Source organism: Myxocyprinus asiaticus, chromosome 4, assembly GCF_019703515.2.
Source record: "Myxocyprinus asiaticus isolate MX2 ecotype Aquarium Trade chromosome 4, UBuf_Myxa_2, whole genome shotgun sequence".
Classification (NCBI taxonomy): domain Eukaryota; kingdom Metazoa; phylum Chordata; class Actinopteri; order Cypriniformes; family Catostomidae; genus Myxocyprinus; species Myxocyprinus asiaticus.
In genome coordinates, this window is record NC_059347.1 from 38,720,430 (window position 1) to 38,926,201 (window position 205,772).

Sequence of the window (205,772 nt, forward strand, 5' to 3'; positions counted from 1 at the left end):
CTTAAAATTATCACCACAGATATTATCCCTTATATTATATAAATGCTGTGACAATCAAAAAAAGAGGAATTAGAAAAATACATGCTGTACTTACTTCTGGTACTCCAGTCAAATAATTTTCATGCATATATTCTTTATACCATAGTACAAGTTTCTACACTGTTCCACCACAGTTCAGGGTGATGTAAAGGATGACTGTGAGGTTGATGTATTTTGCATCTTTGTGACCATAGGAAATAACACTGTGTAATAATTTTATTTTATTATTTATTTATTTATTTATTTATTTATTTATTTATTTATTTATTTTGGTTCCTGTGTAGTAAGTGTTGTTTCCTAATTGCTTATGCCTCAAAGGTATAGAAAATTACGGAAGCCCTGAACCGCAAGGTGGGAAAAAAAAAAAATAACGGTGAAAAAAATAAAATAAAAATAGTGTCTCAGTTCCTTCCTGAGCCTAAGTCTTAAAGTTTTTTCTCTCTTCCTAAAATTTCTTTTTTCTCTCTTCAAAAACATTTTTTTTTCTCTCTTCAAAAAAATGCATGCGGTACCAACCTTGGCCACCAGGTGCCACTATCAGTAAACATGTAATCTTATCCTTTTAATGCTTTCCCTGTTGCTATATAGCTGAATAATACATTTATTATTTATTTAAGGGTTTGCAAACCTTAATCAAGACAAAATCAGGTTACATATGTTTGATATGGCATTCGTTGTCGTGTAACAACTGGAGTTATTTTATTGTTTGAAATTGTTGGTCTTTCTAAACCATCTATGCCGTTTGCTCAGTGTTACATGGTGGAAGCGAAGGAATATATTTAGGAAATAGTTGCAAAAGTCAAGGCGCGAAGATTTGAAATTGCAGTGACAGATTTGAGAAGTTGCAAGTGCCTAATTGAGGTTGTACTGCGAATGTGAATGTAAGAATAAGTGCAATTTATAAAATATCCATGAGGTAATTAAAGATGAGTGGAATCTTTTGTAACGAAAAATACTGTAAGGTAAAAGCTGGATGGCTACCATAAGTAAAATATTTTTAAAAGGACAGACATAATAATAATTTCCCCATGTTTCCCCATTTTTGAAGAGAAAAAAAAAATTTTTGAAGAGAAAAAATTTTTTTGGAAGAGAGAAAAAATTTTGGAAGAGAGAAAAAAATTTTGAAGAGAGAAAAATTTTTTTTGAAGAGAAAAAATTTTTTTTGAAGAGAGAGAAAAAAACATTTTTTGAAGAGAGAAAAAAAAATTTAGGAAGAGAGAAAAAATTTAAGACTTAGGCTCAGAAAGGAACTGAGACACTATTTTTATTTATTTATTTATTTATTTTTTTTCACTGTTATTTTTTTATTTATTTTTTTTCACCTTGCGGTTCAGGGCTTCCGTAGAAAATGGCTTTTATTCCCCACAAACTTTGCTTTTGTGACCAGGACAGTGATATTTTGAAATGTACTATTTTCCAGAACATTTCACATAGATTCAATGCTGAGTAAACTTGGAGTAACTTCTAGAACTTTCTAGAACTTTCCAGAACTTTCCAGCAATATAAATAGTAGTATAAATACAGAGGCCTTAAGCCCACCAGTTCAGTTTAGTTCCAGCTGCCTAAGTGGATACATATCTGCATTTTTCTGAGATGGCATCAAGAGGCTGCAAGCATCCGGCAGACGCATTTTGCTATGTCTGCAGCCAATTTATCAAGACAAGAGCGAAAAAGTACTCCGTGGAAGCATCTGCTAAGATATGTGAGGCCTACAAGGCATATTTCGGCATGCCTGTCGGGGATCAAGACAAACCCTTGGCACTTCATTTCACCTGCAAGCACTGAAAAAAACTCTGGAAGGTAACATGGACAATTGTTGCTCGGAATTTTATGTTATAAAATGTGTTAATTTTTTAAATTGTAAAAGTTTTTAATTTTAAAATGTTTTATAATTTTCAATGTTATTGAAAAAATATATCATATGTGAAAAATGTTGCGAGAATCTCTTGCACATTAGTCATGGGTGAAATAAATGTATTTTTGTAAGATGGTACAGAGGGGAAAAGAGAGCCATGAAGTTCTCTATCCCAAGAATTTTGTGGGAACCCACTGACCACTCAAGCAACTGCTGCTTCTGCATGGTGGAGCCTTCCAAATGTCGGACTGGCAAGAATGCACCTGCTATTATGTATCCAGACCTTCCTTCATCCATCGCCCCGGTGCCACACTGCCATGAGCTCCCCGTACCCACTCCTCCGGAAAGAGAGCAGCCAGTCAGAGAACGAGGAAGACGTTGTAGATCCAGATGACAATTTCAGAGGTGGAGCTGAGGAGAGAAACCCATACTACCCTAACCAAAAGACCTCAACAACTTGATTAGAGATCTTGGTCTCTATTGGTTCGAGGCAATTGGAATCGCCTGTAACCAGAATGAGTGGCGCCTCTTCATTGTCAGCTCATCCAGGAGCTTCAAAGCCGTGCTGCTCCATAATGGTAACAAGTACCCGTCTCTTCCCCTGGCTCACTCTGTGCACCTCAAAGAGGATTACAACAGCACCAAGACCTTGCTGGATGCCTTGAAGTATGATGAGTACATTTGGGGGCTGATTCGTGAAAGTGATTTACAGTATAATCGTAAATCTTGAAAAACGACTCACTTCTAAATCTTTTGTAGTCATTTTTGTATTACTTTAGTATAAATACATGTTAATTTGGATTCATATGTTGTTTTTTTTCTGACTTTATGTGAATGAAAAGACACAAATTCGCCCGTTTTCTCATTGGAAATAGGTACATTTGAAAATATCACTGTCCTGGTCACAAAAGCAAAGTTTGTGGGGAATAATAGCCATTTTCTATACTTTTGAGGCATAAGCAATTAGGAAATAACACTTACTACCCAGAAACACAAATTGTGTTACATAGTGTAATCTATTCTGTGTAACATGCTATGCACACAACACTGATGTGGAGCACATTTATATGAGTACATTTGTCAGTGTGTGCATGAGAACTATAGAGTCTGTCTACTGACAATATTATAAACTTGAATCAAGATCACTGCAATCAATCAAGTCACATTTTATTGTGGTCCATAATCCAAGATGTGGCAGCAGGGGCGTGGTCAAGTGTCCGTCCGGAGAGAGAGAAAGCGGTAAAGGCGCTTGCACCTGAGCTAGATTATGTGTAACACCTGTCTCAAATTCCAGTGAGCATGGGGAGAGCGGCATATAAGTAGCCACGCCACCAGGAGAGAGAGAGAAAGAGAGAGAGAGTGAGTGAGTGAGTGAGTGAGAGAGAGAGAGAGTGAGTGAGTGAGTGAGTGAGAGTGTCTGGCACAAGGAAGCCCACGGTGCTCCTGAAGCTGCTAGTTTAATCTGTTATGTTTGTGAAGCTGATGTATTTAAGTTACTACGTGTCTATGAAGCTGACGAGCTTGTGAAGTTGTAAAGCATTGAATGGCCGATTAAAAGTCCTACCTGGGCCTGGAAAAACCTGCTTCCCTGTGTTCTCATTCCCTTCTGTTTGTGAGCTGTTACACAAGGCTATGTGGATAGTTCAAATGCTGGTTTGATGTCTGGTGGTAGTCCATGATTGTATTGTAAGGAACATTGAAGCTCTATTACACTGAAGAATAGTGTAACGCTAGTGTAAGCTAACAACATATGGCTTCATGCAGTAAACTCCGCCCTTAAGAAGTTTGTCTGCCTGTACATGAATTTGTATTACAGCCACAAGAGGAAGGGAGATGAAGATAATGCTAAATGGGAGATTTACTTTTTGAGAAGTCTTTTGTTTAGAAGAGAAAGAGAGAGAAAACAAGAGGGAGGAAGTCAGAGATCAGCACTCTGTAGACATCTCACCAGAAGACACCTTACCAGTCTTCAAGAACATTGTGAAGAGGGAAAAAAGAGAGAGGGATAAAAAGTGTGACATTTCGTATCTTTGTACCTTTTCCTTTCAACTTTCCAAGAGGACAATGAAAAACTCAATAAAGGATTCTTTTTCAAACTTTCTCTTTGAATATGAGACTCCTCGTCAAGTTATAGTCAAGAACAGCAGAATTGCAGTCGTTTGTAGAATCATCCAGCTGGGAGTTCTAGCCTACATTGTTGGGTAAGAGCTTTTATTTTTTCTTAAACTGAAAATGAAAACCAGAGGAAAATCAATGTGCAACTGAACATGCATGTATCAACAAGCAGTAAAAAATTTAGAGAATGTAAACAGAATAACGACTCATCACGCCTTATATCGAATGGAATGGTTAAGAGCTGTCATGATGTATAAATTCCTGATGTCAAAGGGAGGTTACTGCATTATTTAGTCTTTATACAAATCAATAGATGAATACTAATATAGCAATTAAACCATCAAACTATTATTGGTTCAGAAAGGACAGACATGATTCCCAAAAAAGAGAGAAAGAATTGAAATTTTGTGTGCCAGTGTCTAGTTTCTAGTTTACAGAATTATTATTAATTATTATGAGAGCTTGATTTGCATATCATCCACATGTTTTCCATTTTGCCAGCTTTGTTTAAATTGAAGTGGTTTATATAACAACAATAACATAGCAACTGCACATCTCCATTTATAGAGCTAAATGCTGGCCCTTAATATGTATTATATAACAGTATGTGTGCAGTGTCAGTGTAGTAAGAGACATGCATGTGATGCATCTGATGTTCATGATATGAGTGTGACATATAGAAATGTTATAAAAGCAAACATTTGTTTGACAGAGACAGAAAGAGAGAGAATGAGTTGAAATGTCAGTATATAATCAAAGCAGGCTTTGACAGATGTTAACATTTACTACAATCACGTTCATCCAAACTTTAGGCATTTCCTCTGAAGTACTTGAAACCTGTGTTGTGTAATGTATTGCGCACCAGTAAAGACGATATGTGGATGGTAATTGTGTGCTCTATGCAAAATCTATTTGAGTTTTAACCAAACAAATGTTATTAAAGTGTGTTGTGCATCCAAATCACTGACAGTAAGTAAACTTACTGTATCATTAGACGTGGATCTAATATATATTTTAGAGATATCTTAAATGGAACCGTGCCTGGAATATTGTGTACAGTAGCTGTTGCCACATGAGGATACATCAACAAGGCGTTACATAACTGTGAAAAACGCTTATATGACAACTTACATGATTTACTACAGTAAATCATATACTATAGTTTAACAACAGCTAAATCTCCTTTATAGTCATTGATCATAGAGCAGAAAAAAACATTTGTGCTGCTCTCTAGCATCCAGTTCTCTCTGTAATTCCCTTTTGTTTATAAGTAAACATCAGCAGACATTCGGTCAGAGGACCATGTGAAACCAAATGAAACTTATTCCAGAGTCAGACCACCCTTTAGTCAGTGAAATGCAGACAGCCATAAATTAGAGCAAGCTCACAGGGGAATCAGTTTGGGTATTCAAAATACACTGAAAAAAATGTTAACCTACAAAATATGCTTTATGCGGTAACATCAAAATTAACTGGTTTGATTCAAGTCAAAAATATTATTTAACAAGTCTGAATCGATATGACTACATTAGGTTACACCAACAAAACAATTGGTAACAATTGCAGGTTCCCACTTTTTACAGTGTAAAATGCAGTACACACTAGATACACTAGATACTTATTTGCAATAGCAAAGTTTTTGCAGCTTTGTCTTAGTAGTCCTAGAATCTAATTTGGCAGCAGAATGAAACAGAAATTGATCAAGTCAATAAACACATGGTCATGTAGCAAAAGTAATTCTTGAGCTAAGTTGAAAAATCAAGGAAGCATGCATCATGATATTTGAATTCTCTCAACAACTGTCTTAATAATTGTCCTCCATAGCATTTCTTTGTTTAGTCAATTTGAATTTGTTTGTTCACTACATACAAAAAGTCTTGTTGAGAGAACTACTAATTTTTTGTTCAGTCAACTATCAATTCGCATTACAAGAACTTTCATTTTGTCACCATTCTGATCTTATATATGGTTTTAAATGACTTTTGCATGAAGTTAACTGCCATCTTTACCTCTGAAGAAAGGCATGTCTTGCAAGGCAAAACTAAACATTTGCTTATTCATAGACATAATATATACCTCAACCCTTAAACACAAACCACAATAATGGTGACAACCAACAAACCTCATTAAGTTAAAAGATGAGCTCCTAACATCACCACAAACAACAGTGGCAACAAAAAACAACAGTAACAGCATAAATACAGTCAGAAAACAACAAAAATAAGCCAATAACAGTGAGTGCATAATGTTTTCACTGCAATGAATTGATGGGAAATCCCAAATCAGCAACTTTGTTCAGTATGAAATTGTTCATTTAGACAATTCTTGTTCTCTAGTTGGGGCAACCTTTGGGGGAATATTGTTGGTCTAACATGTGTTTTTATGTAGATGCAAAGTAATTCACATTTCGCAGTATCTGTGCCTAAAAAACAAACAAACATACAATGGCTTTACAGTTTATTTTTGCCAGCCTGGTCAGTCTGGAGCAGTTTCTCATCTGTAAGTGTGTAAGATGATACGCTCGAGTGTCATGCTTCAAAAGGAATAGCGAAGTTTGCGGTTCTTTCTAGAGGGCATGAGGCCAAAGCCTTCTTGCTTCATCCTGGTTTTTCTATAACATAAGATTCAAATGTGTAATCACCTGCACACAAACTAAAACACAAAAATATAAGAAATAGCCATGTGACATCAACACATTTTCCAGCTGTTGTGCAAAAGTAGTTTAAAAGTGCACATCAAACCAAATTAAATAGTTTAAATATTAAATAGTCCTCAAAAAATATCCAGAATTAAAACTTCAGTTTTCTTAAGACAGTTCGTCAGCTTGATTTTAGCAGATCAATAAGGTTTAAGGATTGTTTCTTGCTTTTATTAGGTGGGTGTTTATGTATGAGAAAGGTTACCAGACTATGGATACCGCCATAGGCTCGGTCCTCACCAAGATGAAGGGACTGGCCTACACAAATATCACTGGAGTGGCAAGAATATGGGATGTAGCTGATTATGTTTTTCCTGAACAGGTGGGTTATTGTTTTCTAAATTTTGGACTTTCAAACATCAATGTTGGCTCAGAAACATATATGTTAGAACAGCTGCACTGAATGAGTAATTGCCCATCCAGTAAATATCACTCTATGCTTCAAGAGTTTAAAATGTTAATATTAAAGGAGTCATGGTTGCTCTGGTTCTGGGTCCAATCAAAGATAAATGTACTCTTATTGTGCAAAAATCTTGAATTTTCAGTCATACAGCCAAAACAGTGCTCAAATTCTCAAGGCAAGTAAACATCTGTATTTAGGTGATGTACTACTTGGAAAATTAATCATTATGTTTTCAAATGAAGATATTCGTACATCGATCAATATACAAGCAAAATTACACCATATAGTAATTGTTTAAATACAGTAATTGGAAGTGTCTGATGGCAGCATTTACTTTATGCCAACGGCATTTTCATAGTTTTTCTTTTTTCCCAGAGAGCACACAGAGTCATAAGACAGTGACAGACTGTTGACAGAGAAGTAAACACGTCACTACTGTGCAATCAAAGGAGTGGCCATGAGAGTTTCACATTAATATCAAATATTATCATGTCTATAAAACAAACAACTAAAAATCATTCAATGTGATAACAAATATTTTCTCCAAACTGAAAACTACATGTATATGCTTTTGCTTTTGCTTTAATGACAGCACCGAACTGACATGGATTCCACAAGTTTGTTCAAAACCTGATGATCTACATTATACCAGCATGATTTTAGATTGGAACAAAGGAACATCTTTAACAGTGGTTTAATGGAAGCAAGGAAATATGTTGTAGAAAGAAGCTAACATGTTCAGTGTCGCAAATGTTTATTTTTTTATTTTTTATATAATCTAGAAGTAGGGGGAAATCTGAAATATTTCTTAGTTCACATCATGACGTTAAATGATTTTACATTTTCAAAATTCTAAAATTATCTGTTTATTTTCAAGTTTGGATTACATTTTGAAAACCAGATTATAAATGTGGACTATATGAAAACATCGACTGGTTCCATATCTGTCACTCACTCAAAGTTGTGTCGATGTAGTGACACTAGGGGTCATCCTTGGGAGCCCCAAACACCTCTGATCTTTGAGAAAAGGCCAATGGGAATTGGCGAGTGGAATTTGCATGCCACTCCCCCAGACATACGGGTATAAAAGGAGCTGGCTAGCAACCACTCATTCAGATTTTTTCTTCGGAGCCAAGCGGTTGTGTTTCAGCGAGCTGAATTCCTCCGCCGATCCATTCACCTCGAAAGCTGTTGGATTTACGGCGCATTACAGCGGCTCCCCCTCTTGCACTGGTGGTGTGCAGAGAACGCCCCTGGGCGCTTCAGCAGCTAAAAGAGTATATTCTTCCTAATAAAAGTGTATATTTTCCTACTAAAAGAGTGGCACTCACGGAGAGCATATTTTTAAAGATGACTTTCCGTTTGTGTATAATTCCTGGTTGCGGTCGTTACCTCTCCACTTCCTACGGCCACGATTGCTGTCTTATGTGCTTGGGCGCTGCCCACGCGGAGACAGCATTCGTGGACGGGTCATGTCCTCACTGCGAGAACATGACCATGGCAACGTTGCGGTCACGGCTTTCCTTCCTCAGAGGGAAAGCCACCCCAGCGACTCCCCGTCGTGGTCCTTCTACCTACGGGTTTGAGGCCGCGTCGGTTAGCACTGGGGGCGATTTGGGGACCCCAATGGGAGCCGCTCCGCTGGGTATGCCCCCACGGACCTCCCATTCCCCGTTTGCCACAGTCGAGTTCTGGGAAGATACCGCTGTCTCGTCTCATGTCGAGTCCGCGGTCTCATTCAGGGCTCGCGAAGAGGATGAGCTGTCGATCGCAGCATCAGAGAGCAGGCTTGTCCAGTCTGATGCTGAGGACTCGGCTGGGCTGCCACCTTTGGGTGTAGTCACAGGCCAACACGGAGCTTGCAGCCATGCTTGCCCGGGTGGCTACGAGCGTCAGGCTGGAGTGGAACCCTCCACAAGTGCACCGCAACCGCCTTATCCACCTGGGGAATCCCCGAGTACACCCTGGCAGCCCCACCGTCGAGGGTAGTGAGAGCGGTTCCCTCACTTCCTGGATCACACATTCAGTGTCCACGGCCGTCGTTATCATGACCGCCGGGCACCGCACCTTTATGGCAGGCATGGTGCTCCGGAGGCGGTCTCCCCGCCCCCATGCACCCAGCTGTGGCATAATTGCACCCACACCAGGACGATGTCCAGGCGTGTCGTGGATATGACAGATGCCTCCAAGCATGGCTGGGGCGCCATGTGCAACGGGAGCATTCGCCGGCTCCTGGACAAGGCCACAACTGCGTTGGCATATCAACTGCCTCAAGTTGCTGGCAGTATTGCTCACCCTGCAGAGGCTTCGGCCGTTGATCCAGGACAAGCACGTGTTGGTCCGGACGGACAACACGGCGATGGTAGCGTAATCAACCACCAAGGCGGCGTACACTCTCGTCGCATGTCGCCCACAGTCTCCTCCTCTGGAGTCAGCAGTGGCTCAGGTCATTGCGAGCCACTCACATCCCAGAGTGCACTGTCGTGGCAGATCACACTCAGGGGAGAGTGGAGACTGACCCAGGTAGTCCAGCTGATTTGGAGTCGATTCGGTCAAGCGCAGGTAGACCTGTTCGCCTCCCGGGAATCCTCCCACTGCCCACTCTGGTATGCCCTGACCGAGGCTCCCCTCGGCACAGCTGGCCCAGCGGCTACGTAAGTATGCATTCCCCCCAGTGAGCCTACTTGCACAGACGCTGTGCAAGGTCAGGGAGGACGAGGAGCAGGTCATCCTAGTAGCACCTTACTGGCCCACCCAGACTTGGTTCTCGGACCTCACACTCCTCGCAACAGCCCCCCCCCCCCCGGCGAATTCCCCTGAGGAAGGACCTTCTTTCTCAGGGACGGGGCACCATCTGGCACCCACGACCAGACCTCTGGAATCTCCACGTCTGGCCCTTGGACGGGACACGGAAGACCTAAGTGGCCTACCACCCGCGGTGGTAGACATGATCACTCAGGATAGGGCTCCCTCTACAGGGTGCCTGTATACCTTGTAGCGGCGTCTGTTTGCTAAGTGGTGTTCTTCCCGACGCGGAGACCCCCAGAGATGCGCAGTCAGGTCGGTGCTTTCCTTCCTGCAGGAGAGGCTGTTGGGGCGGCTGTCCCCCCCACCTTGAGAGTGTACTTGGCCACTATGGCAGCGCAACACAATGCAGTTAAGTATTTATGGAAGCACGTCCTGATCATCAGGTTCCTTAGAGGCGTGAGGAGGTTGAATCCTCCCAGACTGCGCCTCATTCCCTCATGGGGTCTCTCCGTGGTCCTTCGGGGCCTATGAGGAGCTCCATTTGAGCCCCTGGAGTCAGTTGAGCTAAAGGCACTCTCCTTGAAGACTGCCCTCCTGACTGCGCTCACTTCCATCAAGAGGGTAGGGGACCTGCAGGCGTTCTCTGTCGGCGACACGTGCCTGGATTTCGGTCCGGGATACTCTCAGGTGGTACTGAGACCCCAACCGGGCTATGTGCCCAAGGTTCCCACGACCCCGTTTCGGGATCAGGTGGTGAAACTGCAAGCACTGCCCCAGGAGGAGGCAGACCCAGCCTTGTCGTTGCCGTGTCCGGTGCGTGCTTTGTGCATCTATTTGGATCGCACGCAGAGCTTTAGACGCTCTGAGCAGCTCTTTGTCTGCTTTGGAGGACAGCGGAAAGGGAGCGCAACCTCCGTTCCCTGATGGATGGAACGAGACATTGTGTCCCTCCTGCCACAACACTGAACTACCCGCTGAAATGGCCGGGACCTTGTCTCGGCTCCTCAGCACAAAACCTGAATGAGTGGTTGCAAGCCAGGTCCTTTTATACCCGTATGTCCGGGGGAGTGGCATGCAAATTCCACTCGCCAATTCCCATTGGCCTTTTCTCAAAAATCAGAGGTGTTTGGGGCTCCCAAGGGCGACCCCTAGTGTCACTACATCGACACAACATCTCGTTACCTCCATCAGGGAACAGAGGTTACGAAAGTAACCAGGACGTTAATAAGTATGCATGACTCAGAAAAGATCGTTTTACTGGTTATAATTATAATATTAGTTGTGTTGATTAGATTGTTAAGTGGTGAGAGTGATAGGAAATGTCAGGCGAGAAAAGGGAGTTTACTTTTTTGAGTAACTTGCCCAACACTGCCTGTGATGCTTCACCAAGAAACACTGTAAAATAAATAACATACAATTTTTACCTTAAGGATCTATTTAACTGAAATCACCTCTAAATTTCGTTTTGTTGGTGTTACCTAATGGAGTCAGGTTGATACAAATATGTTAATTAATATTTTTGTCTTGAATAAAACCAGTGAATTTAAATGTTACAAAACGAAGCACACTTTTAGGTAAATTTTTTTATTTTTATTTTTTTATTTTTTTGCACTGCCCACAATGCTACGACACTAGACAGGAAGATACTATTGATAAAGACCACAAGTTGGTAGAGATCAGTGACACAAATGATGGAGCATGAGATTTTGACCATTGTGCAACAACACCAGAAGATTCAGTTTATGTACAAGTAATGTGCACTTAGATAATAAACCCATGCCCCATTGCCTTGCTTAGTGCTGCCAGTGCAAGACTCAAATAGCCACAAAGTAATATTTTTCATGACTTATTTTCTGAATTTCACAAATACGGGAACATTTGTCACAGCAAAGGATTTAATGTCTGACAGTGATCGTCTTTTGATGTATTGTTGATGCAGTGCTTTAATGGACTAAACCTAAAGCATTAAAGAGATGAAACTACTTGCAGAATGTTTTACTGTGCTGACTGTTATTCACTGTTAAGCACATAAAGCTATACATGCAAAAATGCTCTACAAGAAGTTGCATCTCTCCATTAAAGGGATAGTTCACCCAAAAATGAAAATTCTATTATCATTTACTCACCCTCATGCCATCCCAGATGTGTATGACTTTCTTTCTTCAGCAGAACACAAACAAAGATTTTTAGAAAAAAATTCAGCTCTGTAGGTCCATATAATGCAAGTAAATGGTGACCAGACCTTTGTAGCTAAAACAAATCACAGAAAGCAAACAAAAAATCCATATGAATCCAGTGGTTAAATCCATGACTTCAGAAGTGATATAATACTATAGGTGTGGGTGAGAATCAGAACTTTTACTCTAAATCTCCTCTTTAACTTTCACTTTCAGATGTGAAAGTTATAATAAACAGGCACCACATGTAACTTTCAGATGTAAAAGTGAAAGTGGAAATTTAGAGTAAAAAAGGACTTACAGTTGAAGTCAGAAGTTTACATACACTTAGGTTGAAGACATTTTTTAACCACTCCACAGGTTTAATATCAGCAAACTATAGTTTTGGCAAGTTGTTTAGGATATCTACTTAGTAATTTTTCCAACAGTTGTTTACAGACAGATTGTTTCACTTTTAATTGACTATATTACAATTCCAGTGGGTCAGAAGTTTACATACACTAAGTTAACTGTGCCTTTAAGCAGCTTGGAAAATTCCAGAAAATGATGTCAAGCCTTTAGACAATTAGTCAATTAGCTTCTGATAGGAGGTGTACTGAATTGGAGGTGTACCTGTGGATGTATTTTAAGGCCTACCTTCAAACTTAGTGACTCTTTGCTTGACATCATGGGAATATCAAAGGAAATTAGCCAAGACCTCAGACAAAAAATTTTGGAACTCCACAAGTCTGGTCCATCCTTGGGAGCAATTTCCAAATGCCTGAAGGTACCACGTTCATTTGTACAAACAATAGTACGCAAGTATAAACACCATGGGACCACGCAGCCATTATACCGCTCAGGAAGGAGATGCATTCTGTCTTCTAGAGATGAGTGTAGTTTGGTGCAAAAATTGCAAATCAATCCCAGAACAACAGCAAAGGACCTTGTGAAGATGCTGGAGGAAACAGGTAGACATGTATCTATATCCACAACAAAACCAGTCCTATATTGACATAACCTGAAAGGCAACAAGGAAGAAGCCACTGCTCCAAAATCACCATAAAAAAGCCAGACTATAGTTTGCAAGTGCACATGGGGACAAAGATCTTACTTTTGGAGAAATGTCCTCTGGTCTGATGAAACAAAAATTGAACTGTTTGGCCATAATGACCATTGTTATGTTTGGAGAAAAAAGGGTGAGGCCTGTAAGCCGAAGAACACCATCCCAACCGTGAAGCATGGGGGTGGCAGCAACATGTTGTGGGGGTGCTTTGCCGCAGGAGTGACTGGTGCACTTCACAAAATAGATGGCATCATGAGGAAGGAAAATTATGTTGATATATTGAAGCAACATCTCAAGACATCAGCCAGGAAGTTAAAGCTTGGTCACAAATGGGTCTTCCAAGTGGACAATGACACCAAGCATACCTCCAAAGTTGTGGCAAAATGGCTTAAATTCAAATTCAAGGTATTGGAGTGGCCATCACAAAGCCCTTACCTCAATCCGATAGAAAATTTGTGGGCAGAACTGAAAAAGCGTGTGCGAGCAAGGAGGCCTAAAAACCTGACTTAGTTACATCAGTTCTGTCTGGAGGAATGGGCCAAAATTCCAGCAAATTATTGTGAGAAGCTTGTGAAAGGTTACCCAAAATGTTTAACCACAAAGTTAAACAATTTAAAGGCAATGCTACCAAATACTAACAAAGTGTATGTAAACTTCTGACTCACTGGGATTGTGAATATAATAAAAGAAATAAAAGCTGAAATAAATAATTCTCTCTACTATTATTCTGACATTTCACATTCTTAAAATAAAGTACTGATCCTAACAGACCTAAGACAGGGAATGTTTTCTACGATTAAATGTCAGGAATTGTGAAAAAATATATTTTTTTAAATATATTTAATAGAGTTTAAATATATTTTGCTAAGGTGTATGTAAACTTCTGACTTCAGCTGTAAATTTGTATCTGTTTCTCACCCATACCTATTACAATATATTGCTTCTGAAGATATGGATTTAACCACTGGAGTCATATGGATTAATTCGATGTTTCCTTTATGTGATTTTTGAAGCTACAAAGGTTTGATCACCATTCACTTGCATTGTATGGACCAAAAGAAGAGATATTCTTCTAAATTTTTTTGGTTTGTGTTCTGCTGAAGAAAGAAAGTCATACATGGCATGATGGTGAGTAAATGATGAGAGAATTTTTATTTTTAACTATCCCTTTAATTTGAGAATTGCATCTCCCATTAAAACCACCACCACTAAAAATATTACTGTTAGTAGTCAACCCACTAATCGACTATTCATTTGTTCTATGATTAGTCGATTAGTTGACTACAGTGGCACATCCCTATTCTCTTCAACTGGTGTAAATCAAGCTTTTTAGAGGTCTGAGGTCTGCTTTAGGTTTAAGTTTTGGTTGCAGAATTAGACTTGATCTGTGAGAAAGGAAATGCATCATGTCATGCATAGGCCACAAACAAAGGTACGCTGAAGTCATGCATGCTCAGCCAGCCTCAAACACTCCATTTCTTATGCAACCACTGTATCACATAATAGAAAAAGGATGTAAATTCAAAGTGGCACTCTGGCTCTACAATGTAGCCCACCACATGTTGGTTTGTGCACATACTGTAACCAATTGCATATGGCCACATATCTCCATATATAATACAAAATAACTGTTCTGTTTTCCAGGGTGATTCGTCTTTTGTTGTGATGACAAATTACATTTCAACTAAACAGACACAGGGCAAGTGTCCTGAGGTAGGTAAATATGTCTGTCACACCTCTGTCTGTCTTTCTCTCCTTTTCTCTCTTTCTCTCTCAGACCTTCTCCTCGATTATTTTTCACAGTCATGATTCTCTTAAAGGTTTGGGCATTTTCTCTATATGACTAATTTCCTGATCATCTTTATCTTTCCATGTCAGTTCAGTTGCCGATTAAATCCTTTCTGACTTCAGTTCCTCTTCAGTATCATCTTACCACTTTTACTGTTATGTCTTTGGCCCATTAAAGTTATGTTTGTCATTGAGTGTCAGTTTGTGGGTTTGTGGTGGCCTGTTGTTACATGTGGCATGGATTCAATCTGCTTGTTTGCTGAGACATCATGCATATAACATAGACGCATTGTCCTTTGTTAGTTGGCTGAAGAAGGCTTTTGTTGGCAATTAATTGATAGTCTATGTATTCCATTTTAAGAGTGTAGTCCATCATTAGACCAAGATGATTCAGGCAGAGATCAGTGAGGTGCTTCGCAGTTCAACCAGCAGGTCATTTTGGTGAGGTCTGTCCTAAGTCCAAGGTTCAGGCAATGGCATATAAACTATCCCATGTCTTATGGTTGGAGTTGGCATCAGTTCATCCCCTGAAGTCCATCGTAATAGACTGAAGAGATGTCTGGCTAGCACCGGTTGCATTTAGTCGTCATTGCTTAGAGACACGTAGCAGTGGAGTCCAACACCAAGCAGGAACGGAGCTGAATCTGTCCGGCTCTGGTAACCATATGACAGGGAAACAGACAGAATAATATTTTAATAGATGCCATTAAATTTTTTGCAGAGTAATAGATCATGATAATTTTTTCTGGTTCCGGCAAACCTAACTAGAGCATCCTAATTGTGAGTTGATGGATAAATTAGGTGTATGCCTGGCTAAATAGATGAGTCTAGACTTGAACTGAGTGAATGTGTCTGCATCCCGAACAGTGTTAGGGAGACTATTCCATAGTTTAGGAGCCAAATAGGAAAAGGACCCACAGTACTTCCTTTTGTGGATTTTTATATTCTAGGAACTATTAGCAGGCCGAATTTTGTGATCGTAATGAACGTGATGGAATATAGCGTGGTAGAAGGTCACTTAAGTACTGCGGAACTAGACCATTCAAAGCTTTGTACGTAGTTAACAAAATTAAGTTAATTCGAAATTTGCTGCAATTTGAACCAATTGAAGTTTATTTATTGAACTTGCTGGACATCCTCCCAGTAATGCATTTCAATAATCTACTTCTGAAGTCATGAACGCATGAATTAGTTTTTACGGCTTCAGCAACAGAGAGCATGTGTCATAACTTAGTAATATTTCTGAGGTGGAAGAATGCTGTTCTACAAACATTGGAAATGTGATTTTCAAAGGAGAGACTGGTATCAAATATAACACCTAAGTTCTTCGCTGTAGAAGACGACGTAACAGTACATCCATCGAGAGTCAAATTATATTTTAGCAGCTTATTTTTAGAGGTTTTTGGTCCAATAATTAGTACCTCTGTTTTGTTGGAATTGAGTAGAAGGAAATTTCTGGCCATCCAATTGTTGATTTCATTGATACACTATGCTAATTTGGAGAATTGTGAAATTTCGTCCAGTTTCGAAGAAATATAAAGTTGGGTAGCTTCGGCATAACAGTGGAAACTTATTCCACGATTCCTGATAATATCTCCCAGGGGAAGCATATATAAGGAGAAAAGCAGAGGCCCTAAAACTGATCCCTGTGGCACTCCATACTTTTGTTTGATTTGACAATTCCTTGTTTACACAGACAATGTGGTAGCAGTCTGCTAAATAGGACCTAAACCATGCTAATGCAACTCTACAACATAATTCTCAAGTTTATTTGAGAATGTCGTGATCTATGGTGTCGAAGGTAGCACTAGGATCTAAAAGCACTAGAAGAGAAATGCAGCCGTGATCAGATGATAAGAGCAAGTCATTTGCAACTCTGATAAGTGCAGTCTCTGTGCTGCGATGTGGCCTAAATCCTGATTGAAATTGCTCATATAAACTATTTCTCTGTAGAAATGATCATAGTTGGGAGGACACTATCTTTTCTAGTATTTTCAACATAAACGGGAGATTTGAAATCAGCCTATAATTAGCCAATCCTTCAGGGTCAGGCTGTGGCTTCTTAATATGCGGTTTGATAACTGCCATTTTAAAGTTTCTTGGTACATGTCCTAAGGATAGGGAGGAGTTAATAATATAAAGAAGAGGTTCTGAGAATACAGGGAATATCTCTTTTAAGAGCTTAGTTGGTATTGGATCTAACATACATGTTGTGGCTTTTGATGTTTCGATAAGATTTGTTAGCTCTTCATGACCTATGACAGCAAAGTATGGCTTCATGTGAGCAAAGTTGCTCATGAGGAACATTATGAGACACTGTTTTCTGAGGTATTGTGACAGACAACTGCATAATTCCAATTTTATTTTTGATGATTTCAATTATATCAGTAAAGAAATTCATGAAGTCAGTACTATTGTGCTGTGACGGAATATCAGGTTCAGTCGAGGCTTTATTCCTAGCCAGTTTACCTACAGTACTGAATAAACACCTAGGGTCATTGTGGTTATTTTCTACGAGTTTGCTAAAATATGCTGACCTGGCAGCTTTTAGTGCCTGTCTGTAACTACAGACACTATCCTTCCATGCACCGCTAAATACCTCTAATTTTGTATTATTCCACTTTTTTTTTGTATTATGCTCCATTTTCCAAGCTGCTCTCGTGAGAGCATGAGTGTGATTATTGTACCATGGTGCAGGGCTTTTTTCTTTAATCGAAGGGGGGCGACACTATCAAGAGTGCTAGAGAAGATTGTATTTATATTTTCTATTTTTACTTCAAGTTCTTCTAGACTTTTTGGCTTACTGAGTATATGAGATACAGTTGCAATCGAAATTATTCAACCCCCCAAGACAGTAAGGATTTACACAGGTAAGCTTTTCTGATGACCTAGAATTTTTAAACTTTACATCTATATCAGTTGAGTGACACATTCAAAGTCATAGTGTGAATATATAACCTAATATTTCTAAATAGCAGGATTTAAAAAAAATATGTGATAATTATTCAACCCCTATTGCATGTAGCTGTTTCTTAAATATGTAAGGCTACACAAGTAATTGTTTTAAAACAAAATTAAGTCATCAATCTGCAATGGCACTTATTTAAGTTTTAAAATTTGAGTTTAGTGTTGTAAGCAAAAATATATTTCTATGCAAAAAATGTAATTACAAATAAGCTGTCTCAAAAGCTAATAGAGGAGATTATTTCATTACACAAGAAAGGTCATGGCTAAAAGTACATTTCCAGGGTACTTCAGTTTCCAATAGACAAAGTTGGCAGTACCATTCATACATTTTTTAAATATGGTACAACAGCAACCTTCTTGGGGTGTGGAAGAAAGCAAAACTTCACCAAGGGAAATGCTGACTTGAATATTCAAGAAGTAATTAGGAAAGACCTGTGGAGTCCTGGAACAAGGTTTTATAGACGTATGACACTAAACTGAAAATTAGTTTTAGACCCATGGGTCAGCAGTACGTCTGGAGTAAGATGACAAGGTGATGACAAGAATGACACCATCCCCACAGTCAAGTATGGAGGTGGGTCAGTCCTGTTATGGGGGTGTTTTGTGGCTGCAGGAAATGGCTATCCTGACTATGTGACTGACACCATGGATTCTTTCAGGTATCAGGCCATTTTGGCATGAAAAATGTGATGCCTTCAATGTGTAAATTGAAGCTTGGTGATCACTGGACTTTCCAGCAAGACAGTAACACCAAGGATATATCCAAGTTGTCCAAAATCTGGTTCAGGGATAGGTCATGGAATGTCCTTAAATGGCCCATTCAGTCCATCATTAAAATCCCATTGCAAACCTTTGTTGGGATTTCAAGGAAGCAGTGGCAGCACAGAAAAGAATGTCAATGAGCTGGAAGCTTTTGCTCATGAGAAATGTGTAAAAATTATATTAGAGAGGTGTCCGAAGCCTGAGAACACTTACCTGAAACATTTATTTGCTGTTATTAAGGATAAAGGATGCTCCACAAATGATTGACTTTGGGGGTTGAATATTTTTGACATGACATTTGTGGAGAGAATTAGTTATTTTTTATTTTAAACTTGGGTAAACTGAACTCTTTGTTCTCAAAATCACTCAAATGTGTATTAAAAACTTTGACTTGACTGTTTACTGAGGTTTTAGTTGATGTGTTTTCATTCACATCACCAGAATGTATTGCTGGTCAGGGGGGTTGAATAATTTTGATTGCAACTGTAAATCTGGAAGATTATTAGTGAAGCTATCTTTAGTAGTCGAAAGAATAGTTCTACCTGAATGATAGCGTGGTGTAGATTGAGTAACATTATCTGTTTGCAGTATTCAAGAGACAGGGTAATGATCTGAGATGTCATCACTCTGCGGCAGAATTTCGAAAGTATCAACATCAACACCATATGACAGAATTAAATCTAGCGTATGATTATGCTGATGAGTTGGTCCTGTCACATTTTGTCTGACTCCAATACAGTTGAGAATATCGATAAATGCTAATCCCAATGTGTTATTTTCATTATCTATGTGAAAGTTGAAGTCACCAACAATTTAAGCTCTATCCACAGTAACTACTAGGTCTGATAGAAAATTTGCAAATTCACCAAGGAAATCAGAATATGGCCCTGGTGATCTATGTACTGTAGCAAGGGCAAAAGATGAAATAAATTTGTATCTGATGGTGTCACATTAAGCATTATTAGTTCAAAGACTTAAACTTATATCCTGTCCTGAGTAACAACAAAAACAAAAACCCTTCAGATGAGGCTCATGTTTATAACAATAACCTGAGGGAGTAGATTCATTTAAACTAATATATTCATCCAGCTTAAACCAGGTTTCAGTCAAACGGAGCACATCCAAACTATGATCTGTAATAATTTCATTTACAATTAGTGCTTTAATTGAAAGAGATACAATTTTTAGTAGCCCTACCTTTATATGATATTTTTCTTCAATGTTTTTGTTATTTTCAAGTTTTACCTTCATTTTTTTCTAAATGATTTAGTAAGGGGTTTGGTAGTTTGGGGAACAGACACAGTCTCTATGTGATATCTAGGTGATACAGTTTCTATGTGTTGTAGTTTATATGACCTATGTGACGTCTCAAGGCAGCTAGCAGACGTTCGGATTAACCAGTTTGTCTGCTTCTTGACCTGGGCCCCAGTTGGTGAAATACTATCACTATTAAGACTATGAGCCAAATTACTAGAGAGGAGAGCAACACCTTCCCTGGAGGGATGGAATCCATCTCTCTTTAGCAGGTCAGGTTTACCCCAAAAACTCCAATTGCTTATAAATCCTATGCTATTCTCCGGACACCACTCAGACATCCAGCCATTCAGTGGCACTAATCTTCTATAAACCTAGTCACCATAATGAGCAGGGAGGTGGCCAGAGCATATTACAATGTCTGACATAGTTTTTGCAAGTTCACACACCTCTTTAACATTATCTCTAGTGATCTCAGATTGGGGAAGCCGGACATCGTTAGTGCTGACATGAATAACAATTTTAGAAAATCTAAGTTTAGCATTAGCCAGCACTTGTAAATTTGATAAGATGTCAGATGCCCGAGCCCCTGAAACGCATTTAACAGTAGTGGCTTGAGTCTCTATTTCCATGTTCCTTACAATAGAATCCCCTATAACAAGGGCGCTTTCAACATTATTCTCAGTGGGTGCATCACTGAGTGGGGAGAATGGAATGGAAACCCTAACAGGAACGGGAGAGTGGTGTCACATTGCTGAGCGAGTATGCCGCTGAGACGTCATGCAAACGCCCTGCTGCAGGGGCTCTACAGCCAGAACCAAAGTGTGTGTATTGTTCGCTGTTCTACCTGCATCCGAAACAGTATCTACCGGCTTCTCTTTCTCACTGACCTCCACGTTCGGATGCGTGCCTCTAACTCAGTAACCTTCTCCATCAGCCTGACTAATTCCTTACATTTATCACATGTAAATCCCTCACTGCTGACAGAAGAATCTATAGTAAACATGTGGCATGCAATGCAGGAAGCAATAACATGAGCGGATGCCATGATTTACTGAAATTGTTTGTTGTTTTTGTTATGGTTGTTCTTGAGTGGCGAGGGTTTGAAATCGATGTGAATCCCTCACGCAATTGTTTGCTGTTGTTATGTTGGTTCCTGATCAGCAGATGTTTGAGATTGATGCAATAAACAATGTCATTATATGATGTAACTTTAAAAATGTTCTTCAATGGAATTAAGGGCTCTAGCCAAACCTGTTAATCAGATCAGATACTTTATCATGTCTATCACATCTTCATTCATCTTCATGCTCTCTGTTTCAATTCAATTCTCAATTTTATATTCTTGCCCTTCCTCTATGGCTTTGCTTAAACAAATGAGTCTCAGGACAGGGTTTGTGGTTATTCTGGCCTTCTTTCATCCAGTCTTGTTTGGTTCTCAAATCTGCACACTTTTTCTGCAAACAAGCAATGCACTAATAGCCAATAAAGTGTACATATCTGCCTGTGTGTGTTGCAGATCCCAGATGGGAAGAACAAGTGTAACTTGGATGCTGACTGTGATGAGGGCAAATACAAACGTACGGGAAATGGTAAAGTTCTGAACTATTTATTTGTTCCAACAGAAGGCAACAGCACAGCGTGGCAGACTAACTTTACAGCACTAACAGTAGTCTGGGGACAGAGGAACTGAAGTATCTGTGTTTCAACCTATTTTCAAAATTGCCAATCATTGCAATCATATACAGTATGGTCCCAATTGCCTTTACTGGCAACTAAATCAATGCACCAGTGGTGTAAATTATGTACACCAGAATTCAAATACATGGGGTAAGAAAATAAGTATGCTTGCACATAAGCACTTTGGTTTCAGTTCCAACTATACATGTACTGTAGACCCCTTGCAAGTGAGGCAGCACATCATTCCACTCTTGCTCTCCTAACTGACAAACCTGCTCATCAGCCAAGTCACTAACATTCACGACTAACAGGCTGTACTTTTGTATTCTAAGGCTTCTATCTCAACTTTCCAAATCATTGCTAAACCTCACACTTTGCTCATGTCATGATTCACTGTTGTTTTGCCTTGTGTTTTGCCCATCATCTGTTTCCCCTGGACTACACTTCCCATAATTCCCTGCCCTCATCACTGCCAACTGTTCCCTATTGTTCTCACCTGTGCTTCATTTCCTCATTTACCTCTGTGTAAAATAATGCCCTGATTTCTACCCAGTCTTTGTGAGTTGTTGTGTTTTTTCTCCTGTTTCCGGTATCAGTTCACAGCATGGATGTAACGTTTGTTTTATTTCTTAGTTCTTAGTTCTGCCTAGTTCCAGTGTTTTCTTTATTAAACTTCCGAAAGCCGCATCTAGATCCAGCTCTCATGACTTCCTTCCAAACATTACAGCTCACTGATGTCACTCATTCCCAGAGAATCACAGGGCTCTTATCCAGATTTAGTTCACTTGGTGTGACTAGATCTTGAGTGCCTTTCTGATTTACGGATGCTTTGACAAGTTCAGTGTTATTTCAGGTCTGTTTTTATTAGATAATGCTGATCGTAATAAACACACACAAAAGGCAAAGCCACACACACTTATAGATTCACTTTGTTAAAAAAAAAAAAAAAACAAACAAAAAAAAACAACAACAACAAATCTGTGCCACTAGTTTTCAAACAGGTTTCCAACACACTCCCCTATCTGCCATTTGTCAGACAGACAGTCCCATTCCAAACTGTTCCAAACAAAATGTTGCTATGTCGGATCCTCAAAACAATAGATGAATGTTTTGATAACACCACAGACCCACAGTGGTCACACTTTTCAAGCTAAACTTAAGGTCTTTGCATATTAAGATGGGATAAATATTGCATAAATGATCAGTCTTAGTTGTTTTGCAGTTATTGAATACTTTATAGGTCCTAGTTTTGAAAAATCTGATCATCAAGAGCCAAGATTTATCTCATCACTCACAACAGGAGCTACATTACATTATTTCACTGCTAGTCAAATATAAATGCTAACTTGCTAATAAACCCTGTCCAAAAAGCTGATTTTAAGGAAAGCACAAACAATGAATTCCTTAAATTAAATCCACATTATTGACTATCCTGAGCTCTCTGTGGGTCACAAATACTCAAATATTGACTTAGTTTCATGTGCTGTGTAGCAGAGCAATATACTTGGGTACTCCAGGAATACAGACTTATGTAAACAGCACTATCTCACTTTGCAGTAATTCAAAGCAATCTGACTTCCAGTTTGGCACGAACTTTCAACAAACTTAACCATATGAAACATAATATCCTTAATCCTGTTACAACAGTGACTTAATGAACCTGGGGAATTGTCTTCGGTCTTTATTTTGAAAACACAACCTTCCCTGCAATGGACTGTATTGCATTTAATGCTTATTTTAAAACATTTTTGTTTTTTAATTCATGTCTCTGATGTCTTTGATTTAATATATATTTAACTTTTCATGATAAATGTTCGTATTGCGTGTCATGTTATAAAGCATTAAGTGCAAGGCTGTAACCATGTCTTGAACATTGGGGGGAGCCAAACCATTTTGGGGGTGGGGGGTCGCGGGTGTTGAGGTTACAAATATAATGGTCTTCTTTGGTCCTTTAATATAGTAAAGGTGCTGAATGCAATAATTTTTGGCTTTAAATGCGATAAATGCCCAAAATTTAATAATTTTTGGTTTTAAAAGATACATGTATTTTTAAAGTTTACACAGTACAAGACAAACACTGTGTCTGTATTACTTGCAATTTGCCTGTTTCAGTCATCTTTTATTTCTATTTTGTGCTCTCAAAGAAAAGAGAAATATAATTTGAATTTCTTTTCATCATTGATGTATCTGTAAAATGACTGTGTCAGCTGGCTAGAAAAAAAAAAATCTATGTACTGCCCTCAAGCTGTCCCTCATTGTTTTTTTTTTTCCTCCAGTAGAATCTTTTTTTTTTTTTTTTTTTTTTTTTGTGATTACATTTTTTATGTTGATACATACATTAAACAAAGAAAAGCAAAACATATATACACAGAATCAATATTTAACCCCCACTATTACCCCTCCCAATAACCAACCCCACACTGACCCTCAACAAACATTCATGTAGTCACATATGATTATACAAACACACACACACACACAATATATATATATATATATATTTATTTATTATATAATAATCATACACTTTAACAACTACACCTCTCTCTCCACTGCCCCTCCCTGAGAGACCTCCAAAAACACCAAATATTTGCCCCATTTCCCCACAAATGAGTCCAAATTCCCCAGTCTTCTAGATGACCCTTCTTCGAAAGCCGCCACCCTCTCCAACTCCGAGCACCACTCCTGAAATGGCGGCACTCCAGCCGACTTCCATCCCCTTAAAACAATTTGCTGGCGATCATGACACTGGTTAGGACCCAATTTTTGATGTGTTTATTCCCTATACTGATGACCACCCCATCACCTAAAATACAGTCTGGGACAAAATGAAATTTGAGTTCCCAATACGTCACACATAAACCTCTGAACCGTCAACCAAAATTCTTGGATCTTAACACACCACCAAAAAACATGGGTTGTGTCTCAATCTTCTGTTTGGCATCGCCAGCAGGTGGGTGTGTCTTTAAGACCAAGCCTATACAATCTAGAGGGGGTCCAATAGAATTTATGTAAAATCTTGAATTGCATAAGGTGCACCTTTGCATCACTAAATGCAGACTTGGTGTTTTTTGGAATCCTAGCCCACACTCCCTCTTCCAGTACCAAGTTTAAATCTTTCTCCCATAATCTCTTGATAGAAGTTAAAGCTCTGTCCCCCAGTCTCTGAATTACCATTGAGTAATACACTGATGCCACTCTCATATAGGTCACCGAGTGTAGTAACCCCCTCACAATCCACTCTGACCAGCAGAAAGGGGACTTATTATTTAATATATAACTACTTTACACTACTTTACATTACTTACATAATTTTGGGTTCAGCCATATGCTCGAGGCAACATTTAAATAAATGTCCAAATTAAACACTCTGGACACTTTTGTCCATACCGAGTGTAAATGCGAGATAACAGGGTGTAACTTAACTTCTCTGGTTAGTTTGATAGAAAGGATTTGCAATGGCGAAATAGGGGAAAGAACTTCTTGTTCAATACAAAACCAGGGAGGGGCTCTCTCAGGAGGAAGTGATCAATGAGCCAAATGTCTGAGACCGAATGCATAATAATAAAACAAAATCTTGGGTAGGCCTAGCCCACCTTTGTCAATCGGCCTATGCAGCTTACTGAAATGTAATCTGGGATGTTTACCATTCCAAATGAAGCACTTCGCTATACTATCAAATTGCTTGAAATAAGAGAGACTGTAGCAGGTAGATGAATTTTGGAATACAATTACTTTTAAAAACATTAACCTTCCCAAACATAGATAAATGTAATGAAGCCCACCTGCCCACATCGCTTGAAAATCTTTTTATTAAAGGGTCAAAATTAACTCTAATTACACAAATTTGCTGGGAATAAAATACCCAAATACTTAATGCCCTGTTTGGGCCACTGGAAGGCGCCCAGCTGAAAAGCCATTATCGGGCAGTACTCTGTCAGAGTCAAAGCTTTGGATTTAGACCAATTAACTCTGTATCCCGAGAACTTAGAAAAGGAATTAATAATTATGTGGAGGCAAGGCATAGATCTAGTAGGCTCGGAGATGAATAGTAAAATATCATATACGTAAAGCAAAAGCTTATGCGCCATACCTCCTGCCACCACCCCTGGAAAATCATCCTCCTTTCTTATCGCGGCTGCTAATGGTTCCAGGTCAAGACAGACCAATATTGGGGAAAGAGGGCAACCCTGCCGGGTGCCCCTATCCAGAGTAAAATAATCTCAAATTAATCCGCTACAGGGTGTCTATAAAGTAACTTAATCCAACCAATTCCCGAACCCGTACATTTCCAAAATCTTAAAAAGATAATCCCATTCTACCATATCAAACGCCTTTTCGGCGTCAAGTGAGATGGCAGCGACCGGAGTCTGATCATTTGCCACTGTCCACATGATATTGATGAGACGACTAATGTTATCAGAAGAGCTACGGCCTTCTGTATACATATCTATATGTATAAGAGATGTCATAACTTTACTTAATCGGTTTGCCAAAATTTTTGACAATATTTTAACGTCTAGCTGGATCAGGAAAATTGGACGGTAACTCTTACACTCGCTTGGATCTTTGTCCTTTTTAAGAATCAGACTGATCCAGGCTTGCGTCATGGTTGGCGGAAGCTTTCCATTCTTTAATGATTCCGTATAAACTAATCTAATCTAATCTAATATAAGATATAAAAAACTCAGCAGCAAAGCCATCTGGCCCTGGAGCCTTGCCTGTAGGCTAGGTCTTAATTACCTTGCCAAGCTCCTCCAAGCTAATCTCAGAATCAAGATAATTTTTTGCTCAGCTGTCAGTTTAGGAAGTTCTAATGGTTCCACAAAGTTTCTAATATCCTCATCAGTAGACGAAGACGTGGAACTATAGAGATCAAGATAGAATTCTTTAAAAGCATTATTAATATCAATGACCGAGGAAAATATTTCACCACCAGCAGATTTCACTGAGGGAATGGTAGAAAAAGACTCTCTGTTTTATATATCTAGCCAGAAGTTTTCCTGCCTTGTCCCACGACTCAAAGTATGACTGTCTTGCCCTGAATAGCCAAAACTCCACCTTCCGTGACAAAATAGTATTATATCTGTATTTCAATCGGGTCAATTCTCTGAGGCCATCAGATGACATTCGGTGCTTCAGCTCTGCCTCGGTACTTTTAATATTCCCTTCCAACTCCACGAGTTCACGTGCTTTGGGTTTTTTGGTGAATGAGGCATACTATATTATCCAGCCCCTAAGAACCGCTTTAAGTGCCTCCCAAGCCACACCCACAGAGGATACTGAGGACCAGTTGTTCTCCATATAAACACTGATTTCAGCCTTTAACATTTTTTGGAATTCAGGATTTTGCAAAAGGGATACATTAAAGCGCCAACTATATGATTTCCTTTTCTCTATATGTGGCAACACCTCTAAACTCACCAGGATGTGATCTGAGACTAAAATGTTTCCAATTGAGCAATCAACAACAGATGAAATGAGGGACTTAGATGTATATATATATATATATATAAAAAAAATCTATTGTAGAATAAATCTTATGGACTGATGAAAAAAATGTATAGTCCCTATAACAGATGGGTTCAAAAGTCTTCAAATATCTGTAAGACCAATATTTTTACACATCCTGTGAAGCGTCAATGTTACTCTAGGGGGCTTACACACTTTTGCTTCACTATGAGTCCATCAAAAGATTAAAGACTCCTCCCAATATTATATCATGAGGGGTGCCAGCGGCTTGCAACATCCCTTCAAGATCTACAAAAAAAAAGCCCTGATCATCAACGTTAGGTGCGTAAATATTAGCCAAAATAAGATTTTGCCCCTGAATGCCCAACTTTAACTGGTGGCTCGTTTTTTGAGCACATACATGACAAGGACATACTCAAAATAAAAATCTTTTTAAAGTAGACTCTTAGGAGATGCTGTATAGAATTCAGAATTAATTAAAGAAATGAAGAAATTATTTAGAAAATCTTTAAAATTGATTTTAAATTATTACCTAATAATATTTGCATTAAGAATATATTACACTGTCCTTGCCAAAACATAAAAGCACAATAGAAGTCACAAGTCAGGTCTTACCATGTTCTAGTTCTGATCTGGGTGATAATGCTCTACTTGTGTTTTATAGATAATTTTCTTATCAATGTCAAGTGAATTTTGCCTGCCAGATAACCACATTCATTCAATTCCTTTTCAATATACACACATTTGCTCTTTGTCTGAAGCCTGATTCGCTGAAAACTGCTCTGTTAATGATTTCACATTCACAATTATGAATGACATACAAATCACGTACTGTACATGAAATATTTTCAATTTAAAATGGCGAATTTCGCCAAATAGTGAATAGTTTGCACCCTTGGAAATTAATGTCGGTCGGTACAACATTTAAATCATAAAACAGTGGTCAAATATTGCATGTTTAGTTAGATACTTACATCTTACATGTCACTAACACTCTTCACCTGAACTGCTTGCTGATGCGCAGTGCTGGAATAATAATCCACTAGGTTCCTGCTTAGCTTCTTAAATTTAAGTCCCATCTTCATCAATTTGATTATCTTAAATTACATTGACAAGCGGTGATATACAACTGAGCACGGTAAAAATGTAAAAAAAAATTTAAACCATTATTTTAAACTTAATGACAATTAGACAGTGGTGCATAATGGACTGCAGCAGAACAGCAACAAGGATATCAATTAGTGTGGGGGACAATCTGGCCATTTCGGATTATTAGGGGGGACTTGTCCCACTCAACGTATATTGTGGTTATGGCCCTGATTAATTGTATTTTAATGGTTGTATGTCTGCCAAACTGTTATACCATGAAACAAGTTCAGTGTGTACGTAAATCTTCCTGGCAAAGTAAAAAGATTCAGACTGAAATTTAAGGCATATGACCAATTGCAATCTGATAAGCATTCCTATGGAACGGGTCTGATGGATTCATGCTTCGTGCTCATTAATTCAGGGAAGTTAATTTTGTAACATCAAAGCCACTGCAGCCCCACACTTTCATGTTTAAATCTCACCGTTACAAGCAAGAATGGAAGATATGTATCACCTGAACAAAGCGATATTTTAGCTTATTTCATCTTATTGCTTTCACAAGGTCTCTCCATCTTGAATTTGCATTCTTCTGCTAATAGTGATATAAATGTCTGAAATATAGTGATATAGTGTCTTTACTGCTGTTTGCATTCAGGATTAAGTCTTGTTTAAGTCCTTTCTTATCCACTCCATAATCTTTTCTCATGGCATTATGGTTTCCTATTTCTTAGGGCACATGACGGGAAAGTGTGTGAAATCAACCAGTACTTGTGAGATCTACTCCTGGTGTCCTGTTGAAGATGATCGTCAAATACCGGAGTATGGATTCTTTTTTCATTATAATTGTTGATTAAATGTGTCAACATCAACAGAATGTTAAAAAGTAACTTGCAATGATTGAGGCACATGGCTTTGGCAGAACCAGACTTTAATTGTCTTTGTCTGTGTTTGAGTTTGATTTAAATGAAATATTTGATAGTATTTATGAAAAAATGAACTCTGACCTTTCCTGGATTGCTTATCTTTGGAAGTAAATAAAGAAGGATGAAATCGTACTTGACAGTTGCCTTAAAGCTTTATTCAAAACTCCTGAAATTGCACACCTGACCCAAAGTGTATTGTATGTGTTTGTATACCTTGAGCATGTGACAAAGCGTATTTCGCGTTGTTTTGAATCCCACAGCGTTGGCCTAATCTATTTAACTGTAGTGAGACATTTCCCTCTTATTTTTTTCTGTAGCCCTCCAATTCTGCAGGCAGCAGAAAACTACACACTATTCATCAAAAACTCCATCACCTTTCGCCAGTTCAATGTTGTCAGGTAAAAGGTTTTCTTTTCCAAATATCTGTTATGTTTCGTATTTCCTGACCGCCAGGGCAGTGCTTCATAGCGGATGTTCTCTTGCGGTTCCCACAGATCGAGAGCTGTATGCCAAAAAGGTCACTCTGTGACCTCTGTGTGTGAAGTCACTGATGTTATAATACGGGGTGTCACACAACAGACTTCCTCATTTTTCTTCTCACGACTGATCAGATCAGAGCTCAAACAACTACAGCCTGGTGACTTGTTTATCGGAGCTTATATTTGTATATACATATATAAACATTGTCCACCATGTTTAGGGTTGGATCATCTTCGGGAAGCATTCATCAATACTTGCATGAATTGTTCAATAATGTCAGTGGCTCAGAGACAGGCCAGGCTTGCTAGCCTTGATGGCGCACATGAGTCTGTGACTAAGCCTACCTAAGGGGTAAAAAAGGCTTTGAAATGTCACACACCGGATAAGGTTGAAAGGAGAAAAGAGCGACGCAAGGATTAGCACAGCAGGTGCAGTCGCCAAGGGTGGACTTAGCACTAGGCAAAGGTGGGCAACTGCCTGGGGCCCCTAAAAGCTGAGAGCCCCCTAAAAACACAAATTATATTTTTTATTATTATTAATGCAAAATAACATGCTGAAACTTGAAATATCACTGTTATAACACTGATACAATTAATACTACTGTTATTTTCAGCACCGTCAATGGAAGCAACCCACTCAGATCAGGCCTTAATGGAATATTCCAAGGTTTTACCCAACTAGGCAAGTTCATGGAGGTAACAGGCAAGGAAATCTCAAGTGCTCCAACTTCAGCACATGGCCATGCTTTCAGGGTTGAGGTAATGTTACCTCTGCACTGCCCACTGGTCACACGGCCGTGTTTTAGATCCGCAAACCACAATTTTATATACTGCATGTAAAAAAGAGCAGCAGAAACTGAGAGGTGATCACTTAAAATGTGAGGTATTATTCTTTTTTGCCCTGAAAGTCTGTGAATGTCTAGATGCTTTACTTCTAGAGGATGAGTTTTAGTAGACAGACTCATCTGGTAGTTTGGTTCATCTGATAACAAAGTTTTGTTTAAAATTTACCAGGCTGCTACAATGAGCACCTCTTAGAAAGAACTAGTCTAAAACTTTTTTTTTATTAGATTTGCCAAAGCTTGCAAACTTTATGGCATTGAAAGATATTGAAGATTGTCATTGAAGAAAATTGTGTGATTAAGTGATTATTTGAATGAGCTACCACTTTTTTTTCATAGCATACCACAGTAAATAATAAAATAATAATAAAATATTAACAATGAAGAGGGCCCCATTCTTGTACTTTGCCTAGGACTGTAATCTGACATGGAGCAGAAAAAAGCTCTGTTATTGTCATTAAAAAGGACCCTGCCAATGTCGTAGTGGAAGAACCTGCGTTATTAGACTGGGTATATGATAACAGAACTTTTATCTCCTCTCTACAGCAGCATCAAATACCCCATTCCAATGCAATCTGTTGCAAGTAGAAGACTCATTGTCTGATGCATAATTTGCACCCCCCACTGAGCCACAACCAACTACGGCATCTCAAGACTTTAGTGACATCTCACCGACATCTCAAGGTTCTTCAAAAAGCCAGACATTCCCACTGCAGACAGCTATGAAGATAGCTCTTGCAAAGCTGAGCCTGGACACCCCGCCTGCTTACACAGCAGCTAGTGATTTCTCTGTGCCAGTGTGTAAGGATTTTGTTGCTGAGTTTTCAACAGCCTTAAGTTCAAAGACACAAAGAACACGGGTGAGCCCGGCAGTCCGCACCTTGTCTAGTATGGAGGAGGTGGTAGAGAACAACCTAACTACATGCCTTTAGTAGACCCTTGCATTGCAGCGCTGGTAGTTTCACCAGATGAGACCCTGTGACCAAATCCACGTTGCCCCAGTACTAAATGCAGATGTACGGATGATCCTATTGTTAAGGCTCACAATACAGTGACCTGAGTGGGCCTGCTCTCTAATTATCTGGCCCACCTACTGCTAGCCTTACAAGCCTCATTAATAGACAATGGAGGACACCAGGCACAGGATGATTTTCTGAGTACAGCCCTGCAGACGATGGGTTACATAGCCCAAGATCTAGGCAGACTGGTAGGCACACTAGTGTGTGGCCGCCGCCAGGTCTGGCTTGCTTAGACCCGTCTGTCTGATACATGTAGAGCCACGATCTGAGCCTTGCCTCTCGTTCTGGGACATGTTTTTGGACTGGCAGTGAAGGACACCCTGGACCGTTATGCTTCCCTGGCTGAAACACGTCAACAGGACAGTGCACGGAAAGCCTTTCAATCTAGACCTCCAGTACCCACTGGGAGCCATTCAAGCCTCTCTCGCTTTCCCAAACCTAGACAGATTAGGCAACCATGCTACGCTAGCCACACAATTGCCTCCCATGAGCGCCGGGCACGGCCTCCACGACAAACCACCTCAACGTCGGGAGACACGACACCCTCCCAATGACCGACATTGGACATTGGGGCGAGGAAAACCACATGTTGACCCACCCCGGCCGATGATGTAGTTCCTGTCAACCTAACATCTAGCCTACTAGCAAAGTTGTGTCAAGGAACTCTGGGTGTTACGCACAATGACAGAAGGCTACAGACTGTAATTCTGTCATCGGCCCCCTCTAAGCTCTCAACCCAAGGTTACCACGGTTCGAGAACCATCTCAGGACTTGATACTTTCTCAGGAGATTGGTTCCCTCCTGGAAAATGGAGCAATAGAGAAAGTGGACCCCTACACTCTAAACAAAGGATTTTATTCAACTTATTTCATAATTCCAAAGAAAGGAGGGGGCCAGCGACCAATATTGGACCTCTGCCAACTAATTTTTAAAAAGTTCTTTCTTTCCATATGTTGCACATTGTGGATGTCCTACAAGGAGTTCGACAAGGGGATTGGTTCACTCTGGTGGACCTAAAAGATGCCTACTTTCACATTCCATTAGCACCAGAACACAGAAGTTTCCTTCGCTTTGCCTTCAGGGGACACATATACCAGTTCAGGGTTTTTCCATTTGGCCTGTCTCTGGCTCCAAGAATATTTACCAGATGTAAACAATCAGTACTGACCCTGCTGATACTCCAGGTAGTGAGGATTTTGCCATATCTGGATGATTGGCTAGTGTGTGCCCCTTCATTGGAACAAGCCTTCCACGATACACATGTACTTTTAGCACACATTGGGCCTCACAGTAAACAGAGAGAAAAGCAATCTGACACCCTATCAACGATGCCAGTTCATAGGGATGATAACAGACTCTCAGTCAATAATGGCCTCACTGCCATCGGACTGTGCTCAAACGATCATTACACTGATCAGGAGATTGAGACTGGGATTACGAGTACCCTACTTAACCCTGCTGCATCTGCAGGGACTGATTACAGCTGCAGCACAGGTTGTTGCACTAGGGAAGCTTCATGTCAGACCCTTGAAGATGTGGATGACAGCTCTGCGATTAAATCCAGTATGTCATGAACATACTTTGGTGCGCATCTCTCGTAAGTGTTGGGCTGCTCTTCAAAGATGGCAATCGAGGAACTTCCTTCAATCCGGAGTGACCATGGGACAACTCCCATCACGCAGGGAGGTAATAGCAACAGATGCCTCCAAAACCGGCTGGGGTGCAGTGTGGCATCACAGAGGAGTACGGAGTGAATGGTCAAATCATACTGCACAGGAGCATATAAATTTGCTCGAGTTGCGGGTTGTGACTAAAACATTTCCTCCCTATGGGGTCATCATGTACTTTTGCATGCAGACAACCTGTGTACCATCTTCCATATAAACCACTATGGGGGTACCAGGTCACAAGCTCTGCTTGCTCTCACACTGAAGCTCTGGACATGGGCTTACCCCAGGTTGCTCTCCTTAAGAGCAATGCACCTATCAGGGGTGAGGTACAGCACAGTGGGGACACCCTGTCCCGCAATGCACAGAATCCCGGCCACTGGAGACTGCATCTAGAGGTTGTAAAGAGCATTTGGTAGACATTCGGCAAGACACAGGTGGATCTGTTTGCTTCTGCAGGTACAACTCACTGCCATCTATGGTTCTCGTAACAGGACCAAGAGAGACCACTAGGTCAGGATGCATTCGCACACAACTGGCCAGACCTATTGCTGTACACTTTCCCACCAATCCAGAGTCCAGAGACAGACACACTGTGTTCTCCTGGTGGCTCCATGATGGCCATCATGGACATGGTTTCCCCTTCTGCTGTCACTCCTACAGGGGACTCCATTGGAGATCCCTCCATGGAAGGACCTCATATCACTGTTGAGAGGACAGATATGGCACCCTCAGCCAGAGTTTCTCCAGCTGTGGGTGTGGCCCTTAGGACCAGTGCCAGTCTAGTTTCATGCACTCCAGAAGTTAGACACACTATTTTGAATGCAAGGTCCCCTTCCACCCGTGCAATGTATGATAACAGATGGAAGATATTTCAGGATTGGTGTAAGGACCACCAGTTGGACCCAACGTCCTGCTCAATTGAGTCAGTGCTTGTGTTCCTGCAATCACTGTTTGAAGCAGGGAGGTCAATGTCCACTCTTAGGGTATATGTAACGGCGCTGTCTAGTCGCAGAAGCTTCATTGAGGGGTCCTCGCTGGGCTCACATCAGCTGGTAGCTGCTTTTCTCAAAGGAGCGAACAGACTGCGACCACCCCAGTGAGCAAGACCATCACCATGGGATCTCCCCCTAGTCCTGGACTTTCTCTGTGGGGCCCCTTTTGAGCCCTTTCACCAAGCCTCCATTAAGTGGCTCTCATTAAAGACCTCTTTTCTCCTTGCAGTAGCAACTGCCAAGCGTATCAGTGAACTACATTCACTTTCTGTCAGTCCGTCATGTCTCCACTGGGGGGTGCAAGACATGAGTGTGAAGTTGAGATCTAATCCAGCTTTCTTGCCCAAGGTCCTTACAGCAGAGTTCATAAATCAGTCCATTTTTAAAAAGTTCTTTCTTTCCATATGTTTCTTTCCATTGACTTATCAGCATATACTGAAAGTGATGATGATCGCCACCGCCTACTATATCCAGTCAGAGCACTGAGGCATTATGTCTCAGTAACAGCTGGGATACGTCATACGGACCAGCTCTTTGTGTGTTTTTCTGCAGCACAAAAGGGTCTCCCAGTCTCTAAGCAGCGTCTTTCCCACTGGGTGATGGAGATTATACAGAGAGCTTATGAACATGCTGGTCACACATTACCTGCTCCTAACACAGACCATTCCATTAGAGGTGTCGCAACATCCTGGGCTGCTCTTAGAGGAGTTCCCCTATCAGAAATATGTGCAGCAGTCACATGGTCATTCCCCTGCACATTCTCTCATTTTTACAGAGTGAATGTTGCTTCATCCACAAATCTGACATCAGCAGTTCTGTCCCAGGAGTAAAGGTCATACTTGAACCACTCCTCACGACATTTTGGGCACACGTCATCCACTACGAAGCACCGCCAGGGTCCCTGGTCATGCGGAGTGAGCGAAAAGAGACCAGGTATCTGAGGAAATCTGTTGTGTGACAGCCCGTATTGTAACACTGGTGACGTCACACACAGAGGTCATGGAGTGACCTTTTTGGTATACAGCTCTCGATCTGCAGGAACCGCAAGAGAACATCCACTATGAAGCACCGCCCTGGCGGTCATCCACTACTCACATAACCACAGTTACATACATAACTAGTGTTTTCAGTAACTGACATGGCACTAATTACACAACGTATATTTTGAAAGCAAATTTGTAAATATCAAAGACATGACCTGCATTACTACAACACCACATTAAACTGTTTAATGCTCCTTGTGGTAGTGTTGGGTTCGAGTCCACCTTTGTCGAGTCAGAGTCAAGTCCGATTCTTTAAACAATCGAGTCTGAGTCAAGTTCGAGTCCAAAAGGGGCTGAGTTGGTCTCAAGACCGAGTCCATAACAGGTAGAGTCTGAGTCTGAATGAATCTGTTCATGAATCTGAATTAAAATTGTACCCATAAACTCTACATCAATATTTTAAGCTTATTTTAAACTTCACAACTAAGAAAAACAGTTTGTCAATATAAATGTAACCTCTGTTGCATTTCATATATACATTTTATGATTAGTATCCTGCTGAACAGACTTCAAAGTGGTTTCAGAATGAAAGCATATGCTTTAAGTGTATGTGTACCTTCAACACAATTCTTATTGCATTCTGTTGACATTTCAGTTATTTGTTGCTTTTTCCCTTCCACTGAAACAAAGACTAAAGCTGCGTTAGTCATTACAACCAGGGATATTATTGTTTCGAATGTTAATATAGATTTAGTTCTACTTCATTTTCAATTTGTCAATTCAATTTAATTTAAAGTTTTATTTAAAATGATCCCTATCTAAAGAAATAATAGTCATACTGAGATTTCTTAATATTTTTTCTCTATCTGCCGACTGATTTGGGAAAATACAGTAAATACAAATGAGTCAACACAGTAGTAATTAGCACTCGCTGAGAAGTTACGTCTCATGATTTGACTGCAAATGCTACATCCAAAAACACTGGAAAAGCCTACTGATTATATTAGGGCCATGTCATCATGGACATAATTTTCTAGTTAATTTGTGGGAAACCGCACAATGCAGGGCAGTTCTGCATGCTGCTTGTGCACCTAAATCCCTGATGTGTCCGTGTGCATCTCGCAGCTGCTGCCGCAGAAGATAAAAATAATAATAATTGATATTTGCTTGAGCGGCAGCCGCGTTGGTCTGCAATCAGTCTGATATCTTTAAATACCAACCAAAAAATTTAATTGAGTTCTTCTTTAACCCCAAAAACATGGAGAATAATAATTTTGAGTCATAAATTTAACAGAATTGTCCTTCAAAAGTGTCAGAGATGTTGGCTAAAAAAAGACGTGCATAAGTTACCTGGTGGTTTACAATTAAAATAAAATAAAATAAACATTTAAAATAAAAACGTCATAACCAACTAAATTAATCTAGTAATATGAAGTTTAGCATCATACACAAACTCTATCATCGAATAATATATTTATTTTATAGTCTATAATTAATTTATAAACAAAACATTTCACTGCCCAAAATATCCTAATATTTTAATGTGCATGGTTGAATGTTGTGAATGGTGGATAAATGCTGTAAAAGAATGTATTTTAAGCAGCTCGTTGGTGCTTTGAAAATAGTCAATCAATAATAAATAGGTTTATCTGTTTAGAGTTGCTGTCTGCTTTAGCAATAACACTTTTTCCCCCCAACTATTTAAAAAGTTACACAGTTAATTCATCAAGCCATTATGGACCAGTTCAAGCTGAAAACACTGCATGGACCACAAGAGACTACAGAAGCCTACATGTGTAGATACATTACACCTAAAAAGACTTAATATCCAATATTAATACTATTTTTGTGTATTTTTATTTCAATATGCTGTTTTTAGTAAACTGTCAGAGACATGATGTGGGTGACTTGACAAGAATGTAGTTCTTGATTTTAAGTTTTTAACCACGATTAAACCGCAATGCAAGCACTGTCTTGACTGCACAAATGCCACACACAATTTGTTCAGTTGTCAGGTCCTGTGTCGTGGGAAACTACCTTGTTTAGTTTCTATTACATTGGATACATACCTGTCTTTATGTTTTGGTCGTGCCAGCCACCGCGGTAGTTGATGTTATACAGTAGTCTCTGTAATAACATTCAAGCGTATTGGTTGACTGATGAATGTGCCTGTGCACGTGCGTATGTGTGTGTGGGTGTGTTTGCTTAAACACAGTGAAATAACTCTGGCTATGTCTATGACTTCAGGGGCTAATACAGCTGCATGCAGACAAAGATTTGTTCATTAATTTCTGTTTTGTTATTTATTTATTTTTTTCATTGCATCACAAAGTCATGGACTCGGCTGGACTCGGACAAAAGAGTCAAGTCCTAGTAAAAATGCATCCAAACTTGAGTACCCAACTCTACCTTTTGGTTTCATGATAAAAGTTAGAATGGGTAGAATGCCAAATGAATGTTTTTTCCTATAACAAAATGTATGCACTGCAAGCAAAAGGAAACTTTAAACTTGCCGTGGAACATCATCAGAATATTTAATATATATATATATCTTTTTGAAGAAACTTGGCTGTCATTCTATAAGCTCCTTTCCTTTGTCTTTTAGATGAGAAACTGATAGTAGTAGTATAGACAGTACTGTATTCCTCACTGTCTTTTTCTCTGTCTAGGAGTAACTTGGTAGAAAGTGTGAATCAAAGTTACATCAATCGCTGTCTATATCACCCCATGAATGATCCACTGTGTCCTATCTTCAGATTGGGTGACATTGTTGAGCGCTCTGGTTTCAATTTCTCAGAGATAGCTCGCGTGGTAGGTTTTCTTTTATTTGATTTTTTTCTATCTCAGTCATGATAGTAAATACATGTGCACTCCCGATACTCACTCGTAGGAACACTTTTGCACAAACATTCAAACACACACACACACACACACACACACATGTTGGTGCAGCTATCATTATGAGGACTCTCCATAGACATAATGATTTTTATACTGTACAAACTATAGATTCTATCCTCTAACCCTAACCCTACCCCTAAACCTAACCCTCACCCTCACAAAAAAATTTCTGTATTTTTACATTTTCAATAAAATATCGTTTAGTATGATTTTTAAGTGATTTGAATTATGGGGACACTAGAAATGCCCTCATAAACCACATTTATAGCATAATACCCAGTTTGTAACCTAAAAAAAAGTCCTCGTAAACCACTTAAACCTGCCCACACACACACTCACACTCACACACAACAGTGTTTCTCTCTCACACTGCACAAACATTCTCTCTTGCTCAAATTCTCACTCTTTGTTTCACTCTCTCACACATGCACACAAATACCAAAAAGTGTTTACATTTATTTATGTTATTTAAATAATTAAATCACTCATCACCTAATCATCTGCTAATTACCTACAAAAGTCCTTACTAGTTAGATGTTTTAAACAAGCTTCTTAAGCACAAGGGTAAACACAGAGATAATTATCCAGCAGTAATTCAAGTATATGAACAATTCAAAATTAGACATAAAATTTTAGAAAAATGAAAAATTAATTACAGGTATTAATGTTACATCAGAGAAATAATTTAATAGTTTTTCCTAATTCAATTAAACAAAACAGGACATTTAGGCTACTTCTGATTACATCACAGAATTCTAATATATAGGCCTACAGTTAATTTAATTTTAAAAGGCTCTTGTATTGATTTACTGTGTCTGAGTGTCATGTCATGCTTGAAATATAGTTTATTACTTCCAATGCACCCAAAACATTTTCTCCCCAGAAGTTCTTGTAGTTATTCAAGAATTTCAAGGAGCAGCTTAAAGAGAAAACAGAATTATTATTTTTTTTTTCTCCTGTCTCAACCACAGATATTGGTAACCAGTTAGGTCTTCTGTCTGCACACCTGCATAGTAATGTAAAGAATCTCTGTGTCATTTTAGATTCCTTTTTTAATTTTGATAAGCAGATCAGTGCCGTTGTAAAGGGCATCTTTTTCCAACTTTGATCTATTGCCAAAAGGAAAGACCTGGAAACAGTTGTTCATGCACTGATCACATCTAGGTTTGATAAATGTAATTCCATATATTTAGGTCTACCTAAATCTTTTCTAGACCATCTACTAATGGTTCAGAATGCGGCGGCTAGACTCTTAACTGGTGTTAGGAAGCAGGAACACATCATGTTCTGGCTTCATTGCATTGGCTGCCAGTCAGTTTCAGAATCAAATTCAAAGTGTTATATTTGATTTTAAGGCCCTGCATGGACATGCTCCATAATATATGAGAGCTCCTTCACCCCTACTCTTCCTCAAGAAACCAGATCATCTAATCAATTAATCCTTTCTGTCCCTCGCTCACGGTTTCGGTCTAAGGGTGACCAGGCCTTTTCAGTGGCGGCTCCCAGACTGTGGAACTGTCTCACTATTTATATTAGATCATCTCCATCACTTGCTACTTTTAAATCCAGCTGAAAGATCTATTTTTATTCTTTAGCTTTTAATTTAGTCTGAGGTTGCAATATAAGGTTCTCTCTCTCTCTCTCTCTCTCTCTCTCTCTCTCTCTACATGTGTTATATATTGGGTGTTTGTACCTGTTAATATAATTTACTTTTTGTATATTCTTTTTTGTTTTGTTGTTGTTGTTGTTGTTGTTGTTGTACAGCACTTTGGTCAACTTCTGTTGGTTTTATACTGTATGTACTTTATAAAAAATACTATATTAAATCCTGAAGAAGAACATAGAAAAATGTGATCATAATCTTTCTCATATTTCATGTGTAATCTGGTAGGGTGGTTCTATAGGAATTCTCATTGACTGGGATTGCAATCTGGATCTGAGTATTAGATACTGCAAACCAAATTATGAATTCCATGGCCTTTATGGAACTGGGAAAGATGACAAAGAAGAGAAACCATCACTGGGATACAATTTCAGGTGGGTGAGACTGTTTCTTCCAAAAATGATTATTATAATCAGATCATGGTGAAACAAAACACCCTTTAACACCTTTGAATATTGGCAGATAACTTAAAGGTGCACTCAGTAACTTTGTTCGTGTCATCTTGGCCATTCAGTGACACCTAGTGATGTGGATGCAGCATCATTTTTAATCAATGGTTTTTAGTAACAGATGCCATTGTAGAAATTCACTATTCACAATCAGCCATGATTAATTTAATCCAAGAGTGAATGTGTTCAGTAACAAGAGGGTTACTGAGATTGAGTAGTACAGGTATTCAGCTGGTCATATGGTTCTAAAATGGCAGTCCCCATGAGGGCGCCCCTGCCCCATTTAGAATCGGGTTACTGATATGACTACATTCCTCATCTCATGTGAGTGGTCTTGATTTCATATATATATTTCAAAATTACAATTAATTTCTTTAGGATTAAAACATTTTTAATAGGGAAAAAATTACTGAGTGCACATTTAAAGTCAATATTCATTTACAGCTAATCAGAGAAAAGGTCAAACAAGCTGTTCTGTGTTATTTTTGAGCCTGTGTACTTTGATGAAAGCAGTAAGGGAGTGAACAATTGTTTTAAAGAATTTCAAGAATACATTTACTTTGGACCACTTCAGATCTATATGTACTGTAAAACTGATTGTTTCAGATATGGCAAATATTTTGTGGAGGACAAAGTGGAGAAGAGAACACTAATGAAGGTGTTTGGCATACGGATAAACATCATTGTTCATGGACGAGTAAGCTTATATTTCTACAGTTCATTCACATGGTAATTGCAGAACATGCACATTTTCATTTGGTTACAAGTGTTTACAATTTTCCTTGCAGGCAGGAAAATTTGATATCATTCCAACGCTGATGGCCGTAGGCTCAGGAGTAGGAATCTTTGGAGTGGTAAGTCTCACAGCAAATACACTTTTACAAAAAGTATATATTTGGAATTTTCTACTTGATTAATTTTAACTGAAGAATCCAATTTTTGCCTCTTAATGGTCATATAAATTAAAGATGCATTAATATGGAACACGGTGGTCTGTTCTCTGATAAGCCTAAGTATGTTAAATGACACATGATTTATAACCTGAATGTTTATTAAGAGGATTGCAGTATCTCATAAATATATGAATATCTTATAATATGTTGAATACATCACATCTATGAATATGTTACAACAGTACTAGAATATAACATATAAAGTTACTTATCATTCACTTTGACTTGTTCTGAATGGGTAACAATATATTACGTGATTTCACAAAGAACAGGATTTTGTGTGACATTGACAAATGTGTTAATATAGCTGAGTAAGACATACTCAGCTGTACTTAGCTCTGGCCTGTTTGTAACAATTGTTAAGCCATGCTGGATAGGTGCTTAAATATTGCACGTTACCAATCTTTTTGAAATTAATAAAAAAATTTGTTTTGGTTTGTTTTTAAGGCAACTGTCATCTGTGATTTGCTCCTTCTATATTTACTTCCAAAGAGAGATTATTACAAAAATATGAAATTCAAGAATACAGAAATCCAGGAGGAGGTGAGTGTTGGCTTTTGAATAAACAGTATCATATAATACATTTGAGTCACACTTTAACACATTATTTTTGCCTATGTGATTGCTGGTGTAAAGTAACTCTATGCTCTATAAATGACCAGTGGAAGATGTGAGAGGCCACATTTGGAAAAAACAAAGCATCCAGTTCTTGTTTCAGACTGTGTATTCCCAGCACAAGATGGCAGTAGAGAAACACTTTTAGATAATGGAAAAAACTGTTACTTGAGCAGATGCAGATGCAATGTAGTTTCCAAACATTTACATCAAGCTGCATTACTGTAGTGTCATTATGGAAAAATCTTCAGCTCTAATAAGCATTTACATACAATCAATGTCCTCATATGGTTTAGTGAGAGTGTGAGAGGAAAAGTATGCATGTGTGTGTGTGTGTGTGTGTGTGTGTGTGTGTGTGTGTGGGCGAGTTTGGGTGGTTTACCAGGAGATTTTTTTTTAGGTTACAAACTGGTAATTACAAGGGTATTATGCTATAAATGTGGTTTATGAGGACATTTCTAGTGTCCCCACAATTCAAATCACTTTAAAAAACATACTAAACGATGTTTTATTGAAAATGTAAAAATGCAGAATGTTTTTTGTGAGGGTAAGGTTTAGGGGTAGGGTTAGGGGATAGAATCTATAGTTTGTACAGTATAAAAATCATTATGTCTATGGAGAGTCCTCATAAGGATAGCCGCACCAATATGTGTGTGTGTGTCTCAGTTGGCAAGCATTTTACTTTTAGACTCTATGTACAATATATGGGCTGTATGCAATTCTTTAGTCCATGCAACAACATGCTTCCTCTAGATATATCTGCATAGTTACCATAGCAACGCAACACACTGACCAAACTCTTTTACAGAAAGAGGAAAGTGAGGGCACATCTTAACCTGCAGGTCTCCCACTGTAGCAGCTGTCTGAGAAAGAAAAACATGGGGGTTAATTACGTTACTCCAAGTCAGAGAATCAGAGGGCGGGAGAGTGTGTTTGAGAGAGAGAGTAAGGGAGAGAGCGGGCTAAGTGATATTGAAAAACCACCGACATGATCATTCAAAAGCACCAATTCACTGAGAGGACTATATAAAATCACTGTGAAGAATAGAGAAATAATAATTTATTACCGTGCTATATACACTGGCAGCCAAAAGTTTGGAATAATGTACAGATTTTGCTCTTATGGAAAGAAATTGGTACTTTTATTCACCAAAGTGGCATTCAACTGATCACAATGTATAGTCAGGACATTAATAACTTGAAAAATTACAATTATAATTTGAAACAACGCAAACTCTCTTAAAATAGTTCTCATCAAAAAATCCTCCATGTGCAGCAATGACAGCTTTGCAGATCCTTGGCATTCTAGCTGTCAGTTTGTCCAGATACTCAGGTGACATTTCACCCCACGCTTCCTGTAGCATTTGTCATAGATGTGGCTGTCTTGTCAGGCACATCTCACACACCTTAGAGTCTAGCTGATCCCACAAAAACTCAATGGGGTTAAGATCCATAACACTCTTTTCTAATTATCTGTTGTCCAATGTCTGTTTCTTTGCCCACTCTAACCTTTTGTTTTTCTGTTTCAAAAGTGGCTTTTTCTGTGCAATTCTTCCCATAAGGCCTGCAACCCTGAGTCTTCTCTTTACTGTTGTACATGAAACTGGTGTTGAGCGGGTAGAATTCAATGAAGCTGTCAGCTGAGGACATGCGAGGCATCTATTTCTCAAACTAGAGACTCTGATGTACTTTTCCTCTTGTTTAGTTGTATCTGGCCTTTCACATCTCTTTCTGTCCTTGTTAGAGCCAGTTATCCTTTGTCTTTGAAGACTGTAGTGTACACCTTTGTATGAAATCTTCAGTTTTTTTTGGCAATTTCAAGCATTGAATCCTCAAAACAATGATTGATTGACGAGTTTCTAGAGAAAGCTGTTTCTTTTTTGACATTTTTTTGAAATTGATGACTTGGACCAAATAATAAAGAAAAGCAGCCAATAAGTGCCCAACATAGATGGGAACTCCTTCAATACTGTTTAAAAATCATCCCAGGGTGATACCTCAAGAAGTTGGTTGAGAAAATGTCAAGAGTACATGTCTGCAAATTCTAGGCAAAGGGTGACTACTTTGAAGATGCTAAAATATATCACAGTTTTGATTTATTTTGGATTTTGTTTAGTCACAACATAATTCCCAAAGTTCCATTTATGTTATTCCATAGTTTTAATGACTTTATTATTCTAAAATGTAAAAAAAATAAAGAAAATAAACTATAATAAGTGTTTCAAAACTTTTGACCAGTAGTGTGTGTGTGTGTCAAATCAAATCACTTTGTCACACAGCCATATACACAAGTGCAATGGTGTGTGAAATTCTTGGGTGCAGTTCCGATCAACATAGTCGTGACAGTGATGAGACATATACCAATTTACAATAACATCAAATTAACACAGCACAATTTAAACATCTGTTATGCACATAATTACACTCAACAGTATACAAATAACATACACTGTACAGTATACAATATGCACTATATAGATACACATTATTCAATAAAAATAAAAAATAAATATATAAAAAAGTATATATATATAGAATGTACGGTATTGTACTGTATTGACATTCAGGCTGTCGGTTGATAGTTGTTGAGAGAGAACATAATATAATAATAATAATATAATTTATGACAGTCCGGTGTGAGATATAAGAGTAAGGGTAATAAAGTGCAGTGCTGATGTATTTTGATCGTGGGAGATCAAGAGTTCAAAAGTCTGATTGCTTGGGGGAAGAAGCTATCATGGAGTCGGCTGGTGCGGGTCCTGATGCTGCGATACCACCTGCCTGATGGTAGCAGTGAGAACAGCCCATGGCTCGGGTGGCTGGAGTCTCTGATGATCCTCCGAGCTTTTTTCACACACCGCCTTGTATATATTTCCTGGAGGGAGGGAAGCTCACCTCCGTTGATGTGTCTGGCAGTTCGCACCACCCTTTGCAGTGCTTTGCAGTTGTGGGCGGTGCTATTGCCGTACCAGGCGGAGATACAGCCAGTCAGGATGCTCTCCACAGTGCAGGTGTAGAACCGTGTGAGGATGTGGCGGTTCATTCCAAACTTCCTCAGCTGTCTCAGGAAGAAGAGGCGCTGATGAGCCTTCTTCACAACGACTTCAGTGTGGATGGACCATGTGAGTTCCTCAGTGATGTGGACACCCAGGAACTTGAAGCTGCTGACTCTCTCCACTGGTGCTCCATTGATGGTGATGGGACTGTGTTCTCTGTCTTTTCTTCTGAAGTCCACCACAAGCTCCTTTGTCTTACTGACGTTGAGGGAGAGGTTGTGCTCCTGACACCAGTGTGTCAGAGTGTGTACCTCCTCTCTGTAGGCTGTTTCATCATTGTCAGTGATCAGACCTACCACCGTCGTGTCATCAGCAAACTTAATGATGGCATTGGAGCTATGTGTTGCCACACAGTCATGTGTGTACAAGAAATACAGTAGTGGGCTGAGAACACAGCCCTGCGGGGCTCCAGTGTTGAGGGTCAGTGATGAAGAGATGTTGCTGCCCATTCTAACCACCTGGCATCTGCTTGACAGGAAGTCCAGGATCCAGCTGCACAGCGAGCTGTTTAAGCCCAGAGCCCGGAGTTTCTCATCTAGCTTGGAGGGCACTATGGTGTTGAATGCTGAGCTGTAGTCTACAAACAGCATTCTCACATAAGTGTTCTTTTTTTCCAGGTGGGAGAGAGCAGTGTGTATTGTAGATGCAATGGCATCATCAGTGGAGTGGTTGTTGCGGTAAGTAAACTGCAATGGGTCAAGAGAGAGTGGCAATACAGAGCAGATGTAATCTCTGATTAGTCTCTCAAAGCATTTGCTGATGATGGGGGTCAGAGCAACAGGACTCCAGTCATTTAAGCAAGTTATTTTTGATTGTTTTGGAACAGGCACAATGGTGGATGTTTTAAAGCATGTGGGGACTACAGACAAAGAGAGGGAAAGGTTGAAAATGTCCGTAAAAACACCAGCCAGCTGGTTCGCGCACGCTCTGATGACGTGGCCCGGAATGCCGTCTGGGCCTGCGGCTTTGCGGATATTCACCCGTCGGAAGGATCGGGTTACATCCGCTACAGAGACGGAGAGTGAACTAACCTCTGTAGCTTCGGCCACGAGAGCTCTCTCCGCGAGGGCGGTGTTATTTCCCTCGAAATGAGCATAAAAAGTATTTAGCTCATCCGGGAGAGAGGCAGCGGTGTTCATGGTAGAGTTTTTATTCCCTTTAAAGTCCGTGATGATGTTAATTCCCTGCCACATGCTTCTAGAGTTGGTGGTGTTAAACTGTCCTTCAATCTTACTCCTGTACTGGCGTTTTGTGGTTCTGATAGTTTTTCGGAGGGCATAACTGGCTTGTTTATGCTCCTCCACGTTCCCGGAATTAAAAGCGGAGGTCCGCACATTAAGTGCCGCGCGAACATCGCTATTGATCCAAGGTTTCTGATTCGGATAGATTCGTACAGTTCTGGTCGGAAAGACATCCTCTACACACGTTCCGATGAAACACATTACGCTATCAGCGTAAAGCTCGATGTCATCATCAGAGGCGGACCGGAACATCTCCCAGTCCGTGCGATCAAAACAGTCTTGTAGCGTAGAATCTGATTGGTCCTACCAGCACTGGATCGTTCTGAGGGTGGGTGCTTCCTGTTTCAGTTTCTGCCTGTAAGCGGGCAGAAGCAGAATGGAAGAGTGGTCCGATTTGCCAAATGGTGGGCGGGGGAGGGATTTGTAGCCATCCCGGAACGGAGAGTAGCAATGGTCCAAAACCCAGTCCCCTCGTGTGTTGAAACTAATGTGCTGGTGATATTTTGGTTCGACTGATTTTAAACTGGCTTTATTAAAGTCCCCGGTCACAATGAACGCGGCCTCAGGGTGCACGGTTTCCTGCTCACTTATACTCCCATACAGTTCCTTGAGTGCCCAGTCTGTGTCAGCTTGTGGGGGGATGTACACAGCAGTGATAATGACCGCTGTGAATTCCCTCGGTAGCCAGAATGGTCGACACAGAAGCATAAGAAATTCCAGATCAGGAGAGCAGAAAGACTTGATAGAATGTACGTTCCTCTGATCACACCAGGATTTATTGATCATAAAACATACACCACCACCTCTGCTTTTACCTGAGAGGTCTTTCGCTCTGTCCGCTCGGTGCACGGAGAACCCCGCGGGTTCAATGGCTGAGTCTGGAATCTCCGCAGACATCCAAGTTTCTGTTAGGCAGATAATGCAGCAGTCCCTCGTCTCTCGTTGGAAAGAGATCTGCGCTTTCAGCTCACAGAGCTTGTTATCCAGAGACTGAACATTTGCCAGTAGAATAGTGGGTAGCGGGGGTCGATTTGCGTGGAGTCTTACTCTGATGAGAACGCCGGCTCTGTTTCCCCTTTTCCTCCTGCGTTTCCGTGGCCGTGCTGCCCAGACAAAGGGCTCCGCTTGCGTGTTTGTAAACAGCGGGTCGGCATTGAGGAATGTGAAGTCCGGTTTACGGTGTGTAATTGCAGAACCAATGTCCAAAAGTGTTTGACTGTCGTAGACAATAAGGCAGACAACATCCAAGACAAAAAACATAAGAATTGTGAACAAAACAAACAAAACATTACTATGTTGTGTCGGAGCTCGCAACGCAGCAGCCATACTCGGCGCCATCTTGAGTCCTATATATATATATATATATATATATATATATATGAACAACTTAGGCTGGTTTGCTGGTCTTAGTTGGTCTCGGGTCTGTTTGCTGGTTTTAGAAGGGGTTTTGGACACGTTATAGATGGTTGTGCTGGGAGACCAGCTTAAACCGCAGCTAAAATCAGTAAATCATGCAATCATCTTGCTGATTTAAGTTTGGGTTTTTCTTTTTTAGCAGAAAATAAATACACATTTGCATACAGTATACATACAGAATTGCATTACAACAGCATAACAGTTTAATAGTGAAAGTTCTCTCAGACATGTCTCTGTCCATCCACAGAAGCCAGATTTGCCCCCGTCACAGACAGAGAAAGATCAACCATAGGTAATGCACCATTCAAATCATTTCAACTGCAGATCCCTGTAGAATTATGCTGCATCTCCATTAACAACTTTTCAATTTTAGTGGTCACAGCAATTCCAGATCTTTGCTGTGTACAGGAGTGAAGGCAGGGTGGCTGCCATGACGACTGACTACTGCACTGGAAGAAGAAAAAAAAAACAAAAAAAAAACTGTCAACACTGGAACATAAGCAAGAGGACCCGGGAGGCATGGCACACACTCCAGAAATAGCAGACATCACTTTTACTTTGTAAATGTATTTTATTTCCATCACAAACTATTGAGAAATCACTATTACTATTTAAGACACAGCTCATTACCACTGGGTGTGCTTACTATTGAGAAGCTTACAACTGACTGCAAAAGGAAACAATATTATTAGGTGTGTGACTGAGGGTGGTGTTTTCTTTGGGATCCTTTCAAGGTTTTCAGAGTTTTCTGCAGCAAAATATCGGCAAAAAAAGTAATTGGTAACACTTCACAATAAGGTTCCATTTGTTCACATTAGTTAACAACATTAGTTAACATGAGCTAAAAATGAACAATACTTAAGCATTTATTAATCTTAATGTTAATTTCAACATTTACATTTTTAAAATCAAAAGTTGTATTTGTTAACATTAGTTAATGCACTATGAACTAACATGAACTAACAATGAACAATTGTATTTTTATTAGCTAACATTAGCAAAGATTAATAATGTAAAAAATATATTGTTAATTGTTATTTCATGATACCTACAATAATGCATTTCCTAATGTTAACAAATAGAACCTTATTGTAAAGTGTCCTTTCTGGATATGGACCCTTTTCACAGACTGATGCGTTTCCACCTTAAGCAGCGTAAAACAGCAAACTTTAAAAAAATATATATTTTTCACTTTTTCTTTAATCTAGTGTAAATTTATAACATTATTCTTTGTTATATTACATTGTCATTCATTTAAAAAAATAACACTGCTGTCAACACTGCTGCTTTGAGGTTTCAAATACAGTTGCTGAGGGAGTGACATTATATTTGCCACTTTCTCTCTTCTGAACGCCGTAAATCAAAGATTTCTATTTTACCAAAGTGGAAACATAAAAGTGGACTGAAGCAAATGGGAATGCAAAAACAATTTGCTGTGGTCTCCCATTCACATCGTAGACGTTTACCCATACAGTTTACTTCTGTGTTCCAGACCTGGAAATGTGAAACGGTTCCATTGTGTCCATGTATACAAATATGGATATTGTAATAGCTGGGATATCAGTTTAATTTGTTTTGTTTTACCAATTTTTAGTACATTAAAATCTTGAAAAATGTTAAATATTTTCATTTAAATCAGAGCACCATGTAAGGACGTTTGGTCTTGTTTTACAAAATCACAGATGCCGAGTTTGGTTTTACCAACATCAACATCATTTAGCCATAGTAATACAATTAAAAATGACAAAAGATAAAGAACCGGTCACTTGTGATATCTTTATTGTCTTTGACTATGTCTATGTGTACAAAAAGCATGCAAAAAATAGCATCTTTATATGCTTTGGTACATATTTACAGTACATGGTTAGAGTTGCATTCAGTGCTTTCTTGGGCCATGCTCTTTTTTTTTTTTTTGTCTATTTTCTTGGACTTTTTAACAAGTTACATTCAAATCAATGCAGCAGAATACAGACAACCATAAATACCCAGCAATATCAGGCACTCTGACACAAATAACTCATCAGTTCAAGCTGTAGGGATATAAGCAAGACTTTTAAGCTGTTTTTAAGTTTTAAGTTTGTTTTTAAGATTTATATATACCTGCCAATGCTCATATACCTTGCAATGAAAATCTTAAAATACCTAAAACAACTTTTGCTAGAAAGAGAAATTTATAGGGACAGTTCACCCCAAAAATTTAATTATGTCATTATTTACTCACCCTCATGTTGTTCCAACCCCATATGACTTCCCTTCATAGATTACAAAAGATATTAGTAAAAATGTTAGCCTCAGCCACCATTCATTTTCTTTGACTGGGGAAAAAAAAAAAGATTCCATGAGAGTGAATGGTGATGAGCATTCTGCCTAACATTATTTCGAGTTTCACAGGAAAGAAAGTAATATGGGTTTGGAACAACATGCGGGTGAATAAATGATGACAGAATGTTCATTTTTAGGTGAACCATCCCTTTTAAAAAAATACAGCCATAAAAGCTTTGATAGCAGGAATGTTATGCAGTTCTCTCTTCCTTCAGATTTATGTTAAACAACAGCAATCTTTGCAAATGTGGATAAACACTAAAAAGAAACTATGTGATAAAGCCTGCAATGAAGCTATTGCACATGCACTATTACCTGGAACAGGATATAAAGCCTTTGCACTTCAGCTGATTGCTCACACAGAGGTATAGACTGCTGCATTATTTAGCTTATATATAAATCCTGCAGGAAAATTTAAAGGGGTTTAGAAATAGAGGTGATTTGTTTTTCTCACATTGTTATCAAAAAGAATAGCAAACCTAGGGAGGTTTGTAAAAACCAGCTAAAAGTTTATAGCAAGTTAAGGGACATGCAGTACAACAAGACAAAAACAGGTGCATAGCATCCAGTACATCAACAAGTAACTGACAAGAGTACAGTACATTTGAGACACATGAAGAAATGGACATATGCAAATGCACACCCACACACAAATAAGGGAAGGGGAGGATGATTTCAAATGATTAGATGAATTCACAGTGCACACATAAACATCTTAGAACTCCAGAATACAGAATGTTACACCATTTACTCTGTATTCCCAGAACAGCAGTGTCCAGACCCTGAGTACCACATACAGAATCTCAGTACATCTAAAACACAACGAGACGAGACTCCATTTAATGCATAAATACTCCATACCAACAGACCATAAAAAGATTAGTTGTTTGGCACTAAAAATGGGGAGTCTTTCTTACAATAAGGTTCATTTATGCATTAGGTATAATAAACTAACAATTTGTGGTAACACTTTTCAATAAGGATCTTTTAATTAACATTAGTAAATGCATAAAGGTATCCTGAACAATGAAACTAAAACGAACAATGAACAGTTTTATTACAGCATTTATTAATCTTGGTTAATGTTGACTTATAAAAATACAATTGTTCATCCAAGTTAGTTCTTAATGAAATTTACTAATGTTAACATATACTTTTTTTTAAATAAAAAGTTGTCAAAATTAAATTAAACCAAGATTAGTGAGGATTGTTTTAACTAATGTAGTTAAAATAATGTTAATGAATACAGACTTAAAGCAATAATTCACCCCAAAATTAAAATTCTCTCATGATTTACTCACCTTCATGCCACCCCAGATGTGTTACTTACTTTCTTCTGCAGAACAGAAATTAAGATTTTTAGAAGAATATTTCAGCTCTGTAGGTCATCACAATGCAAGTGAATGGGTGCCAACATTTTAAGCTCCAAAATCCACATAAAGGCAGCATAAAAGTAATCCATACGACTCCAGTTTTAATCCATATATTCAGACACTATATGAAAGGTGTGTGTGAGAAACAGATACATTTTTAATCATAAATTCTCCTTCATGCCCAGTGGGGGGGATATGCATGAAGAATGTGAATCACCAAAAACAGTAGTATGTGAAAGTGACTTTGAGATTGAGCATGGAGGAGAAGAGAGACTTAAATATTGTTCTGTTTCTCACCCACACCTATCATATCACTTCTGAAGATATGGATTTAACCACCAGAGTCATCTGGAGTATTTTTATGTTGCCCTTATGTGGACTTTGGAGCTTCAAAATGTTGGCACCCATTTACTTACATTGTATGGACCTACAGAGCTGAAATATTCTTTTAAAAATCTTCAATTGTGTTCAGCAGAAGAAAGAATGTCATACACATATTGGATGGCATGAGGGTGAGTAAATGTTATATTTGTATTTTTGGGTGAACTAAACCTTTAATGTAAGTGTTACCCAATTTGTTTCCAGCATTTTTTAAAACATGATGGATGTTAATTTATAAATACACTATGAATAATAAGTACAATTGTTCATTGTTAAATAATGCATTGTAAACGAAGATGTACTAATGTTGATGTACAACTTTTAAAGTTATAAATGTATTAATGTATGTAGAAATGAACATTAACCAATGTTAATCAATGCTGTAAAAGTATTGTTCATTGTTATCTCATGTTAACTAATGTTAATGCATACAACCTTATTGCAGGTAGGTAATTAAAAGTTTAATGCCATGTCAGCAACTAAGGCTACAACCTTATTGTAAAGTATTACTGAAAATGGTTTTCCTGTGTAATTCAGTTTTAATAGAAAATGTAATGGACAAGAAAAATCTACTTGGAGTGTGTGCATAAGAGAGAGAGAGAGAGAGAGAGACAGAAAGAGAGAGAGAGATGGGGGAAGAGAGAGGCATGTGTAGGAGTCAGGAAAATGCACCACCATCTGCTCAGGATATTAGTAAGAATATAATGAAAGCAGTTCACTGCAGCTTATCAATCGGTCTTGAAATAAGCAATAATGAGTCCTCTAAATAAGTGACATCTGTGAAAAGGTTTCCAGTAAGCACTTACTGCTTTCATAATCAGTTTAATGGGAAATAATTGGCAGCTGACCTGATTAAGCATCCAGTTTTGTTCTTGTAAAATTCATTAAAAACAGAACCAGGCTCGATGAGGCTTTCACAATTATAAAAATCTAATATGAGTGCTCTGTGCTTGTTATGAAACGTAGTGCTTGCCAATGTGCAGTTGGTATTCCAGAGTAAAAATATTTTGCATTCTGAATTTGCAGTTTAGGAAGAAGAGATGATTGGCTCGCCTGGCAGAGGATCTGATGTAAACAAGGCGTATTGTTAATCTAGGCCGAGAGGGACTGTGATGACATTGAATGGCAGTTCACTTTCTTTCCGGAGCTAAACATCATATTCAGATCCTTTCCTCAATTGGCCTGTCTGTTCTGAGTGAAAGTGATTCCACATCGTCACACACTCGAACATTCATTTCTGTGGCATGTTTGTGAATGTGTTTGTGGGCCTGTTAGTGCTGCTGACTGACAAACAGGCCTTTTGGAATGTGTTGCCTCTGTAAACAATGACACATTCGGACATATCCTAATGTTTCTGTAGTTAGACAAAGCACTGCAACACAAGATCCCCACATCCTGAGCAATCTTTCAAATTGTGACATTCACAAACATGAAGAATAAGCCCTGTTCTAGATAATGGTTAAAATGTGTGTGTGAGAGAGGTGACTGTAATTTAGCCAAGTAGGTCACGTTCCCGAATTCAACATCTTTAGTTGGTACTGAAACTACTACTACTACTACTACTACTTCTTTTGGCTGCTCCTGTTAGGGGTCGCCACAGCGGACAATCTGTGATCCGCATATTTGACTTGGCACAGGATTTACGCCGGATGCCCTCCCTGACGCAACCCCCAGTGGCTGGGGGACTCTCACTCACACCTACGGGGCAATTTAGAGTCTCTAATTCACTTAATGTGCATGTTTTTTTTTTTTTTTTTTTGGACTTGTGTGGGAAACCGGAGCACCCAGAGGAAACCCACGTGAACACGGGGAGAACATGCAAACTCCACCCAGAAAGGCCCAGCTGAGTCTGGATTCGAACCCGGGACCTTCGTGGTGTGAGGCGACAGTGCTTGGTACAGGAACTACATTCCTATCAAATAAACAATCCTAACCATAACCCTAAACTTTACCATTAACTGCCCATAAAACCAGAGGGAAATGATAGGTTAATTAGAATGTTGTGGAAGCCCAAGCCTCAGCACTAAAACCAATCCTAATCTCATGTAGCCAAACGTTTTGACTTTACAGCAAAATGTCTGGATCATTGAGCAACTTGTTCTGGCCAAGAACCTGCTACTTAGACATGAAGTGCTGCCTGACTGACATGTAAAGCAATCAATCACAGTTCACTGTTCCAACATTATACGCTGTTTAAGGGCGGGGATATTCCAAAATAATTGACCAACATGGAAAAAATGAATTTAAACAATGGTGTGTTAGTCTCCTCTACAACTGTACCAGAAACACACAAAAATAGCAATAAATGAGTTAGTATGGAGACTATAAGTACAGTACAAAAAATAAGCGCAGACTATTTCACAGACAAAACTAATAAAACAAATATAAAACTCAAAGCATCTTTATCAGATTTGATGTCACTAACCTGACAAACTTGCATATCCAGAGATTATTTTATCCTCGAAAGTGCTTGTATCATCAACCCGGAACCTTGTCAACACAACTTTTGTTTCCAGGTGGACTGATATAAAAAGCCTACAGACTTGAGAAAGTTGCATCAAACAAGCCAATCAGATTACTGTTTACTAGATTGAGAGAGTATTTTCCAGTTTTGTGTGTAATATGCAATAGGTTTAGACTGTGCTGACACTAATTCTAACCCTAAATCTGACTGGTTGCTAGGAATGTTGTTCCGCGACCAATAAGAGGCCATTTAGACAGAATGCATTCTTAAGTTTAAAAAAAGCTAGATGCAGTGCACTGAAGAACAGAGTGTAGGTTTTTTTTAAAAGTTGAAGTTCCTTTAACCTGACTTGCAGAGAAAAAAAAAAAAAAAAACGATACACTGCACAACAGTCAAAGATGTCAGCCTAGCGCAACTTTACATAGAAAAACAAATAAAAAACATTGCAAATGGACACAAAAACGCAGTTCGGTCTGAATTGCCCCTAAGGATGCTGATCCAGGAATGCGTCCTATTTGGCAAAATCATGGTCCTCGTGTGGGAGATGAAAAGCACTCAGGCATGTAAGTTTCATGAGAAAGCCCTGTTTTCTAGAATTCACAGAATGTGCATTTTTGAGACATTTATTTACCGAGAGGCCTCTTTAGTATTACTCATCTCATGCCTAGTGGCAATATTAGCCCCTTTAATTGACATACACACACTGTATGCATGTGTGGTCATATATTGTGTCTGAATGAAATGAGAAACTATACAGCAGATGGTATGAAATAAGGAAAGAAACAGATATGGAAACACCATATTTCACCACAATATGGAAAAGGACATATTTCAGGCATGCTATATGACTGATAGGGCTAAGAATTGCATGTTAATGCATTCAAAGTGCAAAAAGGCAGGACACTGTAGCTATTATATTATATACATGTACAAACATCATGATGGTTACACTGCATCAATGTCAATGCTGCTTTTAGCTTTATGAGTTGCCATACCAAGTTCAGGTCCCCATCTTCTGTCCATGCTGTAGGTCTATGTCCAAAAGAACTTGTGGCGTAGTTTGTCTTTCAAGGTCTTTCTTTCTGGTCCAGCGTAGATTGTTTCCAAAATGTAGGATGCGAGGACACAGTGTGAAACAGTTGGAAAGATCCAAACTGCGAGAAGGACAAAATTATGTAACCCCCCAGTTTTGCAAGGTAGGACCTGAAATGCCTCATAAAAAGAGAACTGTTAATATAGTGGATTTGAAAAAGTGAGTGAAAGTGATTCTTTTGAAAGACCAATAAAAGTGACAAGACTGAAGGATGCAATAGAAGAATGCATTATAGTGGTGCAGTTTGGGTCATGAATCTGCTGAAAGGGTTGCAAATGTCTATATGGAGAACTTCATGAGCTGTGGAGATCTATGGAGACTCTCAAGAGGTGGGTGGTTCATCCTCATGCAAGTCCTCAAGCTCCACTTCTCTACTAGCCTCACCACTGCTCCCTTTTCTGAGAGACAGAAAAAAAAAAGAGAGAAATGATAAATCATATATTTTTTTAAATAATTGAGAGATGACCATGGTTTGCTCCAGTAGTTAGTCTTGAAGAGCCAATCTTTTTACTAACTGCACAAAGTCTGGTCCACTTTGCAGCTTATTCTGGTTAAGAGCTTCCCACATAGACAGAAAGAGTGTGTAACTGATTTGTAATGAGACCAAAGAGTTTTTGTTATTGTGTTGTTTTGAGAGGGTAAATGTGAAATCTGTGATACAACAGTATAGTTTTCATCCAAAATCGGAGTATTGAAAAAAAAAGAAAAAAAAAAAGTAAATACATATATTATTGATAAATATTGATAAATAAAGCAGCGTTTCCATTCCATGTTTAAAATCGCCACTTCTGGCGTTTAAGCCACTGTGGCTCCTTTATTAAAATGTCATAAATGTCTTGCAGTTTAGAGCGTGCAGAAAAAAAACGCTCTGATAAACTTTGTGTTTGCTAGTGTTCAGCGACAGATGTCTTATGTCTGGGAGTGAAAGCATCTCAGACAGTTCTGGGAGGCAATAGTAGCCAATCATTTTGATGACAGGCTTTGGTTCTGGGCTTTCAGAAAAACCAGAGAAACATTTGAGGTGCTATGCAATGATAATGATGATATTCTCTGAGGGAATTATGGCTTGTTGAGAAAAAGACATATTACTTTTTTGATGCGCATCTATGTTCCATTCAAAGTTTATTCATAGACATAGTGTACAAAGGGGCTAAAGGTCCCCCGGTGCAACAGGCACATTTTAAATTTAAAATATTGCAAATTTATATAGCCCATGAAAATTCCTGATTTCCTCAAATTTATTTTGAGACAAAATACATATTTAATCAGTTTTGTTAAAGGTGATTAAATCAAATGTTTTTCAAAAACAGTACAATAGGTGAAAGGAGGGAATAGATTTGTAATGAAAAATGTTCAAAGTGGGCTCACATTGACTGATCAGATCATAATCAAGATTCATTTGTTTACAGAACACTTGAGACGGCAAATGTGATTGAAATTAACAGGAAATGATGCACACTTTTCTGAAGTAGTTATTTTGAATAAACAATATCTTAATTTGTTACTATTGCCCCTATATCTACACAATACCCTCCACCCCCCCCCCCCCCCCCAAAAAAATTACACAGCTTAGGTTGCCTTATCAATATTCAATAAACAAATGTTGCTGGTTTTGGCCAGCTATTGCCATTTGTATGCAATATGCATCAGACATTCAGTGTACTGTTAATGGGCCTTTGAGAGCACATTAACACATTGAAACAGTCTTGGAGGACACAGAGTTGCACATTGGAAGGTTCTCTGCACAGACAACAGACATATCCTTACAGACACAACAGCACACAATGGCCTGAGAACCATTCAAAATGAGATTCGATGAGAGATCAGAACACATGACAGGTGTTTCACAAGGCTGGACTCTCCTACTAATATTACCCAATACCTTCACTGCTAAGAAGTGAAGAGAAATGGGACACAAGGACAGGATGGGGGATGATATGACTCACAATTTCACTGACCAATGGGAATGCATGGAGAAGGGCAGGGAATTTGATACATGGTTTGAGTGACAAATGACAATCACCACCAGTCACAATGAGTTACCTTAACAAGGGCTGGAGTTTAAAAGAGGGACGGAACGGCCAAGAGTCCCTGCAGCAGAGAGAGAAAGAGAAAGTAGAGGAAATTGAAGAGAGCATCAGAGCTCAAGCTTTCAATGGGAAAGTGAGGTAAGATTCATGTGAAAGTACGGCTGAAGCCAGGTCATTACAGACTCTTCAGCAAAGATTCCAATAATTCATTGTTGGTCAGAATGGCAAATAAATTAAAAGTTAATGGAACAAATAACACCAAAATGAAAATTCACAGCCACTCTTTTCCATGAAATAAAACTGAACAAGGACTGGGGCTGTATGGAACATTGCTAAAATGCTTTTATGGTGCTATTTTGGTGGTGCAAAATGCTTTATGAAGCTAGACACCCTAACACTCATTCATTTTCACTGTATGGAAAAGGGTGGCCAGGATATTCTTCAAAAAAAAAAAAAAAAAATTTTTTTGAACCAGTGTCAGAAATTTAATTTTTGTATGAAGGGGCAATATTTGCCCCTGGATTTGATTTTCAGGGGCATTTTTAACTTTATGATGGCAATTTTTGTTTTTCAAACTATGTAAAACAAACCGTGTCTCATGCACTGACTTCAAATTAATCAATTTAATAATACTAATTGTCAAGATTAAGAATTTATTACCTCTTACCCCAAGAATAAAATCAACAACAAATGTTTTATGCCATAATATGTGTAACTAAGGACTATAAAAGTATATGAAGAACTATATCAACAAAAACAGAAGAATTAATTACGAGGGCATGTTTTCCCCCAACATTTTGAATTTCTGGAGCACTTCTGTAATTTTTGGAGGCATTTTTGCCCTGACCCTGTTTGGAATGATATGACAATGTGTAAATAATAACAACATATCTGGGTGAACTATTCAATAATAGTCTTTTTTCAACATTCAAATCAAGTGCTACAATAAGCATCAATTTGTGTATACATTTACAAACAGTCAGATATACTCTACAACATCTAGTTTCTGTCCAGTCAAAGACACACAGCATTATCATCAATTCCCTACTGAAGAGAGAAGCATATGCCCAAACACATTCGCAAACTCATCAAAAACAAATGCCACACATATTTGTCCAGCACGAACTGTTTAACACCCGGCATTTGACAAACACCAAGAGAAAATATTATAAACCAACTCCAGTCTGTGCTTCATGAGCATTTGAATATGTTACCCACACTCAACCTCTGCTCTCTATTCTATGGGTAAAAATGAGAAAGGTGCTGGAGGCTTGAAAAAGCCACATTTTCATCACAGCCAACAAATGTCAGCCATTTCTGTTCCCATTCTGCCAAGCTGGGTCGGTTCAGTGATGTGTATAGCTTAATACCAAGTCCAAACCAGGCCTGACAACTTTCCAGCCTTCAGTACATTTTCTGCCTACACTAACAGCAAAATGTTGCTTAAAATGACAAAACTACAACCAATAAGAATATATTTGATGGTTATTTTATACAGCTATGGAGCGGCATTTTGGACCAATGAAATTTGACTATGGGCAGGGCAACCAAGCATAATGTGATGCACAAATAGTAACCAAAGGACAAAATGTTGGTATCAGGAGGCAGATCACATGAGCTTCACTTCTGCACTCCCACTAGTCATCCCTGCATTGCGTCACTGTTCAATTTCACAGAGTTAAACTCTGTTCAACGGTTGACAATGCCAATGGCTGGTGTCGCTTATGTCCAGGCCCACACGGAATCTGCGCAAGCAGATGTCTGCAGAAATTTCAGCAGATTTCAATTATATTAAATTATTAAAAATGTTGGCTAATTTGATTATACTTTTAGCTAACAATAAACGTGTAGTGGTTTCAGCTCAGTTTAACATATTTGAGCACGTTTAAATAAATTCTGCAGAATTCTCCAGATTTTTTCTCACAATCAGCACATTAAACGACCCAATCTCACGAAAATTCACTCATATTTTACGAGCTGGTTATTTCGTATGATTTTGTACGACTTCATCATGAGCAAATGTCCGGATGTGTAATGTGGAAGTAAGCGCGAGTTCCGGGTGCGAGGTGTCAAGGACATGCTTATTAATATTCTGCCCTTACCCAAACCCCTTATCTAAACCTAACCGATCAGTATAGTGTGTAAACATGACATGAAGCTGTTGTGTGTGACAGAAGCAAGTAATTGTCGCGTATTAGATGAAAACGATGTCCAACGACATCACTGGCTGTAGTGAAGATCGTACGAATTCATACGAGTGTAGTCATATATATCATATCATACGAATTAGCCAAATTTAGAAAAGTTGTACGAATCCTTAGGATTTCACTGTGAGAGCGTGTTGCATTAAATGTGAAAAAAGTCAGCGGATTCCGGCTGGGTCTGCTTACGTTGCCTCAAATTGTCAAATCTTACAAAAAATGAGTGATTGTGTGGTTGCTGCATATTGCACTCAGTCAGTATATTATATGCACTTTAAAAGTTCAGTTTCAGTAGGACTAAAACAATGATTAATCTTTTTAAACTGTCATGTGAATGCTTTAGACCATATGAAATCGTACAAGTCCATTGTGAAGGAGGAGGGCGTGGCCAGGCCATAACGATAGACGTCCAGTCAGCCAATCAGCCAGGGACGCCAGTTCCAGAGAGAGACGCACAAAGTTGTGTGTGCGCGCGTCAGTTTTTTATTGTTTTTTTGTTCATTTGTGTCATTAAAAGTTTACGCTGACTGCTCAGCCGGTTCCCGCCTCCTCCTTGCCCATTGTGTGAACATGTTACATTGGGCTGATTCAGCGGTGGGCGTCCATCGTTACAGCCTGGCCACGCCCTCTTCCTCGTCACATCCATATTTTGAAGGTGCCTACTTCTCTACGTCCTTCAAATATTTGATTATCTGTCTGTCCAAGTTTGGCACAGTGAGTAAAGACTGTCTCTCGACAATGATAAAACCCACTGTAGCTCGACTATAACTGCACGTTAACGTACTGAGAGTGAACACCCCTTGTCGCTTGTCACTTTGTGTCAAAGCTGGTTAGGACACATTTTGAGCTGTTTGCCTTGAAAGGAAAGATAATTTCAGAGGCCTTTTAATACACAGACAAACAGAACATCTAAACCACCACAGAGAGAGGGATAGAGAAAGAGAGCAAATAATGTACCATAATGAATGCAACCTTGAGTTTCTCGAGCAAATACTGCTTGCTGTTACAGAGGAACAATTGCAGTTGATTGAGTGTACATGAATGCTTCAGAAAGGGAGAAACAGAGTGTGTTTAGATGAGAAAGGATAATGGTAAGGGTGCAGGAGGTAGTGTGTTCAACCTGACACTGAATTATGAATGACATGTAAATAAGCACAGCTGACAGTTAGAAGGCCCTCCACAATGTTTATATGATAAGATTCTACCAACTGGAGTAACTGCTGTACTAGAACTCAGAAGGAACAAACATCTGGCAAATGGCTAATAAAAAAAATGATGGAGGTAAATGAAAATACAATCAACTGCCACCTGGGGAAGGAGTCATTGGTCTACTGAGTCACTGCATTGATCTTGCATTGCATCTCATTTCCAGTCAGATTTCACCTTTGTAAATATGGGAAGGACTTACCAATAAAGCAGGTAAGTTTGTTTACAGATAATCAAGTGACCTTTCTGTCTTGATTGGACAAAATGTGCAACCACTGCGGACGACACATCTGAACAAACAGAGAGCGGTCAGCACAACATTAAAATATTTGCAATGTTATTTGTCTTCAGATGTATCTGAGATGCATAGAGAGATAATCAGACTGTTTTTATTGATCCAGGTCATTCAGCAGAAAGGGAGTAACCCTCTGCTGATTCTGACAGCCTTATAACAGGCAGCACACAGAGAGAATGAGTGCTGTCCTTGAAAAAAAAAAAAAAAAACCTCTCCTGTGGGAGAAACCGCATCGTGGAGACAGAAATGATTTCATGGAGACACTTACTGCCAGTTTAGTGGGCAGAAATATTGTAAAGGCTGCAAGTGAATAACAGCAAAAAGCCTCTTTTAGAATAACTGTCATGGAAGGAATGGTGCAAACAACTGCCAGAGAAACTGACCATTTTGTTGTTTTTTGAGACTGTTGGAAATACCTGTTTTAAACAAGATGGAAATCAATAAAACAGAAAGAAAGAAACAAAGAAAGAAAGAGTGAGATAGAGAGAGAGAAAGAATGAAAAATAGAAATGTAAAATAAATAAATATAATAGAAAGACAGCAAGAAAAGAAAGCAATCAAAGAAAAAGAAACAGACAGAGAGCGAGAGAGAGAATAAATGAAAAAGAGAAAAAATACAGATAAATAAATAAAATAGAAAGACAGCAAGCAAGTAAAGAAAGAAACAGAAAGAGAGGAAAAGAGAGAAAGAATGAATCAATATACAGGCAGGTCTGTCTCAACCCATCTTCCTCTTGAGTCTCATCTCATCTAGAAAATGCTTGAAAATCTCATATAAATGATTGAAAACGAAATCTAAATGATTGATAGTGGAGATGGAGTCAGCTTCTCCTCAGGGCACTGCGGAGGAGAAAGTTCTAGACAGGAATTGTGAAACCATCACGTCCCAGAGCTTTCAATGCAGTGCTCACATAATGCAAGAGAAACACTGGCTGAATCATGCTACTATGGAAACGTATGTTGGCTGCAAAAGAAGTAATGGGGGACTATTAGCACACCTTCCTTTTCAAACAGATAGACATGACGTTTGAAATATCATGCTGCAACCTTGAATATAAGAGAGAGAAAAAGCAAAGAAAGAGATGTAAGGTTTGATAGAAGCCTCTTAAAAAAGGCTTGTGAGGAAAAGGAGAGTCATTTGGATTTGTCCAGCAATATTTATATACATTTGCAGATGGCCATTGGTGGCACTACAATTTGTCCATTTTGGAATTCATAGAGAAACAAGTGTGTGTGTGTGTGGAACACTTACATAAGCAGACTGCCTGGTGCAGACATGGATCTCTCCTCTCTTCTGCTGGGACACTCAAATGGATTCCCGAAGGAACGCTTCCTTAACATGGCCTTAACCAATATCTACCATAGCACATGAAAGAAAGGATAGATGTTTTTTACTTAGATAAATTGTACAGATCAGGGCATGTGGAAATATAGCTGTTTAGTATAGCTGGTTACAACTATATTTGCAGTGTGTTTTAGTATAATAGTTGGCATTTAGTATAAACCTGTTGCATGCAAAATTACTGACTTTTTCTAACATTTCATTCTACAACATCAATTATACAAAGAACACTGAATTTTGAAGCCGTTGTGTGCTAACTTGCAAACAATTTGCTACATAAGGATTTACATTTGTCCTTGGAATGATCATGCATGGACAGTTACATCCTTGTGGTTGTTGTGGCCCTTATTTAAATTTCGACTTCGAATTTTTAAAAACATAGCAGCCTCAAAATTCACATTTGAGGAATGATTGGTGGTCATTTACAACCTGGTCTCATAGTGAAAACGTGACTCTATATACATTTTTGCAAAACTTGTTATACCTGTCTCCAGGTACAATTCCCTGCAGTTTCCAGGTGAAATGAACCCTAGAGGTGCTACAACAATACTTATTTTTCTCTCTATTACTCAGATCCTGCTATTTTATGATAGACACACTTTTACTCCCTATCTATATTCTAAATGCATGTTATTGATCTTATTGTGAACGATTCATCCATGCATATGTTTTATTTAATTTGTAAAAATGTTTTGACCTCATAATCTTTAATCAAAATGTAATAACTCGATCTTCTGGTGAAAATATAGACTTCTCTCTAGTGACATGCAGGACTTCTCGAATCATTTAGTCTGCTTAAACACCGCCCATTTCTTATAAATACCACAACCTTGCATAGAGCTGAACGAAGCGTCAATCGCATGTTAGTGAAGATGGCACGGTGTATTTTCGTCTGTTTTCCTTCAAAACAATCGTTCCTTAACCCAAACTTCCTTGGTTACAGGTCAGCTGGCTTGAATTTACATTTTGAATGAAGAGGAATAACGGCGAATTCACAGTTGTGTTCGAGACATTTCACACCTGAATTGCTGAGGTGATCACTAATGAATACAACGCTTCGGATTCCTCTGGAGTTTATTTATATTTTTGAATGCAGTTATCTTGGGATGCACAGCGCGAGTAAATGTTTTTTTCCTTTATATTTAGTGTATTGTGATTCAAAACGTTAAAATATGATTATCTTTTACTCACTCATTTTTCAATGGCTACAGCCTCTTCGTAAGCTATTTCACTCGGAAATACATCACATTACGGAAGTAAAGTTGGTCGCAACTTCCGTTTCATGCCGACTTTAAAACCGCGTCTGAATAAGACACCATTTTACTTACTTTTGGTGACCCCAACTGGACATTTCACTGAAAACCTGCAGCCAAACATGTTATACAGCACGTAAATTTTGAATTGCAAAAATGTTGTAGAGCAAAACGTGCCAGTCTTTCAATTAATCGCAAACCACTATTCTATAAACCCATTGGAAATTCCCGAAGGAACCCATGGCTCAAAAATGCTCATTTTAGGACTACTTTTACGGTTTTAGGACTATACACTGAACAGCTCTATACAACTGAGTGAAAAAATACAACGTACAAATACAAAACAAGATGAATGGAAAAACAAAGGTCAGCAAAAAAAAATACTTCGTTGTATATTTACTGGAACATGATGGTGTGAAGGACATCAAGGAAAAGCTAACAGTTCAGTGGCAGGGTCAGTTTGACATGTGGTGGGGTTTTACTTGTTTGGTGTGAGGTCAAGTGTCTTAACATTCTTATTCAAGAACTTATTGAGAGCAGTGAGGTGTATTATACACTAAGGGCAAGGTTCAAGTGTTCATGTAATTGCAATTCAATAGCACATATTCATGTGTTATTTCTTAAACACAAAAACACTTACCACAGCAGAAAGGCTAGGGACAAACTTTACAGAGTTCTGCACCTCCTCTTCAGTGACTTCCACCACAGTACAATGTTCCTCTTCTAAAGGCAATGGGTCTGCCCCATCATGAGTTACCCAGGGGTCCACCTGTAAACACACACACACACACGTGCTGTAAATGAGAATGAATTACACATACAGTGATTTTCAAAAGGTCCAAAAGTCTGAGTCCATTAGTTAAAATGCTTCTAAAATTAATACCTTTATAATTGTCATTTAAACTGTCATGAACTCCTCAAGTTTGTGGAAAACCTGATGATTACTTTTATCCCAGAATGAATTGTCAATGTTCCACAGAGCATCTTGTAATGGTGAAAACATGGTCAATGTTACAAATGTATTTATAGTGATCTAGAATTAGTGCAGAATTTGAAATGTCTTATAAATTTCACATTTTTCAAAATCAAATGTAATCAAAATAATTTTATTTTAAAGTTTAAATGGGATTTGAAATACAGATTTTCTGAACACACTGTAAAAGGAATGCAATCCCAATCCATCCACTCCATCTATTCCATTCATCCATCCAAAAGACACAGTGATTAAAGCGATCAAATGTTTGTCCTACAAACAGAAAATTAGAACAAGGATATAGGAGTGTAGAGCTGCTGAGTTAATGTAGGGCGTGCAGCTCTGATTAAAGTGTGCTCTGGGGATCACTGCTTTAATGGAACATTTTCTGGGTAATGACATACAGCCAGGAGTCTCTGAAGGCCAAGTGTCTGTGTGCGTGTATGTGTTAATGTATGTGTGTGTGCTAATTATCCACACACACACTGTCACACTGAGACAGCAGATGGAAGTTTCCAGAACTGAACCAAAAATTCCTTCCATGGGGATTTGCTGATGTATTTCTGTCCAAACTCCAAGACTTGTAGATGATTAAAAAACAATATTAGAGATAGAGTGTTCAAGTATACAGTATTTCATAAAAAACAATCCTTGAAAATGGCTCAAGGATGGCCTTCGATAGAAACAATGCTACCATTGTGAGACTGCAGACTATGGTAATGAGACTCTTTTTAAAATATTGAATATAATTTGAATATAAAGTGATGTCTTTGTAGGAATGATACACTCTCTCTGGTATAAAAGGGGGAATTGAGTGGCTTCTGCAGCAGTTTTGTGAAGAGAGGCCTAGTGAAAAAATCTGTTGAGGAAATTTATAACGTTAGCCTGATTAAAAAGGTAAAATACAGAGGTTTGTTTCTGTGTAACTAGATGCACTCCTCAGTGGATCTTTGAAGCTCAATATCTTGAGTTCAGAAGATGAAGGTGAAAGCGATTACTCACCACTGTCAATGTCAAAAATGCTCCATTGTGTTTTTTCCAGACTTACTTTGATCTCTGGAATGGTGATCCTTGTGTCTGGGGTTTTGTCCAGCATTCGTAAGATCAGGTCCTTTAGCCCCTGGCTGACAGCAAGCCTGAGATATCACACAAACACATACCAAACAGCTGAAGCAGAAAAACATCTGACGGAACTGCTAGACAGTGACAGCATGGTTTTACTAGAGGTTAGAGACACTGCAGAGAGAAGAAGCACTGTTCCAAAACCCCCTCTGACTGTCATACTGCTTCTGTAAACATAATGGGTGTTTGGAGGTGTATGAATTTGAGTTATAGCTTGAGTTTCAGAAACACCCCTTACATAAACAAAGACATATATGAAGTAGCAACTCCAGTCATTTGGCTGAAAAAGTATCCTAACCTTACTTTGAGTTAATTTGCAAGTAGAGTACATAATAGTGGAATAAAATTGAGTAGCGTACAGTATAGTTGGGCAGAGTACAACATAGCACAGCAGGGTGGAGTAGCGTACAACATAGCAGAGGAGATTACAGTATAGTAGAGTCAAAGCAGCAAATGGTATAACCCTTATATGCATACCCCGGGTATTTTGTGACCCTGGGACCTCATGCCCCCCACCACTTTAGTATTCCTCAACTTTCTCTTGTAAATAGTGTCACAATAAAAAAAGCCAAAATTACAAAAGATAATTTTTTTCTAATTGCTTATCAAAATTATATTGGGTCCTAAGTAACTCGATATATGTAATACTTTTACATCTTTGTTTTTTTTTGTTTTTTTTTTTTACAAATAACAACTAATAACAAATAACTATATCATGTTGATTTTCTGTACAACAATGGTAGATTATCAGTATCCCATTTGCATGTTCACATACAGTACATATTATACATATTAGTTACTCTGTGGCACTGTTTCTTTTTCTTTTTTTATTATTGGCTTGGCTTAATTTATATTTGACATTATTTGATAAAGAAGAAATGTGGAAGTAAACTATAGCAAGTACAACACATGAACAGTTGGATATGGCTCTTGCCACGTGGGTGTCCTACTTATATTCTGTAAGTTTATTCATATATTTAGACTCAATAAGTGCCTGAGACAATACATGTGTGGCTTATCAAACATATTCCATTCTATTATTTTCTAAATGTCTTGAAAATACTTTGACAATTTGACACTATCTGGGCATTTTGTAGATCCATTTGTGATAGATATACCTTATTTACAGAGTCGCTAAAGAACCGATATATTTAATAATGTTTGGCGAAACACCCATACATGTAAGGGTTAATAGAGCACAGAGTACAGTATAGTACAGCCTTGTAGAGAAACATACAGTAAAAGCAGAGATAAGTAAAGCAGAGTATCATACAGTGTATTAGAGCATAAAAGAAATTACAAACAAATGGCATTATTAGCAAATAACAGTCATATTGTCTTTTGCAGAGTTTCCCAACTGGAGGTTCTCCTGGGTGTTCTTAATAAACCTGCTGTTCATTACATTGTGATAGGAATGCCAAATTACATTACAAGCACTTCAGGTATTTCAAGAAAATAATTTTGTTTACGGGGTTAAATTGAGATAGTGATTGCATTGCTTCTTGCCGTAATGGCTCAGACACAGAATGAGATGCAGCATGACATCAGTGTGTATGTGTGAGAGGTCATAAGAGAGAATCTTTCATTAGCTGATGACTTGTCCAAACACACACCAGATGACTTTCACCCGACTGGCCTCTGGCCTTTTACACACACACACACACGCCAGACAAACACTTGATTCATGTACATCATTCAAATAGACACACAGATGTCTTTTGCTTTCATGACCTTACTAACTGAGAGACTACATGGAATATTTGTACTTTTAAAAGTAGATTTGCCATGACGCAGCACTAATAAAATGAACTAATAAAGGCAAAAAAGATGATTAAGTTAATGTAATTAAAATATAAAAATTCCCTTATACATTCATACAAATTTTAACCTAAAATCTTGATGTTGATTAACAAAAAAGTTCAGGGACATATTATTTGTCATCTACCTACAGTAAAAACAAATAAACCTATAATTCAAGAAAGTGGCATTTCTTTAGCTCAACTGGTTGAGCATGGTGTAAGTAATGCAATGCCAAGGTCATGGGTTTAATTCCCCGGGAACACACGTACTGGGAAATATTTACTGTAGCTTGTCGCTTTGCATAAATGCATTTACCAAATGTGCAAATGCAATGTTAATGTAAACCATTCATCACCCAACTGCATACACTCAAAGACCTCTGGCATTTTCTCTCTCTGTGTGCTCTGTCTTTTATCCTCAGTATCTCTCTTCCTGCAGGACAGCAAATATGTCCTACACAGCGAGGGGGACTTACATCTCAGGGAACTCCACCGGCTTACTCTTGATCTTATTGTGAAGTGCCAGTATGTACTCATCAATAAATGGGCACTGGAGGACAAGGAAGAAAAATAGAGGAAGGGTGGGAGAAAGATCAAAATCATAAATCACACAAGTGCCACTGCAGTAGCACACTGTCTTGTGTATCATTCTGATATGTAATCTCAAAGAGAAGAGTTACTGCTATCACTCTTGTCAGAGCAGAAGCAGGCTGAACTATTGTCTTTCTCCATCCTACATGAGCAGACTTACCTTGCCATACACAAAGCAATAGAGGGTCACTCCCATAGCCCACACATCCAGAGCCTACAACACAACACAGTGATGTCTGTTACAGAGAATTCTATAGTGTGTTGCTCTATTCAGATGATTGCTTGCCTTATTCTGACCTTAAAGGTGAAATATGTACATTTTTCCATTTTAAAGGAATCACCCAAAGCTATCATATGACTTTAGAAGACTTGTAATATATTGAACAAGTCGTATGGACCACTTTTAAGATACTTATATGGTGCTTTTTTGTCATTTTGGAGCTTGAAAGTCCAAGTCCTCATTCACTTACATTATATGGAAAAGAATGGCCAAGATATTCTTAAAAACTTTACCTTTCCACTGAAGCTCTTGCGGTTGTCCGATAGCGTCTCTGGGGCCATGAAAGCAGGAGTACCGGCAGTGCTGGAGAGCAAGGCATCATTACCCTCAAACTGGTTACTGACCCCAAAATCAGCAATCTTGACATGTCCATCATCTCCCAGTAACAAATTAGATGGTTTGATATCCCTGTGAACGATCTTCTGATAGTGCACTGTGCAAAAATAAAGAACATAGCAAAGACATAATGAGAAACAACTCTCAATTAAATTCAGAAATCATTTGTTTTGACATACAAGTAATATTGCCAGTACATTGTGCATGCATGTTCTGTAAGTGAAAAAACAATAATGAGAAGCTATGTTTCAAAAGCTTGCTGTTTGCTGATAATCGGCTTCAAATCCCAAATTTTGATAAACTTGATAAAATAAATGTACCTCATTTATCTTTAAGGCTTCTTTCAAAGTTGTTTGAAGAAGTTTTAGAAGCTTTTTAAAAAGTTCACCAACAAAATTAACATTCTATCATTATTTACTCACTCGTGTTGTTCCAAACCCATATGACTTACTTTCTTCCAAGGAACAGGAAAGGTGATTACTTGAAGATTATCTGAAGAATACCCTGGTCATTCCTTATTCACTTTATTTATATGGAAAAGAATGGCCAAAATATTCTTAAAAAATTCACCTTTTGTGTTCTACAGAAGAGAGAATGTTTGAGAATATGTTTTGGAATGACATTAGAGTGGTTAAATGACAACAGCATTTTTGAATTTTGGGGGAAACTATTGCTTTACAAAAGGCACTTTTTTTTTTTTTTACATTATATGTAACAGTGTTGGGTACATTACTTTTGAAATGCAATCTGGTACTGATTATAAATGGCAAGTGTAATTGTACTCAGTAACAATCTTCTAAATTACACTTTATAATCTAATCTGATTACTTTAGGATTTACATTACATTTATGAAATTTTCATGTACCCCTTAGCACCCTCTTGCTGCTACCTGGAGGTCCCTGGACCCCAGTTTGAAAACGTCTTTTTCAATGGATATAATAAAGGATATAAAGGCATAGATAGTATAGCTCAGTTATTATTATTATTTGCTCATCCTCATGATATACCAGGTGTGTATGACTATCTTTCATCACCAGAACACCTTTGAAGAAAAATACAAAAATATCTCAGCTCAGTAGGTCCTTAAAATGCAAGTGAATGGGGATTCTATTTTTAAAGCTCCAAAAATCACAGAGAGTCAGCATAAACGTCATCCATATGCCTCCAGCTGTTAAATTAATGTCTTCTAAAGCAACACGATCGCTTTTGGTGTGAAAAAGATCAATATTTAAGTACTTTTTTAAACTCTAAATCATGCTTCTGGCATTTGAAACATGTGAGAACTGATGGACGTGAGTCACAGCCGGAAGGGATGCACTGTTTACAATTGAGGAGGAACGTTGTACAATAGCTTGGTTGGTTTTGATTTAGATCTGTATCTAGTTTCTTTACTCACAATGGTGCGCTTGTGTACTTATCCTGGATGTTTCAACTGAGAGGAGAACGTGAGATTATGTCCATATCATGGCAACGCAATACATCACGAGACCGCATGACTTCCACCCTCTCGTGAAGCTTACCGGAAGCGATGATTTAGAGTTAAAAAGTACTTAAATATTGATCCTTTTTCACACCAAAAGGGATCGTATCGCTTTAGAAAACATTAATTTAACTGCTGGAGTCGTATAAATGACGTTTATGCTGACTGTCTGTGATAAGCTGACTGTCTTTTTTCTTCAAATGTGTTCTGGTGAAGAAAGGAAGTCATACACACCTGGGATATGATGAGGGTGCGTAAATAATAAGAGAATTTTCATTTTTAGGTGAACTTTCCCATTAAGGTTGAGCACAGCAAGTCAAGAGATGGTAAAACATCAAGTGTTTAGTGACTACAAGAAGTCTCATCTTAACTATGAAATAGACAACAGGTTCAACAGGGTCACCCTGGCCCAGGCACACAGGAGCTGAATTTGGCTGGTTAAGAAACGCCTTCCTGTCTCAAGTGGTCAATCAAAGATAACCTGACTGCCACTTATCATCTTTCGGTCTTATGTCATTATGGTTTTATGTGATTAGACAAGAGCCGCGTCTTTGATCTCTGTTCAAGATGACATGTTTAATGAAAAGAGAAAATCCATTAAAAGGGAACAAAGATGTGTGCTCAAAGTACAAGCAGGTTATTGTACATTATTTCATCGTTGTCAGAATGCAATGTGAATGTGACATGTCAAGTGTGCCACAGTTCATGTACTGTATGCAGTCTCTTTTAAGTTAGAAGAAGCAGTTTACATATCATAAAACCTACACACATATGTAACCACACACACATTCGAGTACTGTTAAATCATTATATTTACTTGGCCCCCTGAGATAGTATGGATGCATGGTCTGATTGCTCTTGTAATTCAAATTAACCTAGCAGATTACTTAAATCTTCTCTGATTTACAGTTCTGGATTCAAGTGAGTTAAAAGGAACTCGCTTCTTAATACAATTCTGTTTTCCGCCTACTTTATGTGAGCTGTAATAGCACAACATTAATTGTACCTTTACATAGAGCTTACTCTTTACATAGAAAACAATGATAATAACTTCATTTAAATATTTAGGATGAAATGCAATTCCAGAGCATTTAGTGCCTGGTTAAAATGGATTGTGAGTAGTTAATGAACAAGATGCAGTTTTTTGCACTGAAACTACTGTGTGCAAAAGTAGTGCAACTGTTGCAAAAGTGAATTTGACACTCAGTGTATGGAATCCTTCGAGAAAATTGGACTGTGTGAGCACTACTGCAGGTGAGATTTACATAATGACCAATCACAAATTCCACTTACAATGAAACAGAGTATGAATGCATGCACTGATTGCTTTCATGCTGTATATTAAACTAACAGATTACTTCAATCTTCTCTGATCTTCAGCTCTGGCTTCGAGTGAGTTAAACAGAGCTTCATGCCCCATTTTTAAACACGAACAGACCACAAATTACCAACACAGTGAAAGGAGTCCTTTGTGAACACAGACTGATTTGTGGCTAATCATGCAAATGACCTGTTGCCATCCAGATGGTTGCCACAGTGAGTGTTGCCTGGTTGGTATGATTCAAATGAATTAATGAACATGAAGTTTCCACATGATGCGAGCGCAAAACAGACTATCTGGAATCAACTCAGCTTAGCTGATTCTCCTTTATTCAGCAATAATAAGAGACCATTGTTATGTAATCATTATGTTACAACATAAAAGTACTTCTCTCACAAGTCATGTTTCTTCTTCTGACAGATGACAGACAATCAGAACATCCTTTAGAAATAGCACATGCATAAATACCTCTTTGTTGCATTGTTCCTCAAGATGGCGCCGAGTATGGCTGCTGCATTGCGAACTCCAACACTACATAGTAGTGTTTTGTTTGTTTTGTTCACAATTCTTATGTTTTTTGTCTTGGATGTTGTCTGCCTTATTGTCTACGACAGACAAACACTTTTGGACATTGGTTCAGCAATTTCACACCGTAAACGGGACTTCAAATTCCTCAATGCCGACCCGCTGTTTACAAACATGCAAGCGGAGCCCTTTGTCTGGGCAGCCCGGCCGCGGAAACGCAAAAGAAAAAGGGGAAACAGAGCCGGCGTTCTCATCAGAGTAAGACGCCGCGCAAATTGACCCCCGCTACCCACTATTCTACTGGCAAATGTTCAGTCTCTGGATAACAAGCTATGCGAGCTGAAAGCGCAGATCTCTTTCCAATGAGAGACGAGGGACTGCTGCATTATCTGCCTTACGGAAACTTGGATGTCTGCGGATATTCCAGACTCAGCCTTTGAACCCGCGGGGTTCTCCGTGCACCGAGTGGACAGAGCGAAAGACCTCTCAGGTAAAAGCAGAGGTGGTGGTGTTTGTTTTATGATCAACAAATCCTGGTGTGATCAGAGGAATGTACATTCTATCAAGTTTTTCTGCTCTCCTGATCTGGAATTTCTCATGCTTCTGTGTCGACCATTCTGGTTACCGAGGGAATTCACAGCGGTCATTATCACTGCTGTGTACATTCCCTCACAAGCCGACACACACCGGGCAATCAAGGAACTGTATGGGAGTATAAGTGAGCAGGAAACCGCGCACCCTGAGGCCACGTTCATTGTTACTGGAGACTTTAATAAAGCCAGTTTATAATCAGTTGCACCAAAATACCACCAGCACATTAGTTTCAACACATGAGGGACCGGGTTTTGGACCATTGCTACTCTCCGTTCCGGGATGGCTACAAATCCCTCCCCCGCCCACCATTTGGCAAATCGGATCACTCTTCCATTCTGCTTCTGCCCGCTTACAAGCAGAAACTGAAACAGGAAGCACCCACTCTCAGAACGATCCAGTGTTGGTCGGACCAATCAGACTCTACGCTACAGGACTGTTTTGATCACATGGACTGGGAGATGTTCCGGTCCGCCTCTGATGACAACATCAAGCTTTACGCTGATAGCGTAATGTGTTTCATCAAATAGTGCGTGGAGGACATGGTTCCGACCAGAACAATACGGATCTATCCGAACCAGAAACCATGGATAAATAACGATGTTCGCGCGGCACTTAATGTGCGGACCTCCGCTTTTAATTCTGGGAACGTGGAGGAGCATAAACAAGCCAGTACAGGAGCAAGATTGAAGGACAGTTTAACACCACCAACTCTAGAAGCATGTGGCAGGGAATTAACATCATCACGGACTTTAAAGGGAATAAAACCTCCGCCATGACCACCACTGCCTCTCTCCCGGATGAGCTAAATACTTTTTATGCTCGTTTTGAGGGAAATAACACCGCCCTCGCGGAGAGAGCTCTCGCGGCCGAAGCTACAGAGATTAGTTCACTCTCCGTCTCTGTAACCCGATCCTTCCGACGGGTGAATATCTGCAAAGCCGCGGGTCCAGACGGCATTCCGGGCCACGTCATCAGAGCGTGCGCGAACCAGCTGGCTGGTGTTTTTACGGACATTTTCAACCTTTCCCTCTCTTTGTCTGTAGTCCCCACATGCTTTAAAACATCCACCATTGTGCCTGTTCCAAAGCAATCAAAAATAACTTGCTCAAATGACTGGCGTCCTGTTGCTCTGACCCCCATCATCAGCAAATGCTTTGAGAGACTAATCAGAGATTACATCTGCTCTGTATTGCCACTCTCTCTTGACCCATTGCAGTTTGCTTACCGCAACAACCGCTCCACTAATGATGCCATTGCATCTACAATACACACTGCTCTCTCCCACCTGGAAAAAGAGAACACTTATGTGAGAATGCTGTTTGTAGACTACAGCTCAGCATTCAACACCATAGTGCCCTCCAAGCTAGATGAGAAACTCCGGGCTCTGGGCTTAAACAGCTCGCTGTGCGGCTGGATCCTGGACTTCCTGTCAAGCAGATGCCAGGTGGTTAGAATAGGCAGCAACATCTCCTCATCACTAACCCTCAACACTGGAGCCCCACAGGGCTGTGTTCTCAGCCCACTACTGTATTCCCTGTACACACATGACTGTGTGGCAACACATAGCTCCAATGCCATTATTAAGTTTGCTGATGACACGACGGTGGTAGGTCTGATTACTGACAATGATGAAGCAGCCTACAGAGAGGAGATGCACACTCTGACACACTGGTGTCAGGAGCACAACATCTCCCTCAACGTCAGTAAGACAAAGGAGCTTGTGGTGGACTTCAGAAGAAAGGACAGAGAACACAGTCCCATCACCATCAATGGAGCACCAGTGGAGAGAGTCAGCAGCTTCAAGTTCCTGGGTGTCCACATCACTGAGGAACTCACATGGTCCATCCACACTGAAGTCGTTGTGAAGAAGGCTCATCAGCGCCTCTTCTTCCTGAGACGGCTGAGGAAGTTTAGAATGAACCGCCACATCCTCACACAGTTCTACACCTGCACTGTAGAGAGTATCCTGACTGGCTGCATCTCCGCCTGGTACGGCAATAGCACCGCCCACAACCACAAAGCACTGCAAAGGGTGGTGCAAACTGCCAGACACATCATCGGAGGTGAGCTTCCCTCCCTCCAGGAAATATATACAAGGCGGTGTGTGAAAAAAGCTCAGAGGATCATCAGAGACTCCAGCCACCCGAGCCATGGGCTGTTCTCACTGCTACCATCAGGCAGGCGGTATCGCAGCATCAGGACCCGCACCAGCCGTCTCCATGACAGCTTCTTCCCCCAAGCAATCAGACTTTTGAACTCTTGATCTCCCACGATCAAAATACATCAGCACTGCACTTTATTACCCTTACTCATATCTCACACCGGACTGTCATAAATTATATTATTATTATATTATATTCTCTCTTAACAACTGACAATCAACCGACAGCCTGAATGTCAATACAGTACAATAATGTACATTCTATATATACTACTATATATACTTTTTTATATATTTTTATTTTTTATTTTTATTGAATAATGTGTATCTATATAGTGCATATTGTATACTGGACAGTGTATGTTATTATTTGTATATTGTTGTGTGTAATTATGTGTATATCAGACATTTAAATTGTGCTGTGTTAATTTGATATTATTGTAAATTGGCATATGTCTCATCACTGTCACGACTGCTATGTTGATCGGAACTGCACCCAAGAATTTCACACACCATTGCACTTGTGTATATGGCTGTGTGACAGTAAAGTGATTTGATTTGAATACACAAGCACACTGCCACATTCACTCACTTCATTAGTGGAACAAGATGACATGATGCGTTAGAACAACAAACACAAGGATTAAGGCAGAGCTCTCTTGGGTCTTTATTTTTACATAAGTAATAATGATTAATCTCAGCCACTAATATCAGCTGTAGGAGTTTGCTTTGCCCCACTCTGCTCATGGGATTTCTAACTTGCAAAACTGTGTCAAGGTGGTCTCCTTAAGAACTCTGAACTAAAACTGAAACCCTGTGAATTTGGCCAAACAACTTGAACACGACTTTCAAAATGAAGGAAGTGACTCACAGTACTCGATGCCCAGAACAATATCTCTGAAGTAGGGCCATGCCTGGTCCTCACTGAAGGGACTGTCGGTGGGGACCTCCATCACAGGCCTGGTGACCAATGGAGACACAGAATTGCAGCTTTATTGTCAGTTAACTGATAAGGCATTAATAAGGTATTATAGGAAAGCAGCCACAGAGAACAATGATTAATTAATGGAGAAATAGTCAATGAAATGATAAGTAGAGCAATAACATTCAAAATTCAGCTTAGGAGAGGTTCACATTAAAAGACAATAAAGTATCCAGAATATCCTTTTGCCGTAGTCTCAGTTTAAAACATGGGACACAGGGTCCAAAATGAACTTTTTAGCCATGAACTTTTTGAAAAAATTCACAGACATATTTCTTACCAGTAAGACACTATATTATTATTGTTATTTTTGCATTTTTGCCATTTTATTTCACACAATAATGGAGAGGAGACAGTAAATGGGGGCAGTGTGATCAGGAAATGACCCAAGCTGATTCGAACTCTGGCCAGAGATTCTCTTAAATTTAAGGTGATAACATCCCCAGCTCTACCACAGGAGTGAGTGTAACGGTCAACATGGATCACTTGAGTCTTCATGTCAACTGACGTCAATGAACCGCTACAACAGTAACAGTTTGCGGATCCCATACAAATGAATATGGATAGAGTGGTAAACTGAAACCTACCTTATGCAAAATAGTCCATGACATCTCTTGTAAAACAGCAATTCTTTTGTAGTAAACTCTACACACAGTTCACTCCAAAAGGATTGTTTAGTGTAAAACATGTTAAAGATTTAGCGGGCAGGCGGTCAATTCATTAATTTGATAAGCTGTTACCTCACAAAAGCAATTTCTTCAGTGTACTGAAGCATCTCATCCATTGACATCCACTCAAAAATAATGGCCTCTGGTCTCCTTGCCAGTGTAACGCCACGTTATGCTCTGTTTTGCTTATTCAGGTCACCTGCCTAGCACCTCAACAGGAAGCAGTTCCACCATTTTGCATAATTTTTATTAATAATATATTTTTGTACCTATGACAATGGATTTTTATGCTGTTTTTCCATGCATATACTGTACAGCGCTGGTCATTGTTTATCGAAATGAGCAAGTATCCGTGTTTGGGTGAAACTGCACCTGTTACAAACAACGTCAAAAGAGAAAGCCATTTTGTTCTTCGTATTTTAATTTTGGTAGCCTAATGCGAGAAGCATTAAATATATGTGACAACGCATAGAGTTCTGAAGAAAACAAACTTTAGCCATTCTAGACAAACTTATGATGGTAAATTTTCCACTGGGATAAAGTTTTTAGAAGACGCGCAAGTCATGACAGATGCTTTCTTGAGTAGATGCTCGCTCATCACTTACTTTACATCAGATTATCGTTCTTACAATTCAATCATGTAATGCAGCTCCTAATAAACGTATCTGCCTTATCAGAGTAATGGCCGTTTTTGCATTCATCTACGCTATTTTTAAAAAACAATTCTGACTTTTTTTTTTTTATGTATACCTGCACTAGAAGAACATCTTTGCCGTTTTTAAGACGCTGTGTCAAGTTAAAAACTTCAACTGTTAAAAACGCATTGAGACACCTGCATGCTCTTCCATTCGTTGCACTGCGTCTAGATTTTCTTAATTCAAGAACACATGCGGTCTAAATGGCTTCTAAGTCCTAAGCCAATTTTTACTTAAATTTGATTCTTTGTGAATTTTGGACCCTGCTGGGATATCAGCAAGGGGACACTGGGACACTACTGGGCTGCACAAACAGTCTATGGAATTGAACAGATCGTATGTGCACTACTGCAGGTGAGATTTACATAAAAACCAATCAAAAATTCCACTTAGCACAAAACAGGGTCCTCAAAGGCCATTTCATTCATTACCCACAGGCAGTAAATCACGATGGAACAGAAAGGCCAAACATATTCAGCCAGGTCTAGTGAAAATAGACCATTCTGTAATTATGCAAAGTTCTAATCTACTCTTTTCAAAGCAGCAGCTCACAAACACCTAGAAACTGAATCACACACTTCTCTCCCAAAGACAGGCCAGTTGGTAAAAGTAAAAGCTTGCATTCAACCAAAGTAAAATGTCATGTTTTAAATAGAATAAGGTCATATATTAAACAGGAAGACTGCTGCCCTTTAAATGAGCTTTTCTTCCAGAACGACAATGACAGAGAGAAAGCAACAGAATAAATAATAGAAGTAACATAATTAGTATTGAAAAGATTAGTCTACTCAGTGACAAAAAGAAAAAAGAACTGAACTAGAAAAAGTAGGTAATAAAAGAAGTCCCTCTGAAACAAGTCAGAAGAAAGGGGAAAACTGAGGCAGATCTAAGTGATGACAGGTATGCAAGACAAGGCAGGTGTTGAAGGAGTGATGGCGTGATTAATGGAATTACAGAGGATAGAAGACAGTGGAGCAAAAGCATCAATTATGTACAAAAGAGGTCTAAGAGGACACCACAAATACTCACCCCTTCTGCATCAGCTCAAATACTGTAGGGAGAACAGCAATAACAGAGAGAGAAAAAGGGTCTATTTAGAAGGAAAATTATTATACCAAAAATAGATATTCTGTTATTGACAAATACATTATGGATAGTCCATTCAAAAATGGTAATTCTGTCATTTTCTCACCTCCATGTCATTTTAAAGGAATATTCAGGGTTCAATAATAGTTCAGCTCAATCAACAGAATTTGTGGCATAATGTTGATTACCACAAAAAATTATTTTGACTTGTCCCTCCTTTTCTTGAAAAAAAAGAAAAAAAAAAGAAAAAAATTTCGAGGTTACAGTGAGGCACTTACAATGGAAGTGAATGGGGCCAAGGCAGGGGTGCTCATTACGTCATTCATGATCAACTGGTCAACCACTGGTCGATCTCGTGAACAGGTCAAATGGTAAAGTGAGTAGAGAGAGAAACTACTTAATGAAATTCTTAAAGATCACTTTTATTTCCTCATTTTGGCTCCCACATGGGTGGATTTCCGAAAAGTAGGATGGCAGGTGAAGACTCATTCATAAAAGGAAAGCTCTACCTGATTGGTTACGATTAGGGGTAGGGCTATAGTTTCTCAGACCAATCAGGTAGCACTTTCCTGATAAATCGTCTAATCAGGTATTGCTTTTCTCGTGAATATACTGTAAATGACTCTTCCCCTGCCATACTACGTTTGGGAAACTCACCCCCGGCGCACTGTCTGACAGATGGCTTCTTTTTGTGTGTGTGCTGCGAGAACACTCACAGTAATGTGGATACGCACCTGTGTGATGAGCAAATACATTTCAAAATGCCTGTTTTGGTGATGTATTGATAGAAACACAGTCAGTTATGTCTGAAGCAAGCGTAAACACCGGGACAAAAAAAGCGGATTTGTATCAAAATATCAGATCTGATAGACCAGCCACTGTCTATGTCATTAATATTAACAACAATAACAAGAAAACCATTCATAGATCTTGGCTGGATAAATTTAGTAGCTTTAAAATAAAATATTAATGTATTATAATCATACAGTAAAGACCTGTAAGTCCACGAGAATGTAAGAATGTTTTCTTGTAAACTTGATACTGCTGTTAGCAATTATAAGCACTGTTTTCTTAATTTTTGTCTTTGTTCTGGACTGTTTCCTTGTCTTGAATAATTACTTGAGAACTTCAAACAAGGTTTACCCAATTAACAAATTAGTCAGTATTAGTTTTTGCATTGAAAATCATCAAATTTCACTGGTATTGGTTCAGACTACTGAAATGTTGGTATCATGACAACACTGCCTACAATGTACATTTAAATTGTGCATGGTATACTGTATCTTACTGTAATACCATTATGAAAAAGTAGAGCTCATGCCATAAAAGTGTGAGCACCCCTGGTTTAAAAGCAGAGATATACATCTTTTAATAAAAAAAGAACTTTCATTTATTCTTCTGTAAAACGCATGTATTAGCTGAGCTTTAAGTTGTTTAACCCTCCTATAGTATTCGGCCATTTCTGACTGAAATACATGTTTAAAATGTAATAAAAATGGTTTCCTGAGCAGTACAACACTTCATGACTTTTCCTCCATTTGCCATCTGAACATAAAAAAAAAAAAAAAAAATTGGGCTTGATAAATAAGTCTAAGTGGTCATAAAAAAAAAAAAACCCAAAGCAACACCTTTGGTATTCGCGGTCAAAATTGACCAACCATTGAAAATGAATGGGAATGACCAAAAACAGATAAGTTTTTTCTGTCAAATACAATCAATAAATCAGCCACAATGCAGAAAAAAAAAAAGACAAGGTTTTTACAGAAATTACAAGGTGAGACTCCCACTAACACACAAACACACTTACACACACACACAAGAATGAACTGGTGAGACTTTAAAGCAACACTTTTTTTTTTTTTTTTTTTTTTACATTTGTCAAATAAAACAAATAAATCAGCCAAAATGCTAAACACACACTCAGAAATGAAGGGTTTAGACGATAACACACTCACAATGCAGAACACACACACACGTTTGTAAAATACATTTTTACTATAGAAAGTTTGAAATTGCAGTTTTTTTTTTTAAATTTTTACTCTGATTCTTCTGTTTTATACTCAACTTGAATTTTCAGAATTTTGCAGTTCATTTCTGTTTCTTGATGTTCATTTTCTTGACATTATGAATTTTTTTTTTTTTTTTTTATTACATTTATATGTTTGAAATAAAGTTATTGGTAGAAAAATGCTTATTCTGTGTCTTCACTTTGTAACACCATGGTTTGATGACAAGCATAATTACATAAATAGAGCTGGGCGATATGTAAACATTTTATCGATAATCGCCTTAAAAAATATCGCGATATACGTCCCTGAATTTTTTTTTACTTTATTGATTTTGCTTTAAAAATTTAATCCATTTATTGAAACACGAAAAACAAACAAAAGACATTTCTGAATTCAAACTGCACTTTAAACTAAATGGAAAAAAGCAATAAAATAACGAAGCGATCAAAAATATCTTATTTAACCACCTCTCCAAATACAAATATTTATCGTCTCCAACGGCCCCATTTGCCATCACGCAAGTATCCGTCAACAACACCAGGTGGAAAATTACTAATAGCCTACAGATTAAGAACTAAAGACAATCATAAATGTAAAGACAATAAATAATAATAATAATAATAATAATAATAATTATTATGATTATTAAGCCTAATAAATTCCCTTGTGTTCCCAAAATAATGCGGCCAAATGTGTGTTCTTATCGAATTTGTGTTTGTATTGCGTTTTGGTAATACAGTTAATGCTGCCCTGTGAAAAGAAAACAGAACTCAATTTTAAGTTCAAGGTGAACATGTCTTGTATTATTTTATGATTTAATAACTTTCTTCTTTGTTTCTTCAATAAAAAGATATATATTACTGAACCTGCAGAATTGCATTCACAATTGCATTCCAATGCTAACCGCATGGAAATAAAGTGAACTAAACTCACAGCACCTCCTGAGATGATCGGAGATCATTTGCAGCATTCTCATAGACAACATTATTCTTGCAAACAGTTTTCAGACAAATGAAACAGAGAAAAAAAAAAAAAAAAAGAGTGAAAACTCTTTACATGCGCCTGTTCCACGAGACAGACATGCGCGTGTTCCACATTACAGGCTCGTGCTGCACACCTCTGAACAAACAGCGAATCAGACACGGGCATTGATGGCTTTTTTGTCTTTTCTTAAAAATACAATAAAGTGTGTTTCTTCAAGCGCGTCTTTGGGACTAACAGCATTTCTCGTCATGTGTCACTCCGAGAAGTCTTACAGGTCGCCCTCCTGTTAGATGAGCAAAATTATCTGCCCATGAAATACATTTGGACGAGGAGCTTGCGAACTGGATTCAGCCTCATGACGGGTGGTACTTTCATACACTGGGCTACTGTTTAATATATTTGCTGACTTCCCAGATCAATGGTTTTGCCATTTCCAGATATTGTCGATCATCGTCTGTCAATGAGTGTCGCAATCGGCAACGGTATCTTTGTAAGACATTGTCGATATCCAATAACATCGCCCTATTGCCCAGCCCTAGACATAAACTGCAAAAACAGACATTTCAAATCAATTTTAACGTGCTAAACTTTGAAAAATAATAGTTTGATAATGTCTAAATATAAATTCAAATGCATATCTTGTGAAAAAAATTAATTTGTTTACAACAGGTCATCAGACTACACAGTTGGTGGCTACAGCCATCTACTAACTGTTACTGGCATGACATGGTTTTCACATTTTTATTTATATTTTGTTCACTGGATGGCAGCAATCTACCTCCAGTTTGTTACATTCTTATATTTTCTTCATGTTTCAACTTATAGAAGTGTAGGTTCTGATTTTTTTTTTTTTTTTTTTTTTGGTGCTTATTTGCATATGCAAATTAATGGTAACATTTAGAAATGTTCATATAAATAAGATCAAAATAGAATAAAATCCCAAAAGAAATGCATAATTTTACTGTTCTTCAGGGAAGAAAAAATGATATCATTATCATCATAAAAGAAGGCTTATAAACCTTATGATCAAAAATGACAGTGAATACCAAAGGAAGGTGCCATTTTTAATACCATAGGAGGGTTAAATCGTCATCGTGTTTTACGGTCGTTTTAGGGTTTTTCAGTTTATGGTGTTACGTTGTCATGGCAACAAAGTAGTAAAATGGGAAATAACTTTAAACAGAAAATGTTAGTAAGTGATTTTATCACACTAAAATCATGTTAACCCATATAGTTTACGTCTTGTGGCTATACTTTTGAAATAGTGAGTATTTAAACATTTACGGATTGGCCCCATTCACTACCATTGTAAGTGCCTTACTGTAACCCTGGTTTAAAGAAAAGGGGGCACAAGTCGAAATAAGTTAATCAACATTATGCCACAAATTCTGTCGATTGAGCTTAACTTGTATTGAACCTCGATTATTCCTTTAAACGTTCTTCTTTGGAACACAAGGGGAAACATTCTGAAGAATGGTGATGCTACAAAGAATTTTCGTTGATTGAACTACCCGTTTAATATTTGCTGAAATGTACAGTCCTCATATGGCTTAACCTCACAAGCTTAGGCAAATCAAATGCTTTTTAACACATAAGCATGATGTTTGCTTTTATTCACACCATTGCTCAGTGGCGTGAAGTCATTCATGATTGTGTACCACTCCATCAGTCTACAGCAACAAACACCTTATATTCATTGCTATGAGTCAGACCAGCCAACTAAATGTGTCACACTGTCTTAAATATGACACAGAATCCCACTTCAGCCAATTAGGATGATGGACTGCTCTGTATGATCTATGTGAAATATGCCACAGTCTGCTTTTCATTACAAAGTAAAGTTTGTAATGGCAGATTTAAGTGGGGTTTACACTGACAGCGTTTTTCAGCGACAAAGCAATAGGACTTCACTCATTTTTAATGAGTTCAGAGGTGATTTTAAGCAAAAAAAAGTTGGTGATTTTATGCAAATGAGTAGCAATTTGATGTGGTGACAACCAATAGGAGTAAAGACTCATGTGATCGGCCTCATCATGATACAGTTGAATGCCTAATTAACAACCAACAGTACAGCATCATGATGAATTCCAGCAATCAAATCACTGACAGGATGAACGGACCTTTACTCTAGCTGCATTCTTACAGGTTTTGAAGAGTGCACGTGCATGGAACAAACCGGATGACTAACGTCAAAGAATGGAGCCATACATCTTTTCAACAAGTCAACACAGCAGAAAGAATTCAAAGTTTCTGGGAGTATGGTGGGAAAAGGACATACTGTACACTATAAACTAACTCATTTATACACACCAATTTAAAATATAGACTACTGTCCCTCACGTTCACGTATATGTAAAGTACATTGGGGAAATCCCGGAGTTTGACATAAGACGGAAACCCCAGCATTGCAGCACAATTCCGATCCAGGTCGCGATGGAATGTTAAGGAAACAAACACAGCAACAACTGTGGAATATCTGGAAATAAAGTAATAAAATAGATCAAATAAATCAAATAGAATAAAGAAGTCTTCCTCGGATCCAATGTTTGTTATTTACTCCAGCATTGCAGGGAAATTACGCTGCCCTGGAGGAAGCTGCTTACGTACCGAGCTGCATGTACTGTATACAGGAGTAAAGAGAAAGCCGCAAACACAGTGCATGTAAAAGGGAAGGCTGCTTTCCAGCCTTAAGCAGCTTTCTCGCAATTAATAGCTTTTTGGTATCCATGTAAACAAGCTTGGTCTTTTTAAAAGAACATCTTCATTCACCGATACATTCACTGATACAATAGCAACTGAACAAGAGTTGACTTGAACAATCAAACATTACCACTTAAAGTATATAGACAAAAAAAAGAACATACCCATGTGAAGGTTGTCCTCTGCTGGATCATCCAACACCTGGAATTGAAACATGATTAGAAATGCCACAAGGGCTTGTATGATAAAATCTCGGATAATGTCTTGGAAGCTCTGTCAAACAAAACTCTGGGTTGGGAAACACTGCATATGGCATATAAACATTAATAACAAATGCATCTATAGCACCAAACATTAAAGAGGTCCTTTGTGGGGAACATACTGTACCCTTCTCTGCAATATTTCTAAAACTACTAGGTAGAGAAATCCTATTAAGAAGAGATTTATTATTTTGCTTATAATTTTATGGAACAAAACATGTTAAAAATGCATTCATTTTGCAAACATTTCTTGGGTAAACAAATTTGCAGTTCTCAGGAAAAAGGGAAGACGACTTTATCCCTTGTATCAAGTTGTGCAGAAGGCACAGTGGAATTAGCAGTGACATGCATCAGGGAGGCTTTAAGTCAACGTATCATATAAAAAAAAAAGTGAGCAGGAAAAAAAGCATCTAGGTAAGATGACGTAAAAGTCCTAGGGAGAGTTTAAAGGGAACTTACTGGACATGGACACCTTATGGATACATTACTCATGGACACATTATGCATGAATAGGCTAAACCAGTAGTTTGCTTCAGGACCCAGAATTTATATCAAGTGATGACTAAATATAACATCAAATCGAGTCGTGTTTTCCTCTACTTTGCATAGATCTGTTCGTGGTTTGTAAGGATCAGTGCATGTCCATGTTGGCATCTGCCTAATTTGGCTTGCTTTTACCAAGTGACAGATTCACCAAAACACAATAAAGTTTGATTGTATATAGTACAACATTTTTGACGTCAACAGCAAAAACAAATATATAAGGGGAGCATTTTTTCCTCCCTTTTAAAAATTTACCCTGCTGTTCACAATCCTATAAGAACAGTCATTCAATCCATTTTTGAGTTACAAACCACCGAGTTAAACCACACTGAGGTAACCACAAAAGAGAGCTAATGATGGATTTATGGCAGTGGTGATGAAATTCAATAAGCATCAGGTGCACCTCATCATTCACTGCCAGCAGAGCTCCATTTCTACATTTTTCCTAATGGCCACACACTTCAAGACAAGACTGTACTTGGGTCAGCTGTAGGCAGGCTTTGACTCACTTTCTAAGTTTCTTTAAACATTCTTTATGCTTCAATTGGATTTAACTCTCTTGCTATCCCTCTCTCTCTCTCATTCTAATTTTGCTGACGTATGTAGGTGCTGCTGTGATTGAAGAGCACTCAGATGGAACCACAGGGGCTTTTTTCTCCTTCTGTATCCCTCCACTCTACCTTCCTTTTCTTCATCCAGAAATCAGTCCCTTGTATAATGTGTTTTTACTGTATTTCCCATTCTAACCTAGATATCATGAACTAATAATATTTTTACAGCATTTATTAATATTATGTTAATTTTTAGTTCATGTTACTAATACATTAAAAGTAGTTAATGTTAAAAATGTATTAATTTATGTAGAAATTATCATTTAACAAGATTAATAAATGCTGCAAAAGTATTGCTCATTGTTACTTCATTTTCAGTTAACTATTGCATAAACTATAGTAAACTCACATTAAACTTGTAAAGTGTTATAAAAAGAAAGAAGAAAAAGAATGAATGTTGCTTCATACATCTTAAGTCACTTTTGCATATTTAACTTCAAATATATAAATCAAATAATAAAATAGGTATACAGTATATGATTTCCTTTTAAGGCTTTAAAGACTTATGAATAACATGAAAAATATGTTTTAAATATAAATATTTCTAAATACTTAAAATATGTTTTGGTCAATTTGACATTTTTGGAAGTACTAGAACTAATATTTTATATTATTTGTTTATAAAAAATAAAATATATTTTTTTATATATTATAATTATAATGATATTATTTTTCATAAAGCAAAACCTATGAGATTTTGTTTCATAATTTTTTCACTCCACAGAAATAGAGTAAGCATGTGTCTCGTCTGTGTCACTGCATGTTATTAACACTGCGTGTATGAACCCGCTATGGCCAGAAATATTTGACATTCCACGATCGTAAAAGTGAAACCGGAGCACTTTGTGCTCACTATCAAAGTTTATATTGGTTTGTTTATATTTTCGCTGGAGTTTGGTGCGAGCCTCTGCTGACAGCGTGTGAGAAGCGGTTCACGCACTCTTCCAAAGAGGAGCTGCTCTGGTTGAGATCCGCAGTGCTGCTCAGTGACGCTCGGAGTTCAACCGAATGACATACAAATGCACTGTTGATGACATTTATATATTCACTTCAAATTCCTTTATTTGGCCATTAAAATATGATTAGAATCTGAAGTGCACAATAATCGTAGTTATCTCAAATAATCAGATGATTATTTAATAATCGCGACAGGTCTAGAAAAAAGAAAGAAAGACTATTAAAAGGCATAATCCTTACCTCAACCAGTTTAACAATGTTGAGGTGGTCCAGCTTTTTCAGGATGGCTATCTCCTGGTAAACTCTCTCCAGAGGACCAAGCACCTTGGGCTGCTGTCCCTGGGCTGCTTTAGGACCTCGCGGAGGAGGACGACCTGTTCAGAAAGTGAAAGAATTATTTTTAAAAGAAATATCGGAATGGAGGATGCTGCTTTACTTTAAAAGTGTTCATGTAGCTCAATTGGTAGAGCATGGTACTAAGGTCACAACGCTATGGTTGTTGAAATTTGAATGCACTGTAAGTTGCTTTGGATAAACGTGTCTGCAAATATGTATTAAATGTAAATAGTGATTTCTAATCAGTACAACCTCAACATCTGTCCCAAGGGACAACATCTGCTGAACTCAGGCAAGAATCATCTGTACATTCAGGCACCAAAGAATATCTACATACATTCATGTTTAAAATAGTTCAGAGTAATCTCAAATGCAATACATACGTGGAAAACCATACTGTTTCATCAGCTTCTTCTTAGACACAACTTTCATTGCCTGCAAATACAGGAAGACAGAGATGCAATGAAAAAAAGAAAATACAAAAAGCCAAACGGGTTTAAACTGTTTTGCACAGAGGTGTTCTAAAACACATTTCTTTTTTCCGTTTGGCTGTCTGAGCCTTTAAAGTGGGTCACATAATCAACTGACTTTTTCATTTACATACTAATCAAACAAAGAGCTTTCACAGAGTTCAATCAACTACAGAACTCTCATTTGCTCCTGGCTTTGATGGGACACTCAAGATTCCTCTCACAGCAGTGCTCCTGCACAGGTGATTGCTAAAGTGAATATGGAAATTTGGTTACAAACAGTGAGTGACAAACCACAAGCAAGCAAGCAGACCAAAGTGATTGTGGCTTTCTTGGAGTGTAGAAAGAAATATTTATCAACATCAATATTTTAAGTTACAAATTATATGAATATGTAAGGGAAAGAGTGTATTTTAGGTCCTAAATGGTCACCTCTTTAGCTATTTACCTTACGTGAACACCTTTTTTGCCTTGTCTGCTGTATTTTTTTTAATTGACCTGCAGTCTGACACAATTTAAAAGTACAAATATTTCATTTTATAATAATTATAAAAGAATTAGCAAAACATTGTTTAAAATAGTTTCAGACAGAGTATAGTATTTCACACCGTAGGACATGTCATCTTTCCAAAAGTATTTCATGTTAACTACCCTGCTTGTGTAACGTTGGGTTCTTGGAGTGGAAGAGGAGAGGAGATGCAGGAGTAAATACTTTAAATCCTTTAATAGCAACTGTTGGAGTAGAACAAACACTGGAGTGGAACAAACAAAAGGCTCAACAATAGTAATCGTTGGAGTGGCACAAACACTAAATCACTACACCTCAGGAACGGGCAAAACTAGAGGATATTTATACAAAAAGGAACTAATGAGCGAATGGAATACAGGTGAGGATAATAAGAAACAGATGGAAGTGATGAGGGCAGTGAAACATGGGAGATGTAGTCTGGAGGAAAACTTCAAAATAAGAGTCCTTGAAGAACGTGAGGGAGACAGACTGTGACAGCTTGGAGTAGCATTTCCAATGTTTATCAAATCAAATTGTTGTGGCACCCAGAACTGGGCTAAAGCACTAACTGCAGAACACATCTATACAGTCATCTCTTTACAATGTAAGATGCTCATTTAAGGTCTGTGCAGCTGTGTCTTCTCTACTGGGATAAAAGGTACAGAGATGAAAATAGTGTGCAAACAGAATATTTGGAGCCTTATATAACAAGGGATGTGCTCTGCCACACATGCATTCTCTCTGTATCTCTGCCACTCTGCTCATTATAGTCAGAGAAAGGCAGTGTAACAGGCTGCCAGTTTCTAGCACTTGTGGAAAAGACGAGTGAGTGGTGAACCGTTTCAAATTCATCCTTGAGTTCAAAACACAGTTCCATATATATTCTTACAGAAAGAATGCAAAGTGTCAAAACATGTTGCAACCCCGTGATCTTCATTTTTTTTCTTTATTTCTCATGCTATAATTTTTTTTTAAATATTCGAGACTAACAAATGTTGAAAACACATACAGCGAAAAGAATGCAGTGAATGCACATCCCACAACAATTAAACAGGTGCTAGATCAAAGCATGAAGGGTCACAGTAAATTAAAAAAATCCACACACTGTCAAATATTTCCATTTTTGGATAAATGGAAATAAAATAAATCACAATATAGTAATGATGTGCAGATTTTTTCTTTAATTTTGTTAAACACAAAACTGAAATGAAAATGATCCTGTATTTTTAAATAAAAATGAAAAGTATGCATTCATTTTACACATAAATTCACAACAGTTTGAAATAAAAAAAAAAAAGAATTTATAAAACAGAAAAAACACATCTCCCATTTTCCCTCAAGGACATCCGGAGGAGGGCTGAGCTTACGTCTGTAGTGCTGACAAGTTTTAATAACTCAATTTGTTAAAGAGCGAAGAGGAAAATATTAATGTTTTATGAACCCATCAGAGGTAAGCGTGATGAAACAAAACAGCTATTTAGAATGCTGCAGAGACGCCAAGGACACGAACGTCAAAATGTAAATGACTGGGGATTAGATGAATCAGCAAGTAAGCAAGCCCATACACAGATGCAGTTTGTCTCAGGAGGACAATGCTACTATATTTATGCCATAAAAATATATGTTAGAATTAGAAGCAGAGCAATTATGCTAAATGTGGGGTTTGGGATTACATATGGTAAATATTAGGGGTGTAACGATTCACTCGTTTTCTTGATGCATCGATTACTAATCCTGAAGATTCATATGCATCGATCTTGAAATATAATTTTTGAATCGAGAATCATTAGTGTTGGTCAATAATCGATTTAAACTGTTAAAAATAGAATGAATCTCGATCCAGCACATTAGTATACAGTATTTTGGAATATATAAATATTAAATTAATTACATGTGTGATTTAAATGAGGAGGAACTGCTGCCGTCCACCGAAGAAGGGGAGGAGCGGTTCGGTCTGCCAGGGGCTCGAGGACTCGCTGCCGTCCGCCGGGGAAGGAATGAGCTGCCCTCTGCCACAGGGCGGAGGATCGGTTGAGGACTAGGCGACAGCGCGTCCGGGAACCGGCGAGCAAGTTCTCTCTCTCTCCTCTCTCTCTCTCTCTGTGTCTCCGCTCGCACTTTCCCTCTCCCCATGCCTCCCCTTGACTCTCCCAAAGGTGAACAGGAAGCGGGGTGGACCACCGGCTGACAGAACAGCCAGAAGGGCAGTGTCTCCCCTCCAGAGATGGGGGAGGGGGAGTGGGGGGTGGAGTTAGTCAGACTGGTGGTGCCCCGGCCTGAATGGGGCGGGGGAGGAGTGTGACGAGTAGGAGGGCGTGGCCGGGCCGTGAGGCTGCATGGCTGCCGCTGAATCAGTTGATCAGTGGGAGAACGAGATAAAGGGGAGCCGGAGACGCCAGTTCGAGAAAGACAGAGACGCACGCGGCCGCGTTGCATGTGTGTTTGTTTATGTTTGTTTAATGTTGAGTTTCACATTAAACCTTATGTTTACTGTTCAGCTAGTTCCCGCCTCCTCCTTTCCCATCCTTATACTGTTACACACCTTATGTCTAATTTCTCCTCTGGATGGCCACTATCTCACAAGCAAATACAGCTCGCAATAGCACACTTGTCACGAGTCATATGCGCTCAAACCTTTTGAAACAGCTGCCTACTCGCTGCGTGTTCACTACATTGTCGGAAATTAAGGGGAACTTGGGGCAAAAATGGCATTAAAAATCAGACAAATGCACCCGAAATTCAAATGTGGGGGCAAAAAATACCCTCGTAATTAAATCTTCTGTTTTTTATTTGTAACCTCTGATATAGTTGATGTTGATGTAATTTTTAGGATAAGATGTGTACATTCTCAGACTTAAGAATTTGTATTAATTAATTGATTAAATTTACATTTTGACATAAACGGAAGACACAGTTTGTTTTAAATTTATGAGACAATTATGTCATAAAGGTAAAAGTGTCCCTGAAAATCAAATAGAGGGGGCAAATATTGACCACAAATCTAAAAATTAATTTCTGACACTGGGTCACTACTGAAATAAAGTGATTTAATTGTGAGGAAACTTATAAAGATGTTATTTTCTATAAGATAAAATAGTCTTATAGCCATTTTACAGGTATCATTGTTTAGTTGGGGACTTGGTGTGCAGAAAACATTTAAACTGAAGTCATCTATATCAGTGCTTCTCAAACATTTTACGCCAAGTACCAACTTCAATAAAATCAGAACATTCAAGTACCACCTAGTCACCACAAATGTTCACTCAAATATTTTTTTCAGAATTCAACAGATATAAATTTTTTATGTAGTCTTAAGGATTGTGAGCAACATACACAATGCCATATTTGATTAATATCAATATTCCTGTAGTTTACACAATCAGCAAGAGTGTGTTTCTAAAATCAAACATACTAATATTAACATTTAGAAGTTTTGCAATCCAGTTCAAACAACCTACTATACATATTTAGAAATTTGGAGATTAGGCATTGCTAGACCCAGTTTTTCATCTTAGCCCCCCCTAAAATTATGCAGCTAGCTAAAATTATGCATCACCCTTAAAAATATGTGATAATGTGCACGTGATCTATTAAAACATCGGCTGCAGTAAGCTATCTGAGGTTCATTTTACTCTGAATCATGCCCTTACCAATCGTTAACTTGTCAAACTAAGTATTTTCCTTCCCTCTAGTCATAGGCGCACAGCTGTCTGACGCGTGCTCCATTTCTCTGTCCCTCATCCGAGCAATCTTCCAGTGAAATAAAAAACAAAATACAGCCAAATACAACCCAGTGCCTTTGAGTCAAAAGCACTATTTAAGATCATAGACTTTAAGGAAGTCTGAGAATTTGTAAAATAAACAGAATGATATCTTGCCTCATTCGCATCAGTATTTGCTGCTCTGTTTTCTGCATGGGAATAATATTGTGGCGTACGAATAGAGACATCAGCGCAGTTGCGTGCAACGAGATCGTTACCTATTCACATCCTGCACTGCCGATGTAAAAAAATAAAAAATAAAAAAGATGGGCTACTTTAAAGATATATTACAATTGTAATCATACATTAGAAATAAAACAGGGAAAATATTTGAATGAATTTTTATTTTTATTTTTATGTAAATATCCTGGGTGGTGCTGCATACCACTGGTGGTACCACAGTTTGAGAACCACTGATCTATATATTGCTTTTCTCTTTTCTTTGAAAATGAATGTAGTCAGATGATGTTACTTTAATGTTGTAATATTTGGATTAGTTTATTGATTCAAGGTCCCCACGGTCATTGAAAACCTAGAAATATCAGGGAATATTAAGACTGTGATTTCAAGACCTGGAAAAGTCATGCAAATTGTTTAAAAAAAAAATTTTTTTAAATCAAATAATTTTACAGTGAATTTATATATATTTTCTAGCTATATTCAGCTCTGAAATATTTTATTGGCACATTGTACTCTTGTACTATTATTGTATTCCAAGTAGCATGTATGTACTGTGCATGTATTTAATGTGTTTTATTTCAAGTTACTTTTGGTGCAATAAACAATCTTAAGTAGCCTGCCTTTCTTTGGGGGCTGGGTAGCTCAGCAAGTAAAGTACCACCCCTGGAGTCGCAAGTTCGAATCCAGGGCTTGCTGAGTGATTCCATCTAGGTCTCCTAAGCAACCAAATTGGCCGGGATGCTAGGGAGAGTCACATGGGGTAACCTCCTCGTGGTCAATAGAATGTGGTTCGCTCCCGTGGGGCACATGGTGTGTTGTGTGTGGATGCTGCGGAGTATAGCGTGAAGCCTCCACATGCGCTATGTCTCCACGGTAACGCGCTCAATAAGATAAGATGCGCGGATTGACGGTCTCAGACTCAGAGTCACTACGCCACCATGAGGACCTAGAGCGCATTGGGAATCGGGCATTCCAAATTGGGGACAAAAAGGGGAGAATTTTTTTTTAAACTACTATAAATGTGTTTAAAAAATGCTGAATTGAATCGTTAATCGAATCGTATTTCATTGTGAATCGAATGTAATTGAATGATTTAAAATTTGCAAAAATCATTTTTGAATTGAATCGAAAACCTGTGAATTGTGAATCGAATCGATTCGCTTTCAACCCAAAAATTCACACCCCTAGTAAATATACAATCACAATACTTTTGAGACGTATGAATAAATAGTTTTTGTAATAAAATTTACAAGTTCGATTTGTTTTATTTTTCTACAGCGAGGCTCAATTTGGAAAATGCCCTTTTGCATGAACTAAGTTTGAACATTTGAAAGAATGGTATCTAACTGAAAGGGTTCTGACAATTTACTATTGTTAAAAGAAAGATGTTTTGCCAACATGTTACAAAGTGAAAAACTGAAAAGAAATTTGAGGCCAAGAATGAGAAAGACTAAAAGAGCAAGGCAGGAGAATGGATAGAAAGAAAAAAGACTAAATTTTAATTTGAGGATTAATATTACCTCTAAAGAAAAAGAGAATGTGTGGTAATTGTTAGCCCTTTAATCCCATGCTCACAGGTTCATGCCATCAGTGGAGACCAATGCTCGGTTGCAATAAACACCTTAAGTTTTTCCCTTAAGTATAACACTTAAAGTGTGATTTCCCCTTACCTGAGGGAATGACTTGAGGGTGTTGCATATAATCCCTTTGACACTTCTCTTAGTAAGGGAAACCATTAAGGGATTTACTACAGTGAGCGAGGTTTTACCGTAATAAAATTCTACTGTTACCATGGACACGACATGTCTCTGCCAACTTCCAGAAGATCAGAAATGTCCCGACCAACACTTTTATTTTACCACATAGAAAATACCTTAACTTCACCCTATTTTGTTATTTAAATTATAACAACTATTAGAGTTTCTATGTATCATTATTTACATGTAAAATATTGTCCAACCTCTTCTGAAGCTGCGTGAATTTTTTGGGTTACAACGAAAAACACAGGTAACCTGAGGAGAAATACAGGCTGCTCTGGAAAAAGATGTTATGGTTGTTTCAAGGAGCACAATACGTGATACTTGAACAAAAATTAGCTGCATGGTCGAGTTGCCAGAAAGAAGTCTTTACTGCGCCAATGCCACAAAAAAGCCTGGTTACAATATGCCCGACAATGTTTGGAGAGGGGTCAATAAGGTCTATATTGAAAAGAATACCATCCCCACTGTGAAGTATGGTGGTGGCTCACTGATGTTTTGGGGGTGTGTGAGCTCTAAAGGCACGGGGAATCTTGGCAAGATGAATTCAGCATGTTATCAGAAAATACTGGCAGACAATTTGCATTCTTCTGCATGAAAGCTGCACATGGGACGCTCTTGGACTTTCCAGGACGACAATGACCCTAAGCACAAGGCCAAGTTGACCCTCCAGTGGTTACAGTAGAAAAAGGTGAAGGTTCTGGAGTGGCCATCACAGTCTCCTGACCTTAATATCATCGAGCCACTCTGGGGAGATCTCAAACATACGGTTCATGCAAGACGACCAAAGACTTTGCATGACCTGGAGGCATTTTGCCAAGACAAATGGGCAGCTATACCACCTGCAAGAATTTGGGGCCTCATAGACAACTATTACAATCAGAATCAGAATCAGAATCAGCTTTACTGCCAAGTATGATTACACATACAATGAATTTGTCTTGGTGACAGGAGCTTCCAGTGTACAACAATACAAAAATAGCAGCAAGATATTGATAATAATAAATAATAGAAAATAGTCATACACACACACGTACATACACACACAGACACACACATACATACATACACATACGTAGTGCAATCTAATACAAATCTGTTATCTGTTATGTACAGTGCAAATACAAATACAAATCTGTTATGTACAGTGCAAATTTTTATTTTTTGTTTTTTTTTTCCCAGAGGAATGAAATGGCAGAAGAAGTTGGATGTGTTGGATAAATATAAAAAGCACTAAACTGTGTATTGTACATAACTGTTCATGAGATGGATAGCCTGAGGGAAAAAACTGTTCCTGTGCCTGACGGTTCTGGTGCTCAGAGCTCTGAAGCGTCGGCCAGAAGGCAACAGTTCAAAAAGGTAATGGGCAGGGTGAGTGGGGTCCAGAGTGATTTTTCCAGCCTTTTTCCTCACTCTGGAAGTGTGGGGGGGGGTAACCAATAATCCTCTCAGCAGTCCGAACTGTCCTTTGTAGTCTTCTGATGTCTGATTTCGTAGCTGAACCACAGTTATTGAAGTGCAGAGGACAGACTCAATGACTGCTGAGTAGAACTGTATCAGCAGCGCCTGTGGCAGGTTGAACTTCCTCAGCTGGCGAAGGAAGTACAACCTCTGCTGGGCCTTTTTCACAATGGAGTCAATGTGTGTCTCCCATTTCAGGTCCTGTGAGATGGTAGTGCCCAGGAACCTGAATGACTCCACTGCTGCCACAGTGCTGTTTAGAATGGTGAGGGGGGGTCAGTGTTGGGGTGTTCCTCCTAAAGTCCACAATCATCTCCACCGTTTTGAGCGTGCTCAGCTCAAGGTTGTTTTGAATGCACCAGACAGCCAGCTGTTCAACCTCCCTTTTGTATGCATACTCATCATCATCTCGGATGAGGCCAATGACAGTGGTGTCGTCTGAAAAAATCAGGAGCTTGACAGAGGGGTCCTTGGCGATGCAATCATTGGTATAGAGGGAGAAGAGTAGTGGGGAGAGCACACATCCCTGGGGGGCACCAGTGCTGATTGTACAGGTGCTGGAAGTGAGTTTTCCCTGTCTCACAAGCTGCTGCCTGTCCGTCAGAAAGCTGGTAATCCATTGACAGATAGACATGGGAACAGAGAGTTGGTGTAATTTATTCTGGAGTATAGCTGGGATGATGGTGTTAAATGCCGAACTGAAGTCCACAAAAAGGATCCTTGCATATGTCCCTAGTCTGTCCAGATGTTGCAGGATATGATGCAATCCCACGTTGACTGCATCATCCACAGACCTGTTTGCTCGATAAGCAAATTGAAGGGGATCTAGAAAGGGTCCAGTGATGTTCTTCAGGTGGACCAACACAAGTCTCTCAAATTATTTCATGACCACAGACGTCAGGGAGACAGGTCTGTAGTCATTAAGTCCTGTGATTTTTGGTTTCTTTGGGACAGGAATAATGATTGAGCGTTTGAAGCAGCATGGGACTTCACACTACTCCAGTGATCTATTTAAGATCTGTGTGAAGATGGGGGCCAGCTGGTTAGTACAGGATCGAAGACACGCTGGTGAGACGCCATCTGGGCCTGAAGATTTTCTCGTCTTTTGTTTCCGAAAGATGCGGCTCACATCATCTTCACAGATCTTAAGTGCAGGTTGAGTAGCAGGAGGGGGGAGGAGGGGGGTTGCAGGAGGTGTTGGTGTTTGTGTGAAGTGAAGGTCAGAGTGGGTGTGGGGTGTGAGATTGGGCCTTTCAAATCTACAGTAGAACACATTCAGGTCGTCAGCCAGTTGTTGGTCCACCACAGGGTTGGGGGTAGGAGTCCTGTAATTTGTGAGTTGTTTCATGCCACTCCACACTGATGCAGGGTCGTTAGCTGAAAACTTGTTTTTCAGCTTCTCAGAGTATCTTCTTTTAGCCACTCTGATTTCTTTGTTCAGTGTGTTCCTGGCCTGATTGTACAAGACTTTATCCCCACCCCTGTAAGTATCCTCTTTGGCCTGACGAAGCTGCCTGAGATGTGCTGTAAACCACGGTTTGTCGTTGTTGAACTTTAAATAAGTCCTAGTAGGAATGTACATATCCTCACAGAAACTGATATATGATGTAACAGTATCTGTGAGCTCGTCCAGGTCTGTGGCTGCAGCCTCAAAAACGCTCCAATCCGTGCAATCGAAGCAGGCTTGTAGTTCCCGCTCTGCTTCACTGTTTGTATTTGGGCAGTTTACGTGTGAGGTTTCCTTTGTTAAAATCCCCAAGAATAATAATAACTGAGTCCGGGTATTGTTGTTCCGTGTCTGTGATTTGATCAGTCAGCTGTTGCAGTGCTGTGATCACACACGCGTTTGGCGCAATATACACACTCACCAGAATAAACGAGGAAAACTCCTGCGGCGAGTAGAAAGGCTTACAGTTAATAAAGAGCGCTTCCAAATTAGGACAGCACATCCTCTTTAACGTTGTTACATCTGTACACCAACTTTCATTGATGTAAAAGCATGTTCCACCGCCTCTCGTTTTCCCCATTAACTCCACGATGCGATCCACTCTGAACAGCTGAAAGCCCGGCAGATGTAACGTGCTGTCCGGAATGGCTTCACTCAGCCAGGTTTCTGTGAAGCACAAGGAAGCAGAGGTTGAAAATCCTTGTTTGTGCGGGTGAGGAGATGTAGTTCGTCCGTTTTGTTTGGAAGACATCAGAGATTCGCAAGATGAATGCTCGGCAGGGCTGTTCGAAAGCCGTGCTGACGGAGTTTGACCAGCGCACCGGATCGTCTCCCTTGCCTGCGTCTCCTGAACAACAAAGCCGCGCCTCCAACTAAAATATCCAGCAAAATGTCTGAATATTCAAAAACCAGGAAAAGACTGTCTGGTATAAGCTGTCGAATGTTCAGCAGTTCGTCTCTGGTAAAACTGACTGGAAAAAGATTACTAAACACAGGACAAACAAACAAAAACAACAAAACAATAAGGAGCGCTCCACATCCGCGGTGCCATCATGATGTCAAAAGACTGTAAAAGACTGCACGCTGTCATTGAGGCTAAAGGGGGCAATACACAGTATTAAGAACTAAGGGTATGCAGACTTTTGAACAGGGGTCATTTAATTTTTTTCTTTGTTGCCATGTTTTGTTTTATGATTGTGCCATTCTGATATAACCTACAGTTGAATATGAATCCCATAAGAAATAAAAGAAATGTTTTTTGCCTGCTCACTCATTTTTCTTTAAAAATGGTACACATAATACCAATTTTCCAAGGGTATGCAAACTTTTGAGCACAACTGTATATATATATATATATATATATATATATATATATATATATATATATATATATAAAAATTCATGATATATTGCAAATGAACTTATGGTATGATTTTAATGCATCCATCGTACAGTTTATAAAGATGCAGAGAGCAGATAATACTAGGCACACTTCTGGTTTGTGTGTGTGTTCCTATTAGATCGCCCTCCAGCTTGTTAGTGATTTCTCATATTGCGTGACCATCAAATCAGTTTTTCACCGCTAAAATGGTCTAAACGGTGTTCTCCCTAGCGCGAAAAATTCACCTCGGCACACTGTACTCTTCAGTTGGTTTTATATTTCTTTATTTTTAGAAATCTTTAAACTCTAACCTATTCTTAAGGTGAAGTTTTCCTAACCTTAAGAAATACTTAGGAAAATTGCAGTTAAAGGGCTTTATGCAACACTCAGTTCTCTTACGACTCAGTATACTTAAGCTGACGCATATGGGGAGTGTCCTTCTACACGACCTAGTTGAAACCTTTCTACAATAACGCCAGGATTGGCTATGGTGTTTAAGCCCCGCCCTTTTAGCAAAGCTGTGAGGTATAATAGTGGGCACGCAAACACCATTCCCCAGAATTTTCTTCCTTCAAGACAGTGATTCATCTCTCGTCTAGAACCCTTCTACTACTTCGCTGTCGACATACAAGTGTCAGCGGGCAGATCTTCAAGGCAACGAGAAGACTCTCCGCTCCCCTGCAGTGTTCCAGTAAACATTTACTCCGCCTCACCGCTTGTTCCTAAGTATTCTTATGCATCAAAACCTCCCCCGACAGAAGGAACGAAGCAGGGTGAGCTAGGTTGAATGCTCTCTAATGGGCCTCCAGGGGGTGGGAGATGGAAAAAGGAAGATGCCCATCACTTCTGCTGAGTCCAAAAATGGCCAGTTCGTTCTGTCAGGTTTGAAGTGAGGGAAGGACCCAAATGCAGGAGGCAATTCAATGGGCTTTTATTAATACAAAAAATATAACAAAAACAAACAAAAACTACCCCGAAGGGGAAAAACAAACCCAGTCCACGGTGACAACACAATGACGGGCTGGGCTGGAATGGGGAAACAACAGAAATTCGACTGGACAGGAACATGGCTGACAGAGATTTAACAGGGGACATAAAAATAAGCAACATCCCACAACGAACTAGCACCAGACAGAGCACAAAGGGAGATTATAAAGGGAGAGAAATCAGGAGGGAAATGAGGAAGGCAGGTGAAACTAATAAACTGATAATCCAACAAGTAACAAGGCAAACGAGAGGGCGGGGTTATCACTGAAGACAAGACAGACACGAATGCACAAGGAAATGAGAAAATACAAAACCATTCACATAACACGAGACAAAACACAAGTGTCTGGACTCAGCCATGGAGTAAATAAACCAAACCAATCGAAGTGGCTAAATCCAGACACAAGACATGAAACAGACATGGAACACTTACATGTCAGGGATCTGTCACAAAGGGGAAAAAACCTAAAACTAAGGGCAGAACCCTGACATAATTCTCCTCAAGGTTATGTTTTCAGCCATGCCATTTTGCTATTGTGAGAAGTGTTGGTGGTTTGAGTGTTTGTGGCCTTTTTTTAAGCTTAAAGGAGCCTGATCAATCTCATGTGACCTATTTCATTAATAAAGAGTTTTCATCCAGTAAATAGCCACTAAATAGATGCGATATGTTTTGGCACTACTCTTTGTACACTCTAAAGATTGTAGTGTGCAGACACTTCAGGCCATTAGGTACCTCAAAGATTCTTAAACCACATCATATAGCACAAACAATCATACCGCAATCAAAGTCATTTAGATAGTGTGACTTCACCAATTTGTGCTAAAGACCACATGAAATCAAAGTTGGATTTTTCTGGCTTTTAGTCCATGTGTGTTTGCTTTGAGGCCATCTACTCCTGAATGTTGACATTTTTCCATACTTAAGCAGATATACATTTAAAAGCCATTCTTTCTACTGGGAAAATGGACCCAAAATATTAATGACTCATTTTGCACTACACAGATTTTTGTCCAATCAAATGCTCTCTTGAATGAGAATGCCACTCCCCCTCCAACCAACCAGCAAGTAGCAAATCATAGTTCATGGTTGTAATGTAACAAAAGCCTGTTGGCTATTTAAAAAAAGGGAAAAGCCCTTAGATATGGGCTGCCTAAACTTCATATTAGAGATGCCGCAGTGTGAGTTTTTGACAGTTAGGTCATTTTCTTATTATGTAACAGCACTGAGGCAAAAAAGTCATCCTATCACAATTGCACGTGTTATTGGACAGGATTATTATGGATACATGTACACTAAGCGCAGCCATACAATAGGACAACTGATGAATACACTGAGAATGATGCATTTCAAAGTTACCAGAGTGCTTGGAGTCATAGGGTAATCCTAGTTGAACTTTCAAAAGTGCAGAACTGTAAGATTATTGTGGGTATGCAACATATAGTTCATGGCATCAAACAGTTTTTTTCTTCTGCAACAGTTTATTAAAGCAATCTGTTGTCAGTCAGACACATCACCATCAAGAATCGGCAACAGACTCCATACAAATACCGTCCTTTAATCTGTCCGACAAGACTTCACAAAAAACAAAACAAAACAACAACTGTGGTTTGCATAATAATAACAGAAACATTGCTTAGAGCAGGCATTGCTTTAGATCTTAAAGCATGATAATGATTAAAATTGACATTTATTGGATGTGTACCTTTATATGACATCTGTATGTATTATATCCGTTGTCTTCAGTAACCCTCAGTCATTTAAATGCTCCCAAACAGCTGGATATGAGTCTGGTGGGTTGAATTCCTCTGTCATATTTTGGAGTTTGGGTGTAAGCCCCAGTTTCACGTGAATTGAAAGTTTACATTCAGTCCGCGACACCTAGCCAAGCACCATGCGGACACCGTCAGTAACCATAGCAAAAGCTCCACTGACCATCCAGGAACAAGCACAAGAGATTACAGCGAAAAGCTCTTTTATAATATATATTATATATCATTAATATTTTTGCCACATGTAAAAATAATAAATAATTTCAAGGTTTTTAACCATAGATTCTACATTTTTACAGTTAAATTAACCATTTCTAACCGCGGTTAATAGTAAAAACGGTACAATAATCGTGACATCCCTACTTCATAAGACAGACAACTGTGGTCGGCAAGTGATTTCATGGGGTATTTAAAAAACAGGTGTACTTAATAAAGCAGACAGATTATTGTAAGTGTATGAGCTTTGTGTAACACAGTAACAACAGTATTAGTGTACATCTATGTGTGTTTTGTCAGGGCCAGAGATGCATATTGTGAAGAACAATAATAATGTTTGTGATCCGTAATGAACAACTCCAAATGAAATTAAGGACTGTTTCACATTCCTACCAACACATATTATTATGTTATATCACAACACTCCCCTGTCTACTCTCATTTTCATTAACATTAATCTACTCTGCTCTCTCCTCCATCATACTCTTTCATGCCTCTTTTCTCTCTCATCTCTTTTTCCAAGTCCATTGTTCCTTTACTTTGCTTCATGCCTTTTTCCTCTTAGATTTTGCTGTCTCATTTTTATCAATCATGTTGCATCATTTCAAGCTGTACCACCTCCGCAGCATTCCATATGCTCCCGTGACATACAGATCATGTGAACATATTACTGTCACAATATACACCTCATGTTTGTGCTTAAGTTTGGACATTATTAGCTTTTACATCAATGAATCCTTTAAACAAAACAAACACTGCACACACGTCAGAGACATGGCCTAATGGGTATTCCAAATGCTGTGACGTACAGGAGATACAATTTCAAGCCTGGCTCGGGTCACTTGCTGATCAAGTCCTCCCTCTTCTCCCCAATGACGAATTAAAAACTGAGAGGTAGTTTAAAGCTCGAGGACTCTTGCGTTTAGAGGCCCTTGGGTGACGGCCCAAATTGCCCTATGATTAATCTGTGCTTGCTTCTCCCTATTGTTTCTGGTCTCTCTTACTATCCCCACTGATGAAATGGCAAAAAGGCTAAAAACCAAGTGGACTTAAAGTTGATGTGTGCAATTATTTTCATTGTTAAAATTCCATCTCGTATCTCAGCTTATATGCAGAGTCATAGACTTCAGCTTTAATCGGAAGATAGATAATGGTAAGTTAATTCTCCTTTTTGTTAATTTATATGATGCTATGTTTGTTGTAGTCTCTATAACTTTGAATACCTTTTTGTCATTAGATTGAGTGGATGAGCAGAAGTATCAGAAAAAATAAATTTAAATAGAGGGTGGGCTGTGCTGCCATCTTAAAGGTGCACTCAGTAATTTTTTCCCCATTAAAAAAGTTTTACTTCTAAAGAAGTGAATTGTTATTTGAAAAATATGTATAAAATCATGAGCACTCACATGAGATGAGGACTCTAGTCATATCAGTAACCTTATAAAAGCTGTTTTATTCTACATGGGGCAGTGATGACCTCATGGAGGCTGCATTTTAGAATCACATGACCAGCTGAATACTACTCGCTTAATCTCAATAACCGTCTTGTTATTGGACACTTTCACTCTTGGATTAAATTAATCATGGCTGATTGTGAATAGTAAATTTCTACAATGGCATCTGTAACTGAAAACTACTGATTTTGAATGATGCTGCATCCACACCACTAGGTGTCACTGTAAGTCCAAGATGACACAAACAGAAAGTTATTGAGTGCACCTTTAAGTATAGCATTTAGATTTTTGGTATGCTCCATTTTTTCTGCTTTTCTTCTTCTAAACAGCCACAAAAAAAAAAAAAAAAAAAAAAAAAAAAAAACACACAAACAATAGAGATCCAAACAAGTTCATTAACATCTTCACCCCACCACCTCACCCCCCTAATTATAAAGTTCTGCAGTGATCACACAATACTTTTCCAGTCTACAGTCAGAGCTAACGTAACAAGGATGTCCAAATATGTGTTACAAATTTTATTTTAAAAGGTACTTACATAATATTTGTCATCATCCTCATTGTATGCCAACTTGACAACGCCATATGAGCCCTTGAAGATAAAAGATATAGAGAAAGGGGAAAAGATAAACAAAATATGTAGAGTGAAAGGAGTCAGGCTGTGAGACAGTGCCCAAGGTCAGTCAGTGTCTGAATGACTTCCAGCCATGTGACTGCTACAAACTTCATTGATCTCTATTATACACTAGATAACCATGGCACTATATTGAGCCTATATGCACATAAGAAAACTACACAATATGAACATGATGTACTGCAAGTGGACTTACCTTCCCAATCTCACACTTTAACTTGTACTGGTTTAGCTGAATGCAATCCTGAGATTAAAAGTGAGCAAGAAATAGAAGAAGAGAGACAGAGAGTTAGCACAAATTATTTCCCATCTGCACGCACAAAAAGAGCAATGACACTATATTAATATACAGTATTATATACCAGAGGGAAGATGCAAGCCTGATACAAAAAAAACAACAACAAAAAAAAAAACACTCTGTGTCTGTTTCAGAGTCTTTTCCAGATGCCAAGAAAGGAAACTGCAGAAATTACCAGCACAAAACTAACTGTTTTGCACATACACGCAATCTAGCACCACTAAAGGCAATTCCAAAGACCTCTAACTCGTTCATGATGACCAAGAGCGACTTCAGATTGTACTATAGAACTACTTTCTTTTGAGGGATGAATTATCTAATGTAAATTCGAGAGGGGGAAAACATTAAGAGTAAAGCAAAGCTCACCTTACATTGTAAGATTTTCAATATTTTAAACATGGAAAACAAAAAGAAACACATTTAATACATAATTTTATATAAAATAATGCATTTAATATGGAAAATATCTATTCTTCATTTTTGTCTTTGCCTTATCACTCCCATTCAGTGAGAAAAATGAAACTTCCATGGCCCTGCAAGTATTCTGAGCTTCTTAGATATTTGTGCAAAACTTTTGGAACTTCTATAACCACAAATGATCAGTGTTGTATGTGTGTTGCAGTGGCTGTTTAATGTATTGCTTTTTATGAGCACTGTGGACTCTAAACAAACGAGACATCATGTTTAACTCTTGGAGCAGGGAAAATAAATATATTTTATGTCCATTCTTTGAAGGTTCGATTTTCATCATCGCCTTCTGTTTTTATCCTTCTGAGACCCGAGCGTGACTGCTCTGTGCTTTTTTAATTTTCCTTTTTGATTTTTAGTACCCCTTAATAAACATGAAAAAAAAAAAAAAAAAAAGACCAAACAGTTTTCCTAAATGTCCTTATATGGGGACAGCAGATTTAAATTGTGCAATTTTAAATAATACCAAGCTATTAGTCTTTTTTTAAATCAAATTGTTTATTATCTTTCCAGGAGTGTTGGTTATACATGTTTCTAAGACGTTATAGACATTAGCTGACAAACATTAAAGCTGCTTTGGAACAATGTGTATTGGGAAAAGCACAGATAAAAACTATATAAATAAAAGCTGCATAGGAAAGCAATAGGATGATCCCTTGCTCCCTAATTAGTTAATGACCTCCAGTGTGCTATCTGTCTGCACTGGTCTCAGAACAGTTCAAAATGCTCCATATAAAGCCTCTGAAAGCAACCTTTTTTTCTCAATGTGAAAATGCACAGAAAATATTGTATTTCTGAGCAAAAAAAGCCTATTGCCCACGTCAGTGGTCACTGTGTTAATTTTCAAAATGGCATATTGGATGAAAATAGAGACTCAGTCTTTTGACTCAAATAGGTTTCAGGTAATAGGTAATACGCAGGTAAAAACTTAATGAGGTTTCTTACCAGATGTAGCTTTGTTGGCCTTTCTCCCAAAAACAAACTCTGCTGTGATTAGCACCATATTGTTTTATCAAATGACTACATGTGTTGAAATTTAAAAACTTTACTGACAGCCCAGAGTGTTCTGAACTGAAATCAGTCTTTTTAAATGTAATTAAATTATGCATAGAGTATATCGAAGACAAAACGGCCTATATAGCGAAGACAAAATACAATGTCCAGTCAGGAGGACGTGCAGTCAAACAAGGTTATAATAAACCATCATGTCGTCATGCCCATGTGTTCATGTCACATCTGTATCAACTGTTGTGACTAATCTCTTTTCTAAGTCTGAAGATTTGTTAACAGCTTAGTAATTTGCATAAATAAATCTGAAGGCTAAAAAGCCTTGAGATGACTACCCTAGGGTCGCCAAGCTCACAAGAATCAAGATAATCTCCTCCAGTCATGAAATTATGACTGAGCTGTTAAAGGAGCTGTTCCACACCCAGGGTCGTTCCACAAACAAGCCCCTTACTTAAGTAGTAATATTAGGAAACAGAGGGATGCTGTGAATGCTGATCAACTGGCAAGTACAAAAACACTTCCGTGTATGTGCTCTTAGCTGCAAAGTATTCTCAGCAGGCGACATTGTGACAGTAGACAATTCTGCCCTAATAACACAAATGATAAATCCTTGCCTTTTGCTTGCTGGAATGAATTGCAAAAATCACAGATTTTGTAATGAGAATGGAAAGAGACCCAGAGAATCCTTCTTTATGTTCACTTAGAAAAGCATTCAATTTAGTTTGATTAAAATGAACACTTCTAGAACCTGTGTGCTATTTTCATTTGGTTCATAATGTTTCAATCATTATGTTGCTGTCTTGAAAAGAAATGTGGCCCTAATTGAAGTACATAGTACAGCTCAGTTACACCCCTGCTCAACACCATTTCAGAAACCACATACATATTTAACCAAAGGGAGACTCGGAGCAACTTATAGTGGCTAGAAGAAAAAATGAGAAAAAGAAAGCTCTTGAAGGAAACAGAGGGAAAGTTAAAAATTAGAGGACACAAATACATAAAATATTGATGATGTGATTGAGGATGTAATGATATCTGAAAATAGATATATCAAATATACACAAAAACACCAAATGGCTATGTATGAAAAGAGAAGATGCTAATTTGAACACTACTATTTTGTTTAATCGAAAATTGGAATGGAAAAGAAAAGGACCAAGAGGTAGGTACAGAGGAACAGAGAGAGAGAGTGTGTGTTTGAGAAAGAGAGGGAAAGTGGACTGTTGGCTGTTGGCTGAGTTCAGGATATTGCTGGCACATGCTCAGTGAGCCCTGCACTGCAGTAAACTCACACCTGCACACATACACACAGAAGGTCAAAATTAACCAAGTACAAGATCAGATGATGATTCATATCAATTGAGAGAAGAGATATCCACACTTTTTTCCATTAAGAGGACATGTCCTTAGTGATGTGTTCTGTGATGCAAAGGTGCTGCTTACTGGTTACTTATAGAGTTATGTGAGGTGAAGGTACAAACACTGCATTCTGAGGGTAAAAAAAAGGCATCACTTCCATTTGAAATTGATACCCCTTCAAAATTAATTGCTTTTCCAGGCATTGGACAAAAAACAGATTTTCCAGGTGGCTAATGGTATTGTATAGCTCCTTCCGTCTGGTAATGCTTCAACAAGATTCCACCCCTATAACCTACAGAGTACAGGCCACTCTACATATGAAGGATACACAGAGTCAGATCACATCTGAGCCCCGTCACAACAAATAAAAGCACACGACTGCTTCCTGTGAAGGCAGAGATGCCTCCAGGGGCCAATGAGGACTAGAGGAAAAGACAGTGATAAAGATGAAAGAAGGTTTCAATGACTCTGAGACGGAAAATAAAACGATTAAGTGAGACAGCTGAGGATTAGAGCATGGACTCCTTTTTCACTTTAGTCCTCTTCCAGCTTGGTCCTTTTTTTCTGTCAAAACCCGGATTAAAATGGATAATCTTGGGTTTAAAAAAGATATAACCATATTGGGTTTTCAAATATTGTACTACACTCATATCTGGGATCACAAGGTGTAAGTAGCCTATGTATGTGTGGATGTGTAAATGTGTTAGTATATGTCATGCTGGACATACAGAATGCATAAAGTATTTTATAGAAAGGGCATGAGAGCTTAATTTCATCAACAACTTCTGTTTATGTAATAAGCCATCATGTCATTGTGCTCATGAGCTGACGCTACATTGGAATTAACTGCTGTTGTGGTGTTCCAAATGACACACTATACACTATGCACTTACAATATACACTATTCACTCAGCCATGTAGTGTATGAATTTTCGAAGTGTGGCATCATCCCAAATGGAAGACTTTACAGTTTTTTATTACATGGAAACATTCGCCGTTTAACAGCTGAAGGAATTGACATTTCAAACACACATGATGTGTTTCTGCTAGCTTTAGCGTTAACCAAACTCAGTTTAACACTTATAACTCAAATAATGAAAATTTTCACACAGCGTGGGGTGATGGTAAAGCATTCAACTAATATTTGTAAGGTGCTGTCTTCACTGAAGTTTCGCTAGTTGCAACATTCTCCATTAATTACAATTGTTTTGTCAGACCACCCTTAAAAAAATAAAAATAAAATTGTTGCAAATTCGCCACTCATTATTTTATAAGCTTGCTATTCTGTGCAAATGTTTGCAGCTCTTCAAACCATTTGCAACAATGAAGAGTTTGCCTCAGAGCTCATCTGCTTGTGAAAATAACGGGTGCTGAATTTGCAGCAAGTTTGCACCCCTTCCGCTATGTACGGCAAGCCGTGAGGGCTCGGTGTTTAACATTCCATGCTCCGTTTTGGCGGTTGAAGAAGTACATGATCCGGGTACTCATAGTCCACCTCTTTTTGTTGGATTTTTAGTGTTACTGTAACATACTACTTGCACTACGTACACTACAAAATGGCATAGAATAGTGCAGAAGTGTGCTGGATGCACATAGTTTCTTTTCTATGTATGAAGATTGTTCTGCAGCTAAGTCATTTGCATAAATACATCTGATTGGTCAAGACTGTTGAGGAGACCACCCAGAGTTACCAAGCTTACAAACATCAGAATTATTTGATTGAAAGGGTGTGTGTTTTTTTTGAGTGAAGAAGAGAGTAAACAGAAACAGAAACAGACAGGAAAAAAGCAAAAGCTAAAAGCGGGAGAGAAAGAGTAATGTCTGTGTAAAACTATGTGAAATCTGACAATTACTTTGACTGTTCTGTGTTGCTTTACCAATGCAGCCTCACATTACTACTCAACTTGCAGACACACTTGTGATACACTCCTTACTCCCAGAAAAGAGAGTGTGTATGACAGGTGTCTGAAGTCTGAAGACATAGAAAGACAAATCTGCTTTTGCATGTGCTGTGCTGTAAGTCTAAAGGCCTTGATATACTTCCTACGAAATCGAAGAACAAACGAGTGTGACATTATTTAGAACTAAATATGGCCAAAAATAAGGTGTTTCGGTGGTTTGTAACAGCTCGCTGGGGCGAATATTTAGGAAAAATTCTATTCGACACGTCTTGCTGCTATTGGTCCACGTCATCGGTAGGTGTGACATGGAGCTCCACCTACCTTGATGCCAGCAGCAAGTTCTGTTTATGTTGTTTAGTCAAAATCAGTCAACATGAACACATCGGCGTGTAGAGTTATTAGCGAACTGGTGCAACTTACATACATCTGTATGATCGTTCACTTAGAGATATTTTCCAAGACCAAGTCATGTGATTTATTTTTGTTTAATTAGTCTACTTAAGGAATCAAATCTTCTCAAATACTCTCAAGTGCCAGTTCACTCGTGCCATCTGCAATGAAAACCATTCACACATCTGTCTGAAGTAACATATGTCATGATACTTCTATTGTCTTTATTCTGAACATTATCACTTTTATACACTTATCTTTGCACTAGTATCAGTGTCATTATTATAAATCAAAGTAACAGTGTGTAACCGGTGCATATAATGGTATAGCGTGTTAGCGCTGTAGGAATATCCACAAACGAAGCCATCAAATGAACACAACACCACATTCCACAGATCAGAGAGATCCCCCATCAAGCCATTTGAGAGTCATAAAAACGAATCCACGGTGCCTAAATTGCTGAAGGAGACCGTCTCCACCATTCCTGCTTCATCTCAAACTAGGGTTTGTAATGACAGAGTTAACCCATATGGAAAACCCTTCTTTGTTTCACAAACTTAAACCCTCTGTAAGACCAAATGGCCAAGTAAGACCTTGTGACCTTAAATACATAAATCCGCGGCCATATCAGGAAACGGAGACTCGTGAAGGAATCCATGAACGTTGTACCTTCACTGAGTTAACCCTCTTAAATGTACAGAATGCATTTAAACCTACAATGTACACAGTACCTAGCCTTGCTAGATAATTCTGAAAATCACTTTGACCTGTGTTTACTTTTATAACTGACAAATTAATGATTACAGCCGATGTACCTTTTAAAATGTGTAGGAATTGTAATCACTTCTAACTAACAAATCAATAAGTATAATCGTTAATCTTGTATTATTCATCTCAATCTACTAAGAATGATAACTAACCTGATAATATACCCTGACAATCAGGCTTCTCATAACGTGTAATGTTTTATCCATGTTGTAAAACCAATGAATTAACCAATATGATTGGTAATCAGGGATTTTCATGTTTTGTTACATGTGTAATATTTATGAAAGTGTGTCACATTTAGTATGTAAATGTTTGCTTGTTTATGTAGACAATGTTGATGACAACGAATGTCATGTCTCTTGCAACGTTTTCAAGATATAAAAGTTAATGATTAAACATTCACTATTTTGAGCGGGAATCTACCACACAAAGGATCGTAAATCAACTGTGAAGAGGACAGACCAGTCGACCATGTGACTCTGAAAAGCCACTTCTGAAAGTCCCGAGGAAGCCTCTCACTCTCTGCTCTACGGTTCAGACACCCGACGGGAGTCGCGAGTCCTCCTTGCAGAAGGCCTCGCTCTTATCCAGACAACAAACTATCAGTGATCATAACAGAGTCCAAGACATCGACGAAACTAACTTTCTTCAAACGCCAAAGAACCAAGCAACACAAGGAAATGCAACGACACGCAAGTACATCTCCAGACTTTTGCTCAAAGTGCTGGTGTATTAGTTAAATACTTTGGGTAATCCGATTGCAAATCGATGTAGACTCAAAAAAGGATAGATGGTTCTTAAGGCATTGTCACCAGACTCAACACTCATACAACTATGTATTGATCATTTATTTCACATTCTGTCACAACTCACCAACCTGTTTCATGTTGTATGTGTTAGATTAGTTTTATGTTTAGAATAGCAATAAAGTTTGTATTTAAAGATAATTTGACTGTGGTATATTTTGATAAATAATCTCATCCCTGTTTTTAAAAGATTTAGCTTCAAAGCTATACCTAAATATGTGTAATATTATTTTCAATAAGCCATGAGAATAATATTACTCCAATAAGTGAATTAACCATAATTCCATTATTAAAGCTAATTCCTTACAGTACAAATTGTGAGCGGATACAGCAAGAGGTTGTATTACAATTTTAATGGTGGAGAATTTTATTCAGACAAATAATCTAGTTATTTGTCATTTATCTAATTTATGATGGTTGTTGAATACGACTAATTCCATTATAAATTTCCTTACATAATAATGTAGAATAAGAACAGTTTAATTTAATTCCTAGCTCACACATACTGTTTTCCTAATGTATTGGTGGTCGAATGCGTGCAAAGATCTGAATTAGTTATTTGATGTAATTCGCTATAGCGCATTAGCGTCATGAATTCAGAATATAAACAAGACAAATTAAACTTTTTCTACTGCATATATATGTTACTTTAAATCATCATCAAGTGATTCAAATGGCTTCTTTTACTGACCTCATGTGAAGTCTACCCATAGAATGAGGCATAAAGTCATAGATAACACATTTTAATTTAACACATTGGTTAAGGTTTTACATGTAGCGTTCTCATATTTAAATGTATTTCTAAATGCCTCCCACAGAGGTGTGGCGGGTGTCTGAATGTTCGGAAACAGTATACCGTTGCTCGGCTGTTTAGAACTTCTTTTTACCCTTGAACAAAGAACAAAAAGGAACATCTCCAGAAGTGTATCAAGGCCTTAAGAATACTGTGGATTCTTAAAGACTTAACTGGAGCTGCTGAGAGCAGAGAGAGAGAGAGAGAGAGAGAGAGAGAGAGAGAGAGAGAGAGAGAGATACAGTTGTAGGATAATGAGGGAATAGGGCACCTCAACATCAGAAATTAACAAAATAACATACAATTAAATAAAATCCCTTAAGATTAGGTATCCAATAAATTAAGTAATAAATTGTGAATATAATAAAACACAAATCAGTGATAACCATCTCACGGGCACTAACGTGAATCATAGCAGAACATGTGAGAATGTGGGAAAAATGTGCTGTGTCATTTCTGTCACTAAAACACTTCAAACAAACATTGCAGAGATATTAGGTATTAATACTAAAATCCTCAGAAGTTTCTGCAACTTGAAATTAAGTTTCTGAAACTTCTTAATTTCATATTTTTGCATGTAAATGATAAATCTTAATTTCAGTCACAGTGAAATTGAAATTGTTATAATATAATAGGTTAAATGATTTCTGATTGTTTCCTGTTACCCCATTAGTCTTTGTGTATAAAATGCCCTCATGTTCTCCCTGTCTTTGTTGGTTCTTATCCTTTGATGGCTGTAGTGGTTTGTTTAGTTTGCGTGTGTTTCTGGTTTCGTGTTTCTTTTGTGATTTCATTTAAAAAAAAGCCTGCACTTAGATCCATGGCCTCTCATCTCTCATCTCTGTGAACACTACACCTGAGATTGTATTATAAATTAGCATAACAGTACTGAATGGGAGTTAAAAAGATTAAAATTAAATCAATGACAGTAACTACCTTAGAAACTAAACTCTGATGAGCTCCTGCAGTGGCGGAGTGGACCATTTCAACCTGACACTGTGAAAAACATGTGAGAGAGTATCCCCTCTGCTGCTACAGTATCACTGGAGGACAGAGGGAGCAGATCAGGACGAGAACACATCCACCTGATGCTCCTCTCAGTGAACAGAGCCTCTCATACTGCAGTTACTCTCAAGAGATGACACTCAGAGCACCCCTGCATCTGAAGACCCGATGTCACACACAGGTTTAAGCCCCATTAATGCACACACAACCACACAAAACAATAGAGGCACACAGACATTTTACAGGATTGTGGCACACACAGCCATACACACAGACCACCTCAGCAGGTCAGAACAAAGACATGCTTTGATAGGAGCAGGTTGTTATGGGTGTGTGTGGAGAGCAACAGGCTGTGTATGAATGAAAGAACCCTTATTACAGTATGACTGCATGGGTCACCACATGACTTTGACACTAATCACTGGAAATGAGTTTTGGTTCAAATACAAACACACACAAGCACATACACAACACAAATTCTTCCAAAGGTACTAATGCACCCGATGAGACAAAACAGTCAGGTCTGACCAGATGTCAACCTATATTGACTAAAGACAGTGATATGGCTGCTTGTGTCAAGTTTAAACCATTGATGCTCGCATATAGAAAAGCCCTTGGCTCCGCAACCCCTATCTACACACACTTTTTTAACTTTATGAGTTGCGGCTCGTGGTACCATCTCATAGAAGCACAAACTCACTTTCCCGGACTTTCACTTCCACTGTTCCTCACTGTTGGATACGATCTTCCCAGCTCCACCCGAGCAGCCGATTTGCAACAGCCAAGTAAAATCTAAAGATGCATCTCTTCCGAGAGCACTTGACCCAGTCGTACTAATGCACTAACTGTCTTTCTTCCTTCATTAAACAAAACTAAATCCTTTCTTTCACAGTCTCTCACTTTCTTCTCTGCTTGTACTTATCTGAGCAAATTTGAAACTCTATATAGCAGCACTTCTCACATTATTGCCTTTGCCCCCTTAGGATGAACTGCTTTTGTTGTATTCCTCACTTGTAAGTCACCTTGGATAAAAGCATCTGCTAACTTAATTTTAGTCATGGCAACTCTCAGAAATATTTAGCATGTTAATGTAGGCATGACATATTGATAGTATATTGATCTTGGCAAACTAGATCTGCTACGCTGCTGCTGCTGCAGAACAAATCCAGAGACTTGCTACTGCTAGAAAATATACAGACATACTGAGTAAAGCATGTGGACATGTTGCTGCTGCACAATTAGACAAAATGCAAGACATGATGCATCGAGCATGTATAATATGCTGCTGAACAAATAGACATTAGAAACAATCCCCATGTAGCAGATCTAGACAAGTGTCACTAGGGTGGAGGTGGGTTTCAGAGAAAAAAACTCTGAAACTGGCTGAACTGCAAAACTGAGCAATTTAAATGTTAGACAAAGAGAGAAACGCAAGTTGATTGGATACTCGATAACATGCCAAAGGACCAATCAGCTTACTTCATGCGAGTCGATTTGCTTAACATGCGTAAAATTGCGTAAAATGTAAGCGAGACAATTGGCTAACAGATAACAAGTTAAAAAATCTATAATGCTTGCGCCAAAGATGATCTTAGGTCATAAATGTAAATGTATAATGTATAAATGATACTCCAAATCAGTCCTGTTATGCATCAGTAATTGTTCGTATAAAGTCATAAAATTGATGGAAAATTTAAATCCATGTAAGGGTGTTTTTTCAATTATGGGCACTTTTGGTCCTGTGTACTTTTAGTAATAAAACTCCCTTAAAACACATTTTAAACTCACTATTTTATTTAATGCGTCTCTTAACAATATACAACAGTGGATATGAATGTGAATAAATGTACAGTTGTAATTTTCACCTCATCTCAAATCACCATTCATTTTGTGGTGGAAATTACTTTTAATTTTTGGGGGAAAAAATACTAAATACACACAATTAAGTGCAATGAAATAATATTTTCACACTTAATTGTTTGCAAAATTACACAATGCTTGGAAATGGCACACAACACACATATTCAGTTTACAAGTAATAATTACCTTGATTTATCTGTTTTCTTCACACATCACGTCTCATTTCTTCACTGACGCTGTGATCTCCTAAATAAGTCCACTTTTGGTTTATGTTTATTTCACTCTTTGTATAGATTATCATAGTTTTCAAATGTAATAATTATTATATTTTATTGATGGATTTTTATAAGATCTTTTAAAAGAGTAAGAGCCTGGTCTATGCCAAGGCTTAACTTTTTCATAAGTAGGGTCTAAATTCCTCTGCCATGCCCCCCTGGAATGAGTTATTTTTGCATGTGACACTGCACAGCCTGTAGAGGGGGGTTGTATTGTTTTAAGCCTTTTTTTGTTTTATTATTTTATTGTAATTTTTGATTTCTTGTCATAAAAAAAAAATACTGTATATAATAGTTTACAGTAAACATGAGAACAAATGGGTTATGTCTGCTGTACAGTTTTTTATTTATTTATTTCATTTTTATAGCCGTATTTATGTTTTTGTCGTGCCAGCCACCTCGGTAGTTGATGTTATACAGTAGTCTCTGTAATAACATTCAAGCGTATTGGTTGACTGATGAATGTGCCTGTGCACGTGCATATGTGTGTGCGTGTGTTTGCTTAAACACAGTGAAACAACTCTGGCTATATCTACGACTTCAGGGGCTAATACAGCTGCATGCAGACAGAGATGTGTTCATTAATTTCTGTTTTGTTATTTATTTATTTATTTATTCATTGCATCACAAATGTCATGGACTCGGCTGAACTCTGAGTCAAGTCTGAATAAAAATGCATCTGAGTCCGTGACAAGTCCAAGTCCATTAAAATTGGACTCGTGACTCGGACTCGAATCCGAGTCCAAACTCGATTACCCCAACTCTATCTGTGAGTATACGAGTTTTAAACTGTTATTGTTGTGCTTTTGTGAGAGTTTGGCTGTCTCTTTCAGAAAACGAACATTTTATATGCCTGAAAAGACTTTGAGTTGCTGTTTGTGTGAATGAAAACCACACCTGCACCTAATAAGTAGACGGCTGCATGCATGGGAAAATCACGTTTAGATATAATGGCTGTGCATATACAAGCTGTGAACTGTTATCGTGGTACTTTGGTGACAATTAGGCTGTTTGTTACATAAAATAAACATATTATGTGCTTGAAAAGACTCTTTGAGTAGTTGTTTGTTTGACGAATGACAACCACTACTAATGTAAACAAATGGCAGCACGCATCAGAAGAAGATCGTGCTTGAATATCGTCTGTGCATATAAGAGCTGTAAACTTTTTATTGTGGTACTTTGGTGATGAGTTGGATGTACACTACCGGTCAAAAGTTTTGAAACACTTACTCAATCTTTATTATAAGTAATTAAAACTATGAAATAACATAAATGGAACTATGGGAATTATGTTGTGACTCAGCAAAATCCAAAATTATATTATATGTTATATTTTAGCATCTTCAAAGTAGTCACCCTTTGCCTAGAATTTGCAGACATGTACTCTTGACATTTTCTCAACCAGCTTCTTGAGGTCCTGGGATGCTTTTTAAACAGTATTGAATGAGTTCCCATCTATATGCTGGGCACTTATTGGCTGCTTTTCTTTATTATTTGGTCCAAGTCATCAATTTCAAAAACTTTTTTTTTTAATTACATTTTAGATTTATAATGAAATAAATTAATATGGTGGCACAATTATATTTTTGTCTACAAAACGAATTTCAAACATTTAAGCATACGCCTTCAGATCAAAAGATTTTTAAGATCATGGGAAACATTTCAGTCAAGTGTTTCAAAACTTTTGACCGGTAGTGTATGTATATAAAATAAACGTATTATGTGGTTTAAAAGACTGTATGACGCTATGTCGGTGCAAAAGCTGATTTGAATCTGGCAGCTTGTAACGTAATTGGCTGTTGCAGAAACACATATGTGTGATGCTACTCTGCGGGGCCCAGTTACATGTGTGACGGTACATATGAAAGGGTTAAACTATAAAATCTACACAAAAAAGCATTTCAGAACTAGCAAAAATTAAAATGAAGGTATAATAAAAAAGTTTCCAAGCCAGTTCTAATGTGACCTTTATATTGCAAAAGAAAAAAATAAAATAATAAAAATCAACCCCCTGGGACATAAAAGTGCATGTAGTTAAAGAAACACCAGTAAATGTAATGATGCATTTCATGATTCATACATTCTAATGACCATTGCAAATCCAGGTGATTTGTAAATTTCTCTCACCTGCGAGTCAGAGATGGACACTCGTTTGGACTCAATGGTTGGCTGTCTAGCCACTCGTGCAGAGATGTGGGAATAGCGGTCTGCTCCACCCCCCGCAGATCCGTATGTCCCTCTTTCCTGCAATGACATCTTCCTGCCTGATAGGTGTGGCCTCTGGGGTGGAGCTTTCCTAACACCTGTCCCATTCTTTACTCCATTGGAGGAAGGATCAGATCTTAAGGAGACAGCTGACATCTTTTCAATCATCTCAGAGGTCTGTAAGGAATCTGTGTCAAGCTCCACACCTACGGAACCGGGATCGCTGCTCATAGCCATGACAATGCAGAAGGAGGGGCTTGGAGGCAGGGAGGAAGGGGGTGTGGTTGTTTTTGCATTAAATGTTCCACCTCCAACTCTGGTTTGCAGTTACAGGCAACTGTGAGTGAGACAGATGGACAGAATAAAAGAGACAAAATAGAAAACATAGGAGTATGTTATCACCGTTAAGACAGAGACTTGCCATCAAAATGTGCATTCACACTGACAGTGATTTAAACACTGAAGGATGCCATGTTGCTGTACTGTTGGGGCTCCTACTCGACTATGGTATCCAACTGTATCAGAAGGCATTTGCTAATTTACATAAAGTTAAACTTTGCTCATCTTTGTTGCATTGCGAATGGTCGCTGTCACTCATGGCGCCTCTAATCGGCAGCACTCTTACAGAATGAATGACTGCCAGCAAAGTCCTTTTTTTTTTTTTTTGGTCAAATAAGTTTTATTGGAAATAAAAAAATATATTTTGTGTATACATATACAAATACAAAGAAACACACACACACACACACACACACACACACACACACATATATATATATATATATATATATATACACATATAAATAAAATACAAATAAAAAGTCACAAACCATCCCTTACCAGACCTGTTTACATTGAATTGAAAAGGTATGATTAAAATATGTTAAAACATTACATTGCCAAAATGATGTGTTAGTCGATAGGGTTTCCATCAAGGTAACAGATAAAAGGTGCCAAACTGTTCTTGTCAAACTGTTCAAATTTACCCTTCAGACAATATCTAATTTGTTCCAAGTGTAAAGTAGAAATCAACTCTCCAAGCCATAACTTGACCGTAGGAGCCTCCTTTTAGTTCCAGAACAGCAGTAGTAACTTCTTGGCCGTAACTAAACTGTACGCAAGCAATTTATGATGTGCTCTAGATAGTAGATGTGTAATATCAGAAAGTCCCAGAATGATGAGTGCAGGGTCCGGTTTAATTTGCACGCTGAGTATTTATGAAAGCACATCAAAAATTTCATGCCAATAACTCTGTATCTTGGAGCAGAAAATAAAACTATGGGACAAGTAAGCATCAGCAGAGTTGCATTTATCACAGAAAGGTGAGATACTCTGAAAAATTCTATGCAGTTTCTTTTTCGAATAATGTAATCTATGAATAACCTTAAACTGAATGAGGCAGTGTCTAGAATTGATGGAGTGTTCATTAATATCCTTTAAACTATTCCACCAAGTTTCCTCAGGAATTTCCACTCCTAGCTCTTTCTCCCATTCCTCTTTAAGTAATTTTGTAGAGGGAGAGTTAATGGATTGCAACAGGTCATAAATTAATGATAACGCATTTTTACTTCCTTTACACTGATCAAAACACTTGTCAATAACTGAGGGTGATGTATTATCCAAGGAAGGTGTATGAGCACGTATATGATTCCTAATCTGCAGAAATCTAAAAAAAATGACTCTGGGGAAGTTTACATTTTTGTTGCAATTGAGTAAAGGAGGCCAGAGCCCCATCAGTGAAAAGGTCCCCTATAGTATGCACCCCCATTTCTTCCCACTGAGTAAAAGTCCCATCCAAACTAGAAGGTATAAATGATGGATTCCTAGCAATAGGAGTTAGAAATGAAAGGGACTTTATCTTAAAATGTTATTTTATCTGTTTCCAGATACGAAGTATATTCCTGATTACAATACTTCTATTGAAAGTAGAATGGTTCAGAATCACAGGGGAAAGAATCACCGCTCCATGATTGTAGGGATAACACTGATCACGATCTATCTGCAGCCAATTTGGAGGATCGATAAGATCATCCAACCACATTGAAATTAATCTCATGTGAGAAGCCCAATTATAAAGATGAAAGTCTGGAAGTGCCAAACCTCCCTCTCGTTTGGGTTTACAGAGATTTGCCTTCTTGACTCTATGATTTTTATAGCCCCACAAGAACGGAAGAATAATCTAATCTAGATGTGTAAAGAAGGATTTAGGTAAAAAGATTGGGATAGATACAATCTCTGTGGCAGGAATATCATTTTAATTGCATTTATTCTGCCAAACAGAGAAACTGGAAGAGTTCTCCAAAACTGTATAATAGCTTGCAATTTCAACATTAAAGTGGTAAAATTAGCCTTTAAGAGCGAAGAATATTTATTAGTAACTACAATTCCAAGATATGTACATTTTTCCATTGATATTTTAAACGAGGAAGACTGTATCAAAGACAGATCTTTCAGTCCAATAGGCATGAGTTCACTTTTATTCAAATTAATTTTAAACCCAGAGAAAATCCCAAAAGTATTAATAGTGTCCCGAATAACAGGCAAACTCATATGAGGTTTGGTGATATAAAGTAGGATATCATCTGCATACAAAGATATTTTATTAACTGTACATAAGGTATTAAAACCATGAATAGCTGGGTCAGAACGGATGGTTTGAGAAAGTGGTTCTACGGTCAGTGCGAATAAGTGAGGCGAAAGGAGGCAGCCCTGCCTAGTCCCTCTTTGAAGATTAAAGGGATTGGACATTATTTTATTGGTTAATACCTGAGCTGTAGGATTTTTATATAGAATCTTAATCCAACCTATAAATTTATCGCCCACGTCAAATTTTTCTAGCACTGAAAATAGATAGTGCCTAATCCACTCGATCAAAAGCTTTTTCAGCATCGAGAAAAATTATTACCAAATTATCCTGAATTGCTCTGGAGTGATGCATTATGTTAAACAGGCGCCTAGTATTTTGTGAGGCATTCCTGCCCAGAATAAATCCATTCTGATCAGAATGAATTAGTCCACTAATTAATCTGCTAAGTCTATTTGCGAGGGTCTTAGACAATATCTTCTGATCAACATTGAGAAGAGAAATCGGTCTGTATCCTTCAACCTCCTCTGGATTTTTACCTTTTTTGGGAATAACAGTTATAATTGCTTCATTGAATGTCGATGGTAGTCCATTCACTAGTGCCTGCGTGAACATTTTGAGCAAGTAGGGAGAGAGACTGTCACTAATTTTTTTATATAATTCAGAGGGTAAGCCATCTGGGCCTGGAGTTTTACCACTCTTTAAGGAATTTATAGTGCCTTTTAACTCTTCTACAGATATATCCATATTAAGGGAGGCACGCTGTTCTTGGTAAAGAGAGGGTAGGTTGCATTTATTTAGAAATGTATCCATAGCTTGTAAATCAGTGCAGGGGTCCGAAGAGTATAATGTTGTGTAAAATTCCTTGAAGCATTCATTTATATCGTTAGACGAGGTACATTGTACTCCAAATTTTGTCTTGATTTTATGAATTGTCTTTTCATTTTCTAATTTACGCAACTGCCTCACAAGTAATTTATGTGGCTTTTCCCTGAATTCAAAATATTTTTGTTTAACGAAAAGAACAGTTTTATTATACTAAAATCTTAACTGTAGAATTTTTTTGTATGTTTCTAATGAAGGGTTTTGTGCGTTTTCATTATCTAATTGATGAATTTGTTTCCCTAACTCCAGAAGTTTTGATGACATATTATTGAAGACAAGTTCAAGTGTGACAGGTGCATGATCTGAAATTAGTATATCATGGATCTTATTGTTCAAGACATTAGAAATAAACTTGTTTTCTACCAGAAAATAATCAATGCGTGCATATACATTATGAATGTGTGAGTAAAAAGTATAATCTCTCTCAGTTGGATGAAAAAGTCTCCATATATCCACTAAATTGGAATTGTTAATAAATGTGTTAAAACAATTATTTGCATTAGACTGTGGGGGTCTCTTAGGAGATGATCTGTCCAGGTACGAATCCAGAACGCAGTTAAAATCCCCCCCATAATGAGATTAGTCTGAGAAATGTTTGGAATAAGAGAGAAAACTTTCTTGAAGAAATCCAGGTCATCATAGTTAGGGGCATAGACATTCACTAAAGTAATGGGAAAAGAATGTATCTCGCCAGACAAAATAAGATACCGACACTCTTTGTTTGTTTTCAGGGTTTTAAATTTAAATGGCACACTTTTCGTATAAGGATAGCGACCCCTCGAGCTTTAACAGAGAAATTAGATTGATATATATGCCCTATCCACCTGCATTTCAACTTGTCTTTAGAATCAGATTTCAGGTGTGTTTCCTGCAGACAAATTATATCAACAGAGAGTGATTTCAAATGAGATAGTACCTTACTTCTTTTAATGGGGTGGTTTAATCCTTTCACATTCCACGAAGCAAAAACAAGCCCTTGTCTGTTACTTTAAATTACAATATTGCTTTGCATCATTAAGGACCTAATATACTGTTATCACCACGCATTTTACCCCCTATAAGCATTATAAACAGGCCCCAACCCCTCTTTGTCCCTTGAAAACAACTTTCTGCATCTTGGCTGCCTTCTGCATAATTTCTTCCATTTCGTGGGTGTAGTGCAGCCGAAGAACAAAAGCCCATGGTGGTTCATCATCCCCGGGACGATTTCGCAATGCCCGGTGAGCACGATCCACAAGCGGAAGATTATTTAGCGACAATGCCTCCATCAGAGGTTGCGCAACAAAGTCCCTTTCTTTCATTCCGGCTTCGGCCCCTTCCTTGATGTGTAGTATGTGGATGTTCTGTCTCCTACTATGTCCTTCAAGGTCCATGCATTTGTCCGTGAGCTGTTCTACCACATGTTTTAGGTGCCCCACTTCTTGTTCAAGCTTGACAACCATATCCGAAGAGGTGGAAGCATTACTTTCCAAGCTTGCTAGTTTCATAGCATGCTCATCCAAGGTAATTTTAACCTCCGAAATCGCACAGCTGGCCTCATTTTGGAATGCCGTAAGCTCTCCTCTGATAGAGACAGCAAGCTGTTCGATCTTGGAGTCCATTATTTCCCCAATATCAGATTTAATTGAGCGTATTTCGGAACGGAGAGAAGAGATTGCACTGAGAATCGCTGTATTGCCCGTATCTTGAATATTTCCCAGGGGCAAGTCCTCCATAGCAACGTCTGAGGCAGCCACGGCCTGATCCGCTGCCTTACGAGGTTTGCCTGGCATGTTTAACTGTGATTGTACTAAGTCACCAATACTGATAGGTCAATTGTAGGTTGAATATCTCTTTCTTTCCCAACAATAGAATGTATTTAAAAAGATGTTCTGACTGAAATATATTGGATTTAGTGCGGAGCTGTCGTAGAACGTGTGCTACCCGCTCATGATGAAACCGTTTTTGCCAGCAAAGTCCTTTTTAAGGCAAGTCAGGTAACTTAGCGGCCACATTCGAAATGCCTGCAGGCAATTATTTTCTAGTCATCTAAGTACAGCTAAAATCTTTTTGAATGGGGAATGACCAAAATCTCCAAAATGTTTGGTCAATATTACGGTCCAATAACATATTAAAAATCAGCAATTAAATCTGATAAAACAATAGTATCATGAATTGTATTTCTTTTCCTCAAATCACACAAAATAATGCTATTTTTCAGGCTAGTCCAGCTTGTGTGTACAAGCATTCTTGAGTAATCAAACAGGTGATAGGTTCTTTTAAAATGTAAGGCCCAACTTCGATTCCTACAGCCACCATATTGATCACTGCAATGCCTCTATCAGACAGCAATTGGCTCTTTCAACTGTAAGGTGGAAATAAAGCCTCCATATTTAGCATTATGATTTCTCCCATACATATGCATATAAGGTTGCCATCTCATCCCCTTATGTCTCTACATCCGGTTGCTTTCTTTGTGCAAATCGCTGTGAAGGCACCTTTGCAGAGATCTTCCAATAATATACAAGCAAAATAAGTCAAACAATCAAACAGAAGACTGTTCTAGAGAAACAATGCTTAATGTTCTTGTAACCAAAGACATGCTGCCCCAACATAACGGCAGATAATAAATGTGTATTACAAAAAAGGCACATGCTATTTGCACCCTGGTGCAAATAGTGGCAGATATTATTTACACACCAACCCTGGTGAAAATAATGGTAGATACTATATGCACCCTGGTGCAAATAGTGTCTGATACTATTTGCACACATATTTAAATACTAACATACAGTATAAGGGCATCACTGCAATGTGTTTATTGTGTTTATTTAGAGTCCCACAGACACACTACATTAACCCCTACACCTAAACTTAACCTTCCCTTAATAAAAAAATAACCTTGGTTAAACAAAAGTAGCCATAGTTTCACCATGATATTTTGTTGTAAATTTACAGTAACCACAAAATTAACAATATACAATATTACCATCATAGTACTGTAGCAACACCATAGTTAATTGCATTAAAACTATGGTTTCTGCCAGAATACATGGTTACTACAATATTACTATAGTAATACAGTGATGCAATCTACACACAAGTGATGCCGAGCTGCGGGAATGAGTGCGATCGACAGACCTCGCTCAAACCCTTCTCTGCACTTCCCAACATTCACCATGACCAAATCACTGTGATGAATTCAACATTTATATAAATTTTTATCTATTATTGTAAGTAGAATTAAAGGAAATATTAAGAGTGTAAACAAGAAATCGGTTGGGAAAAGAGTGGGACAATAGGCGGAATCGAACCGGGGTTGCTAAGACGAGAGTACACATTCACACCGTCTTTATACCCCACACCACTCCAGCGAAACCTATAGTCTAGTTTGTCGTATATTCCTGTGGTTTCACCAGACTATTGGGGTGCAAACAGCTGCACTCTGTAGCAGATGCTATTTGCAGCCGGGTGCAAATAGTCACTCCATACAACAACAAAAAATGGCAATATGGCTGATTCAATATATTCAAACAATCAAATTGTTTCAAATTTGGTCTCTCATCTTTCTAAAACAAAGTACAAAACTGAATGGCTCAATTTTAACATTATCAGGTCTCGACATCATCTTGGGCTTTAATGAGGGCAAGTTAAAGTTGAAGTCAGAAGTTTACATACACCTTAGCCAAATAGATTTAAATTAAATTAAAACGTTTTTTTTTTACCATTCCTGACATTTAATCATAGAAAACATTCCTTGTCTTAGGTCAGTTAGGATCACTACTTTATTTTGAAAATGTGAAATGTCAGAATAATAGCAGAGAGAATTACAACCGCAATTCTGAAAAAGTTGGGACAGTATGATAAATGCTAATAAAAACAAAAAGGAGTGATTTGTAAATTATATTCAGCCTTTGCTATATTTAAAGCACTACAACTAAACATTCTATGATGTTTTACCTTGTGAATTTCATTGTTTTTTGAAAATGTACAGTAATTTCAAATCAGATGATTGCAACACGCTCCAAAAAAGTTGAGACAGGCCATTTAAGACTAATATCAATTTGACAAGTTGAAATAAGAAGGCAATGGGAAACAGGAGATGTTAAACAGGTGAGGCAATCGTGTCATAGTATATAGGGAGCCTCCAAAAACAGCCTAGTCCTTCAAGAGCAATGATCATTCGAGATTTGTCAATTTGCCAACTGGTGCTTCAGCAAATAATCCAGCACTTTGAGAACAATGTTCCCAAAAGACAAATAGAAAGGATTTGGGGCATTTCACCCAGTGCACAATATAGTTAAAAGATTCAAGGAATATGGTCAAATCTCTGTGTGAAAACCACTCCTGAATGCACGTGATCTCTAATCCCTCAGACGTCACTGTCTTAAAAAATGGCATTCATCTGTAATGGATATCATGAGACTTGGGATAACTTTAGTAAACCTTTGTTAGTCAACACCACTCGCCGCTGCATCCACAGATGCAAGTTAAGACTTTACTATGCAAAGCAGAAGCCCTACATCAACACTGTCCAGAAGCGCTGCCGACTTCTCTGGGCTCGTTCTCATCTTAGATGGAAAGCAGAACAGTGGAACTGTGTTTTTTTGGTCTGAAGAGTCCGCATTTCAAAACGTTTTTGAAAAACAAACCTGTCGTGTTATCCAGGCCAAGGAGGAAAAGGGCAATCCAAGCTGTTATCAGCATCAGGTCCAAAAGCCAGTGTCTGTATGGGCCAGGGGTGTGTCAGTGCCCATGGCATGGGTAACTCACACATCTGTGTGAACACCATGAATGCAGACATATATGTACAAATTTTGGAGCAGCATATACTGCCATCCAGCACCATCTGCATTTTCCAGCAGGACAACTTCAAACCACATACTGCCTAGATTTCAAGTGCATGGCTGTGTGAGCAGAGAGTGTGGGTGCTAGATTGGCCTGCCTGCAGTCCTGACCTGTCTCCAGCTGAGAATGTGTGGTGCATTATGAAGCACCCCATGTGACAACGAAGACCCTGTACTATTGTGTAGCTAAAGACCTACATAATGGATGATTGGGGAACAATTTCACTTTCTAAACTTAACAAACTTGTGTCTTCAGTGCCCAAATGCTTAATAAGTGTTATTAGAAGAAATGGTGATGTTTCACAGTGGTAAACACTCGACTGTCCCAACTTTTTTTGGAGCATGTTGCAATCATTTGATTTGAAACTGTACATTTAAAAATAACACTGAAATTCACAAGGTAAAACATCATATACAGGTGTATCTCAATAAATTAGAATGTCGTGGAAAAGTTCATTTATTTCAGTAATTCAACTCAAATTGTGAAACTCGTGTATTAAATAAATTCAATGCACACAGACTGAAGTAGTTTAAGTCTTTGGTTCTTTTAAATGTGATGATTTTGGCTCACATTTAACAAAAACCCACCAATTCACTATCTCAAAAAATTAGAATACATCATAAGACCAATAAAAAAAACATTTTTAGTGAATTGTTGGCCTTCTGGAAAGTATGTTCATTTACTGTATATGTACTCAACACTTGGTAGGGGCTCCTTTTGCTTTAATTACTGCCTCAATTTGGCGTGGCATGGAGGTGATCAGTTTGTGGCACTGCCGAGGTGGTATGGAAGCCCAGGTTTCTTTGACAGTGGCCTTCAGCTCATCTGCATTTTTTGGTCTCTTGTTTCTCATTTTCCTCTTGACAATACCCCATAGATTCTCTATGGGGTTCAGGTCTGGTGAGTTTACTGGCCAGTCAAGCACACCAACACCATGGTCATTTAACCAACTTTTGGTGCTTTTGGCAGTGTGGGCAGGTGCCAAATCCTGCTGGAAAATGAAATCAGCATCTTTAAAAAGCTGGTCAGCAGAAGGAAAAGCATGAAGTGCTCCAAAATTTCTTGGTAAACGGGTGCAGTGACTTTGGTTTTCAAAAAACACAATGGACCAACACCAGCAGATGACATTGCACCCCAAATCATCACAGACTGTGGAAACTTAACACTGGATTTCAAGCAACTTGGGCTATGAGCTTCTTCACCCTTCCTCCAGACTCTAGGACCTTGGTTTCCAAATGAAATACAAAACTTGCTCTCATCTGAAAAGAGGACTTTGGACCACTGGGCAACAGTCCAGTTCTTCTTCTCCTTAGCCCAGGTAAGACGCCTCTGACGTTGTCTGTGGTTCAGGAGTGGCTTAACAAGAGGAATACGACAACTGTAGCCAAATTCCTTGACATGTCTGTGTGTGGTGGCTCTTGATGCCTTGACCCCAGCCTCATTCCATTCCTTGTGAAGTTCACCCAAATTCTTGAATCGATTTTGCTTGACAATCCTCATAAGGCTGCGGTTCTCTCAGTTGGTTGTGCATCTTTTTCTTCCACACTTTTTCCTTCCACTCAAACTTTCTGTTAACATGCTTGGATACAGCACTCTGCGAACAGCCAGCTTCTTTGGCAATGAATGTTTGTGGCTTACCCTCCTTGTGAAGGGTGTCAATGATTGTCTTCTGGACAACTGTCAGATCAGCAGTCTTCCCCATGATTGTGTAGCCTAGTGAACCAAACTGAGAGACCATTTTGAAGGCTCAGGAAACCTTTGCAGGTGTTTTGAGTTGATTAGCTGATTGGCATGTCACCATATTCTAATTTTTTGAGATAGTGAATTGGTGGGTTTTTGTTAAATGTGAGCCAAAATCATCACAATTAAAAGAACCAAAGACTTAAACTACTTCAGTCTGTGTGCATTGAATTTATTTAATACACGAGTTTCACAATTTGAGTTGAATTTCTGAAATAAATGAACTTTTCCACGACATTCTAATTTATTGAGATGCACCTGTAATGTGTAGTTGTAGTGCTTTCAATATTGTTTTTTCAATTGATTCTTTTTTGTTTCTATTAGCATTTTTCATACTGTCCCAACTTTTTCGAATTGGGGTTGCATATATTTCAGCTTTTATTTCTTTCATCACATTCCCAGTGGGTCTGAAGTTTACATACACTTTGTTAGTATTTGGTAGCTTTGCCTTTAAATTGTTTAACTTGGGCCAAACATTTTGGGTAGCCTTCCATAAGCTTCTCACAATACGTTGCTGGAATTTTGGCCCATTCCTCCAGACAGAACTGATGTAACTGAGTCAGGTTTATAGGCCTCCTTGCTCACACATGCTTTTTCAGTTCTGCCCACAAATGTTCTATTGGATTGAGGTCAGGGCTTTGTGATGGCAACTCCAATACCTTGACTTTGTTGTCCTTAAGCCATTTTGCTACAACTTTGGAGGTATGCTTGGGGTCACTGTCCATTTGGAAGACCCATCTGCAACTGAGCTTTAACTTCCTGGCTGAAGTCTTGAGATGTTGCTTCAATATATCCACATAATTTTCCTTGCTCATGATGCCATCTATTTTGTGAAGTGCACCAGTCCCTCCTGCAGCAAAGCACTCCCACAACATGATGCTGCCACCCCCATGCTTCACAGTTGGGATGGTGTTCTTCGGCTTGCAAGCCTCACCCTTTTTCCCCAAAACATAACGATGGCGATTATGACCAAACAGTTCAATTATTGTTTCATTAGACCAAAGGACATTTCTCCAAATAGTAAGATCTTTGTCCCCATGTGCACTTGCAAACTTAAGTCTGTCTTTTTTATGGTGGTTTTGGAGCAGTGGTTTCTTCCTTGCTGAGCAGCCTTTTAGGTTATGTCGATATATGACTGGTTTTACTGTGGATATAGATACTTGCCTACCTGTTTCCTCCAGCATTTTCACAAGGCCCTTTGCTGTTGTTCTGGGATTGATTTGCACTTTTCGCACCAAACTACTTTCATCTCTAGGAGACAGAATGTGTCTCCTTCCTGAGCAGTATGAGGGCTGCGTGGTCCCATGGTGTTTATACTTGTGTACTATTGTTTGTACAGATGAACGTGGTACATTCAGGTGTTTGGAAATTGCTCTCAAGGATGAACCAGACTTGTGGAGGTCCACATTTTTTTTTCTGAGGTCTTGGCTGATTTCTTTAGATTTTCCCATGATGTCAAGCAAAGAGGCACTGAGTTTGAAGGTAGGCCTTAAAATACATCCACAGGTACACCTCAAATTCAGTACACCTCCTATCAGAAGCTAATTAGCTTATTGTATAAAGGCTTGACATCATTATCTTGAATTTTCCAAGCTGCTTAAAGGCACAGTTAACTTAGTGTATGTAAACTCTCCATGCCATTTTTCTGACTGCATTTGTGAATGTTATGTGCAGCGAGGTGCCTATGAAGTCATCCATACATGACCAGCTAATTGAAAAAAAGTGTGTTTCTCAGGGAGCCCAATTTCCACAGACGGGAGATAATTAGGAGCCACCACTGTGAACAAGAACTGCTTTGTACTCGCTGACTTTGTGTGAATATGTGTGTGTGTGTGCGCGCATCCCATTTCCCTCAGAGCCATTTGACTCAAATAATCTATCTATCTGTCTGGGGTTTGTTTGTGGAAGATTGAGACAGTGTGCAAGTCTTTTCCTCTACCCATACAGAGACATCAGTGTGTGAGACGGCTGCCTGAGGCCTATTGATTAACACACTGCAGAGTCAGACTCAATCCAACTGCAGCAGTGCTTTACAAAGCCAAAAGAACAACATTAGCAACATCACAGGACCCTGAACCCAAACAGCACATTAAATCATCCATGAAACAGTAAGATATAATAACATAAAGGTCGAAATAAAGAAAGGGAGTGAAATATTACAATAGAATAGCATAGAAGTAAAAACTGTAAAAATAATAAAGATGAACAGGAACAACATGTTACTAGTGTATGCAAGTGGTCTATTGAATTGGATGAGATTTTAAAGGGCTGACACATGTGACGATATCCAGACAGTTGATGGTGAGCCTGGTAAGTACATGGATGGGAGACCTCCTGGGGAAAACTAAGGTTGCTGCTGGAAGAGGAAGGCCAGCAGGGGGTGTGGTCTGTGTGGGTCCTAATGCTCCAGTATAGTGACGGGGACGCTATACTGTAATCTTCGGTATACATCTTCGGGTGAGACGTTAAACTGAGGTCCTGACTCTCTGTGGTCATTAAATCCCAGGGCACTTCTCGTAAAGAGAAGGGGTGTAACCCTGGGGTCCTGGCAACATTTGCCCATTGGCCTCTATCCATCATGGCTTCCTAAAAATCCCCTGTATATATATATATATATATATATATATATATATATATATATATATATATATATATATATATATATACACACACACACACTACCTGTCAAAAGTTTTGAAACACTTGACTGAAATGTTTCTCATGATCTTAAAAATCTTTTGATCTGAAGGCGTATGCTTAAATGTTTGAAATTAGTTTTGTTGAAAAAAATATAATTGTGCCACCATATTAATTTATTTCATTATAAAACTAAAATGTAATAAAAAAAAAAAAGTTTTTGAAATTGATGACTTGGACCAAATAATAAAGAAAAGCAGCCAATAAATGCCCAGCATATAGATGGGAATGCCTTCAAAACTGTTTAAAAAGCATCCCAGGGTGATACCTCAAGAAGTTGGTTGAGAAAATGTCAAGAGTACATGTCTGCAAATTCTAGGCAAAGGGTGAGTACTTTGAAGATGCTAAAATATAACATAAGTTTAGTCACAACATAATTCCCATAGTTCCATTTATGTTATTCCATAGTTTTGATGACTTTATTATTATTCTAAAATGTGAAGAAAAATTATAATAAAGAATGAGTAAGTGTTTTAAAACTTTTGACCGGTAGTGTATATGAATTGACTACATCACTGAACTTTACTCTCCACCAATAGCTGGTGTTTGGTGACCATTCTGGGGCACTATGGCTGCCGTCGCATCATCCAGGTGGATGCTGCACATTGGTGGAGGTTGAGGAGTTTCCCCTAATACTTTGTAAAGTGCTTTGAGTGCCTAGTAAAGCGCTATATAAGGGGTTATCTCAAAATGCTCAAATATTGGCATATCAATCATTCTGGTGTATACATTGGTCAGTCACTAAATATGAGAGTCACATTTCACTCCCCAAAACATTTGTTTAACAATAACGATCATGCAAAACAGTGGTCATATGTAGAGTCAAAAACTGTGACTGATTCATAAGGACAAATGCAGAACAACAGATCAAAAACTATATTCTCATTTACCCACATTACCTTCCAAATCAATCAGACAACTGATTTCATCTCATTATTCAACTTAATTTTGATGTTATGATAAATGACTAACTGAATATGCAAATAGTTCACACTTTGGCTAAAGTGTCCAGACATTTTACAGAATCATCGGACAACCCAGAAAATTGGAAAAAGCTATTATTACTCCATTTTTTAAATCTGGTGATTCCAATTTGGTCTCAAATTATTATCCAATTTCGATTTTACCTGTCATGTCTAAGGTCTTTGAAAAGGTAGTGGCAGAACAATTAATAAATCACTTAGATAGTATTAATTTCCTTCACCCACAGCAGTTTGGTTTTAGGCCCCAGCACTCTACGGAAACTGCAAACTTATTTTTTGGAAAATGTAAGACGTTCTTTAGATCAGGGGCATGTTGTGGGAGCAGTTTTTATTGACCTGAAAAAGGCATTCGATACTGTTAACCATGATATTCTTTTGTCTAAATTAACTGCTTTTAATTTTTGTAATCAAACATCTGAGTGGTTTGCCTCTTTCCTACAAAAAAGAGAGCAATGTGAGATAATTGAGCAAAAAAATCTTGAGAAAAATCATCTTTTATTAACAATAAACTAGAAATACTCCAAGGTTAAATTTTAGGTCCATTGCTTTTTAGTTTATTTATAAATGATTTACCAAGTTGCTGCCCAGATATTAAGTGCCAGCTTTATGCTGACAACACCGTTTTTTACACATCAGCTAAAACACCAGCAAAGGCAACTGAGATTTTAAATGCAAACTTGGAGGGGATATCTAGGTGGCTCCAAAATAACCACCTCAAATTGAACGTCAGAAAAACAGTTTCTATGTGTTTCTCTAATAGAAAACAAAAAAGAACAATGAAAATTAAGATACAAAATAAAGAAATAGAAGAGGTAAAACAGTGTTTAATTTCTTAGGTATTACTTTAGGTTCTCAACTCATATTTGATAGACATGTAAGGAAACTTTCAAAATACATAAAGATTAACTTACATTGTTTCAAATGTGTATTAGAGAGAGCACTTCAAAGCAAACGGCTGAGATCTTTATGCATGCAATGATTTTGTCTCATATTTCATATTGCATTACAGTTTGGACTCAAACAAATGAATCCTTAGCAAATTGTATAATGTCACTTTACAATCAGATAAAGTCCCACAGGTATTATGTAATTTGCTAAATAGACAGGATGGTAGTAGAACAAGGAGTACAGCGAATGGTAACTGTGGGGTTGACTATCGCAGAACAACTCAGGGGCAAAGGGCCTTTTCTGTGAAAGGTTCCCAACTCTGGAACATGCTACCATCTGAAATAAAATCAATAACAGACATACAATCTTTTATAATATTGGTTAAGCACTGGTTTAAAAGAAACCAGTGCTGTACTCATTTTTAATTCTCAATTAATTCTTAAGTCAAATCTTTTATACTATATGTCACCAGGGTTGGGAGCAACATTAGTATTTATTTAGCTATTTATTAAAAAATGTATATGATTAGTTTATATTGCTTGATTTATGTAGTTTTTAATGAAACAAGACTATCTAGGGACCTGAGATGCAAATTAGCATGTGCTATAATCTCTGTGTACAACACATCTTTTTTAGTTTTTGTGCTGAAATCATGTTTCTGTACTGTCCCTATACAAATAAACCAATAAAAAAAAAATAATAAAAAAAACCCTGACTGTCTGCTGGTAGCTTTTTTTCTGAGAGCAAGGGCATACTCTCTCCTCCCTCACATCAATGTGTCTCTCTCATGATCAGACATTGTTTGCTTCACAGAGAGCAGGACAGCTGGTTGAGCCTTTGTTTTACAGATAAAAGACGTAGAAAAGCAAAATGCAGCACTCTGCACATAAATAGAGAGGTAGAGAGAGACATAGGGATGAATTTCTTCATCCATTCTCATAATAGCTTTTCACACATCTGCCTTCATTTTTTAGGGCAAATGGGAGAGGTTTTCTTCTCTAGGCCCCAAATGGCTTTTAAAAATCACAGCCAGTTCACAGAGACCCTGTTTCAGCGCAAGGTCAAACCTTTGGGTGAAAGTTTTGTCCCCCTGCTAGTGGATCTTGGTTTAGGCTCAACACTGGGGCATATTTTATCTAAATGCTCCTAGAAGATTCAGGTTATGACTGTTTGTGGGGCATTCAGAGAACAAACATACTCCGCTGGACAATGCTTGCAAAGACTTGTGAAATGTATAAATAAATGTATATCTAAAAACAAGCACATCGGCCTATACTTCTATTGATATTTGTATTTATAAGTACAGTGAATCTGAATGAAATATAGTAGGTGTATTTATCCCCTGTATTTATGTGTATCATGTATGTTTCATACAGTTTAAGCTATTTAAATATCCATTTAAAGATCACATTTTTCATAACAATTAAAATAAAAAATAATTAAATTAATCATTACCAGCTATGTTTGTATGAATAAATACAATGAACAATGCTCTTAGTTCAAGTATCACTCCCTGTGGGCTTCAAACCTACAACTTTTGATTTAACAGTGCATATGTTAAACGCTAAGCGACCACATACACTAAACATGACATAATAAGGTTCTTCAATAGAGGCAAAGATGCATAGACTTTCTATATTTATACAGACAGATATGCCAGGTTTTCCTAAAGACAATAAAATGTACAATGTGCCATCCCTGTGTGTGAGTATGTGAGCATTCACACACACTAACGGATGAACAGCAGAAAATAATGTTTTTTAGGACTTGAACAGTATGTGGCATTTTTAAAAACAGAGCTTTTGACTCATGCAGACAACAATGGAAATAGGGGGAGACTAATGTTAAATGCTACAGGAATTAAATGTCCTAAACTGACTCCTATCTGCCTGTATATCTCCCCATGCAATCAGTGTTATCTGTCACTCTAGACTGACATTGAATTAATTACATGGTATACCAATTAATCACAATTAATCGCATATATAAACATTTGCTGAGAAAGTCCCTCAAATAACAATAATTCAATATATAATGATTAAAATAATTATTTAAATAGTTATAAATTTTATATATATATATATATATATATATATATATATATATATATATATATATATATACACACACACACACACACACACACACACACACACACACACAGTATGTTATAAAATTACGCTCCATCAAGCTGTGTTTGAATGCAAGAATGTGTTCTCATCTTGTGCTGTCTGCTGTCAGAAAGTGTGTTTGTTCACTGTACAGCTGCACATTGCCTATACAGCTGGAGTTTCGCTTACTGCCCCCTGGAGAAAACAGGTGGTACTTCAAGCCTGAATTGCTCAATGGTAGTAATATTCTTTATTATGGTCCGGGGACATGATTAATTGCGTTAAATTTTTTAACGTTTTTTTTTATATATATACATATAATTAATCGCACTGAATTGACGCATTAAATCTGCCATGGAATTTGCATTACCGCGATAGAAACAATAGTTGTACATTTCTTACGGTTTACATTATCCACCCCAATTCAGAGCCCAGCAGTTGCTTGATGGTCTCATTATATAGCGTTAACATGTCAACAAGGAATGCTGTTTTTTGTAATTAAAATTTTTTATTGATTCAAAGAAAAAAACACAACAAAGAAAAACACAACCTATACACACCGAATCAACATTTAACTTTTAACCCTCATTAACATCCCTCCCCAAACACCAACCCCACCCTACCCCAAAGAACACCCCTGTGGTCACATAAAATAATACACACACACAAACAATAAAATAAAAATAAATAAATAAAAATAAATAAAAAATAAAATTATAATAAACATGCATAATTAAAGTAAACGTCTCCCTCCTCATCCCTTCCCCTAGAGTCCTCCAAAACTGCCAAATACCTACCCCACTTCCTGAAAAATAAGTCCTCCAGCCCCAGCCTTCCATCTATCATCTTCTCATAAGCTGCCACCCTCCCCATCTCCACACACCACTCCAGAAATGGTGGCACTCCGTCTGACTTCCATCCCCTTAAAATAATTTGTCTGCCAATCATCACGCCAGTCAGAACCCAATTTTTTATATATTTGTCCCCTGAATTTATAACTTCCCCATCGCCCAAAATGCAAAGCCTGGGGCAAAGTAAAATTTGAGTGCCCAGAATGTCACACAAATAATTCTGAATCTTTAACCAAAATTTAAACAATCTGGACACTTTAGTCCATACCGAGTGTAAATGCGAAATAACGGGGTTTAACTTAACTTTTCCGGTTAGTTTGATAGAGATGCTTTGTAATGGAGAAATAGGGGCAAGAACTGCCTGTTCAATAACAAACCAGGGAGGGGCTCTCTCAGGTGGAAGTGACCAATGAGCCAAATGTCTGAGACTGAACGCATAGTAATAAAACAAAATCTTGGGTAGGCCTAGCCCTCCTTTGTCAATCGGCCTGTGTAACTTATTAAAATGCAATCTGGGACGTTTACCATTCCAAATGAAGGACTTCGCTATACTATCAAATTGCTTAAAATAAGAGAGGGGGACAACTACAGGGAGAGATTGTAGCAGGTAGTTAAATTCTGGAATACAATTAATTTTAATAACATTAACCTTCCCAATCATCGATAAATGTAATGAAGCACACCTGCCCACATTGCTCGAAAATCTTTTTATTAAAGGGTCAAAATTAACACTAACTAAATCAGACAAATTTGTTGGAATAAAATTCCCAAATACTTAATGCCCTGTTTGGGCCATTGGAAGGCGCCCGGCTGAAAAGCCGTTACTGGGCAGTACGCTGTCAACTTTGTATCCTGAGAACTTGGAAAAGGAATTAATAATTCTGTGGAGGCAAGGCATAGATCTAGTAGGTTCAGAGACAAATAATAAAATATAATCTGCATAAAGCAAATAAATAAATAAATAATAAAGTAAAGTAAATGCGCCACACCTCCCGCCACCACCCCTGGAAAATCATCCTCCCCACTTATCATGGCTGCTAATGGTTCCAGGGCAAGACAGAACAATAAAGGGGAAAGAGGGCAGCCCTGCCGAGTGCCCCTATCCAGAGTAAAATAATCTGAAATTAATCCATTTGTTTGTACCAATGCTACAGGGTGTCTATAAAGTAACTTAATCCAACCAATAAATGTACTCCCGAACCCATACATTTCCAAAATCTTAAAAAAATAATCCCATTCTACCATATCAAATGCATTTTCAGCATCAAGTGAGATGGCAGCGACCGGAGATTGATCATTTGCTACTGACCACATGATATTGATGAGACGCCTGATGTTATCAGAGGAGCTGCGGCCCTGAATAAACCCCACCTGATCTATATGTATAAGAGATGTCATAACATTACTTAACTAACAAACAACATTTTGACAATATTTTTACATCTAGTTGGATTAGAGAGATTGGACGGTAACTTTTACACTTGCTTGGATCTTTGTCCTTTTTAAGAATCAGACTGATCCGGGCTTGTGTTATGGATGGAGGAAGCTTTCCATTCTTTAATGATTCAGTATAAACTTCTAACAAAAGTGGAGCCAGTTCTGTAGCATAGGATCTAGAAAATTCTGCGGCAAAACCATTTGTCCCCGGAGCCTTGCCAGTAGGTAGGGACTTAATTACCTCGTCAAGCTCTTCCAAGGTTATCTCAGAATCAAGAGCGTTTTTTTGCTCAATCGTCAGTTTAGGAAGATCTAATGGTTCCACAAAGTTTCTAATATCTTCATCAGTAGACGAAGAAGTGGAACTATAAAGATCAAGATAAAACTCTTTAAAGGCATTATTAATATCAATGGCTGAGGTAAAAATTTCACCACCAGCAGATTTCACTAAGGGAATGATAGAAAGAGACTCTCTCTGCTTTATATATCTAGCCAAAAGCTTCCCTGCTTTGTCACCCGACTCTATGTATGACTGTCTTGCCCTGAATAACCAAAACTCCACTTTCCGCGACAAAATAGTATTATATCTATATTTCAATCAGGTCAACTCTCTGAGGCCATCAGCTGACATAAGCCCCCTAGAGCAACATTGATGCTTCACAGGATCTGTCAAAATCTTGTTCTTATGGATATTTGGAGACTTTTGAACCCATCTGGTAGGGACTATACATTTTTTTCATCAGTCCATAAGATTTATTCTAGAATAGATTTTTTTTTATATATCTAAATCCCTCATTTCATCTGTCGTTGATTGCTCAATTGGAAATATCTTAGTCTCAGATCAGGGCCTGGTGAGTTTAGAGGTGTTGCCATATACAGAGAAATAGAAATCATTCTTATGGACTGATGAAAAAAATGTATAGTCCCTACCAGATGGGTTCAAAAGTCTCCAAATATCCATAAGAACAAGATTTTGACACATCCTGTGAAGCATCAATGTTGCTCTAGGGGGCTTACACACTTTTGCTTCACTGTGATCAAGGACTGAGTCCATCAAAAGATTAAAGTCTCCTCCCAATATTATATCATGAGGGGTGCCAGCGGTTTGCAGCATCCTGTCAAGATCTAAAAAAAAGCCCTGATCATCAGCGTTAGGTGCGTAAATATTAGCCAAAATCAACCTTTGCCCTTGAATTTCAGCTAAAACAATAATGTCTCTCCCTAATTTATCTTTAGTCTGTTTGAGACATTTGAATGGTAGATGGTTATTAATCAATATAATGACTCCCTTGCTCTTTTTTTTTTTTTTTTTTTTTTTAATTTAATTTTCTTTATTTATCACACATTATACATTTGCACATATACGGTGAAATTCTTCTTTTTTTTCACATATCCCAGCTAGGCTGGGGTCAGAGTGCAGGGTCAGCCATGATACGGCGCCCCTGGAGCAGATAGGGTTAAGGGCCTTGCTCAAGGGCCCAACAGTGGCATCTTGGCGGTGCTGGGGCTTGAACCCCCGACCTTCTGATCAGTAACCCAGAGCCTTAACCGCTGAGCTACCACTGCCCTACCACTGCTCTTACTTGAGCCAGCACTAAAAAAAACATGTCCACCCCATATCTTCCCAAATTTTTCAGCTTCCTGCAGGGAGAGATGTGTTTCTTGAAGAAACACTATATCATATTTCTTACATTTAAGAAAAATAATAACCTTCCTTCTTTTTATGGGGTGCCCCAACCCATTTACATTCCATGTGGAGAGAGATAGTACACTCATATTAACATTTGACATTTTGATATAGTAGAAAAAATAAATTGTGTGTCAAAAACAAAATTATACAAACCACATTCCCCATTAGTGAAACAATCAAACCCCAAACTCCCCCCCCCCCCAAACAAAACAAACAGAAAAAAGAAAAACGTGCGCATTAATTTGTGAGGTAAAATTACATAACAGAAAATACTTTGTAAAATAATCCCAGCCAATAGGAAGAACGAACACAAAGAACGAGTAGATTCATTCACAGAACTGTCTCAAAGGTGTGATCTTCCACAAAACAAATTCCAGCTGATATAAAACCATTCAGATTCCTCGGACAGACAAACGAATGTTCAGTGAGCCGGCTGTTATGAGTTCAGCGGATGACGTAATAATACTCAACAAATAAACTCCAGCCAGCAGGAGGAATAAGCACGAAGAATGAACAGATTAATCCTCAGCTGTTCCAAAGAAGTGTTATTCAATAGAACAAGCCCCAGTGGCTAGGCGGAACCAATACAAAAAGAAACAAATCCGGCATCCCGGTTCCCCGGATGGTCGAGTCAATTCACTCGGAGGCCGCATAAAATATATACCATGACTTAAACAATCCGTCAACTTTATAACATCCTTTGTGTGAGCATGTAGATATTTTTCGGTCATCCGTAGTGTCCACTCTCAAACTGGCCGAGAACTTCAATGCAAAAGTAATTTTCATCAATGCAAAAGTATCTTTAAGGAAAAGTGTTATTCACAAAACAAACTTCAGCCACTTGGCGGAGCCAACTCAATAAGAAAAAAGAAACCAAAATGACGCCCAGCTTCCTCAAAAGCCGGAGTAATTACAGCGAGTCCACCCACTCACAAGAGAAACACCCAATGGTTTACTCACCCATTGATTCTATAAAAGACATTGCCTGATTGGGACATGTAAATACTTTGCGACCGTCCTTCGTTTCTATTCTCAGTTTGGCCGGAAACATCAGAGCAAAAGTGATCTTTCGCTGATGTAAGAGTTTCTTACATTCCTTGAACCGATCGCGTTTCCCTCTTGTCGAACTCGCAAAGTCCAGGAACAAGAAAATATTATGGTTCTTCCAAGAAAGCTTCCCTTTGCTCCTTACCTGGCGCAACACAAGATCTTTATTGGATGATCTCAGAAATCTGGCCAGAATCGATCGGGGCCTATCTCCCTCAGCAAAAGTCTGTGAGCTCGCTCGATTTCCAGCTTGTGGCCTGTTATGTCGAGCAGACTCTGGAAAAGCTCGTCTAGCAATTTCACCATATCTCTGCCCTCCTCATGCTCAGGAATTCCAAGAATTCGAACATTATTCCTGCGGCTTCTATTCTCAAGATCTTCAAGCTTTTCAAGGAGATGTTCCAAGTCAACTCTGGTCGCGGGCAGATTAGCAGTTTAATCCCTCTCTGAAGATTCCAGACAATCGATACGTCTCTCAACATCAGTCACTCTTGTAACTAACTCAGAGAATTTTATTTCCTTCGCCGTAATCGATCGCCGTATTACAGCGAGATCCTCCAAGTCAGCAAGAACCTTCGTCAACATCACCGACATGTTGGACAACTGACGCTGGATCACCTCTCCCGCCACGCCATCCAAATCGAGTCCCCGGACTGTAGGCCTGTCGGGGCTTTCATCCTGAACACGTAAGTGTCTTTTAATGTCTCCAGAGCCCGAGGATTTTGACTTCTTTGCCATGTTTTGCCTCAAAGAGCAAATGTGTAACTGGGTGTATCAAATTTCATCAGATTATAACATGAAAATAATAAAATATTTAGCAAAGTGCGCAGAGCTTGTCGCTCACACGTCTGCTTCTTGCATGGCATCACGTGACCTCCCCAGGAATGCTGTTTTAAGAGGTTTTTGCAGTCTTGCAGTGTGCAGTCTTGCAGAAATTTCAAGAATTATTAAGATCCAAGAAAAATAAAATTCACAAGCACTTGGCCAAGCGACAGTCAGCGCGCCCCACCTTTGTTAGTAGCAGAATATGGGTGTTTTCAAACCAGCATGAGCGTTTTTCAAGCACTTTACACAATTTGCCTACTACACTGAGATTCCCTGCTTTCATTGGATAGTTCCAAAACACCAATCCAGGTTTGGAAACACCCACTGATTATTACATTGAGATTTCCTACTTTCATTGGATAGTTGAAAAACACCCATCCCGATTTGAATACACCCACAGATTGAGAAACGGTCATTATTTTTCCGCAGAGACCTATACTTCAGAAGTTTTGCTTTGTCTGAGATTTTGCTCCTTTGCTTCCTTTCGTTAGACGAGGACGCTGACATGCTGTCTTACTGGTGTCTTGCATTTTATGGATCTTTGAGAGTCTCAAAGCACATCACTCCCAAACTACTTATATTTTTGTATTTATCTGAATATTTTGCAATAAACAAAATTAAGTTACTTATATTTAATAATTAAAATAAAACAGATATTTCTTAACTTATAAGAAAACTTAAAATCAATAGTTTTATATATTTGCGTTGTTTTTAATTCGATTACGTCATATGCATTGCTTCATGGGATTGTAGTTCATTCCCTCATTCAAGATGTTTAAGACAAAGTCTTGAGATTCACCTTGGTGCTGGTTGTTTAGGTTCATGGCTTAGAATGCTTTTATGAGGACTTTTATGAAATCCCTATAGGAAAATGAATGGGAAAAACACTCCCAGTACCAAAGTGCACAGATTCTACGTGATATTCTACACAACAGTGAAAGGATTAAGAACTATTTTTTCTGATACAAATCTCAATTAAACACAGTTAGTGCACATTTGCACATAGCATGCACATGCACAGCCATCAACAGCCTTATTCTGTCACTAATAGCTTCTGAGTATAGCCTGTTTAGCTGACTATCTAAACTAATCCAGGCAGATCTACCAGCTCCTGAAAAAAGAGAATATAACCTGAACAGTGTTTTTCAGTACGCGAGTGTGAGTTGGCATTCACAGACACTTCAGTTGTACTCCCAGGTGCTAGATATCCATTTCAATCCAACACATCTGTATGCATTGTGCAGACACTCATTCTTCCAGCACTGGAAGGACTGAGCTCTAGCAGGCGTCCTTGTAGAAGCAGAGTGCATTTATGCGGCTCTTGCAGCAAGTCCCTCCAGCTGAGGAGAGATGCACGAAGCGGAGTGAAGGATATGTGATGAAGGAAAATAGGAGGAGGAGAGGTGAATGACTGTAAAACTCAGTGCCCACGTTCTGCCTCCTCTCACTTCAAATCAACACCAAAGCTTTGATGCAAACTGTGAGGGAACAGCGCCCAAATGGCTCTAGCGCTGTATCAATCAGTGGGTGGTGATCTGGAGCTGCTGGAACTAGAACATGCGTTTATGTGCTGTTAGACAAGATAGACAGCAAACTAGCGCTTGACTTAACACCGGGAGAAAGATGTGCTTTGAAATGGCAAATAATTAAAGAGGCAAGAGCATATATATATATATATATATATATATATATATATATATATATATATATATATATATATATATATATATATACACTATACTGCCAAAAGTATGCGCTCATCTGCCTTTAGACGCATATGAACTTAAGTGACATCCCATTCTTAATCCATAGGGTTTAATATGACGTCGGCCCACCCTTTGCAGCTATAACAGCTTCAACTCTTCTGGGAAGGCAAGTACCATTCTCCTGGCAACCGCCAAACCCAGACTCGTCCATCAGATTGCCAGATGGAGAAGCGTGATTCGTCACTCCAGAGAACGCGTCTCCACTGCTCTAGAGTCCAGTGGCGGCGTGCTTTACACCACTGCATCCGACACTTAGCATTGCACTTGGTGATGTATGGCTTGGATGCAGCTGCTCGGCCATGGAAACCCATTCCATGAAGCTCTCTATGCACTGTTCTTGAGCTAATCTGAAGGCCACATGAACTTTGGAGGTCTGTAGCGATTGACTCTGCAGAAAGTTGGCGACCTCTGCGCACTATGCGCCTCAGCATCCGCTGACCCCGCTCTGTCATTTTACGTGGCCTACCACTTCGTGGCTGAGTTGCTGTCATTCCCAATCGCTTCCACTTTGTTATAATACCACTGACAGTTGACTGTGGAATATTTAGTAGCGAGGAAATTTCACGACTGGACTTGTTGCACAGGTGGCATCCTATCACAGTACCACGCTGGAATTCACTGAGCTCCTGAGAGCGGCCCATTCTTTCACAAATGTTTGTAGAAGCAGTCTGCATGCCTAGGTGCTTCATTTTATACACCTGTGGCCATGGAAGTGATTGGAACACCTGAATTCAATTATTTGGATGGGTGAGCAAATACTTTTGGCAATATAGTGTATATATATATATAGGAATACTTACAACATTAGTCAAAATTTGTGTCTAAATTTGCACACTATTAGAATATGTATTGTACTGGATGAAAAACTGATGTCCCAGTCATTAATAAACTACATTATTTTGGATTGCATGTCAGCAGTATGAATACATTCCTGGACATACTTCAAACGGGAATGTGGGAATTGTCCTGTGACCCAAATATATTATATAGTGACAACAATCGTGAAAATTATTTGCTCTGGTATGTTTAAAAAAAGCACAATTTAACCACAAAGAACAACTTTCTTGGTATATAGTATATATATATCAGTTCAAACAAGTCGCTCGACTCACAGTTCTTCACCGTTTTATTGTAATTCAGCAATTTGAATATGACGTCTCCTCAGCTCCCGTCACATTATCGTATAGTGAAGTGTGAAGGTATCAGAGCATATTTCACCTATTGTTTTAAGAGTACTGAGGATAAGGACATCCTACTTATTTGACACAAGCTTTTGGCATACTAGAAAAGTAGGCATATTTGGAGACAGGGAAGGTTTTAGCCAAGGCAGTTTACTGAATAAAGGTACTTTATCTGACCCTTATAATTAAAAAAAGTCATTTTTTGCTACTGTGACTTCTTTAAATGTCCTCTTTGCATATGAAATGAATAACAATGCTTACAGGTTGCAGGTTTGCTGTCTGGTCCAATATTGTTGTCACTGCGCCATCCTTTAATAGCATCCTATCTGTAAAGTCTGCATTATATTGTGACAGGTTCACAAAACAATCCATGTTAAAAATGTTTCCGCATCTGCTAAGGTCAGTCTGAAAGGATCAGCTACTCTGTTAAAATATAATTCAGTCAAGTCAAGACAAATGTATATGTATAGCACTTTTCACAACAGACATTGTTTCAAAGCAGCTGTACAGGAAATTACGCTATCACAGAAAATGAGTGAATATAATGCCAATATTAGTTATTTATGTTTAGAACTATTAGTGGTTAAAATTAGTAAACTAAGTAAGTGTTGTAGGTCAATGTTTAAACAAAATGATTTGGTATGAACTATAAGATTTACTGTTAAAGTAATTCTTTCCTAACGTTAATTTGGAATTATATGCAAGGTGGCTGGTGCTACACATAGAAAGGAAGCTCACAGTCCAGATGCACTCTAAACTTTCCAAACAGCTTCAGGTGATGTAGATCGCAAAGTATGAGGGAATTATACAAAAATACCAAATAAGTAAATACAGAAGCACTCTCATTGTGGAATAAACGGAGCCGGAGCTCTTTAAAGGAAACACCCCGGCGTTAAATCTTAAATGCAGTTATATTTAATGCGTTATATCTTTATTAAGTTAAAATAATACGGAAGTAGATCGTTTAAATAACTACAAACTCCGAAACTGGCATTTCTCTGTGCGGTCAGCACCTCTTCTATGAGTTGCGTGAATGTCCCGATCTAAGGGGGAGAGATTGAATCTGCACCCGGCTGATGCAAACTCTGTCGTGGGGACGCTCATCCCTCGAGCGCGCACACTTGCTGCAGCTAGATTATAACGTGATGGCTCGTGACTTATTGAATCATAATATATGTATCACTGTGCATTTCTTATCGTGAAGAAAATTGGCAATATGCGCTTTATTAATAAGAGATTAATTTTTAATTAAAGATGGATGAATGTGAATAGAAAGGTGAGAGAGAGTAGTCTTCGCCCCATTATAGACTGCAACAAAATACATTTTTGATTTGTTTTTGCTTTGGCTTGTTTTCCAATATAAATATCTAAAACTCCTTTAACACAACATACATTTTCTTTAGCAGCTATACTGCAGAACAAAAAATTGTTCTCTGAGAATGTTGAATATAATATTAAAAATACAAATATTTTAAAATATCTAAAAGTCCTTTAAAAAATAAAAAAGATGTATTCCCCTGAGAAGCATCATATAAGATATTTAGACTTGCTTTTAGAGAATAGACCTTGAATATAAGTGTATTTTGTCTTTACTGCACTCACAGAAGTAAGAGACATTCTCTTAAAGCAAGTCTAAATATCTTATATGCTGCTTCTCAAGTAAATGTATCTTGTTTTAAGGATTTGTAGACAATTTTAAATAGAAAACAAGACAAAAACACTTGATAACAATAGGATTTTTTTTTTTTTTTTTTTTTGCAGTGAATTTCTTTACTGAATTAAACTTGATAAAAAAATATTTTTTCTCTTAAATTCAGTGAATGCCATTTAGAGGTATTTTTAAAAGATGATTTTTGTCCTCTTTATTGTTTGTAAGCATGCTTAATACAACATTTTAAGTCGGGGCACAAGCTGAATAATCGCTTAAATGCTAATGATTAATCATTGCACTAATCTCGAATAGTCGAATAATCATTCAAATAATCGTTAGATTAATCGATTATCAAAATAATCGTTAGATTAATCGATTATCAAAATAATCGTTAGTTGCAGCCTTAGCCACTACTCTTATATCTAGTTCTTCTAGTGTTTATTAATAATAGTATCTAGCTTTCCTCCTTATCTCATTGAAGAGGTTTCAGCTTTTCATAATATCTTGCTCTCAAATGTATTAGTGGGGTACAGCTACTCAAAACCTAAGGGATTAAACTTAAACTGTTTCTAGCTACGTCCAAATGCATAGAATAGTTTTGATACAACACATTAAGCACTAGATTACTGTTTTAACATCTGAAGAGTCCATAAAGGCACATCACTTCCCATTTAAGAGGCTGGTAAGCGCTGAGGGAGAGTGGGAGTGCTGATGAGATGAATATTGACAGACTTTAAACTGCTGGAGCGAACAGTGATTGAGGACACAGCCAATGTACATGCAGATGAATACAAATGGGATTTCACACACGGGGGAACAACTCCACAGATTACAGTATGTGTGTTTAATATACCAGAGCTTGTGGCAGAAGCTGCCCTTTTGGACTCATCTAGAAATATCTAGATCTAATCAGGTGTAAAGGATGACATTATAAAAGGAATCACCAAAAGTATTCGTAAAGCTAAACTTGGATAAGGCAGTGCAAGAAAATGTGATCTTATCTGGTAGGTGAAGAGGGGCGTACTCACCTTAGTCTTGCGGCATATGTTTCCCCCAATTGTATCTCAACAGCAGACAGAGACCTGTGAGGGATACAAACACCCTGTTAACCTAGTATAAGTTTATGTCAACACAGGAAGTATGTACTTGTAAACTCATGATTCAAAATAAATAGGCCTATGTGTACCCATCCTGAAACAGGATCTTTACTTCCTTCTCCTAAAAGCACATACCAGTTAGACTGCTTAGAAGGCTGGTAAGACATACAGCGCATCCGAGAGTTTCAGTAAATAAATAAGAAATGATAAGCAAGGCTCAACAAAAAGGATGGCTGTGGCTAACATTGTGCCAATCATCTCCTTTTGTGTTCTAAGAAATAAAGAAAGTCATACAGGTTTGGAACAGCGTGAGGGTGAATAAATGATGCCAGAAATGTCTTTTTTGGATGAAGTATATCTTTAACATTTAATAAAAGCATAAATATCCTTATGGCATATATAAAATACAATGCTGAAATTACAACATGTAAATTTTTGTGGTCGAGCCAGTAAACTGTTGACAGGGCAATTACTGACCAAACCAGGCCAGCAGAAAAAAAAAAGAAATCTCTCTTGTTGTGCCATGAAATGCTACAATATTTTGCCAATAATCTACAGGTGGTTTAGCATTAGTAATCCTGATAGAAAATGGATAATACTGAGAGTGGGACCAACAGACCCGATGTAATGCACAAAACAGAAACCAATGCTCAATCTAAAACGTAGGCTACATTCTACACCAAATGGAGACAGATGGTTGATGGAGAATTTCTTATCTCAGAGAACATAAGTGCCGCAGACAAGTTCAAGTATCTTGTTTTAATAAGGGAGGAATAACTGCCTTCTTCTCCTCAGAGGATACTGTGTGGACAAACAGGCCACTTGTGAAAAAAGTCAAGCACTCCACATGTGAGAGAACCAGCCAAAACATCTTGTCTGCCTCCTTCAGAAAAGATGTTTGGGTCTTTTCATTTGCAGAGAGCAGAGACAAGCCTGTTTTGTAGGAGTGACGTCTGCTAGGTCTGCATTTGAGAGAAAATGCTGAATTTGGTACATGTCACAGTGCTTTGGAGTCTGGTTTGCTGTCTTAAGCCATAAGACTTTCAAACATGAAGCAGCTCCAATAAAACTTGTTCAAGTAAGCAAGGGAACAGAAACAGAGCTGTATTTGCCAATAGACTCAAGTGGGTTAGAGATTTCAGAGGAAGCTCTCAGTGATTGCCAGCCTGAGAGGATGAATGGTCAAATCAAATGCAGCCTATTATTAGAGAGAAACTTCAATTATAAGCTCTGGAAAGATGGAACAAAGGATGGAACATATCAGCTACAGCATACAGTATACAACACACACACAGTGATTGGCCCTACGGTACATCAAACAGGTAAAACAAAGGCAACAACAAAGAAATTCTGAATTAGTGCTGGAAAATATTTTGAATATACTGTAGTTTATTTCACTGCGTATTTTTCTGGCTATATAAAATTAAGCAACAATGTAAAATCATAATGGTATGCTTTAATGCACTTGTTAACACTGTCATTAGAGTATGAGATAAAGAGTGAGAGCAAAAACACTGTTAGAGTGGATAAGTTCAATTCATTTCTGTGAATGAGTTCAAACTGTTCGTTTTAATGAATTAATTCAAAATCTGATTAAATAATGATTTCATGTCATCACTTAAAAATTATGTAATTATAAATTTTAGTGCATTATTTGCACAATATAAAAATATTGAGATGTATTGTAACTTTTCTTTGCTATATCACCCAGCATGAATCTAGAACCTGACACTCATATAGTATATTACACTGCAGTGGTCTCCAACATATGGACCAGGGCTTCTCTGGTATTCATCTGCTTACAGGGCTACCTGGAACTTCAAATGTGAATTTTGTGGACACTGGTGAATGACAATAATTCCTTTTAAGGATTACACATAGTCAGACATGATTGCATCAACAATCTTCTTGAACTGGAGACACTTTATACTGATTCAGGATGATTTTGGTAGATAAGCACTAATGATAAAACTGCATAGGAGAAAATAATGCTTACTCCGATGTATGCCAAATCTAACTCAACAGAGACTGTTTTTGTTTGCTGTGACGAGGAGGAGGGCGGGGCTGGGCCTTGAGGAGACACGCCCGGCCCTGAATCGGGCTAATCAGCCTAGAGGGGGATAAAGACGAGACAGGGGCGCAAGTTCGAAAGAGCCACAAGCGGCGTCTCTCTCTCTCTCTCTCTCTCTCTCTCTCTCTCTCTCTCTGTGTGTGTGTGTGTGCGTTACGTTGACTGTTCAGCCGGTTCCCGCATCCTCCTTGCCCACCTTACCCCGTTACATTTGCAAAATAGAAAAGTATATTACACATCATTAAGACAAAGGCTTTTTTTCTCTTAGACTTACAAGATAAAATGTATATGTGAAGTTCAAAAGCAGTCCAGTATTGGCCCATCAAGTGTACCAGCACATCCACTGGCACAACTGCTTTGATGTCTGATGCCCCTGGGCAAATGCACTGAGCTGCAGACAGTACTTCTTATGGCCAGCCCTAACAGCTTTTACGGTCATTGATGTGTGTGTGTGTATATGTGTGTGTGTGTGTGTGTGTGTGTGTGTGTGTGTGTGTGTGTGTGTATGTGTGTGCGTGCATGTATGCGTGCGTGCTGTGTGCATGCCAGGCTGAAATCTACCAATGTATAGCGGTTATGACCTTTTATTTAACTCAAGCAAGAATCTTTTTCACTGTAACATATACAGCAACACTAATAAAAAAATCACCAAAGTACCATGGTAACTGCATGGTATTATTTGAACTACCACAGAGTACCATGTAAATATCATTGTACATGAATATGCTAATCATTCAGTATGATGGTATATCAATGTACCATGGTTATACAATAATACCAACACTGTACCATGTTACCGCCACAGACACTTTTTTGTCTATATAATTTATTTTCCATTTGAAGTAAAAAATAACAAATAAATAAATAAAAAATGTATTCCATACAAAAGCACTGACTGTTAAATCAGTAATTGGACTGAATATTCATAAAACCCTTAAATCACTGTTTCACATATTCAGCAAAACGGCTGCTGTTTATGACAGTCACAAAGAGTTAACTAATCCAACTGGATTGATGTTGAGAGTCATCATTCTGTTTTAAACCCAAAATATTGATTTCCAACACAAGAAGTGATCCCTTTAAGAGACAAAATATAACTTCAAATAGACATAGAAAGTGTTTAATGCATGTAACATTTTTAATCTGGTTAATCCAATATAATGGTGGACTGGATTATTTATGGCAATGTTTATAAAAATGTGATTTAATATTTAGCCAGTAGAGTAAATGAGAGAGCTCTTCATTCATAGAGTAATGGACAGCAGAAAGTAATCCTCACTGCTGATGTGGTGTGATCAGACTGATTCATTAATCACTGGTAATCCCACACTAAGAGCTGAGAGGAAAAGAGAGGGGAAGGGGGGTGCACTTGGAGTGAAAGCAGGAAGTTGGTGACACAAGGGAGAAAAAGAGTTAGAGGAAAAACAAGTAGGTTAAACTCTGAATGGGAGAAAGAGAGCAAATGAGAGAAAAAGTGAGAGACAGACCACAAGGGTTAAACAAAAATAACCACAAAAGAGGAAAAAACTTTCATCTTTTTCTTTTGCTACACCAAGATGTTTTTGGAGCATAGTTGCTATATCTCTCTTATGGCTACGTTAACACTCTGATAACCCGTAAATAATGCCTGTAACCATAGTGACAATGACTAAATATCATATTCAAATATATCATATATCAAATTCAATAACAGCGGACGTGTTGATGATTGACACCATGTTATTTAATACACAATTCCAAGTTTTTTAATTTCTTTATAATGGAGTATAACTGGGAACAAACCTATCTGGGCCTAAGCCCAGAGCTCCCGACTCCCAGTATAACTACAGTGTATCATTTGTGGTGTCACTGCTCCCATCGATTTTGTGGTTTGTGCGCAACTGAAATGCTGCTCTCTACAGTTATACTGGAAGTCAGGGGCTCTGTGTTTAAGCCCAAGTAACTGCGTACATTCATGCGGCCTTGAGAGTGGCTATCGCACTGGATGATGAGACAGACAACTAGTTGTACAGTGTGGTTCCGTTCACACAGAACTCCTTAAAATTTAAGGAAATCAATTCAGTTATACAGTTGTCAGTCTTGTTTATGACAGAACTGTATGTAAACATAATCATAATTAGCACTCTATGGCCATGTCTAGAGGTAGCCGATATATTGCTCTTACTGATTAATCGGTGCCAATAGCTGTTTTTTGGAACAATCAGTTATCTGCCAAATCTTGGTTGATAGTTGCTGATAGTTTTTTCTTTTCTTTCTTATTCCTCCGTGTTCCTATAATTAGAACAGCTGGGTTCTACAGTATAACAGTGGCCTCTTGAAGTGAAATAAACAATCAAGAGAGGATTTGCTGGATCTAAATCTTTCATCATTGACCATATTCATCCATATTTTATCCTCACTTCAGTATATACGATTTTGTTATTTTGATTAGATAATCAAGTGTTCTAATTTAAAGCAAGTGCATGCAAAGAAAATGAGACTCTGTCAGCATCATATCTTGTGAAAAATAATAAACCTTATTCCTCATTAAACCTCATCTGGTAAATATATGTGCTATAAAAAACTTGATATTGATTAATTTGTTTAAACTTTAATACAGAGCATTGTAACAGAGCCAAGTCCCTTGTGTGTTTTGGGCTATTTTATTATGCACGTTATGTACCAAATCTTAATTTTTTCAGGTTAATGTTGGTATATATTTATTTTTTTATTTTTAATCTTGTAACCTCTATGTCTGTGCCCATCATAGTAAGGAAAGACTAAGAAATTGTATTAACATTCTATAAAACTTTCATCCATTTAATTGGTTATCTGCCTTTTCCACTACTTTAGTTTTCGGTATCAGCAAAATCCACTGTCGGTTGACCTCTAGCCACATCCAAACTAATCCGTTTTTGGTTGAAATGCATTTTGCTACATTTAATGCAATTCACACTGGGACAGTCTTTAACTCAACTGAAAACAGAGATTTTCAAAAACGCTCTCCATAACTGCACACTTTGGAACGCATTGCCATTTGGAAAATATTGTTTTCAAACTTAAAAGGATTAGTATGGTCGTGGCCTAAAAGAGAACTGACAATTGTATTCTTCTGCTATTTGAATGCAGCCTATTTGAGGCCTTTCACTCTCCAGTTCCATAGAAAGATACAAATAACATTTTATAAGTGAAAAAAATAAATAAAATAATAATAATTTTTAAATAAAAAAAGTTGTGATGAAAGAAATCATAGATAGAGGGAAAAGGAGAGGGCAGCCGTCTCAGCATTTACTCTACAATCAACAACAGCTCTATATTACAGCCATTAAGCCTTTAAGAAGGATCCATTTCAAAGCACACACACACACACACACACACTTGAGCTAATGTGACTGTGGTTCACATGTGGCAAGCAGGCAGAGAACATTCAGTCTCCACCCTTCAATCCTACTACAAAGATGTAATCCTCCCCATCATAAATTTCCATATGACTCAGCATCTTGTCTTGCCTCTCCAAATATGCACACATACACGTTTTAAACGCTTTATTTAAATACATGGTTAAAATCAGATCATAAAAGGATCAATATTTTTAGAGACATTATACAGCAAGAGAATCTGTCCACATTGTGCACGTTAACAGCTCTCTAACAAAATGACAGGTCACTAAGCTTCACTATTTACATTGAAAGTAAGAGGTACTGTGTACATAAGGATGAACGACCAAGAACAGCTATGTAGCTGAGTATGTTTACAGACAGAGAGACTTGTAGTATATCATATACACTTCAACAAATACATATTAAATAGACCTGAGACAGTGTCAGTTCCATGTATTGTATTATTTGGTTCCAAACTGTAGTTGTGTCATCAACATGGGTACCACCGTGACTAGTGGCAGCTGTTTACTACTGTAGGTAGCACCTCAGGAGAGAAGATGACAGCTTCACTGTGTTATTCAAGTATTTGTCCTGTTGGATTTACCATCATGCAGAGAACGCAAGCAGCAAGCTGCACCCTGAAGCAAACGAGGAGCATTGAAAAATGCCTTATACTATATTAAGTGTGATTGGGAGAATGCAGATACATTATCAAGAGTGGTTCACACTGGCCATTTAGTTCGGATTACATTTATACCAATTGCGAATCATAACGGAGTTCACATGAACCATAGCCCAGACCACCTTTCAATTAACCATTTTCAAACCAACCAAACTGAATTCTGAGATCAAATGGACTGAGGCCACAAAAAGATCTTGTGTTAAACCACCCTAAGCCTCACAGGTTGAACTAATTTATAATGAGTAGTTTCTGCATTACATGTGGCACCAAATGAAACTGCAAAATAAAGACCAATCAATCAAGTTAGCCAAACACAAATTTTTTTGGGGGGAAGTCAACCAATGAATGTACTATTTATAGTTAAACTGACATTATTAACATAAAAATTACACACACGATAACATACCAATAAACCATACATTCACATTCGGATCCTGTACACATACTCTACTAGGGTTGCACAGTAGACCGCCTCATAATTTTCACATGCAAATTAGCTTTGCGGCAAACTTGTGGCAAATTGTCCATTGTTGCCAAGGGTTTGCCAGAGGTTCATCACTACTGGTGAAGAGCTGCAAACTTCTGGAAAACATTTGTGGCGAATCACAAGCTCATTTGCATGTGAAAATAAAGAGCTGCAAATTTGCGGCAAGTTTGCGGCTAGTTTAGATTTTTTTTGTGTTATGGTAGTATGCCACAGTCTTTTTTAAACAGTAGTACCGACAATACGGTAGGACCGTCAATACGATAGTACCTTAAGTTACGTTGTATGTGCGGTAGTAAATATTATTTTCACTAAAACCTTCATTTGAATCAGACCTATGTCTGCAATAAAATTTAAAATATAGTCTTTTCGAGTGGCGTCCCCTTCACACAGTGCCTTTTAAGAGCGCAAAATGCTGTGTAGAATTTGCCCCTTACATGGTATTGTTTATTTTTCAATGAGTGGTATTCCCATGCTTCAAACACACAAGTCTGAATCCCAGCGTGTTAATTTGGCAGTCAATATTTTTTATCAAAGAATATTTGACATTATTATTATACATTGTCAACAAATTCTAGAAATGAAAACTGAGAAAATAAAGAATAAATAAAAATAAAATAAATAGCTAAATAAACATAAGTACTGTATGTTTAGTATGTCAATTACTGACCATTAAAATAAAGAATAAACAAAATAAAATAAAAACCTAAATAAACATCAGTACTGTTTAGTATCAGTCAAATGCTGACCATTAAAATATATGCATAAATAAAAATAAATAGCTAAATGAAAATCAGTATTACTGTTTAGTATCAGTCAAATGCTGACTATATTAATACTGCCGAGACAAGAGATAAACAGCGGCAGCGGTGTTACACCGTATTCTGCTATGCAAGTTCAAGGGAAACTTTCAACGGTGGAAAACCAGACTTTTAAATATTACATTTTATAAATGCAATGACTGGAATTGTTCGGTTGAAGGGTTTAACTAGTTAGCTATAAGCTCGTTGTCACGGAGAGTAAAAGACAGACATTGTTTATTTTACTTTCCAGCACTGTGTCTCACCAACTAGGTAATAACATAGTGTGAAATCAACACTCAACAGACACAATCCACCACCGCACCGTTGTCTGCTGAGCTGCAAAAAGATGCTCTGATGTTTAACTTTCAATCTGCTGTGTTACTTACTGCACTGACAAACTATAGCTGGCTAACATAGCAAACAATAGCAAAGATAAACATGAGTGGTATGGTTGTCAGGGACAGGGTTAACGTTATATTAGTAATATTGAAAAAGGAAAATGATGGGATCATTGTTTATTAACTTTCCAGTACGTACTTCACAAACTAGTTAGCAACTTACCATGAAGACACACAGCTTGGGGGCCTGGGTAGCTCAGTGGTAAAGACACTGGTGACCACCCCTGGAGTTCGCTAGTTCGAATCCTGGGGTGTGCTGAGTGACTCCAGCCAGGTCTCCTAAGCAACCAAATTGGCCTGGTTGCAAGGGAGGGTAGAGTCACATGGGTAATCTCCTCGTGATCGCTATAATGTGGTTCCTTCTTGGTGGGGCGCGTGGTGAGTTGAGCGAGGTTGCCGCAGTGGATGACGTGAAGCCTCCACACGCTTTATGTCTCTGTGGCAACGCGCTCAACAAGCCACGTGATAAGATGCGTGGGTTGACGGTCTCAGACGCGGAGGCAACTGGGATTCATCCTCCGCCACCCGGATTGAGGCGAATCACGACCACGAGGACTTAAAAGCACTACAAACTGGGAGAAAAAGACACACACCTTAACTCCGCCCTGTCTGCAGAGCAACCGTCAGCTCAGAGTCAGCTCTGTAAACAATAGAGTCGGAGCGCACTCTGCTGGACAAACTACGCTACGACACCAATTCTAAAGCATTGTTTTCTGCATTCTATGTTCTGAAAAAAAATTTCATATCGCCACATATCGGTAAACATATATGCCGATACTGATATATCGGTGAAAGGCTAATATATCTGGTATATCGGTCGGGCACTAGTTGTAATACTGAAACAGCTGCTCAAAACTTTCAACATTACAATATCTTTATTTTCATGTTACCAACATTCAAATAATAACAGAAATAATGGAATAAAAGTTTAAAGCCGTTGCTGTTTGAACTGGCTGTTTTGATGCAGCGAAAACATTTTTTTTTTTTCATCAAACTAAGAATTTATTAGGTAACTAGTTAGTCCATTTAAGCCTTCACCCTGTTCATCCAACAGTTATTTTCACCAATTCCAGAGCAACACGTGGAAAGGCTAGTTTCTAAGAACCACTATGACAAACAGTGTTAAGAATTAACACACTATAGCTGGTATAGTATCGTAAGATATGATTATGGTATCATGACAACCCTATACTCTACACATCACATTCAGATCTTGTATCACATTCAGATTTACCATAATTCTAATAATTCCAGCACACAGTCTTGTATAAATCTTTTTGATAGGCTTGCAGTACAGCATAAAGCACTTTCTTAACCTATACAAGTTCCATATTTAACAGAGCAATAAAAAACAGAACTAGAACTTGTGCTTGGTACATTAGTGTAATTAAAGCAAAAATTAAGCGTGATAAATGAAAGTGTATCAGCTGAGGTCAGGGGTCAAACTGGATTACACGCTCGAGGATCAATATCAGGATCTGGGTTCATTTAAAACTAAAAGATAAATAGGCAGTGTGGACCCATTAAGACAACAGCATTTTATTCTACATACACTAACTTGCTTGTAAACTTGCCAAACTCCCTCTGAGACTTTCAAACCTTTTAAAGAGGACATTCAAGTTATTGCTACATTCAGAAACAGTTTGTCTGTTCACATTGTATTATTGCTCAAATCTCAAACTGTACTTTTATCCTCTGTAGAACATTTTTTCAAGTGAAAGATTGCATGTGTTGTCAGGTTTGAGTGTGTAAGGCGGTAATCCGGGTCACATTAATTGAATAACACAGATTATCTTGTCTCGATCAGGATAGCCACTGCAGCTAACTCTATAACACTGCTGTAATCAAGAGTGGACACACAAAACATTGTCATTGTGCAAGGGGCATACTGTAAAAAAAATCAAAGACAAGCGAGATACTTGTTAGAGAACAAAAAGAGAAGCAGGGTACATCCCAGCCAAATCCTAAAATAACCTCTATCTGCCCTGCTTAACCCCCAGCTAGTGAATTTAGGATTAGCGGAGGGAGTATAGAAATGCCATGTTTCATTTACTCACATAGACGGATGACTCACTGGGTGGTTGGCTTTTCAGAGGCATGATCCGATGCTGTGTGGATGAGGGAGGGAACCCAGATGAAGAGAAACACAGGCATAGCCATCGTTCCTGCTATGGGACATCCAGGGTGTTCCCCTCCCTGCACTGTACTAGGACTCCACTAAGACCTCCAGGGCCGCCCTATTCACAGGTCACTACCTGTCCTGTCCAGGAACAGGGCTTACAGTGTGGGTGGGGCAGGAAAGGAGCTCTAGTGCAGTGGTTCTCAACTGGTTTTGTTTCAGGATCCAGATTTTACATTGGATATCAAGTGATCAACAAAAAAACCCAACAAAATTGTACAAATGTTAAACCAAAACATTAAAATATAAATTTATATAACCAAAAAGTGCTTAAGCCCAAAATATGCTAAATTAGTCTATTAACATGACTTACTGTATGTAGACTAAATGGAAAAATTGACTTTTTCATTTTACATTGTCTTATAGTTTATAACTTTATAGTTATAGTGCTTGGTTTCTAAACGTCTCTTGAATTTTGATGGTTTCATGCTCTTAGTGAATAATTCACAAAATTGTTGCAAGTAAACCCATATTTAATGTAGTCTTGCATAGTTTTGCAGTCTGAAATTAATGTATTATTTTTTCCCCTGCTGTCCCAACAGAACAGCCCTGCGACCCATATTTGGCTCATGACTCACCAGATAAGTACCACTGGTGTAGTGTATTGACTAGATTCTGTCCAGTCAAAGGTTACCCACATTTTACCATTCACTTGATTGTATTAATCAAATTATTTTAGACCTGCATAACCTGCTGACAGGATGTATTTTACAGTGTTTGAAACACACACACACACACACACACTTGTGCAGAGATTAACAACACCATGGGGGATCGGATACATCAGGGGACATCACAAATGAAATACTCTAGAGACCTCGAGGATCCATTAGGGAAAACACAAATGTGCCCACAGCATACACACATACACATAGCTATAATTAGCTGGTGATAATCATCATTCATAAATGATGAATGGTGGAAATTCATGCATGCTTGTCCTGAGAGAGTTTGGACCTCACCCAACTCTTAGTGTGTGCCTCTAAAAACAGCCCAGAGAGGAGGAGGACATTTATTACACAAACACACACATGCACGGCTCTTCTTGCATCATTAAAACTCATCCAAGCAGCTGAAAGAAATGCCTTCATTCAACTTTAAGATAAATGAATAGGAAAGGACACAAAAATTACCATGTCCCCTATAGTCTGGCATTCAAAAATATAGTTTAAAAAGTTCAAAAGTGTACGCCAACTTGTGAAAAGTTGATTACAAATTATTCTTCAAAATATCAGCACAGCAATTTGAGTGAAAAGTTGAATTGAAAAATTAGCATGAATTTCTTGTCATTTGGTATGTTGCTTTAATGACAGCGTGCACTCGAGCTGGCATGGACTCCACAAGTTGTGCAAAACCTGATGATCCTTGTTATCCCAGCATGATTTGAGAATATTTAGGAAAAAGTACAGAATATTACATTAATTCATTTTACATCATAATGTTACATTGTTTTAAATGATAAAACTTGGTTTATTTCTAGGTTTGAATTTGATTCATTTAGTTGAATTTGAATCCCCAGATTTTCAGTGTGGACACAGACCTTACTGTAACAATAAATAAAGTTAAAGGTAGAAGGCTATGATAGATAATTACATAAATAATCTGATGTTCTACATGTTATACTTCATATTGGTTGTGCTGCCCGGCCGCTATGGCTGATGCAAAAGGATATTTTAATGAGGAGACTTATGCTTAGGGACAGAGGGAGGACCACAGAGGATTAAGATGTCTCAAAGCCAGACAGTGTGGGTGGACATCGAATACAGATCTATGTTTGGACAGCTATCACTTAAGAAAGGATGAATAATTTTTCCATTAGAATAGGGTGGGTAAGGTTTAGGTAAGGCAGTAAGAGGGTTGCTTTTAAAGTTTTGCTTACTCATTCAATCAGTATTTTCTGCCTTCATATATCTGAATTAATAGTGTGAGCAATTTTTGTGAGTGATGGAGGTTTATATACACAAATATAAAGGGTTATTCTTCACAGAAAAGAACTGATATGGATGCAAAAAAAAAAAATAAGACCAAATTTACAGTTACATTTCAGAAGCTTTTTTAGGTTATAAACTATAAAACAATGCTCAATAATTCAAAATTAAGACAAATAGTGGAGACTTTCTGGTTTTCAAATGTTAGTGGAACAAGTCCATGTTTAATGTGCTGAACCACACTTGTGATTACTCTGTTGTGACACCTGAAACATGCCTGTAACTAACTATGAGGGGAACTGACATACATCCACTAACAAGACCTTAGGCCCAGTTGGTTAAAAGCAGTTGCAAAACTGCCTAAGAAAAATTAGGTCTGAGAAAAGGTCTAACAATATGTGCCACATGATTTTATATTTATTATGCTGTCCGAAAACACAATGTTAAATACATTCATTTCTAAAAGTATACTTACAGAGAAATTCTTCTTCGTTCAGAGGTAAAAAAGACATTTGAAACAGCTGAGCAATGACATCATTTTTGCTAACATTCTGATACTGGCAACACGGCTGTGGGAGGCGATTAGAGCAGTATTTACAAGAGGATGCTCAAGAGTACATGTAAAACATCAACTAATTTGACATTTAAATGTGTTATCAATGACTTCATGCTTCAAGAGATCAGCGAAAGATGCTGTTTTAACCACTTGATGATGATTTAAAGTAAAAGACTGTATTTGCAGTAGATAATGTGTATTTTGTCTTGTTTATATTCTGACTTAATGAACCTAATACGGTAACACGCTATACGCAGACAAAATATGTGGCAATTACATAGAACATAAAAATGTGTGTATAAAAAGAGAATTAATGTGCAGAATACAGACATAAGAATGATGATATGCATATCTTACTATGGGCAGATGTGTGAATGGCTTTCGCTGCAGAAGGCACATGAGCGAAGTAGCATTGAAAACAAAAGAGTGAATGGGCAACTTAAGAGTATTTGAGAAGATTTAATTCCTTTCGTAGATAAAATAAAAATTATAATCGCATGACATGTAGAGATGTAGAGTTCGCTACTTACTCTACGTGTCCATGTTGACTGATCTTAACTAAACACCTTTCCGGACAGATTTTGTTCTAAATGATATCACACTCGTTCATTTTTTTATTTCGTAGGTAGTGTGCAGAGGCCTTAAGTAAAGCTTAAGTGCACAAATACAGCTTGCCGCCACAACATATATGGAGATTTTATTTGTTGACAAGTCATTAATATGTGTTTGACTGAGTGAAAAAGTGTGTGTGAGAGTACATGTTGTGTACTGTCACCCTTGATCTTGACAAATCAAATTAAGAGAACTGGAGTTCTTAAAGACAGGAATTGAAAAACAACTCAACACATTGCATGTGTGTATGTTGCAATACAGAGAGAGTTTACAAGCCCCGTAGACAGAGTAATGGGTTTTGACTGAGATAAAAATGCTATTTTTGTTTTGCAACATTTTTTATGGTGCCAAAACCAGGAAGAAAACATGGCAATGTCACTGTGAGATAACTACTTCTAATCAAATCAAAATCCCCTAAACAAGTAGTTCTGGGAGTTCTGAGTCAAGTCAAACAAAAATGAAGCCCAAACAACATATGACACCGGACCTATGCAAAAGCACCACAAATTTTAAGCACAAAAACAATTACCATAGACAAAAGTGGAATTCAATGCGATGAAGAATGCCTGGGGAAACAAAACAAATGCTTTGTAATCACAGGCGTAACATAAAAGGACAAACCGCTTCTGGCAAGACTCAGCAGCACACAGGCCATTAAAGGAAAGGGGAAACTTTGAGGATGTTTATATGCAAATTTGAATGGTGACAATAAAAGGCTCAAAACTAAAATAAAACAGGCCATCTGTATTTATTGACTTCAAACATTTATACTGTCTACCAGCTCTTTACACTGTGTGAAAAGGGTAAAACGTTGGCCGTTCCCTAACACAAAACAACTGATTAAAACAGTCAAATAATAAAGGTAAAATGCCTTTGTTAAATAAATGATAAATTTTAACTGCTTTTCAACTAATTTATTTTATATGGATTCAGTTTTCTACAACATTGCAAAACATGCTCTTAGATCAACATTAATTGCTTTTTGCAATCAAATTTACTTCAGTATTGTGATGCATTTCAGAGTGAAACTGGATATTCAATGGAAATGTAAGGCAAAAAAGTGAAATTAGTTCTGAGAAAAGGTCTAACATCATGGGTTTTGTTATCCAACATGATTTTATCTGTCGGGAATTGAGTGGACCATAGGAAAAGTAGGTGTTTTATACCAGTATTGATCCTAACTGAATGTGAATTTGATAAAACATTGGCTAAATTAATTAGTCAAATAGATAGCTATTTGGATATTGGTTAATATTATCCAAAAGCCTATGCTGCCTAAGTTACATCAACGGAAAAGACATGTCATTTCAGAGTCATTTCATTTTTGTTAAAGATTACTATTAGAGAAACTATTTTCTACTTTGGAATAACATGCACCGATAATCGTTTAAACCAGGGGCCTGATGTATAAACGTAGAAATATCCCACACACACATTGGGATTTCTGAAAAATAAACTTACAGGAAACATGCGCACACCAATCGCAAACAGTGTCTTGACAGTGTGTACGCACTCTTTTACTGGTGTGTGTTAATTGGCAACTCCAACTGGCCAACTGAAAAGACTGATTATAAACTCCACTTTTCATTTAATAAACCACATTTAGAATAAAAAAGTATGGAGTTAAGAACTCGAAATATAAATAACTGTTATGCATGCAGCTGATATTAGGCTATATTAATTTTATGTAACTAATTAAAAATGCATTAAAATATAAAATTGGTAATGGATGTTCTGCTTATGGAAGACTTTTCCATGGTATCATATGGAGCTATGATAATCACAAGTACATTTGAATGAAAAATGACAGCTTGGAAAGGCCTGGTAAAATGGACAAATTTAGTAGTCGAACAGACCATTGCAAACACTGGTGGTCGGCTGTCTGGATAGGTCTTATCAGAAATACTGTAATATAACAGACGCACACAAGTGCAGCACTGCACAATATGGGCATAAAATGCCCTGCCTGCCCCATTTGTCGGTAATCCAGATGAGAAACCAATGACAACCCATTCATGGTTCTGTAAAACATTATGAAAAATACCATACAAAATAAAATATAAGCTTACTCGTTGCACTTTTATTTATTTAAAAAGGCTGCGATCTGATAATGCCAGATTAAAATAAAAAAACATGTAAAAAAAATGACGGATTTATAAAAACATCCTAAAAATGATTTTTAAAAATGAAAATGAGAAGCGAAATTGCAGACGTTAGGTTAGGCTTATGCTTAAATAATAATAATAATAACAATTTCCCCAATGGTGTAAGAATAAGACACTTAAATACAGTATTCTCTGAAAACAAGTCATAATATATTAACTTTATATTAATATATATATATATATATATATATATAACTTATATTAATATATATATATATATATATATATATATATATATATATATATATATATGCTTCTATGGTAAATTGATTTTTTAAAGGATGTTTAGATACGTTTATGCTAAAACAAAGCAAAAATTAAGAAATGAGTTTTTAGCAGCAGTGTTTATTCACATGCAACATGTAGGCTTCAGTGTGTATCTTCTGTAGTTTCTCTCTGAGAGGAAGTCCCTCTCTTTGCCCTCTAAACAAGATCTCATGGGACAGGAGCTCCAATGCTCAAATTGCAATCAAATCTGCCTCTAAAGAATTGGTCTCTTCAGCCATCAGCATGCATGCAACAGAAAAAAAGGAGGTCAAACAACCAGAACAAAACCTTTTCTCTAATCTTCAGACACCAAGAGAGAGTAATAATGCATTTAACAAGAGCAAATATGATACATTAAATTTAGGGTTCAGGAGATCACTAAATAGGAAGGTCACTGATGGTGCACCCATAAAATGCATATTATCTGACAACATGTGACATACACTATATTGCCAAAAGTATTCGCTCACCCATCCAAATAATTGAATTCAGGTGTTCCAATCACTTCCATGGCCACAGGTATATAAAATGAAGCACCTAGGCATGCAGACTGCTTCTACAAACATTTGTGAAAGAATGGGCCGCTCTCAGGAGCTCAGTGAATTCCAGCGTGGTACTGTGATAGGACGCCACCTGTGCAACAAGTCCAGTCGTGAAATTTCCTCGCTACTAAATATTCCACAGTCAATTGTCAGCGGTGTTATAACAAAGTGGAAGCGATTGGGAATGACAGCAACTCAGCCACGAAGTGGTAGACCACGTAAAATGACAGAGCGGAGTCAGAGGATGCTGAGGCACATAGTGCGCAGAGGTCGCCAACTTTCTGCAGAGTCAATCGCTACAGACCTCCAAAGTTCATGTGACCTTCAGATTAGCTCAAGAACAGTGCGTAGAGAGCTTCATGGAATGGGTTTCCATGGCCGAGCAGCTGCATCCAAGCCATACATCACCAAGTGCAATGCAAAGCATCGGATGCAGTGGTGTAAAGCACGCCACCACTGGACTCTAGAGCAGTGGAGACGCGTTCTCTGGAGTGACGAATCACGCTTCTCCATCTGGCAATCTGATGGACGAGTCTGGGTTTGGCGGTTGCCAGGAGAACGATACTTGTCTGACTGCATTGTGCCAACTGTGAAGTTTGGTGGAGGAGGGATTATGGTGTGGGGTTGTTTTTCAGGAGCTGGGCTTGGCCCCTTAGTTCCAGTGAAAGGAACTCTGAATGCTTCAGCATACCAAGAGATTTTGGACAATTCCATGCTCCCAACTTTGGGGATGGCCCCTTCCTGTTCCAACATGACTGCACACCAATGCACAAAGCAAGGTCCATAAAGACATGAATGAGCGAGTTTGGTGTGGAAGAACTTGACTGGCCTGCACAGAGTCCTGACCTCAACCCGATAGAGCACCTTTGGGATGAATGTGAGCGAAGACTGTGAGCCAGGCCTTCTCGTCCAACATCAGTGTCTGACCTCACAAATGCGCTTCTGGAAGAATGGTCAAAAATTCCCATAAACACACTCCTAAACCTTGTGGAAAGCCTTCCCAGTATAGTTGAAGCTGTTATAGCTGCAAAGGGTGGGCAGACGTCATATTAAACCCTATGGATTAAGAATGGGATGTCACTTAAGTTCATATGCGTCTAAAGGCAGGTGAGCGAATACTTTTGGCAATATAGTGTATATCACTCATAGTTGTGGGTGGCCCTTGTGGATGGACCAATACTCTCCAATTAGGCCTATTTACATTGCAAGTTACAGATTTACAAGTACTCTGAGGATAATCAATGTTTTTATGTGCCACGCAGATAACAATGTTGCTGGGAAAATAGGCCATAAAGATAAAGCAACACTAACGTCCTATTTCCATTTCACTTGGTGCTAAGGGAAATCCAGCCATAGTCCTTTTGATAATGGTGTGTATATTTCTTAGAGAAGTAATAGGCGAACAGGGCTAAGATGTTTTATTGACTGTTTCTCATAGCATAGCATAAGTTTTGGACTGTAAGACCAGCTTATCTTGACATAAACAGTATTGCTTTGTCAATAATGGCACAAAATATATACATTTGGATTATGTCTGTATTACATCTAATTACCTCTATGCCTTGTAATCACCCACTGAACAGCAGAATATGGGAAAGACGAGTGAGATGACAGCTCCCTGTGTAGCGCTATGTGTGGAGAAAGGTCATAATGCCAAAACAAAATATGATGCTAGCCATATCAGAGGATGAAGACAACAACATTACAGTGTCTAAAAAACAGTCCCACTGCAATGAAGCCAGGCAGAAATGTCTAGCAATGGATCTGAATGCTAGAATTTCTTGGAAATGAAACCTAATTTTTATGACTGGATGTGCAGGGAAAATGTTACCTGCATGTTAACTGTGAGCATATCAAAAATATCAAAAATAACTATGACTAGCATACCACAGTACAAGACATATTATTTACTGCTTATTTCTGCACTCTAGTACCACATACTGTACTTAGCAAATCACTGTTTTATTTTATGGATATTACACAGAGAACTGTTAAAAAAAAGACCCTAGCACTAGACACAGCTTTAACGCTGTGTGTGTGCATATTATATGTATTGTTTATACTATGTATAATGTGCATAGTGAACGTATGTTGTTTTCTGTTCATCTTATATATTGTCGTATAGAGTCACTACATGACTCCAATGTTGGTGAATCACGCACCAAATATTTTAATTCACTGTTACAAAAGAGTGGCTTGAATCCTTAACCTTAACTTTTGCAAAGAGGGGGCTTGAGAATAAAAGTGCATCAGTCTTGTTCTGTCTCAATGTCCAGCTGTCTGCTAAAGTGGGCCAATACAAATGGGAAGGCAATCTGTTTTACTGGCTTACTTCTAATCACCAATTAAAATACTTTTTGCCAGAGACTGATTTACCATATCACCAACATTTTTCATGTTCCCAAATGAGGTCTAGATCCTGAGGGGGCAGGTTTAATTAGAAAATATCAAATTATGCCATTCTCTATCGAAGAACATTAACCTGACAAGATGACATGAGAAAATAAAGAACAAAACAGATAAACTATTTAACTGTAAAGTTATCCCTATTTATTTAATAAATATTTTCACACAGCTAACCCATCACTTTAATCATAACATAATACAGAGTATGGTTTAAAGGAACAGTTTACCCAAAAATGAAAATTCTCTCATCATTTACTCACCCTCATGCCATCCCAGATGTCAGGGTTTTTCCTGCATTGAAAATTTTTTGGTGGCCGCCGAAGCAAATTTTATGATATAAAGCGCCGATGATTAGTGAGCTGCTGATGAGCATGCGTGAACCTGCGAGGACTTGAATAAGGGGGGGCGAAACGTTTCAGTCGAGAGACGTAAATTAATTTGACTATTGAGTATTGTGGATGCAGATTATATCTGAAGTTGTTATGACACATATGGCTTGACTGAATGTGCTTGAGCGTGTATTCTACATATTAGAATTATGTACAGTGATGTCATTATGCGATGACATAAAAGAAATTTTTTTAACCGGTTCATTGAAACGAACTGTCCGAAAGAACCGGTTCACAGAAAAGAATCAGACTTCCCATCACTAAACCAAAATGTAACTCCTTTTTCATTGTACATCTTGCCATTGCAGTCTCAAGGCACCATCACGGTTTCAAGCTAGATTACACTTCCTAGTGCTTGACACATGTGCAGAGCGTTAGATGGTGCTATAGGAAGTGTAATCAAGCTTGAAATCTTGATCAACAAGGAGACTGCTGATGTCAAGATTTCTGTGAGAATGCGAAACGTAGTTTTTGCTATTCAACCAAAATCCAAATGAGCTAAGAAAATATTGCGAAAAGCACCAAAGTCCAATGCAGATGAAGGTGAAACAAGTGAATCAAAGATATATCACAGCTTTGAATTACAACAGACTGTTACCTATTACCACGTTGTGATGCAGATATAAAAAAACTATTGTATTGCCAGGTCCCTGCTTAAAAAAATTAGTGCCTCATTTGATGACATTTTAACTTGTAAAGGGATAATTTACCAAAAACTGAAAATTCTGTCATCAAAATTCTTACCCTCACATTGTTGCGAACCTGTATGACATTTTTTCTTTCATGAAACATAAAAAGAGATATTAAGCAGAATTTTAGTTTCAGTTACCACTCACTTACACTGTATTAAAAAAAAAAAAAAAGATGATGCAATGAAAGTGAATTGTGATAGAAACTAACATGCCTAACATATCCTTTTGTGTGCCCAGAAGAAATAAAGTCATTCAACATGAGGGTGACCAATTGGGCTAATTTTTGAGTGAATAATCCCTTTAAATGAATAATATATTTTGACATATCACTTTTACAAATGGATACTAATGAGGTAACTCAGGTAAGATCAAAGAAAATTAAAAGCCTTAAACTAGTTCTCTAAGATGGTCAGCTCATGTACATCCAGTGGAAGTACATCAACTTCAATAGAACTCATCCACTGATGATGTTAATAATTGACAGAGTCTATCACCCCTTGCATTTTCTAACCACCTTTGTGCAACTCACTGATACTGATACCTGACAACATAAAATGTGTAGGGCCCAAACAGGGCATTCAATATTTGGGTATTTTATTTCCAGCAAATTTGTGTGATTTAGTTAGAGTTAATTTTGTCCCCTTAATAAAAAGGTTTGAGCATTACATTTATTGATGATTGGGAAGGTTAATATTATTAAAATGAATTGTATTCCAAAATTCAACTACCTGCTACAGTCACTCCATATAGATGTCCCCCTCTCTTATTTCAAGGAATTTGATAGCATTGCGAAGTCCTTTATTTGAAATGGGAAACATCTCAGATTATATTTCAGTAAGCTGCATAGGCCGATAGACAAAGGTGGGCTAGGCCTACCCAAGATTTTGTTTTATTATAATGCGTTCGGTCTCAGGCATCTGGCTCATCATTCCACCTGAGAGAGCCCCTCCCTGGTTTTGTATTGAACAGGAAGTTCTTGCCCCTATTTCTCCATTGCAAAGCCTTTCTATCAAACTAATTGGAGAAGTTAAGTTACACCCCGTTATCTCGCATTTAAACTTGGTATAGACAAAAGTGTCTAGAGTGTTTAATTCGGACATTTATTTAAATGTTGCTTCGAGTTTAAGGCTTAACCCCAAATTATGTATTAATAAGTCCCCTTTTTTTGGTCAGAGTGGATTGTGAGGGAGGTTACTACACTCGGTGACCTATATGAGAGTGGAGTGTTGAGATCCTTTGAAAATCTGGTACAACATTTTGGGATTCCCACACCTACTCTGTACTATTTTTGGGAGTAGCATACACCCCCCTAAAGTGGCAGATACTCTGGGAGTGGCGATTATTGCTTTTGGAAAAGGTCATGAGGCATCAGTGTATTACTCTCTGCTAATTCAGAGTCTGGGGAACAGAGCTTTAACTTCTATCAAGAGATTATGGGAGAAAGATCTAAACTTGGTATTGGAGGAGGGAGAGTGGGCTAGATGCAAGGGTGCGCATTTATGCAGTTCAAGATTTACATAAATTTAATTGGACCAACTCTAGATTGTATAGGCTTGGTCTTGAAGACACACCCACCTGCTGACGATGCCAATCAGAGGACGGAGACATAACCCATGTATTTTGGGGGGGTGTTAAGATCCAGGAGTTTTGGTTGAAGGTTCAGAGTCTTGTATGTGATGTATTGGGCACTCGGCTTTCATTTTGCCCCAGACTATTTTGGGCGATGGGGCGGTCATCGACATTGAGAATAGGCACATAAAGAGTTGAGTCCTGACTAGCGTCATGATCGCCAGACAGGTTCTTTTAAGGGGTTGGAGGTCGGCTGGCGTGCCCTCATTTCATGAGTGGTGCTCAGAGATGGGGAGGGTGGCGGCCTTTGAAGAAGGGTAGTTTAGAAGGCTAGGAAAATTTAATTTGTTTATAGAGAAATGGGGCGGATACCTGACATTACTTGACATGTAATTATATATAAAATTTTTTTGCTCTTGTAAATATGTTTTGTAGGAATCAATAATTTTTTTAAATTACAAATAAAAGGAGTAGGAATAGGCTTTTCCTCAGCTTTGTTGCACAGTACGTCTCCCTGTAGACGCATCTGAAGGTGCCACTGATGCCTTTCAAGTCTTTGCTGATTTGAGTCAGATAAAAGGTATTTGATCTGTTAAATTTTCTTCTTACACTCAAGTGGGTTAGAGTCCCCGTCTAAGTATTCCCACTGTGGCCACCTCAACACTCATACTGTAGATAATCAGGTCACTGCTTTATGCCGACACACTATACAATGTTGAAGTTACTTAAAGGTTATGTGTGTAATATTTTTTTTTTTTGTTAAAATACTTTCTCTTATTCCAGCTTAAAATGCAGAGGCAACTATTAGTAAGCCATTCGTAGTTTGTTTCCCCAGAAAAGTGTATACTGTGGTGCTCACAAAACATTGCTTTTTCTTGTTTGAGAATCCTGACCAGCCTGACATAACTACACTGGCTCAACCAATGGTGTGAGTTTGGGGTGGGACTATCTGTTTTTCTGACCAATTGCAGGTGGGGAAAAACCTGTGCAATACCAGTTATTATTTTTGCAACTTCTTTTTGAATCAAAGCATAATTTGATAATGTTCCAAAGAGCATCTCATGTGCTTCAATGGAAGCAAGAAATGCTCAGTTAATATGGTCAATGTAACAAATTTGCTAATTTGATTAATAACCTAAAATAAATATTGCAGAATCTTAGATGTTTCTTTTACATTTGGTTATTGCAGGTTTAAATTACATTTTGAGTCACAGACTTTCAATGTGGCCTCAGACTTGTGGACCCCGATGAATATGACTAAAATGAGATTTTAGTTAAGATATGGGGCTAATTAGAGGTATTTGAGGGTCGCAGATGATCCGAAGACAGATTTTCACACTGAACAAAGAAAATGGTACACGGGCAAGAGCCATCTGCTCGTTCAGTTGCCTCACCTGTCACAGAACACAACAACAACAAAAACAACAGTCCCAAAATCTGTAGATCGCTCTGTCTCAATCAGCTAATCAGCCATGTATGAGCAGTGAAACGTGAAACAAATGCTTTCTACATCAGTGTAGATCATTTAAAAGTTCACTGCTGTAGTGTTCTCTTATTATCACTGTGTGTGATGTCCTTGATAAATCAATATTATATGAACTGGCTAAGTAAAATAACATGTACATCAAAACACTAATAACCAGAAATCAGATAATTACAAAAACTTAATGCAAGAGAACTTCAAATCATCACGTCAAAATGTAAAAAGACATGTACACAAGACATACACATTGAATAAGCCACCTGATTGCCAGTAAAAGCATTTACGTGCAAAAAGAAGGAAAAAAAAAATAAGTGTGGACATTAATTACATGAAACCAAAATTTGATTTTTTTTTTTTTAACTGGCACGTGGTTAAGAAAAGCAGGTTAAAATTCCACATTCTAAAACCATGAATTCTGAGCAAGCCATATGATGTTCGAGAACCATGACCCAACATGCTTCAGTTACATTCCCTGAAGCCATTGAATCCTTTCTCCTGTTCATTTGCATTTTCAACATTGCTTCTGCATACTAAAACAGATCTGGCTTACAACTTACTTGACCTCAAAATTGTTTTAAAACATTATTTTACCAGATAAATGAGGTAACGGATAGCCAAACTTCATTAGCATATTGAATATCTCACTCGCCCTATCCTTTTAATCATCTCTCTCTCTCTCTCTGTGCGCATGCGTGAGAGAGTGGGCAAAGCTGGCATATGAGTGAGAGTGCTGAGGTACGAGTGAGTTGCTTTTCATCCTTTTCATCTTTACGCTGTGTTCATTTTAAGTGCTTGGACTTTAGTTTTTCTTAGAGCTATATTAATTGGGTAAAAGAAGACTTATGAGTGAGTCTTTAAATTAAGTCACACTGTCAGCCAGCGCTTGCTGGTTGGCAATGGCGGTCTTAGCGCAAATGAGTTTCGAGCAACTTTCATGCAGGCACGGCATCAAGATCGCACCTGTAATGAAATGCTTGGTAGAGGAATCTAGTTTGGCAGTTGGAAAGGCTGTCGGGTATGGAAGCATAATGTCAGCTTCTAGAATGAACAGTGCTGTTGTGATCTTCCTTGACAGTATAGAAAAAGTAAGCGGTGTTGTGGAAAGTGGAGTAGTAATTCAAGAAACATTCACTCCGGTAATGCCCTTGGTTCAACCAGCCAGAAAGATCGCATTGTCAAATGTCCCACCTTTCATTAAAGATGACCTGTTAATTACTGAATTGTCCAGGTGTTGGGCCTCATGTATTCAGATAGAAGACAAAGGCAGGCCTTACACAGTCGTAAAACCTAACTCAGCCCCCACACACCAAGTCGTAAATCTTACTGATAAAAATCGCGCCAAAATCAAACAAAGGGAGTCCAAAACAGACTACAAATCCCATGAAGCCTTGCTCACTAAAGGATCGAACTCTCAACTCCTGTTGGATGAGGCACACCACAAAAAGTCCCTCAAACCATGACATCATCAGGAGTTGAAATACCTCTGAAAAGCTTCCGGGATTTGCTTCCAGCAACTTTGTTCACCGGGTATAGACGCAGCTCATTGCTGCTCTCAGGTGCAACCTCGTGGCACAAGGAAGTAACGTCCGACTTGAAGCTGTGGTCATACAATCTCCATCTCGCTGGACGGGTTGAGATTACTTTGTTTTCAACCGAACATTCTAATGGATCCTAAGGAAACCGCTGAGCAATCTGCATCTTCATCCGTTTGCCTACAGAAGTGAAGAGATTAAAGATTTCTCTTCCATCTTCAATCAAGTCAACATTTCTGAGTTCTTTTCAACAGCCGTACCGCCCACCGACAGAGCGAGGAAACGGCCTCCCGTCATCACCCGAGCCTCAAGGAACCGGGTCAGAGTTAAAGGACAGAGGAAAACACATTCTACCTGTGTCCTCATGCGATACAAGTAAGAGGTTTACGTCTGGGCAGAGATAGAATATTATAGTGTGTTATTCTTGTGTTTCAAGGTTTTTGCTTGTACAGTTTACGGACTGCCATGTCCGCTCATTATTAATACTCCGGGTATTAATTATCACAAATTTGTTTTGCTGTATTGTGGTCCAACCAAATTGGACTGTGGTGCATTTTCGCCATCGAGGGTGAGACAGGTAAACTGAGTTCATCCATTAAGGAGTCAAAGTACGCGGGACTGTTTACGAGCCGTCCACCGCGTCTCTGAGCGATGAACTAACAGCTGCTTTCTCTCCCACGATCGTGAAATCGGCTTTAGGGCCGTCACTTCTCTCTCTCTCTCATACTAACCACACACACACACACACACACACACACACACACACACACACACACACACACACACACACACACACACACACACACACGACCCCTCACAAACATTCTGGCACACATTTTTGGCTCCTAGATAGCTTAATGCTAAAGCCCAGCTTTGTCCCTAAGCTATCGTACAAGCGGATACACGCGGTAACTGGTAGACGCCATTGACTTGTTTCTCGCCGCCCCCATTCGCGGTCATATTCCCTGGCCGGAAGTCTCGCGTGACATACTCTCCATGAGAGTCACGTCTGCCATTTTGTGCGCGTCCCTCTTTACACACACACACACACTGTCACACACACACCTTATGTGATATAGGATTATTTTTATTTCCATATCTAATCATATCACTGTTTAGTTTGTAGTTGTAAGTCGGAAGTTTATTGACTGCATTGTATTAATTATTAATTGATATTACTGCTTAAATAAACTTTGTTTATATTACAAAGAGAAGTGTTTTGGTTAGTTTTGCATACGCCTGTGTCATGCTGACGGGATGTCAGTGCTCGGATTCAAACATTCATTCATTGTTTTTTCCCGAAAATCGATATTCTTCGGATGTCGATTTTCCTAAGAAAACAATCTAATATTGAGACTGTTTTACTATCTGGTTATTAGTCCCTGATTCCAGGGTGGTGCCCCGTCAATGTTAATCCTTATTAATATTCTGTTGATTTTTGATAATTGATAATTATCTTTGATTGTTGAATTTGAATGATCAATAAGCAAGTGTTAATTTAAACAGGAGGGGCACATCAGACGTTCGTGCCCGGAGAGGGTAGATGATTCCGACGCTGTGCCGTTGGAAAGTGAACGAGTGGGTGGTAGTGATGCAGCAGGGGTTAATGGCAATGATTTAGCGGCAGATGTACCGGAACAGACTGAGGATGGTAGCAGTGCATTCCAGGTTCAAGGTGTGGAAGAGAGTGCACAGGAGAATATAAGTAATGTAGAGCAGAGATGTGCTGAAAGTGAGAAAGACAATAAGGAGTCTAATGAAGTTGCCGCTGTGAGTCTATTCTGGAAGATGAGGGGATGGAGCCTGAGCATGTGAGTGGCAAAATGCTTTTCAAAATGCCCTCTATTAAGAGGAAATGATCTAAGAAATCTAGAGAGAAAATTACAAATGTCCAATGATCTAAGAAAACAAGAGAGAAAATTACAACTGTCCAGGTGACAGAAGCAACAGAAAAAGCTAAAAATTACAGTTGAAGCCATAAGTTTACATACACTTGGGTTGAAGTCATTAAAACAAATTTTTTAACCACTCCACATATTAGCAAATTATAGTTTTGGCAAGTCGTTTAGGACATCTACTTTGTGCACGAGTAATTTTTCCAACAATTGTTTACAGACAGATTGTTTCACTTTTATTTGACAATATCACAATTCCAGTGGGTCAGAAGTTTACATACACTAAGATAACTGTGCCTTTAAGCAGCTTGGAAAATTCCAGAAAATGATGTCAAGCCTTTAGGCAATTAGCTTCTGATAGGTTAATTGGCTAATTGGAGTCAATTGGAGGTGTACCTGAAATTGAACTGTTTGGTTATAATGACCATCATTATGTTTGGAGGAAAAAGGGTGAGGCTTGCAAGCCGAAGAATACCATCCCAACCGGGAAGCATGGGGGTGGCAGCATCAAGTTGTGGGGGTGCTTTGCTACAGGAGGGACTGGTGCACTTCACAAAATTGATGGCATCATGAGGAAGGAAAATTATGTGGATATACTGAAGCAACATCTCAAGACATCAGCCAGGAATTTAAAGCTCATCGCAAATTGGTCTTCCAAATGGATAATGGCAAAATGGTTTAAGGACAACAAAGTCAAGGTATTTGAGTGGCCATCATAAAGCCTTGACCTCAGTCCGATAGAAAATTTGTGTGCAGAACTGAAAAAGCGTGTGACTCAGTTACACCAGTTCTGTCTGGAGGAATGGGCCAAAATTCCAGCAACTTATTGTGAGAAGCTTGTGGAAGGCTACCCAAAACATTTGACACAAGTTCAATGCTACTAAATACTAACAAAGTGTATGTAAACTTCTGACCCACTGGGAATGTGATGAAAGAAATAAAAACTGAAATAAATAATTCTCTCTACTATTATTCTGACATTTCACATTCTTAAAATAAAGTACTGATCCTAACTGACCTAAGACAGGGAATGTTTTCTACGATTAAATGTCAGGAATTGTGAAAAACTGAGTTTAAATGTATTTGGCTACGGTGTATGTAAATTTCTGACTTCAACTGTATGACACTGAACACAGCGCAGCTCACAACTCTGATAGTAGTGTAACGGATTCTAGAAGCAGACGAAATCGACAGTGCATACATGTTTGAGAAAATCAGATTGTTCTTGCAAAAAACAAAGAATATGACAAATGTGCAGGTTGAAGATTATTTTCCTGATCACCAGATGTTTGTTGATTCAGTTGTAGCATTAAGGAGAGAGGGGGAGGAGCAGTTCACAGCTCAAGAAACATATAGACTATATCATCAATAATGATGAATGATGTAATGTTCGTTCAAAAAAACACAGTGACTTTTTAAATGAAATAGACTGGAAGAAGGAATGGGAGGGGGATGAGCTGCTCAGTCACACGAGTTCTACTAGAGGAGGATCTGTCCTCTTTGCTAAAAGATTTCTGCCTGTCTCTTGTGAGTAAAAGCAGCTACTATCTGGCAGACAAATACTTATAAAGGCTCAGTTTGAGAAATTTAAGATTGGTTTTATTCATGTTTATGGCACTGAAAGAGTTTGTTTTTTGAAGGATGTAAATATAATTTTGCAGAATTGTCAGTGGTGATTTTAATTGCATAAAGAATTATATTTTAGTTCAAAATCATATGGAACCTCACACTGCCTCTGGTCGTGCTATACATGGACTGATAGAGGCTCACAGCTTGTGTGATGTATGGAGAACTTTAAATAAATAATGTGAAACAATACACATGGGCACATGCTGGAGAAAATTCTGTCTTTGGCTAGACTAGATAAGTTTTATTGTTTAAATGTTGTGAAATTTTTTTTAATTACTCCAGTTGTTTTTTCTGATCATTGTCTGGTCACATGTCAAGCTTTTGTTCTGGAATAATTTCAAATTAAGAAACAATTGTTTTAAAAATCTGTGTCAGTAGTGGGATTATGGAAAAATTGAAATAAAGAGTTTATGTCAACAGTACACTTTTAATGTTTCTTGAGATATCACTCAGTCTATGAAAAGAATTGAAGCTGAAATAGTAGAGCTTAAAGGGTTGGCACAGAGTACTGAAGAGCAAAGAAAGGTTCTCAAATCTAAAAGTCCTTGCTTGCAGATTTGTTGGGCTTTAAAGCACAAGGAGCTCTGGTCCGTTCAAGATTTCAGAACTTGACACAAATGGATGCTCCATCTAAGTTTTTCTTTGGTTTGGAAAAAAAGAATGGCCAGAGTCATTATATTCATTCTCTGCACTCAGAAATTGGGCACGAGCTGATAGAGCCATAAGAGATGAGAAAAAGAGCTGTACGGTTTTATGCTAAGCTGTACAGCAGTGAGTATAGAGAGAATAAGGTGTACAGCAGTGAGTATAGAGAGAATAAGGTGTTGTTGGCCAGCTTTTACAAAGGCCTGCCGAATGTCTCAGAGGATTTAAAGGCAGATCTGGAGAGGCCTCTGTCTGAACAGGAGTTTCTCACTGCTTTTCAAGGCATGGAGGCTGGAAAAGCGCCAGGCATTGATGGGATATCTGTTAAGTTTTACAGAGCTTTTTGGGTGGTGCTGGGTGAGGACCTGTTGGCCATTCTCAATGAGAGTATGGCTGATGGTTTGTTGCCCCTGAGTTGCAGGAGATCTGTGATTACCTTACTGCTAAAAAAATGTGATTTACAGGACATTAAGAACTGGCGACCTGTGAACTTGTAATGTTCTGATCTCAAGGTCCTCTCTAAGACTCTGGCCAACAGACTGAGAAAGGCGATGGGGCAAGTCATTTATTTGGACCAGACTTATTGTGTGTTTGGCAGGTCTATTTTGGATAATGTGAGCCTTATACAGGATATTTTAGATGCTTCTTGTCTTTTTGGTTTTAATTTAGGTCTTATCTCCATTGATCAAGAAAAAGCATTCGATAGAGTTGAACACCAGTATTTGTGGGAAACTCTTGAAGCTTTTGGATTTGGTTCAGATTTTATTAATATGATCAAAGTGCTGTATCGAGACATTGAAAGTATATTGAAAATCAATGGTGGTTTGAGTGCCCCTTTTAAAGTTTTTTAGAGGAATGAGACAAGGCTGTGCCCTTTCTGGAATGTTATATTCCTTAACCATTGAACCTATGCTTAATAAGTTACGCTCTAAAATGTATGGGTTGATGTTGCATCTTAATGATATTCAGCACCAAGTGTCAGCTTATTCAGATGATGTCATGGTTTTAGTCAGAGGGCAACAAGATATTAATAATTTGATGGAGTTAATTTACAGAGATTCGGGAGGAGCATGTTAATTTTAATCTGACAAATCACAGCCCACGAGTAGGAGTATACTGTATAAGCTGCTGCTTACCTGCTTCCTGTGACAACTCTCCTGACATGACAGTCTTTCCGGCATTCGGCCCAGCCCATTAACCACAAACAGACCCTGGCAGTCGGATCATCAGATGCAACTATGCTGCAAAGCTTTCGCCTTCATCAGAACAGCTCTTTCATCCAAACAATCTCGTTATTCAACAGAAGCTGCTACAGCAGCTCATTTGTTTTTGCAGTATTGACAACTACCATGTTGTGTTATTTTTTACTCTTTCTTTCTTTCTATTCTTCATTCGCTTAAGCAGTTTATAGCGTAAATTTGCTTCCGCAAACTGTCTGCTCCGGCTCTTATACATGTGAAACAGCTCTCTACGACTGCTCATATGTTCTCTTATCTAAATTTTCCACCCGGAAAGTAGTGTGAGCTGCCTCCGCGAATGGGCGCCGTTCTGGCTTCATACCATTAGAGTTCCATTTTTATTCGAAAGCGAGAGAAACAAAGATTAACTATGCAATCCAACCACCATTTCAACCCCCAGCATTTTTAATCTAGCTCTTCCGCACAGGTGATACTTGTCAGCCACATTACCTTGCCGCTCAGCTTGTTTAAGGTGTGCTCTATCCAGCGATTGTTCGTCATCTCCTAACATGAATATCACGATTGTTTCTCCCTCCAAAGTGCCCTTCAGAGCATTATCTACTCCATTCTGAACACAGGGGCTATCATGCAAAGGAGAACTCCTTCCAAATCAAACGATACTCTAATTACAACTTCTTTCAAACCAACACAGACATTTTAGCGTGAGCTCGTTGCTGCGCAGCACTCGCTCTGACCATCCACAGCTCATTGCCATTATACACAGCCTCTGTCTGAACAGACACAAGCCGAATTCGGCTCCGCAAGAGGTGGATCATGTGCCGCGTCCCAACTCATTCATAATCATCCTACAACATGTCTCGCCTCCTCTCCGCATTCAAGCTCGCCCCACCACACAGCCCCGATAACACGAAGCAAGTGCTGCTACAATTTCCACTCATCTTTACACTACAATATGACTTTCCCTCCTTCTGTCAGGACAAACGCTTCACACAAGTAAAATTTCTCCTGCATTTCCATATGCAGTGCAGAGCTGCAACTCAATTTATTCCTAGATATTTTCATGCTGTTCACACCTATTGCTATGCGATGCATTTCCTATGCAAGATGTATACTGTACAGCAGGCGGCAGTCATACTCCTAAGAAGCGAATGACCTCAAGTGAATCCTTCAATGATGATTGCAAGTCCATTTCTCCTGCATATCAGTACGCAGTACAGAGCCAAAGCTCTTTTATTTATCAGATCATTTTATGCTGTTTTTTCACATTGTTTATTAAGATGTACTGTATTTCCCAGCACATTTCTCCTACATTTCCGTATGCATTGCAGAGCTGCAACACTCTTTTCCTAGATACATTTATGCTGCTGGTCACATTGTTTCTAAATGTTACTAATATTTATTTAATCTTATCTCTCTCTCTAGACTCATGTCCCCGAAACATCGACTGCATACGTTTTCCTCTAATAAGCATTAGTAGTCCACATGTTTTCCCCTCAAATAAGCATTAGCAGCCTGAGGCCAGGAGGAACTGGACAGGCTGGACCGCGGCTGCTGTGGTCAAGAGGGCTGCAGCGGGAACAGCCACCACCTCCTGGCAGTCAGCAGAGGGCTCCTCCACCTCCTGGCAGTCACCAGCGGGCTCCTCCGCCTCATGGCGGTCACCAGCGGGCTGCTCCGCCTCATGGCGGTCACCAGCGGGCTGCTCCGCCTCATGGCGGTCACCAGCGGGCTCCTCCGCCTCATGGCGGTCAGCCCCAGTGGGCTCGGCTGATGGGATGGGCTTCTTCCTTCTCTTCCTCCTCATCTGAGGTGCGAAGGCAGTGGCCGAGGCATCCACTTCCGTGTGGGGGGTGTCCCCATCCTTGGGTTGGGATGAAGACTGGAAGTCTTCCGAGGCACAGGAATCATTTCATGGTCAGACTGATCATCTCGAAAAGACTCCCACCCTCACTCCAATCTGGGAAGCAAGATTTAATGGGCTCAGTCAGACCTGCCCTAAAAAGATCAATAAGGCAGGCCTAATTGTATCCCAGACCCGAAGATAATGCCAAAAACTCTAAGGCATACCCCCACATGGACTTGTCTTCCTGCCATACCCCACGCAGCTTCTTCACGTGCTCCGTATGCTGGTGAGCAGTAGAACAAGGTTTCTTTAAAAAAAAAAAAAATCCATCTCTGCTGGGTCCATCTGTGGCTCGATTGTTATGTCACAAGATGGCTGAGATGGAGGACCCAAATGCAGAGATGCAAAAACAAAAACAAAAAAACAAACAAAAAAAAAACTCTTTATTATGCAAACTACACTAATGCAATATAATTCTCTGACAGTGGAGGGAAAAAAAGGTAAACCAAAACAGGACTGGAATTTAACTAGAACACAGGTAAACATAAACTGACAAAAGATTGGAAGAATGTACAGACTAACTTAACTGAGTAGACCGACTTAAAAAAAAAAAAAAAAAAAAGAGAATACAGGACTAAACATGAGGGAAGCAGTGGTAACGAGAGACAGGTGATATGGCTGATAGGAGTAATTGGCGATGTCATGGCAACAGGGCAAGCATACAGCACGTGGCACCTGCAGACACAAGAGGAAGAGAACAAACATGGAAACAAGCAGACATGACAAACTAACAGAGAGAGGAGGAACAGTCACTGCCAGACTGCGAGAGGTAATCAGATTTTTTTTTCATTCAACTTTTCATTAATACTGTGAAGCTCTGTTGTGCCACGTTTTGATAAAAACAAAAAAAAATTATTATATTTTTATTTGATTAAAGCTGTATGTATCAATTTGATGAAACCCTATTTGATCATAAAATTTAATTAAAACATTTAAGATGGAATGCAGAAAAATTTAAATGGAAAACACATAATTTGTACCTGTGAGACTTTATGCAGTTCTTTTAATCAAGTCAATTTCTGTGTAATTTCATAAAAAAAATCGGAGGCTTTTTTTTTTTTTTTTGATCATAGTATCGATTTAATATCTATACCGAGGTAGCAGAGCTGGTATCGTACCAATATTCCATTGCATAATACACATTTAACATGTATTATAATAATTAATAAAATAATAATAAATGTCACAGCGCTAAAAGCGGCAGTCCATGGAGAGAAAAACCTGCATTATTGGCTTTACATGTGGCTGGAACAGTACGTTAAACACTGTGACATCATTTAAAACTACGATGCACATAGTATATACACGGCTTCATTCACCAAGGGTGCTTTAGTTCATCCAGGAGAAAAAAGTTCTGCTTCTTCCATATAATGCTGAATAAAAAGAAGAAAGATCATGCTTTTATTAATGTCTACCTATTTCACAGCGTTTTAAAGTCCTGAATGGAATCTTAGTTCAGTTATAGTATTTTCAGTGTAGAAAGAAATTAGATCATTAGTTCTGTACAGTAAGGGTAAACTGCACCTTATCTCTGTATTTGGAAGCGTCTTAGGCTTATTTAAGTTTGTTCTCTATGAGAAAAAAATGCACCGCATCTGTCAAACTCAAAGTTACTTTGCAGGGTGTACTCGCAGAGCTGTGCTCCAGTAGTCACGCATGCACGCGATAGGCAGAGCAAAAGGCATTTACACTTATTTATTTATTTTGATTTATACAGTAGGCACTGATATATTTCAGCACTGATATAAAAATGTATACTTAGAAACTGATGTCATTAAGAGCCCATAGTTACAGAATCACCCTGAAAATGACCATCACTACAACACAAACAATCTCACGTTATCACAATCGCCAAAATTCACCTCAACAAGTTTTCTTAAGTTGAAGCTGCAATTCTAATCTTGAAATATCCTCTTCTCTTGGTGTTTAATGAAACAATTGCGTGATGTTTGTTTTGAGTGCTTGCTGCTACTGCAGTGGTGAACTCGACTCCAGTGACAGAGCGCAACTGTAAAGTTCCACTGTCGTAAAAGTCCCATTCAAAAATCTCTCAATAAATTACCCCAGTCCCACCTATGGCTTGGTCTAAGGGGACACCACTAGATCTGCCTCAAGCCCCCCCCCAAAAAAACTTCTGATGACCATGCCCTGACTGACAGCAAAACAAACAAGGGGTACTCCACTCCTAGACTCATGGCGAAACATTGAACGACCCCCCCATCCCAACAATGCATGTGCCCCACCAAAGATTGTATCATAGTCCCAGCTCTGGCCCCACCCCAAACTCATGCCAGTGGAACAGACAATGTTGCTATGTCAGGTTGATCGGGATGCCCAAACAAAAAGAGCAGCGTTTTTTACACTTTGAAAAGATATACCTAGGAATTGTTTATAGCTGTCTTGAAAAAAATACACACATCATCAGATTTAAGATGCACCCCTTTTTAAATAAGATAATACTGACAGATAACCATGAGAAAGTACTGTAAGTATTCAAGTCTTATACTACTCATCTCATGGTCAAACTGGGGACAAAAGGGGTATGTAACACTGCAGGATATCATGGTCAATGGGCTGCAACATTGGAGTTCTATGATGCAGATCCCCAATGATGACAAAAGGCCCTTGTCTTTATCTCAATACACAGAGAGATCACAAAGACTGAGCTACAGACTTTAGTCAAGGATTACAAAGGATGCATGAATTGGAGTTTGTAAACAGACTAATTCCACTCACAAATGCACAGTAATCTCTCCTTTCATCAAAATATGACAACCCCATGAACAAGACTTTTACCTCTGTATACACACACACACACACTTCTTGTTTATTGCAAGAAGCTTTGTTCAAGTTCACTGCTATTCAGACTAAATTCTTTATAGAAATCAGTGTGATGTGATGATGTCTAGAGAACTAAATCAAACACAAAGATTTACTATCAGGCATACTGGGATTTTGCTGCTGAAAACTCCACCACTATACAGTACTACACAATTACTGGTGAGTGAAATCTAAACATTTACCAGCCAGTTGCCAAATTTATACATTTCAGTTGCATAGCATGAAATTTGGTTGCAAATGAGAGTGATTTCCTCTCAGTGTAGAAGAGGGTTGCGCATAGAATAAAAGATCGATCATCTTGGGATTTAAGAATCGATATCGAGATCAGAAAATCTATATTTTTACCCACCCCAAGTGTTCGGTAAAACCTGTTTGAAAACAATCACGAAATAAATGACATAATTTGGATTCAAAACAGCAAATTATGCCAAAATGATGCAAATTTGCAGGTATGAATCTTTTCAATTGTGTATAAATGCTGATAGTGCAGCAGATATTACACACTTTAGGTAACATATATTAACTTCAGTTAAATCAGTTAATTTGAATTTTACTCCATGAATCACATTTTTAAGTTATACAGTACGTTTATTATTTCATCCTTTCTTAATAAACATTATGTTTGCATACAGTCTCATAAAAACAATTTATTTTGCCATGCGATATGTCTTAAAATGCACTAACTACACTTACTTCCAAGAGGCTGTTCTCTCTCTGTTTCAGTCTCTTCTTTCTTTCCTCTTGAGATTGACTTGAGATCGCCACACTCCAGTTCTCAGTGCTTCTCTCCCGCCCTCACAAATATTTGACAGGAGCACAACAAAGTCTCTTTTCAGCATTCTTTTTCTCTCTGACTTTCTCTCGTCTCTCTTAATGTCTCTCAAGTCACATAATAGTAAACACTGGTTTTGCTCACTCATGCACTGCAAGCAGAGAAGAGGAACCAGAGGTGAAGAAGAGATGTGTTTGTGTATGTGAGAAGGAGAAGGAGTGAATTCTCCAGTGTCATTTATTGCTGAATCAGAGTTAACCCAAAGCAGAGGTGACATTGCTGCAATTTCCCTCTGGCAATAAGACGAATCTCCATGGATCTACAAAAGTCCTAGATAACGTAAAATGTTCAAAGCATTTTCAAGACAATTACGAAATATTAGAATAGAATATATTCTGATTTGTTTTGATGTTTTATTTTTCATATCAAAGAGATGATGCAACAAATCAGGACAAACCTAGAACAGGATTTCAGGAGATGCAACTGGCTGTCAAACACATATTAAGCTACACATAACACATAAGCAACACATAAGCAACACATATGTATTTTCTCAGGAACTTATTTAGTCTAAATAGATGCACAACTTAATTTCAGTAGTCCACCCAAATGACAATAGCCAAATCATACTGTTCATTTGTTGTACTTGCAATAGTTTACATCCATGTTGTTCCTTCATCAAACAGAAATGTCAAATGTAAATCAAGTCAATCACATCAGCGTCACCTTTACAAACAAATGGCATGTATAATATGCAAGTATACATGCATATGGGATACTGTTTAGCCATTATCACACAGAAAATCAGCATGATATAGTATTAATATGCATGAATATAGTACTAATTTCTCTTGTAATAAACAAAGAAGTAGATATCCTGTGAATAGTAAATTTATATACAGTGCTGGGTAGTAACAGATTACATGTAATCTGGATTATGTAATCATATTACAAAAATCTAGCATCTGCTGATGCCTCTGGACACATCTTCAGTGATGTGCCTGGAATCATCAAGTGTCTCGGGTCTTTCAACATCATACACCCTCCTCCAGGTGACCTAGCCAGGGCTGATAAGACCCCAGCTTGTGTCCAGATGGCTAGCTACTTATGACTCCACAGCTCTCCTCTTTTGAGTCACAGCCATCTTGAGGCCCTCTCTGCCACTTCGGTGGTACTGCTGATGGCTCTCCTCTTCCTCTCTCCCTCAATGCCCAAATTGCTGAAGGCTCTGGCTAACGAATGGGCTGCGAATCACCTGCATCCAACCTCCACTGGGAGACACCTCGCTCTCCATTCAGCCTGCTGACAGTTGCTGACCAGTCCTGCATACTTGGAGAGCTTCCTTTCAAAGGCCTCGTCCATGCGATCTTCCCACGGGACTGTCAGCTTGACACAATTGTTCCTTTTGTGACTCGGTGGAACTCTGCTGTTTTAAAATATTCTGCTCTTTTAGAATATTCTTGCTGTTCAAAAGATAATATCTTGCACCTCAGCTTTGGAATAGGTGATGGACTATCAGTAAGCAGTAAGGGTTAAAAGTGATTCAGTGTTTTTAGATGAAAGCTTTGTCCTAGCAAAGTCATTAGGGTTGATTTTATGGTCATTAATGTTCGTAATGTTGCTATTTTTTTATGCACTTAAAATGAACTTGATGTCTCAGTGTTTTGAATTATAAACTTTGGCCATGCACTGTCATTGCTTTTAGATTTAATGTTTATTTCATTCATGTAATGTTTAATACACATTTTAAAAATGTCAGGATCTCTTTTTGTGTCTCTCTTTTTGTTAGTAATAAAGAATGGACTACATTTTCTTCTTTGTACTTTTATGTTAAAATGATTATCCTACTCAAATGCATGTGACAAAATAAAATATAATTAGGTTGAAAGTAACCCAAAAGTAATCGGATTACATTACCCCAAAAATGTAATCTACAAGATTACATTACTGATTGCATTTTGTCATGTAATTTTTAATCAGTACCGGATTACAACTGACAAGTAATTAGGGCTGAAACAATTAGTCGACGTTATCGACAATGTCAAAAATAAAAATTTGTCGACAAAAATTTCCGTTGTCGAATAGTCCTTTGATCTCAATTAACATAACATGAGATCACATTAAACTCTAATGATGACGTGCCTGATTGAGGAGAAAACACAGCTCACAGTCCAGACACACTCCAAACTTTCCAAACAGCTTCAGGTGGTGTAGATTGCAAATTATGAGGAAATTATACAATAAGTGCATACAGAAACACTCTCATTGTAAAATAAAGCAGAGCTGGAGCTGCCGTTCCGCTTAAGCAAAACTTTCATATCAGATATCATCTTTAAATGAAACACCCCAGCTATATCTTTATATCTTTAATGCATCCTTTATTAAAGTTCAAATAAACTGGCATTTCTCTGTGCGGTCAGCGCCACTTCTATGAGTCACGTGAAGAAACCCGATCTATGGGGGAGAGATTGAAACTGCATCCGGCTGATGCAAACTCTGGTGCGGGGACGCTCTTCCCTCACGCACGCTTGCTGCAGCTAGATTATAACGTGATGGCTCGTGACATACTGAATCATAATATACGTGTCACTGTGTGTTTCTTATCGTAAAGAAAATTGGCAATAGGCAGCTCTATTAAGAAGAGAAAGTTTTATATTTTTTGTGTGTGAGTTAAAGATGGATCAAGGTGAACAAAATGGTGAGAGGGTAGTCTTTGCCCATTGGCTTGCTTTCCAATATACATTTCTAAAACTCCTTTAAAACAACATACATTTACTTTGGGAGCTATAATGCAGAAGAAAAATGTGTTATCTGAAAATGATGAATATTATATGAAAAAATTCAAAATATTTTTAAATATCTAAAAATCGTTAAAAAAAGATACATTCACCTCAGAAGCAGCAAATAAGATATTTAGACTTGCTTTCAGAGAATAGATCTTGAATGCAAGTATAGTTTGTCTTTACTGCACTCGCAGAAGTATGAACAAGTGAAAAAATACACTTATATACAAAATAAACTTATATTCAAGATACATTCTCCGAAAGCAATTCTTAACATCTTATATGTTGCTTCTAAAGTAAATGTATCATGTTTTAAGGATTTTTAGATATTTTTAAATGGAAAAGAAGACAAAAACACGATAACATACGACAGGATATTTTGAAGTGAATTTTTACTGAATTAAACTTGATAAAAATAATTTTTCCCCCTTAATTCAGTGAATGTCATTTAGAGGTATTTTTAAAAGATGATTTGTCCTCTTTATTGTTTATTATATATTATATGTATTATTATTTATTTATATGTTTAATACAACCTTTTAACACGGGGCACAAGCTGAATAGTCGGTTAAGAGCCAATGATTAATTGTTACAATAATCGCTCGAATAATCATTCTAATAATCGTTAGTTGTAGCCCTACAAATAATCTGCCCAGCACTGCTTATATAGATCTGAAATAATTATAAATCATTTTTTAAAAAAATTTAAGGAAGTGCATTTTTAGTTGAACTATTCCTTTAGCAGTGAGATTTGTCATGACAAATGGAATGAGTATTAAAGATGACAAATAAAAAAACAAAAAGCTAAAGCCAAGACCTTTGATGTCTGATAAGCATGTAAACAAGAGTGAGTCATGTGAACAAATGCTACAATTGAAATGATGCAGTAGTGATTATGTTGTGATGGTGTGCAGTACAAAATGAATCCGGTTTCAGGTCAAACAACAGAATCAATTACAATTCATGTAACTGTCTGAGCGAGACTCTCTCTTCTGGAAGAGAGGCCTGCTCTCCAGGAAAATATTTATATCATGATTATTAAAATTGTCTGCACTCACAATACTCACATCTATGACCAGTATACATTATATTCTGCAAAACACTGGGAGCAGTTTGATTGACTTGCTTTCATTCTAATCAAGGCAAATTGTACATCATCAGATAGTTTACACACAAAAACACTAGCATATACAGGAAGCTCCCTGCATCTTCTCTCACACCCACCAGCGGGTGAGCATTGCTGAGGTGTCACCAAGAGATGTATGATCTCTGAATTATTCTCTCACATCCAGCTTTCAGTGGCCCCTGTGGCTGTGCTGGCTAGCTCTGGATAACACTGCACCGAAAATAATAAATGCTGTGCCAACTAGTAGCTTTATTTGGGGGAATAGTAATGTAATTGTCCATTAAAGTGTATAAGAAAAGCCTCTGTTGTACTCTACACTCAGTACAAGCACAGATCGTCCAGGAAGCTACAGATATATGTAACTACCTTGTTGTTTTCCAATGCATTCCTATTCTATGGCATTCCTGTCTAGTAGGTAATACTAAGAAATACTTCAAGCACAGTAGAATCAATAGAGTCAATGGGAATTAGATTTACTGGGCCAGAAAGGACAGCAATCTGGTTTGTGTTACAACACCAATCCAACAGGTCGATGGCATGTAATTTATCCCAGTATTATTTTATGACACCAAATAACATGCTGCAGAGGCATTTAGACAAAAAATACACCCTAACTGTTGTACCATAATCTAGATAATTTAAAGAGATACGTTCACTCAAAAATGACAATTCTGTCTTCATTTACTCACCCTTATGTCATTCCATGCCTTTTTGACTTTCTTCTTCTGAGGAACCCAAAAAGGAAATGTTAGGCAGAATGTGTTAACCTCTGTCACCATTTACTTTCATGACATAATTTTTACCGAGTGCTTCAGTTTTTCCGCTTTTCTACTGTTTTAACTGTGTGTATTTTACCACGCGCACCTGTTTCTCTCTTTTTTCATTTCTTTTTTCCCGCTTGTCTACATCTTGCATTTCGACTGCATGCATTAGTTTTCTCCTCTGTGTTTTACATGGATTATTGCATCAGTCTCAAACATCTGCTGATCAGGAACCACATCGAACCACATTGATCTCAAACCCTCGCCACTCAAGAACAACCATAACAACAACAACAAACAATTGCGGTAAGTCATGGCATCCGTTCATATTATTGCTTCCTGCAGTGCATGTCACATGTTTACTATAGCTTCTTCCGTCAGCAGTGAGGGATTCACATGTGATAAATGTAAGGAATTTGTCAGGCTGACAGAGAAGGTTAATGTGTTAGAGACATGCATCCAAACACTAATGGAGGTCAGTGAGAAAGAAGCCGGTAGATACTATTTCGGATGCGGGTAGTACAGAGAGCAACACACATACTTTGGTTCCGGCTCTAGAGCCCCCGCAGCAGGGTATTTGGGTGATGTCTCGGCGGCATACTTTCTCAGCAAAGCGACACCACTCTCCCGTTCCTGTTAGGGTTTCCAATCGATTCTCCCCACTCAGTGATGCACCCAATGTGAATCATGTTGAAAGAGCCTTAATAATTGGTGATTCTATTGAAAGGAATGTGGAAATAGAGACTCCATCCTCCATTATTAAATGCATTTCTGGAGCTTGAGCATCTGACATCAGATCAAATTTAAAAGTGCTGTCTAATGCTAAATGTAGATTTTCTAAAATTGTTATTCATGTCGGCACTAACGATGTCCGGCTTCGCCAGTCGGAGATCACTAAAATAATGTTAAAGAGGTATGTGAACTTGCAAAAACGATGTCAGACATTGTAATATGTTCTGGCCACCTCCTTGCTTGTCATGGTGACGAGGTTTATAGTAGATTAGTGTCACTGAACGGCTGGATGTCTGAGTGGTGTCCGGAGAATAGCATAGGACTTATAGACAATTGGAAGAGTTTTTGGGGTAGACCTGGCCTGCTAAAGAGAGACAGACTCCATCCCTCCAGGGAAGGTGCCGCTCTCCTCTCTAGTAATTTGGCTCATAGTCTTAATAATGATAGTATTTGACTAATTGAGGCCCAGGTCAGGAAGCAGACAAACTGGTTAATCCGAACATCTGCTAGCTGCCTTGAGACATCACACCGGTCATGTGAACTATAACACATAGAGACTGTATCACCTAGATATCATATAGAGACTGTGTCTGTTCCCCTGACCTACAAAACACAAACCCCACACTAAATCATTTAGAAGAAATGCAATTAAGGTCAAATTTAACTTAAGATAAACATCATATAAAGGTAGGGCTACTAAACATTAGATCTTTTTCAACCAAAGCACTAATTGTAAATGAAATTATTACAGATCATAGTTTGGATGCACTCTGTTTGACTGAAACCTGGCTTAAACCAGATTAATATATTAGTTTAAATGAAACTACTCCCTCAAGTTATTGTTATAAACATGAGCCTCGTCTGAAGGGTCGAGGAGGAGGTGTGGCTACAATTTACAGTGAAGTTTTTTGGTGTTACACAGAGGACAGGATATAAGTTTAAGTATTTTGATAATAATAATGCTAATAATGCTTAATGTGACACCGGCAGATATAAATAAATAATTTCTGTCATCTTTTGCCCTTGCTACAGTATATAGATCACCAGGACCATACTCAGATTTCCTTGGAGAATCTAAAAGAAAATGTTCTTTTAGATCTAGTAGTTAATGTAGATAGAGCTTTAATTGTTGGTGATTTCAACATTCACATATATAATGAAAATGACTCATTGGGATTAGCATTTATTAATATTCTCATCTCTCTTGGAGTCACACAAAATGTGACAGGACCAACTCATTGCCATAATAAATCCGCTAGATTTAATTCTGTCATCTGGAGATGATGTTGATACTATAGAAATTCTACCGCAGAGCGATGACATCTCAGATCATTACCTCGTCTCTTGTTTGCTGCGATCACTCAATAATGTCACTCAATCTTCACCATGCTATCGTTCAGGTAGAACTATTCTTTCAACCACTAAAGATAGCTTCACTAATAATCTTCCAGAAATGTCTCACATACTCAGTAAGCCAAAAAATCTGGAAGAACTTGAAGTAATAACAGAAAATATAAATACAGTCATCTCTGGCACACTTGATAGTGTCGCCCCCCCCCCTCTGATTAAAGAAATTTGAAGAAAAAAGCCCCGCACCATGGCACAATGATCACACTCATGCTCTGAGAGAGCTGCTCAAAAAATGGAACAAGTGGAAGAATACAAAATTAGAGGTATTTCGTGGTGCATGGAAGGATAGTATCTGTAGCTACAGACAGGCACTAAAAGCTGCCAGGTCAGCATATTTTAGCAAACTCATAGAAAATAACCACAACAATTCTAGGTGTTTATTCAATACTGTGGCTAAATAAAGGAATAAAGCATCGACTGAACCAGATATTCCGTCACAGCATAATAGTAATGACTTCATTCATTTCTTTACTGATAAAATTTAAATAATCAGAAATAAAATTGGAACTATAAAATCAACTGTCTCAGCACGTCAGAAAACAGTGTCTCATAATTTTCCTCACAAGCAACTTCAATCCTTCGCTGTCATAGGTTATGAAGAGCTAAAAAAAAACGTATAAAAAATCAAAAGCCACAACATATTAGATCCAATACCAACTAAGCTCTTAAAAGAGGTATTCCCTGTAATCTCAGAACCTCTTCTTAATATTATTAACTCCTCGCTATCTTTAAGACATGTCCCAAGAAACTTTAAAATGCCAGTTATCAAACCGCTTATTAAGAAGCCACAGCTTGATCCTGGAGAATTGGCTAATTACGGACCGATTTCAAATCTACCATTTATGTCAAAAATACTAGAAAAGGTAGTGTTGTCCCAACTATGTTCATTTCTACAGAGAAATGATATGTATGAACAATTTCAGTCAGGATTTATGCCCCATCACAGTACAGAGACTGCACTTATCAGAGTTACAATTGACTTGCTCTTATCATCTGATCACGGCTGCATTTCTCTTCTAGTGCTTTTAGATCTTAGTGCTGCCTTCGACACCATAGATCACAACATTCTCTTGTATAGGCTGGAGAATTATGTTGGCATTAGTGGACTTGCATTAGCATGGTTTAGGTCCTATTTATCAGACCGCTACCACTTTGTATGTGTAAACGAGGAATTGTCAAATCAAACAAAAGTTAAGTATGGAGTGCCACAGGGATCAGTTTTAGGGCCTCTGCTTTTCTCCTTATACATACTTCCCTTGGGAGATTTTATCAGAAATCATGGAATAAGTTTCCACTGTTATGCCAATGATACCCAACTTTATATTTCTTCTAAACTCAACGAAAATTCACAATTCTCCAAAGTATCAGAGTGTATCAATGAAATCAAAGACTGAAAGGCCAGAAATTTCCTTCTACTCAAATCCGACAAAACAGAGGTACTAATTATTGGACCAAAAACCTCAAAAAATAAACTGCTAAATGTCATCTTCTACAGTGAAGAAATATGATCATATTAGCCACATTTTCTCGTTGTTACATCAGCTACCTGTTAAATTTCATATACATTTTAAAATTCTGTTAACTACATACAAAGCTTTGAATGGTCTAGCTCCACAGTACTTAACCCTCTGGGGTCGACGGACACGCCGGCGCATCCTGCTGGATTTTTTCCACATAACAACGGAAACAACTTAAAATACTCCTTCATTTTTGGGCATACAGATAAGTGTAAGACATCATTAGAAACTATAAAGGGTCTACTTTTATTTGTGTACACTCACAATAACAACAAAACCTTGTGCTTTTGTAAATAAAGAAAATAAACAGGGTGCGCTTTCAGCCATCTCTGTCTCCGCAAGCATCTTTCTGAAACACGTCACAAAAATGAGGTGAAACTCTGTGAATACTTATCACACAAACATGAAACATATGTCTAAAGAAAGCTTAAAATGTCTACTTTTAAATAAAATAATTCAAATCAAATTTAAAACAAATATTCTCCTGCAATGTAATCTGTATGAAACAAAGCGATGTACAGTTTCTCCTGGCTCAGCTCATTATCGCTAATGTGATCCCACCCACCAGCAGAGCGCGCTATTTATACGGTAATGTAATGAGGCGGTCTATGCAAATATGCAAATGGTAAACGCCCCCACAACAATGCCTTAAAAAACATCAAGTTTCATCATCATATTCATACACTTTCCTGCGCGTTTGGAAGATGGCACGCTACACAGGTGAGGAAGCTCTACAGATGGTCATGGATAGTGACGAAGAGTTCACATTTTCCTCAGAAGAAGAGCGGGACTTCGACGATGAACGTTTACATTTTGAAGAGTGATTTGATCCAGCTGAGGATACAATTCCGGATGAGTAAGTCATTTAGTTTTACTTGCATTAGTTGACATGCTATTTTATATAAACATGTACATATTTTACTATCTGGACTATTTCCAGACTTGCCAGCCAGAATTCAAAGTATTTAAATTTAAAATATGTCCTAATAGGCAAGTTTTAGTTACATTTAAATGTTGTTTCGTTAAAGCAGGTATTTAAATTGTATGCTGTATGATATAAATATGATATGTAATATGATATAAAAATAATATGAATGTTTAGATTATATTTTACCTAGTGTTTATGCTGCCTCTTTATCATCAACGAAGCTTGTGCTTGCAAAGATTGGGTGTAAATCTGTAAAATGTGCTGTAAATATGCCCATATTAGAAAATCAGCATATTAGAATGATTTCTGAAGGATCGTGTGACACTGAAGACTGCAGTAATGATGCTGAAAATCTTTGATCACAGGAATAAATTGCACTTGACAATATATTCAAATAGAAAACAGTTATTTTAAATTGTAAAAATATTTCACAATATCACATTTTTTGCTGTATTTTGGATCAAATAATTGCAGCCTTGGTGAGCAGAAGACACTTCTTTTAAAAACATTAAAAAAAATCTTACAGATCTATAAACTTTTAAACAGTATTGTAGGTCAAAAGATTTTAAGTAAAGTTTTATGTAAAGAAATGTATAGTCAGATTACTTCTTTTAACTTAAACTACAAACAATACATTCAATCATTAAGTCTCCTCACATTCATTCTCTCTCAGGGGAGGGGTCTTTTTCAGGTGTGAATCACATCAATATTCATGATCATCCACGCCTCCTCGCATATGGCCTTTCTAACACTAAAAGTGTCTCACAAAAGTTAAATGACTATATTGTTTTGTATGAATGAGTGATCAGGATGGTTTCACATCATTTTTGTAGCAAAAACTCTAGGCTACAAGATCCAGTTCTCAAAAGTCTTGTGAACAAAATGTTTAGTATGTGTTATATGGCCTTATTTCAGTGACTCACAATTTTTGTTTTTTCAAAAACCATGCATAAACATTATTTTCTCAAAAATACAAACATGTTGCTCACATATTATTGTAGCCCAGTTTGTGCTGAATACAGTGTTATCAGACTTTAGCCATTAATATGTTTTTAAGCAACTGAAAAAAAGCACAAATGTCAAGGCATGTCAAAACTTCTCCAGGGCCCAAAACACCATCAGACCCCAGAGCATTAAGTGACCTTCTGACACACTATATTCCATCACGTTCATTACGACCACAAAATTCTGGCTTGTTAATAGTTCCTAGAATATCAAAATCCACAAAAGGAGGTAGATCCTTTTCCTATTTGGCTCCCAGACTATGGAATAGTCTCCCTAACACTGTTTGGGACACAGACACACTCACTCAGTTTAAGTCTAGACGAAAGACTCATCTATTTAGCCAGGCATACACCTAATTTATCCATCAACTCACAATTAGGCTGCTTTAGTTAGGTCTGCCGGAACCAGAAACATCTATCATGATCTGTAACTCTGCAATAAATTGAATGGCATCTATGCTAATATTATTCTATTTGTTTCCCTGTCTCAACCTCGGGACTCCTATCCTGAGGTCACCAGAACCGGTTGGATCCAGCTCCATTCCTGCTTCGTGTTGGACTCCGCTGCTACATGTCGCTGAGTGATGATGACTAATAGCAGCCGGTGCCAGCCAAACATCACTTCAGTCTATTACGATGGACTTCAGAGGAAGAACTGATGCCAACTCCAACCATAAGACATGGGATACTTCATATGCCATTGCCTGAACCTTGGACTTAGGATAGACCTCACCGAAATTACCGGCCAGGTTGAACTGCGATGCACCTAACTGATCTCTGCCTGCATCACCTCGGTCTAATAATGAACTACACTCTTGAAATGGAATACACAGACTGTCATTTAATTGCCAACAAAAGCCTTCATCAGCCAACTAACAAGGACAATTGCATCTATGTGAACTTCTGCAGTTAAACCAGGATGGACCTCAACACTTACTTAGTTTACTAATCTTAAACCATGACCTGCACTGCACATAAATAACTAAATAACTATTGCCATTATATTCACACTGGTTAGCCAGAGGGGAACTGGCCCCCACAGTGAGCCTGGTTTCTCCCAAGGTTATTTTTCTCCATTATCCAGCATCTTATGGATTTTTGTCTTCCTTGCCACAGTCGCCTTCAGCTTGCTCACAGAGGTTCTAAATACAATTATTATTTAATTTTTATACACAAATTACAATAATTTTTAATCCAACTACAGAATGATCACTCTCAAACTTAATAGATACTACGGTTTCATTTTTGGTTAATGCGTGATTTTCTGTAAAGCTGCTTTGAAACGATGTGTGTTGTGAAAAGCGCTATACAAATAAAACTGAATTGACTTGACTTTTCCATACAATGAAAGTGAATGGTGACTAAGGGGCCGTTTACAAGACAATGTTTTCAACTAAAAACGGAAAAGTTTTTATGCGTTTTGGCTGTTCGTTTACACAACAATGCCGTATTGGGGCCTGAAAAAGCAAACTTTTGAAAACAGGTTTCAAAGTGCAAGTTTTTTAAAACGATGCCATTATCGTCTCCGTGTAAACATACAAAAACGCTGAGGAATGCTGAAAACGATGACGTCATGCGCACGCATGCGCGAGTACTTCATAACAACGCGTGAGACATTCAAAACTACAATGGTGGACTACAGGACTGTGTTTGTGCTGCTCAAGATTTTTAGTTTATTGATGCTTCTCCAGCAAAGTAATTGTAGCAATAAAGCAACCTCATCGTCCATCCAGACAGAATTGCTCGATGCTTTCGCCATCTTCATTGTTTGTATTCACCACTCTGTGGAAGAATGCTTATGTGTGCAGGCGCGTACTGTTTCTTTACAAAGTGACATCGCCACCTACTGGCCTGGCATGCATAATACAGCGTTTTTAGTCGTTTTCGAGGATCTGTGTGAACATGGATCATTTTGACAACGTTGTCGTCTGTACACGAAACTTTTCAAAAACGCAAAGGAAAAACTTTTCCGTTTTTAGTACATTGTTGTCGTGTAAACTTACCCTAAGTCTCTCAGTCTGTAACATTTGTCTAACATTTCCGTTTGTGTTCCTCAAAGGGGCTTGGAACAAAATGAGGATGGGTAAATGGCAGAATTTTCATTCTGAGGGGGATCTTACCTTATGATAACCACTTCAAACCGTGTACACCTCTATGAATATACAGTAATCAGGAAAACACAAGTGGACTCTCACTATAAGAACCCGCCCCTTCGCCTCTCACACTGAAGTCACCAGCTGCATTGTTCAAACAGCATTGCAACAGCTTCATTCTTTATCGTCTTTCTGCTAAATGCCTCACTGAATCACTGTCGTTGTAAACGAGCCAAGCAAATCTAGGCTATATATATATATATATATATATATATATATATATATATATATATATATATATATATATATATATACTGTATATATCTCCATGCTGATATGATAAGTGTACTCACGTTTCAACTTGGTCGCGTGTCTTTTGTTCAACAATTTCCCGCGGTGAGACTGATCACAGCTTTTGCCTTTAGAACTTGCTTTCGATTTGGTTGAAGCAGATAACACGTCTACCAATTTGTGTCGCAATGGTTTTAAAAAAAGTTTCACTCGCCTAAAAAAATCAACCTGTCATCCTCAGTGTGTGTCGAGGCTTCTGGAGCGTACAGCGAGTCTGACAGTTGGCTTGATCAATTTCAATGCCTTTATTCGCTCACGGGTCTATCCGATCGAGCATGCTGCTCTTCTGCTTATATTGTTGAACGCTTGGTCTTCGGGCTATATTTCCCGTTGTTATCTCCGCATCATTTCAGGGTCTTATGAGTCAGTTTGACAGCATTGATCTGCCCCATCCCTCTCTCTTCCGCACTGCTGACAGATATCCGACCGACTAGAGCTTCAAACACTCACATGCTGTTATTCGCTTTCGTTGTCAGCATGAGAAGCGCAATGAACCCGTCAAGTGAAATAGGCGAAATTAATTCGCGTCGATTAACATATGCAACATTACCACGCGAACGGAAAGCTTTATATGAACTTGACGATCCATCAAACATTTCCCTTTATTTTAGTGTCATCGGGTCCTAAAGCCCGCCCGGTTCATGACACCCGCAGTACAGTACATGCAGTTTAATGTTTGGCTTCAGTAACTTCGACTAAAGGGATAGTTCACCCACAAATGAAAATTCTCTTATCATTTACAAACCCTCATGCCATCCCAGATGTGTATATTTTTTTCTTCTTCTTCTTCTGCTGAACACATCAAAGATTTTTAGAAGAATATCACAGCACTGTAGGTCATTTTAATGCATGTGAATGGTGGCCAGAAATCTGAAGTTCCAAATATCACATAAAGGCATTATAAAACTAACCCATACGACTCCAATGGTTAAATCAATGTCTTATGAAGTGATCCAATCTGTTTTGGGTGAGAACAAACCAAAATGTAACTTCTTTTTCACTGTGCATCTTGCCATTGCAGTCTCAAGGCACAATCATGATTTCAAGCTTGATTACAATTCCTCGTAGGGCTGGGCGATAGGACAATGTAATCGGATATCGATGACATCTTACAAATATCCCGATGCTGATTGCGACACTCATTGGCAGACGATGATCAACAATAACGGGAAATGGCAAAACCATGGATCTGGGAAGTTATGCAGTATATTAAACAGTATAGTTATAATAATATAGTTATATATTAAACAGTAGGCCAGGGATTGAAACTAGCACCCGCCAAATGCAACGAGGCTGAATCCAGTTCGCAAGCTCCTCGTCCAAATGCAGGTATTTCATGCACAGGTAATTTTGTTCATCTATTCGCAACAGGCGGGCGACCTGTAAGACATCTCAGAGTAACACATGACAAGTAATGCCTTTAGAAACATAGACATGCGCTTGAAGAAACATACTTTATTATATTTTTAAGAACAGACAAAAGAAAAGCCGCCAATGCCGTGTCTGATTCGCTGTTTGTTCAGAGGCGTGCAGCCTGTGCCTGTCTCGTGGATCAGGAGCATGTAAAGACTTTACACTCTTTTTTCTCTGTTTAATTAGTCTGAAAACTGTTTGCAAGAATAATGTTGTCTATTAGAATGTTGCAAATGATCTCCAATCATCTCAGGTGGTGCTGTGAGTTTAGTTCACTTTATTTCCACTCGGTTGGCATGCATTGTGAATGCAGCTCTGCAGGTTCAGTAATATATCTCTTTGTTTTAAAGAAACAAAGACGAAAGTGTTAAAATCATAAATTAATATAAGACATGTTCACCTTGAACTTAAAATTTCTACTTTAGTTCTATTCTATTTTCTTTAGGCAGCATTAACTATATTACCAAAACACAATACAAACACAAATTCGATAAGAACACATTTGGCAGCATTATTTTGGGAACACAAGGGAATTTATTAGGCTTATTTATTATGCTTATTATTATTATCTTTAAATTTATAATTGTCTTTAGTTCTAAATCTGTAGGCTGTTTGTAATTTTCCACCTGTTGTCGTTGACGGATGATTGCATGATGGCAAATGGGGCCATTGGAGACGGTAAATGTTTGGATTTGGGGAGGTGGTTAAATAGGATTTTTTTATCACTGTTATTTTAATTGCTTTTTTCATTTAGTTTAAAGTGCATTTTGAAATTAGAAATTTATTTTGTTTACGTTTTTCATGTTTCAATTAATGAATTATATTTTTAAAGCAAAATCAATATACAGGTGCATCTCAATAAATTAGAATGTCGTGGAAAAGTTCATTTATTTCAGTAATTCAACTCAAATTGTGAAACTCGTGTATTAAATAAATTCAATGCACACAGACTGAAGTAGTTTAAGTCTTTGGTTCTTTTAATTGTGATGATTTTGGCTCACATTTAACAAAAACCCACCAATTCACTATCTCAAAAAATTAGAATACATCATAAGACCAATAAAAAAAACATTTTTAGTGAATTGTTGGCCTTCTGGAAAGTATGTTCATTTACTGTATATGTATTCAATACTTGGTAGGGGCTCCTTTTGCTTTAATTACTGCCTCAATTTGGCGTGGCATGGAGGTGATCAGTTTGTGGCACTGCTGAGGTGGTATGGAAGCCCAGGTTTCTTTGACAGTGGCCTTCAGCTCATCTGCATTTTTTGGTCTCTTGTTTCTCATTTTCCTCTTGACAATACCCCATAGATTCTCTATGGGGTTCAGGTCTGGTGAGTTTGCTGGCCAGTCAAGCACACCAACACCATGGTCATTTAACCAACTTTTGGTGCTTTTGGCAGTGTGGGCAGGTGCCAAATCCTGCTGGAAAATGAAATCAGCATCTTTAAAAAGCTGGTCAGCAGAAGGAAGCATGAAGTGCTCCAAAATTTCTTGGTAAACGGGTGCAGTGACTTTGGTTTTCAAAAAACACAATGGACCAACACCAGCAGATGACATTGCACTCCAAATCATCACAGACTGTGGAAACTTAACACTGGACTTCAAGCAACTTGGGCTATGAGCTTCTCCACCCTTCCTCCAGACTCTAGGACCTTGGTTTCCAAATGAAATACAAAACTTGCTCTCATCTGAAAAGAGGACTTTGGACCACTGGGCAACAGTCCAGTTCTTCTTCTCCTTAGCCCAGGTAAGACGCCTCTGACGTTGTCTGTGGTTCAGGAGTGGCTTAACAAGAGGAATACGACAACTGTAGCCAAATTCCTTGACATGTCTGTGTGTGGTGGCTCTTGATGCCTTGACCCCAGCCTCAGTCCATTCCTTGTGAAGTTCACCCAAATTCTTGAATCGATTTTGCTTGACAATCCTCATAAGGCTGCGGTTCTCTCGGTTGGTTGTGCATCTTTTTCTTCCACACTTTTTCCTTCCACTCAACTTTCTGTTAACATGCTTGGATACAGCACTCTGTGAACAGCCAGCTTCTTTGGCAATGAATGTTTGTGGCTTACCCTCCTTGTGAAGGGTGTCAGTGATTGTCTTCTGGACAACTGTCAGATCAGCAGTCTTCCCCATGATTGTGTAGCCTAGTGAACCAAACTGAGAGACCATTTTGAAGGCTCAGGAAACCTTTGCAGTTGTTTTGAGTTGATTAGCTGATTGGCATGTCACCATATTCTAATTTTTTGAGATAGTGAATTGGTGGGTTTTTGTTAAGTGTGAGCCAAAATCATCACAATTAAAAGAACCAAAGACTTAAACTACTTCAGTCTGTGTGCATTGAATTTATTTAATACACGAGTTTCACAATTTGAGTTGAATTACTGAAATAAATGAACTTTTCCACGACATTCTAATTTATTGAGATGCACCTGTAGCAAAGATATTCACCGACCCTCGGCAGGGGAGATGACGATGTAATCGGATATCGCGATATTTTTTAAGGTGATTAATATTAATCAAGCTTGAAATCTTGATCGTGCCTAGAGACTGCAATAGCAAGATATACAGTGAAAAATTGATTGGATCTCTTCATAAGGCATTGATTTAACGACTGGAGTCGTATGGATTACTTCTATAATGCCTTTAATAATATTTTAATATTTGGACCTTCAGATTTCTGGCCACCATTCACTTGCATTGTGAGGACCTACAGAGCTGAGATATTCTTCTAAAAATCTTAATTTGAGTTCACCAGAAGCATGAAAGTCATACACATCTTAGATGACATGAGGGTATGTAAATAATGGGAGAATTTTCAATCCAGTTTATATACGTGTTGTTGGACCACAATAAAGCACAATAGTCTTATTCTTGAAGTAAAAATGCCATTTATTTTATTCCCAAATACATTTTTAACAATAAACCTTTAAAGACAGACTTACCTTGAGCTCTGAGGTTGTTTATTGATGGTTTATTCTTCTGTTGAAACCATCAGTCTGTGTATTTTTATTTGTATTTTTTTAAATCATTAACCAATCAGAAAATCATGGCTAACAAAGCCTGCCAAAAGAGCGCTGCAGCGTCCAACCTCTCTATTACTCACTGTGAATGATGCAGTCGAGTCAGTCTTCTTACACTCTTAAAATATTGATACTGTATGTATACAAATAGCTAAATATTTTGCAATTAAAAAATTGTTAGATTAAGACTGTTTGTATTATTATGTATAGTGATATTATTATCACAAAAACAGTTTTCGATATTAATATTGGATATTTTCTGTCACATAGAAATAAACATTAGACAGAAAATCATTGAGATGGGAGGCAGATGTGAATTTACTGATATTAACAATGACAAAAAATAAATAAATAAATAAATAAAATATGTTAATTCTATTGAAATCACCTAATTGATTTAGGGCTATGTTCAAACATTCTAATGGCAGAACTTCCTAACTGATATTTATCTTTCATCAGGTTCTTAATTATTGAATTAACGTTTTCCATTACAGTTCATTAGAAATGAACATATTTACAGAGGAAAGAAACTCATAACTTTGTCCTTAATTCATGGGGGTCCAGGCTTTAAAGCCTTGTTAAATTATCCTATGTATTTTCCCTTATGAAAATGTACCACATTTCTTGCATAGTATCCAGAGTTTAACTGTGGTATTATGGTAATCAAAGGTAAAACCTTGTTTTTGGTCTCATTACCAGATGTAATTATGGTTTCTATAAAAACAAACTATGGAATTTGCAATGAAAAACATTATCCATAAAAAACTTCTATAAAAGTGGCTTATATTCCCCCAATGCCCAATATTTAATTGAATTATAATAATAGTAACATTTATTTTAAAAACAGCCTATGCAATATTTCTGCCAAAACACCATTGTTTTCACAATTAGTGTTTCTAACTGCAATGTAACAAGAATTATGATGTGTAGATTGAAAAACCTGTAATTATTTTTGTGAATGTTTTCATGTTTACCTAGTCACTGCTGTTTAGAATGTAGGGGCTGTTTAATCTGGTTTCAACAAGCTTTGTAAGGAGCCTTTACGTTTTCCACATCTCGCGCTGTGTTTACCACTGGACTGTGTGGCGTGAGCACAGAGCAGGTTCGTCAGTGCAACATGAGTGGGCTGGTCCCGCTCTGCTCTCACGCTGTGGCCAGCGATGCACTGCGTGGATAAATTGGGTTGCGGTTTCTTTACACTATTAGAGTATTTGTTGTTTCCAATGCGCAGATGTAAATGGCAGAGCTTAAAAAAAAAATGGTGCAATTTTGAAGTTGCATGTGTGGGAAAAACAGTCCACCCCTGTACAAAGACACACATTTCAAACAGTAGTATAATACATTGTTCAGTGTTCAGTTCAACGAGTGGTGTCCTGTTATCATTTCTGAAATTAAAAATAAAGAAATAAAAAAACACTGTTTTACATTGTTAATATAATTTTTTGTTTAAATAAAAATCCTTTAAAAAACTTGTTAGACCGATTAATACTAAGCCCATTTGACAACCCTGCCAAACATATTTAAAACTCTCTACAGAGAGGAGGTGCACACTCTGACACGCTGGTGTCAGGAGCACAACCTCTCCCTCAATGTCAGTAAGACCAAGGAACTTGTGGTGACTTCAGGAGAAGAGACAGAGAACACAGTCCCATCACCATCAATGGAGCACCAGTGGAGAGAGTCAGCAGCTTCAAGTTCCTCAGTGTCCACATCACAGAGGAACTAACATGGTCCGACCACACATAGGCCGCTGTGAAGAAGGCTCATCAGCGCCTCTTCTTCCTGAGACGGCTGAGGAAGTTTGGAATGAACCACCACATCCTCACACGGTTCTACACCTGCACTGTAGAGAGCATCCTGACTGGCTGCATCTCCGCTTGGTACGGCAATAGCACTGCCCACAACCACAAAGCACTGCAAAGGGTGGTGCGAACTGCCAGACACATCGTCAGAAGTGAGCTTCCCTCCCTCCAGCACATCTATACCAGGTGGTGTGTGAAAAAAGCTTGGAGGATCATCAGAGACTCCAACCACCCGAGCCATGGGCTGCTGTCACTGCTACCATCAGGCAGGCGGTATCGCAGCATCAGCACCCGCACCAGCCAACTTCATGACAGCTTTTTCCCCCAAGCATTCAGACTTTTGAACTCTTGATCGCTCACGATACATATATCAGCACTGCACTTTATTAACCTCAGACTGGACTCACATTTTATACTTCTCTTAATAACACACTGGCAACTGACTATCAACCGACAGCTGAATGTCAACACAACACTTCATATTTATTTCCACTGATTATATGGGGTACAGTGTACTTTGTATTGTACAGTCTTCTTATTTTGTGTATACTGTATGTTGTATATTATTAGGTGTATATTGTATATTGTGCTGTGTAACAAGATGTGTAAACTGTGTTATGTGTAAATCAGATGTTTATTGTAATTGTCATACTTCTATGTTGCTTGGAACTGCACCCAAGACTTTCACCCACTGTTGCGCTTGTGTATATGATTCAGTGACAATAAAGGGATTTTATTTTATTTTGATTTGACAATTGCATTCTGTGCACAGTTTGCATAGGGTGATGTCAGCTAAAGTGGGCCATCAGGTAAAATGGGCCGATAAGGTTGGAGTGTCATAGTTCTTTAAAAATTCATATCCAGTGACTGCAAACTATTTTAAACAGTTTATATACATCATTTTAAACACAATAGTACTTGACATGTTTCAACTGATTTCATTTCAGTTTGTTTTGTTATGGTAGGCAGGGCAAATAATATTACTTAGACTGAATGGGAAAAATATAGGATTACCCTACGGCATGCTAACTGCACCTTTAAACTTAAAAAAGGTTTATATATTTATAAGCAACTATTGAACATTTAAATGTTAACATGAACTATGTCATGATGGTCTCTAAAGAAAAGAAGAAAAAAAAAGTGATTTGCAGCCTCTCTCAACTTAACCTCCCCCACAACACACATTTGAACACATTTATTTGTAATGCCATAATACATTTCTTGTAATTAATTGTAAATAAGTTAAAACAGCACATATCTTTGTTCATAATTATTGTTTTGCTATACAGATTCACTGTCCAGTTTTACCTGAACACAGCAATGATGAAACAGGGGGACTTTTGACATTTAAATAGCTCTTGGTCATAAACAGTTGTTCTTTGTTAGGGTAAAAAGGTTCCTTTGATTTTATTTTCTCCCAAAGCACTAAATAGCATTTAAAAAAAAAAAAACAACTAAAATTTTGAGGTAATTTGAACTAATATTTAATCATTTTTAAAAAGTTGCAAATTTCACAAAATTATCACATTTATTTTGAGACTAAATGTTTATTTGTCATTTTCAATTTTGTTCAAGGTGATTATATCAAAATATTTTCAATAACTGTCCAATAAAAGGATAGTATTTGAGGCAAAAAGCCAAAGATTTGAGGGAGCCTTTTTCAAGTGTGGGTTAAAAGTCCCTCTCGCCACTTTTTTTAAATTTATTTTTTTTAAGAATTTCATTCAAAACAACCTTCTTATTTCTTTTCACAACACGTATGTTGCTCCATCAATATTCAATAAAAAGAAATGTATTTCTTGAATCTTAAGGTGTGTATATACAGTTGTGCCCAAAAGTTTGCATACCCTTGGAGAATTGGTAATATATGTACCATTTTTAAAGAAAACATGAGTGAGCAGGCAAAACACATTTCTTTTATTTCTTATGGGATTCATATTCAACTGTAGGTTATAACAGAATGGCACAATCATAAAACAAAACATGGCAACAAAGAAAAAAATTAAATGACCCCTGTTCAAAAGTCTGCATACCCTTAGTTCTTAATACTGTGTATTGCCCCCTTTAGCATCAATGACAGCGTGCAGTCTTTTGTAATAGTTGTCTATGAGGCCCCAAATTCTTGCAGGTGGTATAGCTGCCCATTCGTCTTAGCAAAATTCCTCCAGGTCATGCAAAGTCTTAGGTCGTCTTGCATGAACCGCACGTTTGAGATCTCCCCAGAGTGGCTCGATGATATTAAGGTCAGGAGACTGTGATGGCCACTCCAGAACCTTCACCTTCTTCTGCTGTAACCACTGGAGGGTCAACTTGGCCTTGTGCTTAGGGTCATTGTCATGCTGGAAAGTCCAATAGCGTCCCATGCGCAGCTTTCATGCAGAAGAATGCAAATTGTCTGCCAGTATTTTCTGATAACATGCTGCATTCATCTTGCCATCAATTTTCACAAGATTCCCTGTGCTTTTTGAGCTCACACCCCCCCAAAACATCAGTGAGCCACCACCATACTTCACAGTGGGGATGGTATTCTTTTCACTATAGGCCTTGTTGACCCCTCTCCAAACATAGTGCTTATGGTTGTGACCATAAAGCTCTATTTTGGTCTCGTCACTCCAAATTACAGTGTGCCAGAAGCTGTGAGGCGTGTCAAGGTGTTGTTGGGCGTATTGTAACCGGGCTTTTTTTGTGGCATTGGCACAGTAAAGGCTTCTTTTGGGCAACTTGACCATGCAGCTCATTTTTATTCAAGTATCGTCGTATTGTGCTCCTTGAAACAAGCACACCGTCTTTTTCCAGAGCAGCCTGTATTTCTCCTGAGGTTATCTGTGGGTTTTTCTTTGTATCCAAACAATTCTTCTGGCAGTTGTGGCTGAAATCTTTCTTGGTCTACCTGACCTTGGCTTGGTATCAAGAGATCCCCGAATTTTCCACTTCTTAATAAGTTATTGAACAGTACTGACTGGCATTTTCAAGGCTTTGGATATCTTTTTATATCCTTTTCCATCTTTATAATGTTCCATTACCTTGTTACGCAGGTCTTTTGACAGTTCTTTTCTGCTCCCCATGGCTCAGTATCTAGCCTGCTCAGTGCATCCACATGAGAGCTTACAAACTCATTGACTATTTATGCACAGACACTAATAGCAATTTAAAAAGCCACAGGTGTGGGAAATTAACCTTTAATTGCCATTTAAACCTGTGTGTGTGTCACCTTGTGTATCTGTATCAAGGCCAAACATTCAAGGGTATGTAAACTTTTGATCAGGGCCATTTGGGTGATTTCTGTTATTATTATGATTTAAAAAAGGAGCCAACAACTATGTGATAATAAATGGCTTCATATGATCACTATCCTTAAATAAAAGACAGTTTTTTTTTATCAGTCATATTTTCAAAATCAATGCCAAAATTTCACATTTTCTGCCAGGGTATGCAACTTTTGAGCACAACTGTATGAATATATATTCAACATAAAATTATAGAAGAGATCTGAATTAACAAACAATGAGCAGTCTGGAAAATTTGCCATTGGAAAAAAATTGACATTTTAATTCTGTTTTAAATTATTTAACAAAAAAAAAAAAAAAAATCTTTGTGGATTTGCCATCATTCTCCAGCCATAAGATTATATAAGAGGAAATCTTATCTAAAACTGTTATGTTTTCAATATATGCTAAATTAGGCTTCCTGGTTACTGAGGTAGATGAACAAACATAGCCTTATACATTTGAGAAGTAATAGCATCTTACCCCATGGGTAATGACAATTGAGTTCATGGTTTTCCTATATTAATTTATTCAAAGGTCAAACCCATCTGTGTGGTCATTTGGTCATTTTGGGGGAAATGCTGTTTGGAATGACCCTACAGCTTGCCTACCATTTTTAGTCTTGTATCAAAAAATAAAACTGCCAAGGCATAATTTAAGCCTTTCAAATTGTCCAAAAATCCCATGGACTATATTACATTGACAGAATATTTAAATAAACTATAAGTCTGTTTTGGGATGTTCGTAATTTCAATCTTCAACTGTCAAAACTTTCACACAAACCCTTTAAAGGTGCTGTAAGTGATTTTAGCGTTCTGAAGCTTTCACGTTCATTCCAAACCCTTGCCCTCCATAGATAATTTTGAGACCAAAACCGAGCAAAAGAGCAGCATTGTTTGTTCCTGTGGCTGTCAAATTCAACAGTGGCACAATAGCGCCCTCAACTGACAAACATTATGAATCATATCCTCAATTCTCCGCTTCAAATACAACACTATGAGAGTGAGCATTAATTTTTTTTTTAAAAAGTAAACAGAACATGAATTTAGGTAACAAACATTATTTTTAAATTTTTTGCACACTTGTTAGGCCTTGCACTAATACTTGACCTGAGAGAACAAAATGAGAAAAAAATTAAAACATAAATAACTGTAAATATTATGGAAGTGGTGTACCAGATCAAGGGGACGGGAGTTCTTAAGGCAACTGACAAATTCAAATACATTTTCGAATTAAAAAAAACAACAAAAAAAAACAATATAGATTCAAACTATTTAATATTATTTAATAAAATGTTAGGTCATAGAATGATGCATTTTAAATGGGGTTTCTTACTATTCTTACTCTGAAATCTTTTTTATGACTGAAAGTCCAGGGACATGTTTGTCACCATATTTTGATAATGACCCAGATCTATTCTACATCTCAAGGTGAGACAGGATCAGAGTTAGGATGTGATTTAAAAATAAATAAATAAATAATAATAATAATAATAAAATCATAATGTGCAGTTATTTATACCGAATAAGGTTCTTATGTGCATGCTTATTAGAGAATCATAGCTAGCATGGAAAAAAAAGATGAAACCAGCATTAAAACAGACATATTGCATAACAAAGAGGTCTGGTGCACTGAGAGAGATACAGTTACCGAACAAGACAAAAATGAGAGGGAGATAAGAATATTAATACACAATCTGAAATAGAGACTGTGGCAGACAAGTGAAAAAAAAGGTGAGAAAGAGAAAAACAGGAATGTGTGACAGACAGATAAAAAAGGTTATTTGATATTAAGTGTCTTTCACTTCTGTTGTATGTATTTAACTTAAAGTATATTACACTGTATTTGCTGTGTACGTGTTGTCACATTATACTTACATTTAAATTAACTGTGTGTAATTAAATCACAGAAAATCTTGCGGGATTCACATACAATATTTATCCACTGTGTAAATCTGGAGTCATGTGGTGACCCAAACCCTAGCAGCAAATGTAGTATAGGACACCTCATATAAACACACCTAATATAAAGTGTGACCCATAAAAAATATTTTTAAAGAAATGCCTCAAAAACAAACCTAAATGTTACCAAACCTAAAATATTTTCAATGTTAGATGGCAAACATTCATTTTCAAAACTCCCTAATAAAGACACCTCCCTTACAGCAGTCAAAGAAACGGTTATTGTATTGATTTGTCTTCTGTTTTTTGCCTTTATAATGTGATTGTGAATAATATTTAACACCAGGCATTTTGTTTCTTCTCTTTTTTACATGTGATTTGATCTTGTGAATTTGATCATTTCTTAACTCCAATATTTCTAGAGTGCTATTGCAATTCTGAGTCTTGAACACATTATGCCAGTGATTGGGTCTCATGAGGATAATGTGTCTGTGGTCCAATAGTTTGAAATCTAGCTTGGCTCAGCTCTGCTCAACTAATGCAAGGCCCGTCATTGGCCCTAGGGACTGTCTTTCTGCTGTTTTGTCACAAATTGCCTGTTCCTGCAACCTACCTAAGAGTTAAAGTTAAAAAAATTTTTTTTTAAAACATCAAGGAATACAAACATACACCTCTAATGTTTCATTATATTATATCATGTAATAGTGCAGTGGAACAACAGTTTTGAAACAGGAGCTTGCCTTAATGATACCTTAGCTTTACCAACTGAAACTTGTTTTAATGTAGATAAAACTTTTCCAACTCGAGGAGCGTACATTGGGCCCAAAGAATTGTTACTATGCAAGGTCAACAAACTGAAGCGCTGACTACTTTTTAAAACTTGCATTTTAATCAATGTCAAATTGTTATTTAAACAGCATTTAGGAAGTAAGCTCAAATCTATTTTGTTCTGTTTTGTGAGCAAATAATTTCTTTTGCTTGATGTTTGACAACAACTGATTGAAACCACATTTCTGCTTATGCTTGACTATGTGGACCTGAAGGACATGAATGCATAACCTTGTTGTCTTCATGTTGAATGTTGTTTAAAATGGGCATTATTACCCTTACTTACCACTGTGCATTGTTTTCCAAAGTCTGTTGGCCTTCTCCTTCTATACACTAGTACATATTTATTCACAGGGCAAGGTCCCACTTTATACTAGGTGTCTTTAACTACTATGTACTTAAGCATTTGATACAAAGTACTTAGTATGTACATGCATGTTGTTGCATTGTACTTACATTTAAATTACATGCATTTAAGTACATTTGTAGTTACACTGCTAATCTTACCTCTAACATTAAACCTAACCCAACCCTTACCCTAAAACCCAACTCTAACCGCTAACCCCAACCCTACTCCTAAATCTACCCATACCTCAACCTCATTAGCAGCAAATGTGAATCTTGTAAGAATTTTGCAGAACAACAGATAGTTACACAGTAAATTCATTGTATTGTATGTATTTTAATGTTATTACATAGTAGTTAAAAACACCTAATATAAAATGTGACCCAGGACTATTTTAGAAAACAAACATAAAAAGACTTGGTTTTTATCCGTTATGTGATTCATAAATGTGGTGTTTCTGTGGACATGCTAGGACATGCTAGGTCTGAACTTGGTAAAAATGTTTTAAGTTATCAGCACCTTTCTCCTGGAACAAGTTGCCAACTGTCCTTAAACTTCAAAATATTACTCCATATGAATTTAAAAACAGAGTTAGCACCACTTGATTGAAATAGTAACAAAAGAACATTTCTTCCCTTCCTACTTGTGATTAAATGTGCTTTCATGTATTGTAAATGTATCTAAGTTGTTTGTGCTCTCTTGAAGCAGATGTTTAAATTTCAATGGCACCAAACTGATTAAACAAAACTTTATTATTATTAATACTAATAATAAACAATAACAACTGATGAAGCATAGGTAGTTATACTGATAAAGGCTCAGAGACCAATGAAGTACAGTGTCATATTTTTAATTAAACCTAAACATATTTGAAATCAAGTTATTTGGGAGTTTTAATTAACCGTCCTATTGCATTCAAAATCTGCATACACCTTTTGCATTCATGGGTAAGTTTTGACCCGTTGGAGTTTTAAGCTTATAAAACATTCATAATCCAATTGTTTTCATCAAAAACCATATTGTTGCTCATTGTTAACTTCTTAGCTGTTGTACATGTAAAAAGATCTATATTTTTGGCATGTTAACTGAAAAATATAAATGTTATGTATGATGTCAGTTTTTTCTTTGTGAAGACTTTTTTTTAATCAAGGTTTATATGAAATTTCTTTTGAATATAACATTTAATTTAATTTCTATAAATATTTAAAATGAGAATTTCTAGTAATTCTCCTATTAACTTCCATATTAATTAATGACTCATTATTGCTGAAAAAAACAACTCAGCAGCAATATTTTTTTCCCTACCAAACAAGCTCAAAACAATTGTATACAATGTTTTTAAACAAAATTAAATGTTTATTGCATGAACTGCAGAATGTTAATGTGTGATTATGCTGCAAGCTGGTTCATTATCAGAGCAGTTTTGCTTTTGCCACACCTCCCTTTAGGCAGTTTTTCCTTTGATATAGTTTGTTTGTTACGTCTGTTTTGTCAGTTCTGTGTGTGAGTTTGTGTGAGACTGTATGTGTATGTGTGTGCGCATGTTTGTAAACAAGATGGAGTCCCATTTTGAGACAAAAGTGTGTAGAGAGTATGGGAAAGAGGCTAAATGTAAGTAAAGTATTTTTAAGAATAATAGAATTCATAAATGTAGGGGGTGTGTTTAACTCTGTGAGTATTGACGCTGACTACCACCCCTGGAGTCACGAGTTCGAGTCCAGGGTGTGCTTAGTGACTCCAGCCAGGTCTCCTAAGCAACCAAATTGGCCCGGTTGCTAGGGAGGGTAGAGTCACATGGGGTAA

At 38.1% G+C, this 205,772-nt stretch overlaps 2 protein-coding genes across 8 annotated transcripts; one reads left to right on the top strand and one right to left on the bottom strand.

Annotated features, from left to right (window-relative positions):
• The first annotated feature begins 3,728 nt into the window (after positions 1 to 3,728).
• On the top strand, positions 3,729 to 51,378 carry LOC127440223 (P2X purinoceptor 1-like). Of its 3 annotated transcripts, none has more exons than XM_051696709.1 (13): positions 3,729 to 4,095; positions 6,885 to 7,029; positions 14,725 to 14,793; positions 21,371 to 21,443; positions 28,824 to 28,911; positions 29,333 to 29,413; positions 37,670 to 37,811; positions 39,793 to 39,938; positions 40,620 to 40,710; positions 40,802 to 40,867; positions 41,414 to 41,509; positions 47,542 to 47,586; positions 47,668 to 51,378. In XM_051696709.1, exons 1-12 carry the CDS (start codon positions 3,959 to 3,961, stop codon positions 47,584 to 47,586), a joined length of 1,179 nt encoding a protein of 392 aa, XP_051552669.1. In that variant the 5' UTR covers positions 3,729 to 3,958; the 3' UTR covers positions 47,668 to 51,378. The 3 variants fall into 3 exon arrangements, with proteins under 3 accessions (XP_051552669.1, XP_051552671.1, XP_051552670.1); XM_051696711.1 differs by having other exon boundaries at positions 37,757 to 37,811; XM_051696710.1 differs by having other exon boundaries at positions 21,371 to 21,431.
• Positions 51,379 to 51,416: 38 nt separating this feature from the next.
• On the bottom strand, positions 51,417 to 191,984 carry camkk1a (calcium/calmodulin-dependent protein kinase kinase 1, alpha a). Of its 5 annotated transcripts, XM_051696694.1 has the most exons (19): positions 191,399 to 191,984; positions 151,651 to 152,059; positions 143,622 to 143,675; positions 115,353 to 115,767; positions 102,488 to 102,535; positions 102,196 to 102,249; positions 86,652 to 86,703; positions 86,173 to 86,306; positions 83,726 to 83,762; positions 77,812 to 77,833; positions 75,309 to 75,397; positions 68,253 to 68,452; positions 67,900 to 67,953; positions 67,625 to 67,698; positions 65,276 to 65,363; positions 63,895 to 64,023; positions 61,912 to 62,015; positions 56,971 to 57,018; positions 51,417 to 55,325 (listed from the first exon to the last, which is right to left on the bottom strand). In XM_051696694.1, exons 4-19 carry the CDS (start codon positions 115,665 to 115,667, stop codon positions 55,250 to 55,252), a joined length of 1,524 nt encoding a protein of 507 aa, XP_051552654.1. In that variant the 5' UTR covers positions 115,668 to 115,767; positions 143,622 to 143,675; positions 151,651 to 152,059; positions 191,399 to 191,984; the 3' UTR covers positions 51,417 to 55,249. The 5 variants fall into 5 exon arrangements, 4 of the variants coding, with proteins under 4 accessions (XP_051552654.1, XP_051552653.1, XP_051552655.1 ...); XM_051696693.1 differs by lacking the exon at positions 151,651 to 152,059; XM_051696695.1 differs by lacking the exons at positions 56,971 to 57,018; positions 151,651 to 152,059.
• Positions 191,985 to 205,772: the final 13,788 nt, after the last annotated feature.

Coding starts and splice junctions, on each gene's coding strand:
- LOC127440223 (XM_051696709.1), top strand. CDS start 3,959: ATGAAAAACTCAATAAAGGATTCTTTTTCAAACTTTCTCTTTGAATAT. Junction 7,030..14,724: donor ATTATGTTTTTCCTGAACAG/GTGGGTTATTGT, acceptor TCTGTTTTCCAG/GGTGATTCGTCTTTTGTTGT. Junction 39,939..40,619: donor TCACTGGGATACAATTTCAG/GTGGGTGAGACT, acceptor TGATTGTTTCAG/ATATGGCAAATATTTTGTGG.
- camkk1a (XM_051696693.1), bottom strand. CDS start 115,667: ATGGCTATGAGCAGCGATCCCGGTTCCGTAGGTGTGGAGCTTGACACA. Junction 68,453..75,308: donor TGTTCTGGGCATCGAGTACT/GTGAGTCACTTC, acceptor ATTTTTGCACAG/TGCACTATCAGAAGATCGTT. Junction 62,016..63,894: donor TCCCTAGCCTTTCTGCTGTG/GTAAGTGTTTTT, acceptor GTGCTATGGTAG/ATATTGGTTAAGGCCATGTT.